General features: G+C 38.3%; 18 protein-coding genes, 2 long non-coding RNA genes, 1 other non-coding gene and 1 pseudogene across 31 annotated transcripts; 7 read left to right on the top strand and 15 right to left on the bottom strand.

The window, feature by feature from the left end:
• The first annotated feature begins 12,239 nt into the window (after positions 1–12,239).
• LOC144654524 (serine--tRNA ligase, cytoplasmic-like) lies at positions 12,240–23,633 on the top strand. The gene is made up of 10 exons (XM_078514676.1): positions 12,240–13,655; positions 13,753–13,823; positions 14,654–14,737; positions 15,557–15,715; positions 16,663–16,803; positions 18,397–18,552; positions 20,730–20,942; positions 21,167–21,296; positions 21,929–22,086; positions 22,837–23,633. The coding sequence occupies exons 1-10, from the start codon at positions 13,349–13,351 to the stop codon at positions 23,116–23,118; spliced, it is 1,701 nt and encodes a 566-aa protein (XP_078370802.1). The 5' UTR covers positions 12,240–13,348; the 3' UTR covers positions 23,119–23,633.
• On the bottom strand, positions 16,081–16,152 carry Trnas-gga (transfer RNA serine (anticodon GGA)). Its single transcript has one exon. It is a non-coding gene; the product is annotated as a tRNA-Ser (tRNA).
• A 1,190-nt stretch (positions 23,634–24,823) lies between the features above and the next one.
• LOC144654149 (melatonin receptor type 1A-like) lies at positions 24,824–25,741 on the bottom strand. Its single transcript, XM_078514242.1, has one exon. The coding sequence runs from the start codon at positions 25,739–25,741 to the stop codon at positions 24,824–24,826; it is 918 nt and encodes a 305-aa protein (XP_078370368.1).
• Positions 25,742–34,945: 9,204 nt separating this feature from the next.
• Positions 34,946–77,021, top strand: LOC144654529 (uncharacterized). Its single transcript, XM_078514681.1, has 38 exons — positions 34,946–36,074; positions 36,712–36,982; positions 37,713–37,853; positions 38,258–38,425; positions 39,708–39,848; positions 40,402–40,553; positions 40,737–40,930; positions 41,333–42,033; positions 42,504–42,644; positions 43,063–43,230; positions 43,359–43,499; positions 43,973–44,124; positions 44,427–44,611; positions 45,886–45,902; positions 50,490–51,170; positions 52,546–52,686; positions 59,239–59,406; positions 60,958–61,098; positions 65,514–65,665; positions 66,479–66,678; positions 66,858–67,555; positions 67,839–67,979; positions 68,229–68,396; positions 68,505–68,645; positions 68,719–68,870; positions 68,959–69,158; positions 69,337–70,034; positions 70,318–70,458; positions 70,708–70,875; positions 70,984–71,124; positions 71,198–71,349; positions 71,963–72,156; positions 72,384–73,063; positions 73,442–73,582; positions 73,722–73,889; positions 74,463–74,603; positions 74,894–75,045; positions 75,449–77,021. The coding sequence occupies exons 1-38, from the start codon at positions 35,659–35,661 to the stop codon at positions 75,642–75,644; spliced, it is 8,943 nt and encodes a 2,980-aa protein (XP_078370807.1). The 5' UTR covers positions 34,946–35,658; the 3' UTR covers positions 75,645–77,021.
• On the bottom strand, positions 77,020–95,885 carry LOC144654528 (endothelin-converting enzyme homolog). 2 transcript variants are annotated; one of them, XM_078514678.1, is made up of 18 exons: positions 95,776–95,885; positions 87,485–88,302; positions 86,535–86,600; positions 85,204–85,320; positions 85,017–85,097; positions 83,432–83,565; positions 82,754–82,982; positions 82,088–82,186; positions 81,868–81,945; positions 80,947–81,050; positions 80,733–80,791; positions 80,338–80,392; positions 80,110–80,177; positions 79,687–79,826; positions 78,981–79,046; positions 78,428–78,523; positions 77,952–78,028; positions 77,020–77,654 (listed from the first exon to the last, which is right to left on the bottom strand). In XM_078514678.1, exons 2-18 carry the CDS (start codon positions 88,256–88,258, stop codon positions 77,555–77,557), a joined length of 2,343 nt encoding a protein of 780 aa, XP_078370804.1. In that variant the 5' UTR covers positions 88,259–88,302; positions 95,776–95,885; the 3' UTR covers positions 77,020–77,554. The 2 variants fall into 2 exon arrangements, with proteins under 2 accessions (XP_078370804.1, XP_078370805.1); XM_078514679.1 differs by lacking the exon at positions 95,776–95,885 and adding an exon at positions 90,242–90,410.
• An 884-nt stretch (positions 95,886–96,769) lies between these two features.
• On the bottom strand, positions 96,770–113,653 carry LOC144654535 (tRNA pseudouridine(38/39) synthase-like). The gene is made up of 2 exons (XM_078514694.1): positions 112,943–113,653; positions 96,770–98,353 (listed from the first exon to the last, which is right to left on the bottom strand). Exons 1-2 carry the CDS (start codon positions 113,493–113,495, stop codon positions 97,422–97,424), a joined length of 1,485 nt encoding a protein of 494 aa, XP_078370820.1. The 5' UTR covers positions 113,496–113,653; the 3' UTR covers positions 96,770–97,421.
• On the top strand, positions 101,320–102,708 carry LOC144655627 (uncharacterized). The gene is made up of 2 exons (XM_078515907.1): positions 101,320–101,586; positions 102,001–102,708. Exons 1-2 carry the CDS (start codon positions 101,320–101,322, stop codon positions 102,706–102,708), a joined length of 975 nt encoding a protein of 324 aa, XP_078372033.1.
• Positions 103,181–112,559, bottom strand: LOC144654531 (uncharacterized). 3 transcript variants are annotated; one of them, XM_078514683.1, is made up of 11 exons: positions 111,834–112,559; positions 111,167–111,355; positions 110,766–111,021; positions 109,651–110,240; positions 109,012–109,143; positions 108,513–108,599; positions 107,398–108,109; positions 106,531–106,677; positions 105,506–106,229; positions 104,744–104,971; positions 103,181–104,229 (listed from the first exon to the last, which is right to left on the bottom strand). In XM_078514683.1, exons 2-11 carry the CDS (start codon positions 111,332–111,334, stop codon positions 103,926–103,928), a joined length of 3,348 nt encoding a protein of 1,115 aa, XP_078370809.1. In that variant the 5' UTR covers positions 111,335–111,355; positions 111,834–112,559; the 3' UTR covers positions 103,181–103,925. The 3 variants fall into 3 exon arrangements, with proteins under 3 accessions (XP_078370809.1, XP_078370808.1, XP_078370810.1); XM_078514682.1 differs by having other exon boundaries at positions 111,167–112,559; XM_078514684.1 differs by lacking the exon at positions 108,513–108,599 and having other exon boundaries at positions 111,167–112,559.
• LOC144654543 (uncharacterized) lies at positions 106,760–107,092 on the bottom strand. Its single transcript, XR_013570928.1, has 2 exons — positions 106,960–107,092; positions 106,760–106,929 (listed from the first exon to the last, which is right to left on the bottom strand). It is a non-coding gene; the product is annotated as an uncharacterized LOC144654543 (long non-coding RNA).
• A 63-nt stretch (positions 113,654–113,716) lies between the features above and the next one.
• On the top strand, positions 113,717–122,531 carry LOC144654537 (isocitrate dehydrogenase [NAD] subunit gamma, mitochondrial-like). Of its 2 annotated transcripts, none has more exons than XM_078514696.1 (13): positions 113,717–113,853; positions 115,748–115,872; positions 116,173–116,214; positions 116,677–116,765; positions 117,471–117,528; positions 117,806–117,868; positions 118,421–118,490; positions 119,587–119,720; positions 119,908–120,157; positions 120,779–120,873; positions 121,668–121,728; positions 121,815–121,975; positions 122,020–122,531. In XM_078514696.1, exons 1-12 carry the CDS (start codon positions 113,755–113,757, stop codon positions 121,914–121,916), a joined length of 1,188 nt encoding a protein of 395 aa, XP_078370822.1. In that variant the 5' UTR covers positions 113,717–113,754; the 3' UTR covers positions 121,917–121,975; positions 122,020–122,531. The 2 variants fall into 2 exon arrangements, with proteins under 2 accessions (XP_078370822.1, XP_078370823.1); XM_078514697.1 differs by having other exon boundaries at positions 121,815–121,973; positions 122,023–122,531.
• Positions 122,532–125,954: 3,423 nt separating this feature from the next.
• LOC144654533 (uncharacterized) lies at positions 125,955–147,458 on the top strand. 6 transcript variants are annotated; one of them, XM_078514686.1, is made up of 12 exons: positions 125,955–125,984; positions 126,266–126,530; positions 132,503–133,252; positions 139,830–139,958; positions 140,300–140,473; positions 141,149–141,265; positions 141,414–141,530; positions 143,143–143,265; positions 143,679–143,801; positions 144,616–144,741; positions 144,827–144,949; positions 145,497–147,458. In XM_078514686.1, the coding sequence occupies exons 3-12, from the start codon at positions 132,667–132,669 to the stop codon at positions 145,625–145,627; spliced, it is 1,749 nt and encodes a 582-aa protein (XP_078370812.1). In that variant the 5' UTR covers positions 125,955–125,984; positions 126,266–126,530; positions 132,503–132,666; the 3' UTR covers positions 145,628–147,458. The 6 variants fall into 6 exon arrangements, with proteins under 6 accessions (XP_078370812.1, XP_078370815.1, XP_078370816.1 ...); XM_078514689.1 differs by lacking the exons at positions 125,955–125,984; positions 126,266–126,530 and adding an exon at positions 127,081–127,127; XM_078514690.1 differs by lacking the exons at positions 125,955–125,984; positions 126,266–126,530 and adding an exon at positions 128,043–128,131.
• On the bottom strand, positions 147,447–161,711 carry LOC144654532 (exosome complex exonuclease RRP44-like). The gene is made up of 27 exons (XM_078514685.1): positions 161,385–161,711; positions 160,488–160,550; positions 157,042–157,136; positions 156,561–156,635; positions 156,224–156,354; positions 155,793–155,875; positions 155,563–155,655; positions 155,307–155,326; positions 154,642–154,690; positions 154,253–154,423; positions 153,899–153,943; positions 153,544–153,612; positions 153,267–153,404; positions 152,496–152,642; positions 152,050–152,166; positions 151,725–151,826; positions 151,134–151,198; positions 150,801–150,885; positions 150,374–150,501; positions 150,162–150,248; positions 149,749–149,905; positions 149,392–149,612; positions 149,214–149,304; positions 148,920–148,997; positions 148,609–148,761; positions 148,132–148,254; positions 147,447–147,863 (listed from the first exon to the last, which is right to left on the bottom strand). The coding sequence occupies exons 1-27, from the start codon at positions 161,604–161,606 to the stop codon at positions 147,807–147,809; spliced, it is 2,865 nt and encodes a 954-aa protein (XP_078370811.1). The 5' UTR covers positions 161,607–161,711; the 3' UTR covers positions 147,447–147,806.
• Positions 161,712–162,567: 856 nt separating this feature from the next.
• On the bottom strand, positions 162,568–169,725 carry LOC144654534 (uncharacterized). The gene is made up of 13 exons (XM_078514693.1): positions 169,650–169,725; positions 169,436–169,571; positions 169,219–169,261; positions 167,388–167,575; positions 167,029–167,061; positions 166,663–166,767; positions 165,821–166,051; positions 165,343–165,375; positions 164,573–164,783; positions 164,113–164,286; positions 163,733–163,799; positions 163,453–163,594; positions 162,568–163,300 (listed from the first exon to the last, which is right to left on the bottom strand). The coding sequence occupies exons 1-13, from the start codon at positions 169,708–169,710 to the stop codon at positions 163,069–163,071; spliced, it is 1,656 nt and encodes a 551-aa protein (XP_078370819.1). The 5' UTR covers positions 169,711–169,725; the 3' UTR covers positions 162,568–163,068.
• A 54-nt stretch (positions 169,726–169,779) lies between these two features.
• LOC144654541 (uncharacterized) lies at positions 169,780–171,422 on the top strand. The gene is made up of 2 exons (XM_078514701.1): positions 169,780–170,163; positions 170,833–171,422. Exons 1-2 carry the CDS (start codon positions 169,814–169,816, stop codon positions 171,407–171,409), a joined length of 927 nt encoding a protein of 308 aa, XP_078370827.1. The 5' UTR covers positions 169,780–169,813; the 3' UTR covers positions 171,410–171,422.
• Positions 171,423–177,311: 5,889 nt separating this feature from the next.
• Positions 177,312–181,119, bottom strand: LOC144654536 (uncharacterized). The gene is made up of 5 exons (XM_078514695.1): positions 180,785–181,119; positions 180,555–180,704; positions 179,229–179,345; positions 178,039–178,289; positions 177,312–177,925 (listed from the first exon to the last, which is right to left on the bottom strand). The coding sequence occupies exons 1-5, from the start codon at positions 181,095–181,097 to the stop codon at positions 177,551–177,553; spliced, it is 1,206 nt and encodes a 401-aa protein (XP_078370821.1). The 5' UTR covers positions 181,098–181,119; the 3' UTR covers positions 177,312–177,550.
• Positions 181,120–184,252: 3,133 nt separating this feature from the next.
• LOC144654539 (uncharacterized) lies at positions 184,253–189,626 on the bottom strand. Its single transcript, XM_078514698.1, has 4 exons — positions 189,168–189,626; positions 187,538–187,652; positions 186,984–187,234; positions 184,253–184,909 (listed from the first exon to the last, which is right to left on the bottom strand). The coding sequence occupies exons 1-4, from the start codon at positions 189,561–189,563 to the stop codon at positions 184,538–184,540; spliced, it is 1,134 nt and encodes a 377-aa protein (XP_078370824.1). The 5' UTR covers positions 189,564–189,626; the 3' UTR covers positions 184,253–184,537.
• A 7,342-nt stretch (positions 189,627–196,968) lies between these two features.
• Positions 196,969–204,588, bottom strand: LOC144654540 (uncharacterized). The gene is made up of 4 exons (XM_078514699.1): positions 204,092–204,588; positions 202,456–202,570; positions 200,485–200,598; positions 196,969–199,622 (listed from the first exon to the last, which is right to left on the bottom strand). Exons 1-4 carry the CDS (start codon positions 204,464–204,466, stop codon positions 199,105–199,107), a joined length of 1,122 nt encoding a protein of 373 aa, XP_078370825.1. The 5' UTR covers positions 204,467–204,588; the 3' UTR covers positions 196,969–199,104.
• Positions 204,589–206,433: 1,845 nt separating this feature from the next.
• Positions 206,434–211,814, bottom strand: LOC144654542 (uncharacterized; annotated as a pseudogene). The gene is made up of 5 exons (XR_013570927.1): positions 211,433–211,814; positions 210,100–210,217; positions 209,149–209,190; positions 208,248–208,447; positions 206,434–207,807 (listed from the first exon to the last, which is right to left on the bottom strand). The product of XR_013570927.1 is annotated as an uncharacterized LOC144654542 (transcript).
• Positions 211,815–215,282: 3,468 nt separating this feature from the next.
• On the bottom strand, positions 215,283–217,136 carry LOC144654546 (uncharacterized). The gene has a single exon (XM_078514704.1). The coding sequence runs from the start codon at positions 217,123–217,125 to the stop codon at positions 215,512–215,514; it is 1,614 nt and encodes a 537-aa protein (XP_078370830.1). The 5' UTR covers positions 217,126–217,136; the 3' UTR covers positions 215,283–215,511.
• A 107-nt stretch (positions 217,137–217,243) lies between these two features.
• Positions 217,244–231,828, top strand: LOC144654545 (sorting nexin-25-like). The gene is made up of 21 exons (XM_078514703.1): positions 217,244–218,228; positions 219,002–219,388; positions 219,911–220,277; positions 220,556–220,592; positions 221,814–221,896; positions 222,122–222,169; positions 222,328–222,406; positions 223,913–223,965; positions 224,084–224,269; positions 224,595–224,705; positions 224,984–225,069; positions 225,605–225,649; positions 225,814–225,853; positions 226,250–226,275; positions 226,496–226,566; positions 226,683–226,749; positions 227,105–227,231; positions 227,638–227,692; positions 228,130–228,182; positions 228,707–228,754; positions 230,855–231,828. The coding sequence occupies exons 1-21, from the start codon at positions 217,348–217,350 to the stop codon at positions 230,957–230,959; spliced, it is 2,955 nt and encodes a 984-aa protein (XP_078370829.1). The 5' UTR covers positions 217,244–217,347; the 3' UTR covers positions 230,960–231,828.
• LOC144654547 (uncharacterized) lies at positions 228,688–230,931 on the bottom strand. Its single transcript, XR_013570929.1, has 2 exons — positions 230,816–230,931; positions 228,688–228,834 (listed from the first exon to the last, which is right to left on the bottom strand). It is a non-coding gene; the product is annotated as an uncharacterized LOC144654547 (long non-coding RNA).
• Positions 231,829–233,513: 1,685 nt separating the features above from the next.
• LOC144654548 (uncharacterized) lies at positions 233,514–240,403 on the bottom strand. Its single transcript, XM_078514705.1, has 10 exons — positions 240,150–240,403; positions 239,394–239,528; positions 238,841–238,942; positions 238,043–238,102; positions 237,702–237,761; positions 235,476–235,610; positions 235,277–235,378; positions 234,758–234,817; positions 234,154–234,206; positions 233,514–233,694 (listed from the first exon to the last, which is right to left on the bottom strand). The coding sequence occupies exons 1-10, from the start codon at positions 240,387–240,389 to the stop codon at positions 233,577–233,579; spliced, it is 1,065 nt and encodes a 354-aa protein (XP_078370831.1). The 5' UTR covers positions 240,390–240,403; the 3' UTR covers positions 233,514–233,576.
• Between the last annotated feature and the right edge of the window lie 5,824 nt (positions 240,404–246,227).

The following is a 246,227-nucleotide window of genomic DNA, read 5'->3' on the forward strand; positions in this document are numbered from 1 at the left end:
CTGAAGGAGCCGATTAAGAAATCATTAATTTGGTATATATTTAAAAGATTCAGCTGAGTAAAGAGCGGAAGTGATGGCGCTGTGTATGATGAAAAAGTCATAATTCTCAAAACTTTCTTTTGTAATTTAAACAGCTTGTTAAGCCTAGTGGGGTAGTTATTAGCCCAGACAATATTTCCATAATGAAGATATGGGTAAATCAAACTATTGTATAACATTTTCAAATGGGTTTGGTGTACGTAAAAACGAATTCTACAAAGCAAACCTGTAGTTCTTATAATCTTTTTGGAGATATAATCAATGTGGTTCTTCCACGTTAGATGTTGATCAATTATAAGTCCTAGAAATTTGCTTTCTTCAACTCTCTGCAATTCATTTCCGCTTAATCTAAGATTCATTTGTCTATTCAACTGTTTTTTGTGTGATCTAAAAATAATATAATTTGATTTTTTAATATTTAGAGTCAGTTGATTCAGTGTTAACCATTCCTGGACTCGAGCTAACTCTGCATTTACTGTAGATTCAAGTTCTTGTATATTTTTTCCTGAGCAAAAGAGATTAGTGTCATCTGCAAACAAAATTGTCGACAAATGATCTGTTGAATTATTTAGGTCATTTATATAGATTAAAAATAGTAACGGACCAAGAATAGATCCCTGTGGAACTCCACAAGTAACTGCTTGTTCAGATGATCTTGTCTGATTATATTTGACAATTTGTTTTCTGTTAGAAAGGTAATCCTTTATCCATGCATAACAATTTCCACGTATACTTACAGTGTCAAATGCCTTTGATAAGTCAAGAAATATCCCAACTGTGAATTCGTTGTTTTCAATGGCTTTCGTTATTTTATCCACAAGTTCTATTACGGCATATGTAGTTGAGCTGTTATCTCGAAATCCATATTGACAATCAGTTAATATTTTATTTTTACGAATATAATCAGTTAATCTTTTATACATTAGCTTTTCAAGGATTTTAGAAAAACACGGAAGGACAGAAATTGGTCTATAATTTGAATAAACATTTTTTTCAGATGATTTGTATACAGGTGTTACTAATGCTACCTTCAAATCATCTGGGATTTTTCCAGTTTCAAATGTTAAATTAAAAATATGCGACAATGGCATTGATATATAATGGGCCACATATTTAATAACTTTGCTATTAATTTCGTCAACGCCGCAACTAGACTTGCATACCAGTTTGCCTATTACTTTGTTTATCTCCTCACTGGTCGTATTATATAAAAACATAGAGTCATTATAACTTCCTTTTCGATACTTTCACGCCATCTCTTGCTGCTGGCAGTGATATTTTCTGTGCTTTTGACGTTGCTTTTACTTTTCTTCTTCCCACTCACTTCTCGTTTTCAGCTTCACTATAGTCCAAATATGAAACTAAATTTCGGTTTTCTTCTTCACTGAGCGATAGAATTTCCTTTACGGCAGCCATAAATCTTGGATTGAGCCCATCTTTGGCTAAACTATCATGATCATGCTATATCATTCCCACGATCAAACGGTAAAAACTATCATCAACTATCATGTTGAATTTGAACACGTCCAAACTGCGTGATAGTTGGTGATAGTTGATGATAGTGCATGATAGTTGGTGTTCAAACGCCCGCTAAAGTTGGAACTATCATCAACTATCATGACCGTTTGATCAGGGCTTTACATCAAATATTTAACAATTATTCCATGAGTCCCCGTTGGATACGAGGCGGTAAATAGCCTACGAGGCGCGAAGCGCCGAGTTGGCTATAACGACTCGTATCCAACAAGGGCGAATGGAATAATTGTTTTATTAAATTCTTCTCAAGTTTAAATCGACTGGACATTTCATTTTGATGTAAACAAAGTGATAGTACGAGGAGGCGCGAAAATTTCTGGCGCGGTGTTCACTTCTTGAGTTGAATGAAACATACGAGGAAACCGAGCGAGAGAGTTTTCTTCCCAAGATTTTCCTCGAACAATCTCCTCTAAAGTCATCTAATTATCCTGGAAATTGTGACAATAGTTAAGATTAACGAGAAGGTCCGAAGCAAAAGCTTTTCTGGACACTACAAGTCTTGTGCAAGTCGAACGAAGCAAGTGTTTACATTGTACTTCTTTACGGCTCCACGGCTGTCATCAAGACTGCTTAGTCTTATATTATTTGAAGCGAAATTGAGCTCAAAGTGGAACAGGTTTATTGAAGTATAAAAGGACAAAACCAAGATTGAAAGGTAACAAACTTTACTGAAGTGCTGGGCCTAATTTTATGACGTACAATGAATGAAACTGTGTCAGTTTGCCGTCCCTTCGTAAATTATTTGCTGCTTTTCTACTTTATTTACTCGCTCTTGTTGTGCGTTTACAAGTATTATTAATGAAACTTTTCATATGTATCCTTTTGTTTTGCGTAGTTAAATTTACTATGGCATTTCTGTGGTTTCATAGGCACCGCTGATTATTTATTGTTCATAAAGTTCGCCAAATTTGCTGTTTTCAACCATTTTTCTGATGGAACTGTCGCTTCCTGCAGAAAAATTTTACGCTGAGCGGTACTTGCCGCACTCATTTCCCATATAAGGTCAAACATAGGTATACGAGCTGATAACCTGGACTCAGTAAACCAATCAGAAAGTTAGAAATGCAATATCTGAGGTTGAGAATTTAATAATAAATGCTATGCTGTTGACAAGTTTTCAGTGAAATAAATATCCCAAATTAGGAAATAATCCCAATTTTGCTAAATGTTTTTATTTTTATTTTTCAGTAAGGCAGATTTTTTGTATTTTTATAAGAATATAAACAACAGAGTTGCTTTTAGGTTATATAGTAATTATAAAGGTTTTAATATTGTCTCATGGTGAAGAGCTATCCCAGTAAACATGGATTGTGTTACAATCTAAAAGGAGTCCCCTAGTTAAAAGAAGGCACAGACAATAATCTACTCAAGAAATAGAAATACCACAAGCGGAGGGCAATTCTTTAAGAGTTAAAAAAAGTTTTCACAGTTAGAGCTGCATAAGCTTTTAAGTTTTGAAATAAATCATTGTTAAGCTAATGGATGAAGATATTTCTAAGAAGCCCTTTTACAGTTCCTGTTGCTATAATTAAATAATGTACCCACCCAAATGGATAGAAAGGCTTAAAAAAAGCTTGCAAGTCTAAAATTTTATTTTAAAACATTACCTCAGATGAAATGATAAAACTTAAGATCAATCATTGCTATCATTTACATGTCCAGGGACAACTGTATTCATCCTTTATCCTTGGCTTATCTTGGCCTAAAAGGAAATTTGTTGTCTATTTTGGAGAGAAATTATCAAATGGATCAGTTTTTTGAAACACCAAATTCTGGACAAGAGACATTTCACCCCTGAGACCAGGAGGTTGCAACAAGAGAAACTCCTCTACCTCAATGATGGTTGAGTTACATATGGACACTGCTCTTGTTCATAATCTAGCAGAGTTCCACCCAGCTTCATGATTCAGTGAGAAAGGTGAAAATAAATACTTTTTAAAACTTGTCAAAGCTCTGACAATGTTTGGAATTGTTTACATACAGAAGTCGCAGGGACCAAACACACATGTAACATAAATACACACTTATCCTCCAAGAAGCATTACTTTATTGTCATATTGAAAGATTATTCATCTTAAACATAACATCGATATCTCCAATGCTACATGTAGGACCTAGATTTTTATAGCTCCCCGTTTCAGATTTTAAAAAAAACATTTAGAAATATTGGTTAAGTATTGACATTTTTTGGTTTCAATGTAAAAGACCCATAAGTGGTTAGCCCTTTACTGTCCAAGAATGATCAGCCTCAAAATTTCACTTAGTCAATACATACACATGAATGTCAACCAAATTCTCTCAACCAGACAAATGCATAGAGACCAATAAGTTGAGAATATATGTGTTGCTAATTTATGGGGTTAGGAGAGTTGAATTCAAGGAGCTTTGTTAAATGCTAAATTCTTATGGTAAATGATTTATGCTGGGTTGTCACTGAGGGACCATTAAACTACCCTGGCTGTTATGAGATTAAACCATAACTTTGCTTGCCATTCAAGTGATAAAAGGTGCAATAATACAATTACTGCTGATAAATGGTAAAAAAGGTTTTCCCTTTGCTTTTTATTATATTTTCTTGAGTAAATGTTTCTAAGTGCCTTTTTTTAATTGCGGGCTTCCTTGTAGATTGTATCACGATCCATGTTTACTGGGATAGCTTTTCACCTATGAGATAATATTAAAACCTTAGTCTACTAAGCTTATAACTATAACTTTCCCTAAAAGCAACTCTTTGTTAATAATCAATTTCTTACTTTGTCATTCTTTTAAAATACAAAAAAACCTACCTGACTCAGAAATAAAAAATTAAAAACAGTTTGCAAAATTGAGAATAATTCCTGATTTGGGATATTTCTTTCACTAAAAACTTGTCAACAGTATAGCATTATTAGATGTAAAATATTATCAACAACTTCAAACAGTGATTAGAAACAGGTAAACAATTTAGTTTTGTAAACATTGCATATTAAAAACCTTTCTTAAATCCAACCGGCTTTCTCAGGAGTTTTGTGAATATCTCCTTTGCTGTAATGATCTGAGCAAAGAACAGTTTCTTTAAAGACGAAGAAATTGTCCTCGCCATGCTGAAGTTTTATATATCAGGAGTTTTGTGAATATCTCCTTTGCTGTAATGATCTGAGCAAAGAACAGTTGCTTTAAAGACGAAGAAATTGTCCTCGCCATGCTGAAGTTTTATCAGGAGTTTTGTGAATTTCTCCTTTGCTGTTATGATCTGAGCAAAGAACAGTTGCTTTAAAGATGAAGAAATTGTCCTCACCATGCTGAAGTTTTATTAGCCTGCAGAACAGGCGGTTTATTTTGCGGGTCGAAGCGCGAAGTGCGAGTTTTTATTTTGCGGGTCGCGTGGTTGCGAGCGCGAAGCGCGAAGGCAAAATAAACCGCTTGTAGACTTTATTTTTCCCTCGCGCTCGTGGGGTCGCGCTTCGGGCGATCTCGCAATAACCCCGCAAAAAATAAATCGCCTGTTCTGCAGGCTAAAGTTTTATCAGATTGCACGTTGGATTTATTCACTGGATCTCCTTGGGAAACCGAAACAAGTGATGATCCGTGAGAAGCTCCCTCGCCTTTTTTTACAACCTAAAGCGGTCCAATATTTTCCTTACATCTTAGAAGATAACCAAGGAGCATTATTTGAATTGAAACTTTCGCTCGTTTCCCAAAAAACGCGAAAAAAGACGAGCAAATTGCCGAATCTCACTGTAATGTATCAGTCAATTCCAAGACCGCCCATCCCCCCCGGGCATACCCCGCGCATTTGACTTGAGGTTAACTCTGGGCATAGGTTTTTGTCAATCTTTCCATGCCCCGAAGGAAAGTTCAAATTTGCTACAGCGAAAACTGCCCCAAAATGCCTCGAGTTGGTTTGACTAGGAAAGACTAGCTAGTCGTACTTGTGGCCGGGTTTCACGGCCTTTAGGGACTGGTCAATAAGTACAGGGGGGGGGGGGTGGGCCGGAGCAGAAAGGGGGTGGGTCATCAGTTTTTGAGCCCTCGAAAAGGGGTGGGTTATGTAATTTTGATCTACACGTAGGGGGTGGGTCATCTTATTTATTCACTTACTTTTAACTGTTATAGTTCCAAGAAAAGTTGTATTCATCAGTATATAAAATTGATAAATTTCTCCATGTAAGCAGTTTTAAATGAATTTCTAGCGATTTCAAAGGCCCAAATATAAAATTTTCCCGGGGGAGCATACCCCCTGACCCCCCTAGATGGCTTGTAATCATATCATTAGTTTTACCTGACTCTCTTCAACCTGCATAGATTCACGCTGGGCTTTAGGCCTTTAAATACCAGTAAACTCTTTTATTACACAACTATGGTGGTCCGAGGGCTAATAACTAAATCAGTCAATGAGATTACTTAATTTCCGGTCCCGCGAGGGCCGATATTTTCCAAGTATCGGACCGGGTTTTGTCCCGGATGATCCCGCGCTAATTCCCTCGCGATTTAGCGCAAGATTTTTGCTAGATTTTTTTGCAAGATTTTTTCGGAGTTTTTATTGCTTTGAAAATGAAATGACCTTAAACACAGAAATAAATAGCGAGCGTAAAAGTTCTGCCGCACATTGTTTTCCACGACATCTACCGGGTAGCAATTCCCACTACACAAAGTTTCTAGTCGTGTAATAAATCTTTTATTAACCAAGCTTGCTCGGGACCGTACTGTCAAGACCTCGGGCTAATATTCGCCCAGTACGGCCCTCGCGCGTGGTTAATAAGATATATTTCTCAAACAATTTGCAAATATGAATGATGGACAGTGGTTGTATTTTATTTATGTTATTAATTTCTGTATAAAAATATGAACTCTTCAATATATAATTGATTATGAATTAATATCATATACTGATTCAGTTTTTTTGCATATGTTTGTGTCTAAATTTCCCCATGGACTTTACACACAAATATGTGGAAAACTTACAAAAGGCTAGTATGAGAAGTGATAAATTCATCCTTCTTTGGTGTGTCAAGAAATGGAAAAAAGACGTACATGGAACAGCAGTGTTCATTAGGGAAAATGTCTATGTAGGGAATTTCACTTAAAAAGCTGAAGTCAAATAAAAAATCTCCAACCCCTAACAGATGATAAAGAAATGATAGGTCCCTTGATTTTTTTTTAGCAAAGGGGGTGGGTCATGTAATTTTCAACCCCCTGTCAGGGGTGGGTTAGTCGATTTTGAGCCAGACGGAAGGGGTGGGTCACAAATTTTTGAGCCACCACTTTTCCAACTGCTCCGGCCCACCCCCCCTGATACTTATTGACCAGTCCCTTACCTCAATAAAAAGTGATGAAACTTTGCATGCGGCTTGTCATGTCCATTACTTAACTTCCGAAAGCGTAGGTTTGTGTTGATCTTTCCGTCCGCTTGGAAAAATTGCAAATGTGCCACAGCAGAAACTACCCCAAAATGCCTCGATTTGGTTTGACTAGGCGTTTCTAGCTAGTCGTACTTCTGGACGGGTTTTTCGTAAAGATAAGGTTATGAACTTTGGCATGCGGTTTCTCATGTCCTTTACTAAGTTTCAAAACCATAGGTTTTTGTTGCTCTCTCCTTGCGCTTGGGAAAAATTCAAATGTGCCACAGCGAAAAATGCGCCAAAATGCCTCGAGTTGGTTTGAAAAGGTGTGACTAGCTAGACGTACTTCTGGTCTGGTTTGAAGGTCCTAGTCAAACCAACTGGAGGCGTTTTGGCGCATTTTTTGCTGTGGCACATTTGAATTTTTCCCCAGCGCACGGAAAGATCAACAAAAGTCTATACCTACAGAACTTAGGGAATGGACATGAGAAGCTGCATGCCAAGTCTTGACGTAAAGGCCGTCAAACCCGTCCAGAAGTACGACTAGCTAGTAACACCTACTCCAACCAACTCGAGGCATTTTGGCGCAGTTTTCGCTGTGGCACATTTCATTTTTTCCCCAGCGCACGGAAAGATTTACACAAGCCTAAGCGTTCAGAACTATTGTCAATCCAACCAACTCGAGGCATTTTGGCGCAGTTTTCGCTGTGGCACATTTGATTTTTTCCCCAGCGCACGAAAAGATTTACACAAACCTAAACGTTCAGAACTAAGAAAAAGAAAATGAGAAGCCACATGCCAAGTTTCATCACGCAAAGACCGTAAAACCCGAGCAGAAGAACGACTAGCCAGTCACACCTAGTAATAATAATAATAATAATAATAATAATAATAATAATAATAATAATAATAATAATAATAATAATAATAATAATAATAATAATAATAATAATAGTTTATTTGCATTGCAACAATATTAGCTCTTCTATGCAAACTGAATTAAAAACTAAGATATAAGACTAAGATATAAATAAAACAATGATAAAAAGTTATGATATACAGTAATGTATAATAATTTACTAACAATGTTAAAAAATCTAAAAGTTAAGCTATAGTAAAAATACAATATGTTAAGATAATATGAAAAGAAAATGATGAGATAAAAGAAATTATAATAAGTTGTCTGCGGCTTTCTTCTTAAAATAAGCTTTAGAGAGGCGGTAAAACTCGTTCTGCTGCTGGACTCTCTTATCATTTTTGGGAGAACGCTCGGAAGCCAACCAAGTTTCAATAAATCATGTTCGTTTGCATACCGGCCAACAACAAAACCGGCTGCAGCCAACTGAACACGCTGCAAACGCTTGATGAGATAGTCATTTGTGGGATACGTTACTACATCATTACAATCTCGAGGCATTTTGGCGCAATTTTCGCTGTGGCTTATTTGAATTCTTTCAGGCGCACGGAAAGTTCAACACAAACCTAAGCTTTCAGAAGTAACGGAATGAACATGATAAGCCGCATGCCAAGTTTCATCACTTTATCCTGAAGTAAAGGCCTTTAAGCCCGGGCAGAAGTACGACTAACTAGTCACACCTAGACAAACCAAATCAAGGCATTTTTGTGCCGTTTCCGCTTTGGCACACTTGAGTGTTTCCAAACATGAAAAACTCCTCAAAAAAAGGTTGCGATTTTGTTTGACTAGATGCTCGCGTTTGAAGACCTTTTTTGGTATTTTATTTGTTTTTTTCTTTAATTTACATACGCAGGTGTTACACTACATTACACTACGTTACACTACATTACAATATGCTGAAAAAAACAAACTGACAAAATATTTTAAGGTTTTAGAAAACTACTGTTCTACTAGGTTAAGAAAAGGATTCCATTTATTATAATGAAGCCGTAATTTGTTATTTTTTTAGCTATATGACGTTCGATTTGAAATGTTTTTCTTATTTTTTCGAGTAATAATGTAAGTGAGAGAGAGGTCTTATTAAGTTTAGTGCGATAGATAAAGTGTTTGCTTTCTAGGGCAATATAATTAAGTAGAATTTCATTACTGACTGTGTCAAGCACCCCAAAAAGAATATCTCTAATATTAAACGACCTGAACATCATGCCCTGAGAGTTTAACAAGAGGTTTACCTCTTCCCAGAAAGCACGCACTTTTGAGAAGTAAAAAAAGAAATGTTCTAAAGTTTCAGGCTCATAAAGGAGAGTCAACTTTCCTAAATTTGAATAGCATGTCATTAGTATATATTATTCTATTAAGTACTTTGTATTGGAATTCTCGTAGTTTTGTGAATATAATTGTTTTAAAAGGCAGTAGGTAAATCTTCTCCCAATCAAGGCGAAAGGTGTCGGTATTAAAACGTTTATCATATTTCTTCATTGCAGTTGACTTGCTGGCAATCTTTGCCACAAAACTTTGATACAACGATTTTGAATGCAGATTGTCAAGAGTATGTTTCCTTCCTTCTAAACGTAAATAAAACTCGTTTGGAGATTGTCTTTGTGTGTTTGCGAAGATAAAGGTCTTATTTCTTTTCAGTTGCCCGCGCCAATCTTGAGGTAGAGCGTTGAAGAGACGGAAGATGAAAAGTAATCGACCGGTCAGAGAGATTAACGCAATGGCTCCTTATCCAATTTAAACTCGCCCCTTTCGTCGTAGAGGTCGCCAATCTTAACTATTCCAGCGTCAAGTAGCTTTTTATTATAAACTGATCTAGACTCGATACATATAAACTTGTTATTCCATAAGACTTGATTTGTTATCTCTGAAAGCGAGGAAGGGTTATACTTATTTTGAGAGGTCCAGACCAGGAGGCATTCTTTGTAAAAATCTGGAAGAACCTACTGTTAATTTTGCATAATCGAAATTGCAGTGGAACAAAAATTTGCCTCCGACCCTTTTGAGGTAGAACTCCAGAAAAAAAACTTCCAACCAACAGGGTTGGAATTCAGATATTTCTTAATACAAAGTACTCTTTGAGCGCTGATCACGGACTCCACATCAGGCATTTTCAAACCTCCTTTATCAAAGGAGTTTATAAGTGCCGTACGCTTGATTTTGTCCTTTCCTTTCCAAATAAACGAATATAATAAATGATTAATTCTTTTAATGAAATCTTTTTTGGTTGAGATTAGAGAAGCCCGGTATAAAATCTTTGGTATAGCGAATGACTTTATTACTTGAATTTTTCCAAACAATGTAAGACCTCTCCAACTCCAGCCTTTTAAAGATTCTCTTAAAGATTTCTCAATGGTTTCAAAATTCATTTTCCAGAAGAGTGAATAATTATGAGTAAGGTGAACGCCAAGGATTTTAATAACTTTGCTTATTTGCTACACCTAGGTCCGAACTTTTCATTTCCATGTTTTCAAGCAAGAGAATTTCTGTTTTATCATGATTAATGCACAGGCCGGAGTATGTGCTAAATAAGTTAATTGTATTAAATATGGCAAGGTGTGATTGTTTATCACGAACAAATGATGTCATGTCATCCGCAAATACAACTAATTTCAGTTCGTTTCTATCTACCATAATGCCTCTAATTTGATCGTTGTTGCGGACAGAGATTGCGAGTAATTCAAGTACTATGATAAAAAGGGATTGTGATAGTGGATCGCCCTGGCGGACTCCCCGTTTGAGGTTAAAAAAAGGAGAATTAAGGAGAAAATTCCAATTAACCGAATCAAAGGCTTTTTCAAAGTCAATAGCCGTCATAATACCGTGGTAGCCTCTTTGTTTTGTAAAGTCCATAACATCGCTTATTCTGTTCGCGTCGAAAATGGTCCTTACGTTAACGAAAGCATTTATGGATCGGATCTCCTATCCTTGTCCTTTTTCTCTATCAGAGTTATTACACATACGTGGCTGTCATCTACGTATCTAAACCACCATTAGGGAGGGTTAGGAGTCGAAGAGAGAGCCTTTACAGTTCGTCCTCGACAACAATTTCTTTGTATTCCAAGGCAACCATTTCCAACAAATTTTCGGTTGTCTGATGGGATCCCCAGTGAGCGCCATCTTGGCTAATCTCGTCATGGAAGATGTCGAAGAAAAGGCTCTCTCTTCGACCCCTAACCCTCCCAAATGGTGGTTTAGATACGTAGATGACAGCCACGTATGAGTAAAAAGGGAACGCGTAGATTAATTCCACTCACATCTAAATTCCATCAACCCTCACATCAAATTTACAATCGAGGTAGAATCAGAAGTAGACTTGCACCAAGTCGCCCTCTATTGGCGAGCGAAGCGAGCCGAAAAGCGTCGCGCAGCGAGTCGCGAAGCGACGACCGCGAGTGACGAAGTCGCGACGAAGGACTTTGAGAAAGTCTAAATCAGAAGGTTCCATTGCCTTTCTTGACACCAAAACAACCAGACAAGAAGATGGCTCGATCACCGTGTCCGTCTACAGGAAAGCTACTAACACCGATCGTTACCTGGATTTCAAATCACACCACCATCCCCAGTATAAACACTCGGTCGCTCGCACTCTCATGGATCGCGCGAGGAACATTCCTTCCACCGAGGAGGAAGTATCACGGGAAACTAAGCGAGTAGCGAAAGCCCTCGTCACTAACAACTACCCTACAAATTTTATTCACAATCTGCGCCAACCGAGTAGACAACAAGAAACAATTGATATCGACCATCGTGGTTTTGTTATCCTCCCTTACGCAAAAGTTTTTTCCGAAAGAGTTGCAAACGTTCTTCGTGGCTTCAACATCAAGGTCGCCCATAAGCCTATACGTACCATCTCGAACATACTGAAAAAAACAAAAGACAGGATCGAGAAAGAGGATACCAGAGTCCTGAATTGTATATAAGATCAAGTGTAACGATTGTGACCGAGTTTATGTTGGTCAGACATCACGCGCGCTTAAAGCACGTATGAAAGAACACGCAAAGGCCATCGCAATATTGGACAAAAACTCTTTGTTGGCAAAACACCATATGCTTAACGACCATCAAATAGATTTGGAGAGCGTCGAAATTGTTGACAGGTCAACGGCGTGGAAACAACGCCTAATTCTTGAAGCTTGGCATTCTGTGGGAGATAGGAACGCTATAAACGAACACATAGCGCTACCAAGCGTTTACAATAGCATTAAGAATTTATAGACTCATTAAGAATGCTCCAGAGACTTTTGTTGCACTCGGAAAGTTCATTTAGTTTTTATCACACATTCGTTACATATTTTAACAGGACGCCGTTTAACATTTGCATTTTCATCTTGCTGAAGAAGGCAACAGTAGTGGCCGAAACGTCCAAAAACAATATTTTTAGCCAGTGTCAACTTTTTAATTCGATTTTTACAAAAAAATTTAACATGCCTGGCTACAAACCGAACATTTTTAGAAACAGTTAAAGTTTAGGCATTTTAACACTTACAGTAAAAAATTTACGGCAACAGTTAATTTTATCCAGGAAGAGACATAAACAGCTCCAAAAAGGCCAATGTTATTTTGTTTAGTATATAAAGAAGTTTTCGGCCATTTTTCCACGATTTCCCATCATTTTGGAAGATTTCCGAAGATTACCGAATATTCCCGAAGACTGCCAAAGATTACTGACGATTACCGAATATGTGCGAAGACTACCGAAGATTTTCGAGGAGAATTCCGAAAAATTTTTATCCGATTTTTGAAGTGCACATAAGAAATAACAATGCTAAATTTTTTCACGAATAACCTTCCAAACACTAAACAGTATTTTCTCCGGAAAAAGTAAACATGGCCAATGTAACAGCAAACACTAAAATCTAACTCCCGTAAAATGACATAGTTAGAGAAGCATAAATTCAAAAACGTGCAAACATGGTGTTTCAGTTTACCGTAAATGATCTAATAAACGCCCGGGACGTCTATTAAATTTTAGGGGTCCTGAGGGGGGCGTTAAATAGATACGGGGCGTTTATTGGAGAGGCGCGTTTATTTCAATTTTACTGTAACAACGTCAACAAAACAAAAAGATGCGTATTTTGCTCGCGGAATAAAAAAAAAAAAACAGAGTGCGAATGGGAGACTAATCTAATCTGCGCTAATGCAAAGCCTACAGATGTCTTCATCGTCGTCGGGGTCAAACTAATGATCGTTGGCCTCTTCAGTGTCCGAGTCAATCAAAAACTAAACAAATTGCAAATTTCCTTGGTTTTGGAATGTGGGTCTAAGGGGGCGTCTATTAGATACGGGGCGTTAATTAGAGAGGGGCGTCTAATACAATTTTTATACGTCAGGGGAGGCGTTTATTAGATCATTTATGGTACACGAAAATCGGCAAGCAATCCACATTACACCTTTACTGAATAAAGATTGACTTTGCCTGGGCGTAAAAAAAATTCGTCTCCGGTAGCCTGCGTTGCAGACGAACTAGGTTTACAGTTCGTCTGCAACGCAAGCTTTCCGTTTCCGACAGACTTCGACAAGGCTGTAGAAAAGGGACATGACACGATATGTTACATGGAGTAGCCTAAAGAGTGTTTACCCTCGACCCAGGCAATTCCCGGCCAACAGTTCCCGAGGCATGCGGATCGCATTCTGTAGATTGCATCAGCTGAAGTTCTTTCCAACAATCTTGAGGTATCCAAGGTGTTTTTCTCTCTCCTGCTCCAAAATGGTTCTGGATCTTGACTTGTACAGGGCCGATAAAGGGGGTGACCCTGAGAAACTCCGTGAAAATCAGAGTAAGCGGTACAAAGACACTACTCTTGTGGACCAAGTCGTCGAGGCTGATACAAAGTGGAGGAAATGTAAGCAAATGTATTCACCGGTCGGTAAACTAAATAATACTTCCATTGCAAAGAGCCCAATCGAAGCCCTTGACTTAAAATGTTTTTTTTTTAACAGTACGATTTTCGGCTGATAACTGGAACAAACTCAAGAACGTATGCAGTAAACAGATCGGCGAAAAGATGAAGGTATATAATTCATTGGTGTTGCTTGTACACGTGGGCAAAGTCTGCACGTACCCATTTATATGACAGTTGAGATTTTGTTGAACTTAAAATTGAAGCAAAGTTGCTTGCTTAGACTCTTTTTTTTTGCTTTAAAATACAAAGGTCTTGGTACGTTTTTTTTAAGCAGGGTGGGTTTCTGAAAATATCTGATAATTTATATAAACTTACCCTTCTGTCAGTGCATTCTCATTGAGGCAGGCAAGGGGAAAGTTTAGTTTTTCTTCCAAATTCTCATATATCATATTAAAAGTAAGATATGTCACTCTTGACAGGAAAAACAATTTTCCAGCTTGGAACTCACAAGATATAATCGATGTTGTTTGTTATACGCTTGTATGGTTCAGTGGTTTATGTGAAATAACATGGATTTACTTAGTGGCATCCCATAATAACAATATCCCTTGTGTTTTTGAATCTGGCTAATGGTAAGTGTGCTGTACTCTGCATCGAGCAGTCTGTGTTCAAGCCCTGGCTGGGGTCATTGTGTACTGTCCTTGGGCGAGATACTCTACTCTGGTCTTGTATTGCCTCTCTCAACCTAGGTGTACAAAATGAAATGGTTAACCAGCAAATTTAATGCTGGTGGTAACCCTGCGATGGAGTAGCATCCCACCCAGGGGGGAGCAGAAATACTCTTAGTCACTTCCTGTTACTGAAACTGGGATAAGCTCCAGTTTGATGGGCCACAAGGCCTGAACACAGACTATATCTATATTTAGGTATAAGGATGTCTTGTTGCTGTTGTACATTAATGTGTGATCTTGATCTTGTTACATTATAATTGTTTGCAGCGAAAAGAACCTGTTGGGGATAATGAAGATCTACCTCAAAGTATAATTGATGGCTTAGAAGAAATTACCCCAGAAATGTTAGAGGTAAAGTGCCAGTCTTTATAAGAACTTGCTGATACACCTAATTGCAAATAAAAGTTGTCATAGAAAAAAGTGAAAAACACAAATAGGAATTAATTAAGCGCATGCATGAAATTAATTCATACAAATGGCCTAAAAATGCCTCAAAGTAAACCTATAGTCAGTTCGGCCCGACTAATAAAAACCAAACTGGTTTGAAAAATGTTAAATTAAAACTAAATTTCAACCACAACATATACATATTTAAATGGTATAGGGTCAGCAAATAAACCCAACCTAAAAGTTTGATCTTTCGACAACATTAAGAAGTTGAAACAAAATCATGCAAGAAATGATTGATTCTTTCACGTTGTGATAGGAAAAAGTAAAGGCCAAAGTTGGTTTCTATAAGTGATCTTATGCATTTTGCTAACAATAAGAGCGCCGCAATCCAAGCCAATGTGATCTGGTCTTGACATCAACTTTTTTCATCACAACATGCATAGTATCGTGGTTTTATATTGTATAAAGTCTGTTAATTGTGGTAAAACTTTACCACACTTACATGTAGTTTTCAAGAAATGCGGATCCGGATATGAAGGAAAATACTGGCAGATCACCAGATTATGCCAAAAAATAACACAAATAGGCAGATTTGCATACTTGTATTCATGCTCTTCTTACCATGACAGAAATCAGTGTTAGTTGATAGCAATGGTTAGTTGGGTTTTGAACTATTAAAAGGTTCAGTAAAAAGCAGACAAAGTTTGCCACTGTTGCTAAGAAAGCATCAAATGCACAAAACTAACATTTAATAAAATGTGTGTTAATATTTTTAAACAGGGTCTTACTGTATCCCAGATCAAGAACTTACGAACACTTATTGATGGAAATATAGCCAAGTGTAACGAGGAGGTTATTAAGGTGGAACAGCTAAGGAATGAGAAATTATTTGAAGTTGGAAATCTTCTGCATGAATCAGTTCCTGTTAGTAATGATGAGGTATGTCTGAACACAAAACATGGTAATGTTGTCATATAAAGCACTGATGCACCATTTAATTGTAAGACACTTTCCTTAAGTACTATTCTAAAACAATAAGTTGGAACCACAAAGTTAAATCATTAACAGTTTGTCTACAAACTCAGTAGGAGAGGCTGGTAGTCTAAAGGTTATTGTGCTTGACTCCAAAGTGGGAGATCTTTTCAGCCTGGGCTCATTGTATTCAGTGTGTTTTAGAGCAAGACACTTTACTTTCACAGTGCCTCCCCTAGCCTGGAATATAAGTTGCAAATTCTTTGTTGAGATAAATATATATGATAGATGCAAGTGCAGCCATACTACTGTAAACCTGAAAAAAATTTTCAGGCTCTGAGCGGGAGTCGAGCCCACGACCTTTGCGTTTCCAGTGCAATGCTCTACCGCTGAGCTATCAAAGCCACATGAGAGTCGTCGTATATGGGTTGGCCCTTTATGTTGCTACTGTTGGACACACAGTACCATTGCTACTGTTGGACACACATTCACTTATTTCTATGTTGAGAGTTAATCCTATGGAGTATACTAAGCACCCTATAGTTGGGAAGAGAAATACTCCTTTTTCGTTTCATGCTAAGCATTAGCCTGGTGAGGTTAATAGTCATTAGATCAAAATAATAAGTTGCTGTGTAGCACTTTGTTCATGTACTTTAAAATGTGTTTTTCTCAAAAAGTGCTGAAATTTTTGTAACGTTTTGCAAAAAACGTTTCAGGAATAACCCCTTCTTCAGTCGCAAAGTTCAAAATCTTTGGGAAAAAAATCAGTGTTGAACTTTGCGACTGAAGAAGGGGTTAATTCCCGAAACGTTTCACAAAACGTTACAAAAATTTCAGCACTTTTTAAGAAAAACACATTTTACAGCCTGGTGAGGTACTTGGTGATAATGAGTGTTTTGTTCCTGTTGTGCCAGGATGACAACAGAGTGGAGAGAACTTGGGGTGATAGCACCATAAAAAAGAAGTACTCACATGTGGACCTGGCCTATATGGTGGACGGAGTTGATACAGAAAGAGGTGCTTCAGTAGCTGGCAGTAGAGGCTACTTTCTTAAGGTTAGCAAACTGCAACAGGGACAAGCATTGGGTTATTCCAGAAAAAATACACACCTCCCCGACGGATGGCAAACTGGAAATTCTCGCGGGAGGGGGGGTTAATGGCTTGGGAAATCTGGGCGGGAGGGGGGTCTGAACCTAAAAATTCTTCCTCGGGGGTCACTTTTAACTTAAACTCAATCAATATGTTTTAATACCACTTAAAAGAAGAAGTTTGCTTTGGAAAATCTTGAAGTCTTCCAGTTTATGATGTTCTTACCTCATATGCTTCAAGTTTACCTTCATAGGTCCTTTTATTCATGAAGAACCAGCACGTTAAATGGATAACAACAACTTTACGATCGGAAAAAACACTTTCGACCGAGCATGCAACGCCTGGAACATTTTTATGGTACCCAGGCCACCCGAGCCCGTGCTTTGCAACATCCTCGAAAAATGCGAAGAAAAGACGATCGGTCCGGCTGTAGGTTGTACTTTTCTGTTTATTTAAGCCAACCCGAGAACTCGTTTTGCTGGCTAACATGCGTATACACAATTTGTGTATTATTTGGCTTCTTCCACTTTATTAATCCATGCCTTGCGATCGATATGTAAACAACTAAATGGAAGCCAGAACGTGGACATCACGCTGGCATAAAAACTTGAATTCTTTAATGAAAGGCAAGAGTTCCAGTTGACCTATGGACCATATAGGTAACGAAATTTAAAATTATTGTAGTTCGAAAAGCTTTATTGATAAGCTCAAGTAAATTTCACACTAATAGTCCTAACAGCGGGAACTTAATCTTGTAAACACGCGCCAATTTAGGCCGCCTTGTCACCGACAACTGAAATTATAGTTTTTCTTTTTTAGCGCATTAAGGACTTTTTTCACTGTGTTGTTTCTTACATTTACATACGTTTTAAGACTTACATATTTCTTATCTTGTATATTTGTTGTATGACGGAAAAAAGCAAGTGGCATTTTAGAGGAGAGAGTGCCGGAGATCACTCAAACACACGCGCGAGCTGATTTGAAATGTTGATATTTGACCCGCAAAATTCGCAATTTTAGCCCAGTTTTGAAAATTATAATAAACAGGGATCTTTTGGAAGAAATGTTACATCTTTTCTATTGCCTGTTGTGTCCAGTTAGGGCCTTTAAAAAAAATGGAAATCCGGGCGGGAGGGGGGGTCTAGCGATCTAGGAAATCCGGGCGGGAGGGGGGGTCAAAATTTTTTGCCATCCGTCGGGGGTGTGTGTATTTTTTCTGGAATAACCCATTTCACATACAGAGGAAGTTCATAATTCCACAAATTGCACTTTACACAAATTGCACAAATCCAGTTTAGTGTAGTCATGGAGTTGTAAAAAATCAGGGTCCAAATTCCTTTCTAGTCCACTACATTAGCAAAATTTGCTGGTAGGATGTTTTCCCACTAGAAAAACAAGTCAAGACACTAGCGATTTCAGTGTGGTGTTCCATTCTTGCAGTGTAAATAAAAAGGAATACCTTGTAAATGAACTACAGTAACCGGTACATACTTTGCTGACTTATTGATTCACTTGTGAGAGTGATATGCTAAAGAAGGAAGACATTTTTTCCTTCCTAGGGACCGCTTGTTTTCCTAGAGCAGGCCCTCATCCAGTTGGCGACACGCATGTTACACAAAAAGGCGTTTGTTCCACTGTACACACCATTCTTCATGAGAAAAGAAGCCATGCAAGAAGTAGCTCAACTGAGTCAGTTTGATGAAGAGTTGTATAAGGTATAAATTATCATAATACAAAATACAACTGTTTGCACTAAAACTTGAAAGCTCTATATTTTTGTTGGTTTTCACATTGTTTGTTCAATGTATATGTACAGTTTTATACTTTGTTCATTAAAGTACAAGCAAGTCAATAGTAGCACCTATGTGGACCTACTTAAACCTAACTTAATACCTTACTATTACCTATTATCTACTTTATCATATCTTGAACAAAATCCTCCATATTGATTGGTTCTGTCTGGGCCTATTTGTATATGTAATTGGGCTACATGCTGTCCAATTTGGAAATAATTTGATGAAAAAATTCCGAGGGCAGCCAAAATTGGGCGAGGCCGTAGGCCGAGTCCAATTTGGCTGTCAGAGGAATTTTTTGAATCTAATTATTTCCAAATTGGACAAGCATGTAGTCCGGTTACATATTAATTATATAGCTTGTAGTCAGTCAATCCAGCGTAAACAATAAACTTATGTCCAGAACGGGAAAAGCATTCAACAATAGTAGGCATAACACAGCACATGCACTCACTCAAAGCATTATCTTCACAGATAAAACTTAAACAAAACAGTGCAATTTTATTCACCTGAGTTTGCGAAGCTTGCTACAAAGTAAGTGAAAACACTGCATCGATGAAAGTCGTAAACAAAGTGTCCGAAGAGCTTTACAACTTCTTAAATCTGACATACTCCTTTCCACTATCTCGTTCGTACTTCATCGCTGTCTTTTCTTTTCGAATTCCAGCAAAACCGACAAAGAATTACATCTAGCTCACAGCGATGAATTATATCTGACAGATTACTTGCTTCGCTTCGCTGTACTTACGTTCACCCAAGTTTTGTAGTATTGGAGGCGTTTTGCTCTTGGTTTTTGCTTCTTAGTGTAGCTAGCTCCTCTTGTGACAACGAAGAAAATTTCTCTTTGTTGTTACTATTGCTGAAAAGCTCAAAAGGAATGGAAAAACGTAGCAAACTTGCCTTATAAAATTCCTCTATTGTCCACTCACAATGCGACTAGTTTACTGTGCTGATGCTATGCTTTGTGCTAATTGGCTAATATCCGTCACATGTTGTGTTTTCTTCGATTTGATTGGCTGAGACAAAACTGTCCAATTTTTCTTAAATTGGACAGTTTGTGCATTTAACCTGAAAGTCCTAGTTAAAACTATCCAAATTTAATCCCAAATTGGACAGTTCTCAGAAATTAAGGAAAAATAGCTGTGCTGACAATATAGGATTTACTGACAGCTATATAATTAGTTGTGTACCGTAATGAATCGATTTAGCGCCCGGGGCGCTTATTTACTTTTGGCACCTCAAGGAAGGGCGCTTATTCGAGACAGGGCGCTTATTCGGGACAGGGCGCTTATTTAATTTTTTAAAAAACAACCAAATGTTCAAAACAAAACTTTAATCAATATTAAAATAAAAAACAATAACAGAAACTGTAACAGTAAAAAATTATTGAAAGTTCAGTTACTTCTAAAAGAATTGTTCATTTTAGCAGTAAATATATACATGTACGGTACAGTGAATGTTCATGAGTATATCTATTCAACGCCACAATAGGGGCGTTTATTAGAATAGCATCACTTATAAGAAAGGGGGCGCTTATTAGAATGGGGGGTGCTTATTGGAATAGGGGCGCTTATTGGCAAAAACACATTCGAAGGGGGCGCTTATTCGGTAGGGGGCGCTTATTGGAAGGAGGGCGGTAAATCGAATCATTACGGTAATTGGCACACTATTACGTTGTAATTGTATACCTATAATTAGTCACCTTGGTCATTTAACGGTCAATCACATGCACTCAGATGTTTTCTTTTCTGCTGTTCTTCTACTGTTTGTAAAACTGATTTACATATTTTTGACTTTTTTGCACAAAAGTGGTTCTCAAAGACTTCCTAACATCGAATTGTGTGATTGTGATTATAACTTTAGTTAGTGCATGCAAAATCAGGATAAAGACAAAAATAAAGGAACTTTATACTTTCATTTAGACTGAGTGGTTTGTAGTGGTGAAAAAAAACTGTTCTTTTAACTGTGGACTGAGCAAGCCAGAAGTAATTTCTGGTGACCCTTCAGGCAATAATGTTCAAATTTCTCAGTGCATACATTTTTAAAAAAATTTCCCTCTTCATTTATAAAACAGACAATAATATCTATCTTAATTTCAGGTTGTTGGTAAAGGTGCTGATGAGGCAGGTTATGAAGAGAGATATCTGATTGCAACTAGTGAGCAACCAATTGCCGCGTTTCATCGTGGAGAATGGATGGCTGCTAATGAACTTCCTAAGAAGTATGCTGGGTTCTCAACATGTTTCAGGCAGGAAGCAGGAGCTCATGGCAGGGACACACGTGGTATCTTCAGGGTACATCAGTTTGAAAAGGTGTGCATAAAATTCATTAAGTTCCACTCAGTTATTTAGAGTTACAATAATAAGAGAAAAGTCACTTAAACAGGATTGATACTCAACCATGTTACCAAACAATAGTAACTAGCAGTCTTTGTGTTATTAATTGTTTCTGTCATTCTTTCATAAATTACCGTGTGATAGGAAAATGTCACAATTTACCAGTGATAGTAAAATTATTTGATGGTTGTTTTTGTTAGGTAGAGCAGTTTGTCATCTGTTCTCCTCATGATGGCATTTCCTGGCAGCTCTTCCATGAGATGATTGGCAATGCTGAAGAATTTAATCAAGCCTTGGGAATTCCTTACAGAATAGTTAATATTGTTTCTGGTAAGAAATATTAAGTACAGATTATTTTATTTGGAAAATAAGCAGACAGTTTTTAGAGACTGCTTGAGGGCGGTGGGGAAGGGAGCTTTGGCAAGGAAGTTAGTGAATGGACAAATGTCTGACTGACAAACGGACACTAACAGAAATGAGTAACCGATTCATAGGAGCAAGATGCTTTTTGTCTACACTCTTGTAGACCATAGAAATGACGTCATAAAATGTTCAAATCTCCAGTGGAACTACGAAATGTAGACATGGGAAAATGCGGTCAATTTGATTTATACAATAACATTGAAAAGTATTGGCAAATTAAATGGAAAAACAGCTATTGTGCATGTCTGACACTTTTTAAGTTCGCAGTTTTCCCACTTGAAGCCGTCAAATGTGTAAGAAATAAGCCCTAAATGTTCCAGTTGACATTTCACAACTTGCCGGAATTCAGTTTGGAAAAAGTGGTGACAATTTCTCAAGTTTTCATACATTTGCCTCACTTTTTTTATTCAATTGCTTAAACACAAAACAAAACAAAAACTATTTAACACTCACAGTGGTTGCCTTACATTGCATTACCGGCCAATGAGCGTTCTCAGTTATTGAAAAAAGTAACTGACAGATCTGCGTTTAACTGCCAGGCGAACTCAACAATGCAGCTGCCATGAAGTATGATTTGGAGGCTTGGTTTCCAGGCAGTGGAGCTTTCCGTGAACTGGTGTCCTGTTCAAATTGCACAGATTACCAGGCAAGAAGATTGCAAGTTCGTTTTGGACAGACTAAGAAAATGGGGGCACAGGTATACCAACATCTTTTGTGTTTTTATTGAGAATGCACAGCTGAGGCACCATATCCTACCGTTAAACAAAAGAACTAATAAAGTGTAGTTTTAAATAAAGTTTAAAGTAGTAATTTTATAGAAGTACTTTCTATCTCTGATGGTTAAGGTAAACAACATGATATAGTCAAAAGAATGGGGACACTTCTCACAGCTGTGGTCCAGCTTATACATGAACACTACTTTTGTAACCTTGACTAACAAGACACCTCCCTTGAGGGGTACTGAGTCATGTGGTCCAGCTTATACATGAACACTACTTTTGTAACCTTGACTAACAAGACACCTCCCTTGAGGGGTACTGAGTCATGTGGTCCAGCTTATACATGAACACTACTTTTGTAACCTTGACTAACAAGACACCTCCCTTGAGGGGTACTGAGTCATGTGGTCCAGCTTATACATGAACACTACTTTTGTAACCTTGACTAACAAGACACCTCCCTTGAGGGGTACTGAGTCGTACTGCAGGCTCACGTTTGACTCACAGGCTAGCCAGGTGTGAACGCTACAACTTTTTCTGTCTTGAAGAGGACAATTAAACGTCGTTCCTGATGTGTCCTTTGGACGATATTTGTCTGTATCTGAAAGGATCACTATATTCGTGAAGAACCAATTCTTGGTTCTAAACTGTGTTTCTGAAAGTGTGTGTAAATTCAATGAAAAGAACTCAAGAATATATATTGTTAAAACTTTATTACTTTTTTTCAGACTGAATTTGTTCACATGTTAAACGCAACAATGTGCGCTGTGTCGAGAACCATCTGTGCGCTGTTGGAGAATTACCAAACAGAAGAAGGTATTGCTCTTCCTCCTGTCTTGAAGCCACTTCTTCCCGAGGGTTTGGATTTCATTAAATTTGTTAAACCTGCGCCGATTGACGAGAAACCAGAGGCGAAAAAACAGAAGAAGAAATCGAAGACCAAAGCTGGCGGGCAGAGTGAAGGTTGTTTAGAGGCCAAAATGGAAAATATGAACGTTACCAAAGAATGAACGCTATATATCGTCAATAATTTCTATCTCTTTTGGTGGATTCTGTTTACCTCCGACGTAGCTGAAAGCCTTGTTTCACGATGGCAGAAAACGATGGGTGAAGACTAACCCTGACCCCTCGCCCCCCACCCTCTCCACCCTACCCTCCGTTCTTCTGCCATTGTGTAACTAGGATCGCGGGTTACGCAGCTTTTAGTAAGACTCTGCAAGATAGGCTCCAGTGCCCTAATCGGGGACGTACTTCGTCTGTCCTACGAAAAAAAACCGGAATTCTTGTCTTGCAGGATAATATTGTATTAAGAATAAATTTGTTTTTGCTGTAAGCCTGGAGAAGGTCGAAGCAAAAGTACTTGGAGTCCAGGCAAATTTGTAACTTTCTTTAGCAGTCGTTGTTTTGTTCGTCACGCAACGGAATTTACTGGTCACGTTAGCATCGAACGTAACCGGGATGTCCTAAAGGAAGGCTACAAAAGAAACATGGTACCAAGTGAAGAAATAAAATGTATAAGCTTTGAGATGTTTTGATTTTATTTGCCTTAAATACAACTGGTACCAAGCGTGGGAAACACGATTAGAGCATGCCCAATAGAGCTCAGAACACGCAAAACCGTGATGCTGCAAGCACGTGACGCTCCACGTGATTACTTTTAAAAGCGTTCCATCTGCAATTTTAAAATGTCATTATTTGTTTTTAATGATCCTCTTCCTCTTTCAGATTACGACGCAGAGCGCCTGCAGGTATTCTCTAGCCAGAGGCCTTTATAACAATGTTCAATATGCCGGGGAGGGGAGAAGGGGTGGGTGGGCTTTAAACCAGGATATCAAAAACAAGTTGAGTGAGGCGTACTTTGCCAGAGGTCACGACCAGAACGATTATTATCCGTTCATCAGACAGCAGCAGTATGACCCGACCAGTTTTCAAGCCATTCAAAATGTGTAAAGCCTATCTTACCCAACATAAGTTGCCGTCCCAGGACCTTGATATAGCACCTGATTTCGTTCAATAACTTCATTTAGTTTTCTCTATGCGGACTGTCAGTAGATACGTAGAATGTTTTTCTTGTGCAACAATTAAGAACTTGTTCGTTATTTGAAGACAGTAAAAGAGTGCGCGGTTACAATAGTCAACTTCAAAAACTTCAACACTCGTTAATTAAAATACATTCTTATTTTCATTTGGAACTTGTTTTTCTACTCATACTCATGGCATGAACCGTGCAGGCGAGGTAAAATGAATAACGTAAAAACGGTCTTTCTTTCTCCTTTTCCTTGGCATTTCCCTTTTTGCATAATTTTAACCATCGCCCTGCGATTAAATCAATCAATATAAATACATTCCAACCTCTGTTTATGACCGTACTTATATGGTCTTAGATTTCGCTTGGTAAAATGGCTCTACTCTCTTTAGAGACGAAGCATTTCTTGAGTGCTACCGTGACGACTCTTTACCCCTTGACCATGAACCTTCTAGTGGCTATACCTCTGTCGTCCATTGTGGTTATTATAAACTCACGGCAGTCTTTGAACAGACTCTCACTTCCCGGCTCACTGCACATGACTTGAACATGATAAGCTATGATAACTTTTAAAACGCGTCTAATAAGTTCTCCCAGCGCGCCGCCTAATATTTACGCTTAACAGTCAAACAGAAAGCGAATGTCAAAATGGCTGATCGATTTTGCAGAATTGAGTCTAAAGTTAGTTTTTACGAACGTTTCTTACATGTAAATGTCTTTCTTAATACTTTTCGAAACTTTTTATTTCTTATGGCGTAGACAATTGGGTCTGCCACTGTCTCTAGAACAAGCGCATTCACTCGTATCAATCCTGCCAGATGAGAGGTAGGCTCTTCAGTTATGGCGTTGATAACAACTGAGACAACAGTCGGACTCCAGCAAATCCCAAAAATGACCACCAGAAGAAATAAAGTTATAGCAATCTGAATTTCCTCGCCTCTCGACTCCCGAGGGGCGGTGCTGAAACTACTTCGGTGACCGTCTGACGTTGTTCGGTTTAGTGGGCGAACTCTTTGTTTATGAGATCTTATGGTGCAGAACACTCGAACGTAGCACGTTATTATAATGATAGCAGCAATGATTATACTCACTCCACCGATAGTTATCTGAATAACGCTCTCGGATACCTGCAAGGCACACATGTAATCCCCGGGGTTATTGAACCCGTACTTTCCATACCCGATCAACGGAAATATGTTTCCTAGTGCGGAGACAAGCCAGGTGCTTGTTATAAGGAACGCAGTGCTTCTTTGAGTAAATATAAACGGGTATTTAACAGGATGTACGACCCTGATATAGCGGTTAATGCTTATAAGCACCATTGTTGCTATAATCTCCATGGTCAGTGTATACGCCATGTAAGCCTGGCACTTGCAAACCGAAGCACTGAATTTCCACTCTCCTTTGCTTAAAGCAAGCACAAATACCATGTATGGAACAAGCAGCACGACCAGATGACATACGCACAAGTTCAAGACCAACATATAAGGCACTTTGCGGAGAGATTTCTCTCTGTAGGCGCCCAGGAGTACAAGCAGATTGCCGCACACACCAAGTAGAATCACACACGTGCTCAACGAAAGAAGCACAACCTGGGAAACGTCCATATTGATTTTGTGGTAGCAAAGCTTTCAAGTTTTCCTTACAACTCAGACCTTTAACTCAAGGATGGTGACGACCATGACCAAAGTCCAACGTTCTCCTCGACAGTGAAAACATTTTCGGTGATGTTAACAAAAATAAAGATTGCCGCAGCTAACACAAAATACATTATCTCCATCGGCTTCGCTACGTCACAGTTAATTTCTTTTTTTCTCCAACGGCGCGAAACAAAAACAACTTTAACAAGATATGATAATTTTTCATAGATCTCTTTCATCAAGTGAAATTAGTTAGCCCGGCGACATTTTGTGCCACTTACAATCTTGAGGAGAAATCAGGTTAATTGATTATCAAAATCTCAATTTCCTATAATTCGGACAGGTGTTTGGATCATGAGGGTTTAGTCACGAAAATGTTAATTATGCAGCTCAACAATAGAGTGTAATAAATAAATAAATCATGCTGAGCTGATCAACCGACAGGAAAACAATTAAATCGAGAGCATGCACTGAGCTGGACCGTGATTAAAATCTGATGAGTAAACTGACACGACTCGTTTGCAAGCATTATGTAATCAAATTCTGTCAAACTTTCCCGGTGAAAGTTTCAAAGGTGCCAATGGTGTTGTCTAGCCTGTAGAAGAGCCTTTCCTTTATTTACTGCGGTTTGGTATACATCCGCCAGGCAGTTTCGGATCAGGTTGGTTTCTCCCACTCAGTCCACGGTCAGGCAACAAACAGGGTGGTAGGGGGCAATCACGAGTCTATTTTTCTTCAAACACGAATCACGTATCTTTTTTAGACCATTCCACGTCTCGTGCATTAAACCAGTGGCTCCCGTGCCGGCCAAAACCGGCCGCGACGATCGTTGTTCTAATTGTGACGTCATCATCTTTGATCGAAAAATGCATCACTTGTACTCAATCTCTACAGGAGGAAACGGTCTTTCCAACGATGCCCAAAATAGAGCGATTGGGTCAATTGTTCTTGACATACCCACAAAATTGCTTAGACATTTACGTGAAAAACTCATAGGAGACTTTGTCTCAACCACCCTTGGCTCTTTAGTGGCGAGGATTTTCTGTTTAGATGGTGCTTTCTCGGAAATTCTTGATTTGCAAGCAAGCCCAGTAGAAGACCAACAACTGCAGAAAAAAGATAAGAAAAAAAGAAAAAGGAAGAGCGAGAAAAAAAGGAGAAAAACGAAAACCTCAAGTGGTAGGGAACTCGGTCTAACCCAGAAACTTTTTGTCTTTTAGTCTATTAGCGCATGTCCGAGCAAAATGTAGGCTTTTATAGATTGTGCTCCTAAAAGTGGCATATTATGCTACTAGCAGTGCTCAAAATTTTGCCAAATTATGCAAAAATTATGCCAGAATTCCCAAATTATGCTTCTGATTTCCGAAATTATGCTCACAAAATGACGTAGATTCTATACATAGAGGTGCGCAATAACGACACCAAATTATGATGTTTTTTAAATAAACTGTTGTTGTAAATTTATTTGTGTTTATGGCAGTTTACGTAGGTACTTCATCTATCCCTTATTATAGTGTATTTAGATTAAGCCCTTTATTAATTTCGTATCTATATATTCCCTATTGTTCTAATAAGTTCCCCTGTATTCTTGTGTATCCCTTGGATTGTTCTATTATCCCCTGGTTTCCCTTGCATTCCCCTGTATTCCCCTGTTTTCTCCTGTATTCTCCTGTATTCTCATGTATTCTCCTGTATTCCCCTGTATCCCCTGCATTCTCATGTATTTTACTGTATTCCCCTGTTTTCGCCTGTATTCTACTGTATACCCCTGTATTCTCCTGTATTCCCATGTTTTCTCCTGTATTCCCGTGTTTTCTCCTGTATTCCCCTGTATTCTCGTGTTTTCTCATGTATTCTCCTGTATTCCCCTGTATTCTCGTGTTTTCTCCTGTATTCTCATGTATTCTCATGTATTCTCCTGTATTCTACTGTATTCCCCTGTATTCCCCTGCATTCTCATGTATTCTACTGTATTCCCCTGTTTTCGCCTGTATTCTACTGTATTCTCCTGTATTCCCATGTTTTCTCCTGTATTCCCGTGTTTTCTCCTGTATTCTCCTGTATTCTCATGTATTCCCCTGTATTCTCATGTATTCCCCTGTTTTCTCCTGTATTCTCCTGTATTCTCTTGTATTCCCCTGTATTCTCCTGTATTCCCGTGTTTTCTCCTGTATTCTCGTGTTTTCTCGTGTTGTCTCGTGTTTCCTCCTGTATTCCAATGTATTCCCATGTTTTCTCCTGTATTCTCTTGTATTCTCCTGTTTTCTCCTGTATTCCCATGTTTTCTCCTGTTTATTCCCCTGTATTCTCCTGTTTTCTCGTGTTTTCTCCTGTATTCTCCTGTTTTCTCCTGTATTCCCGGGTTATCTCCTGTTTTCCCCTGTATCCTCCTGTTTTCCCCTGTATCCTCCTGTATTCTCCTGTATTCTCCTGTATTCCCCTGTATTCCCATGTATTCTCCTGTTTTCTCCTGTATTCTCTTGTATTCCCCTGTATTCTCCTGTATTCCCGTGTTTTCTCCTGTTTTCCCCTGTATTCTCGTGTTTTCTTGTATTTTCTCCTGTATTCCAATGTATTCTCCTGTGTTCTCCTGTTTTCTCTTGTATTCTCATGTATTCTCATGTATTCTCCTGTATTCTATTGTATTCCCCTGTATTTCCCTGCAGTCTCATGTATTCTCCTATATTCCCCTGTTTTCGCCTGTATTCTCAGGTATTCCCCTGTTTTCTCCTGTTTTCTCCTGTTTTCTCCTGTATTCTCCTGTATTCCTGTATTGCTGTCTCTTAGGTCTTAGTTTGGATCTCAAACAGTTACAGTCAGCCATCAGTATTGCATAAATTGAGTATCCCTACTGCGCGAACATTAACACATTAGCGGCTTAAAGCTTTTTCTATACGAGCTGCATGGCCCTTTGCCCAAAGAACGTCTGCGTAGGAGGCTAGCCCGTTAGGGAAATAAATCGTCGATTTATCGTTAACGAACATAGTTACCTTTATTTCTAGTTGAGTCATTTAGGTATACAAGTTGTCCTCTGTTAAGCAGTTTTCCGAGGGTGTTTTAGCTTAAAAATTTGAATGATCTGACATCCCACTGAAAATAATTAACAAATTATTATTATTATTATTATTATTATTATTATTATTATTAAGTTATTTTCTATTCCTTTTTTACAGCCTGACTGCAAGATTTTGCTAATTGTTCTTAATTTGATTTTTATTGTCTTTATTGCGAAAACTGAGGGAATCACCCTTGAAAAGGAAGAAGAAGATTTACTCGCCGATGTAATTAAGGAATTTCAGTCAAATCCCACTCACTGGATTTATAATTCACCATTTCATCCAGGCAATGCCAATGTTCTCATGTCAAATTTTTTTTTGTGGTGTCCCATGCAACACTATAAGATACAAGTGCTTTGTCCCATTCACAAGACTCCTTCGCAATTTCATTCCTGGACAACGCAACTGACCCACCAAAGTCGACGTAATCCACGACTAGTGTACGACCTGCAAGGAAACATAATTCTGGTCCAGTCCATTTACAGGTGCAACTACAATATTGCAGACCGCAGATCGCTTGGCCACGAGTACTTCTCTTCTTCAACATATATTTTAGACAGCATCCCAACTGCAATAAAGGAGAAGTTTCCTATCAAGCTATTTTATCGGTCTGCGTTTTCTCGAGATTTAATCGACTATGTTGTAACCCATATAGGACGAGGACAAAACTTTTTTAGAACTTGCAGCTGAGGACATTGCATCGATTAACTTTAAGACATTTGTGCACAACAGCGAAGAATTCGAAGGTACAGATTCAAAAACATTTTATGAAAAGGAATTGTATTCGTTCCTTAGCAATGACCAGCTTATGCACATGCTTCTATCTTTCTATCTTTCGGCCATTCATTATCACTAGTGTTTCCAATGATTTTGCGTTTTGCTTTTAGTGATGATGCGCTTGCGGGTTTGGTTTTTATTTTCATTTCTATTCTGCCACCAGTTAGCACATAAATTTTCATTTTAAATTTGAATTTTGGTTTACATTATGACTTTTTCGTGACGGGATCGAATGGTTAGCTCGTGTCCACGTTTTTTTTTTAACTCATTCTCGCGTCTGGTGCTGTTAAAAGTTGAACAGACCAAAACGATAGTACAACCGCGCTTTGACAATTTGGTGCAGTTTCAGGTACTTGTAATGGAGATCAAAGTTAGGATCCGGTCTGTGTTGGTCGCACATTCTGACAAAAGTTTATAGGTTATCAGCCCGGGGTTAACAGCTCGAGCGCGAATGTTGCACCTGGCGAGACATTGTTGTATAATAGATCTTTATCGACGAGAGATCTGACACGTGAATCGATAGATGTAACCCCGTGGTGTAACAACAAAAGAGATGGAGTTTACACCTTCATGAGGTCTCATAAATCAGAGCTATAAAAAAGCTTGCGATTGAGATACCATAAGACGTTTATTACACATTTGTAATAAATTTGTATTTGTAATTTGTAATTTCAAACATATCTTCTTGATCTAGCAAAAAAGCTGACATGGGTAAAAAATCTGTCGTCAGACATCACTCGCTGGGGAATCAACATCACTGTCACCGCCCTGTCATGAACGCCTTTGGCCCCTAGGTAATCGACTTCCATATAACGAAATTTTGCTTTCCATTTTGATTTTGACATAACCCCAAATTATATTTTGCTCTCCATTTTGATTTAGACGCCACAAAAAAGAAAAATTGCCAGAGCGCACACTGTTGGCGGGAAAATATCGGAAATTAACTATTAAACCGTAAGATCTGTAAGAGAACCCTGGAAAAGAAAATGCAAGCAATTTTTATTTTATGGGGTTCAATATCAACCGTTTGAATAGGTGACAACATCGCTTAGAGAAATCACGTACATAGTTTATTGTACGTTCTGCGCCTTTCTTAGGGTCAAAATTGAGTAATTTTTTTCCCTTGGGTGGGGCTGGGAGGAATGGGGAATCAAAAAAAGGTGTTGGCCCTCCCTTGAGTTTTTATAAAAATAAAAGTACTGACCCCCTCAGTCTCCCCCAACTTTTAGGTTACCTGAACAAAAGTGACCCTCCCTTCACTAATACACGGTACCGTAGAAGCAACAGGAGAAAACATGGGAATACAGGAGAATATATGGCAATACAGGGGAATACAGGAGAATACAAGAGAATACAAGAAAATACAGGGAAATACAGGAGAAAACATGGGAATACATGGAAATACAGGGGAATACAGGGAAATACAGGAGAATACAGGAGAATACAGGCGAAAACAGGGGAATACAGGGGAATACAGAAGAAAACATGGGAATACAGGTGAATACAGTACAGGAGAATACAGGGGGATACAGTAGAATACAGGTGAAAACATGGGAATACAGGTGAATACAGTAGAACACAGGCGAAAACAGGGGAATACAGGGGAATACAGGAGAAAACATGGGAATAGAGGGGAATACAGGAGAATACAGGGTAAAACAGGAAAATACAGGAGAAAACATGGGAATACAGGAGAATACAGGAAAAACATGGGAATACAGGAGAATACATGGGAAAACAGGGGAATACAGGGAAGAACATGAGAATACAAGAGAATACAGGGGAATACATTGGAATACAGAAGAAAACACCAGAAAACACGAGAATGCAGGGGAATACAGGAGAAAACACAGGAATACAGGAGAATACAGGGGAATACAGGAGAATACAGGGGAATACAGGGGAATACAGGGGAACACAGGAGAATACAGGTGAATACAGGGGAATACAGGGGAACACAGGAGAATACAGGAGAAAACAGGGGAATACAGGGGAATACAGGGGAATACAGAAAACACAGGAATACAGGGGAATACAGGGGAATACAGGAGAATACAGGTGAATACAGGGGAATACAGGGGAACACAGGAGAATACAGGAGAAAACAGGGGAATACAGGGGAATACAGGAGAATACAGGAGATAACCCGGGAATACAAGAGAAAACAGGAGAATACAGGAGAAAACATGGGAATACAGGAGAATACAGGAGAAAACAGGAGAATACAGGAGAAAACATGGGAATACAGGAGAATACAGGAGAAAACATGGGAATACATTGGAATACAGGAGAAAACACGAAAAAACACGAGAATACAGGGGAATACAGGAGAAAACACGGGAATACAGGAGAATACAGGGGAATACATGAGAATACATGAGAATACAGGGGAATAGAGGAGAATACAGGGGAATACAGGAGAATACAGGAGAAAACGGGAATACAGGAGAATACAGGGTAAAACAGGGGTTTACAGGAGAAAACATGGGAACACAGGGGAATACAGGAGAATACAGGAGAAAACATTGGAATACAGGAGAATACATGGGAATACAGGGGAATACAGGGGAATACAGGAGAATACAAGAGAATACAGGAGAAAACACGGGAATACGGGAGAAATAATGGGAATACATTGGAATACAGGAGAAAACAGGAGAATACACGAGAATGCAGGGGAATACAAGAGAAAACACGGGAATACAGGAGAATACAGGGGAATACAAGAGAATACAGGAGAATACAGGAGAAAACAGGAGAATACAGGAGAATTCATGAGAATACAGGGGAATACAGGAGAATACAGGGGAATACAGGAGAAAACAGGAGAATACAGGAGAATACATGAGAATACAGGGGAATACAGGGGAATACAGGAGAATACAGGAGAATACAGGGGAACATAGGAGAAAACAGGAGAATACAGGAGAATACATGGGAATACAGGGGAATACAGGAGAATACAGGGGAATAAAGGGGAATACAGGAGAAAACAGGAGAATACAGGAGAATACATGGGAATACAGGGGAATACAGGAGAATACAGGAGAATACAGGGGAATACAGGGGAATACAGGAGAATACAGGAGAAAACAGGGGAATACAGGGGAATACAGGAGAATACAGGAGAAAACCTGGGAATACAGGAGAATACAGGGTAAAACAGGGGAATACAGGAGAATACAGGAGAATACAGGGGAATACAGGAGAATACAGGAGAAAACAGGGGAATACAGGGGAATACAGGAGAATACAGGCCTGAGAAAACCTGGGAATACAGGAGAATACAGGAGAAAACATGAGAATACAGGAGAAAACATGGGAATACATGAGAATACAGGAGAATACAGGAGAAAACATGGGAATACATTGGAATACAGGAGAAAACGCGAGAAAACACGAGAATACAGGGGAATACAGGAGAAAACACGGGAATACAGGAGAATACAGGGGAATACATGAGAATACATGAGAATACAGGGGAATACAGGAGAATACAGGGGAATACAGGAGAATACAGGAGAATACATGGGAATACAGGGGAATACATGAGAATACAGGGGAATACATGAGAATACATGAGAAAACAGGGGAATACATGAAAATAAAGGGGAATTCATGAGAATACAGGGGAATACATGAGAATACAGGGGAATATATGAGAATACAGGGGAATACATGAGAATACAGGGGAATACATGAGAATACAGGGGAATAACCATCTGAATACACTATAATCTGAATACACTATAATAAGGGATACATGAAGTACATACCGCAGTTTATCACGGCCGTCAGCTGTCCAAATTAGCTGCTCGCATCTCTAAACCGTTTGTAAAATGCCTCCAACGACTTAACAATCACAATTGTATAGCTAAAACACGCTTTGCAAGAACAAACTACCTAAATTTCATTTATTTCTGTAGAAAGTACACCATATTTACTACATTTTATGAATTTATGCTCCAAAAAGTGCTAAAAATTGCTAATTATGCCGTGGCAGTGCTCGTTTCACAAATTATGCTTTTTAGCTCCAATTATGCCAAAAATTATGCTAGCACAATCTATAAAAGCCTAGGAAAATGTCATAAAATGTGATACTAGTGGAAAGAAAGGCATGCCTTCATGTTGTAAGTGGTGTTTTGAGTAGGTTGGAGCTTAATTAATTAGCTCAAAACTAACCCCAAAATAACAACAATATCCAAAAAATAAGCTTTTTTAAAAAAATTTCCGCGAGTCAATGGGTTAAATATACATTATTGAAGAAAGCGATCCATAACCAGTTTGTTAATTTGCGGCTAGTTACCTTTTAAAAGCCTAATAGCAAGACTTGATCTCACAGGCGAGCGCACAATGCGAGACAAGTCCTTAAACGCATAAAGCGCGCTTGCGTCGCAGACGGACTCAACGTTAACCTTCCAAACGTTAACCCCGGTTTAAAACCCATTTTCGTTCCCAGAGCTCGGGGAACGAGAATGGTGAAAACCCTCCCCGTCTGCGTCGCATGCGCTGGCTATCATTTTAATGCTTCACCTATACTCCTCTCTGAATAGTCCGTTGAACCATCATGGCTCTCACCAGTTTCTAAGTTGGTAAGTTTGTTAGGGTCACGTAACTTATTTGATAGGGAGGTAAGGAAACCGGGATAAGCTCCGGCAGTGTGGGCCGCTTGGCTCGTGGCTTCTCCTCTTAAATATTCTGGAATTTACATATTGTACATAGCGGGGGTTTCCGAAGCCCCCCCCCCCCCCCCCTCCCGGTCAGAGAAGGTCCAAAAAAGCCCGGTCTGAATAGGGTTAAGACAACTGTCAGGGTTATGAATGAAAGCAGTAAGTTTATGACATTATAGAACGAAAACAAGTTTAGCACCAAACGAGGCTCGAAAATGCGTCCCACATGGAAGGGAAAGGGTTGAACCGGCCCTGTGCAACCTGCAATGTTTTTCGTTTCAGTTGTCGGCGTTGCTTTGCAACTTGCACGGAAAACTGCGTCGTGTAACATGGCCTTAACTACGGTGGACCACCGTACCTAACACAAACGGCAAGGAACTATTTCTTGGAAAAGAAAATTAACGCGAATCAGTGCGGTGATTCAAAGAAAACACCTTCTGTGTAATAACGGTAACGACACGAACAAAACAATTGAATCGCTTGATATGTAAGGACCTCTGTAAAGTACAAAGATACGCCCTCCGAGAACGAGTACTAACGTTACTTCTTTTCCAAGCCTAAGAAGATCTAAGAAAGTCTATATTAGTTTTCTGAATTTCTTTTACATCAGGGACGTAGTAAATTATGTTATTTATTGAAATTCGTCGTGCGTAGTGTTTTTCGGGCAAAAACGTGATCTCAGTGCAACACGTGCCAGGTCACGTGACAGCGTGTTTTGTGGCTTGAACTTGTCAAACCAGTTTTAGAAAGGCTAAGACATTATTTATGACCATTTATTGTTTACCAGTTTAAACACAGATGTAGTAGGGGAACTGATTTCATAGAAAGCAGTCGAAAGGTTTACGCTGTAACTGAACGCTAAAAATCACTAAGAAATTATATAAGTCAGAGTTTACTAAAGTTTGCATATTAAAGAATGCTTGAAGTTAAGCTACCAGTTTTCCGATCGAACAATGTATTAATTGAAATATTTATGCATTAACTTGTTATTTGTGTATTTGCCCATCTATTATTATTTTTATTACAACAAAAAGCGGTTTAATACATGAAAACTCAGACGGAAAATAATAGCGGGTATAAAGACTGCTGTCCAATCACAAATGACGATTTATTCAACCAAAGTCAGTAACCAATCAACGTGTTTGAAAGAACCATGTAGGATTTCACGTGTCCAGTCGTCTGTCCAGTCAAGTTTATATGTAACAACAAAAACGTGTATGGACTGCAGTGGAAGCGTGTTATGCAATGGTTGTTATTTTATCGTGGATTTTGAAGCGTAAAGGAAAACTATAGCCTAGATGTTATACTGCGGGTATCGATGTGGATACGGCTAACTGTTTGAGTTAAAATGTTACAGTTTAATTTCAGTTTGGGATAAAAAATGAATGCGGCCGTGAACTCACTTCACTGGTTCAGGAAGGGCCTCAGGTTGCACGACAATCCGTCGCTTCGTCAGGCAATAGAAGGAAGTTCTACGTTCAGAGCAGTGTTTTTCCTCGATGTGGACTCCTTGAACGAGATAAATATATCGAGGAATAAATGGCGATTTCTTTTGGATTGCTTACTTGATCTGGATTGTAGTCTTCGCAAGTTGAACTCGCGGCTGTTTATCGTCCGGGGGCAGCCGATTGATGTCTTTCCGAAACTCATTAAGCAGTGGAATATAACAAGAGTAACGTTTGAATGCGATGGCGAGCCATTCCCTCAAAGGCGAGACGATTCGGTGAAACGTTTACTTGAATCGCAAGGAGTCGAAGTTCTAGTGTCAACATCGCACACACTCTACAATATTGACGAGTAAGAGCTTCAATGTTTTTCATGACCTCTCACTCAAGTTATTTTTTCATCATAATAGCTCAGTTTTATGTGTCTTTAGCAAGATAAGAGCGGCAGTGGGTATTTTTAGGTTGCTTGTTTCCCGGGGCTTGTGAGTACATGTTGCATAACGGACATAACGTAGCATAGACATAGACATAGACATAGTTTATTTAACCACGAAGAGCTCAGGAGCCGTAGCTCGTTAAAACGCTCTCGTGAAATAAAAAAGATCTAAAAATTACAAATAAAAGACGGTTAAAAGGTAGCTGCATCTTGCTCGGCTCGTTCGTTTCGGAGCGAACCGTGTACGTATAAAGCTTGTTGGCAGTGGGATAATAAATAGTAACGTTGTACAGGTTTGAAGTGCACTTGGAAAACGGAAGTAGCACACCTGATAAACGGTTTCTACTGACGAATATCTTTCCTTTCAAAATCGCAGAAGGCAACTTATTGTAGCAGGGCCCAGGATGGCTTAATAATAATAACCTTTATTTAATCACAATCTGTTTTAAAGCAAATACATGCTTGAGGGGTCGTGTGTGACTATCTACCTACCTAAGAGGCTTCCTGGAATGCTCTTTAAATAAACGACTCCTTTCTTTATTTCCAATTACAGGGTTGTTGAGTTAAATCATGGAAATGTTCCAGTTACGTTCAAACAATTTGAGTGCCTTGTAAGTAAGCTGAGGAGTCCAGACAGCTGTGTGCCTGACATTGACCAGGATTTGTTTGAAAATTGCAAGACTCCTGTTGCAGATGATCATGACAATATTTATGGAGTACCACAATATGGTGCACTTGATTTGGAGGAGGAGGAGCATGAACAAGGGGAGTGGGTTGGTGGAGAGAAAGAGGCTCTTAGAAGACTTGCACTTTTGGAGAAAGAGGTGTGCTAGTACTTAGAAGAAGGACTAAATGTAACCATGCACAGGAAAACGTGCTTTAACACTTTTCCGTTAAATGGGAAAAGGGGTTAAGCAGACCGTTAAAACGGAAAGTGCAATTGTTGACAAAATTATGTATGTATTATCGGAGAAGTATTAAAATATGTTTTCCTGTGCACAGTCACAAAGTGTTCTAGATAAACACAAGATTCTAAGTAGAAGGTAAATTCATGTTTTAATCAACATTCATGGCATTGCTATAGTGGTTGCTTGCACTCCCTAATGCCAAGATCCTAGTACCAGGTGAGAAAGTTAGTGAAGAGAAGAAAAGTAGGATTGGTCTGGGGGACAGAGCAAAAAGGAGAACATCTAACCTGTGATTGGTCAGTTTTTAAGTCAGTGGCAAAGGCTAAGGAGGACACATTGTTGCAAGTACAAAAAATTTCCCTGTTTGCCCCCATGTGCAACATTTTGTTGGGTACACTAAGTTTGTGGGAAGACACAAACTTTTTCTGATTTTTTTTTCAGAAACATTTTGTGTCTGCAACAAATGTTTCCAGTTTTGTGCAGCATGGAAGTAAAACAGTTGTTTCCTGCTTGTTTGCTCACCCAAGAAACATCATGAGCAACAATATGTCTGCAGTGTGCCCCCATTTGACACACCCTTTACATTACATCAACACCAGACTGAAGTCTTTTGTCGAAATTGTTGTTTATTTGTTTTTTATTACAGGTTGCAGAACCTATTACAGACAGTGCACAACAAGAGAAAAATTCGCCATTTCCCAAGTCTTCAAAGTTAAGTCCTTATCTGAGATTTGGCTGTCTTTCAGTGAAATACCTCTTTCACAGAATGAACCAGGTTTACAAGGAGGTTAGTATCGTTGTAAATTGTTTATGCAATCTTCCATATGGTTTAATATGTTAATGATAAGATTTGAACTTGGCAAGTTGTTTTTGCTATAATTAGGGCTTTCAATAATAGTTTAAGTTGGTGGCTGCCTTTATCCCGCACTCAATTGCTATTACGGACAAAATCCAGATCCCCAGCGAAAGAGGTTTGACTGAAAATGACTCCCGCTATTACAGACTCTCGCTATATAACAGACACTAAACAATTCCCCGAGCGTGTCCGCTGTAATGAGAGTTGACTGTAAGCTTTTAGTTTTTACCATGAGTAAATAAAAGTTGTTGATTGTTTGGAGCTTGATAAGTGCCTGGGCTTTTTGCAAGCCTTGTGTAATAGCACATACATTTCAAACTTTGATTTTATTGTAGGTTCATGGCAAACCCGCTCCTCTGTCAGTTCACCTGCCGCTCCTGTGGCGAGAGTTCTTCTTTGTTGTGGCGAGCAGACATCGCAACTTTGACAAAATGAGAAACAACTCCCTTTGTTTACAATTCCCATGGGAAGAGCATGCTGATTACTTGGAGCACTTTAAACAGGTGACACATTTGGTTAACAACTTATTCTAGTAGATGAGCAGCTCAGTTAGCAGGGTGCAAAGAAAATTGATTTTCCAGCTTACCAAGTTAGAACCAGTGTGTGCTAGCAAGCTAGCCTAAAGGCATTACCAAGTGTCCTTCATGTGCCAACTGAAAAGTCCAAAAAATGTTACTTACTCATCGGGCGAGTGATGGATAACTAGCCTGGCAGGAAAATCCACTAGACTTTCTTTGCACACTTAGTTAGTCAAGCATGGTCAGGCTAAACATAAAATGGCACAAACTACATTGTACACCAGGCTTTCAATGGGAAAAGCACAAGGGAAAATATTGAATTGAACTTCCAGGTTATCCCATTGACGCCTAGCTATACAGGCCATAACTAGCCCTGACGAGTATTGGCCAAGGTCTACGGGAGGAAAGGATCTTTCCAGGAAAATTTCTGCCAACCACCCACAGAATTCTTGAATGGAGAGCAAGCCTGTTATTTGATTGATGTCACAAACATACTTCACTCACTCACACTCACACATAGCCCATCATGCCCACTAAGAAGCAGGGTTAAAAATAAAATTTTGTTTTTAGCCTGAATTGGTCGGCTTTTTTTGTCAAGGCTCATTTTTTCCCCGGCTGTTAAAAGAGCCATGCATTTTCAAGGGACACAATCCATTTGCCTACATGACGTGCCCATAGGATGTACCCAGAGGTTTGCAATGTATTCTGGGGCGATTTCAAACACAGTCAGCCCTTTGGGCCCTTTGCAAGCTTTCCGAAGTGATGGAATGTTTTACCGCATTTCAAAAGAATGGATTGGAGCAATGTGACTTCTTTTCTTATTTTGAGTGTTTGAGAAGTAAATAAGATCTTCCAATATACTTTTCGGGAGGGACAAAATACCTGAGAAGGTGGGGCAGCCCGTTATTCATCTTAACACAGAAATGAAGTCGTACATGTAAAACCGTAAAACCAAAAGTTTGAGTCGCCAAAGATGAAATTTTGGTTGCATTAACGCAGTGAGTCGCACTCTCTAGCCCTGTAGCTGCTTTATTGTCTGATATGAAATGTTTACTTCAACATTCCAGCAACTTTGATTTCAGTTGGCCGATCAAGGCATAATTTGGTAGTAGCCTGCAAGTGTCGTCAAAGTGCCGGCTACCGCCGACAGCTGGCTGCTATTTTGAACCCTGAAGAAGTATTTTTAAGCTGTCAGTAATATTTGTTGCCATGTTCAGTCTGGACATTGGTGATACTGTCGATTTTAGTAATGCATTGTTTTATTTAGGGCAAGACTGGTTTTCCATGGATAGATGCTATTATGCGTCAGCTGGTTTCAGAAGGATGGATCCCCCATCTTGCACGGCAAGCTGTGGGGTGTTTCTTGACCAGAGGAGCTCTCTGGATTTGCTGGGAAGAAGGATTTAAAGTATGTTTGTGACAATTGTTTAATAAGTTATAATAAGCAATAATGGCCTCAATTCAAAGTGTGGGTCTGAAATTTTGGAAGCAACAGAAGGCCAGCAGTTTATCACAATATGCATGTGTGGTCTGATGGGTGGAAAGGGAGGGGAACCAGGGGGGAGGGGGGGGGGGCAAGTAAGAATCAGACACCAGCTCAGACCTAAGCCTACCCATTTCCCTACATGTACACTGCAAAGATGTATTGAGCCACCAAAGAAGCAACATTTTGCCATGCCAGGAATAAAAGCTGGTTAATCATGAGAGTTGCTAAGGAAAATGTTAAACTGGGGAAGAGTCTATGCAGAAAATATGGTGTGCTAATGATATGGCATCTGAATTAGAAGAAGGGAACATCGTAACCTGCTTTCAGTCACAGTTCTTGTAGTAATGTACATTGTAATATATCATAGTCACAACTCAGCGTTTCCAAAAATTATTCAAAAAAGGTCAAAATTTTAAAGGTTAAAATTCATGGTTCATAAATAAGACAGTGAAATTTATGTGTATGTGTATTTCAGATTTTTGAGAAGTTCATGTTGGATGCTGAGTGGAGCATAAATGCTGGCTGCTGGATGTGGTTGTCTTGCAGTGCATTTTTTGCTAAGCATCCTCAGTGGATGTGCCCAGTTGGCTTAGGAGAACATCTGGACCCACAAGGCAACTATGTGAGGTATGAACAAAGGGAAACTGGTGTGCAAGCTAGGGGTAAGGTGTTATTATTTAGCACCCTGTAAATTGATATGTATTCAGTAGCTAAACCTGTTTGCTTAAGTCTGAGTTGCTTCAATTCAGTCTTCCTTGTTGTGAGTAGCCCTAATTTAAGCAAAGGTTTTTTTCATTTCCCATCTTTAAGGAAATATGTTCCTGAGTTAAAGGATTTTCCATCAGAATATATATATGAACCTTGGAAGGCACCACTGGAAACACAGAGGACAGCTAACTGTATTGTGGGTGATGATTATCCACAACCTATCATCAATCACCAAGAGGCACGGCGTGATTGCATTCAAAAGCTGAGAGGAGTTTATCAGAATCTAGTGAGCAAGGGTATGTTTTGTATCTGTTTTATGTAAACATTTCCTAGTGCTACATGTATGTACAGTCAAACCTTTAGGGGAGTAGTAAGTGGCTGCTAAATAGGTGTTTGTCAGAAATTAGCAAAAGGCATGGTAGAAACATCACTTAACAGTGTTCCAAACTCAAGTTTTTCAAGTGGTCACCACTAGAAAAATTTTGGTCACCAAATGCGTTACGTTTTAAAAGAAGGACACTTTGTCACTTTACATGAAGTAACACTGCTGACCGTGATGAGCCAAATTAACATTCCAACACAGTAATTTTTATTTGCATTCAAGAGTTTTTTGGTTGATCTGTTCAAATTATCATGCAGAATTTAGTAAATAAAATTATGAAGATGCTATCCTATTGTATCTCATGTTCTGTTTGCAGTTTCTTCTAATGTAGGATTGGGGCACAATGCAATGCACTGGTTCAGAAAGGATTTGAGGCTTCATGACAATCCTTCCCTTTGTGAAGCACTTACAAACTGTAGAACATTTCATGCTGTATATATTATTGACCCAGTGAGTGCAAGAGCAGCCAGTGTTTCTGCTAACCGCTGGAAATTTCTCTTGGACTGCTTAAATGATCTTGACAAGAGTTTGCGTGAGTGTGGCTCAAGGCTTCATGTCATTCGTGGACAGCCAACATATGTGCTGCCTAAACTTTTCCAAGAATGGAATATTTCTAAGCTTACATTTGAATGTGAAATTGAGCCGTTTGGGCAACGGCGTGATGTGGCTGTGGCTGTTCTTGGAGAAGAACATGGGGTGGAAGTGATTTCCAAACCATCACATACTCTGTATGACCCTGAAAAAATAATAGACAGTAACGAGGGGGAGGCACCGCTGTTGATTAAAACTTTTGAAAATGTTGTGAGGCAAATGGGTCCACCAGAGAAGCCTGTTGATGCAGTCAACAAGGAAATGTTCACGGGATGCATTTGTCCTGTGTCCACTGATTACAACACAAAATTTAGTGTTCCGCACCTTGATGAACTTGGTTTCAAAGATGAGGATGTCACTACTGGTGAACTGTGGGTTGGTGGAGAACAAGAAGCCATCAAAAGATTGACTGAACTTGAGGAAAAGGTGAGGCACTAAAATTAAGAGTAATACATTAATATTTCAATGTTTTGTTTTTCAATGTTTTTGTTAAGTTTCTTTTATCATAATATCACTTCACACCTGGGCTTACTATGATAATTTATAATCCCAATGTTGGGGGGAGGGGGGAGACTGATAATCTTATCAGTTTGTGCAAAATGTGTTTGTGAAACAGCAGAGAATAGAAGCAAATAACTTCATGAAAACTCAGTCATGATCGAGGGTACATGTACATAGTGCAAATAAATCTCAACATACAAAGAAAGTTCTCTCCAGTAGCCTGGGGCTAGTGGATTTTCCTCTCGTGCTAGTAGATTTGATTTATCACTTGCCAAAAGTAACATTTTGGACTTTCCTGGTTTTTGCTAAACAAGATTGAAGAATAAAGTGGTCATTATTGAATAGCTCATTAGATGTTTTTGTGATTACATGTCTCCTTTGCTATTAATTTCTAGGTCCTCATAGGCAATTTAAAGAAATCAGTTGAAGGACTAGATGCATTGCAGCCATCAAGGACACAGCTGAGTCCTTACCTTCGATTTGGTTGTCTGTCCCCAAGGCTTTTCCACATGCGATTAACCAAAGCATACATGAAAGTAAGTCTGGTTTATTGTTTCATCCCCAAGAGTGCAAAAAACATTAAATTTCATTTTGCTTAAATGAAAAACAAACAGGACCATGCAGCGTTAAGTTCATGTACTGTTTGATGACTTTTATTTAAATGGTGTTACAGTGGTGTTTTACAACCACATTGATCGACTGTCCTGAAGACAGAAGGGAATGTTGTTGGTACAAGTTATTTGCACCAGGACGATTCAGAATGCTAATTTTTCAGTTTGTATTTTCTGCTTTTGCAATCATTGATAGCGACAGTTCGAGATCACAATATTGTGTAGCATGTGAAGAAGCAACGTTTTGCTACAAATGGAATGGATGGAAGTGAATTAAATTGAAGTGAGTGATACATGTCTGCATCAGGAACGTTGGATTTGACTTTGTAATTTTTTTTTTCAGGTGAAATGCCAACCCCCACCATTGTCACTCTACAGACAGTTAGTTTGGAGAGAGTTCTTTTTTACACTTGCCAGTCAGAATCCCAACATGGACAAAGCAGTTGACAATCCTCTTTCTCTTAATATTCCTTGGGAGGATAACAAGAAGGCACTTGATGCATGGAAAAAGGTATGCAATAATTTTAAAAAACCTTGTGAGATAGATAGCCACTAGGATCCTGGCAGGAACTTGGATCCTGAGGACAACAATCAATTTTATTGTAAAAATTCTTAATGAAAAACTTGTCTTTAATGAAGGGTCAGACAGGCTTTCCTTGGATTGATGCAATAATGCGACAACTACATGCTGAAGGGTGGATTCACCATGTGGCTCGCCAAGCTGTTGGATGTTTCTTGACCAGGGGATGCCTTTGGATCAGCTGGGAAGAAGGATTCAAGGTGAGTTTGTTGGTCAAAGTGTTCCTCACTACACCCTCTATAAGGTTGTAGTCAGCACATTGTACTGTTTGCTCCTCATTACCAAGTGCATTTCCTTGATTGTATAAACATGTAGCCTGTTTGTTTACTATCACATCATCAGAATCAAATTTAATTCAGTATGACAAGTGAAATTATAATACAAAAATACAAAAATTGCTGTTGACTGGTCCCATTGGTGGATCATTGGTATTGTTGTGGAATGGGGAGGGAAGGGTTGAATGCCATTAAACCCTTGGATTTTTACTTGCATTTTGGCAATTTTTTAACATTCTTTTTAATCATAATTATTTCTACATGTAAAAAATCCTTTGTACTTTTTAGTGAGTTGAGTAAGAAAAAGATAGCTATGTTTTCTTTCTGCACTGAATATATCTACAGTAAATATGCCTGTACATTATCAGCCAACTTTTGTTTTCTTTTATCCGCTTCAGTTGTTTGAGGAGCTACAGTTGGATTCAGAATGGAGCTTGAATGCCGGCAACTGGCTTTGGGTGTCTTGCAGTGCATTCTTTCATGGTCAGATTCCATGGTACTGTCCAGTCAATGTTGGCAAGAAACTTGATCCAACTGGAAATTTTATTAGGTAAATGTTATTGCACATTTTGCTGAATGGAAGCTACTACTTTTGTGAAGGCTTAGCTTTCTTAATGACTCTTGTTCTTGTTTTGATGCTTGGCATGCCAAAAGGCATAATATACACTACTTTTCCCAAGTAAGACTTAGTCGTCCTTTCTTCTACAATAATTCCATACGGTAGCTCAGAAGGTTTTATACTGATTGGTTATTTCTGCAAAGTATTTAGCATGGTATATAGACATCAACATTGGACCAGTGGCTGTTTCTTTCTCATGTTAGTTAACATTTTTTTTAACCCTGATCTTTCAGACGATATGTGCCAGAGCTCAAGACTATGCCCACAAAGTACATCCATGAGCCATGGCTAGCACCTATGGCTTTGCAGAAGGCAAGTAATTGCATTGTTGGTCAAGATTACCCTGAGCGTCTGTGTGACCACATCGAGAGACGGAAAGTTTGTCTTCAACGGCTTAAAGAAGTCTGTCAGCAGATTAAGGGAACAAAGTCGCCCTCCAAGGACAAGGAGAGTACTGAATAAATAAGTGTCCTGTGGATTTAGTGCACAAGACTTTCTTGTTCATGGGACAAACAAATATTTATTACATGAATAATAAGAGTACTAGGAGCCATAGTCAGCAAGATGTAGCTGGCAACCACGCCTTGATAATTAAATGGAAATTTGACAATGAACTATTATTTTAGTGTGTTAAAAAAAGTTCCAATTACCTTCACCATGGAAAATATCAACTTGAAGAAGAGCGATTTGGAGTAACCTTGGCAGCCCGCCAGAAAATTATGGAAGTTTCTCAATATAAAGGAAAAATCAAGCACATACAATAGTTAAAACGACTGGCGGCCAACAAGTAGCCAGTTTCAGGCATTCAGTTAGTTGAGAAACAGCGTGAAAAACGGCCGGCGCCATTTTTCCACTCGCCGTTCTTTGCTCTCAACTAACCTAACACCTGGAACAGGCTAGCCAACAAGGGCTATCTATGCCGCCTTGAATTTTGGAATATTTACTACTGTTTCAAAGGTTAATATCTCCAATGTTAATATTTTAAATAAGAACTAGTCATTTACCCTGAACTCAGGTGAGATGAATTAATTCCATCAATAAAAGATAGGGAAATGTGAAAGTGTTAAAAAAGGGTTACCGGTATTTAGCGGTTACCGTTTTTGAATTTCTTTATATGTATATAACTGTAACGAATCCATCTCGTCAAGAGAAGTATTCTCTTGCTCTCGTACATGTTGGAACCTAACCCAAGATTGCATGAAGTTTCTGGAAAATTGGCGAGGAGCTGGTGACGGGAATTTTTATTATAGCTTAAGAATAACAGAGTGCCACAGATTACATTAGGATGAGACGGAATTGTGCTATCTCGTTTGACAATTCTTCGCCTGCATAGACAGTAGGACAAAAATATATGTAAAATTTTGTAAATTAACTACCAGACGTAAACTGTTAATGATGTACAGGATAGAGTGGTTCTCAGGTCCCCCAGCCATACTCGATTATTTCAAGAGTCTGGTCAGGGTTTTGTAAATATGGAACTTCAGAGAATAAAGTCACCTCGTGTACGTACTGAAAATAATTTGACTTAATTTTTTATGAAATCCTCAGGCAATGAAATATACTTTGTTTATCATGATAGATTATACACACACATCCAGGTATAGCATTTTAGATTTGTCAAAGATGAGAACTGTCCAAGGATGGGTAAATCCAGTAGAACCTCTTCGAACCGATTGTAGTACACAGTCTGAGCAGTACAGATTACAGTGGTTTTAGGTCGCCTCCAGTTTTTGGAATTCACGATTGTGCGTAAAACAAACTTGAGTCTATTCGTAGCGTTCAGTGTTTTCGCCGTTCGAGGCTTGACGACTCATGATCTCACAAGTGTTTGGTAAGAGACTAGTGACTGCTGAAGTACAATGTCCTAGGAAGTGCTAACATTTAAACTCCGCCGCAATCAACTTTTATTCTATCAAAAATTTCGTTATAACTTGTCCATTGACCACTTTTTGAAGCGCACGACTGCATAAGACAATACCTTAAAAAAAAATCGCTCACTGATGAGTCATTAAATACGAATGATTGATTAGTAGCCTGGCAGTTATGACAGAAGTGCGCTGAAAATGGAGCTGTGTGACCTCTTTTCAGAGAATGAATGAAGCGAGCCTAATTATATTTTGAAAGAAACTCGAGCGAATGCCAACAGAGAATTGAGCGCTGATTTTTATCATTGTTCACAAACCACTGGCGAGCGAGAGTGTTCCGAGAATTTATACGTTTACTTCGAAGAAGCAATGAGAACACATGCAGCGTTCCGTAAGCAACCAAATTTTGTGAACCCAGTGATTTGTTTTCCAGTGTAGAATTGATTTCGGCTGAAAAATAGGGTGGGGATTTTCTTGCTGGCCTATTTTCTGCTTTGCGACCTTCTTCTATAACCTGCAAGTTTAATATTTCGAGACGATGCGTGACCCTGACTGACGCCATCTTGTTTGAACTTTTATTTTACCAAGGACTAGGTACAACTTCTGAAAATTAACAGCTGATTGAGAATTGGATTGAGCTTTCTGTAGCCTCCCACGCAGTCGTTCTTAGGGGCGCATAATCATAATCATAGCATACCTTATTGAAGATGATGTATTCAACATGACACGAGCATGGGACAAAGAAACAACCTTATTGTTACTTATTTTCGCGGGATTTAATTTTCGCGATTTTCGCAATTTTTGAAAAATCGCGAAATTTAAGACCCGTGAAAATTTATTTTAAACGTTTTCTGTTGTATTTTTTTTTGTTCATTGCGTATTTTTGGCAAAATCGCGAACAGTAAGTCCCGCGAAGTATGCCTGTTCCATTTTCGCGAAATTAAGTTCCCGCGAAAATAGACCTAAGTAACAATAAGGTAATCGGAAAGGGGCCTAGTCAAGTGTCTTGCAGAGCTTGTAGTTACATAACAAATTCGGAACGTGACTCACCGTCGTTTGGCAAATTGGAAACGTGAGCAATTTGTTTCAGGGTTAACCGGACACCAAAATGTCAAATTATACGTGCTGTCGCTGAAGTAAATTGACCTTACTTCAAAGAGGCTCCTGTGGTTTGAAGCACATGCAGACGACTTGCACAGCATTGGTTATGTAATAGTCGGAACAGTCGGATCACACACACTGGTTATATAACGACACGCCGCCACACGCGTGCACCTACGTACCCTTGACTGGAATCAGGCTAAACTTAACACATCTCTAGACTGAGGCTTAAAAAGAACTGCGAGCAACCGCCTAGTGGATGACCCAAAAGCAGAAACCGTGGATAAACACTTGATGTACAGCCATATGATGGAGTATAAGGTATTTGGCTTCATATATCATATTAAAGAAATGCATTTAAAAAGAGAGCGAGGGAACAGTACCCGACTACCATCCTTTCTCCGTCCAGATGAAATAGAATGAGTCGGCAAAAAACAAAGAAATAAACGAATATAAATGAAATAAAATTAAACAGAATAAAAAAGTTGCTGACTCGGAATAGAGCACAAGTGATTATGAATATTAGGCTCCTAAAATTAAAATGGAAGAATTTTAATAGCTGGTCGGCAGACTTAGCTTTCTCAGGTCCTCTCAGTGACCACTGAAACTGAGAATGTTTAACTGAAAAGTAGAGAAATCTTGCATTCATTACGAAACAACTGAATCGCGTGAGACGCTTTCGCAGGCTACCGCGTGACCAATCTCCTCCCCAGAGGTCCCCCAGAGGCCACAATCCTTCCTGTCCGACCGCTGGTCAAGGGGAACGCAGGCTCTGGAACGGAGATTGCCGCGTGACTTCAACTGTCGCACGTTTTTGGGAGTGGAAATAACATGGTTGATTGACATGACGACGGAGGTGTTAATGCCTGAATCCGCTGAGCGGACACAGGATCAGACGTTCTGCAGTGTAGCTTTTTTGACAAAGCCTGCCACCCCAGTGAATTTGAAACGCGATTCGTCCAAAGACACAGCCCTTGTATTGTTGAAAATAAAATCCCCTCCAAAAGATGAATGTCAATAAATCCAATAACGTTAACACACAACGAAAACGTGAAGGTGTGGGTAGCCTGTGATGAACGGGAGAACTGCAGGCTCAACGTTCCCAGATCCTGCAGCTGCACCAATAGGGTTAACCCTAACCCTAACCCTAAGATAATGCTGGGCTAGCTAGTTGTTCCTATTTTGGAAATACGAAGGAGAATTTTGTACGTTTATTGTGTCATTTACAGACAGCCTTTACATCTTCGGGGCAAAAGCGTTGAATCGCGGCAAAAGATTCAAGTGAATTATGGTAAGGTGCATTTTATCGTATAAACAGTCGATTCTAGCTGAAAAAAAAATCTAGTCTAATATTATAATCTCTCAAGCTCAACCAAGCTCGTCGATCTTGTCAACTTCTAGTCTGAGGGCGGCTGACATTTCAGACTAGTCGACTTCAAAGATCGTGAGTTTAGCTTCCTGATATTCAGTTTGGTTGTAACCCTAAAAGCTATCAGCTCTGCGATGTAAACCATGTAATTAACTAAACATTTAGCGATCAAGCATTCGGGATCCCGAAGGAATTGTGACAATTGTCTGTTGATCAAGTTGATCTAGTATGAAAAGCTGCCATGGATGGATAGATACTTTATTTACGTGAAATATGCTTAACTTTACGGCTGGTTTACAGATATTCCACGAATTAAAACTTAAAATCTAAATTTATTAAAATGGATCTCGTTTTTTAAACAAAAATAAAAGGGTGACATATATGTTGTGGTTTAATTTTATCTATGGTTTAAAATTTTTGAAACCAGTTTGATTTTCATTTCCCTTTGTTTCAGATTATGATAATGAACATAAGACAATGGAAAATAAAAATCAAACTGGTTTGAAAAATTTTAAACCAAATATAGAATTGAACCACAACATATATAACTTGCTTAGCTGCTCTGGGAACAAAATTTCATGAATAGAAGGTTATAAGGTCACCAGACATATCCGTTTTTTGTTTGCTTTATAAATTCTGTCATAAGTTTTGTATTGAAAATCAGTTTCTTTTTTATGTAAAATAAGATACTGAGCTGAAAATTTATCATGTGTTCTGTTAGGTCGCACATGTGGTCTACCTTATTTTGCATGTTTGTCATTGGTTGCTAATAAACAAATAGAATATGAGCCGGAGTTTTCTATGAGCAAATATTCGTATGAATACCAATGAGTTCTGCCTCGTTGACCATCACTCATAGAAAACAAAGGCGAGTAGTCTAATTGTTTTAGTAGAAACTCTTACTCTGTACACTCAATATATACAGCCTATACATACATGTAGCACAAAAAAGTGGGATGTTTTTGGCATTTGCCTCAGAATTGTTTTTGTCACTCAATTCAGAGAACTTTACATATTTGTATTTATAATTGCCTCTGGCTGCACAGGTCAGTGCATCAATGTGTGTGTAAATATGGGCAGCACTAGTAAGCATTGCACATAGAGATAAACTAATGAGGCCCCATTAGGGGTTTTAGGGATACAGGATATTTGGAAAAAAATTCTAGAGATACAGGATATTGTGGGATATCGAACTTCAAAGTTTTTCAGAAATTAATGGGATACAGGATATTGAGGCCAAAAATTTATGGGATACGGGATACTCGGACCCCCCCCCCTCCCTAATGGGGCCTCACTAATTATAAAGCCATGATCTGAGCCAGGATCCAAGCCAGGATCCAAGCCGGGATCCAAACCAGGATCTAAGCCAGGATCCAAGCTAGAATCCGAGCTAGGATCCTAACCATAACCATAACCCCTAACCCTGTTATAAAAGCTAACAGCAAGCAATCCAACTTTAGCTTGGATTGCTTGCTGTTAGCTTTTATAACAGGTTTAGGGGCTATGGCTAAATTTTAGGCTAACCGGAGTGCTTGGTAGGTTAAAATAACGCTATTTAGGCTAACTGGAGTGCTATTCAGGCTCTCCAGAGTGCTAGTTAGGCCAACCTGACTTGGATTCTAGCTTGAATCCTGGCTTGGATCCTGGCTCGAATCCTGGCTTGAAGTTTAGGTATCCTCTTGCACATACAGTTAAGGTACATATAGCTGAAGTACCAAAAAACATTTTTGCCTGAACTTGGCGTATTTTTTAGTTCATGCACAGTTATGTTATTATTTATGGAGCTGGGGCTTGTTGAGATGGTAACAGATTCACACCAGTAATCGCACAAACAGAATACGTAGTTGATATAAGACTTTGAAGTGGACTCCGGAGATACTGGAAGTAAAATGAGAGGACATTAATTTTAAAACTTATAAAGGATTAATTTTTCTTTTGTTTTTATCTGTACAAAGGCTGAGAAACAAAGTCAAAGAATGGGGCTTTTCTGGTTCCGAAAAAATCTCCGGCTTCATGACAATCCTGCATTTTGTGAAGCAATAAAAGGAAGCACTGACCTCCTGGCAGTGTATATCCTTCCGCCTTATGTCCCCGATGGAAATGTCTCTGCAAATCGATGGAATTTCTTGATTGAATGCTTAGAAGACCTGGACAATGGTTTACGTAGCCTTGGCTCTCGGCTGCTTGTTCTGCAAGGGTATCCAGCCCAAGTAATTCCTAAACTGCTGCAGAAGTTTCATGTTACCAAATTAACATTTGAAAGTGAAAGTGAGCCATTTGGCAAACAGCGAGATGCAGTCATCACTCACCTAGCTGAAAGTGCTGGTGTGGAGGTTGTCTCATGCACCTCACACTCATTGTATGACACTGAACAAGTTCTTGAGGCAAATGATAATGAGGCCCCAGTATCTTTTGATCAGTTTCTTGAGGTTATTTCTACCATTGGTCCACCTGTACAGCCTGTGGAAACAGTCACTGAAGACATGCTTTCATCTCTGCAACATATTGGAAACAGTTTTAAGGACTGCCACATACCATCAGTTGAAGATCTTGGAATTGAAAAGTCCAAGGTGACGTGCAAAGGAACATGGTGTGGAGGAGAGACAGAGGCATTGATAAAACTAGATGCTGTTCTTCAAGAGGTAGTGTTTGAATGCTTATTTTTAGTTTTCTTTTATCAATTTTATCAATTTTTGTTTCGAGATTAGCTGTATTAGTTATCAAAAATAATGAAAATCATCAACTAGGGCATTAAGTACAGTACGGTACGGTACGGTACTGTAGCGTGCCGTATCGTAGCGTACCGTACGGTACTTACAGTGTGAACCAGAAAACCGTGAACACTTTCCTCTACCTTGCATATGTTAATTTCTGCAGAAAACCATCGACTGATAGCTTAAACTGCAAGAAATATAAACAAATGGACAGAGAGGGAGCCAGCAGGTTGTTTTTCATGAAAAATTTGTCAACTACTTCCTCTACTACCTTTTCAAAATATTTTGGAAGTGTTCACGGTTTTCGTGTTTTCACTGTAATTTATCCTCAGATTTGTAGAGTAGCTTTAACATAGAGTGATTTTTGCTGCCACCATTCTTTACATTTTGCCAAGAAGACTAGAACATCTTAACCATTTGCAGATGTCATTGCAAGGACAGCACCTTCTCAGGGTGCAAAGAAATTAAATTTTTGGATGTACTAACCCAAAAGTCATTTTCACTAACCCCAATAAATTCTTATAAGCATGATCAAATCCCTCGAAAGTTTTCCTTGAAAACCTTCACTTGCCCATCAGGAAAGTCAATGATAAAATCCACTAGGCTAGTCGGTGTCATTGATGTGCATGTAAACTGTATGTGTATATTGTAACAGGTCAAAATTAGCTTTAGGTCATTTTTTCCAACCTATGTTATATTTTTTTCAACTTAGATTATTTTTTTTAACCAATGCCATTTGTTTTTAACCTTGTTTATTTTTTTTATACTAGGTTAATAACTAGAAAATTAAAATTAAAACACCTCCCCTCCCTTGCTGTCTCTGAACCCCCCTCCACCATCCTTACTTTTCCCGACCGTCTGCTTAAATCCCCACAGTAGTATCATCTAATTCTTTTTTAATTTTTACTAACCTGCACTTCTAAGGTTAATTTGAACTCTCAACCTCCAGGAATCATTGGATAAACCACAATTTTTTTTTAAAAAAATATATGACTCCAATCCAAACCCTAACCCTAATAATAACCCTAAATTTTACCTAGGTTGAAAAAATAACCTAGGTTAAAAAATTAGCCTGAATTTAAATTAATTTTGACCTGCAATATATACATGCTATGGATTTCAAGGGGAAGAGCATAGGTATTAAGAATTCCTGAGATCCAGTTTTTGAAGGCAAAAATCCTTCAGTATTTAAAATCCTTCAGTATTAATTAGGTATATGTTGTACATACCTACAACATAAGTTACAGTACTGTACTTTAATGGCAGTCCTTTAATCACTGTAAATGTGTGTTTTAATCTGTAGATGATTGACTGCGACTTCCAGATCAAGTCTGCCAGTAATGCATTTTTCCACAGTTTCAAGGACAAGTTGAGCCCTTTCCTTAGATTTGGATGCCTCTCCCCAAGGACATTTTACTATGCTCTTTCAGACACATATAAAAAGGTAGGTCTTAAACAGTTATGTTATCAATATTTGCTTATACAGCTGTAGTTTAGTTAGCATTAACACAAACACACCTGTGTTGAAAGAATTTTTCACATCAATTACCAGCATTTGCATTTATGAGAATTGCTTTGAGTGATGATGTTTGTTACCCTTAAGTGTTAAAATGTTTTAATTAGTTTGTAATTTATTACAGTATACATGTAGTTAGGTGTCATGTCAGCTAAAACAGACCTGTTTTACCCCAATGTAATGTGCCTGGTCAAATTGTGGTTTGTAACAATTCATAATTGTGACCTCACACGGGAAAACGTACACTAGCGCTTATTCGTTAAACGGGTGAAAACGGACGGATAGAAAACGCACAGTAAACGGTTTTTTTAAGCGTTAAACGGTGACATGAAGCATTACAAACGGTAAACGAAACGCTGCGAACGGAAAGCTTAAAGTGCTACTATGACCAAAATTTTTGTTTTTCTTTTCGTCTTTTTCTAAAGTCAATTTGTTCAATAAGTCTATATTTAACTAGCGCGCTAGAATTTAGAACGTTGCGAGCAATATAAGCCTTGAAATAGCTTGCCGAAAATCGTGGAAAACCCGTCCGCCATTACTCGGACGTCAAAAGTGAGCCAGCAACTGTACTGAAAAGCGGATTTACGCATGAGTTGGTCCGTGACGTCATATGCGCATCGTCGCTTCGAGCTTCGAGTGTTCCAAGAGAGAATATACTGAGAATTAACAGGGTTATAAAAGATATTTCTTCGACAAATTCTTCGTCTAGTTTGCCCGGTGGCGAAACCCAAGAGAGCCGCAACGAAGAGACATTGCAATTTAGCGGTATCGTTTCTTATAATGAGAATTTAAAGCCGTTTGACGTCGGTCTAAAGGGCAATGTTTGTATGCAAATACTTCATTCGATCGATGAGGTTTTGGCGCTGTATGCCTACAACGAAGCTGCCGTCTTCTTGTCCAATCGAAGAAGCCTCGAAGAACGAAGAGGAACGGCGATTCATGGACTACATTCGTTTGAATACATGGTATGATGAGAACGACATTGAATAGTTAGGATAAAATGTCTGCAATGTTTGAATTAATAGAGAGCTCTGCATATATATATACATGTAGGTTGCTATTGCCGTTTGCGAAGGATTGAAATGATCTTTACTGTTGTTTTCATTCTTGTAATCTATCATACACGCCATGGGCATAAAATCTATCTCAGCTGTTTATTCCGAAAAAAGCTTTATAAACATGAAATAATGTAAAATTTATACAGAAAAATTAAAGTCAACAAGATGGTGCAGGTGATCAATGGATTTAGCTCCTTGAGTTTTATACAGTTTTACCTTCCTTGACTACAATACAGGTAATAAACCTTTTTAAAACTAAGTGTTTTAATGGGTAATAACACTTCAGACATCCAGCTTCAGCCAGCATTCAGTATTCCTGTTTCTTAAAATAAGAAAACTATTTGAATGCTGTATAGAGTCCTTCACTCTATTTTACTGATTATGTTATGAAACTGTCCCACAAGTAGCAGCAAAACTGGGTAGGAGTAGTTTTTCTTATTCATTTCACCCATTTGTTTTCCTCTTGGCCCCGTGATTTTTTGATGATAAAAATAACTCAAACAATATATGCACAACATGGGAACAAGTAAAATAATATTAAGGGTATAAAGTTTTAAGTTCATAAACAGCCCGGGGGGGGCACTTCCTATAAATGGGCTAATGGGGATGTGCCGCTGGATGGGGTCGCATTTTCACGACTGGACTGACTATAATGGGGTCGCCATTTCAAGCATTTTTTATAGGGTGACTAGAATGGGGTCACACTTTTCCGGGATTTTGAGAGTACGAAAATCTGGCAAGTTGTGATTTATGAACGGAAATATTCGCCGAAAAAAATGTTACCGTATTTATTGCTGTTGTTCAATATTTGACAAACGGCTCCCAGAAAGTGACTAAGTTGGGGTCGTAAAAATTAAATTTACCCAAAAGTGACTAAGATGGGGTCTATAATTGGCCATAGAATATGACTATAATGGGGTAGGGGTTCTGAGAGGCCAGCGGCACATACCCAACAAAAATGTACCCAAGTACCCCCCCCCCCGGGATAAACAGGAACACCTGGACCTCAAACAAACACTGGGACCTTGATCAAACGTTTCCAGTTTTGAACCGGCATTTAAATGAAGCCTGCGTTGAGTCGGGGTCTGGCATCTACTCAAGAAAATATTTTTTTTATGGTATCATATGCAATATGACAGTGGCTCTTTCTAGAGAATATCACTGGCAGTACATTGTGCATCTGCAGTATGTGTATGTAATTGAGAGTTCAATTTTGGGACTAATCTTGTGTCAACTTAACGTGACTGTAAACAAGCCAGCTCTGTATTCCACCCTAAATAAATTGCTCCCTTGATGCAAAAAGGCAAAGTCTGCATGCAAGCCTGCTTGCCCATCAGGCCAAAGCATATCTTGGTTTAAGTAGGATTAAGCAACCTGGATGAGATGGAAGTACAATTGCATCACAGGTTTAACCTCCCCACTCCCCCCCCCTCCATACATGTAATGACACTGGTCTGGGCTCACACCTGAACAGCTTGATTAAGAGTCTTGTGCACTGACCATTAGGTCACCGCACCTAAATCAAAACAACTACCCCATTGCTATGCAACATTTTTATTTATGGTACAGGTTTGACTGTATTTGTTGTCGGCTTCGCAGTTCGTTTATACTCTTTAAATAAATACATATATAATGGTTGCAAGCGCCCTGTGTGACCTCAAAATTGCCCCCTTGTTACAAAAAGGCAAGGTCGGCATGCAAGTCTAGTTGCCCACCAAGCAACTAGACTTGCATGCCCTCGTCACACCATCAATTTGCCAGTTCCCATTCTACACTTGGAGAGGAGGCACCATGAGAGTAGTCTTGCCCAAGAACACAGCACAATGACACCAGTAAGAGTCCACACCTGAACCGCTTGATCCGGAGTCCGACAACTTACACTTACGCCACCTCACCTCAATCAATACAACATTTTTATTTATGGTACAGATTTGACTGTACTTGTGTTAGAAATTATGATGGATCAGCAGCTCAGGGGTTCTCTGGCACATTCACATGATTTATTGTTGGTTACTACATTCTCAACTTATGAACAAAAAGAGCATGCCAAAAATAAATATATTGCAAACTTAAAATAAAGAGTGGCTAGGATTTCAACGGTGCTCTGTTGCACACAGCATGCGTGATTGGCACAGGTCATAAATTATTATAGCTCATGGCCCCTGTTGTACTTAAATATAATAAAGATATACTGAGTAAAATCCGGATAGCATGTATGTCTCTGATACAGGCTAACACTGTTCTATCCTGAGATTACTTCTCAAAAAATGTTCATGAACACTATAAGTGCACAATGAAGTACAGTCCTACTGTAGTGTTTAATATTGCATGGCAGAAATAAACAAGTGACCAACACTGAAGACGTGCTGGTGAGTTTATTAAGACTATAGTGTATACAGAGGACTACAATGGAAACATTTTCAGTACATATAATCAGTAAAAAGATATTGCTAAGCTTTGCATCCTCTGTATGTACTTTCACATCGATCATGTACCGCCTCGTGCGAATTTATTTAAGTTTATTTGTACAATAGAGGATATAATTCAGGAACATAAGGCCGATTTGCCCAAAAATTACCTTTTTGACATGAAGTATTTACAATAAATTTAAAAATGACTATTCTAGAACACGAGAGCTTGAGCAACAGAAGTAAATTACGCCACTCACCCAATGTTTTGCTTCTAAAAAGGAGCGAATACAGTAAACTCACTGTAGATAATTCGAAGCGTTCTATTCTATTCACTTCCCTTGGATAGTTGAAGAAGTTAACCTCACAATGGTTGCAGGGAGAAATATCTATAAAGCATTTCCAAGAGTACAAGTTTCCCTCAAAGTTATCAGACGATATATTATTCATCTTGCGTGGTTCGGGCGAGTTAAGATGTCACGAAATTTCGCCTCTTGAAATGTTTTCTGCCACTATGTTGTGCAAAAGTGACCTGGAGATGCCTTGAAGTATGTTTAAAAAACATTTGCGCAGTAGATACGGCTTCTACATCACTACAGATTAAAAAGAAAACCAATGTTTTTCCAGATCGGTCACTCCAGCCTTCGAAGAAGCCATTTTGTTGATGCGCATATGACGTCAGCATGCTCTCGCCCCAACTAGTTCCAGATCTCTATTTGGTCCTCGGACATTTTTGAATCTAGTAATGGCGGCAAGCCAAAGCCGAAGTTTACGCGTGAAATAAGTGGTCTTCCAATTCGAATTTGAACTTAAAATTTGGCAAGGATTCTATTTAATGTAAGTACTTTCAAAAACCGAAGAGAAAAGGGAAGGTAAAATTTTGATCATAGTACCACTTAAAAGCGTTTAACGATGAGGTTAAACTTGCGAACGCATAACTCGAAGCGTTTAACGGTGAAGCAAAATTTGCGAACGAGTAGCTCGTAGCGTTTAACGGTGAAGCAAAATTTGCGAACGGCAGACAAAAACGTTTAAATAAACAGAAAAACTTAAACTATGAAGCTAATAGAACCACAACAACAACAAACTTCAAAATGAAATGGTGATGTTTAATAGGCCATAAAACTTATGGTATGTTTTATCAACTCCGAGCCCTTTAATACAAGCATTCGGGAAAATCACTCATTGTCGTAAAACTAAACTAAGAAATGCTTACCCAACGGTAAGCTTCATCTGGACTTAGTCTGGGAAACTAAACAACTGAATGCAGACATGCATCTTCGTCTAAAAAAGTTTGCTAGCGGCAACAAGTCCAACTTTCTTATCCTTTCCAGAACAAATGCAGCTACATTTACATTTCCGTCTCTCAAATTATTAAATTTAAATGAGGAAACATGAACATCCTTCTAAAAAGAAGATTTATAACTGTAGAAGAAAGAAGTTAGAGAGAAATATATGGCCGCTTCCCTGACAAAACATGTCTCAAGCGAACGACTCTCACGTGGAATTTGTCGGCGTATATATAGTCGTCCTTTGTACCGTCGAGAACATTCGAAGTCCCGCATGTCTTGAACGATTTTCTCACAATCTCTTCCATAATTTCTGCCCAAGACTATTTCTGCTGCCTCACCTTAATCTTTTGCAGAATCAACGCTTTCGTGACTCAATCAACGCTTTCAGTGAGCTGACTAGACTTTAGTTTCACTTGTTTTGGCGACGTCAGAAACTGACCAATCAGAAGCGATTGTTCCCACGACTCAGAGTAAACATTGCAACACGCTCTGCTGATAGAAATCGGCTGCGTGTAATTTTAGTTCAAAACCAGTTCAAAAACCGAAAATTTATAATACAGTTGTCTTCTAAAAAACACACAGGAGCGTTTGATCGGATTCAGGATACGTTTTTCGTTTTGATGACATTTTAAGCTCACCACAGTTCAAGTGGGTCGCTTGATTTGTTCGCTGGCGGCTTCATCCGGAATTCACCGATTCCGTATTGTGTTGTTCTGAATTTGAAGGTCTTGAAGATTTTTAGTTGTTTGAAAAAACGACTAGATTTTGATGATGATCGATCACCGCTTAATTCTACGGAAGAACGTGTGATTGTTTGAGATAGGATTCTGAACTCAGGTAAATATTTATTTGTAAGTATCGTTTTGACTACAGTAATATTATGCTTCCAGCATGTAAACGCCGATCACATTAAATTCATATTCTATTTGTGATTTGTTGTTGTTTTCAATGAGAGAAATGCGATGTAATAAAGATTTGCTGCGCTTGGTTAAAGTTTGAACAGAATATTGGGTCTCGACTTGTACTTGTAGCCGAGTATGTAGGGTATTTTTCGTTAGACTCTAAAGGGTTTGATAGCCAAAAGTTTAGCGTAGTTTAGCGTCTGGGCCTATAGCCTAATAAATACGACAGTGCTTGCTGTTTTAATAGGTTTAAAGAGCGTTGCTAAAAATGTTTGAACGGAAATGAATTGCCGTTTAACGAAAAGGTCTTGCCGAGAAAACGGATGCTAAAATTTTCGAACGGTTGAAGTTTTCCGTTTAGCGGATAGAAAACTTTTCTGAACGGTTTCGTTAAATGCTCGAACGGTCTTACTTTACCGTTAAACTCTTTGGCATACGCTTAAAACGGTTTTCATGAAGCATTTAAACGGATAAAAAACGGAGAACGAACGGTTTGTTCCGTTTAACGTTTGAGGCTTAGTGTATGTTTTCCCGTGTGAGGTCACAATTATACTTATACAGTCCAACCCACTCAATGGCCACTCAATGAACAGGCGAGGGAGGGCGAGTGATTAAACTGCACAACCTCACACAGCTGGAAGGCACAATACACAAGCTCTGTGAAACCCTGTGTTTCTCTTGGCAGCACATGGTCCCACAATTGCCACTGACCAGCATTGGCTTGATTTTAACTTAAATTACATTTAGCCACATTTAAAAGAGTATTTAGATCTTTGATGTTATGGAATAGCCTTTGACTATGTTTTTGTCCACCTTTTAGGCTAAGCAATGTGCCCCCCCATTATCACTTTTCGACTCGTTGCTTTGGAGAGACTTCTATTTCGTGATTGGTAGCAATAATCCCACTTTGCACCACATTGAGAACAATCCACTGTGCTTGCAAATGGAGTGGGAAGACAATGCCTTTGCTGTAGAACAATGGAGAAAGGTATTTATTGTCTGAATTGTACAGTATATAAAAGTTAAATTTTTGATATCCCATAGATAACCGCAAGGTGGTGGCCTGGGTTGGGGGAGGAGAGATGGGCTGTCCTGTCAGACTCCACTATAAAATAGATGCTGGAGCCCCTGAAAGGTTCCAGAATGTAACTAAATTGATTTAATTGTACCCCTTCTGTAAGAGGTGCATAAAATTTCCAATACAAAACAGGTGCTAAGAGCTTTGGCAAGAGATTGTTGAATTGAATTTTTTTATTTAACAAATCTTGTTCCTGTCACATGGATAACACTGACAATAATAACTACATGTTGAAAACATTTGTGACCCTCCATGGGAAAACACGGCTTATCGATAAAAGCGTTTTTCGGGGGGTTTGAGGTCACTTAGAAACCCTTTGGAAACCCGGTTTCGGAGGTTTGAAACCCTTTGGAAACCCTTTAGAAACCCGTTGGAAACCCTTTGAAAACCCGTTGAAACCCTTTTGAAACCCTTTGGAAACCCTTTGGAGACACTTTGAAACCCTTTGGAAACCCTTTGGAAACACTTTGAAACCCTTTGGAAACCCTTTGAAAACCCTTTGAAACCCTATGGAAACACTTTGACCTGTTGAAAACGCTTTGCGGACTCTTTAGAAACCCTTTTGAAACGCCGCTCTTTTAAAATCGTTTTTAAGTTTTCTTGGTAACAACTGTGAATATTTCGCTTTGCAAACACTTTTAGTCCGAGAGAGAGCAAGCGCTGCATTTTTTTTAGTTTATGTTAACATAAATGGGGTACGATGCTTTTTTATAGTAGTTAGTTAGAGCAACGTGCTGAAGGTAATTTTCATTACGCTATCTAAGTAAAACCGACGTTGTGGTATTTGCGAGGAATGTTTCGTACAGCAAACACTTTCGAAAGCGGCCTTTGGACACTTTTGGAAACTCTTTAGAAACCCTTTGAAAACCCTCTGGAAACCCTTGCTTACGGTCATTGATAATGTAAACCCTTAGGAAACACTTTGAAACCCTTCAGAAACCTGTTCGAAACCCTTTGGAAACTCTTTGGAAACCCGTTCGAAACCCTTTGGAAACTCTTTGGAAACCCTTTGAAACCCTTTGGAAACCCGTTCGAAACCCTTTGAAACCCTTTGGAAACCCTTTTGAAACCCGTTTGAAACCCTTTGAAACCCTTTGGAAACCCTTTTGAAACCCGTTTGAAACCCTTTGAAGCCCTTTGGAAACCGGGTTTCGGGGGGGTTTGAAACCCTTTGAAACCCTTTTGAAACCCGGTTTCACTAATTTACAATGTTCGATAAGCCGTGTTTTCCCATGGAGGGTCACATTTTTGAAGACATCGTGAACATCCCCATCTGTCTCAGGCTGCATTAGCTAGTATACTCACTGAATATTCCTGATTAACAAGACATCAAAAATACATTATTTGTATATTAAAAATTATTTTGTCTGAATTTTTTCGCCTTTTAGGTAAGGCACAGCAGCATGTTAAAACCAGGAATATCAATGACTATTGTTCATGATTCCATTCTTGTCTCCATAGGGTACAACTGGTTTCCCCTTTATTGATGCTGTAATGCGCCAGTTGCGTCAAGAGGGATGGATTCCGGATGTTGCACGACAAATTGTTGGTTCTTTTCTTACAAGAGGATGTATGTGGATCAGTTGGGAGGAAGGGTTTAAGGTAGTGTTTCCTGTCTGTATTTCTCAACGCTTATTATTATTATATTATGGGAGGCACAGTGGCCTCATGGTTAGTGTACTGGACTCCAGATCAAGCAGTTTAGATTCAAACCCTGGCTGGGGCACTGTGTTGTGTTCTTGGGCAAGACACTTCACTATCATAGTGCCTCTCTCCACCCAGGTGTATAAATAGCTACGGGCAAATTTACTGCTGGACAGACATCCCATCCAGGGAGGAGGAGAAATACTCTTGGTTGCCTCATGCTACAGAAACTGGGATTAAAGCTCTGGCCTGATGAAACCACTAGGCTAGAATTCAATGCAGATATTTTATTACAGCTGTTCTATTAGTGGTCACCATACATTTTATTTTCACTTTTTTCATGTACTGTACTTACCATTGAGTAATGAGTTATTGGTATTATGGAAAGCATGTTGGACTTGAGAGTGGTGGGGGGAGGGGGCAATCTTAACTATAGATAAAAAAAAACCATTACACTAACTAAGGGAGTGCTGTAGACATATCTTATGGCAAGGGATTGTGAAGTATTTTGTAGTGCTAAAAAGGGGAAAGAACTGGTTTGAACAAAATTATCATTATTACGCCATCACTGTCCCCATTTGCATAATACAAAAACGTAAATATCTCTAATATCTCTTGGCAAATGCCATTCTTCTTTATTTTGAAAAGCTTTCAAAATAGGCAGCAATTTTTTGAGTTATTTTTTCAAAAATAGCTCTTAGTCGGCGTGATTCCGTGTAGTCAGTGGGTGGCTGGGTGGCTCAGTCAGCGAAGTATGTTTGTTTGTCACACCAATCAGATTTCAGGTACTGTCGGAACCAATCAAATTGTAGTTTATAAAGGGGAAGCAATCTGACACAGTTGTAGTCAGCAATTTTGTTCGAAGTTTTTAGATTAGAAGGAGGTGGAATCGGTGAGTTGTGATTTAACCCTGGATTAAAAACGTTTTTCGTAATGCTCGCCTGCTTACAACGCACACGCCGTGAGCAAAAGGCCCAACACTAACTTGTTATTCGAGCGTACGTTTGGAGAGGCTAGCTTTCCTGACCGTAGTAAAAATAACATATAACATTTGCACAAAGCAGATTTGAAGAATAATGTTGTCATTACTTTTGCCGTCCGCTTTGCGAAGTTTGTTGGGAAATTGGAAAGTTTGTTATGACTGTTATGAAGTGGCCATCCTCGGAGACCCAGGGGCAGTTAGTGGGGCGAGGGAAACGCGAAAATGCGGGTAGAAAAAAGCGCGAAACTGCGAGGAAAAAAATCAGCATATAAAAGTTGTATTGACTGAAAGTGCCCCTGGGGAAAGAGTCTTACCAGACCAGTTCAAAAAGCTCTCTGAATACTGCCTCCTGATTGGGCAGAAAAATCTTTTGTATTCCCTTTGTATTATTCTGCCCAATCGGCGACCAGCCTGACTACAGTCCTTTTGGTGTGTTCTCATACGAAATATGTACACAAAGCCAGTTTGCTCGCCATATCTGTCTTGCTTGTTCGCCAAGAATTTGCTTGGGAAGGAAAAGTTTCGGCTAGTGCCTCCCCTGGTTGAAAACGTTGAAAGTTTGACGGTCATGCACACTGAGAAACGGCGGATTCTTCAGATTGTGGTCGATCGCAGGTATCGTAACACTTGCATGCTGTTTGCGAGTTTTAAAAGTTTGTGTGCGATATGCTAGTTGAACTGCTGTAATGGATGTTTTCAGATTTTTTTCTGGGAAGATCAAATATGACAGCTTAATGCGAAACTTTTCCAAACAAGAGTACTTAATTATTTACGGACAAGTCCGACAGATTTGTCAAGCGGCTGTCTAGCTATTTGTGCAAAGCGTGCAGCAGCGATTCCTAAGTTTTTTTGTAGGTAAGATAATAGAAGATCGATCGCAGCTGGAAGCAAAACTACATCAACAACAAAAAGTTTATTTAAACAATCATCAGTTTATTTAAACAATCATGTTATTTACAATATTTTTCACCTCCCGCAATTAGCCTAGTTATTCGAGGCGGGAGGTGAAGAAGAAAATAAAGAAGAAAAAATAAATAAATAAAGTTCCAAAAAGGTAATACCTTATGTACATTAAAGAAAAGATAGTAATAAGAAAGATAACTTTGAATATCATAGTAATAAATTAAAATAACAATGTGTTTTAAAGTTACATTAAGCTAAAGATTTTAGGAAGTCAAAAACTATTTCCAAACAAACTTTCAAGACCTTACATTTCGTAAATTTTTCCGTCGATCGACCGATTAGCTACGCGCGCGTGTAATGCGTGCAGCACCAATTGTAGCACTCAAATGATGGTCATATTACCCGAAGACAAAATTTTCCCGACACTTCACATCCAAGTTGAGGAGGCACTAGCCGAAACTTTTCCTTCCCGAGCAAATTCTTGGCAAACAAGCAAGACAGATATGGCGAGCGAACTGGCTTTGTGAACATATTTCGTGTGAGAACACACCAAAAGGACTGTAGTCAGGTTGGTCGCCGATTGGGCAGAATAATACAAAGGGAATACAAAAGATTTTTCTGCCCAATCAGGAGGCAGTATTCAGAGAGCTTTTTGAACTGGTCTGGTAAGACTCTTTCCCCAGGGGCACTTTCAGTCAATACAACTTTTGTATGCTGATTTTTTCCCTCGCAGTTTCGCGCTATTTTCTACCCGCATTTTCGTGTTTCCCTCGCCCCACTAACTGCCCCTGGGTCTCCGAGGATGTGAAGTGACCAAATAGGTTGCAAGTTTGTGAATCAAATTGTGAGCTTCGATACAAAGTTCCCAACTTCGGCCCGAAATTAATAAAACCTTCTATAATTATGTTATCAAAAAGGGCTTTGCTACGCTAAACTGTTGAAAACAAATGTCATAAAAATAAAAAACTTTAATGTTCAGCGAGCCGTTAACATGTTGTCTCGAACAAATTAGTCTTCCCTGTCGCGTCGCGTCGCGTCGCGTCGCATCAGCTTCGATTAAAATCTATTTTACATATTGGTAAACCATCCAGTTTCATCCGGTTTACAAACGCAGAAGACTTGAAATTGAAGACAGTGAAGATTATGCCTCATGACTTTCGAGCAACATACATACATACTTACATACTTTATTTAACGTGGAAAAAAGTACACACTTAGCTGTTAGCTAGTTTACAGGTGCTCCACGATTAAAAGTTTAGTATTTACAAAAGTATTTACATCAAAACAAAGGGTATAAAAGTATTACATCAGACTATTTTAAAATGGTTAAAAAAAAAAAAAAAAAAAAAAAAAAAAAAAAAAAAACAAACAAACAAACAAACAACAACACCATCTAGCTAAATTAAGATTCCTAAAAAATATATATATATAAATATAAAAATCCTATCTAAAAGCGATAAAATATAATTATTAAACATGTCTTGTTTCTCCTTAACTACCAAAACTTCGAAAGTTCAGTCGGGCCGAAGTTGGGAACTTATCAAAGTTCGCAATTTGATTTGCAAACTCGCAACGTAATTGGCAACTTCATAACAAAGTTTCCAATTTCCCAACAAACTTCGCAAAGCGGGCGGCCAAAGTAAACTGAAATCTACTGTAAAACATCTCGTTCAAACATTTAATGAACCGGTACAAGTATTAACTTTGCTGTTAAAAGCAACTACGATCGATAGCAAAAACAGAATAAGAGCGTGCCATTCCGTGACAATTCGATAACTCAATTAGTTCTTGTTTGTTGAATAGAATTTAGGTTGTGAATAGAATGAACGAAAATCTTTGTTGAATGGTTCTGACAGGAAACAAATACTCCAGGTCTACTGCGCTTTAAAGAACTTTCCCAAAGAAAGTGGTTTTTGATTTGATGCGTTTGTTACTTCGTTTATTATTAATAGTACTTTTCGTTCAATGTCTATATGAAAATGTGGCTTTTTCGAGAAAAACAAGGGTATCATGTTACGTTCGTTTTTAAAAAACAAAGGTCTCATGTTACAAAAGCGAGAAAAACAACAATATCATGTTTCAGTATTTGGCAAAAAGCCAAAAGTATTCCGTAACAAACAAAAGTAACACGTTACGGTTGCTACAAAGCTAGCAGAATAAGAACGTGCCATTTTGTGACATTTTGATAATTGAATTAGTTTTTGTTTTTCAATTAAATGATGAAAATTTACGTTTTAATAAAACAGTTCTGATGTATCAAAATGCACGTAAAAGTTATTTTGTTTGCAAGAAAATTTTGTGCAAAAAGTGACTCCGTGGGCCGCAATACACAAATAGCTCAACCCATGGCATAAACCATCCCAACAGGACAATCACCCAGTTTCACCCCAAGCCACCCCATAAATTGAAAGAAAAAACTCTTGCATGTTTAGCGTGCCAAGGTTTTTTCGTCATTTGCACTTTAAGTTTTGTTTCAATATTTTAATAGGTCTTTGGAGAGCTCCAGTTAGATGCAGAGTGGAGCATTAATGCAGGAAGCTGGTTGTCAATGTCTGGGAGCACTTTTGGTCAAGACAGTCTTCCTCTCCTCTGCCCAGTAGGCATTGGAAAAAAGATTGATCCCACAGGAGAGTACATCAGGTACACAGAGGGAACCTCACCTTTCACTTATGCTATTAAATTAACAACTGTATCACTGTGTGTGCAACCCAGCCATGAGCCCCCATACAAGCCTTCCAGGCACCCGTCACACTGAACGAACAGTAGAGATGGGAGAAAAGGGAGGAGGGGGTGGGTGGGAAGATGACAAACCCGACCACAAACTGGAGCACCAAGCTCATTAAACACGAATGAAAATGCCACACAGCAGCTCTGAACCAAAGTTATGTGGATGCGACGTCTCCACGGAGCACAAACAACTCAGAACACCACTGACCACTAAGCAGCGAGGACACTACTCTTTGTTGTTAACTTTAGCCAATTGTACATGGTTCAACGTTTGTTGAGCAACAAATGTTGCAAATGGTGTTCAACAAAATTAATGTTGAACAGTGTATCATGCGACGTTGAATGTCAAAAATTTCAACATGTTGAACGTTGTTGAACAAAATAGAACCTGGCTCTATTCTGTTCAACAAGTTAAAACATTTGTTGTCACAACATTTCTTGCTCAACAAATGTTAAACCGTGTATCAGCTTCAGTTAAATTGTCATATCACAAGCTTAAGCTTACCCTACTATCTCTAAACTGGTTACGAAAATGATTCTCATTCTCACTGGGCATAGTTATATTGTATTAGGAACCTTATGCATGGAGTTTGCGTCATTTTTTACAATGAGATTACTTGAAACAAAAAGTGATTCAAATTGGGGTGAATCATGATCACATGGCAGTTATTGGAATGACAACATTCAATTGACTAATTATGGTATTAAATTATTGTTGTATTTTAGAAAATTTCTACCTGAAGTTCAAAATTTGCCTGTGGAGTACTTGTTTGAACCATGGAAAGCTCCTGAATCTGTACAAGAAGCTGCTGGATGTTTGGTGGGTAAGGACTATCCCTTACCGCTGGTGGACCACAAAGAGCAGAGGAAAGTTTGTGTGCAGAGAATGAAAGAGCTGGCTCATAGTGTTGGCGCCGAGATTCCAGGTAAATAGTACAGTCAACTGTTTGGAGTATGGCTGTTAGCGTTGTTTGCAGTTTCCCAGCTGATGGTTGTTAAGTTGTTAACCAGTAGAGGGTATAGTTGTACGCGGAAATATTGTTTTGATCGACATTAACGTGTGCGTATCTCTGTTTTTTTTATTGTTGTTGTTGTTTCTTTATAGTGGAAGAAAGAGGACACACCAGTGTGCATTTGTTTAGAAAAGACCTGAGGCTCCATGACAACCCCACATTGCGTGCCTGTCTGGAAGGAAGTGGCACATTCTACCCTGTTTACGTTTTGGACACTGAAGGAGCACGGCACAGCAAGATCTCAGCCAACCGCTGGAATTTCTTACTGGAGAGCTTGAGGGATCTGGATGGTCAGCTGGCTAGGCTGGGATCACACCTGTTTGTCGTACGTGGCAGGGATATGGAGGTGTTGCCAAAGCTATTCCAGGAGTGGGGAGTAACTAGGCTCAGTTTTGAAAGTGACTGTGAGCCGTTTGGGGCTCAGAGAGATGCTGTTATCCGACACATGGCCGAGAAAGTAGGAGTTGAAGTTTTAAGCAAAACATCACACACTCTGTACGAGCCAGGCCAGGTTTTACGTGCCAATGGTGGTAATGCACCTATGCTTTTCAAGGACTTCATCAGAGTTGTAGAAGAGAAGATGCTTAGTGTACCAAGTGCAGTCAAAGAGGTGGACAGACGATTGATAGGCCATTGTGTGACACCAGTAGCTATTGACCACCAGGCAAACTATGGAGTTCCTGAATTGAGTGAACTAGGAGTGAAAGACATGCGATGTGTGACAAGTGCAGCATTGTGGAGGGGTGGAGAACAAGAGGCACTGAGGAGACTTGTCCTTCTTGAGCAAGAGGTAAAGTATGTGAAGTTAGCATAGGGGATTGCTGAAAGTCTTTAAAAGTTGGATTTGACTGTGCCAGACGTGTAGCACTCATTGGAATTTAGAGAAACTGATGTAGTTGTTTTGACTTGTGGTCAGGATACAGTACCGACAGATGCACATCTAGAATATAAACATTGCTTTGGGAGCAGGTTTGCTTGTGGTAGCATTATTTACTTAATAGTTGAAGGGTTTAATGCTGACTGTTGAAAAAAGTTTTGGATTGTTATACTGTATTTGTGTTTGTTTTGTTCAGCTGGTGAAAAATGACTTTGAAGAAGTGGCATTAAGTGCAGCAACCATGCCATCGTCTCCTACCCACTTAAGCCCTTACCTACGATTTGGATGTCTGTCACCCAGAGTCATGTGGCATCGGCTCGCAGATTGTTACGGAAAGGTAAGTTTTTGAATGAACAGAAACAAGTAAAGTTGTTATAAGTAAAAACACAGTTCATTTGCGAAGGAAAGTTTTTATTTTTGTGGTGCTGCAGAATATGAAAACTTGACGTTGCACAAAGGAAGTCAAAGCGAGAGCAACTCACTTGAAGAAAATGGTTGCAAATTACTATTGGAGATGTGTTCAGTATTTTGACCAGTGAGTGAGGCCTTTGCTAACGTTATTCTTTCATGTCTTAATGGTCAACAGGCAAAGGGAAAAATGCCACCTGTGTCGCGTCATGAACCTCTGCTGCTGCGAGAGTTTCTGTTCACCATGGCTAGTGCCAACCCAGGCTTGCATAAGATGGACAACAACCCTATGTGTGTTCAGTATCCTTGGGAAGAAAATGCTGAGGGTCTCCAGAGGTGGAAGAATGTAAGTGTCACATAGTGACAGATGTGCATGTGTTGTTGTGGCTTGCTGTGAAGACACTTGGTAGGGCGAGTGTATTGAATGTTTGTTAATGTGTTGCGTCACTTTCAGGGTACCACTGGATTTCCATGGATTGATGCAGTTATGCGTCAGTTGCGCATAGAGGGTTGGATTCCTCACTTGGCACGTCAGGCTGTTGGATGTTTCTTGACCAGGGGATGCCTTTGGATCAACTGGGAAGAGGGATTCAAGGTAGGCCAGCAACGCTGAAAGTGGTTTTGTGCGTAAAGTAGCAGCACTTAAGAGTAAAATGTGTTTATTGCAGGTTTTTGACGAGCTTCAACTGGATGCAGAGTGGAGTCTAAATGTAGGCAATTGGCTGTGGCTTTCAGGAAGTACGTTTGTGAAAGAACATGTGCCTTGGTTCTGTCCAGTAGAGATTGGAAAGAAGGTTGATCCCACTGGTGAATATGTGAGGTAAATTTTCATTATAGCTGCAACATGCTTTACTGAAAATGCTAATGTATGAAGTGGTGTTAATTGTGTGCTGAAAACTGTCCTGCAGGAAATTTGTGCCTGAAGTGAAAGGATTGCCCACAGAGTACTTGTTTGAACCGTGGAAAGCTCCTGAATCTGTACAACAAGCTGCTGGATGTTTGGTGGGTAAGGACTATCCCTTACCGCTGGTGGACCACAAAGAACAGAGGAAAGTTTGTGTGCAGAGGCTGAAAGAGCTGGCTCGTAGTGTTGGCGCCGAGATTCCAGGTAAATAGTACAGTCAACTGTTTGGAGTATGGCGGTTAGCGTTGTTTGCAGTTTCCCATGCAGCTAATGGTTGTTAAGTTGTTAACCAGTAGAGGGTATAGTTGTACGCGGAAATATTGTTTTTATCGACATTAACGTGTGGGTATCTTTGTTTTTTGTTGTTGTTTTTTCTCTATAGTGGAAGAAAGAGGACACACCAGTGTGCATTTGTTTAGAAAAGACCTGAGGCTCCATGACAACCCCACATTGCGTGCCTGTCTGGAAGGAAGTGGCACATTCTACCCTGTTTACGTTTTGGACACTGAAGGAGCAAGGCACAGCAAGATCTCAGCCAACCGCTGGAATTTCTTACTGGAGAGCTTGAGGGATCTGGATGGTCAGCTGGCTAGGCTGGGATCACACCTGTTTGTCGTACGTGGCAGGGATATGGAGGTGTTGCCAAAGCTATTCTCAGAGTGGGGAGTTACTCGGCTCAGTTTTGAAAGTGACTGTGAGCCATTTGGGGCTCAGAGAGATTCTGTTATCCGACACATGGCCGAGAAAGCAGGAGTTGAAGTTTTAAGCAAAACATCACACACTCTGTATGAGCCAGGCCAGATTTTACGTGCCAATGGTGGTAATGCACCTATGCTTTTCAAGGACTTCATCAGAGTTGTAGAAGAGAAGATGCTTAGTGTACCAAATGCAGTCAAAGAGGTGGACAGACGATTGATAGGCCATTGTGTGACACCAGTAGCTATTGACCACCAGGCAAACTATGGAGTTCCTGAATTGAGTGAACTAGGAGTGAAAGACATGCGATGTGTGACAAGTGCAGCATTGTGGAGAGGTGGAGAACAAGAGGCACTGAGGAGACTTGTCCTTCTTGAACAAGAGGTAAAGTATGTGAAGTTAGCATAGGGGATTGCTGAAAGTCTTTAAAAGTTGGATTTGACTGTGCCAGACGTGTAGCACTCATTGGAGTTTAGTGAAACTGATTTAGTTGTATTGACTTGTGGTCAGGATACAGTACCGACAGGAACACATCTAGAATATAAACATTTCTTTGGGAGCAGGTTTGCTTGTGGTAGCATTATTTACTTAATAGTTGAAGGGTTTAATGCTGACTGTTGAAAAAAGTTTTGGATTGTTATACTGTATTTGTGTTTGTTTTGTTCAGCTGGTGAAAAATGACTTTGAAGAAGTGGCATTAAGTGCAGCAACCATGCCATCGTCTCCTACCCACTTAAGCCCTTACCTACGATTTGGATGTCTGTCACCCAGAGTCATGTGGCATCAGCTCGCAGATTGTTACGGAAAGGTAAGTATTTGAATGAACAGAAACAAGTAAAGTTGTTATAAGTAAAAACACAGTTCATTTGCGAAGGAAAGTTTTTATTTTTGTGGTGCTGCAGAATATGAAAACTTGACGTTGCACAAAGGAAGTCAAAGCGAGAGCAACTCACTTGAAGAAAATGGTTGCAAATTACTATTGGAGATGTGTTCAGTATTTTGACCAGTGAGTGAGGCCATTGCTAACGTTATTCTTTCATGTCTTAATGGTCGACAGGCAAAGGGAAAAATGCCACCTGTGTCGTTTCATGAACCTCTGCTGCTGCGAGAGTTTCTGTTCACCATGTCTAGTGCCAACCCAGGCTTGCATAAGATGGACAACAACCCTATGTGTGTTCAGTATCCTTGGGAGGAAAATGCTGAGGGTCTCCAGAGGTGGAAGAATGTAAGTGTCACATAGTGACAGATGTACATGTGTTGTTGTGGCTTGCTGTGAAGACACTTGGTAGGGCGAGTGTATTGAATGTTTGTTAATGTGTTGCGTCACTTTCAGGGTACCACTGGATTTCCATGGATTGATGCAGTAATGCGTCAGTTGCGCATAGAGGGTTGGATTCCTCACTTGGCACGTCAGGCTGTTGGATGTTTCTTGACCAGGGGATGCCTTTGGATCAACTGGGAAGAGGGATTCAAGGTAGGCCAGCAACGCTGAAAGTGGTTTTGTGTGTAAAGAAGCAGCACTTAGGAGTAAAATGTGTTTATTGCAGGTTTTTGACGAGCTTCAACTGGATGCAGAGTGGAGTCTTAATGTAGGCAATTGGCTGTGGCTTTCAGGAAGTACGTTTGTGAAAGAACATGTGCCTTGGTTCTGTCCAGTAGAGGTTGGAAAGAAGGTTGATCCCACTGGTGAATATGTGAGGTGTGCTTTATTGTAGTTGTTTTTAAGTAACGTAGGATAAATTATATTTTTAAGTTGTGTGTCATGTTACCTTTTTTGAAGTAAAACGGAAACGGAAGTTTTACTCAACTGGTGGCAAGCAGCAGTGTTTCTGAAACGTGACGTAGGAATGTTTTGTTTATAACGTCTGTTTTCTGCTTGTAATGTGAATTTTTATGCGGTGGTGTTGAAAGAGTAAGGAGCATCTGTGCTTTGTTATTATGATATTTACGATGTCGATATATTGTGATTTTTGGTGTTTCCTTATTGGCCGTAGTTTTATTGGACAGATTGGTGTGTGTTCCATTTTTATGCGATCTACTGTAATGGTTTATCGCTGCAAGAATTAATTTTTAAAAACTTTAAGCAAGTACTGTAGCATCATTAGTGAACGCTGTGTGTTCAGGTAATTGTTTTTGACCCGAAATAAAATTCATGCTGTTTGGAAACATACAAACACAAATAACAAACACACAAACTCAAACAACTTGAGTTTGTGTGTGGCCGTGTGTCACATGCTTTCTTCTTATGGGTCGTGTAGTTGTTTACTCGCGGCGGTTTCACCTAATATTCTCCTTGTAAACATTTGTTGCAGGAAATATGTACCAGAGCTCAAGAGATTACCTCTAAAGTACTTGTTTGAACCATGGAGAGCACCTTTAAAAGTGCAAAAAGCTGCTCGGTGCATTGTGGGTGACGATTATCCTGAACCTGTGGCTAATCACACTGAACAGCGGAAAATCTGTGTACAGCGCTTGAAAGATTTGTGCATCTTCTTGGATATCGCCGGTACGTCTTCTTAGGGTACATTTATGGTGTATGCATGCTTATTTTAACACCTTTTTGATTTAAATTTCAACATTCACAGTAATAATAGTAGTGTTTCTACCCTCTCTCTCAAACTGTTTCCAAAGCAAAACAGTTATTTGTCTTTCACCCCAACTTCTCATGTTTATATCAAGTAATGAAACATGACGTTTGCTTTTCCTTTGGTTAATTACGTTTTTCTTGTTCAGGTCATAAAAGCCTTCATTGGTTCAGAAAGGACCTCAGACTTCACGACAATCCCAGTTTGCGTGAATGCCTTGAAGACAGTAAGGTGTTTTATGGAGTGTACTTCTTAGAGTGTTGTGATGAAGGTAACATGGCTGTCAGTCCAAACCGCTGGCATTTCCTGCTACAGTCACTTCAAGACCTCGACAGAAGTCTCACTCAGTGTGGCTCGCGTCTCTTTGTGCTGAAGGGAAGACCTATTGATATCTTGCCTTCACTTTTTAAGGAGTGGGACATCACTCGGCTGTCATTCGAGGTTGACTGTGAACCACGTTGTAAGTCCAGGGATGCGGTCATCACTAACCTCGCTAAACAAAGTGGAATCGAAGTTGTCAGTCATGTTTCACACACACTCTATGATACTGATGCCTTGTTGATGTCAACTGAGGGAAGAGCACCACAGTTGTTTGATGAGTTTATGGAGCTCGCATCGCAGCAAGGAAGGCCACAAATGCCGGTACCAAAGGTCACTAAAAAGCTGTTTGGCTCGTGTGTGACTCCTGTAGGGAGAGTCCATAACCAACAGTACGGAGTACCTACACTAGAGGAGATGGGCTTCCAAAAACCACCAGGTACCGGCTCTTGGTCATATCAAGGTGGAGAGCAGGAGGCTTTAGCGAGAATGGAAGTAGCTTTGCATGAGGTATGAAGTTTTTGCTATGCTTATCGCTATGGTTTGCAAGAGTGCAATGTAATCCGTGCTCTGGACTTTATTTGCCTTGGGACCAAATAGCAATCGCTATTTGTGAAGGGATGAATTAAACATACGAAACAACAAACGACTTCTTGTGCTTAAAAAACTCGTATAGAACGCTTTTCTGATGAATATAAAGTGCATTCACGTGACCTGTTACTGGTGACTGTTAGTACATGGGTAATGATTTATTTATACATTTCAAAGGGGGCTCACTATAAGATTGATGAACATTTTCCAAACTTGACGCAGTAGAAAAAGGCTAATTCCATGACAGTGAGTGACTTAGTGTATGTCTTGTAGTTAATTGTTTTATTGATCCTACAGATGATAAAGAACGACTTTAGCAATCCACCATTAACTGCAAGGTCTATGATGCCATCAGCAAGTCACTTGAGTCCCTACTTGAGGTTGGGCTGCCTGTCTTCAAGGCTTCTATACCAGAGAATGACTGAGGAATATATAAAGGTACATATTATACCTTTCGCGCAGCAACAATCAGGATTTCCATTAGCAGACATCTTAGATGATTGAATGTGTGCCAAAGGAATTAGGTAGACACCCCATCTGTTAAGCTGCCCTTGAACACTTGTTGATTTCTTTACAGAGCAAGACGTTGAACCCGCCCCTGATGGTGTACAGCAAACTGTTGTGGCGTGAGTTCTTTTTCCTTGCTGGAAGCCAGGTGCCAGATGCGCATGTGATGGTCAACAATCCAGTCAGTCTTCAAATTCCTTGGGAAGATTCCGCAGAGTATCTTGACAAATGGAAACAGGTCAGTCTGATAGATTCTACCAGTGGGGCTTTCGTCTAAAGTGAAGCCTTTCTCTCCCCCCACCCCTACACCCTCCCCCCTTGTTAAGCCTACCTAATGACATCTGTTAGGGAATGATTGACCTTAAGTTGTAACCAATGAAAGAGCCAACAGAATACTTCAAGGAAATCATCAGTTTGTAAACCATAGTTTATTTTTAACACATGGGTTGATACAAATGCGATGTAATTTGTGATTCCAGTTTTAAAACCCCTCTTAATAAGAAAGTCCAGAAAAGTGCATTAACAAACATTATGTTCGTTAGAAGTAAAGAAATGATAATTAGAGGAGGGCAAATGCCTTGATATTTAATGCCAATTTCCTAACGTGAACTGTAAAATGTGTTTAGACCAGAAAAAAGAATTTTTTGTTGACTGGCAGTTTAAAGGGTTGTGCTGGTTTTGAATAAAAACTTGATGTAAGATTACGCCTTAACTGTATCTGTTCATCACTGTCGCAACTTTTAGAAGCTGGTGTTTTGAGTGACAGGGCTCAGTGTTATGGTAACCCATGTACGTCATATGTTTTTCGCAGGGTATGACTGGTTTTCCATGGATTGACGCCATTATGAGGCAACTCCGCTCAGAAGGATGGATTCACGACATTGCACGAAGAGCTGTGGGCTCATTCTTGACACGAGGCTGTCTGTGGATTAACTGGGAAGAAGGTTTTAAGGTTAGCTTTATTCAGTTCTTTAACACAGAGCAAAAGGAGACTTACGAATGAGGGTGTATGAATAATTGGGATTAAATCAGTCTCAGAATTTTACAATGGGAACAGGAAGCTACATTCTGGAACAGTTCAATCTAACCAAGTACTTGAATACTTGTGATTAACCTTCCTTAGAAGCACGTTTATTTGTCATGTCTATCAAGAACAACATTAATAAGTCAACAGTATTTTTTTTTAACTTGCGTGACTTGTCCATAGGATATCTTTACCCTCGGTTATTTTGTTTATTGCAGGTTTTTGACGAGCTTCAACTGGATGCAGAGTGGAGTCTAAATGTAGGCAATTGGCTGTGGCTTTCAGGAAGTACGTTTGTGAAAGAACATGTGCCTTGGTTCTGTCCAGTAGAGGTTGGAAAGAAGGTTGATCCCACTGGTGAATATGTCAGGTTTGTCACTTTGATCAGCTGTACTTTTTCTCAATTTAAATTTAATTGTTCTCCTCCAGTCCCAGTGAACTACAATCCTGATCAAAAGTTATGTGACACTTCGCCTTTTGGTCAGCAAATGGTCTTTCAAGTTCAACATTGTTTTAGTAAGGGGGGGAGCTCGGAAAATTGAATACTAAATTACTTTCAGTTAAAAAACTGTCACTGAATGTCATCTAGTAATGTCCATTCCGGGACAATGCACTGATATTTGTAGAGCTAAGTCGTAAGTGTGGAAGTTCTTGACTCGATTCTCAGACACAACTTGAACGAGATAAGAGGTCTGTTACCGAGGCTATAGTTAATTTGTTTAAATTTGTATGCTGTTGTTACCTCAACCCTTATTTCTTCGACTTATTTCCAGAAAATATGTTCCAGAGGTAAAAAACCTTCCCACAGACTACATCTTTGAGCCGTGGCTGGCACCACGTGAACTCCAAGAATCTTGCGGCTGTGTGATTGGTCAAGATTATCCTGCTCCACTTGTTGATCACATGCAACAACGCGTTGTGTGTGTCCAGCGGCTTCGTGACCTCGCTTTCAAGTTAACTGCCGAGTGATTGTTTCACGTGACTGATATTAAAGTCGTCCTAGCTAAATCATAGACAGTTCTGTGTTTTCTAAATATGATAACAGAGGAATACTTTTCTTTTAATTTATATATCTGCGTGGGCGAATAAGTAAAAAAACCCTCTTAATTTGAATTAACTGCCGCTTCAACATTTGCCGAAGTATACATGCATGCTGTAAGGTTGACTATTTAATTCATAGAATTTCGTCCTTTACGAGTTACAAGTACAGGTTAAGTGTTTTTTCTTCAACGCTTTTTCTGTAAGTGGTTTATGATTTGGAAAGCAAAGGTAGAATAGGATTTTCGTGTTTCAAACCGCCAAACAGTTGGTACGGCTGCTAATTTGGTAAAGGTTCTTAAAAAGAAAGTAATTTATTCCTGATGACACTTTCTTGTGAGGTAATTGGAAGTTTTAGATCAGCAACTATCGCCTGGTTATTGTTTAGGGTAGGGAGGGTGAGGGGGTTTGGCAAAAGTGTAGCTTACTGATAAGCTAAAGAACACAACTTGGATTATATTTAGTCGTTTGTTATTCAGATAACAGTAAAATCGCCAACAATAACACCAAGAAACTAAACAAATCAAAGTTACTTTGTAAACAGTAAAAGGAGCGGTAAACTTTGTACTGACAGTTTAAACGTAAGAAAGTGTGTAATTGAAGCTTAAATAAAATTAATAATTTAACCTTAAACTATAATGGTCCTTAATTACTCAGTGAAGGCGCTGTTACGATCTTTCTCCCTCTCCCTCGACTCCTTTTAGTTGTTACGCTATTATATCATCTTTAGAGTCTAAAGAGGGTTGACAGTGGATGGCTGACGCCAGGAATGTTAGTAAGTCGTCTAGTGTGAGTGTTGGGGTGAGATAAGTTCACTTGGCACAAATGTATCGAAAACTGAAAACGGGCTGAGCGCTTCCTATCTAAATCTTTTTTTCGAAAATATCCCAAGACAATGTGTTCTACAAAGGGTAACTTGTAATGCAATTTGTCCAGCCTTATAAAATTAAGACTGCAGTGCTCATTTGAGAAATTTCGAATGGTCCTCGACTGCCCTTCTTTACCTGACCTTCTGGTGAAAAGGAAAGGGTAACCTTGGTAACAGAGCCGGAATGGGGTCGGGTCAAGGCTGACTGGACTCATGCTGCTCAATCTCTTTTATGCCAACTGTTTCAGGTAGCTCCTTGTCAACTGCGCTATTGCATGTACAAGTGTTTGGACTTGTATTCAAGAAATGTGCAGACAGAAGTAGATACATGTTGCTGCGTTGCTGGTAATTGCGTATCGAATCGGCGACTAAGAAAAAACATACTGCGTGCGTTGTGTTCAGTAATTCTAACATAAGCCATGGTACAAGGTGATGTAATGTTTTTTTTACTAATATGGCAGTTGGCAAGAAATGGCAATATAACATTCACTTGTGTATATATAGTGTATATTACAACACGCAAAAGGATTATAGGGCTTTTTGATTATCACAGTCTACATGTATTTACACTGAATTCAGCAATCTGCTACTGGATTATGTTCAATTCTTTTCACAGTTAAAAATCTTGTGATCAAGTTTTATCTCTCATAGCTTACTATATATGATGCCTAAGATTGTTCCTATTCTTGATGGCGGTGTAGCAAGATGCTCGTGCTAAAAGATGTAGTTACAAGGGTGTATTGTACTTTTGGTTAATCATGTTCTTTACATTGTGATAAATTGTTAGATTGCAATCTGTTTTGTCCTCATGCCAATGGACAGACGCCACTCAAACCAATACAGCACGAAGGGCCTCGCATGACATGTCGGTGAAATCGATATTATTTACATGTTGTCATTACTGAATGTAACTAAATATGAAGCTGAGAATCAACTCAGGTTCAGGCTTCTTGGCAAACAAATTGATCCAGTTTCACCACACTCTGCAGCGTTTCTCAGGATTCAAGGTGCTTGCCTTAGGACAGTGGAATGCGTCGGCAAATTCCTCCATGTTGGACAAAACACCGTTTACCCTGAAAATAAAGTACTAAATTTATCAAGGTGTGGAAAAACTAGCGTATAATTTTCTTAATCGGAAGAATGAAATAGTAATTATTAATTTCTAATTATTAGTTACTTATAAATTATTAATTACTTTTTATTACAGAATTATTAATTCTCCTTAATGAGTACCATATGCTTCATAAATTATACTTCTGAGAACTTGTCCAAAATTAATTGAAATCGAAAGTGACAATTGTCCGGCGCGCAATACTGTAAGAGAAGTGCGGGCGATTATGTCATCTCGCGCGGGCCTGGGACTGACTTACCTATAAATAGGTAAAGCATGCGGATCAGCTTTAGCTCTCCTGAAGATCTGCGTAGGACTAAATGAACTGCACCACATCTGATATGAAAAGAACGAAACTAAAATGAAATTGTGTCAGATAATTAAATTTTAAGGATTTAGCTTCCTTGGGAATGTTCCACATACTTGTTCGTAAGACCAGTCAGAATTTTTAATATTTATATTAACAAAGGTTATTTGGACCGCATTTCATTAGCAAACGAACACTTCTACCACACGCTTGCACCCTTTTTCAAATGGCGAAAAACATCGCTAATGGATATGTTAGAAACGCGTTTAAAGTCATTTTCGGGTCATTCTGTATTGGAGCTTTAAATTGGATTTGTGGTTTTTTATTTCCGTACTTTAACCAAGCTATCTATTGTAATTTCAACTGATATAATTTGGGATTCTATTCCGATTACAGAAGCCAAAAATCGTTAAAAATGTCTTATTTACCTGTGCGTAACTCAAGAAAAACATCTGTTCAGCAGATCTCTTTAGACCGGGCACCAGTTTCTCAACGCCATGTTTTCTCATCCAGTTTTTATAAGCCTGTGAGAAAAATCAACATGACAACCACAGACTGATATGACCTCAAATTACCTTTAAACGGTTGCGAAAAAGAAAAATAACAACAACAATAGTAAAACTTGCTTCCATATTAATTCGATCACTACAATCTGCAATTGTTTATCCTTCTTATTTGGTGGTTGGGTGTGCTGTCCTTGGAAAATATGTGGAATCCATGAAAATGAAGATGAACATGTAAAATTGCCATGCGCGTTCGGCTAGGTAGAAAAATGTTAATATTACTTTCATGGTCAGTTTGGCCGATTTCTTGGAGAATTGTTATGTGGCTTAGTCGAATGACGTTTTTGATTCTCCGCTCTTCAATCTCACCGGATCTCTTCAATCTCACCGAATAAATTTGTAATGGATCATTTAGGGATTCTTGGATAACAGACTCTTTGAGATTTCTGAACAGGTCTGAGTAAGTAAGAAAGCTCACCCTGAAAGCAATCTTGAGAGCTCCATTGTCAGCAATGTTCTCAGGTAATGTTAGTCGGCCATCAACCTGTAAAGTTAAATGTAAGTTTTAGCCATTCTTTAAATCGCCCTAACCTTAAACAATTCGCAATCTTACGAGCTTCTTTGTGTTCACTACTTATACTTCATTTGCAGATAATGAGCAACCCTGTGGAAATGCCGCATTATCAAGCCGTTATTATCGTCATCACCGTTATTGGTATTAAACTAAGCACTATGGGAAGGTTGGGTTGAATACCGTCGAATATACAACGGCTTTCCTGTATTCTGATTGGCTGTATTTTCTATGGCATGGTATAAATCATTTTATTAAATGAACGATCTTGTAACTGACATGAACATTTATTCTGTGCCAGGCAAAGGTACTGTCTTAGCTGTTTGCTGTGGTTGATCTGTTCTGTCAACACTTTGGGCCAGTATTCCTTTAGTATTTTTGACTGGAGAGGTGCACTGTAAGAGTAAAGTGGCTTGACCAAGAACACAAAAGAAAACTGACACTGGTCAGAACTTTCAAGGCACTAGCATTAGACACCACTCTGGAATAAAATTCCTAGTGGTTCCCAACCTCCAACCGACAAATCATTTCCTTACGTTGAGCCTAACGTTACTCAGCCTGTCTACATCGATCAAAGTGGTGTTTGTAGTAGCAGTTAAGTTGTTATACGTACAAATATCTGCCTGCCGTAGACATCCAATGAGTATTTATTGTACTGGTCAACAAGACATTTGGATCTGTTTTGGAATCCAGTTAATGTGAAGTTACTCCACCATGGTCTGCTGATCTCTCCATACTTATTGAATAGACGACCTACCAAGATGAGTAACAAGAGCTTGTCAACAACAACAAATTGGACAAAAGAACACCTCTTGGATTTAAAGCAAGGTTTGCCTCTTTAGAAACATGCCCTGCCATTTGATTAGGTTTTGTACCGAAGCGAACTTCAAAATAATAGTAGCGGAGTATTATTGTGACATGTTTAGGCAACGTTTGAATCCAGTAAGTAAGATGGGAACTGATTATGAATACGGAATCATTAAACAGCAGTGAAGAGATGGGAAGGAGGGTTGAAACTACAAGTGGAATTTCTTACCGACGTTATCGAAGCCATGGGTGAGTTCGTGAGCCAAGACTATTCCAATTCCGCCAAAGTTCACGCCCCTGTGTGTATGAAAATAATTTTGGTAAGTCTGTTAAACAATTGTGCAAACAAATAAATTCTGCAAACAATTCAAATCCCTTGCACATTCTATGGCCTTTGTCTTCAGTAATATAAACTTCCAGCACTTAGGGTGATTGCTAAATAGTATTTACTGCATACCGTGGTGCTAAGCGGCCGTGGTAAAATGGCGGCTGAAGTATCCCTGCCAGGACATCTGCAATGAACAAATAGTACTGCGATTTATCTTGCTAGTAGTTTTGGAACAAAGTTAACAGTAAGTGTTTAATTTACATGTTGCGCATGAGGTAAAAGTACAAGAAAGACCACACAAATCGTGCAGGTTGTTAACGCTACTTAATCATGCGCAGAAGGTCATACGTTTGACTTCTGTTCGGAAAAAGCTCGGCAGAGCATTATTTAGGATAGCTTGTGTCACCGCCTGATGAACATCTTTCTCGTGTGTTTACTTATCACAACTTACGTTGTAATTCTTCTAACAACATTTTTACGACACTGGGTTAAGGCGCTTATATTGCAAATTTCTGACGACTTACTTATTTCGTTTTTCTCCCGTTGGTAATACGCGTTGACAGATTGTGGTCCATCGAACCATCTGTAATAGAATCAAGGAAGACAAAATTAAATTAAGCATACCTTGTACTTATTGGTAAAATTAAGTGTGTTTGCTATAAGGATTTAACAAAATAAGTCAATACCAGTTGTCTGGTAATACGTTTCATTGTTGCAAAACAACCAAATCTTACTCACTGTCCTCGTGTTGAGGGTTTTCTGAGTTTGGCAAGGGACTGGGCTGAGTACCACTTGCTGACATTTACTTCGTTCAACAGAAATCGTTTATCATCCACTTCCAGCTACGAAACAAGCAAACAAAACGTAAGCCACAAAATATACCAAAGTGGTCCAAGTGCTATAAGCCATGCTTTATTATTAACGGGCAGGAGAGCTAAAGAAAAATGTTTGACGCCACATCGGCAGTGAAATCCAATCAATTGATGCGTCACGTTGGGACACTGATGAACCTTTTTAATCACCGCTGAACACATGAGGGTAATAGGCCAAATATTCTAACTTGGTTGCAAGGCTTGGGGAATAAAACAAAAGAAATGACTTATTCATCCCTGAACCTCGACGTGATATCTTTTGTTTTATTCCCCCAAGCCTCGGATCCGGATCCGAGGCTTGGGGGAATAAAACAAAAGATATTCCAAGTTAGAAGTTTAATATATCGGAAATGGCCTATTGCTTGTGAATGGCGAACGCTTTAGAAAATCTTATCTTCGCTTCTCCTCGAGGAGCTGAATCTCTTTTCCGCGACTTCTCTGCGGAAGGTGCGTAGGTACGATCGATTTCTAGCCATTTTAAAACAACGTTCCTTTCCCCAGACCGAGTTCAAAGCATGCAAAAAGGTGTTAGTTTGTGAATATCTTTTAGCGTACAACTCAACAAACCAGAAAAACACTTCATCCAGCTGTTATCCCACCTATGTTCATCCCACGCAAGATTTGCGTAAAATGGAAAAGCTACCGAGATTATGCTGTTCCCTTGACAACATGCATAACGAAAGAGAGAACAGAAATAGAAAGGGAACGGGAAAGGGCACACATAGAGAACACTGCTCATAATGGATACTTGAAGTTGTATCTATTCCATTGACTTTCAAGTGCTCACCCCTTGATAGTACTCCTCGAGTAAAGTTTTATTTACACACATTTCAGGGAAACCGATCTTCTCCACCATCTCATCCTCCTGCATGAAAATAGAAGTTTATCGATAGTTTATTAAATTCTAAATATTTGCATTGTAGTAAGTCAGTTTCATCATGTGTGAATTAATTCTGGTAGTTGCAATCAGACTATGTCATCATGCAAAACAGTTAAGAAAACTTTACCTTTTCGTAAACTTTAGGTTTCGTTTCGTTGTCTATCCATGTCAAATCAGCCACTTCCTCTCGGAAAGCTTTTCTAATATTGTCCATCATTTCTCTGACCTAGGAAATACAGGTAACTCATTCAATGTCTGATTTCTTTTTACTGATAGCAATTTGTTATACGTTCTCCAGTACATCACTTTTCTTACTATTTGAAGCAGCTGAACAATAATGTTCTGCAATCCTTTTAACAAATCAGTCGAAAAAGTCCAGGCTTCTCCCAACGGAAGAACAAGAAAAATCCTAACAAACGAAACGGCTCTAGAGGAGAAAATTTGAACAGCTTTCCCGTTTTCCATTTTCGCTAAGTGGTTCTCCCCTGAATTTTTGGTAAAAAATCGTCAACCGGTATTAGAATATATCCTCATCGAAGAACGCGCAGAGTTATCTTCTTTTAAAAATGGTCGGGAGTTTTTAATTCAAAGAATTAAAAAAACACGTGAATTCTGACCGATTTCCGTATGAAAGCCCTGGGGTCGAGACCAATTGGTACACTTTTGGACACTTCAACCAAATCTAACAAAATAACTTTTGAAATTCAATTGGTCTCAATATCGAGTCTCAATAGAACATGGTCATAAAATCTTAACCAAAATATTGTTCAAAAGAATCGTATTTTCCACAAACCAATGGGGTCATCTTCCTGTCAAATGCCTTCTCTATGTATAAGCTTCCGGTAGCAAATGTGAGCCCGCGATAGTAGTTTGTCGTTGTGATACACGTCAGCCATCTTGCTGGCTCGCCCTTAATGTGAGAAGTTCGCCTTTTGTATTTGGCCTCAGCTTCTCGGAAAGGCCTGGACAGGAATGGAACTAATCTTCTTAACACTGTCCAGATGAAGTAATCAGACAAAGTACTGCAGGAGAAAGCAACATGTTCCGTTACAAAAATAGAATCAAGACGTGCTATGAAACATGTGGCGGCTTCCTTTCTTGCCTACCCCCCCCCCCCCCCCCCCCTCACACAAACTCAGGAAAAAGATCCCTGTGTCATTTAACTATAACACACAAACTTGTAACCTGCGATCAGGCGTTCTTTTTTCAGCGGCGGGAGGAAACAGAAAAAAAAAAGGAACCTCCGCGAAAAAAAGAACACATGACTGCAGGTTAATTTTTGCATTTCCACCATTGGGCGTGCATAAGAAAAAAACTAGATATTTGTTACGATAGATAAATTCAAGCCAACAACTGATTAATTTATAAAAACAGCGGGTCATGCCTACTGAGGCATGCTTAAACACAGCTTTCCCCCCCCCCCCCCCCTTCCCCAATTATTGTAAAACCTGCCTGCTTCTCTAATACATACGCGTTATCAGCGGCAAGGACAGCTTCGGACATATTTCGGAGATACTCGGGCGCGGGCACGATGATATTCTCGGAAGAGTTCAGTGTTATGTTATACATGGCGAACAAGCTGTTGAAATGCGTCAGCCACTGAAACTGTAAAATAAAAGAACGTTAATGAAAGGTAGCAATACTGTGTCGTACTGACTAGACGGTTAAGGGCTGGAAATTTCAGACAAAAATAATTTGGACAGTTGAGACAGTTTTAGTACAATTTTACAAGGTTCTAGCTTATAAAACAGATTGAATACTGAGGAGGACAGACATGTAAAGAGTCCCGATACAAACGTTTTAGACTGTAACTACTAGCGCCGGTAAATGATATGGATTTTCGTTGTTAATTAACGTACAATGTACGTCACGTCACTTTTCCCTGATTTACTTTGACGTAAACGAGCAATATTCTTGTCGCAAGGTCTGAAAAGTTTATAAACGAAGCTTTCGACTGTATCGCACAGTCTTCATCAGCGATTAAAATTAGCTCACGTTGTCTCGTGAATGCAAATTGTTTAATCACGTGACCACAGATGGTCAAAAATGGCGGGAAGATCGTAGCCCCCGTCTCTGTTCAGCGTTGGGCGTTGACGTCGACGGCGAACAAGCTGTTGAAATGACGTTGACGGCGTAGACCGGCGTGGTATACGACATCACATGCAATGACTGCGGTGAACATTACATTGGCGAGACAGCGAGAACTCTGGAGAAGCGACTGGGTGAACATCAGAGACAAACAACATCTGCGATCCAGGAACACCAGTCTCAGGCCAACCACCAGATCGACTGGGAAGGAGTCAAGATTCTTGATAAAGAGTCGGTAGACGTCAAAAGGAAAATCAAGGAAGCCATCCATATCAGACGTCAACGCCCAACGCTGAACAGAGACGGGGGCTACGATCTTCCCGCCATTTTTGACCATCTGTGGTCACGTGATTAAACAATTTGCATTCACGAGACAACGTGAGCTAATTTTAATCGCTGATGAAGACTGTGCGATACAGTCGAAAGCTTCGTTTATAAACTTTTCAGACCTTGCGACAAGAATATTGTTCGTTTATTTTAACACCAAGGTCAAGAATGAGCGTACATAGTCATACTTTGACGTAACTTTGAAAAGACATGTCACGTGACCAGCCTAAAAGCAACCGCGAAGGAGACTGGGTACTAGAAATGAGATAATAATAATAATAATAATAATAATAATAATAATAATAATAATAATAATAATAATAATATAAAATTTAAAAAACTTTATTAACCAATTTCTATAATAATATACTTAATTGACCACTCCCCCAATGGGGTTTTTCAGGGCCAATGCGAAACAAATATTGTAAATGAACATAACATGGTTAAAAATCCCAACTGGCAGGAGGCAGACCAGTTGGTTATTTACAAACGCAGCCAAGGAGTTGAACTCGGGACTACCGAGAACAACACCAGCTAGTGGTCAGAACGGGACTTGAACCCGCGACCTCCGGATTACAAGTCCGACGCTCTAACCACTCGGCCACGCTACCTCCTGAATTAGATACAAAGTGGTTGTTTACCCCGGGGGCGAGCATCTGAAGTTCCTCTATTGTGATCGTGTTGTGTGTATTCTCGTAAAGGAACGCCTGAGATGGCATACTCTGCAGAAAAAAGAAAAAAAGATAAAACATTTGAAGTTCCTATTGTCTGTCTTGCAATTGCAGAACAGTGAACAGAGCTATAAATATGACGTGACTGTCGCGTTACCCGAGCGAGTTGTTCTTCAAACTTGAGTATTCGGTGCATGTGCTGTAGTGTGGTAGCGTTCTTTCCTCCAAGAAGCATTCCCACTGTCGTCATATATTCAAGATACGAATTTTTCCTCTGAATAAAAGAAAAACATTAAATAAAAGATGAAGAGAAGTACATAACTGTTACATGTGAACGAAAATAATACGGTATCATAATTGTATCATAATTGTATCACAATTGTATCATAATTGTTTTCGACTGTAACCAGAATAAGACATATTAAAAGCGTAAAAAAGCGTTCTCTGGTTTAAAAAGTTAAGAAAAATATGAGCTTTCGGCTATTTTACTATAGCCTTTAACGAATACATTCGTTACATTCGTTAAAGGCTATAGTAAAATAGCCGAAAGCTCATATTTTTCTTAACTTTTTAAACCAGAGAACGCTTTTTTACACTTTTAATAATTGTTTTCATTGAAAAGTTCTACTTACAACCTTAGAGGCGCAGATTTCCACATTCCCAGATTTAATACTGTCACCTATGGGAAACACTCGCTAAGATATGTCGGGCCTATGCCGTGGAATCGACTCCCAACTAACTTAAAAAACTTACCGTCTCTGCAATCTTTTAAAAGACAGATCACTTTAACTAACCTTTCACTGAAAATTGGACATGGATGTGACAACTGCGTTTTATGTAGAACATGATTTATTTTAAATACGAATTAACTTATTATAAAATTGTTATTGAAATTATTTGTAAATAGCGTAGTTAAATTTTAGTCTGTTTTATTGTAAATATCAATTTTATGTCTTTTTATTATTATTATTTTTATTTATTTTATGTGTCCCCTATTAGTAGAGAGTGTTTCACTCTCGGCTAGAATTGTACTGGCACATTAATAAAGTTGTTGATTGATTGATTGATTTATCAGCTTGGTCCCAGATACGTGCTCACAGTTATGTCAAACTTAAATTCGAGTGCAGCACTTTAATTTAAGAGGTGTTTTAGATGTCCAGGTACGTGCAAAAATATTAACAATCATACGGGATAAAAGGTAATCGCCATTATTTTAACGATCGAGCACATAAGAGTTATGTCTAGACGAAAAGCGATCATGTTTGACAAACTTCCAAATTTAAGGTATCATTTTCCTTTTTCGACTTGCAGAAGAGAACAGACAATTGTTAACCGTGGTTAAACCTCCTCGCTGTGCCATTCACTCACGAGTCTTTGTTTCAAGTTGTTTTGTTGGAAGGGTAAATAACGTCGCAGATGACATTCTGTGCAGATACATGATGCTCTTTGTTAGAGCAACAAGATACGATACACATTTTGTTTTTTTACCTGAATAACTTTGCTGTCGTTTGCCAGATACTCTTCTCTGATCAAGCTTAATTCTGGGAGATTAAGCTGAAAAAATAATAATATTGACAGTTTTATTCAAAAATATGATAAATAAAAAACATTATTATTATTCATACTGATGGTATGTCAATAGTGATTCTTCATCTCCAGGTAAGGGAAGCAGTTCTTTTAGTCGCTGCTTTTTTCAAAGAAAATTTCCCCTTTAACTAGAAAAAATATGGCAAGGTCGGAACACGCGCGCGTCGTCTTATAAAAGGCTGTCTCCAGTCTGCTTTTTCTAAACGGGATGATTGCGGCTTCATTTCAATGCGAAAGTTTTGCTTGAACCGAAAGCGTCTTTCCCATTTATTGAATGTGATTTATTTATCGCTTCCCTTTTTCTGCTTTTATGATCAATTCAAGCGGTATCCGGTCGCGATAGCAGAATTAATATAAGAGCTGACCATGCGAAGGATTAAAGAATGCTTTCGTTGAACTTAAAACTAAAACAAACCAATTGCGAGTTGTTCTTGAACGAAAAAAAGTGCCACTTTTCTTATTACTTCATCAAAGACAAAATGTATAAATCGCGATCAAGACGAAAAAGACATGCCGCGACTGACCATAATTTGAAAACTGACATGTTTTTTATTCACAATACCAGTGAGGTCAACACATAACAAAACTTTCCATAACAAAAACAAGTTTGTTTTCCTTTTCTTTGTTCTTATGCGCGATTACCACATTTAGGCCAAAGCAAATGTAAACATTTAAACTTCCAACATGAATTTAATTAAGTTTAAATTGTGGCCGTTTTATTGCGAGGTTAATTTTAAAACTATTGAATCTTTTACTTCTTTTTCAAAATCGCTGGGTTTTTCGCTGATTTTGAAATTCATAAAATCAACGCAACAAGCACGATACATAATATGGTGCTCTGGAACGCTTACCTTCAGAATATGTTTTGTGGAATGTCTAGGATTTGTCAGCACATCAATAGTAAACAATGGAGAAGAATGCAAAAATGTCTTCTGAATCGGCACAAGAGCACTGTTCCAGTTCCATGCTGTTCCATTCCACGTTTTATTGTCCAAAGCCCATGATCCAAGGCTCCTGATAAGCTCTAACATTTGCTGTTTAGTGGTCCTCTCAACTTCTTCCTCATTCATACATGAGCGATAATACCTCTTCGCTTTCATAACTGGGTGTTCGTGTTTTCCAGTGGCATCTTCGAGCATGTTTCTGAGCTTCTCGTTGTTGGCTTGGATCTTCTTGATAAAGGTAATATACTCGTTTTGGGATGGAGGTATCGGGTTGTCGCGTATCCACCCATCGCAGGCAAAGTGGAAAAAGTCCTCGCATGGGTCCACGGACTCGTTCATGTTCCGTTTAAAGCGCGCTGCAATCTCAAGACATTCTGCAGTGTTACAAACGCTCGGCCTGAAGCTTCCAGTGGTAGGGATTGGAGATGGCGTTTGAGTTGTTTGACCATTGATAGTTTCCGTCGGTTTGGCGTCATCTTCATTGTGTTTTGAAAGCTCCACTGCAAATAACACAGCTAAAACGACGCAAATCAAGAGAAGTATTCCACACAGGCTCAACAGACACACTTCCACTCGCTTTCGCCCTTTGCGAAAGGTAGTCGAGTTGACTCCAAGACTCTGTGTACTTGGCGCAGAGCACAGTTCTATACCGCCAATACTTTTGTTCTTGTGTGTTCCCATCTGTTCGTCTCTCGGTGACTGCTTCTGATGATTGCTGCGCTCAGCTAAACAAACAATGTTCTTATTAGATTCCAGCTTGAACAGCAAACAAACAACTGTCGACCAACAAGTTAAAAGTCCCAAAAGTGCGTCGGTCTCTTTATACTAATCCTTTGTTACTACTTCTCTGCGCTTACTATATTGATACTCAGGTATGTTAAATAATATAATATACAGTTCTCGTCAACACAGCCCCGGGGTATAGCTGAGATGATGGTACACATGAATTCTTAATTTCTTAATCCTCAGCTTCGGTCACACAGGTGTTAAACAGTTTGACACTGACGCAGTATTGTTAAATGAACATTCAATTGACTCTGACCGTTTTAACATGCCTTATAATTATTTCCATTCATTTGTCATCTTATTAAAAAAAAACTGAATACCATGTGTCCTGGTGCCACGGAGACTGGCTAACTTTTATTATCTGAAATGCTTGATCAATGCTTGATGATTTGTGTTGACCACACGGACTTTATAGCTCTTCGCATATTAATTAAACTTCAAACATGCGAGAAGTGGTGTACTGAGTAGATTTTCAGCTAAATAAGTTGTAAGTTGTATCAATCAATAAATAATGAGGCTTAAGCAGAGGAACCAGACTGTACTGGAAATAAGAAACTATTTAACACTGCCTGACGTGCTTATGTGGGCCTTCCCCCGTCCCACCCCCAAGGGAAGGTTAATTCGGGACTTTCAGGGTGACAAAGGGGACCCCTTGTATTTCCCTCTAGCAGATATGACGCGCTAATTGTTGCCGTGATCACACAACTCCTTTGCCAGTCCTTTAGACTTGCACCAAGTCGCCCTCTGTTAGCGAGCGAAGCGAGCCGAAAAGCGTCGCGAAGCGACGCGCCGTGAGTCGCGAAGTGACGACCGCGAGTGACGAAGTCGCGAGAGGGCGACATACCTAAACCGCGCGTCGAAGGACTTTGAGAAAGTCTACCAGTCCTTTTATTGCTTCCATTGGTCCCCGACATTTTCTTGTGGTATTTAATTCACACGAGAGACCACGAGAGTGTACGCAAGGATCAAATGATAATTCAAGGTTGATTTTCAGGAAATGCGATTGCTTTTAAAACCTGTAAAACGGTAATGAGGGGTTATAATAATAATAATAATAAAAAGTATTTTTATAGCGCCAAAATCCACTAATTGCTCATGGCGCTTTACAATAAAAAAATATTTATAAAATGATGTTAAAAAGTTAAAAACTCTAAAAAATTTAAAAACGGATATTTACAAATATAAGTTCAAATGTACCTAAAAAATAATAATTATTAAAATTGTCTCTTAAAAATGCCAATAGAAGGACTTAATCTAAGTTCAAGTGGGATTGTGTTCCACAGCCTTGGGGCTGCCACGGCAAACGCTCTCTCTCCATATGTTTTTAATTTTGCTTTGGGGGTCGCCAGAAGGTGCTGTGTAGATGATCTTAAAAATCTCCGAGAGGTGTGATAGTAAAGTAACTCTTGCATGTAGCAAGGCGCTGCCCCATGGAGAGCTTTGTAGACTAGTAAGAGAATTTTGTAAATTATACGATAGCGGACAGGTAGCCAGTGTAGCGTTTTAAGCACAGGGGTAATATGATCGAATTTCCTAGTATGTGTAATAATTCGAGCTGCCGTATTTTGAACGGATTGTAATCTTGAAAGTAGATGCTGTGGTTCAAACGCACATGGTTTTCTGAAGCATCCTCTCGACATGAATTATCTTTCACGTTTTTCGCAGTACTACTTTTTTGCCAGGAGGCATCAAAATAACTTTTCATTGTTTCGAATGAAAAACCATTTAGCGATTAAATGCGGAACGAAGCAGGTAAAAGAAAATCCAGCTGCGAAAACGTGTTGAAGCCGCCGGTTATGCCGCGATCGATATATCTTTGCGGCGACAACGCAATATCTAATGTTAAAGTTCACAGATCACCCAGCAGTAAACTAGTACCTTATTTTCCGTTTGCTTGATGTCTTGTCCGTCTCTGTAACTTTAAATCACTGGCGCCTCTGACGTAAATCCGAGCGTTCTAGCTGTCAATTTATTTACTAAGAGCTTCCGAGGTCAGTCTGTTTTGCTTTATTCTTATCACTCAACACAAATGGGGTGTGATCGATGATAAAAATGGTGAGGTGTGGGGAGCCTGCTCCCCTCTCACTCGTAAGTATGCCCCTCCCCTACTCCCTTCACTTTTCTAATAGCAGTAATTCCTTGAGCCTGAACACTTTCACCGAAAACAAACAAACAAATTTATAAGCAAACTTGTTGCTACCAAAACTTGATCCAAAAAGTGAGGTGCCTTTCTATCGAATGAGATACTTAAAGCAACGTGAGCTCGTGAGCTAGTCACGGAATGGTATACATGTTTACGATCTCTCAAAATCGCTTGTCTTAAAAAGAAAACAAAGAAACATAACGTATGGTTTGATAAAGACTGTGCACTTCTGCGAAAGAATCTCAGTATGCTTTCCAACCAAAAACATAGAAATCCTTACGATGCAAAACTTAGACATGATTACCATACGACTCGCAAAACATTCAAGAAATTGATTAAGTACAAAAAATCGAAACATCTAAATTCCCAAATTGAAGACCTTGTTAATCACAAAGACAGTCATAAATTTTGGGATAACCTCAAATTAATGAAGGAAGGCCACAACCCCCCTTCCAACAATCATGATATTCCTGTTGACAAGTTGTATCACCATTTTCAAGATTTACACTCGTCCATAAATACCTCATCATTATTACCTCGCAATAATATTTTAGGGGAGAAACTCTTCAGCTTAGAAGAAACAAAAACCACCCACAATTATTTAGATACAATTATTACACCTGCTGAAATAGAATCTATGACAAAATTACTTCGAACAAAGAAAGTCCCTGGTCCTGACAAGATTCGCAATGAAATGCTAAAAGCTGGAATGCAATATTTTATCACTGCCCTTTGCAAATTATTTAATCTTATTCTGAAAAGCGGTTTCTTTCCTAGCACTTGGTGCGAAGGATTAATTACACCAATTTATAAATCGGGAAATAAAAACGACCCTTCTAACTACAGGGGAATATGCATTAGTAGCTGTCTCGGAAAACTTTTTACCTCGGTCCTCAATGCCAGGTTGAAAAATCATGTACTTCAACAAAACATATTACATCAAGCTCAAATCGGTTTTTTACCTAATCATCGCACATCAGATCATATTTTTACCCTAAGAACATTAGTGGATAAATATGTCAGTCATACAGCAAGAGGCAAACTGTACACTTGTTTTATTGACTTCAAGAAAGCTTTTGATTCGGTTTGGCATGATGGACTATTCTACAAACTTTTACATTATAAGATTGGTGGAAATCTCTATGATTTGATTAAAAATCTTTACTCAAAAACTAAATGTTCTGTTAAGTATGGTGACCAAAGGACTGAATTTTTCGATTATCAGAAAGGTGTACGTCAAGGCTGCATTCTGTCGCCCATGTTATTTAATTTATACTTAAATGAAATCCCTTTTTTACTAGACCGAGAAGACACAGATCCTATCGCTCTACCTAACGGCTCCAATTTAAACTGTTTACTTTACGCAGACGACTTAGTATTAATCTCTCACTCAGCTAAAGGTCTGCAGAAGGCACTTTCCATTCTTGAAAAATACTGTAACGATTGGCTGATGTCCGTTAATCCAAAGAAAACGGAAAGTTGTCATCTTCCAAAAGAAATGCAGGAAATCTTTACTCGACAAGCATTATTTTCATATAAACAATGACAAAATTGAAATTGTCAACAATTACACTTATCTTGGTATAAATTTTTCTGCAAACGGAAGCTTTAGAGACTGTAAATCAAACTTAAAAGATAAAACAAGAAGATCCATCTTTGCTACTCGCCGTTACTTGGATTTTTCAAAATTGTCCCTTAGTGTCACTAATAAACTCTTTGATTCTCTCTTTCTCCCTATTTTACTGTACGGCTCAGAAGTTTGGGGTATCTACGATAAAGATGATTTCAACAATTGGGAGAAAGATGACATCGAAAAAACACACATATATTTTTGCAAACAATTCTTAGGAGTGAATAAACAATGCCCAAATGTTGCAACCAGAAATGAACTTGGAAGGCTTCCTCTAAAATTAGCCATCGAAACCTCCATAGTAAAATTTTGGATTCATCTTCAGAGCTTACCAGAAAACAACATCGCTAAGCAATGTCTACAGCTTTCTAAGGAGATGGCTGATAAAACCCAGACAGGTCTAATGCTTAAAATTAATCAGTTATGCAATAAATACAACTCGAGCTCTTTAATATTAAATGAAAACAACGGAAAACTCTTTACTTCTTACATTAAGCAAAACATTAGCAAAGCGTTAATAGCTCATCAACTAAAACTAATTAGCACAAACAGAAAATTACAATTTTATCATTCATTTAAAAAAGATACCAAAAAATCTAGTTTTCTGGACGCAATCAACAATCCTCACCACAGAACTGCCATTAGCAAATTTCGACTTGGGAATCACAAATTACGTATCGAAACTGGTAGACACACAATACCCAAGACTCCTATTAATTTGAGAATCTGTTCTTTCTGCCATTCGGATGAAATTGAAAACGAAATGCATTTCTTATTTTCATGCAAGCTATACGAAAACATACGTTTAAAGTTCTTTAATGAAATAACCGCCAAATATATTATTTTTAACGAGTTTGATATTAATGCAAAATCTTTATTTCTTTGTAACAGCATTGATCCTGCTGTTTGTCGATCAACTGCTGCTTTTGTTTTTCAAGCTATGTCTCTTAAACATGAAACTTTATTTTCCAAATGATAAAATCGCATTTTTGTTTTATTTCTGATACTACTTGTAATTTCTCAAGTGTAAGTAGGTAATGCCATGTATTTTTATGGAAATACCTCAATAAATTGTTGTTGTTGTTGTTGAATGATTGACTACTATAATGAGGACTTTTTAAAGGGGTAGTTAACTCGGATTTACAAGGATAGCTAATTTCTCCGAGAATCTCAAAGCCCAATTCGATTCGGATGTCGCGATAACTAGTATAAATTCGATTTTAAACAATAAGTTCGACATTTTCTTTGGAATTCGTTGACATTTTCCGTACAAATTTGTGTACCATTCTTTGTGGCTGTACACATGATAGCTAGACATACGTACAAACCTTTCTAAACTTTATTTGAGCCGGTGTTTTCTGTGATTACTGCAATACATGCGGTTTATGAACAAAGGTACTTTATGCATCGGACTCAGAACAAACAAGGAAATTTAAATAGAAATAGCACCTCTATTTCCATGTTTTCGCGAATGACCGCGAAATTTTCAAAGGCAAATTTCCCGCCAGAGTCATCTGCACGCTTGCCATTTTTTTCACAACGGAATCGAATGAGCTAACGTTATAGCTTGCACATGCGCTGAGCCGTAAAACCATGCCTTTAAACAAATTGAATTTGCACAAAAACAAAATTTATTCTTCCCCTGGTGCAGAGAATTGAAACTGAGAACGACGTGTCATGAAGGGCCGCCTAACAGCTCAAGAACTCGCTGTTGTAGCTTTTCTTTCAAACTGAGGCCATCACATTCTAGCTTTAATCGTTGCAAAGTAAACAAAAATAACCACACCAAAAATATTAACAGAAAAAAAAATCACATTGTTTGCTGTTTCTACCTTGAGAACCGTCAGCAGTTTTTAATTCTGTTTTAAGGTCATGGAACACGTTCGTGGCATAGGGCATGCGTTCTCTAATAGAGCTACAGTCGAAGCTCTCTTAACGGACACTCTCGTAAGCGGACAGCTCTACTTACGGCCACCTTGTTAGAAACCCCGTTTTTACTCCCATACAAACTCTGTATTTTTACATTCTCGTAAGCGGACATTCCCGTAAGCGGCCGCGGACACTTTCCGAGATTACGACTTAGACTTTTTCTTTGTTTTTAAGCTCCCGTAAGCGGACACCGCAAAGAAAATCATATAAAAAACCTCTGTATCTTATATTAATCAATCAACTTCACATCGCCGTTCGTCACAATAATTTTACTGTAATTACAGTACCATATTTCAGTGTTTGTTTTGTCGTCATCCACGCCCGGTTACATTTCGAAACACCACTAACATGCATATTACCATTATGTTAGCTGGGCAAGCTCCCGTAAGCGGCCATCTATCCCCTACACCTCTAGTGGCCGCTTACAAGAACAATTCTCGTAAGCGGCCAGCTCCAGTTGCGGACACTTTTTTCGCGTCCCGAGGGTGTCCGCTTATGAGAGCTTCGACTGTAGTTTCATCCAAATTGGTTTCACTGGGGTGTGTTTGAGACTCCAAAATAAGAAAAAAAAAAAAACAATGGCCTTCCACTACCCATGAAAAGGGCTGTTAACCTGAAGAAAACTGATGGAACACTAATACATCGTATGTATAGCTGCTAAATTAAACGAAAAGTGAAATACAAAATCGTATTTTTAAAAGGAATAATAAGGTCAAGTAAAAAAATACAAATATTTTCGTCCCCGCCCGCTTTATCTCTTGGGCCGCCTAGATCCGTACTGGATAGGTCAATTACGTAATACCCGCTTGCAGCATTTTTTTTGGAAGTTCACTTCTGGAGAATTTGACGATGGAGGAAAAAACATCAATATTCGAACAACATAGGTAAGGAATGGAACAAAAAAATAACAAAAAAGCGCCCGTCAGCTCTCTTTTTTTATAGAAATCCGGTGGGAAACATTTTTTTTTTTTAACTTGGCCTAATGGTCGGCTAACACTTTTGTCCGGCAGTGTAATTTAGTTCGATGGTTCAAGTATGTTTAAACAGTTCAAAGCTCGTTCTCATTAAACCTATTTCCGCTGAAGATTTCGCATTTCTCACTGGATCCACAAGACGAAATACCAAAAATCTCGTGCGATCTTCAAAAAAGTTAAATGAGATTGAGTTAACTTGCTAAAAAATGGTGAACGATGTAACTTAACATAGATCTCCCTTTGGATACATTTGCAACATATGAGCAATTATGAAATCTTCATTAAAATATCTGAAAACAACAGGCGCTGTCCGGATTTGCTTGTCCCAATTAAGCATAAAAAGCAAGTCACTCTTTTTTTTTAGAAGCACTTCGATATCTGTCCTTCACTAAATCGCAAACATCATAACAGAAGACTTAATAACAGAAATGCTTAACATTCAACGATGAAGCGGAAAAAACCTTAACAAGCAAGACAAATAAATTTAAACCAAAAGATTTGTAAAAATTCAGTAAACGAGCCAACAATTTTGTGTAAGTTCGCGAACTAAAATGTTTTAAAGGAAATGGAGAAACATGCATGGCGCTTTATATTCTACGCTCACGAAATAAAAATACAAGGGACTTCACTAAAACACGTACCAAAAATACGTAAAAAATATCTCCCACGCATTTAATTTAAGAAAGATAAAACTATAACAAGGAACTTTTAACCATCACCCCGCACACATTCCTACCTGTGTTTTTTAATCCGCCGTAAAAACCGTCATAGCAGATACGCCTGCACGCCTACGTACCAAGGTTGTATATGGAAGCTGGCAATTTAATTTGACGCTGTTAAAGCGCATTCGTATGACACCATTTGAATACAACAATAAACATTTTTGTTACTCGTTGCCAGCACTTTGAGGAAATGAACTCATTGTTTTTCTTTTGATGATAAACAAATTTCTTGTATTAACAAAAACCGGAAAAAGAGTTGGCGCCCACATGCAGTGATGTTTTGAATTCCTCTTCCGCAAAACTGGTCAAGATGCACCCAATTAAACAGGTCCCCTTGACCGTTTGCGGTGAAAAGAAGATGAGAAAACTTTCTCGAAAACACGGTCATTTCTTTTTTTAATTCATTTCTCCTATTGCCAAAGCCAAGGTGAAGTTCATGTTTCGTGTTTAAAGCGGAAAGCAAATCTTGGCCAAGTGAAAATTGTTTAAACAGGACAGCAATTTGGAAATAATTAACCTATATGCCTGCACTAATTTTTAATGATGCTTACACTGGGCAATATACTTTTCGTGCAAATGCGAAAAAAATTCGTTCATTTCGTGTTTAGTCTTTCGGGAACATTCATCGTCGGTTTGATATACCGGCCTTTTGTGCATATCCCGACAGAATATCTTTTTCTTGCGGAAATCTCTTTTTCGTTTTTCTACAAAGGCGAGAGACAGCTGCGAGAAAATAAAAGAAATTTTTACCAATGAAGGCCAAGAGCTTGTGGCCGGAATTCTGTTCTTTGGATAATGAGGAATAACAAAACAAAAACAATACGTGCACGGAAAGTTCGAAAATGTAGGAGAAACGCAAAAAGCTGAAAGTCCAAAACCTGCAAAATTCAAAGTGAAATCAACGTGATCAATAACTGTATCTATAAATTCTTAGTGTTTCTTGCTGCAGACTACCAGAAAAATCAGCAGCTTGGCGCGAGCTGCTCGTCCCAAGCCACCTCGCCGCAACCTTTTTTCTTTTATTTCTCCTTTTCCGGAAACACTACAGGCTATTGCGAAATAACCACAAGCAAACATCAGGTGTCCATTAAAATCGCTTTGCGGGATCTTTGGTTTACAACATTACAAAGTGAGAGACATCTATGCAAAAAGAAAATGCATGCAAAGGTGTCGCAATGGAAGTTTCATTTGCGGCTGTTAGAAAAGTTTTGAACTTGATAAAAAACTCGAAACCTCTGGAACGTTCGCAAAAACAACAACAACAACAACAAAGAAATCTGAGGCTAATTATTACACAATATCAACTTATTTCATTTTCAAGCTGAAAATATAACATACATTCTCAAAAAGATCGGTAAAATGAATAAATAATTTCTATGAACTGACACCACAATCTGTAAGAGAATTTATATTTTGACCTAGAAACTAAACAAAGCACAAATCTACATGAAACTGATGGTATTTCTAAAGATGTTCTCTTGCTTTTAACTGCTGGATTTATTTGTTTCCACAAATCTCAACCTTTTTTGTAATGGGAGAGTAAATTCTGTTGGTGATGTGTCTGTGAAAAGCTTAAAAGTTGAGTACGGCTCTGTTTCATGTTCATCCTGTGAACTTGAAGTTCCTAAATGTTTCAGTGTTACATACAGGAAAAATCAATTCATTCCCGGGCTCCGGTGTCCTTCGATTTTTCTGAAAATTCTTCTTTTCCCACTTTTCTTCTCTTAGCATTAACAACTTCCAGTTTGGATTCAAAACTTTCATGCATAGCTCTCTTCATAAGCGGTTTGTGTGCTTTTGTCATGACTTGAAAGGGAACCAATGAAATCAACTGATAAAACTGATGCTGCCTAATGTCACGCCATGGGACAATCTTGTCTTCCTTGTCACTGTCACACAACAATACCTTATCACTTTTATCGACATCTGTCATCACAGCTGCGTCATCTAACCTGCCAATCAAGCTTGTAAGCACTGCAGCTTTAATGGCATGAGTCGTCCAATGTGTTTGAAAATCTTTCAACAAAGCTTCCAAAATGCCAGGTTCATGTTTCCATAGCAACTTTTCATAATGACAATCATACAGCACAAGGGGTATTTCTGACGCCATATTATACTGTGGCCGTCTTGGACACTGTGTTATATCAAGCATCCAGTCAATAACTTCTGATTTTTCTAGATTCTGGCCAATCATAAGAAGCACAGCAACCATGCAACGCACTTGATGCCACAGAAATGCTGATCCACAAATTGTCAGTTCACACATTTCATATCCATTGCAGCCTTGCGAGTCATTCTTGTGGACCGTGAATGAGAGGAGCTCTCTCTCAAAAGCTACAACCCCATTTGCAACATCCATTTTACAGAAATTTCTGAAGTCGTGTTTTCCCACAAATTTCTGTGCTGCATGACTCATGACATCTACATCAACATTTGCTGCAGGAAAGAAGTACTTGTAAGTCCTGTGCAGACAGCTGAATCTTGCATCAAACTCTTGATCCACTGGTGTCCAGGCAATAATTCTGATTTCTGGTGGAAGCAGCTTGTTTAGGACTTGAGCATAAGGAATTTCTGACATTTCTTTGGCTTTTTCTGTCAATTAAAAATTCATTATAAAAAAAATATAATTGATCTTTAATCTTTTAGTAGGTAGAAGATGTTTACTTACTATGAAGTCCCAAAGAAGAAGTTCCAATAATCAGAACACATGTAATTGCAACACAGCCAAACAATGAAACTATATAAGTAATAACTGACTTTTAGTTAACTATTTTGGTTAAGTTGCCTACGTACAACTGTACAGGCAGAATGTCTCTAATGTATAAAATACATCAGAGACCATTGCAGTTACTGGTAAGCAGTTGCAAAACGAAAGCCTTTTTGCAACTGCTTAAGTTGCACTGACATGTATGAAATTTTTAACCCAAAGTTCAACTATATAGATTGTTTATATATTCACTTCTATATTAAAAGGTTGTCCAACATATTGTAGCCATAAATGGGTATTTCAAGGTGATCTCTCTTGACAAATGCCTTTCCTTTATGCTATTATTTCACGGAGATTATTTCATGCTAATAAAGTATCTATCTATCTATCTTCTGGAGGGCAATCTTTCTTAAAACAGCTACATTCCAACCATTGCCCGCTCAAGATGTCAGACTGGCCTCTTGTGTTAGTCACTTTGAATGCTGTTCTTTTGGAACCAATCTTCTTAAAAATGTGAAACTCTTCTCCCACATCAACACTAAAATGACATTCTTGATATCCTTTTACTGACAGTACATGTACATGTAATTTCGATTCATGCAGTCTCCTCCTGGATCTCCTGAATATCGCTTTGGGTTCTTAACGCTTTCAACATTTCTTTTTCAGAATCACTGAAAGCTAGCAGGACTTTGACCTTCCCCTGAACACATGGTTATTATGCAGATTTGACAATCGTCCTATCGAATCCCTAGCAAAGGATTGGGGGGACCGTGCACCATACAAAATATCCCAAAAATATACACTAGTTTGATAATATTACAGTGCGACTACTCGAACCGGGGCACCCTGAACATTTTTAACCAATCACAGTGTTAATTGAAAACAAAGGATAGGGACATTTTTTTGTAACGGACCAATAACGATTTAGAACGTAAACAAAACTGTCCACAACGTTACAAACAGATGCGGACCTCTCAGGAAACTTGCCTTCTATTTGATTGGTTACTTTCGAACCTTAGTTTTCCAAAGGTCATGGAGTTCTCGCGATTACATGTAAAAAGTTTACGAATCAAACCATGAATCGTGAAATTTTGTTCACGGCCAGGACTCCCAGGAGGTGTGAATTGAAGATTCCACGCTGTGTTTACCCTTGCTTACAAAAAAATTCACTCCTGGGGTGAAAATGAAGACCGTAATGCCGTAACTATTTTTTATTTCACTCTGTCTGTTGCCGTAAAATTGATGCAAGTCGCCATGTGAAATGTAAACATTTTACGTCAAATTATGTTGCATGTTCACTTACTTATTTTCTGTTAGCTACTGTTATAACTTTGAAGTAAATTGCTTTTCGTAAAAGAGAAATTTGTTCCGTATCTTCAATGAGTCTTCAATCTTTCTGTGGTTTTATAAAATTTCAACAGACTGAAAACTCATTTCAAGCAGCGATAGCAAAATTGTCCCTATATATAAGGTCAATTGTCGCTCCGGCGGCATCCCAAATCTTTCTTGTCTTGTCTTTCGTCAAAAACAAAAGATAATCACAACAAACACGAGCATATAATAAGAGTGAACTGACTTTTCAAACATGAAGATCTCAAACGTTTCTATTCATGTCTGCTCACAACATGCAATGCCATCCCGTTTACGCGCGTGAATAAAAAGTCAAAAGCGTTCCTCATTATTCTTTACTGTACTATCACCAAAGAAGAGCGATTTAATTTTATCAAAATTCCTCTGAAGAATTTTTTAGCCCGTGAATGTAGACTTTCGATCACGGTTTTGATCAAATAATAAAACGAGCGCTGAAATTCGGAACACTCGGTGAAAATTTAGGATTGAAAGTAACCAATCAAATAGAAGGCAAGTTTCCTGAGAGGTCCGCATCTGTTTGTAACGTTGTGGACAGTTCAAATTTTGTAGGTAATCTTTTGTTTACGTTCTAAATCGTTATTGGTCCGTTGCAAAAAAATGTCCCTATCCTTTGTTTTCAATTAGCACTGTGATTGGTTAAAAATGTTCAGGGTTCCCCGGTTCGAGTAGTCGCACTGTAAGCCCGACGTGTCCAATCGATGAAATTCGATAATCGATAAAATTGATTATAATCTAAAATCTCTGTTAACAGACAGGAGTTTACAACTCAAATGCCTTTCCTCTGTCGCCGATATTTTTTCTCAAGGGAAAAAGATTCCCGTCTTTACTGTAAATGGGCACTCATGGTAGCCCTTTAAATTAGCCTCTATTATTAATGCTCATTACGTGGGTCGTATGACTCCGGGTCTTCGGCAAGACTGATAAAGCGGACGGATGCGTAACGTAAAACGTATCTGCTTACACATGGGGCTCATATAATTACAAATTGTTGTAAGAATTCATAAATTGTTCATTTATAAAAACTGATAACAATCAATACACTTAAAAGGACTTGAATTGTGAGTATCGATTTTCATCGATTAATGGAACCAATTGATATTAATCGATTGATTTTTATTACATGTATATTGATTACCGTAGTTATTCGGTTATAAGGCGCACGTTTTTTTCGAGAAAAATCAGTTTTTCTGTGGAAAGTTCATGCCAAAATTGGGGTGCGTCTTATAGCCGAGTATTTTCGCCCAACAAAATCTTATGACCGCCATTTTACCGGAACTTACAGTTAAAACAAGAGAAATGAAAACACTTAATGTTGTTTATTGACTTTTACAGTATTAAAGATATAAGAAACATTAAGTTTTAACGAAAGGAGGACGTTTCACCGGCATGCTTTGCGCGCCTAGTCAAAGCATATTATCAAAGCGTCTAACACGTGACCTTCTCATTTGCCGCATTTGCGAGTGGAGAGTTCTTCTACGCGATGGAAATTGTCGATGGAAATTGCGCTCCTTTTTCGACAGCAGACTTGCTCTATGTCCATTGTATCGATTCAACCGTTAGATTTGAATATTCCTTTAGTGGAGTAGCTTCACTAAACTTAATAACTGTGCTTGGACACGTGAGTTTCCCGTCCGATCTTCGCTCAAGACGGCTTGTGTTGTTTCTTGACACGAAGGAAATCAGGGATTGCCTAGAAAACAAGAAATCCCCGATTGTTTGTAGAGTGAAAGCAAGTTGTTTCTTTGAGGTAAGTCAAGTTCCCGTTGTCTTGTTCAAGGTTTTCTCGTTTGCAGAGTCAAAAATGCGGTAAATGTCGCGATGTGTTCGTGACCCAGCTGAGTTCGAAATTTAGCTTCTTTAACTTTCCTTCGTAGTAGCTCAAGTTTTCAACACGCCAAATGTCTTCTTAATGTTTATTAAACATCCCTGTATCTGAAATATGTAGGCTACAGCCTGTAATGACTTGTCCAAGGTTTTGCAAGGTTTCTAATCGAAGCATTTCTTCGGTGAAAATGTGGAAAAAGTTTGTCTTTTGACCAGTCTGTCATACTGTGTATTTGATTTCTTTTGTTAATTTTACTACACTGCATTTGTAATACAACTCATTTATCCATGCATGTGTACATTTTCATCTAACAATTTTTCCTGTCTTTGTTTACAGATGGATGATGGAAAAGTGGTCGTTCTTATCAGTAGGATAGAAGTTCTTCCAAATCACAGTTTAGTCTCTGCCCCATTAGCTCCAAGGAGTGATTATGAAGAAAATCAGTATCCTGAAATGCCATGGTTGGACCCAGAAACAGTTGAATGCAATTGCAGTAGGTTCCCTGAGCTGAAGAATGTAATTGTAACAAAAGAAAATACCACCAAAGACACTGTTAATGTGGCCAAGGAAGAAGAGTTACCTGTTCATGTGGCTGTGGCAAATGATGATGATGATGATGAAGAAGATGATGATGTCTTGGACTTGGAAGTGACATTATATACTGAATATGTCAAGTTAAAGGGGTGCACTTACCATGAGCATTTCCAAGCAGCGCTCAAGTCGTGCAAGTTAAAGCAGCAAGCCGGAGAAGACATTCCTTTAAGGCTATATTATGAGCCAACGAATGTTGCCGACGAAAATGCAGTTGTTGCACAAGTGCAATTTAATAATCGGGAATGGAAATCCATTGGCTACATACCAGGAAAGAAAGTGCAGAAAATTCTTGATGCCCTTTTAGCTGATCAAGTGAAAATTGTGAAATTCAAGAAAATCGAGTATTCGTTCATTTGGTCAATTAACCAATTTAAATACATAGCAACTCTGGTAGTTACCAAACAGGGGCGCTGGCCCAGGGACAATGACACTTACAGCTACAATGATTAACAACTTTGTTCTTGCATCTGCATGTTAAGCACATGCCATCTTTGAGGGGTTGTGCTAAATCTTGTGATCTCAAAATTGTAATTTAGATATAAAATATTGTTGCCTTAATTTTTAGTGAATGAACTGCTTGTTAAATATTGGTTGCTTTTTGGTGGTCAACCTAGCTTATTTTTCAATAATGTAACTGCACTTCTTCAGACCACTTTTAAGTTATTTTTTTATGATGTCTTTTCCACAAATATCCATACACCTCCCAGGGAAGGTTTTTTTGGTTTAAAATTTCCCACCCCTCCTGAGCTGGGTTGTTCGAAAGCCGATTTACAATAACCCTGGAATAAAAGTTAATTTAGAGTTTGTTTTCTCTTATACAAAATATTTGTGGCTTTTGAGACCCCCACCCCTTCATGAATTTATATTGACCTTCCACTGGGTGAGTATGGATACAAATGTATTTCATAACTGTACAATAACATTTGTCCAATCATTTGTTTGTTTGTGACACACGGGAATCAAAACCTGGTTCAGTTTTGTTCTCAAGTTGATACATGCCAATGAAAATTTACAGTAAATTCCATTATTTTATATCCATGTAAAAAAGTACTTCAAATATAATTGAGGGTACAAAGTAAAAAGGTAGTTAAAAGTTGAGTTGACAAGGGGATGGGGCAATCACATTAATAATCACTACATAAAATGCAGTTTCGAAATTGAATGACATTAAAAAAAAATTCATTGACATGATGAGTCTTTATTTTTGCTTATTTACATCATTTGATATACACTGGGACTGTTCCAAGCCTTATTCTATTCTAATACAAGACAACATGAACTACGAAACTTTTGATTGTTGATAATATCTACCTTTTGTATGATATAAATATAAAATTGCTGAATAAAGTTAGATTCGAATCACTGCACATCTTTCAATTAAATCAACAAATTCTTCAAAGTAAAATCAGTTAAGGCAGTGGGCTCACCAATCTTAATTTCACTGGCAAATTATAAAAAACAGCTATCACAGTCTTGATATTTTTCTTTCAAAAATTTCTCAATGCAGTGCAAGCACATTTTTTCTATCTCTAAATAATTAAGGCTTATTATCGTTGTCATGCTAACCTTGCTTTCAAATTGGAAGTGGTTTTGCAATTATTTTGAAAATTTCACAAACTAGTACCCTTGAAAATACAAGGAAAGTAAGAATAAGGTACAACAAAACTTCACGGGTGGAGCCGCATGTGATGAGGTACAGGGGGCGGTCCCAACACAGGCCTATGAAGCCGCTGCCTAAGTGAGCCTTTGTGTCGAGCAGCAAGAAATGACCTCCCTGTGTTAAGATTGGACCCATCTTCTCTCTGGTTGATTCTTAAACGGTGGAGGCGAAGGGGGTGGTGGGCTGCATCCACATCATCATCAATCTCTGGGCAGTCATCGAATGATGGATAGTCATCTTCACCTCTAAACCTCTCATTTAGAGTGAAGAAGTAGAATGGAAGAGTGTTATCCATTCTTTTGCAGAATTCCCTGAAACAAAATAAAATATTCTTTTGTATAGCTAGGACTTAAAAAAGCTTTTGTTTACTCCACTGGAATCAAACCTGCACTGAGATTTTAGCCAAACTTTGGCTATTGATTGCTTGTTGGGGGGGGGGGGGGGGGCACATGCTTGTTAAGAAGCAGCACGTTTATACCCAATAAATGCTCATAATATCACCATGATAATAGTCACGATCGCTTGGAAAATTCATTTTGATGCATGCATGCTATTCTTGTGTGAAACTACATGTATGTCCAGTAGAGATGCACAATACAATTCTGGGCAATGCATGACCTTATGCTTAGTTTACAAACTTGTTTCCTGTATTAAAGAAAAATTGCTATGTTTAGAAAATTGAAAGCACCAGTACCTTAACCTATTCCCAAACACCTTTGCCCAGTAACCTTAAATCTTAAGCTTATTACATGTTTTGTACTAGATCAGAACACAGACACTGTTGTTGATTAAAGAGATTCATGACAGTTTCTTCATGTATCATACCTGACAAGTTTGGGCCATTTCTCTTTGAACTGTTTTAGAGAGAAAACAAGTCCAAGGTAACGGTGAGCAATGCTGAAAAACGTCTCCAGGTCATCTGTCCCACCAGCCCTGGGATGCTCAGCATAGCCAATCTCATGGTTTTGTCTTCTTCTGTGCTCCTGGCTCTCAATGTTGGTGGTCATTTCTACCAGTGTTTCTCTTGAGAAGCCCCGAATGCAATCAACTGGCCTTGAAAAATAAGGATTTATAAAATTAAACCCTGTTTGTTAAAAGTTTGATTAATAAAATTCATAACTAATTTGAAGTGGATAGGTGCTTAATAATTTTAATAATAAATTTGGTATTTCTCATTTCTGTTAAGCCACCTTTTTTGTACTTGCACTGATGACTACATGATGTACAGCACAATTGTTTTGGTATACGAAGCTGGCAAAAGACAATATATATTCTAGTTAAAACTCGGAGGGTTGTTTTATCATAATTCATAGTTAAACTCATCGACAATAGATGAGCTTGGGCGTTGGAGCCTCAAGGTTGGTGGAGCCCGGCAATGCACAGCAAGGAAGGAGGTATCCATGGTAACCCTAAACGGCCACCACCCAACCTAGGCACCGTCACACTGAAGGACTCAGTGGAATACTTACCGACCTACCACGAGGCTCTAAGACCTACCCGAGGGAGGGTGGTAAAATTTTGTATTGTTTTAAGTATTTATTGTTGTTACCATTTAACTAGTTATTAATAATCTTGCATTGTGTTAACCTGTTGATGTCAATGGTCCGGAAGTCGTATGTGTCAACATGCCAAGGCATCCACTCATCCAACACATAGTTGAGCATCTGGTAATTGTATTTGCAGCGCTGCAACTGTGTTAGACCTCTACCATCAGTAGCCTCGTGCCACTGCGTCAATAACTCAACATGTCGAGCCTCTCGGTGATGACCACTGCGACGGAGTGATGATACGACATGGGAGGATATGAGTCGCTCAGCATCAACAAGGGACTGCTTTCTCTTTCCAATAAGAGCTGCATGGGTTAGGCCGCTGAGAGAATCCATCACCACCTCGTCAAAGGCCTCGAAATTCAGAGAAGGGTCTTTACCCTGTCTAATACTGCCAGCTGCACGTCTGAATAGGTGGTTGTGGTCGCCACGGTCATGTCTCTCCTCGCGAGTCACAGGATCAACTTCAGGGATGTAAAGGTACATCGAGAAGTCCACTCCCCTTTCTTTCCAATAGTCAACAGTTGCCCTGAATTTGCAAGTAGCAACAATTGACCGTAGCTTATCCAAGAGAGACTCTGGGGTGTCACGTCTGAAAGTATATGGACTGTAGCCAGCAGGAACAAGACTGCCACGTACAAAAGTAACTGCATCCTCCAATGACATTCCATTGGCACCATTCCTTAGCTCATGAAGCTGTGCAATCAACTCATCTGGTACATCAGGATCTGGTGATCGTACTATAGGTCTTCCATCTGGATCAACTAATTGAAAATGAGAAATATTAACAACTTTAAGGATGAAAATTCATAGACAAAAATATTTCCTGTTCAAAGGAAAAATTGACCAACCTATATTTTTGCCTTTATTGTTATGGATACATTTGCAAGCGAAGTGACTTTTGTTGGTCTGCTTGCTATGTTATACTTTATGCTCACATCTTAAGCAGACATCCTCCTGGCCCTCTCCCCTCACCTTTTAAAACCAAGGTGTATAATAAGTCATTCAAGTGCAGCAGAATTTGGTTAATATCCACATAATTGAACATGTAGATTAGTCACTCACCACCAACTTGCTCAAGCTTATCAAGGAGGGTTTTTCTGCTGCACCTGCTCACACTCTCCTTCGCATCATGAATTAACTGCCACAGATGTAAGGGCCGTGTCTCGCCTTGAGACCTCAAAGAGCAGAACTCCCCATCAGTAACAGTGCCTGTCAAAATGAAGAATATTCAATTCAATATATATAAGTCATTACATAAAAATGACTAGCTTGTCACTATTAGTCCCAGGGGGGGTACTCCGGGATCCAAGTGACGGGGATGTGCGAAGGATTTTTTTGGGGTCGAAATTTTCGATTCCGGGATTTTTTTGGGTAGGAGAATTTGGCAGGTATTTTTTTGGGTGACTTGATTTAAATAGGGGATTTTTTTGGGTATTAAAATCAAACTAAAGTGCCTTGGCGCTGCCTTAGCAAATTTGGGGGTAATTTGACTAGGGATTTTTTTGGGTGTTGTTTTTTGTCCAGGGATTTTTTTGGGTAATGTCGGGAGACTTTGGGATTTTTTTGGGTCCTGAGTTTTGCCTCCATTCGATCATCCCCGTCACTTTGATCCCGGAGAACCCCCCCTGGGCTATTAGTATGTTATGCAAAACACATCACTACATAGGCAACTGAGAGGTGCTGGAAACCCTGAAAAAGTGCAGGGAAAGGGGGTATTCATTTGATGGACATCCTGGGGCATTTTTATGTTGCTAAATAGATTTAAGTTCTAGGCCTAATGAGCTGGTTGGGTTGAAAAGATGAAACCTCTTTTTTTAAATAACTCAAAAAACTGTCTATTATCATGAAATATTTTTTTTACATTGTATATCCATATTTTTGTACAGCATGTTTTCAACTCATACGATAGGAAAATTACCAATGGCTCACCTGTGACACACAAATTCCTCTTTGTCATCTCCTCTTTAAGATCCTTTGTCAAATCTCTGATGAACTGATCCTTAAGAGTTCTGCATGGCACAAATCTAACTGGTAATGCATATGGCTTCCTCGATCTCTTCTCATCCGACAACATCAGCACCAGGACATGTGTTGCTGCTATTCGTTTCTTTTTGAAGAGGTTCCTTAAGTACATGAAACTCTGGGATGCCAGGTCATGGATTTCAGGCAACACATATTCAGCTCTGTTAGCATCAGCAATACTGGCAAGCGCGTCTTCCAGTTTATGATGGAGGTCTTGACTCTGCTGCAGCAAGATCTGGAACTCAATGACCTCCCAGTTGGCTTCCTTCAAAGTTGCCTCAGGACAATTTGCCTGCCTACTTTTCTTCTCAAAGTGGTCTGATGCCTCTTGAAAGCCTTTATCCAGAAAGGAAATGTCTCCTGTTAAGGCATCAAGTACTCTTGGTAGGACCTCCTTTACAACAGCCACATCTCTTAATTTCAGCTTATGCATATCTTCCATCCTATCCTCGTATTCATCTCTCAGTTCCTGAAGCTTTCCATTTCCAAGGTCTTCATCTCCATTCCATACTTTTCTCTCCCAGGATTCCATCATACACGTTTTGACATCCGTGGCATCAATCTTGATCCAAAACCTCCCGTCGGGGTTGGATGACTTTAGCTGGTCAAGTGCTGCAACCTACATGTAAGGGAATAATGTTTGTGATTTGTACATGTATAATCTAGCAGTATGGCAATAACATGCTTTATTATCCAACTCTGCTTTGAAGACTACCAAGAACTGGCAAAATCAATGCAAATATCCCAGCAGATATGCACTTGTCTCACCCTCCCTCCCCCTCTCCCACCTTCGACTGTGTGAAACATTACATGTAAAAACATGACAAGTCAGCATTTCAGGGAAATAATTCACTGCCCAAAAATCTCTTAACAGACATTGAAGTCCCTATTAAAATTATTTTGTCTTCAGGCTACCTTAGACCTTCAGGCTACCTTAAATACCTGCATGACTTGTATACAAATGCAGCAATGCTACTGTTCCTGTACATTGATAGGCAAATATGCATATTATATTTTTTTACCTGTAGGAGGGGGTCCATTGTAAATGGTGAATCACTGTCTTGTCTCCATTGTGTTGTTCTGCTTACACTGGCAACATTTACCCTGGCCTGAAATCAAATCAAATTATGGCTTGTCATACAGGCTTTCAGTTCAGTGTATACATGTATCTATCAAGTTAAATATTTGGTGTTCTTCCTGAAAAATCAGGGTGTTTATTAGGCATCAGAGATCAAAGAATTCTCCCGCTACTACATAGAATATTATTCTCTGGCTAAATTTCAAAGCCCTGTGCCTATTTTTTATTAAGATGTGGAACCTTCAGAAATCATTCTCCAGTTAAATAACAATATTCTCCTGCCATTATAATTCTTAATGAAAACCCTGAAATGTCAATAGTATTATTTTCAAGTTCTAATAATACACATAAAACTGTTGCAGAATGAAAGTTAATAAGGAAAGAGTTGTTTTTAATATATTGGGTTTATTTTTAAGTTATTACAGGCATGGAACTACTTGTACCTTTTCTGGCTTGCAAACATCCTCCTTTTTAAGACCACTCCACATTGGTCCTGCAAACAGTCTTTTAAACCTGTCAGGAAACTCGGCACTCATGGTTTCAAGCCACAACTTGTAGTCCTCAGGCTGTTTGATCTACAAAATATTGACACAAAAAATTCCAAATCAGTGAAAGATCACTTTGGTACCAATGAGAAGAACACCATGAATAGCAACATCTGTTACTTAAAACAAATTTTTATGACCTTATTGATGTACATGTTGCGGTTTAAATATATCTTTGGTTTAAAATATTTCAAGCCAGCTTGATTTTTATTTCCCTGTGTTTCAGATTATGGTAACAAATATGACACAATGGAAAATAAAATTCAAACCAGTCTGAAAATTTTACACCAAAGATAAAATTTAAACCCCAACATACACAACGAGAGAAACATTATTAAGAGAAATTCAGAGAAATGTATAAAAAGTAGAAAAAAAATCGTAAAAATTATTGTTCTTTAATGTTGTTTGAGGTTTCTGATACCAGTACCTCTTTTAACCACCTGCTTTCACCCTCTCCACATGGTGTAGAGTACAACCCTTTGAATAACCATTTTATTGAAAATGCAGCGAAATCAGAAATAACTCAAATATATTTACCTGGTTAACATTGGTACAACTGAAGAATTCAATTTGATACTCGATGAGTCCAAATGGCATTCTATGAATATCCAGCTTTGGTTTTCCCTCAGGGCCCCAAATGCACCGACTCCATTTTGCTATCAAATTTGGCTTCCCACTGTCTTGAAGTAATTTCATCCCCTTTAGGGAATTACTTACAAACTGTAATGGATTGCTTTTAATTCCATTTTCCACAGCAGCATTGATAAACAGTTCATCAAGTACTTTTTCTTTTGTGTTTGAGGATAGCTTTCCTACTAGCTGGTTGATAAACTTTAATAGCAGGTTGTAGCTGCCCGATTTCAATCTGTCAGACAATATGTCATATATTTGATCTTCTTTGATGCGTGTTAAAGCCTTGACAGCCACAGCAACCAACTGTTTCCCAGAGAGGAAATCCAATTGTTTAAGTGTGTCCGGGTGTACATTCTCCAGTTCTTGATCGCTGTCGGGAAGCTTTGACACACCAAAATAGCCATCCACTGAAAGGCCATATTCCTCTTCTGCATCTTCAAGTGTGCTGAAATTCTTTCTTAAATAGTTCACCACCCGTTGTCTCACTGTGGACCCTTCAAATCAAAAATTATAGGCTAAATTAGTTTGCAACTAGATTGAATCCTTCAGACCAATACAAGTATAAATCATTTTGCACTGCAAAGTGTCAGGTGCCTAATACAAGATTATTAAAAGTGTCTGGTCATTGACAAGAAATCATGAAGGTCCTTTTTAAAACTTTTGAACAAAATGTTGTTACGTACTTATGCCTATAAAACAATAATAAGATTAAAAAACAAAGTTCTTTTTTTTCCCCACCATACAAACATAACGCTCATAATCATAATAATCGCTTAATAATCTAACACTATAAAGGTCTCTTTATAAATTGACATTTCAACATTAAAAGCATACAGGGATAATACAGGGATTACAAGTTATTCAGGCTAGACAGCACAAATATTTTTTACACAAATAATATTTATAAGCACACAACAAACATACAACAATAATCATTAATAACTATTTTTTCAATCTTGTATCTTAATAACAAAATAAAACAAACAATGTTAAGAAACTATATGTAACTAAAAAATTACCAGTTCTGAGATGACTTTGGCCAGTTGTGGTTTTAATATAATGTGCAGCCTCATTCCAGTAGGGATATGAAGGGCTCATACTTGGCCAGACTGCTGTCGAAGACGGTGACTTTCTGTCTTGATGGATGCAAACAAACTGCACCAAGGCTCTTTCCTCTGCTCTAGACCATGGTTTGCGTTGCTGTTTTGAGGCTTGTAAGGGTGACACGTTCGGTGACCTGACACCTTTCTTGCGGGTAACAAATCGACATCCATTCTAATATGAAAATAAAAGGAAAGATCATGTATAGAACTCGCTGGGGATTATTTATATTGTTTAACCTTCACATTTTCCACAAATAGAGCCAAAATTACTACCCCTAAAATTAACAGAAAAAACTTTTTCTCATAGTCAAGCGTACCTTTTGCGTAGGTGACGAAAACAGCCGCTTTCCTCCAATTCCTGATGAGGTCGTGAGCGGTGATCTTTGTGAACTACAGCCACTTTCGCTCGTTTTCTTCTGTAGTTTTTCAGCTTTCTTGGGAGTAGTTCCAGTCGGAATAAGCTTCCTTTTTTCGGAAGAATCCATTACTTCAAGCTCTCACAAAGGCTATTGACATAAATGTGCTTTATGAAATGCTGCACCGCCGATCTGAGAATCATTTCTTCATGCAAAGACTTAGGAAGCGACAACTGTTTCAAGTAATCATTCTGCGAGCAAGTGAAACGACCGATTTTGGCGCCTATTTCGAGCACAATTTCAAACCGCCGTAACTTTCTAAAACCTGGAGACCTTAGGCGACCTAAGCGTTTGAAGAACGTTTAATGATCTAACTTTGCATAAATGCGAGTTTTGTTTAAAAGTCTTAAGGGAAAACGGAACAATGGAGCAAAACGAAAGCCGACCAATCATTCCGAATGCAAAACAAAAGACCTAACGATCCATGTAATATATGTTTGTAAAACAATTACGAGCTCTCTTCCCAAACAAATACTTCTTTGTCGCGGCTAAAATAACGAACAAAGACTAAAGTTTTCAAAAATTGAAAAGGTATTGTACTAGCGGCTTTTTGAAGCGAGATTCTTACCTGTGAAAACGGACCAAAAATGGCGGGAGAGCTTCTTCGCGAACGCCATTTTGAACACAAAGTCGCATAATTGACTGAGCGCGCAAAGCATGCCGGTGAAACGTCCTCCTTTGTTTTAACGCAAAGTTTATTACATCGCGGATATAAAACGAGTTTAAGTAACATCTGTATATGCCAGCATTTTGTTGAAATTAGACAAAGAAAACCAAGCATACTCATTTGAAACAAACCTTTCTTAGCGTGGAAAGTGGAAAATGACTTTAGAAGACAAGGAAAACACCAAAAAAGCTTGAGAATCTTTGAAAAACACTCGATAAACAAAATTCGTTGCGATACGAAGCATGCTTGAGGACTTGGTAACCAAGCTACAAACTCATTGGTCACTGGTAACAACACATTTGCCAGGTTACTCAGCAGCTAAGTTCGAAGCATGAACGATGGAAAGATGTTTTTCTCAAGTGGATTTACGTCTTTTTTAGCAGGAAATGTTAGCTTTTTACTCGAAGATTGTGCCAAGGAGTATGAACAACATTCAAACAATTAAATTTTGTAAGAAAAACTGTCCTTAAATTGATCGCTACATCTTTTCAACTCTCCAACTCATGGTGCGTCTTATAACCGAGTGTTTTTGGAGAATTTTCAGTTGGTAAACTTAGCATAACAATGTTGCCAAGTTTGGGGTGCGTCTTATAACCGAGTGCGCCTTATAACCGAATAACTACGGTCTATTGATTGGTTTCCGATGATCGATTTTCATCGATTGGACACGTCAGGTATTAAGGCATTTTTTCATAACTTCGTTTTTATCAGAGTTAATATTTAAACATTAAATACTCAACATTCTATTAACATGAAAGTCAAACAAACAGGAGTATGGTAATCGAACGTTCGATTGAGTACGATTGTGGACCATTCGGTAATCAAACGTTTGATTTTGTTCGATTGACCAAATTTGATTGTGAGTTCTTTTATGTTCAATTACTGAACCCAATTGAATGATTGGTGTTCAATTGAGTTTGATTACCGAACCTTTGATTTGATATGCCAGAAATACATATAAGTCCAAAAGGCTCTCTATGGCTGTCTACATTTTAACATGCAGTACATACCAACTCTCTTTTGTACTTTCTCTTGGTCCCCACTCATGATTAGACCAAGACCTTCAGTCAGATTCGACCGTACATCAAGAGATACAACCTGTGAGAAGGCACTGACACCTTTGTCCGTCCTACCACACCTGGAATAGTTACAGTCAGCTCTGTTTTCTATCAGGCAAGCTTTAGACAGGGCTGCAAAGAAATGACCTTCAATTGTGTTCTCAGTGCTCTCTTGACTGGCAAAGCCGTGGAAGTCCCATCCGAGGTAAGCCATCTTCAGGGCTATGTGTCGTTTGTTATAGCGAGTAAAGTCAAATGGTCTCTGCTTCCTGGATTTTTCACCACGGTCTTTTGATGAATTGCTATCCACAGGAGCTTTGCCAACCGGATTGCAAGCATTCGTATCTGGTTGTTGTTCAGCGACTGAGCTGGTATCAAACTTCTTCACGAGTTCATTCTTCTCTCTAGTTAGCTCAACAATCCTTTGAACGAGATCCTCTTTGGAAAGAGATTGTAACTCTAGTTCTGATAGTTCATCAACTGCAACGTGGTCATCGGAATTCATCTTGAACTCGAAAACTTCGCTGAAGTGTGTGATTTTAGACGGACAAACTACGGTGCGTAAAACAACTATGCTACCTTGATATAAGACTAGTGTAAAACAACCTTTTCGCCAAGAAAACAGCAGAACTTGAGGCCTAAACGAGAAACGCGTTATACAACGCTTACTCTTACTTAGGGGTGAGCATTTCTTATATGACGGAGGTACCGTATAAATATACTAACCGCTGAGCTAAGTGAGACCGCGTGACACAACAGTCAACATGGCGGCCGCCAGTGCAGTGCTGCAATCTGGAAAACGTCTTTCTGGGCTTGGTTTAACGAGAACTTGTCGCCAACTATCACCTTTGATCTTTAAGAAGGTAAGGCTTTTATCTTTTCATTTATTACTTATATTCAAGTTGAGATTATTTCTAGACGTGAACATCATTTGAAAAGTCAACTCATCTTTGGAAATAACTTTTGGGTTCCTTCTGCAAGTAACTGTCGTAAAACAAGAACGCGATAAATATTAAAAGATAAGAAACAATGCATGTCCCAAATTACAATGAGTCGCGAACAGAGGTAAAACAACTTGCCTTTATTTGCATCCGGTACGTACAGATAGACCCAGAATGTGCTTAAACTGTAAGCTTATGGGCAATTATTGATAAGGGGGCTGTCAGTTGTTGGTGAAGATAATTTCTTGGCCTATAACTGATAATCCCCGTAATAAACTATTTTGGAGGCTTTGAGATTTTGCCAGTAGGAGTGAGTACTCTTTGAGGCCCGGGCGTGTTTAAAACACGAAATGGCAAAATAGCGAAATGGCGAAATGACGAAATGGCGAAATGATATAAAAGATAAGAGCCAAATTAAGTTAAATGATATTACCATTCCAGTGAAATCCACATCTGTTGCCTGTGTACAACGTAAGGACAAGGAAATATATACAAGAAAATAATAAGGAGCATACAAATAATTCACAGTTGTTGTAAAGTGAGAAACGCAAAGTCACCCTTTATATGCGAACAAAAATGATAAATTTCACTGAAGCACGTGAGGCGGCGGCACATAAACGCCGCTGTCTTCGTTCCACCGCTGTAAAACAGAAAACGAAGTTATGCACCTATCAATGTAAATCCCGCGGGGGGGGAGTGCGGGCCAGGGGTGGGGATTTGACAAAAAAGTAAAAATTGCAGTCAAGTTCCCGAGGGTGGGGAAAATATTTTTGTTCAAATGTACCAAATGTTTGTACCAAATTTTTGTTCAAATGTACCTGTTCGCAGTCAAATGCCCGACAGAGGGGATCGTTCTTGTTGTCAAATCCCGTGCCTTTGCCCGCACTCCCCCCCCCCGCGGGATTTACATTGATAGGTGCATTATAACTTCGATGTAAAAGGATAAGGACGTGAAAGTCCAATCTGAAAAAAGTTTAGATATTACATGGAAAAGGAAGAACTGCTCAGACGAATCCTTCTGTCATGCTCCTCCTGACGTGAGACAAACAAATCGTTTTCTTTCGATGCCAAAAAGTAATGGCCGCCTTTAAATTGATTAAAAATATCCTAGGCAAAGAGGACTTGTTAACAAGGAGAGACTGGATTTATAATGTCCGTGACGGGGAATTAGTGATTGGAACGATTAGTTGTAATTCGTTCCAGTATTAAAAACGTTAAAATTTGTGAGTATTACTTATTAAGCTTATGCTTAAGCCCTTGTCGGGATTTATTTCCTTGTCGTTACAGTTTACACAGAATAATTCATGTAACAGATGCAGATTTCAGTGGAACGGTAATATCATTAAACTTAATTTGGCTCTTATCTTTCATGATCATTTCGCCATTTCGCCATTTCGTCATTTCGCCATTTCGTGTTTTAAAAAAAGCCCTTGAGGCCCTTTTAATTTGGGGTGAGAGAAGGATGTAGAGGGGGTGAGGGGGGGGGGGGAGTATTCATGTCTCCCGTCTGAATTTTAAACCTCAGTTGTTGCAACACTAATTCAGAAGATCTGTATGTATACCACTGTCAGAATTGTTTTCATTGATGTTACTACACTGTATGCTCTTCTTGTTCATAAATGTGTAGTTTCACATGTACATCTGTAAGTGTGACTCATGTACATTTGTACACTTGACTAAAGTGACAATTAAAGAAAGCTGTGAAAAATAATAAAATATCTATAGGAGCATTTGCTTTCACTGCATTTCACTGCATCTGGGACAAGTTTTCAGGGCATTGTTTGATTCTTTTTCTTGAACACTTGAAACATTGCAGAATTCTTTGCACCAATCTCATGAAGTTCCACTACATGCCAAGTATGGTGGACGTCACACTGTCACATTGATTCCAGGAGATGGGATCGGCCCAGAGATTGTCAGTGCAGTGCAAGATATATTCAGGTACTTGGTGTTTTGCTATGTTCCTCTGACTTTATTATTTGTTGAAGGTACGTCACATACGCATTACAGTACTACATGTGCATTTTGTAGAAATGGGAATCAAAAAAGAAACAGTTAATCACCCTAACCTGGCTTGTGTGGAAACAATCATGCAAAATACACTACACTTTACATGTGTATGTGAAAACATTTATGTAGAAATGGTACCTAATGTACACTCTATACCCCTGTTCAACAGCAACAGTCACATGTACACTGGTATGTACTTTTTTTCATTATGTTGTTTTTCAATTGTCTTAGGTATATTGGAGCACCAGTGGATTTTGAGGAACTGAATTTAAGGTATTTGTAAATATTATTAAATAAATATTAAACATTTGCTGATACAGTGTATCTATACATAGGTATAAAAATGTTTTAAGGTTTTAAGAGTTGTTCACTTTGTGTAGTGTATTTTGCAGAACCCAGTTACTGTTTGGCTGGCCCAGAACCAAGCCAATTTTATCCTGATTCTTTGAAACACTAGTCAAGTTGACAGTTACTGAAAACTTTTGCTTAAATAACGTCATAGATGTTTTATAATAGATGTGAAAGTAACTTAGAGAATGCCCACCCTAACACTCAGGAGGTTTATCATACTATCTCGACAGAAGCATTTGGGGACACTCTTTTCCCACCAATTTTGGCAAATTGCTTGTTATTTACTTGACACTGAACTCTAACTTCCCTTGATAACTTTAACAGTAATTTTAATTACAAAATTGTAATTACATGTTTTACATTTTGTTTATCTTTACCTGTAAGTGGGCTAAATTTGGGTGATGAGGATACCTTCTGTGACACCTTGGAAGATGTTGTGACTTCAGTGAAGAGGAATGGAGTGGCAATGAAGGGTCAGTATAGAGGATTCCATATCAATAATACTTTAGACATTGTTGTCTGGATACTTCAATGCTATTAGTCTCACCATGATGTCTGTTCAAAAAAAAAAAATGTTGCTATCCTTTGCTTTCTATTGTTAACATTTTGACTGGTCCTTGAAAGTAGTCAAACTGTAATTAAAAAACCCCTGCCTGTATCAATCTATAGATAATAGTGTTATAACATCCTGGGGTTTAATTAATGGCTTGGCACTGGGCTGTTAACTTGATTTTTCTTGATTTACTGTAAAATGCTCTTACAGATTTTTCTAAAATTTTGTCTACAGGTAGTAAATCCACTATACTTTCAATCTCAACTGTCAATCTAGATTTCGAGAAAATCAAGCTTGTTTGAAAACAAAAGAAAACAACAATCGTTGCTACATGGTAACCTCTGTGACTAAGTGACCAGTAAAAAATTAAACTTTGGTCATATATGATCATTATGGTGTATTTTGGTAAAAATTGAACATTGGCTTCCTAGATAATTTTCATTTTCAAAACGACCACCCTAGGGCTTAAAAAACTACATCGAGCCTCCTTAAAAAGGAAGGTCGTTCCAAAAGTAGCATCCAATAACAGTGGGGCAAAATTTCCTTTGTTAGATAATTTCAATTATTCAATTATTGAAGTTATAGTGTTTTCAGTTGTTCATTTTTCTGTTATTTTTGTCTTCAGGAAATATTTTTACTCCATTAGATCAACCAACTTTCAAGTCATTAAATGTTGAATTACGGTGAGTACTGGTATCACCACTGCTGCATGTATGGATTATTATTATTTTTAATAATTAATGTTTTACAGTACATGCTGTAAACAGATTATGTGACCCTCTAGAATCCAGTGAGGAATCTGTTACATTGTTGTTCCAATTTTGTTAGCAATTCAAGTAACACAAATGTTCCATTATTATAAAGGCCTCCAGGGTATTAGCACAGTATGACTCCAACCTGCCCAAAGGGCAACCACCTTGTACATGCTAGTAACTTAAGGATAACTTGGTTTTGTTTCAGTCGCCAGTTGGATCTATTTGCCAATGTTGTAAGATGTAAATCCATTCCAGGAATTCCCGTAAGGTAAGAACCCCTTTACTCACTATCCTCTTCACTTCTCCTTGGAGCACAGGACATCATCCTGTGTGGGGCAACATATTTAATTGTGTTTCAACTTGATCCCAGCGGTCAAAGCTCCCCTTCAATTGACCCACTCAAGTTGTTGCAGTTTTTGTTCCAGTTCTACCCTCCTTTTTTTGTGGGTTGCAATGTATCCTAAAAGGAAGAAAGGAACTTGTACATAAAATTATCCAAACATTCCATAGCATTGTGAACCCAAAATAATTCCTGCATGTGGCACAGTGTTAAACGGACATAACAGGTCTCTGAGTATTCTCTAACAACGAAAAATATTTTTGCCTACTGAATGATTCATTTTTATTAGCCTGTAAAATATGCCTGATGAAATTACATAATAAACACTGTAGAAAAGTATTAAAAGGCCTACAATGTCATAAAGCGGTCAGAATTTCAGAAAAAGTCCTTGAGGAAAGTGTTGGCAATTAGGATCTTAAAATACCTCTGAAAATCCCGGAGAACAGTTCAGATTTTAATTTCTACAATTCTTCTTTCTAGACATGGTGACGTGGATCTGGTGATTATCAGAGAAAACACAGAAGGAGAATACAGCCACATTGAACATGAAGTATACACTCTCCAATTTTCTTTTTCATTTGTTTGTTATGAATAACTGGTTTGCCTCCTGCCAGTTGGGATTTTTAACCTTGTTATGTTCATTTAAAATATTTGTTTCCTCTATTTCAGTGGCATGTCTGTAAATTAGCTATCTCGAAGAGATATGAAGCTAAGTGCATGACCACTATAAACAACATTATTTTACACTATAAACAACATTTACATTTACATGTTACATTACTTGGTTGTGGCCTTGTATTGCTGAAACTAGCTCATGCTAGTGCATGACAACATAATTATGCCCAAGTGCTTCTTATGGGATCTTATAAAAAAGAAAGCACTGTTGAACTCAGATCCAAGGTACAAGACAACTGGCCACACTAGGAGGTTTATTATGGTGTACCCTCAGGGTGGCTAAACTGCACTGGTCCAGACGCAGCATCCAGCTCTGACGTATGGCTCCTCGAAGTTGCATGCACTGCAACAGCTACACCCTGGGCAACAGTGTCGACCCAACGGCTGAACTACGTCAGAGTAGCTTGCTCACAACTAGGCTGGTGAGGTGAAAAGGGCAGGTGGGGCTGAATAGCTGTGGAAAGCGGCCCCTCTAGGAGATGGAAAACTCCTAACTATAACCCAGGTGGTAGCACCTGTCAGCCCAGGAGGCAGCTGCCAAGGGAAGGAAAACCCCTACAATAAACCAACCCCTCCTTTTGGAGTTGGTCGCAGGGTTATCACCCTGCACCATAAAAAAACTACTGATTACAGAAACCAGAAAAAAAGAAAGAAAGAAAGAAATTACTTATGGCCCTATTCTCCCAGAGGAGATTTAAGGATTCAGATGATGACATGTAACTCTACCAAAAGGGTCCTTTGGAAAGGTTTCCAAGATGTTGACGATGACATCACAAAATATCTACCTGATGTGAGGGTTTCTGGGTTAACTGTAAAGCTGAAGAGCTTAAGTGTCAGCTAACAGCTCGTGCACTTGTACAGCTGTGTACATGTATCTCAAACCATCTCCCCCTCCACATACACAAGCATAAGTGCCATATGGTTGTCTTATCCTTGAGTAATTTAACATGTACTGTTTTGTTATCTTTTAGAATGTGGATGGGGTTATTGAGAGTTTCAAAATCATGACAGAAGAGAAATGTACCAAAATTGCAAAATATGCATTTGACTTTGCTGTGAAGCATGGACGTAAGAAAGTGACAGCTGTTCATAAGGCCAACATTATGTAAGTCAATAACTATATAATTAATCAAGAATTCATTTTCTTACAGTGAATGCCCTGCAATAAAGGACATCAGTTTTAATAAGTTCAATCATGCGTTCAACCACATTCTTGCTGATGTCAATCTGATCTAATTGTACCTATTAAAACTGGTGTGTATTTCAAATTGGTATCTATTTCTTTTCTAAAGGAAGCTTGGTGATGGTTTATTCTTGCGATGTTGCGGCGAGGTCTCCAAGGACTACCCTGACATTGAATACAACTCTATGATTATTGATAACTGCTGTATGCAGCTTGTGTCCAATCCTCAGCAGTTTGACGTCATGGTGATGCCAAACCTGTACGGCAACATAGTCAGTAACATTGGAGCGTCTCTTGTGGGTGGACCAGGTATTGTACCTGGTGAAAACATAGGAGGAGACTATGCTGTGTTTGAGTCGGTAAGGAATGGGAATGGGAATTTACAGTGGCATCTTCCACATAGTGGCTTTTCTGATCCCACTGATTCCAGATCGTATTGGAATGTAGTAGTGTTGGTTTTTGTCTGGCCTCAAGAGTCCTCTTGGACTCAATGAGGATAAGTAAGTGTTGGTTTCTGTGGTGGGACAAAAACCAGAGAACCAGTGGAAAAACCCGTGGAGCAAGGACGAGGAACAACAACAATTCAACCCACTTGACACTGGGTCCAGGAATTGAACCCGGGCCACATTGGTGGGAGGCGAGAACTCTCACCACTGAGCCATCCCTGCTCCCCTTAAAGACTAAAGAAAACCTGCTTCCTAGCAATATTGAAGTGGGTTTTGTGTGCAGACTGGGAGTGAAGTTAATAGAGAGGCATCAGTTGCACAGACTTATGCTTACACATGTTTACACATGTTCTGAGATTAAGTTATCCTGAGAAAATTTACCTGATTTTTGTATCAAACTATTATGTTCCGTAATCTAAGTTTAATTCTGTAAGGTAAAAAGCAAACTTTGTGTTGTTGTTTTCATTGTGTTATATGTTTGATTTTGGCATCAACATTTTATTGTTGTTTTTTTTTCCATTCTTTGCCACTCAGGGTGCACGCCACACAGCTCGGGATATCGAGGGAAAAAATATTTCAAATCCTATGAGCATGTTGTTTGCAAGCACACTCATGTTAGAACATTTGGGGTAAGGAGATATTTTATAAGCAGATACAAGTGGAGCTTAAAAACCACGACAGAAACATTTGGGATGAGGTCTTTGATACATTGAATATTCTAGTGATGGCTAAGTGCATTGAATTTGCCCTTTAAGTCAAAGTTGTATGTAAGAGAGACAGTGCTAGGTCTAGACGGAAATACTAACATAAACCAGAATTTGGGCCTTTCACACTGTTGTTTTGCATAGGACTGCTAAGAAATTCACCGACATGAGATGTATAGTACATGTCCAAAGGCATTGTAAGCAAAGCTCATTTAACCCATTGACTCCTGGAGATTTTCCAAAAAAAAGGAATTTTTAGATGTTTTTGACATTTTAAGGTCTATTATAAGCTAAAATAGCCCCAAATCAGTCAAAACGGCGCTTGAAACGCAAAATGCATCCTTGTTTTTCACCAGAATCACGTTTAACAACTTTTTCGCTCGTGCATGCGCACAAACCAAAATTTGGACATCCTACCACTTTAGGCTTTTCGTTTTTTATATTTTTTTTTCGCTTTTCCTTTTTCTCTTCTTCCTTTCTTTTTGCTGCAGTGTTTGGGCTTCTACCAGGCTTCTTTCTAGTAGAAGAATTTCTGCGAAAGCGCAAACAAGGCAAGAACTACTTACCATGGACAAACAAAGGGTGGAAAGCGGAAATCTTCCTCTGAGTTTTTCACTAAAATTTTGAAGCGTTTTGGTGCATATTTCAAGCTCTATCGGATCCTTTACGGCCGGTTCAGGAGTCAATGGGTTAACTGATTGTTTTTTGTATTGTTTTAGATGGAATGCTTATGGTGACCTGATCCACAGTGCTATCTTAAGAGTTGTGGAGAAAGGAGTGGTAAGAAAATAATATTAATTGCGCTAGTGGTTTTAGACAGGGATGTTGCTGAATTTCATGTTTTAACGACTTTGTTTTGTGTTCAGAAAACTCGTGATCTTATTGGAGGAGAACGTTCCACTACAGAGTTTCTTGAATGTTTAAAAGAAGAAATTGGTCAGATTGCTAGAGTTGGTGGAATGGAGTAACTGTCTTGTGAATACTGTTACTCCTCTGTGCTACAGGAAAAATGCAGTTATCAATTTGTGTTATATAGAAGCAAGAGAATATCCCCTCATTTTCTCTTGATAGAAGATGTTTTTTTCAGATTAGCAACAATCGCGCATACTTTGTTGTCAGTTTGCGCAAGGAAGATATTGTAAATTATGCCAAAGAGATTGTAAATTTATTATTATACGCTTTGTACTGCAGTGACTTGAAATTTAATTAATTTTCGCCGTTCACAACAGCCACGACAGATGTGATCCCTGAATTTTACACAGGGTTATACAAAGGTTTTCACTTGTGATTTGTCATTAACTGTAAAGAATAAATTGTTAAGCTAAAATTGAACAGCTTTTTAAACATTAAATTCTGGTGTGAACAGGTTAGAAATAAGACATGATACACGTAGTTTTACCGTCAATGTGTTATTTTTACTATCTTAGAAAATTGGCCTATTATTGAAATTCGATTTTCGTTTCGGAGAGGGAAGGTTTAGGAGATGATTTATTTTGTTTTATTTCCCTTACCCTCGAATTTAGAAATATCGAAATTGGCACATTACAACTTAAAGAAAAATAAACTAATCATTCAATTTGCAATTGAATTTTTGCCTGTTTTGTCATGACCATACACAGAACCCTTTATGATACCTTCTATAATTCAGACGCCGATCGTATCATCGAAAAACCGAACGTGTCGCCCCAAGGTACTTCCAATTGATAACTCATTTGAAATGATTGTGGTAATTACGGATTACGGGAGAAAAGATTTCTGGCGCCGCGAAGTTGATGTTCTTTTCCTTTCTAAAACAACAATGTTTCGTGCAAGTTGCACTGCAATGTTATTTGATAAACTTGCATGCTGGGAAGCAACAACGATTTCAATCCTGGCCAACTGGGCACTTCACCTTTTGAGCGGTCTTTGTTTTCAACTCCCCCTCCCAATTTTTTGCAGTTGACCTATCATTGCTGGGTGGGGGGTGGGGGACTAGCGACAAAAGAATTTGTAACCTGCGATCAGGCGTTATTTTTCTCGCGGCGGAGGGGTCAACGTGCCACTTGTCGATATTTTGTCAAGTGCCCAAGGATGCGATAGACTTATATTCTCTTTCACTGTTTCAAAAGATGTACTGAACAAGCACATCGATTCCTTGTAAGTCCTCAACTTTGCGTCCAAGATGGATAAAACATGACCGTCGGTTTGGATTTAAAGATTTTACCCAGACTCTTTATTATTTGTATCCTTAGATTTGTCTTGATCCATCTTGGTACAATAAGCACTCAAGTTATAACGAAAATGACAAAGTAAGGCTAAAATAAAATTATTTACAGGGTAAGGAAATGTATGCCATGCTCGCATGACGGCAACGTTAGTGACTCAAAACGTTTGGTGATAAAGCGTGTCGTTGTTTACTGCTGCTGCTGCTGTTGTTGTTGTTATGTTGCATAGCAAAGTAAGAGCCATGTGTATCTTGTTTCGTAACAGTGCAAAGGCTTTAAGAGAGAAGGCGACGTCAAACCGCAACGTTTGAGGATGTTTGTTTTTGTTTGAGTAAACGTTTACACGAAGTACGTGCAAGAAGTGGGCGGACTTATTTTGTATTTTGTGTAATCCGGAAGTAGTGACCGAGCTTAAGTAAAATCAGTAAGTTTGATCCCTTTTTGCGTTGTTGTTAATTCTTTCCAAACCAGCCGCAATACCAAAATTTCCGGTCAGGCTTTACTTAGGCTCATAAATTATAGTGGATCCAGCTTACCTAGATTTTTGTCATATTTTAGTACAGGATTAGTAGTTTGAGTTGCGAGGAATACATAATGGTTCAAGAAAAAAGTACAATGTTTGCGTAAGCTGTGATGGAATAGAAACCCATCCTCTAGATCTCCTTAGGGTGTACAGAGACAATTGACCAAACTAACCGTTTTTCTCCAGTACAGTGAATAAAACAATTATTTTTAGTTAAGTCAAGTAACACAAAAAATAACGTTGTCTTGTCCAAGAACACAAATGATTCAAATGACATTCACCAAGCAGCAAACCTTACTTGACCTCTCTCTTAAGATCTCGAGCATATTTAACGCTCTTATCATTTTGGTCAGGTCGCCTCAATTTTTTTTTACTTGTACATGCAAGACTTTATTTTGTATGAACTAGTTCGCCTGCTCACGAACTGCGTGCATCCACTCCTGAAAAGGTGAATTGACTTGGACAAGTTTAAATATGTCGTCTGCAAACTACAAACAAAGCCAGTGACTGAAAAAGCCACATCGCGTGTCAGCTTTCGACGAGAAGTACAATAAACACGAAACTCGTTTACTTAAATTGTAAGAAAATTTTTAAGTCAGTTATCAGTGGTAAACTAGGCACTCAAATGCAATGACATCAGTTTGTGGCAAGAAAAACAAATGTTATGTCCAATTGCAGTTAATTTTTCTGCTTTACAGTTACAGTACTTTTTATGATTTTTTTAATCTGACTTTTCGATATCTACCCAAGAATGAAGAATTCTGTCGTCTCCAATGTTACTTATTAAGCTCCATTTTAGTGCACGTTTCCTCGGTTTGTACGTTAAGTCAATTGCTAAGCCGGGAATGTTAAGTTTGTAGGTAAAAATGAAGGTCATCAGATTAACAGACAACAAACAAAAAGAAAATTGCATAACACACGTACATGTCTGTAAAGTCACTGTATTTAGCCGAAACTAAGTTTTAAGAAGTTATAAGTCACTTTCCGTTTACTTGTAATTGAGTTAAAGTGCCCAACAATATATTCAAATGTTTACACAAGAAATTAAGAAAGATTAGTCCACGACATTGCATTTATCAAGGGTTTATCTTTTGGTCTGGGTAAAATCATGATAAAAGATGCCCTTAAACTCGCCCTCAATCTGAAACCAAAGTCTAACCAACACGCAAACGTATTGAGTTACTCTCTTATAACTGACTTTAAGAATCAATTCTAAAAAAACAATAATGATGAAGATAAATGAACAACGAGACTTTTAAAGTTCGTTTATAATCCCTGAGATAATATATCCTCGTGAAGGCTTTAGCAGGTCTTAAAACAGGCCTAAGATCAGTAAAAACAGAGGATTGTCACTCTTTTGAAAGAAATGATAACCGGAAGGGATAGTCGTGAGACTGAGGGATCTATACGCGGCAATTTTGAGTAGCAGCACAAGTGCTGACCTATGATTTGATTTCACCAAATAAATAGTCAATGCAAGTTACTGTAGTTGTTGAAAGATAACGAGTGGCTGATGTGTTAGCATTAGCACGACTGTTGATTTATACTTGGAAGCCATAGGTCCTTAATTAACTGAAAAACTTATTTTTTAGTTGTCCCAAGTCAAAATGTGTAAGGGAATACCGGACACATTATCATTCAGAGAAAAGAATATCGGGCAAGTAATTCCGTCAATCACCATCTTTACCCTGGTAAAACTATTATTAAACAGGGTCCACGTGTGTCCTCGTCAACCAGAATCTACTTTATTGTATCTATGCCTGTACACGTTATTTGATCAATTCTTACAGTAGGGACAATACGATCGTACAAGGTTTTTGCAGTGGTGGTTCTGTTTTAGAATCTGCTTCTTATCGAATTCTTAGATCTTTCAGACGGACCGGACCGCTTGTTGTCTTAAAAATTCTAGTTTTGAACGGCTTTAATTATGTTTCCAGGATTTCTTTATTTTTTTTTCAAATCATCATCATTCTTCTTGATCAAACTATGTACGGTCCAATACCGCTTACGCAAAATTGCGGCCCGGCATAAGAGAATAATTAACAACCTGATGTTATCAAGAAAGCCCTCACAATAACAAATTGTTTAATCAAAACTGACAAAATTAGGTTCTAAGGGCGCAAAGATGGTTCTTCAATAAATCCGTCTAAACCCAATAGATCAATGACACATCAAAAGTTTATCCTGATCGGAATTTTGGTATGTAGTGCCACATATCACTGAGTTGTTCTGTTTAAACTGAAGAGAGTATTAGCTTTTAGTAAACACGCAAACACGAACGAATGATCGAAGTCACGCGACAAACATGGGTAGGTGTTAGAAAATCAAACAAAACAAGACATATTCAAAACATGCACAAAAGGACACAGACAAGTACTTTCCGTAAGACTGTGATAAACTAAATTTCAATGTTGTGCTTTATTAACTGTCAAAACGAAAGAAAGATTTTCCTTATGATCAAATGAGGCCATTTACGCCTGATCGTTTTAAAGGAACGAACGATCGAAGCCGTATTTTTTTATTTACAATGTCTCAGTGACGCCCTTTTACTGACACGATAGTTGACGGGAATTTTTTTTTCTTATTAAAGGCGCTGATGCGGCTCGTAATTATCACGACCATTGCCGCTATAGTGACCAAGAACAGCGGACTCTCTATTAAACGCACCCACCACGACTTCATTTCAGTCTTGGTCTGGAGGACCCGCTGATTATTTGACTCCTTCAGTTGATCCCAGCCCAGTTTTCATAAACAAATGCATTATTTTGATAGCCATGTATCTTAGTCTATTATACCTCGAATGAATGCTTGATGAGGGACTCGGCATTTAACCAAGAAAAGGAGGAACAGGCCAGGTATAGTACTTATTCTCCCGCAACAGAAAACATGTTGCTATGGTTACAGTTGTTTTAGGTGAAATGCCAAAACGTAAGCTTTCATAAGCGTATTAAACATTTCTCGAATAGTCTCTGCCTAAACTGCTCTCAAATATATTCAAAACATGCATTTCTTGCAAACTATGTTTCATCGGTTGAATATACTTTGAATTCATTTGAATCGAATATCACGTGACATCACCACTCCAGATCATGACTGACAACCAGTGAGCAAACGAGAAAAAAACAGTGACATTGTTATAGTTGAAAATATCATTACTTTACTCTGGCGTGGGAAGAATGCCTTGTTGATATTAAAACATAAACAAAACAAAAAGAAAGAGGCAAAACCTGTCAGAGTTTGCACTGGAAGAAGGGATAAAGCTACTTGCAGGCTATTTTTAGTATGTCTTAGCAATAAGAAACCATCTAAACTGCGTGGAACTATTCCAATCATTTCTTTTTTCTTATGACTTTATCCGATTAATACATTAAACCACATGGATCGTGCTTCCTTGCTTCAGTCGGGCCAAGCTATCCGGGCATCATTGGACATCAGACGGTACAGCTTCACAGGTAAGCGTCGTGCGAACATCTTATTTCCGGTCACGTTGAGATATGTTGGTACGTCCGGCTACAAGAAACTGATAGAATGTAGTTTGTCACTCACGTTAGTTACAAAAAAACGAGTAAATTTTAAGGAGTGTACGAAGAAAATATCATGAACTTTACCTTTCCTTTCAGTCGTAATTTAGAATAGTAATTCCCCTTGCCAATAAATGCTAGCTAGTTCTGAGGAGCTGATGGCATATGACGACAGTTGCCATTACAGTTAATTTTTCTATTCTCGTTCCCGTCTCCTGATAATGTATTTATTATGTTAGGCGAAATTAGATTTTCACTTTCTTGGATTAAAGGGTAATAAGTATGTTTGTAGTGCCCCGATTGCGATTGAGCTGAACTTGGAAAATTCAGATGAGTTAATAATCAGGTGGCGCTAAAAGTAGCGAAGAAACGTCTTTAAAAACTGAATAATAGTTTAAACGTGCACTGAGGAAAAACAAAGCCTTGTTCAATGTCTAATCCAAGAGAAATACTGTGACCACATTTTTACTTAAGCCTATTAAGTCATTTTAGGACCTCTCAGTGTATCTATTTTAGGCGTTTTCCCCGTTATGTTATTTCTATTTCCACGATTAGTGATCTGACGTCTCCAGACACAAACTACTCACTGTTCCCACTTACTGAATGTCTCGTCAGTTTTGGTTTTGTAACTACCATTGGTTACAAAAACAAGTTTTTTTTCTTATAATTGACGTATATTAAACGTTTTTAAGGACTCGAGGTTAATTCAGTCTTTAATCCGGCTAAACTAACACCACAACTTTACAAGGATAACCATGCATTAATTGACATTTTATCAAAGGGTTATCTGGCATTTTAACCCTCAAAATGCCTTTTCATAGGGTTTTAATTTGTGTTGGACACGAAATTTGAAATCCAGCACGCGACTGCTGCTAATAAACACGCGACAACAAATCAAATGTCACTGAGTGACGGCGTAAAGAGGCGAGTAAAACGTAAGTATCTAAATAGAAATGTCACTTTGCGGCAAAAATATGCTGTTTTTGTTACGATGTCGTGCGTATATTCTTGCGTGAGTTCAGACTGACCTTATATTTCATTTTTTATCGATTTGGAAAGCTTTTGCACAATTCTATCCTCTAACCGCTCTCAGGATGTGGAAAGAGTCCAATTGGCCAACATTTGCATGTTAATCGAGTTTTATTTTTTCGGCCATGTAGATGTTTGAAGTTTGATTTTGAACAGATCTTTAAACTTCTCTTTGCGAGTTCTACTGATAAGGAAGCTTCTCATTTAAAAACGCATTGGAAAGTGCAATTGATCATGTTTGCTCGTTGTTCAGAATATTATATTGGCGGGAAGATTGGTAAAGGCGTTGCCATGTTTACTACTTACTGTCACGTGTCCACCAACATGGCCACCAGACAAATAAACAAATAAATAAATAAATATTCGAATTTGAGATTAAATTAAATAGATCAATTAACCAATCAACAATACTGACATCAAGACTGTAAAAGATAGACTGTCTACAAGTATGTCTCGGCTATTTCTCATCACATGACTCAATGCGAAAAAAAAAACACATTGGCTACTGAAGGACTCAACCTCGCTCCCAGGGCTTTCCCGAGGTTTTGAAGGGCTGGGTAGTGAAAGTGTTCGCATTCCCTGGCTGTAGACCGTTCTTACCAGCCATATTTGTTTTAAGTCACTGAATTTCCAAAGCCCACATGAAATGTGTCAAAAAGTGAGCTTGTTATTCACGAATATTTACACTATCGTGTAACATCGTGTTAGTTAACGGAGTTTTATGTTAAGCAGTTTAGATTTTACAAATTTTGATGACGTCACGGGGTGACTATAAATATCTATGTGTATCGAGTAACAACATAGAGCCTATGTTGCTACGGAGACCTGAATTACGGCGATTGGCTGTTGATGGTACATAAGTAGAACCCGGCCAGTTGAAAAAGTTCTACATCAGGTCCGAAGAAGTGTATGACATTCAGGTTAGAACTGATGTACCAACAAGAAAACACAAAGAAAAAGCGAAACACAGGTAAGAAGGTGACAATGCGCCTTGAGGCATGATTTCACTTTCAAGTTTTGTTTTCTCTGAGATTAAGCGTTATTTATAAAATTTGTAGTGAGTCTGATCCGGTAGCAGGCTTCAGCCCTTGTCGTGTAGTATTTGTCGCTTGCTAACAAGACTTCCACTACAACAGTAAATCGGCATGTATTCAAGATTAAAGAAAAAAATAAACTCGACTACATGATAAAACCAGCGAGAGTCATTACGTTTAATTAACAGGAAAATATGCGTAAAATAAGCTGGATAATTTCATATAAGTTCCCAGGCAAAAAGGAAATCCATTTTAAATTGTTATGATAGCGGATTCCTTACATAGTTGAATAAGCTTTGCTCTGTCATCAAACCATGCAAGCGAACATTTGTCGCCATTTAATTCTCTTCCTTTTCTGTTTTACAGTCAGTAATAACAAGAGAGTATTAAAAATGCCATCAAAATCACAAAATTCTCATGCTAGTCATTAACAGAAATGAATGTCAATCAGTAGAGAACATTTTAACTCAGTTAATCCAAATTTTTTCGACTTCTTGATTTGGTCAAGTTGCAACAAGGACTACCCCCTGAAGGTGAGTGTTCATCACACTCGTGAAAAATAAATGCAACAAACTGTTAAAATCTGTCATTTCATCAATCCTAGCATAACTAATGCGAAAACACATGTAATAGGGGTTAATGTATTGTAAACTAAAGTGACATGGGGGCTGACCCGTCGAATTGTGATTCGTTGCAGCGATTGTGTGCTTCCTGAAAACCCTTACAAATATCAAACACTAGAAATGAACTTCACAAGACTGAGCTACCGCCATTCCGGACTACCTCGTGAATTTCTTTAAGAAGAATGTAGCGAATTTTTTTTCTCTTTGAGATCGTTGAATCAAATACTACAAATTCTTGGAGTGCATATGTATAAAGAGGAATTAAAAACAAATCCTAACAAAATCAGCTAATTCCGGTCTATTGAAAATAATAAAAATAACAAAAAAACAAGCCTGATCAAACAAAGGCAAGATTAATTCAACACTTTTTGCCGTCAACAAGTCTCAGTTCAAGAGTCCAATGCTTTATTGCTATGAAAAATCTTTCTAGATCCTTTCTCGGTATTTGTTGTGCAGACACTGTGTGAAGTTCTGAATTCACAGTTGTTTTACATCGCTTATCAGCTTGAAAGCTTGAAATATTAAATAATCCCTGCAAACTTGTATCAAATACATTTCGCTTTGCCCACCCTCAAAATTTTCCAAAGCCAAACCATTTTGAGAAAAAATTCTCTCCTTAGACGATCTTTTTCTTACACTGGGACCGCATGTCGCGCGATGTGCAGGCAAAGCACGACAGAAATCCAGTACGGCTGCAGTTAGGCGCGGCAATTATTTTTTCTTGTCGCTTTGGCTGTGTGCGATCCACAAGGGACGTGTGGCTCAAAGTCTATAATGGCCGATTAGTAACAAATCGTGGGTGGGAAGTTTTCTCAGTTTGAAGGCAGGGATGTAGTTAAGAAAAACAAATAAAAAACTTTCTCACTGTGCAATTTAGATAAATTTAAACTATTACGCTTGTCAGAACATGGCTCCTTCAGTGTACCCGTGAGCTTGTACGTGATCGCAAGAGTTTTGTTTTAATTTTGTGCGTGCGTAATCATCAAGTGTGAGATATCTCTTTCTATTATACTCTTGTTTATTGTTTATTTACGTGGGAAGGGATTCGAAGACCACACCTAGGGGGGAAGTTAATTTTTTAAGGGATTTCTCACAGACAATGTTTCCAGGATGTCCAGCCCAACTTGCGTTAGTTTCTCATAGCTATATCCTGTACGTTACAGAACAGTTTCTCAAGAGTTGATTAAGTCCGGCTTAGCTACTGATTAGACCACATATTCATTCCTTCACGGACTAAAGAAACATTGTCGCGGCTAAAACATGTTTTTCTTGGGGCTGAACTTGTTTTCCTTGTCTGTAACTGTTACTTAACTCCGCCACATCGCGTGGGAAAATTTTACTTTCGCCTGTCCAGTCCTAAAGCGTGCATGTGGGGAAAATCGAACACAGAACACAACCTTGTGGCGTATGGGTGGCAGAAAAAAACCTTGACAGAAACACGATGGATGGCTGGTACCGTAACGTGGCCGCATGCGGTGAAATGGAGATTGAACAATTGTTTTCTTTTTCATCAAGGTCATGAATCAGTAACCTTTTGAATAGCCTACATTTAAAATCTAGTTCGAAACGAGCCTCCACGGCGTCTTAAACTTTTCAGCTCCGTTTGCGTGCGATATAAGAAAATAATTAGCCATATAAAACACCTATAATAAGGTAATTGATTATCAGAGGTCGCGCTTGTTGTCAATCCTGTTTATGATGTGTGTAGCAAAATCAAAGGCTTTCCGACTTCCTGTGAATGATACTTTTAGTAATGACAGACGCTATTTCCTCTAAATTGGTCAATAGTGAGCCTTCCGCTTTTCCGTAAGTGGTATGTCCCAACTCAGATTTATTACGATTTAGAAGGAAATTAATAGAAGTCAATCAGTGGATTCGCGCGCAAGGGCTGAGCACCGCATATCGCACACTGCGCACACGTTTATAGTTTCCGACACCGCGCGTGCTAAACTGCCAAGATAGGAGGTGCGATTTCAAAGATAACCTTCGCTCTTGAATCTTCTATTTCCATTCGATTGCTTTACCTACTGACACACTGCAGACGTCTCAAGGACACTGCTGAGGCAAGTTTCGATACTGATCTTTTTACAAGCAAACTTTAATTGAGACTGCAAATGTTTTATGTTCCATGCTTATGATTGCAATGCACAGGATTCTTGCCCGGTGTGGACAGTATATCGGATCGCGTGTCTTCGTAATCCTTGTTTTACATTCTTGTTGTTTTGGTTTCAATTCATATGACTTGTGTTTTTCCTAACGAAGAGTGTCAGTTTTGGTAAACATGTAATGTAAACCCGCTATCTATAAAAAGTGAGATTGTTGGTCACCTTCGTGGTCAGGTTAGAATACCACAGGGATTTTATTTTTTATCTCAAACCTGTTTGAATGATCATTTACTGTGCTGAGAGCTTTTCAATTGTTTTGCTGATACGAAGTCTGAGCCACTGTCTTGGTAAATTATTCTGTCATGTTATGTGGATAATCTGGAAGAAATTTTCTCTGTTTGTCTTCAATTGATAATTTGAAACACAGCAGGGTAGAGAAATTTGAGAACTGTCAAGTTCGCGCATATTCCATCAGGGAAGTCGATTGCGTCTCACTTTGTGTTTTTTCAACGCAGGTTTAAGCCGCTGAAAACTCTCTTGACTGCGACTTGATCTCAGCGCGAGGATTTGCAGCATCTTAGCAAGTTTGGGAGATTTACAACAAGGAACGTGAGTCCGATCAGGCCATTACAACTCCGGAGTTAGAAAAAAAAAAACATTGCAAGTGTGATAACTAAACATGGTCCTGCAAGTGAAGTTTGCGCTTTTGTGCGTGGTTTGTATGATGTGCGTTGTGAAGCCGTGCGAAGCCCGATCTAAGAGGGCACGGCCCACAATCAGAAAATCCCTGCTCGTTGTCGACGAACAAGGAATTGAGGTAATCAAAGATGCGTCAGAGTTGACCAAAAATGCCTTGACGAAGTCTTCAAAACCGATTTTTATGGACGACCACCATTTCATTCAGCGTGTGGCAATGGTTGAAAATTCGCTAAACAGAACCTCCAAGGAAGGCGGGCTTTGGAACGTCGATGAGTGCGCGTTTAAAGCTACTCAGAACAAACGCAGGGAAAACAAACAGTTAGCTGCGCTACACAAGATGGTACGCCGCACTTTTGGTGTGACTTGGTCCAAGGTGAGATACAGCGATTTGAGGCGACCCCTGTACTCGGTGTTGGCTGCCAGGATTGTCCTGGAAATGACTGAACGCTCCCTTCCCCGTGGTTTGAGAAACCAGGCAAGGCTCTGGCTTGAAACGTACCATGGATGTGCAGAAAAACCCGGCAAACCACAAGTATGGGAGGACATGAAGAACAAATTTATTAGAGGTAAGCGTGTTTTTATTTTGTCCCATTCATTGCGCATACGTTTAAATGTAAAGATACATGTAGCGCTGCATGTAACGATAGTGAGTATGTTGCTAGTCAGCTAAAGTCAGCTTAAAGCAAGGAATTAAGCTTAACAGAGGAATGAAAGCCTTGTGTTTTAACCGGAAACGCAGTAGTAGGTTCCGGTGCGCGACATTCACTCGCAAGAAACTGTACAGACTCGCTAAAACCCACCGCATGTGAAAAGGTCATGCAGGCATCCACAAGCTATTTTTAAATTCCTGTTCCGCGTTGACGTTATCTCAATCGTGCAAATGAACTAGCAATGATTTCAAAGGCTTATCTTTAAGTAATTTGCTGTTACTTCTTGCGCGTGTAGCCCTCGTAAAACTGACTTGCAGATGTCGCACCAGGGCTGGACCGCAAAAAATCACACGGTCTGGAACGATTGGTTGCTCGAGTTTCACTCTCATGCTATTTTTGAAGTTCACAAGTGTTATTGAAAGGTTTACTGATGTGCTTTGATAAAAGTGCTCATTTCTTGAACCAATGAGGTTGAACATTGTGAAAGCGAGTACCCGCGCTACTCCCGCGTCCACTGTAAACAAACAAGTAGCGGCTAATGGTCGAATATAAATCTCAAATTTCTCAGCCAAAATGCTGTCATTAGGGAGGGGAATTGGTAACAGCTGAATACTTGAGTTTGCTCTTTTAAAGTTAGCTGGTATTACTCTTTCGACGTTTCTCTTATACTTTCAAGGCTTCCGCAAGCCGCAGTTTCTGCCATACTTTCCAAAGTACATCACTGTCATTGTTAAGTTTATGGAAGGAAAAAGCTGGGAAATGTGGTTTTCCTAATTACTAACAAACGTGACCGCTACTGATAAAAAAGTAAAAAAGCTGTTTCTCGTTCCTCCAAGAAACATAACTCGATGTTATCGGAATTCGTTATGAGGAGTAAATGTTTCGTGCGAGGAACATAACTAAGTTTCGATTGTTTTAATTTATGGATTGAACAGATTGCGTTTATGTGGCCGCAAAACACATGTGGGGTCAACAAGCAACTTTAAATTAAGGTATTGATTCAATTGCTGGATAAGGTAGCGACAGAGACGTTTACAGGAACGTTGGCGGCATTCTAACAACTACTCAGTTTTTAGCTGCAGAACCAATTGCCATGCAAGGAAAAGCTACGAAAGTTAAATGATTGCTGGTCGAAACCAAAGGTTCCTCACAAAAGAGTTTTTTTGAGAAGAGAAATACGATCTTTTCATATAATTTTTTAAGCTTATGTGCAAAGCTTGTAAAAACGTCATTTATACATTTTACCTAGTGATTACCCTTTGGCATTTTGATTCTCTTTATTTTTGGTGCATTTTTTTAATGTATGTCTGAGTTATTTCATCACTTCTGATTTGTTTAGTTTGCCTCATAGAGAAACATTCTTTTCAGTGTTCCGATTGAATGCAAATAAAACGTTCTGATGATCTGTTGATAAAAAATACTTTCCACTGGAAATCCAGGCTTTCTCTGATGGATGATGAGAAAAACACGTTCCATTCGAGTCACTCGAACTATTATGTCTTTTGGGGAAGTAAGCGGTTTCGTATATGACTGTTTTCGATCCTCTCAGAGTAACAGAAGAGTAGCAACAGGGAAAATCGGTGAAAATTTGTTTTCAAAACCCTTTCATTCTTCCGGCCCCTTTGTTTCTGTTATCAAAACTGTGTTAGTTCATCCAGTTTAAAGCCCATTGGAATCGTTCGTGATTAAAAACATTTAAAAGAGATGAATAAACAGGATTTGTTGAAAATCTCAAATGTAAACATTTCCCAAGAGTCTGATTAACCTCTTGGTGGCACTTTTGCACGTCCGTAAAAAAGTGCGGTCGATTAAATTGACATTTTTTACGTTAACGTAAACAGAAATTTGCTAAAGAATTCGACAAGGAAAGTATTTTACCACAAGGCAGTTATATTATTTCCTGTAAATGCCTCCCCGTCGATTTATTTAGCCCACCCTTAATAAATCGTTTACATTTGTTATTTTTTCACCTATAAGGACTCTGCCCTATATAACACAACTTATCCTCGTTTTGCAGCTCCGCAATAAAGTTTTCATTCCTCTATCCAATAACATTAATTCACTGATAGATATCAGTCGAATTTTTTTCTATTTTTGGAGAAATTAGTATATTTTACTAAAGATTCATTAGCGCACAGTACTTAGAGTTTCAAGTGGTTCTAAATTTGCGTGTCGGGTTGAATAAAAAATAAACGTACGCCCAAACTAAAGATACAAGTCGATTGGTGGAGTCCCAGTTTTCTAGATCGAGGAATTAATAGCCACTTGATCTTAAGCTGTTAGGAGCGTGCAATATGGCGCACAAAATCGTGCAATATGGCGCACATATTCACTTGATGAACCCTATTTTAGGCACAATAAGCGCAAAGTACCGATAAGATAAAAACGCCGTTTAACATTTCAAATGACATTTTTTAAGACTGTACGTGAGTGCCTTGTGGAGAATTTGTTGTCAATTGGTTCAACTTATTGCGGTCACAAAATATAGAAATTGTGTTTATTTAAGGAAACACTTTACTCTCCAGAAAGGGAAAAGTGAATCTCCACAGTTATGTTTCCGCGGTGTTAAACCACACCTGAAATTCCGTGACTGTTCATTGAAACTGGCTGTAAAACAACAAAGGTGGTCCCACGCTAAATCATTTCCCACGTTTTTGCGCTTGTCATCTTTTGTACATGCCTGGGTGTAATTTTTTTCATTTAATTAGAAGAAACAATTTTGATTCTCGTTAGAGAAGTGCTCCGCTTTTGTTGGAATAAAAAAACCGAAAGTGAAAATGTTATCTATTTATCTCCTTTCCTAAGGAAAAAAGATTAATTAAGCTGGGATAAAAGGATCGCTCTTATGAACTGGACATCACTTGAGCACAGTACAAAACAGATCAGCTGTTAAAGACTTTAAAATAATTGTTTAATAGTCAAATTAAAAAGTTTCATTCGTCAACGTGTTTTTAATTATTTGCCACAAAGGGCTGACGCTCGACACGTCTGCTGGTTACAACACGAGGTTCGCCCACCGCCCCTCTATGACGCAACACTGGCAGTGTTCATAGAACAAAACTAAGTTCTCATTTGCTTTACTTGATTACCAATTATCTAACGCAGGGTATAATTGAATGTGGTAGTTTGTCGTGATTACGCAAGAAATTGTTGATGTTGAAGTACTGGTAAGGACGTTTTCTATCAACAGCTTCGCTTTCGCAAAAACCCTTGTCATTAAAGAGAGAGATCGGAGAAAATTACTTTTCATCGGTGTATTCGGCAGCCTCTGATTTTTCCAAATGGAATTTCAACTTTGCTTTATTCTTGTTTCACACAACAAAAACCTTCCAATATGGACATGAAATGTATCTCTTCGAGAAAACACATTTTTGTGGGTTTAAAATTGACACTTTAAACTGAAATATCTACCACGCAATTTGGTTTTCCTGTTTTTAACAACCACGGTGTTTGGAACTTTCTAGTTCCCTCAAGATCGCTGAAAGAAGGGTGACCAAGGGTCTAACACCTACCATTATAAATTTGTCATCTTTTCAATTTTTGTTAAATACAAATCCGTCAAGCGTAATGTTGTGGGGCTAGGCTGTCCTAGTTTACGGTTTTTCCTATGTCTTTGAATTATGAGATCAATTAATTTATATGCATTGAATGGTGAATTCCAGTCACAACGTGTAGGCCCGAAAGAAAAATTCGATTATAATTAATTCAATCCGTTTATTTTGGATCCACTCGATTTGACCACCTGTATTCCTGCGCGATTCCATTTCAGGTTTCTTTTAAAATCATAAGACCATGAGTATCACATTTGAAACACACAATAAAGACATAAATTCTTTGCTGTTTCTGCATAAAGCAATAAAATTTATTTTAAAAAGTTCAGTAACTACATTTTATTTTCAATTAATACATTTTCAGGAAAACTTTGTTTTCCTTTCAAACCAAAGGAAGCCACCACGAAAGTCATGACAGAGTTATTTTGTGAGAAAATCAATTTGGGGTTTTCCGTTATAGATTCAGCTTGTTTCCGAACGTTTTTATTTTTGCACGTTTATACATGACAAGAGTTCTTATTTTCTAAAAAGATAAACAGCATTACAGGAAGAGTGTATTCCATGAACACGAAACCTATATGACATGGCGTGTTGAATAACTAGGCGGTTACCAACGCACGCACGCAATAGCGAGCCCGAAATAGGCGAGAGGAGGTAAACAAACTCAATATCGGTATGTCTGTTGCCAAGTATGACTTAACGATTTATAATAAAAGATGGAAAACACACGCTTGAGAAATCAGACGGATCGACTGTCAGCCAATTTTATTAAAGATTTTTCCGGTGCTCAAGAAGCTGAATTTTTTCAATTGCACTTCAACAACTGGCCTATCCCCGTGGCCCGCCCACCTACATCCACATACCGGCAGCGTGCGATAAACAGCGAATCAGTGCTACAGTGTAGCAGTGTTGGTCGCGATATCTTTTGTTTTCTCATGCAGCCATTTTACTCGCGCGCTTTTTGCTTCTTGCTCGATGTTTTATGACGGAAAAGAACGACTGCTTGCAATTTACATGAGAATTAAATTCACAGTTGTGCCAAGTTTGAAATCTATTAAAGAGCTCCTAAGGCTAATCGGCTCAGAAATAGCTTGTACTGAAGTAGCCTTAACCTCCACTCAGGCGCTGAAACAACAAATATATGATGAAACCACTCCAGGCATAGCTCATTGCAAAGAAAGGCGCTTCCATAGTTTGGATCTAAAATCTTTCCTGCGTTGACAGATAGGCAATATTTCGGCTTTGTGTGAGCATATGTGTGTTTATATGTAATGTCGTCTTGTTGTACATAAGATCTGTCAGCTTTTCACTACTTACAAAAAAGACGATGCTTTATGACTCTTTTATTAAAGTTTTTTCGATCAGTCGAATCGTCGATCCCACTTTCCACGTATCTCCCTAGCCGTGGCGTAACCCTACATAGCCCTACAGTACGTGCTGTGGTATTCTGCCGACAAGAGCTTCTGTGGTATATGCGGATTTGCGTGTGGTGAGCGCATATAGAGCGGAAAGAACAGCAACAAGCAAATTTAACAGTGGCACAATTGTTTTATGGTTGTGTCGCGTGCTTTACGCACGGAAATGATCAAAACCGTACCTAAAGCATGAATGTTATAAACGAGCGAAAAGAGACAATTAATTAGCATCCGAGAAAAAATCTCTAGATAAGACCATGACTTGACTAGCACTTGAAAATGTCAGTTGAAATTTATAAATTTGTTCTATTTATACGTTTGAAAAGCGATCGTAGAACTTGTGCGAAACCGGGTGAGCAGTTCTTATGTAATTAGATTTGTATTACGTTTCATGGTTCTGACAATTGTTATTGCTAACTTACTGGGCATGCAAGATATGAAGTGATATCCAAATAATCGGGCAGACTCTGAACCGTTAACGGGTCGGTTTTTACGTTTAAAACTGATAAAAATTTAAAAGTTAACTGTGCATTAGTCCCATTCTCTTGTTAAATCTTGCATGTTGTCGGCTTCTAGACTATAAGCTCCCGCTTTGAGGTCAGAAAAGCAGATGAGGCGATAGCGTAACCTTAGCTTATTATCCGATGAAAGGATTTTTTCAATAGAGTAGCTCTTTGTAAATTCGCTCTTCTCCTGGCGCGATCTCCATCATTGTATTCATGCATTATACAATTTGTGATAATCTGTTTCTTAATTTAAAGTAGAACCGTTGCGGAAGTAAGTATATATAGCATCAGCTTTGCTTTTGGTAATTTTCCTGAAATACCCTGTACAAAATGGTGAAGTATTTGAGAAATATAATCTTTACTCGGTGTGTTATAAATCGATATGACTGCTGATGAAGTGTTTATTTCTGTGTTCATTTTTCGCAGTAGAGTCGTTAGTCATTATATCTGTCAGCGCGAATTAGCAAAAATCTTCCACTCTGTGTGAAGTAATGTCTTGTTCGATCTCTTTAATGACTCCGGATCCGGCGGTTGTTGATTTCTTTGTCTGTTCATACCTGTGGCGTTGATTTTCAGGGTACAAAGTACGCTGGGAAAAAAATTGGTTATCACGGTCTTAAAAACCTACCAAATTATATGTGCTATTTTGTAATCAATTCAATCTATTCATTTTCTGTAAATTGACCAGGTAAAAAGATACATCAACTCAAAATATCGTTCGAAAAATAAAGCGCAAAACCACACCTTGTTTTATTTTTCGGAGGAATGAATTTTGATCTTCTTTCCACTTGATGTTTAGCTTGCCAAAATCCACAAAGCCATCACTTTACATGCAGCTTTAAGAAGGAAGACATACTGATTTTAGGCGCCCTGTTTCTTTTAATCTCCTTACTGTTTGCATGTATATTAAGCCGCTCTTCTCTTCTTTACCTTCAGATCGCCGCATGTTTTTTTTTTTTCGGGGGAGGGGAGCTTATTTCCATGATTTTCATCTTCAGTTTTGTTTTCTTCTCCTTTGCAGTTGTGAAAAGTTCTTGCCACAGTGAATTTTTACAGTGTGAACACGAGTGCTACCAGCCAAACAAGGGAAGAGCTGAATGCCGGTGTAGGGATGGATATACTTTGCAAAGTGATGGCCAATCGTGTGCAGGTAAAATATCAACAGTACTGTCAACACAAATGTATGCTACAGAGGTTGTGTTATCAATTGCATGGAACGTAAAATTCCACGCCGTGAAGATTTATCAGTGGCAATTTCTTTTCAGTCGTGCCTTGTTTAATTTGGCCAGATCGAAGAGCAGAGGGAGATTTGTTTCGAAATCCTACCTGGATCAAAGATGTTGTCTTAACCTCGTGCAACTTCCTTTCCCTGCTACGACTAACACCCAGAACATTCAAGCTTAACCGTTCACACTGTCTTCTATTGATATACCGTCAACTGATAGGATTTCACGTGCACGACTTAGTGTTTACAATGTATTTGTATTGCAGCCGGAGCTTCTCGATCTCCTAGTGGAACCAAGGCCCCCTCTCCAGAGTTGGAAGTTGACATTGGGTGTAGGAATGGGCTCAAGTGTGATCACAAGTGTATATCATATGATGGTGTACCTCAGTGCATGTGTAATGATGGATATCAACTGCACATGAATGGATACAGTTGTGTTGGTAGGTACAGCTTTATACAGCATCCTTACAGTGTATCAACACGGGAATTAGGCAATTGTCAAGGAAATAGTTCATCCTGCACCTAGACTACGAGTAGTCTCTTTTTTTCCTTATCCTATCGAGCGTGAACAGAAAAAAAAAATAGAGCGCGAGAAGAAAAATGGCGCGCGTCTCGCTCCTTCATTTTCCACGGACATTTTTCCACTCGCACTCTTTCTTCGGTTCACACTTGACGGACTAAGAGAAAAGGGACTGTGTTCTTAGTCTATCCTGCACCACTTACCTAGAACCACCTTGCATTTGTACAGCATGATAAACAGTAGCACCAGTAAAATGGGCATAAAATTATTTCTCTGTGGCTTTCAATGAAATGGCCACAAAGTTTAGCGTTTTACCTTACACGAATGAGTTACTGGACGAGAAAGTACGGCACAATAACTTTTATTTAAATGGTCACACACCAGGGCTTAATCAACGAAAGCATTATAAGCAGTACCACGTGAAAGTACCACACAAGCGTTTAGGATGCCAAAGAAAAAGCACCAACCCGCCGTTTAAGTCATGAGAATACAAAGCTGATTATGATAATGATTACTTGAGAATACAAAGCGGATTATAATAATATATTACTTGAGAATACAAAGCTGATTATGATAATGTATTACTTGTTTTCAGACATAGACGAATGCCGGTATTCACCGTGTTCACAGCTGTGCAAAAACACTCCTGGCTCATTTTCCTGTTCCTGTAGATCAGGATTCAAGCTTCAATCAGACAAGATCACGTGTGAAGGTAAATAAAGGAACATTCCACGCCTTAGATAGTAGACAATGTGATAGTAATGTGAACAAAAAGTAATGACACGATTTCTGAAAATATGGTATTAGATCTTAAAAATCCCAGTAACAGAATAATCTTGCTTGTATATTTCCTTTTGCAGAAGAGAAAGTCAAATGCTCATCGAATGACATAGCTTGTATTGAGAGATGTAACCAGTTTGGTAATTGCTCCTGCCCACCAGGCACCGCCATGGGTCCGGATGGCCTGACTTGTGTTGGTGAGTTAAGCCAGAACTTTAAATTTAACCACCACAGTTAGTAGCTGAAATATCATTAGTCGAAAGGCCTCGTGATCAAAATGGAGGCTGGTCAGACGCCATCATGGATTTAATTTCGAGGAGAGCCTGGATACGAGGTTGGAGCTTTAGCTGGACGACTTACCCTCGAAACGTCAGTTGGACTGGTTGATAATAAATCAAGTGATCGTGTTAATAGCCAGTTGTGAAACAGTTGTACTACCATATGTTTATACCGGGCCATCATTCGTCCTTATCGTTTTGGCAGACGTCTTTAACGCGATTAACCAGTCAGCTTGAGGCGAAAACATGTAACTTGTGAAAAGCTCGGGTTGCTCCTGACACATTAGTTGGTTAGAAAGCATATTCGCACTGATTCATTAGCGAGTTGCACAAAGTTTTTATTTCAGTAACAAAGTTCGGACAATGTGTTTAACCAAAGGAAAGAAATTATCCCTTTTGCAATTGAGAGTCACCGAAAAAGCGTTAATTAAGTACAGGTGCGTCCACTTCTGTCAGTGCGCCAAGCAATATTTTAATTAAAGCCAAGATCGACCTCTCCAACTGAAAACTAGACCACAATGTAATCATGTCGTCACGTTTGTTTAGGCCTTGAAAGAAATTCTCTATTTAGTGAAGAAATTATTCTACATGACACGAGCGTGGGACAAAGAAAAAATCTGAGTCCCCGACGGGAATCGAACCCATGGCCTCCCAGATACCGGTTGGGCGCTCTAACCAACTGAGCTACGTGAGACTCGCTGTGAGCTAGGCCATTTACTAGGTTGATAAGTGACACGCGTCCTGCATACTACTAGGATCAGCAATGTCGAAATCATCAAATTTGTAGTAAATAATAAAGATGGTGGATATTAAGCTCGGTGATAAATAGTGAAGAAATTATTCTACATGACACGAGCGTGGGACAAAGAAAAATCTGAGTCCCCGACGGGAATCGAACCCATGCTATTTGTTCAACACTTCTTAATAACAAGAAAGCCATCGCTGGCATCAGGAACCCAGCTCAGGGCACTGCCTAACAGCTAGTCAAATAGAACTAATTTCCAATGTTTTATTTTCCACTGAAGCTTATAAATGGAGGCTGATTAACTCCTTTTAAATCGGAAAACAATTTGGGCGCTGTCTCTTGTCAGTTCAGCACAAATAGGACATTTTAAATGATCAACTTTTCTGATACGTTATCGCTGTGTTTCATATGCGCTGAGCTTATAATTTCTGATAATAAACGACTGGTACCTTATCTCTTCTGACTCAGCATCGTATGCGATTACGATGCTCAGAACTTCTGAATTAATTTATAGCACGCACCTTGAATCACTTACGCACAGCAATCTGTAAGAGACGTCCTAAAAATCAAGGTTGTTACGGTTCAAAAGCTAGCTCAGTCTTGTTCAAAACTGAGAAGACCACTGCAAATTTTTGCAGGCTTAATCTTCTTGTTTTCAAGTTGTATTATAAGAAAAGGATGCCTTCTCGTAATTTCTCCTAATTACACCAAAATATAGTGATTCCCTTTTCCACATACAATTTGAATCAGTTTAGTTGCTCACTCTTGTTTATCTTGTTGTTTTAGAGGTGAATGAATGCTCCTTGTTCAAAGGCGTTTGCCATCAGAACTGTATCAACACACCCAGAGGCTACCGCTGCACATGCTCCAAGGGATACGAGCTAAACGACAATGGCATTTCATGTACAGGTATGTCACCAAAAAGAACGACAAGGTAAAAACATGATAAAGTCATTTCCCATCTCAAACTAACTCATAGAAGGGCACAGTCCGTAATAGCTCGGATACATTTTGAGCTGCTGGTAACTGGAATACTTGTTTGCATTCTGCTAAGCAAACAGCAGAAGCCATTACAGACTAAGGTAAATTATGTATCTCCATGACTTGGAGAAAAGTTTATAACTAATGCGATACCCTAATATTCCTGGCCTTTTTGCGAGGTGGTACTAAATTGCAAGGGGTGGGATAGAGATAGAAGTTATACGCTAAGGGTAGGCATTACTTTAAAAAAGCTGCAATAATTCATCAGTTGCGAGATTGTAACGTTCTATTGCTTGTAACTAACATGAAATTGTTTATTGTTTGTTTGTTTATCGATGTAGATGTTGACGAGTGTGCGCGCGGTATCCATGGCTGCCATCATAACTGTCGTAATGTTCCCGGATCTTACTTCTGTTCGTGTAACAGAGGATTTCGACTCAGTGATGACCTCAAGACGTGTGTAGGTATGTCTGAATAACCTTGATTAGTAGAGAAGGCCCACTTACAAATAAAAATAAAATCTACTTCAGTGCCTCCACAGTTCAGCTCGCCGCAAACAGCCTTTTAGGTCATGTTTTCATGTCTGCTTACTAAAATCTTAGGGGTTGCAAAAATACATGTTGTTGTCAGCTCCCAATGTTGAATCATATAAGGTTGTAATGTACGCGTATCTTCCTATCGGAGTCGCCTTCGACGGAGTCCTGTGTTACTGTTTTGCCGCATTTTAACCCTTTCACTCCCGTGGGAAATACCACATTTTTGTAAAACGGTTACTGTGGACCCGAAGACCACATACTATATCTCATTTAAATGGTATTGTTTGTGGCATGTCATAAATCATACAAACAGACATAGAGAAAGTCACTGTTTTAATTCAAAAGGTGACAAAACCGAAAAAATAAAACATTAAAAAATATCTCATTCCGCCTATATTTTGGGTATACCCCTAAACTATAGCTTAATTTGCAGCTCTTAATGTGTGGGTTGTTGTCAGATGTTAACTTGATTTTAAAAGTGAAAGAGGAAAAAGTTGCAAAAGTTGTAGGGGTGGTAAATCAGGTCTCATATGCTAGGGGGTGGGGGGGGGTATGATTTTATGCTTTAAAAAGACAGATATGTTCAAGACCATTATTCTGTCCAAATTGCATACAAATTGACCAAATATTGTGCATGTAATGGCATCTTGTGCCATATGGCACTCTTGGGAGTGAGAGGGTTAAATTTAGTTAAGACCAATAATCAACGAAGTTGTTTTATTGACAATTCCTATTGTTTTAGATATAAACGAGTGCGCATTGTACCCTGGGATATGTCCTTATCCCTCCCGATGCCGCAATACTATTGGCGGACACACATGTGACTGTCCCAAAGGATTTATCAGCCACAGACAAAAGATTTGTGTTGGTAAGTAATCGTTTGAGATTTTCACTGATTGGTTAGGATCTGTCATGGTTGTAGATTTCACGAGTTTTCTTTTCTTTACTTTTAGACGAGGACGAATGCGCAAAAAATAACGGTGGCTGCAACCAAGTGTGTCAGAATTACCCGGGGAGTTACCGCTGCTCGTGTAAATACGGCTTCATGTTACAGCCAGACAGGAAAACATGCAAAGGTACTGAATCAGTACAAAATGACTAATACTTCCGATCAAGCTTTTTTTTACATTTCCGATATTTTATGCTACTCAAACATCATTTTTTTATGACGACTTGCAAATGACTTTTTAAATCATATAGGAAATCCGTCATATGATACTCCTTCTTTAGACCTTCACTTACAAGCGGACACTGCGTTCAAGCCCCTCTGTCTTACTTCATTCGTTAACCCTCATCTCCCTCCAAGACGGACACCTTGGATGATTTAATAAGGGAACGTTTAACGCACCCACTTAAAACATGAACAAGTTCATTTCCGAGATTTATTCAGTGGTACAGTTACCACAACCATTCCCATCCCCCCCCCCCCACCACCACCACCACCACCCCTACTCACCGTTTGGGGACAAGGACATCAGTCAAGTCAAGTCACAGTTAACACGAAACGGGACAATTAGATTTTTAATCTTCCATTAAGACAGTCACTGTCCTCCTCCCCTCCCCTTAGTGATTGCTCTTCTGAGGGTATAAACCACTGTAACGAGAAACCATTTTTTCCCCTAGATATCGACGAATGTTCAAGATACTCATATCTTTGTCAGCATCGCTGTGTGAACACGCCGGGAAGTTACAAGTGTGTGTGTCCAACTGGTCAGCGGCAACATCCCAACGGTTTTATGTGCATGCCGATATAACAAGGTGTCCTGTGTTCCGCGACAGTTCTCAAGCGGGCAAGTTATTCAGACAATGGAACCAAGGATATATTTTTCAAATGGCTAAACTAGCAAAGAAATCCACTGATACTCGTACAATAATATCTCTCAAGCGGAATGGTCTTGAAATTCTCCTCAAAACATAGTTAATGCAAACTTAAGAACCTTGTTAATGCAAAATCGTACTGCAATTATGTTGCTGTGCGAGGAATTTCAGAAGAATATTTATCTTGGCCTTGATATGCCATGAGATGATAATCAGGAGAAAATTCTTTTGTGACTTTGCTGATTCATTAATTAATCTATATTTAGATTGACTTGAATTCCGGCGTCACTTGTATGTTGATCTATCATCGATATTAATCTCTAAACAAATTATTTCAAACTTGATTCAAGTTTTTTCAGGAGAATGACAAGAAATTCTGCTTGTAAGATTGAATGAAGTGAGAAGTTGGACAGAAAGCTTGGTGATCGCTAACAGCACTTAACAAAAGAGCTGTATTTTATTCACCAAGGTAAAGGACATTTTGACAACCTTTATTTGTAAAGGTTATTCTAAGACTGTAAATACAGTGAACGTTATGTTGTATTTAATTTACCTTAATAAGGTAACGAATTGTAGCAAATATCTCGGTGACAATCTTGCTTAGAACACTTCCATTTGCATTTAATTGACGGAATGTAATATCTAACTCGATTGATTTGAGCGTAGTTAATATTTAATCACTTTTATCAGCAATTTTTTTTTTATTCTAGTTAATACAAAAATTCTCTTCTTCAAAAATTACATCAGCTCACCAGATACTTCCAGTCACTTAGCGACCCTGCTATACGAGAAATAGGGCGATAGCAGGCTCAATCTCTTCCCCTTATGTCAAGGCAATCGACTCTTGCTCCCTCCAGTTTCTTCTCTACAAGAACTGCTTTTTGTATTCAAAATTTGGGACCAGCTACGACTATATCTGAATTAAAACGACATTAATTTTAAGAGATGTTTTGCGTGGCGTTAGCCATATCTTAAAGTGCATATGAAATGTTTTCTTTTCTGTCTTGGAGGGAAGTTTATCACGATGCTTTTCTCTTATTTCTACACCAGCGAATTTGACTTTAAAGTGTGCATTTGGTCGCGCGGTTTCAGGCAGTATTTAGTGAGTGAAATTTACGGCTCAAAAAAATCAAACAAACAAATAAAATGGCACCGCTGCCCGACAAAATCTTCAAAGAACTCAATTTACTTGCACTTTAAGCAAACATTTGTGTCCGACGTTCTTTATAAGAATGATAAAATAACAAGATAACAAAAGAGCTTCTTTGAGAGTACCAAAGATTGTCTTTTGAGTACAAGGGTAACAATTAAGGACTTTAACTCATACTGGAACATTATCTTCGACAAAGGGAAATTTCGCCACATTATTATTTGCCATTATTGCAAATATCACGTTATAAACTGTTCATTTGGGATTTTATAGAATGCGAATGCAACTGTAGGGTTCTGTCGTGACAGCCGCATCCGCAAGCGGTACTTGGGTCGTCATGCAACCCTTTTTGCACCAGCATGACGAATAGCAGCTGCATTCGTAGACTAGAAGGGTTTTTGAATGTAGATAGATGTAAAATAGCTGATGCTTGCAATCGAAAGATAATGCCAAACACTCGCGGGACGTGGGCAAATACTAAACTTTTGTTGCTAAGTGGATTTGCAGGCATTTTTATTAACTTTTTTTATGTACAGTCACTTGAACGAGAAGACGATTGATGATCGTTGACGATTATCTACAATAATTTGATATCAAATAAAAAGGTTAAAAGATGCTGTATTGTCAGATTGCATTCTTGTCTGTTAGCACTTAAAAGATGCTGTATTGTCGGATTGCATTCTTGTCCGTTCTTCGATGTTTCGTGGTATGGTGAGTACCACTGCCACTTGAATTATGTATTGTGTTACACGTGTCACGCTGCGGCATTCTAAGGAAGCCATTTCCATGGTAACCCGTTACCGCGTTAAGAATGGCTTCTGGTTGGTTTCATTTTCCTTCCACGAACACTTGTTTCTTTGTGATTGTCTTCCCTCTTTTCCTTAGACTGTTATCCAATCCTCATTTGTTTAATCAGGATCTCATTCTGTTTGCTGTAGTGGATGTCTTGACAAACGCGAATTTTTTCAAACAAACTTGGTCTTCTTAGTGACTGGTTCGTTACAATCCCCTGCACTGCTGTCCTGAACACAGAAGACACAAAACAAGTCACGAAAAGATAAAGAAAAATGTTCAGTCACTGATGGCCGGCAACGCTTCACCTTACCGAGCCCGCTCGTTCCCAGGACCTCCCCCTTGGAGCCAGAGAGGTTGAACGTTACTGTTATTCATTTACACGCAGTAAAAATAACAAACCAGAGCCATGAACCTGTCGAAGCATTGTAAGGTAAAGCTTATCAAGTTTAGCAGCAAATGCTACAATAACTGCTGATTAATCGTTCGGGTAAATACCTTTTTGGAGATAAGGCTGAAAGATAAGAATTTATTCTCTGTTGAGGATTTGTCCACGTGAATCTTCACAGCCACTCGGTCAAACAATCGGTATGTGACGTCACCAACCCTGAGGGAAGGCTCCTTTAAAAACAAGAAAAAAGTTGTTAAAAATAAAGATGGTAAATTTTAAGCTCGGTGAAAAATAATGAAGATAAATTGTTCAACATGACACGAGCATGGGCCAAAGAAAAAATCTAAGTCTCCGACGGGAATCGAACCCATGGCCTCCCAGATACCGGTTGGGCGCTCTAACCAACTGAGCTACAAGAGACTCGTGGTGAACTGGGCCATTTACTAGGTTGATATATGACACGCGTCCTGCATACTGCTAGGATCAGCAATGTCGAAAAAAGTTTACTAATGTTTAAAGATATTCTTTGCCCTCCAATGTCTTTCAAGAAGGTAATAAAAATATTACGTTTAAGATCACCTCACCTCTTCATTGAAGTTAACTCCTGATTCAGCTTGTTTGTTCATAAACACTGTTCCCTCCAGGCCATACTTTGGAATCAGAACTTGAAGCGCATTCTTACGAACAAATAAAACAAACGCTTCCTCTTCTGTTATGGCTTTTCCTTGGAAAAACAGCTGAAAAGAGGACATTTGCCAGCGTTAATTAAACGTCGCACCTCTGGGATTGCTAGTGTAAATGCTAAGCCAGGTATCCTAGTACGCTTAGCTGATGCCGCTCAGCTTCAGAAATTACACATTGAGACAAGAATATAATGATGCAATAAATGCCTTACCTGACAGTGCAAATCTATGGAGTCCCGGGCTGCATACTGAGCCATTTTGTGGCGGAAATTCAGATGATTGCACACTTTCTGAAACCAAAAGGAAATATATTCCATGACCATTACGATGAGATAAAATGACTTGTTTAATCTTCTTACCTTTATCCTAACACAATAGCTTATGTATGCCGTACTGCCTGGGCTTGATACCTACCACTTCCTCCTTTCCAGTCTCCACTTTCAAGAGGAAGAGCGCGGGCTCGCTTTCAGTAGCTTTGTTTAATCTTGTACTAACTGGACACCCACCTGTGTTTTTACTTTGCTGAGGAGATCTGGATATGAATCTAAAGCTCCAATTGCAACAGCTAACAAGCGGTGCACCAAAATGTCCGAATATCTGTGGGTAAAGTGACGGGGAGTTTAAACATGATACATTAATAACAGCATATTAAATTAACAGCTTGTCCAAGCAGTAAGAACAAACCTTCTGATTGGTGAAGTAAAGTGAGTGTAAATTGGAGTTGCCAAACCATAATGCTGAAAGTCCTCCTCAGCGAGCATGCCTGAACAGAAGTAAACCGCTTGCATCATGCATCGCGTCGCCATTATCCGAAGCAGCGTGTTGAAATATGGCTCATCCGGGATATTAGCAGCATCCAAAGAGACCGCGAGGGATTTGGCACTGTCCACCTCAAGTTGAACTCCCTACAGAAAGAAAATGTGAGTGCAGCTTGCGTGACAGCGCTTTCGCACGCTAGGTGTTACGTGACAGTTCACAAGAAAGGTATACGTATTTTTCATTCCTGGATTGTCACGGGGCAGGAAGGAAACAGCAGCTCACCTTAGAACGTGCAGCTTTTACCAATATATCATAGTTTGCAGGCGGTGGCGAAGGATGTCTTCTTAAAACTGCAAACTCCGGAAAATGTTGAAAAATTTTCTTTGCCACTGAAATGTTGGCTAACAACATAAACTCCTCCACTAGGGAATTTGTTTCTCTGGAAATAAACAATCAAGAAGTGACGTTTAGCATTGTTTAGTGATCAGCAAATCCAGTCGTTATCCAAGTGGAAAAATTATGTGATAGAATAATACTGCGCATGTTGCTACACAGCTTCTCTGTAAAACTACCAGCTACCCGTCAAAAGGTCGTGAAACACTTTAATTGGAGCCATAGCTCAGTTTATGTAAACAACCAGGAGTTACACCTTCATTCAACAAAAACGGAATGTTAAATAAATTAGCAACACTTACTTGAGCTCCTTTGTTTGAAGATCCACCGGGTCGTGTGTCTCGCTGTCGATATGAAAACGAACTTCTGGTGATGCAAGAGTCAGAGCTCTGAAATGACAAGAGACAAGAATATATGAGGAGAATGCATACTTTTACAAGCAAAGTCAGTCTAATTAGGTGGGCAGAAAATCTTTATCATTTAAAAGAAAGAACCAAAATTGAACTTTTCTTACCCTTGGTCGATTCTCTTTTCTTTCAGAATCTTTGCCAGTTTATTAAGATGTCTCAGACTCTGGGTTATTTCGTCAGTTTGACTTGGATCATCAATGCGCATTTGAGCTTCAGCATACGTGAAGGACATCTGAAAGATAAAGTAATGCTTGAGAAATTTATTGATATCAGTATTTAATTCATGCCGTGCTTCAAAAGTCCAATCAAAAGTGTGGAAAGCCATTCATGTTCGGCGGTATCTCGTCCCATATTGTACCGGTTGGGGGTTCCGTGGGAATCGGATAACGTAAGAATTGTGTTAACATACCACTCTTGACTTGAGTTCTCCTGCGCTTGTCACCGGCTGTATGTGTTTTGCATTCCGATTGATTCAATACATGTATGTTTGTGTGATTACAAGTAGAGTGATTGGTTTGACTATCAACTTACCCTGGAACAGATAATGCTTTTTGTGAACTTCGTTGAGACAATTTCAGCCTGTGGTGTCATTTCCCAAATGGAGGAAAACGCCAGTCTAAAATAAGGAAAAGAAATAAATATCAACAAAAACAACTTGACCAGTTCACTTGCTTCATTAACCTCTCACCAAATCTACACAGCTGTAAAAATAATTATCAGTTCTGTGTAACCTCAGGACTAAATAATAACTTGCAATTCCGCAGGGCAAGTTATTGTAATAGGTGAGTCTAGAATAGAGCAATTTTCACACGAGTGTCGACTGAAAACTGTGTTAAGGAGAAAGTACTATAAATATGCACTGACCTGTCCACATTGGATCTTAAGGAACAGAGGTCGGAGCTCAGAAGTCCTGGTACCATGTCGATACGCTATGACAAAGATCAAGAACAACACAAATTAACAGTGCATGAGTCTGTTTATCAGCTACTAGGCCCGTAAGGCCTGTGACTGACCATGGTGTCTGTAGCATTAAGAGACAAGGAGTATTGCTACTTCTCTTGGCTGGGGAATTAGTAATTCAAATTGCAGGGTTTTCCCCACAAACATTTGTTACAAGTAGCATGCTCCAATACACCGGAATGGAGAGAGGCACTGGATACCTCTCTATGAGTGCTCCATGGAAAAAGCATTAGTCAGTACGCCACTGAAACATTTGGCGACCATGAAGCTGACACACAAGTCGTTCACTAAGATGATTTCAGATTTTATTGAACTGTGAAAGCAAAAGGTCTTAATGCGTTCCGAGGTGTAACCGATAATACCAGCCGATCACTTCTAAATAGTTCTCAACAATAAATAATGTTTTCAAAAATCTCTCAACTCCTAACTCATCCCCCCCCCAAAAAAAGTGTTGTGTTATAGAGAGCAAACAATTTATCAAAAGGTGTAAATCACCTTATCCGTGAGATACACTGTGGTTCCTCTATTAGCTGCCTCGTCATCAAGAGCTGTACCTGGTCTGATGAAATGTGTCACGTCTGCAATGTGCACACCAACCTAATGAGAACAATGCATGGATCAGGCAAGAACAACAGTTACGCCTAATGAATGAGGAGAATACAGGAGCAACAACACTAGAAAGTTCAGGCTAAATTCGTGCAAACAAATCGAAATAACAAACGCAAGATTCAAACGATACTGGTGCTCTCCGCTGAACTGACTTTGTTTTACACAGTTAAATAACAACAGAACTTCTTAATGATTGTCATTTTGTTGTTACCTCATAGTTTCCATTCTCTAGCAATCTCCAGTGCAAGGCATCATCAATATCTGTACATCCCGGTGGATCAATGCTACACACAGCAATATGACGAAGATCCAAACGACATTCCACATCCTACGACCATATACCGTACATCAGATATTTAATGTTTTTATGAGTTCCTTATCCAGATAGTTTTTATGAGTATGCTTTCTAGACACACTGTATACAAGTAATTTTAACAGACAACAAATTTTACAGAAATGGTAATAATTGGTTACAAACACTGCAACATTCCTTCCTTTAATGAAATGTTGTAATTCACAACGAGCTCAGTGACAGCTATGCTCGCCATTTGCAACATAAACAAATAAAAACAAATAAAACTTGCTTTACGAAACAAACAAACCAACTCTCCATCAGTACATACAATAAACAATGCGTATCTAACAGCAGGTTTATACCTCATCTGTGATTGCCCAAGGCATAACAGGAAGATCCTTTTGTACCGCAGCAGAAAACGGCAAGTGTGGCACATCTCGTTCCAACAGCAACACTTCGTTTTCTGTTTCTTTGTCACCAATGGCACCAAGTTTTCGGACAAAATGGCCCTAAATTCCAAAAGAAAAATTATCATCACTGACTCTATTGCAGTTCACTGCACCGTAGTGCTTTTTGTGCTAACGGTTTCCTGGTACCCATTTCCTCTTCAGGACGGAGAAAGGGGCCGTTAAAGAAAAGTGTCTTGCCCAAGAACACACTACTAGGGAGCTTAAGCAATGATGACGGCAACGCCAAGGACAATGCCTAAAAAATGAATTTATTTTTACTCAAAAATCTCGCAAATATCCAGATGTATTCAGTGTACTACACTTATTGGTTTCAGGAGCTATGTGTTAAGAGAGCGTTTAACCCCAAAAAGAAAAACAAAAATTTAGCCGTTGTCGTTCACATTCTCCAAAATACGCAGAACTTGGTCATTTCTTGTTGTTGTTTTGCAGAGAACAGCCAAGAAATGTAGCGAGATTCAAAACATACGTGCAGAGTTATTATTCTGCTCATTAAACTTTTTGTTTGGTGACGTTCTCGTTTTTGGTTAAGCTTCCTTAACCACGGCCAGACTTCTGAGAACTGCATGTACGTGAATAAAGTCAGATAAAAGGGCCTTCGCTCGATTTTACCACTAAAAGCAAGACATCTGTCGTGTATGACTACACAGAATGACCGTTACTTACCACTGGATATTTCGAATGCTGAGGCCATGAATCAATGCTAACCACAATCCTTTGCCCTTCAAGTGAGGCTGCCTGACGTGTTTCAATCACTATCCTGGGTATTCTTCTTTCTGCTGCCACAAACAAGTGTCTTGTACCCTGTCAAACGGCAATAAGATGATCGGTGGATTCTATAAAGTACAATTTGAACTTGGAAAAAATTAAATCAGCTTTGAAATCGCAAGAAAAAACGTTAAAATGAGTAAGGTGAGGTAATGTTGGAAGAATGCACATTTACCTGTGGCTTGGCTGACTTGGACAGGATGCCACAGTATGGACGCCAGTTTCTTTTGATTATACCAACAACCTGTCCAAGAAGAAATTGACAAAAAAAATTCAAATTTTTTAAGAGAAATTTACGACACATAAGTAGCAACTTTTCTGGAAGGTGATCTTTTTAGCTTTGTCAATTTAATTTGCTTACAGATGTTTGTGCAAAAGCGAAATGTCATCACAGCTTTATACATGTACATAAAAATACAGGCTGGTCAACATAATTATTTGTGTTGCCTTTTACTTTTTACAGTTTGTAGGCCACTGCTGTAGGCAGAATTTACACTCAGGCATGTTGAAACAGAAAATATTGTACTTACTTTTCCAGACAACACTTTGTTTGTTCCCTGTTTCTGTGACTCAGTCTGAAAAGAAAAATAAATAAAAAATGAACAGGCAAGTGTTGTGTCAGCGCTAAATATTCAGCATGAAATTATAATCTTACAGAGCATGCTCAGCGATTAATTGGTTTGTCATGCAACAACTTGGTGGAAAAGGTGTTGCATGACAAACCAAGCAAAAGTTGTCTCTCAACACCATAATTTTCCACTAGTGAGGAAAAGCATTGCATGACAATAATGGCATAATGGAGACTTCATGCACATGTAGCTAAACTGAAAAAATATTATGTGAACAGTAATATTTAAACATAAAAGACAATATAACATACATACCGTAAGGTCACTTTCATTGTCACTGCCATCATCGTCATCATCATTGTCAGTTGGTAATGTTGTAGTCACAACTGATGATGGACAGGTCCATTGCTTCTTTGGTAAGATCTCCACCGCAACAATGTCTTCATGGACCGCACGGTTGAGATTTACCAGACCTTGGATAAAAATCTGTGATGGAAACAAAACATCATCTCATAAGAAAAAAGGTTACTTCATGGGTATAAAAAAGAGGCAACATCGTCTTTAAACCATGAACCACATAACTACTGTTAGTAACAATTTACATGTAAATCCTTAGCAAAATATTACAGTTTGTACTCTAACATTTTTTAGCCAATCAGAGTAGGCACAGAAATGTGCAATCTAAACTACAACAAGAAAAATACCTGCTTGTCGTCATCATGGACAAATACATTAGCTTCTGTGTAATTTTCCCTGTTGATTGATAGTTGCAAAAAATGTAAAATTAGGGGGCTATTAAGTATTAGATAAAATAAGAGTGGGAGATCTGTATGGACATTTACAATGGCGAGCCAATAGGCGAGCCATTGTAACCGGCCATACAGATCAAACGCAAATATTTTATTTTACTTGTGAAATGAAAGCAATAAATTGAATGCAAAGTATTGTTATGCAATTCGATAGAGATCTGTATCAAAAGTTAATGAATACTAATTAGCTGAGCAGGAGTTTGTATCAAAAGTAAATTCTATTGTTTGATTTGCATTGGGGTTTACAGTTGTGTACATGTGATCTGAATACTGTGCTGGGATTGGTTTGCACCCTCATGAATAGTTAATGAATTTTACAAGGATATTTAATGATGGCTATGTTGTGGTTTAATTTTTTCTTTGGTTTAAAATTTTTCAAACCAGTTTGATTTTTATTTCCCTTTGTTTCAAATTATGTTAATGAACATACGACAATGAAAAATAAAAATCAAACTGGTTTGAAAAATTTTAAACCACAACAGCTACATGTATAACCCAAACAGTGCAATGTTAAACTTACTGTCATTGTAAAGATTGCAATACATGTCATGTTTACTCACCTACTTCTGTGAAATGCACCCTTAACAAGAAAAGAAAAGTAATAATTAAATTGAGAGGCAAATAACCCTAAAAAGGCAAAATAAAATGAGTCTACATGTTACTACCGGTACATGTACATAAATCCATTTCGCTGGACCTGACAAGAGGAAAATGGCTAACGTCTCCACCCTAACAGTGAAAATAAGTTGAAGACACACACAGTGCTAATTTCTACATTAATTACTGATTATCAAACATCTGTGTTGTGCTATATACCTGTAGGTACTTGCCACTTTTTAGTCCAGCCTGTATCTTTGTCAGGGGAAGATGCTCAGGATAAACCAACTTTCTGGTTTTCTTGTCATCAACCTAAAGAAGGAACAGTTTGTGTATACAATACATATACACTATAGATGCCCAACACACAGCAGGCCACTATTTAACATGTTAAGAACAAAAAGGTAGATAGATGTTATTTAATTAACAAAAGTTCATAGTAAGTGTACCTCATCTTGTCCCTGCTGGGAGCTGTGAGCCAGCCGGTCAGCTAAACCTTCACATCCTTCAAGACTTTCAACATATTCCTGAGCTGCCAGTACATAAAACATGACCCACATTATGAGCTTTTGACCGAACTCTAGGTGATGGCAGAACACTAACTCCCAGTCAAATTACCATGTTGACAGCTACAGATGTATAACACTTGATTGTTTTGGATTTTCTTTATTTCACTCATACTGGGAGGAGTCAAGCATAGCTTGAAAACAATCCAACATCCTGATCTATTATCATGGGATCTTCAGGTAATCTACTTTTTATTTAATATGAAATTATTTTAGTCTCATTACATAATACATGTATTATGATATAGTAGTATCCATTTGATTTTTAAGTGAAGATGATTTTTAATGAATGAATAAAATAAAACAAATCTAACCTGTATAGCTTATAATTCCTTCCTTTTTAGCTTTCTCTCGGTTTTCTCTGTCGTTGGTGAGAAGAACAATCCTTATCCTCAGATCTTCATCATTTCCTCCTTCACATTCCTTCAAGTGCTCATCATACCAGCTGAGGAAGAACAAAATAAAATACAGTAGATTGTACTTCACAACCTACTGAACTTGCTAATTTGGTTTCTACAACCCTCAGTGTTTACATCACATTGCTTGTTTATGACTGCTTAGAACTCACTGTTTGGAAGAGATTCTTATCTGAATAGAGCCTTTAGAGATTAACTTTAAGGTACCATTCTTTAGGTTATGTGTTTGACCCACCTTGCTGCAACTCTTATTGCTCTATCATTTCTGTCATTAGATGATTCTTCTTTTCTTCTTTCTATGTATGTTTCTCTGTAGAATAAACAATTTTAAATTTAGGAGGCACACAAGCACGGGGGTGACTCTGCGATGGACTAGCATCCCATCCAGGGGGGGGGGGGGGAATAGAAATACTCCTAGTCACTTCATGCTATTGAATCCAGGATAAGCTCAGAGCTGATGGGTCACGAGGTTCAAACACAGACTTAACCTTACCTTAACCTACCCTAATTTTCAGAGAGTTGAACTCACTTAGAATGTGCATGTTTGTTTATGGCTGGGTGTTTACATTTTAACATGTGCATGGCTGTTTAATATCACTTTTTGGAATTTTATTACTGAAATATCTAGCCTGCCAAGATCCCTCCGATTTGACAAAAAGGATAACAAAAAAGTTCATTTACAGGTGTACATGTACATATATACTGGCTTGGCTAACCTGTGATGCTCATTTGAGAAAACAAAAAATTTCCTGTGTTTGCTTGATATTATGTCTCTGATTCTTTTGTACACTGAGCTATTGAGATGTTGGACCTGCCAAAAAATAACAACAGAGTTGTACATGTACATTAAATGAGTTGACAGTAGTAAAGCTACTGAATGCTGAATTAAATGATAACTATTGTTGTGTCAAGTTTGACATGTGGTCAGTTATGTGACCCAAAATGCATACTTTCTTTAGTCACTTTTAACAACAACAACAACAACTTTTAATTATTTATAACTAGTATTTCAATGGTGTGAAACTCAACTCGATTTAAAACTTGAAGTCAGTTGAATTATCCTCTGCCTTCACAAAAAAGACATCATGATGTTAAAACAAGACGCCTAAAGCTTAAAGCTTAAAACTGGGCGGTCAATGTTTAACTATTTGATTAGGCAAGTGCAGCAAAAACTTTTAAATACCATTAAATTGAGTAACACATGACTGTGGTTTTTTTTATTCTAAGACAAATTCCTGCTTAGGCTTTAAATCTTTATTTTATTCTAAATACTGAATAACCTTGGTATTTTTAGATTTTCGTTTTTACCTTAGTATAATGGAAGATTATCTGAAAAGCGCTATATTATTATTATTATTATTATTATTATTATTATTATTATTATTATTTTTACTTTTCATTGCCATTCACTTTCGAATCTCTTCCCTTCTACTCCCCCCCCCCCCCCCCCGCATCCGCTGCAGTCTTTGACTCTACTCGTTCCTGTGACACACTAACCGAGGTTTGCTAAGTTATGCAGTTTCCGTGAGTTGTAGGTAGTGTGTCAAAATGTTTTTCACCACATTAGCTGCTTTTATTAACATGCCTGGATAAATGACTGATTAGGATGAAAACATTTGGTGCGTTCCTAATATTGAATAAATGAACTCAAATCAGTCGAATGCCATTTCAAATTATCTCCGCCCAAAGTAAACAAACAATAAGAAGGAATTCGTTAAAAATATAGAAGCGTTTTTTTTTTTTTATTTTAAAAAAATGTATCACACCCAAACAAATCAAAAAGTTAAGGAATTCGAAAAAATTAGAAAGCTTTTAAGCTTTCAAACACGCGAGTTCCTCAAGTCAAGCCGATTTTTCGATCAAAAAACCTGCCTATATGCTGCATTTGCATTTTAGTACGCAGTCACGCAAACGCCAGTTCTTGCTTGCGTGATTCATTGCCGAGGTAATTTCTCCATCGCGGGACCGATGGAAACTCAAAACCCTTAAATGAAAAACAAAAAAAAATTTTTTTCGCTAAAAAGAACTAGCGTAGCAACCACAAAATTACAATTTCGGCTCCTGGTCGAATAAAACGAGTCACATAAATATCAAGAAAAAAATATTCAAAACACAATTGCAAAAGAAAATGCATCAGATCACGCGAATCAGATAACACCACACGCTGTTCAAAACCCTCAAAACGAATAAAACGAGTCACTCAAACATCACGAATGACAAAAGAAAATATTTTGCGTATCAGATAACAGATGCTGTTCGTTTTAAAATCCTAACAACCCCAACTAAATGTGAGTTAAATATCCGCGCCAAAGGGCAAGTTTTCATTTTGCCGTCAATTATTTCACTCGATGGCTAAAACTCCGATCCTTTAAAAAATTATATTCTAGTGTAGAAATAATTATATTATTACTTTACTTTCCATTTTGTTTTCTGGGCTCTTAGAAAGTGTGCGAGTAAAGTTTTTACCTCAAGAACCAAAATAAGGTTATTTGGTGTGCAAACATTCAATTCGTATGTGACAGACGACTTTGTCGGCCCAACTGTGCACAGATGAAAATGGACAAAATGGACACAATTCTTGTCAAATGGAGAACATCTTCAAGACAAAGAGGAGTCTGGCCCAAAAATGCGTTGGCTTATCAGTCGTTTTAAAAAGCAGAAGTTTGCTACAAGAACATTGCGTGACTGGCGTAATGTTTTTCATTTACAAAAAATTACTTGGGGCTGCCAAACTGAATCACCGGTCAGTTGAGTTAAACGCTTGAATAACACAAAAATATATATTTCACGTTTAACAGAAATCAGGGCATAAGATAAAATTTTAAACAGGAGAGTGATCTAAAAGCTCCTGCTGAGTAAACATCAAAAGTGCGTGAGTTGAATCATGGCCAAGAAAACGGCCGAGCGAACTACTACGACAAACAAGGTAAATATGTGTATCAAAAACATCACACGGATAAATAGATGTTGTTCGTTTAAAACCAAACTAAACGTGAACAAGTGAAAGAAACATGAAAAAATTTCAGATGAATTTTTATTCAAGATGGTGTCAAGAAACCTTTTCAAAGCCATAAAGATTTAGAAAATTTCAAAACCGTGAAATTTTGCATGCCATGGCAAAATTTAATTATGTAATTACCTGCACCAAGACTCTCATTTTGCAGACAATTTCTTTTACTTACTTTGGCTTTACGGATTCTTTCAAAAATTCTATCACAGTTTGTAGAAGTACTACACATGACCATTTTGTTTTCTGAAGTCTTGAGAAGTGTGAGAGAAGAAGAAGAATATTTTGCTGTGCAAACATTCAATCGTTTTTGATACGCGACTTTGCCGGCTCAACTGTGCACACATGAAAATGAACACAATTCTTGAAAGCATCTTCAAAGTATTCCGGTTCAAAAATACTCTAGCTTCCAGCTGTTTTTGTAAGAGCAGTTATGCGTGAAGCTTGCTGCAAACACATTTCGTGACTGACCTTACGGTTTTCAATTACTGTTTTCAAAACAATCACCGGCTTCGAACTCCAGTACTCGCTTGAGTCAAACGCTTGAATAACAAAAAATATCTATTTCACGCTTAACAGAAATCAGGGTATTAATTTAATTTTAAATTGAAAAGTGATTTAATGGCTCTTGCCGAGTAAATATCAAAGGTGAGTGAAATGAATCCTCGCCAAGGAGGCGGCCGAGTGGGTCTGGAACGATTTACCGACACGACAAAAAAATGCCGGGCGATTTATGAACTGGGCCGGCCCAGTCTCCGCCCAGTTAATTAGCTTTGTATTTGTCCAATTACCCATTCATCACTTGACTTTTTCAACCCTTTAATAGGTTATACCAAAGTTATACCAGAGGCATGGAATTTATTGTTACACTGAAGATGCTCAAAAAGGCCAGTGGTGTTGTTGACTGAGTTTTTATTTCTCATGAAATATTTTTGAGGGATACTTTCAAAATAGTTTCATATATTGGTCACATAAAATCAGACATTACCATTCAATCATAATTTGAACTGCAACTTGAGCATAAACTATTGAGCGTGTTTATTGACACAAAAAATCAAATTATATTATTCTCACAAGTTTACTGATTTAATTACTTTGTAATAATTTGGTAGGAATGCTTGACCAGTCTTGATTCTAAGTGAAATTTCTTCTCACCTCTTGTAAAACAGTTTGTAGAAGTATCACATTTTTGAATACTGGATCTTCCAGGACATCTACCTGAACAACATGAATATGTATAAAATGTAGTAAAGTTCAAAGTTTTTCAGTGCTCATTCAAATTTCATGGTGTTCAAGCTTTTTTTAAACCTCAGGTGCGATAAAAATACCTGGTATAAAGAAACAGAGATGGCATGAGAAATGGGTGAGTGGTTTCACGTCAACACTTATCTTTGTCATCCTCTTTGTCATCCTTGTCATTCCAAGGGAATCTTCCCTTCAATGTGGTTCCAGAAGATATCCCATCTCATGGAAAGTTTCTTGACATGACCTCCCACCACCCTCCCACGCCTTGTTGGAAATTCCAGTTTGGCATTGGTACTTCATTTTAGAAATTCTGCCTTTTAAAACCCTCCTCCCCCTCAGAATTACCAGCAACCTTTTTTGGGGGTATGTTAGCCTTTTCCAGGCTCTCAGTTTGTGGGGAAGAGAAAAAACAAACAGGCCAGCAAGGTAAAGACGAGGGGGGACACAGGTGAGCAAAGGAAAGAGCGCACTATCTTTTCTTAAAAATAATAAAAAAGATCTAGGGATTGTTTTTCTCCCCTCTCATTTCTAACTTGAGAAAGGAATGACAGTTCTCGAGTCACAGGGCACCACTTTCTTCACAAGCCATGAAACACTGGCAAGTGTTAGACTATATATCCTGCTGATAACATGTTATTGTTTCGACATGCGTACAACTCTATGTTTCAGCACTAGGAAATAAATTGCCAGCATATGACATATATCTATCAATAATATTACTTTTTATAAGCTTCCTTGAGCTTACAAGCTTTACTCTTATATCTTACTAACTTGTTGTGAAATCAACGATATAGTGTACATTCTCACCTGATGTAACACGACGTTTGTATCAAGTAATAAATAGTGTGGAAAACTGCATAGTTTGGAAGAGCTCAGCGGTGTGGAATCAAGTAAATTATCGTCAGTTTGAGCACAGTTTGTACAGTGACTTGCTCCGCACCACACATCATCTCGCAAGTAATGTTCACGTACTACTTTCATTACTCCTCCCTTGCGGGTCTTCTTTACGAATACCTTGGACTTGAGCATGGCTTCCAGCAGTTAGAATAAGTCTTCGATCTTTGGTTTAGCTACCAGTATAAAATGAAATTTGTGTTTGCGAATTTACTACACGTGGGCCGCCATGTTGTTTTCTAAAAAGGGTAACCGCTGACTAAGAATGGTTGGTTCGCGGGCACTTACTATCCCAACCAAGCTTGGATAAAATCGGGTGTCCTCGAAAAGAGTGGAGAGGGACAGGTAAATCTCCCTCCTCCCTACTTTTTCCACCAATTTCTCCTTCCTCCCTACTTTTTGCGCCAATTTCTCCCTCCTCCCTACTTTTTGAGCTAAAATTTCTCCCTCCTCTCTATTTTTTTAGCCAAAATTTCTCCCTCCTCCCTAATTATTTTTTTTTGGCCATTTCTCCCTCCTCCCTATTCCTCCCCCCTCCGAAAACGGTTGTACAACATATCCCTGCAACATAATTAATTGGGAACTTTATAGATTTATATGTAATACCTAAGTACAGACGGAACGAAAAGTTAATGAAACTGAATGTTGAGACAATATTAACGGACTGTACAAGAACGCAAATACAGTTGCACCTCTATGCAGTGCGACCATTTCTCGTAAGCGACCACCTCCCGTGACGTAAGCGACCACTTTTCCAAATAGAAAAAAAATTACTGACACTGGACGCACAAAAATTTCTTCAAATCAGTTTTATGATTTAAACTAGATGTTTCAGGATAAAGTAGTTTTTTTTTTTTTTCTGGATTATTCGGATGCATAGATTAAGCCTCTGAAATGACTAAAGGCTGACCCAAAATATAGACCCCATGTGGCTGACCTCTCGTTTGCAGCCACAAAGATTAAGGCTACCATCTAGGTTAATATAGGACCATACAGGTAAGAACATTGAAATTTGTGAAGGTGTTTAATGTTCGTTTTTTACAAGGTTTACATTAGACGTCCGCTTTCCTCTTTTAATGAAGAAACAAACAGCTCTTTGAGGTATAAAGTCCGCAGTTTTACTTGGTCTTTATCTATTCATCCATTTACAAGCATATTTACACACTATTACAACCTAAAAAATGTATCTCTTTTCCTTTGAAACATAAAATAAAGTACAATACACAAGTGTCTCGATCTATATTTTGTCTCAGTGTCTGCCACTTTCGACAATGAAGCATTGCTCAAATTTTCGCTATTACTCAGTCGGTGTCTTTTTATATTCACTCACTCACTCATCCTCATCGAGCCCATGAGGACTCTTGAGGCCGGCCAGAAAACTGCGCCACCCATCCCGGTCCGCCGCCGATGCAACAGCAGCCCCCCACGAACGCCAACCCAGCCGGCTTCTTTCTGTCTCCACGGTTCTTCTCCACGTTTCTCTTGGCCGGCCTCGCCTCCTTTTACCTTCAGGTGCCCACGTTAGTGCAGTCCTTGGATAGGTTTTTTTTCCTTTTCTTGGGAAAACTGAGATCGTTTCCCAATCGCAGCGATCAAGTCACTGGTTGAAATCCATCTGCAGCTCGTTCCAGGCCTCGTTAAGCTCAGCTCGGACAGCAAAGTTAGGCTTGAACAACACATTTTGTTGAATGCCCTCTGGTAGCTCTCCCAGTGTCCTCACGGTCAGACCATGTTCTTGGACAACTGAGGGGTGCTGAACACTAGCGCGCTCCAAACGAACAGACCTGCGCACTGGCGTCAACACGGGTTTCCCAAATGTTGCCTTAAACCTGCAAAACACAATTTCGATTCTTTTGATCAGAATAATTCTTAGTTCGGCGCGTAAGTCCCTCTATGTTTCGCCTGGAGAAAAAGAAACAGAGAAAGTAAATCGATTGTCAAAGAGATGCAAGACTGCGATTCAAATATTTTAGCTTCTCACTTTTTTCTGTACGGTGTTGCCTCAGTCAGACAGAACTTGATAACAGAAGAAGTCAACTCCTCCAATCCGCTGTCGTTCATGTCAATCTTGGTTTCATTTGCAGGAGATACTGGTAAATGAGAAGCCTCATCGGTGTCTGCGTCTATAAGACAGAGTTAATTTGAGTTATTAATGCTGTAGATACTTACTACTGTTACAGGGGAGTATTTTGATGCCCCGGTTTCCGCCTTCTGGCATGTAGAATTTACATTTAATACAAGCATATTAAATAGTACCATACCTTGCTGGCCATTTTCCTTCATGAAAGTCACAAAAGCGCACACAGCATCCTTTAACACAGATTCTGGCTAAAAACAACATGCAACAAACCTTGTAAGTACTTTAATAAAAAAAGAACAGTCGTTGTACTTGCTGTGAATTCTTTTCTGTATTTAAAACAAGTTCACTTTCAAAATCGGTCTTATGCACGCAGGCTGGTAAAGTCTACTATTAAAGAAAGTCTAGCAAAACATACAACGTTGGTTTATTTAGGGTCGTGTTCACCATTTTTGCCCGCCCCGCCCCTCCCTTCGCTCTCCCCCGCCCCAATTAAGATGGCGGCGAAAATCGTGGATAAGTCTAAGTAAATTGGAGGCAGCGTGAATGGAGTGTTGGGATTACCTGCGCTTTAAAGACAAAGGCTTGCTCCAACAAGCACACCACCCGATCAAAATCTTTTTCTTGTTGTGCAATCCTGGCACGACACAGCCAATAGTTTGCTATTTGAGAGGTGTGCGAACAAGACGAGTTGTACAAGTCAAGTTTGGCAGCGATTTTCTCTGGATCACATTCTCCCTGATAACAAACAAACAAACAATTAAACAAACAAACTTGAATTACGACGAAATAAATCAAACAACTGACATGCCACAGGCCGGGCTGAAGAATATCGTTTCTTATACAGTCTTTGTGTAGAAAGGGGTTCATTAGATCGGTATTCTGTTTCTATTCATTTTGCTGTTAATATTTGTCCGAGCTTGTAGGATGTCGTTCGTTAATACCGGGGACTTCGATATAAATAAATAACATAAAGGGGTCCCTTATATCACGGTTCCACTGTCACGAAAATTATAATTCTTACTTTTTCCAACTGTAGTAAACATTCTTGGAGTTTTTGTTCAATATTTTCTCCTTCCCCGGGTGAAATAGCACGAACACGTTCCGTCATTGCACTGTCAGTCTCTGTCCCACAACAATCAAACGAGAGCCTCTTTTTTTCTTCAGTTAAGTTGCGTCTCTGAGCACTTCGGGAATATTTCAACACGCTTGGAGTCTTGTACTTTGGTGTTTTGCTGTAACAAAGAAAGTATTGGCACGTGTCTTATAGTAATGAACCTGCTGCATAACCTATTTGTAATTTTATGTTGCAAAATAATGCATTTTTTTGGCTCACCGACTTTGCCGGATGAATCAAATAATGCTGTATGTCTCGTGTAATATGTCCCTTTTCGTCCGCCATCGTCTTCAAACATTATTGTTTTTAGAAAACCTTCATTTTAAAGCTAACCGAAGAAATTTTCATTAAAAAATCACCTCTACATCAGAGAGCGTTTTTGCAAAAATTCGATTTTGGTAAAGCCATCATCGTTTATAACTTTTCAATACGCGTGGATGGAAGACCAAAACGTACAAAAAAATCTTGTTTTTTTTTTTTTTTTTTTTTTTAAGAAAACGTACTGCAGCAGTGGACTGATGCAGGTTGACGTTTTTGGGCATATCGCAAAAATCTCACCACTCCAACTTCTTACGGGCTATCTTGGTTTTGATTAGCCAAATAATGAAAAAATAACGTATATGTTATAAATTGATGAAAAACTTTTACTAACAATTGGTGATTCAGTTTTTACTTACCCCTTTTCAGCAAGCCAAAGTTCCAATCGTTCTCTACACACGGTAACAAAAGTATTGTTTAGTTAGTTAGAAGTTTACACAATATGCATGTACCCTGTACTAAAATGTCATAGAAACGGGCAATTGAAAAAACATTTTGAATTCCGCTTGAATTTAAGCAAATTAGGTGATCATTTCTGGCGAAAGAAAATATTTTCTTTAAAATTCTAGGGCAGTTCCCTTGTTAAGCAGTGCTTACAAAACGGACACATTGTAGTAGCAGTTCCTTTGCTCTGTTCAGACAGGACTTGATACAAGAACACTATGACTGGTCTAGTTTCTTGCTGTGGGAGGGACATTTTAAACTTGATTAAAAGATCTTGAATATAACTTTTATGTTGTTGTACCAGCAAAACAAGTTCGCGATGAAGGTTCACATAAAGGGAATTATCCTAAAAAAATGTCTTCTAGCGAGTGTCAATCCCAAACGTACACCCACCTCATATCAAGTGTTTTGTTTTTCTGTGACCTTGCTTCAGGATAATTGAAGTCAGCTTCATTGACTCTGTCAATATTCAATCGCAGCACACTTTTTGGTTGTACTATGGAAGGTTTCTCATGGGAGGGGTGTGTGGGGGTAACATAAGCTGTTTTCTTTATGGTTGATTTTGCTTGTGACTGCAATACTGCCTTTGTACTGGCTGGAGTGCATTGTAATTCAATGTTCTCCCTGGAGATTTAAAAGCACCTGGAGTAAGACTCTCTTACAAAAATTATAATAGAGTAAAATTTGATACAGTCTGCATCTAAGTAATTGTCAGTACTTTAAACTCTAAGTAATTAAAAAAGCAGTGTCTCCAAATATTTGTTCAAAACTTCACATGTCATCTATTTTCATTTTTGAAGTTTATCTATATTATAAATCCATTTCCAGGGGTTTCTCTCATTTGTCAAGTGCAGCGCTACACAATCAAATTAATGTTGGATTTGATGTTTACTGCAGTAGGTAACCTAGAACGTCTGATTGCAGCTTAATCAATGTTGGATTTGATGTTAACTGCAGTAGGTATCCGAGAACACCTGATCGCAGGTTAATCAATGTTGGATTTGATGTTTACTGCAGTAGGTATCCGAGAACACCTGATCGCAGGTTAATCAATGTTGGATTTGATGTTTACTGCAGTAGGTATCCGAGAACACCTGATCGCAGGTTAATCAATGTTGGATTTGATGTTTACTGCAGTAGGTAGGTTGGAGCGTGTCTCAATAAAATAATTATTACACTAGATGTTGCAGTGCCCTGTACAGCACTGTGGTTCAGTAGCCTGTTGAGTAACTTACAGTTTGCGGTAATGATGGACATTTTCTTTCATGCCAGATGGCATTCTGTTCAGTTTTTTCATCACCATTTTAGATTTCACAGCAGGCTTTACTGGGTTACCTTTCCTGAACATTAGAAAAGAAACTAAAATTAACTTATGCCTTTTGTTTCCAACATAATTAACACTATTGAAAAAAAGTTTATGTAACCTAAACTATTAATTAAAAGACATAATTTCACAATTTTTTTTGGCAGATCAGTTTGCGATCATGCTTATTTAGAGAAAATAGCCTGTTTGATGAGCATCAGCAATACATGTACTTAATTTTAAAACATAAAACAAGATTGAAATACACAGTTAAAGTTATTGGAAAATAATACAATACCCCTTTTCAGCCCTCCACAATTCGAGCCTTTCCCTGAAAATAATTAAGAAAAGTAGTTACTGCATTTCACTCTGACTGCTTATATGGAATAATAAATTTTAAAACAACATATCTTATAAATCAACACAAAAATATGTTCTATTTTGTATTTATGCCCTTATGCCTGTCACTACTACCATGAACACTGGAAAGTGCTCATGGTGGTTCATGGCTCATAGAAGCCACTGTGAGTGTAGAAGCCGCTATTGAGAAAAAAAGCCCCTTGGCACCGGGGGTACAGCGAATGCAGCCATCTACTGTAAGTAAATGATTTAACATTGATAAAGTTTCTCATGCTCCTTTTTTAAAAATAAATCTACCTCATACTAAGAGTCTTGTCCTTTTGCGTTTTGGGATTTCCAGCTGTTATATTTGATCTTCTTCGTTTTGGCAGATTATGATCATCCACAGGTGACTTCCTGCTTATGACATTAAATGTCTTTCTTCTTTTCTTTGCATCAGCAAGGTTATCTGAGTGATCAGAGATTCTTTTGTATCCTATTACAGCCTAAAGTAAAATACAAACAACTATCCTAAGTAAGCCAACTGAAGTATAAATAAGAGAACAGGGCGTAAAATTAACTTTTTTTCCCAGTAGCCACTTGGCTTCTAAATATACCAAAATGGTTACTAGCCAATTCCAAAAATTTGGTCACCATTTTTTTGAAAAAAGAAATAAAACACTTCTCATTGTCCCATTTTACTAGATAGACCCTTAAAAATAAATTATTTTCATCACATTTGCATTTATTTCAATTTCGAATGGCTTTTTGTGCACAAGAACTGAGAAGACTTTTTGAAGTACCAGAGGACACCGCTGACCGTATCAAAATAGGCGCATGTGCCACGATCGAAGACTACACGATGTTTCGACAATGTTTGACAGTCATTTGGCGATGTTTTTGACTCCATCTATGGATTTAAACATTTCAAGTTGAACCATTTTGCCTTGTAAACTTCAATACAATACAAAGAGCAAAGATAGAAAGCAAATTTATTGTGTGGCTGTTTGTGTGGCTAAATTGAAACTGAAAAACGAAGTTGCCTGCCCAAAATAACAATGCTCGATTGCAAACCATATCAGAGGTTTTTTTACAGTTTTGGACAGGTAAATAACCTTCAAAACTAATATATATTTAGCTGAGATGAAAGATCTTGAGATGAAGCAAGGAGTTATTGTGTACTTTGCTCACCCTGTGTTATTTTTTTTTTACCAGTTATGCTGTTTTTGATGAATTAAACCTGCGATCAGGCGTTATTTTGCTCGCGGCGGTGTAGTTTTCGCCTTCCCTCCGCCGCGAAAAAAAAAAGAAAGCCTGATTGCAGGTTGTGATGAATTAAGCGATCCGATGCGATTTGAGGTCTATTGTGCGAATTCTAGTCGCCAATTTGGCGACCAACTTTCAGGATTTGGTCGCCAAAGTGAAAAATTTAGTCGCATTGGCGCCTGTATTAGGCGCAATTTGACGCCCTGGAACAGGTTTGAGTACAAACTCTACTTTCAAATCAGTCTTGTTTCCAGACCCTCCCTTGGTCAGCGTTCTTACCTTTGGAAATCTGCTTCAATCTTCTCAGTGTTTCACTAAATGGGAAAATTTAGAAAAAGAAAACACTGAGAAGATTGAAGCAGATTTCTGAAGATTCTCTATGCGTATTTTTGATTCCGGGTTAAGGTGGACTTTTTTCAAAACGTGAAAACTAGTGTCCAGGTCAGCGCGGTCTGAACGCTAACCATGTCACTTTAAACACACATTGAAACAACCGTGATGTGACACTAAATCATGCTTAGCATATGCACTAAGTTCTGTCTGAGTAGTCCCAGCGAGCAGCACTTAGGTTTTAAATTCGTTCTTGTACAGTGTAAATCCTTGACGAAAATAAGCCCTTTTCATTTGTACAACCTGTAACTAAGTCTTTTTTAGAATGAGATTCAGTATGTTATCAGCACCAACAGACACCAACAAATTTAAGACATTTTGTAACTAGTAACATAATCCGAGTTCCAGATGTTTTCTCTCTTCAAAACTAAAGTGAAATCAATATTCGAATCGCTAGAGACAAAGGAATAGCGGTTCGATTTTGCTTTCAAGATTAGAGTTTATAACAAAAAAGACAAAACTCCTGGGATCAGGATATAAAAATGTCACATACGTTTTCCTTTAGTTTTTCGCTCATCCATGGTTCTTTAGCCTTCCTAAGGATAGATAAATACAAACATAAGCTAAGTTAAAAACCACTTTAAGACCATTTTAGCTTATTTTGCTTATAAACAAACTAAGTTTTTATAAGTGTATCAATATTAATTAGCACAGTCTTCTTGACGCAAATAAACCAGACAGAGTTATGTCCAACAACGTTTTAAACTAACCTTTTCTGGAATCGTCGAGTGTTCTGATTCACGTCTAAGGAAACAGCTGATCTCGAGCGATTTATAACAGTCGCTTCACAACCCGACGACCTTCCCTTCATTCGACGCCACTTTTCCAGTTTCTCTTGCATAATATCTGTAGGGAATAAACGAAAGTTTTCATGAAGTGCTTAATTCCTAGGCCAGATGTCAATTTCTTAGGAAATTGAGCTACCAGTTGAATCATGCCCAGCTGCTTTGGTCGAGCGAGGAAAACTCTTCCTGTTGTCCGCCATTTTTTCGAACTTGAGGACGCCGTTATGTAGACGACGCTGATTGGCTGCTTTGTTAGAGCTGTAACGCGTGCGTAAAAGCCAGCGGTAAACAGAACAAATCAAAATGGCGGAAAACTTCAGTGAATCGAATTCTCAAAAAACGCTTCACCTTTTACTCGAAAGAGCTGTTAAATTTCCAAACCGACAGCAGTGTGTCATTGCAGAAATTACCCACCTTCTGAACACAACACAATCTGATGTCAAAGGCTTTAAAACAACGCTGGAATTTTACAGACATTTATACCCATCCTCTGTCACTCCGTTGGAACGGCAGCTTTTTGTTTGTGGAGTTTTGGGTGAAAAGGATATTACTACGCCGGCCGTCTCTTCTTTCCTGGCTAAGATTCTATTTGAAGAAGTGACAAATTCAGCCAAAGGATGTGCTGAATACTGTGCAAACGTCTGGGTGGAGAGGTACGCTAAAAAATGTGTTCACGTCACGGTATGATAATTATTGGGACATTCCTTTTTTATCCGAACGCGAAATTTTGAACCCAATGGATGCAAACCTCAAAGGTTTTGACAGCAAAACACCGGAGTGTCAGGATCAAGCCTTTCTTAGCGGGGTGGGGGCTGATAAAAAACGGATGACCTATTATCATATAGTGATATGAATACCCGAGAGTCATTGTCTGCAGTGTCAAATGACTGACAGTTTTATAATGTATAATGTTTTTATAATGTATTGTTTTAATAATGTATTTATATTGTTTTAATAATGTATTTATAATGTAGATGTTGAATAAGGGTATACCTGTGCTGCCACCTTTTTCTGCTTACAGGTGTGACATTTTATTCTGAGAGTGTCAGCACTTCCAAAGATGTCCAAATAATTTGTGATTGTCTAAGGATTTCAGAAACTCTGAAGTTTAAACACTGCAAATTTCTAGTCGCAGCTCCATAATATGCTTGGAAACCATTTTTTAAACCCAGGGCATTTCCCTTTAAAATTGATGAATTCACAGCAAGTGATGGTGAGTATGATTCATTTTGTTACCAGTGACTGTGTGTGTAGTAAGCACAAAACTCTCCATTAAATCTATGCTGTTCAACTCAGAAAGTATGTTAATTCTTTCTTTTCAGGGTTGCAGCCCAGCACAGAGAGGATGATGATTCATACAAGTTGGAGTTACCAAATCCTCTGCAATATTTAAACCACGGATATTCAACACAACTTGGCCGTAATCTCTCTGCTATTTTGGAGTCATTTAGTATGCTAACTAATGAGCAAAGGAAGATGTTCATGTTGGAATGTTCTTCAGTTTTGAAGAGTGTTCCCTGTCAGTTTTACATCAGGGTTATTGTTGGGTTTTTTGTTTTTCTTGAACTTTACAAATCACAGTTAAACACAGACCATGAGACTTTTATTCCAGAGTTTGAAGTTTGGACAGATACATGGTTAAATTTGTTAACTTCCAGTCTTTTTGGGAAGTTCAACAAGAGCTCACAACAGAAAATGTTGATTCAAACACAAAAATGTGATGTGTCAGTTCACCATGTTCTGTGTGCATTAATGGTCTCTACAAACTCTTTCAAGCTGTTGAGATCTTATTCTTGTACTCGTAAGAAGCTTTTGACAGGATTAGAACAATTGATATTGTGTAGTTCCGGATTTACCTCAGGCTGGCTTAATACAATAAAATTCTATTTTGAGTTCTAAAGACAAAAACAAACTTGTGTATCAGGAACTTCTTGTGAGTGATCAGAAAAAAATAATTTATTGTTTTATCTGATTTGAATCTGAATTATTATTTTGTGTCAGTGAAATGACTTTGTGTAGTTATTTTTCCAGTTCTATTTGGCGGTATATTGTTAAGGGATTCCAACAATAAAAAATTGTGAAAGTCGTACAAAAACAGCTTTTTTTCATTATGGTAGTAATCAGTTTTTGTAGTACTATGTTATGCAATTTAACTTAAGCATTTGTAGTCTTCAGGCTCTGGCTGTGTAAAGAAGGATTTGCCAACTTGTTTTTCTGCTACTGGGTGACAAACTTAAAGGATTACTGTGTTAACTAATAACAAGGCATTTTTTAAAATTTGCAGCGAAAGAGGCTTTTAAACAAAAAAATAAAACTTGGGTTCAATTTTAATTTCACTTAATAGCATTAACAATACTTGGCTTTCAGCAACCAGGCTCAAAGTAGGTAACCTTCCCCATAGGCGTACGAGACGGGGGGGGGGGGGGGGGCGAGTGGTGCTGCAGCCCCCCCAGTGCCAAAATTTTTTCTGGCAAAATGCTTAGAATTTGGGCAACAAGCCTAGGGAAAAAATGGAAAATAAGCCGACAAATCTCAACATTACGTTCAAAATGAATTACATCAAAGGAAAAAGTTTTGGAAATATATCGAACTTTGTGGTTTAAAAGTCCAAATTTCTTATTCATCTGCTTTCGTTTCCTCTCGCAAATTGCTATAATCATGTTCGAGTTTTCTCTCAAATTCTGCGTGGCCCCTCAGTTTGATTCAGTTGCAATCAGCTTTTCCAATGTTTCACACGCTTTTGTATAACTTTCAAGTGGGGAAAAAAATATAAATTGGCTCCCCGAAAATACTTTAGTTTTTGTTGAACTAGAGCGAATGAATAAAATATTTCCAAAGAAAAAGGATTTAGTGCATTAATTGACACCTTCGGGCAACGCCACGAAATTAATTTAAGAACTATTGTTTTCTTTAAGCAAGTAGGCAAGGTTTGTACACGACTATTTCAATGCACGTTTTGCTGTCCATTTTATATTCCTCTTTTTTCGGCTTTCAACCCATGCCATTTTTTCTTCGGGCAATAAGGTCTCCGCCCTCCCAGGTCCGAAGGTGCCCGTACGCCTATGACCTTCCCTGTCCCAAGAAAGTTTTTTTGGTCTCATGGAATGAGTCTGATCACCTCGATGTCAGTGCTTGGCCAACAGGCATGGCCTGGTAGTCAAGCCTAGGGTCGAGCTTTCAATGGCGTTTCGCACTCACTAAGCTCGACATAAGGCTCCTGAATTACGTGATTGTAAGAATTATACATGTAATACATGTATATCAATAATCAATAACCAATAACATCTTATTTGTATTAAAGAGATTCGAGTGGCACTTTGTTTCTCTGTAAATAAATAAATTATCCGTATAGGCATGTGATGTGGAATTGAAAGCTTAATTGTAGTTTGTACTTTCGTTCGCAATCTATAAAGATCCATACACTGAATCCTTCTAATATTATGCCGCCGACGTGACCAAGCGGTCATCTCATGAACCTGGGCTCCCTGTGGTTTGTCACTGAACGTGCATTACTCAAACCTGAATGACGACACTAGAACATTCTATCCGCCGCACAAAGAATTACAATAAATCATCAATTTTCAAAGAGCGTGCGAGATTACATTACACTGAGATGATGAAACAAATCCCTGGGAAGGTTGGCTGGAGAACAGTAGTTTATATCAGCTAGATATGGCTCTGGTTGTTCAGCACTAGTTTACAGTACATTCACAAGCTAAAACTCTCAAGAGACTCTCGGCGTTATTCTTTTGATGGTGCCGTCAGCCGAAAGTGCAGTCGTTTTTAATTTGGCGAACTGATTACTAATTTATCTTTTTGGTTGAGCGACTTTTAAGTTTCTCGCAAATAATCAGGATCTGTTTGTTTGTTTGCTTGTTTTTTTTTCGCCACAAGTGAGTCCATTTGCTTTCGTACGTATCACACGAAAGTCCGATTCTTTTCGTGCTTTCCTTTGTGCAAACGTCTTGCGCAACTATTAAATCCAATAATCACAATAATACTGAGTAGATCATTGGGAGTGGGCTTATATGCGAAACATCTCTATTGTGACTAGCTGAAGGCCGTGATCCACTGGGACAGCAAATCTTATTTTGTCGGGTCAGCAAGATCACTGGATCATAAAAAGATTTCATTCTTTTGCGATGGCACTCGGTGAACCCAAACTTGTAACTACACACGTGAACACTCTCACTCTGTGGGGACAGGGTGTTGTGGTAGCTAGCTTCCAAAGGTGTTCACCTTTCGCCATTCGAATAAGACCAGCGCGGAAAAACGGTGGAAACAATGAATCAGAGAAAGAGCAAGAGACGCGCGGATATATGGAGGTGCAGGTCAATAAAGACAAAGCAGTGTTCAAATTTAGAACGCCAGGAAACAAGGAGTTCAAGATGATACATGGAAACAGCACTGACGAGAGAGGCGGCTTAGAGGAAGGGAAAAAAGTTTCTTACTGGCTAAGCTTCAATCGAAATGAAAGGATCATAAAATACGGCAAGGGTTACATTATGGAAGAGACTACTCTTTTGACCGTACATTTTCCTTTCCCAGAAACGAAAGATCGCGATCCATGGAATTTCATTTTCCGACCAGATATGTGCAAGGAGATCGTCTTCAAAGATTTAAAGTGCGGCACCAGTGGTTTGGAAACGTTCAAGTCAACACTGCGAAATTTCTTCTCATTTGAACAGGGCCTAAAACACGTCACACCGCAAAATGGCGCTAAAGTTTACGACAACTTTCTTTTACAAAGACAGAAGAGCGTGGCTTTGTACTACCAACCTCTTACCCATAATTGGTCTCCTCTTGTACTGGATAGTTCGAAAGTGTCACTTGTCGATCTGAGCAGTAACAAATACATGCTGTCAGCTAGCCTTCCACCAACTTGTCAAGAGCTTTATGAGAACGTTATGTCTTCAAATGTGACCTTGGACTGGCCTCACAGCACTCCCAAACTGTCACAAGCAATAAACTATAGCATCAACACCAAAGGAAAAATTCTCTACGAAAAGCTCAAGGAAAAGGACCACGGAAACGGCATGACATATCTTAGAGTAACAATTGGATGCCATCGCGGTTCTTCGCCTGGTATTCCATACGTGTTAGAGATTTGGCCAGCTAAATCCCAAAGTCCAATCCACAACCATGGCAATTCATACGCCGTTATCAAAGTCCTACATGGAGCAATTAAAGTTAGCAACTACAACAAGACATGGGAGAACGAAGAAAGTCAAAAAGAATTGTCGAGTTTTACAGCAACCAAGGGAGATGTGACCTGGATGTCTCCAAACTGGTTTCAAACGCACAAGCTGACAAACGAGTCCAGTGACGAGTTCTGTGCAACCATCCAGTGTTACAAGTACGGTACAGACGACGAACAACAGTGGCCATACTTCAATTACCTGGATGGGGAGAGCGTTCAAGAATTCCTACCGAACAGTGATTTTGACTTTAATAAACTGCGAGAAGAATTACTAAAGGAGTACAATATCGATCACCGAGCACTTAAGGTCTCAAAAGGTTTCAAAGCTCCAGGACCGCGGACAAAAGTTCGAAAAGCTCTGGCAGCAGCCCAACGCTGAAATTGTTCGTGATCTGGGTACCGCGACCAATGTTTATAGTAGGGATAAAATTCAAGTTGAAGCAGTAGAAAATAGTTTTGCCTTATTTAAGCAGAAGTTGAAATAAATTATTGTCGAATTGTTGTATTACAGCAAGAACTAAGTTCGCTTTGTTTGCTTTCGAGTTTTTCTGTTTTGTTATCCTAACAAATAGGAAGTGCGAGCCGATCCCTAGAGAATCAAAGCTCTCAATTACAGACTGGATTAAGAATACATGTTTTTTGAAAAGGTCTATGATTTAAGGGCGTTGCCAGAAAAACAATGGACAGGCTTAATTGGCGGCACCCTTTTCTGGCTGCACAATCTCTTCGACCGTTCTACGTGATTTCGTGATTCGAGTGCGGCTTTTTTTAAGGGCGGCGTTTATCCACTTTATTTCTTGCAAACAATAGTATGGTAACTGAACATTTGAATTTTAAAAAACAGAAACATGTTTTAGTGTTTGTCTGAAAAGTCATTTCTATATCGTTCACAATTTACTACTGAAATACATAAAGTGAATAAATTTCACTCAATTTCAGTGACACTGTCCTCTGCATGATCCAAGTCTATTATTCGAATAAACGCCGCATCATGATTCGAGGGCGGTGTTTAATCGAATAAATACGGGTAGTTCAGACGACCGAAAGATCCCTGATGCATCGCATCATTATCACTGCGACGGACCTAATCAGATGCAGCCCGAGAAGCGAGAAGAAGCGCGCCAGGCGTGTCCGGACAGTGATCAAAAGCTGCTGCTCGAGGAAAACGACATCACGCACTGCGCGGAGAACAGTCACTGAAGGGAACCTGTGGCAGAAGAGAAACATGAGTGACGAACAAGGGACGACGCAGGCCCGTCCGGACAGCAAACGGCAAGATGAGAGTGGGAGTGAAAGAAGTCCTGTGCGATCCGACGGCACCTCACATCTCACGATCTCAGTCGTCGCTCGCAGTCGGCGGGCCGTTCGGCGTGACAATCTGTGAAAAATGAGCAATCGTCACCAGTAGAACAGAAGAGACAGAACGAATACCGGAGTAGAAGAAAAAGGAATGATGACAAAGCCACGAAGAGCCCAGCGAGGCCGAAACAGACATCACAAACGCAACACGCGGCGCTGGCGATCGAAATTCAATCATCTGATCGCGAAAAGTCAAAGATGCGGGACTCTGGGACCTGCAAGAGAAAAAGGCCTCAAGCAGCGTGAGACCCAAAGAGAAACCTGCAAACGAAGAACGTGAAAATGACCGTCGCGGGAGGAACACTGTGAAGGAAAGCAAAAAAACAAAAAAAGGACGTTTTAACAAACCACGGCAAGGACAAGCAGACAAGAAAGAGACAAACAACAAAAACACTGCTGACTGGAAAAAAAACGAAATGTGCGAGAGAAAGGGCGTAACGGTGGAACCGCCATACCGATATGCGTGAAGGCGCGGAGATGCACCATGGGATACTATTCGAACGTCGTCTGGGGTAAGTTAGTATGGAAATAAGAAGATATAACAAGCTGTACCAAACTATCTGATGTTTGTATTGGATGACCTTTAGGTTTCTCCTTTTTGTGCGCGTTCAAGATCCTTCTGAGAAACAGAAAAGTTGAGGACAGTCTATAACACCCCTCTGTAACAGACCTGGTGAAACCCGACCTGGTGGGTTATTGTGCCCTCCCTGGTGGAAATTTGTCCTCCCTGGTCCCTGGTGATTATCTGAAAAATCCCTGGTCAATTTTATTTCTCCCCGGTGAGGAATTTTGTTTACCTGGTCAGGAAAAAATCAACCAAAATCTTTATAAACAGAAGAAAACGACGTGCGGCAAAAAGATACATGATTTAATAATTGACTATAACTTGATGTAAATATAGCAAAAAGTAATTTTCAGTGCGACAGATCGATTACCGTTTAAAACTCGCAACATAAACCACCTTCGCTCTGATTCAAATCGCCCCCAAAACCGGTTAAAAAAACACAGGAACGCAGGTAAATAAGAACATTTTTATTTTAAGATTATGAATAACCAATACAGCGTTTGGGTTCCCTGTGGCGCGCGGCTCAAAATTGTGCACGATAACCCCGCTAAGTGAATGGCATACAAAAAGTAAGTAATCAACCTGGTGGATTTTTGACTTCCCTGGTCGATTTTGTGTTGAAAACCTGGTGGAAAATCAGGTGTCACAAGGTCTGTTACAGAGGGGTGTTCTATAGGCCAAGAGAAAGCACGAGGAACATTTTTTTAAATTGACATCTTATGGCATCCATGTCCGATTATACAAAGAGCAGATCTCTATGAGTTACGGCACTCTTGCATCAATAATTGATGATATATCGCATTTCCAATCCACAATCAGCACTAAGAACCAAATTACAAACGCATCAGATCTCCAACTTATTACTTCAGTTAAAATCACAGTCCATCATAAACTGAACCAAAAGCTTCTGTTGAACTCAGCGCAGTCCGACACTAATAAGCCTGTTACTCGGGATGTTTGGACGATGACCATTGGTGTTGAAGGCAACGCCTTTGAAATTCACTTCGCTTGCCGCTGTACGGAAGTAGGGCGAAGATTTATCCCCGCACCAATTTTCACATATCTTGTAACAGTTATCAGTGTAACCGGAAACGAAATAGCCGGAATAGAACCAATGATCGCAGATCAACAGCTGGTATGAGTAAGCATCGCTTGCTCCAACACCGTCCCACAATCCATAAGTACCAGCACCATTCCCATAGTTCGCAGCGGCCGTCATGGAGTGGTTGGTTTGTCTTTTGAAATACACCTTAGCTCCAGTTTGGTGATCAATAAAGATGATTTCTGTGAACTAAAAACATGAACAAAATAATAACTCTAGCTGTAAACATATTAATTCTTGTGATAAGTGTAATCTAGTCAGCGGCTAGCTACTTTGATTCAGAAAACTATCACAACACTTACAGGGATGTTGTTACAGTCCGTCCTATACCCGTCAGTTCCATGAGGAAACTGAGCGCTGTATGTGACTTCGGTCCTGGGTTTGACATATTCATCAGTAGTGTAACACATGGTCCAGCCTCCATTGTATGACGTCATGTCGCAGTAGGCCAGGAATGCATTTGAATGGCTTCCTCCATCCGGGTCCAACCAGTATAACCCATCTCCCTGAGAAAGACCTCGTTTCTTTATATCATGGCAGTCAAGTTCTGCAACTGATTGGCATACATAACACTGTAAACGATGTCTTTGTGTTGTCATCTGTGATGTTGGTTGGGTAAAGGTTTTAAGACTGAGAGATAGAGGTATCTATTGGGTGAAGCCCTGAGACTACTACCAAAGCCTGCAGAAGCAGCGAGTAGGCAGATTAGGTCAGATTAATGGTGTAAGAATAATCCTGTGGCTGATCCACTAAACATATTGTGGACAAAATCGATTTATCGATTAACTTTGTCAATGTTTTGAGGGCATTATGCATGAAAAACCGTAAACTCGCCACAAAGAACCTATTTTCTTTTACCTGCTATTGATGCGTGTTTTGTTTTATGGCGGCCAATTTGAATTTCAAATACGCTGTCAGCATCCTGTCCGCTGGTCCGGAGTTGATCTTGGGAATGTATACTTAAATTCCTTTGAGTACTTAGCAGCCTTTTAAAAAATTCTCCGAAATTTCCAATGTTTTCAATGACCCGACTTGGAGTAATTTTTTTTTCAAATTGACAAAATTTCATTCAGCAATTGTCCCCCACGTACATGCCTGGAAAACAAAGGTGGTGTGGCCTAGTATCCAACGCTTGAAATGCTATATTCACCGCCTAGCGCGGTTTATATAGCGTCATAAACCGAGCTTCTCGACCAATCAGAATGTCCAATTGTTATGGTTTGCACCTCTGGAAATTGCCCTTTCAGCCCATAGGCCCAGACAGAAACACTCTTGTTTAAATAGTATGTACCTGTTTGACCAATCAGATTGCTACTGAGTCATTCACTGGGTTATACTTGATAGAATTCTTTTTCATTTTTTGACGCTTTTGAGCATCTTGTTATTTTTTTACCATTGTCCAGGAAAGCTGATTCGATTATAGCACTAATGTTTAATCATATTCAAGACGAAACACAGAAACAAAGAGCAAAATATAGAGAAGACTCTTTACTTGATGATTCACAGTAGGTACCAGTCCAAACTCCGTAACACAGACACGTGTAGTTCGCCCGCTCATTTACACACGTAGCACCGTTTAAGCAGCGATGGCGAATGCAAAAGTCTGCAACTAAGAATGGAGAAACAGCATTTAAGAACTATTGCAAATATATACAAAGGAAATTGAATTAATTTAAAGTACAGTAGTTTAACAACTTAATTTTTAACTCGGAAAATTCCGAGTTGTTGTGAGCGGAGTCAATTTCACTCGATCCTTCCTGTTAAACATAGGCCTGCAATGCGTGCAAGAGTTATAAGGCCTCTAAAGAAAGACCTGTTCTCTAATTACCTACATTTCTAGTTATATTACGTAATAAAAACACACCTAATTACCTAAGATATTTACGTTGCCTTCTTTTAAATTATCGTTACATGAATATGACTCTGTAATAGAGCCGAAATATTGTACTAATAAAAGTTTTCTTGTAATAAGCCAAAACTTTAAAATTTTTGCAATAATATCATTTCTCGGCCTTGCCTTCTTCATTTTGTTTTCGAATGTGCCAGATGGCTCTGTATTTCGGTACAATAAATGATGTTCATTGCGAAATGATTTATACACATGCTTTTACAAAATAATAAAAACAAAACAAAAAGGAAAAAGAAAGAAAAAAATACAACGGACAGGGTAGGAGACTTGAGTCACGGCCTTTCTGCCCGATAAGCAGACACTGAGTAGTCATAGTGCTGACGCACTGAGCTAAATGAGTAAGTTCTGGATTCAAAGTCGTGGCAAACTTTCGTCGAAGTTTTGAAGCGATTATTCTTCTTTCTTTCTTTTTTGGATGTATAAAGCTGGCTGAAGTGAACTGAAATGTGGAAACTTAAAATGATTTGTTCTTGCAAATGTTTATTTGTCAGTTTGCCGTTTTTAAGAATCTTAAAAGATTCTTTTTTGCAAAAGTCAACGCAACCAGAGTAAATCACTCATATAAACTTTTTTTAAAAATCAAATAGAATCTAACTGTTATACTAATAAACATTCTTTTTTAATCAGAGTGATTAGGAATGGAACAGTTTACCGAAGGATACTGTCGAAGCGAGAGATCTCGAACTTTTTAAATCATTTTTAAATTTAAATTGTATTTTTTTAGTAAAATTTCTATATTTTAACGGTCAGAACTTGTGAACATTAAAAAAGAAATTTTAGCTTAATATATAAAAATATTCAATCAATCAATCAACTTTATTAAAAGAGGGTAACGGCAAACAGTAAAAACTACTGACAAACAAGCGGCCCTCGGATTACAAATTACAACTACATAATATACTATCAAACCTTCTGTATTCATGTCGCAGTAAGCCAAGATAACCTCTCCAGAGCGAGTAGGATCCAACCATGAATTACCGCTGACCGCTTGTCCTCCTTCATTTGCTTTGATTTCTTTACATGACTGTGCGGGCAGCGAGGGAATGGAACCGAGTGGTTCTGATGAGAGACAAAGAGCGTAATTAAACAATATTTATAACATCACAAAGAATTTACTTTAAAAATCAAAATGACTTTACTTCTGTGTGCTCCACGCTTCATGTAGAACCGATCTGGATCTGACACAAATTGTTCTGGTTTAGCCTCCTTGGTTCTGTTGTTCATCTCGCAGATACTTGTCTTAATGACATAATTGTAGCTCTGGCATCTGTCTTCATAATGACAGTGTACTAGACAATCAAATGCAGATGACGACACTACAGTCTTGAATGTGTAACCTTTCAAAGCCTTGTCATAGATTGGTAGTTGTGCCGGACACTGGTCAGCGGTTTGACCATGACACTTCCGGTATAATGCAAACAGAGAAAAAACTGTAAACATTAGTAGATGCATGGCTACAAAAAGCTCTGAAGAGAAAAAAGATTCCTGAAAAAAAAAAAAAACATACAAAAATGTTAATAAGGAAACCAAGAAAATTATCTTATTGAACGATTTCTTATTCCCAAACATTGATTAAAATTTCAGTTCTTTTCGGCATCCCATAACAAGTTGGGGGGTTAAAAAAAAAGTAAGAACCCGATGATCACCCTTTGAACTAAAGCACTCATAAACAATCAAATCAATCAACCGTTGATCTGTTAGCTGCAAAATTCTCCCACGACCCGCGGCAGTTTTACGTTTAGGACAATTAAAATACACAGCACAACTGTTATGCTTATCTGCACAGTGGGTTTGTTTTGCGTGTTAATATGATCTAAACAATAACATATAGTGGGAGATTTTTTTCTTTCATATAACTTCAGAAAAGAATTAAATTACATACGTTTTGAAACTGACAGCTGGATGTATATTTTTAACAAAAATATTTCTCAATATTTCTCAATCTGACTGAGAGTTTGTCCCCAAATTTATTTCTATAATGCATGAAAATATCAGAATAAATTATTTGTTCATAAAATATAACTCTAGCTTTATAACTATCAGATACCTAACATTTTCACTGATAAAAAATAACGTTTGTTCGCGCCCTTTTAAACACAAAAGAGTGAAAAAACTGTTTGCGTTTGAACTCTTCGTTTGTGTTGAGACGGGCCGGTAGTTTCGTAGCAGTGGGCAATTTTTTTTCATCTGACGTGTTTCTAGCCAACAGTTCCCATTTATGTACCACAAGGTTTCATTTTTCAAACTCTTTTACAGTCAATAGATGTTTCGAGTGTTTCTTTTATAGTTTCTGATCTTTTTTTCTACTGCCTTTCTTTCATCATAACTAAACAAAACAAGACAATGTTAATGTATCTATAGAACAAACTCACTGGATGGGATGAGATGCAAGAAGGAAGTTTATTATCGTATACCATTTTTAACGGTGAATAGAAGCTGAAGTCCAAAGCCGCAATTTCCTCTTTTGACCAAATATAATAATGAAATGCATGCTTAGCAAATCGAGTCAATGATTAATAAAGGCTTTTACTGGTTGAAAATAAAGACAGAGCTTTGTAAATCTAAATCGAATCAAAATAAATTTTGTTTACTAAAATGAAAATTTTTTATCCACCCGGATAAGAAAACACACACACCGTATCTATCTTTTTCGGGATTGAATAAACTTAAATGTTCGCCAAAAAAGCAGAAAATAGTTTTTTACAAACGACAAAGCGTAATGACATGGTATATAAACAAGAAGTTAAGCCAGTGCTTAACAGCTGTCTTTGTTCGTGGTTATGGATGTTAGGTATGTAACTAAAATTGCTCTCGAATATTTATAAATAAATTAAAATGTATTTTCTTACCAAAATGAAAGACCGTGTGAAACTTTGTCTGGGTTAAATAAACTGAAAGGTTATCTTTGCCACAACTGACTTTCTAATCCTAAACTCATCAATAATTAACAAAAAAAAAAATAACTCCCTTCACTCCAAAGAATGCTATTTTCAAAAAAAATATCCATATTTATAAAAGAAAACAACAGCAAACAGCAACCTAATGCTTGGAATTTAACTGAATGGTAAACATCGTAAATAGTAAAAGTTGGGACAAGCTTGTCCAGCATTAGAAAAGTACCAAGTGAAAATAGTGCTCAACAGCCTTCATGGAAATGAAGATACACAACTATTTTATTTGTTTGCCAGTACATAAGCCGAAGTTCTTGTAACATGATGTGTCAAAAGTGACTCACCTGCGGCTGGCGTAACTCTTACGTTTCTGTAGCAAACGTCCTGCAGCGTACCCTGGGACATGTGCATCCGAAACTGGATAACAAAGGATCATGCTAATAAGCTGATACCAAAGAACATAACTTTTGAAAAGTAGCTGTGATCCGGAATTTGTATTCTCAAAAATACATACTAGCCCTAATTGTGTTGAGTAAGACCCCTAGTATTATTTCGGCACGGCTCCTTTTTTTAAGAAAATTGTTAGTGTTTTTCTTGAGTTTCCTACAGCTTTAGAGTTCCCTTGTCCCGCGGGTAATCCCAGGTCATGGCCAGGTATTTCTATCCTGTATTACAGTATAGGTACTGACCCTAATAAGCGAATACCTATAAGGCACTCAGCTTAATCAGAGGCAGTGGAGCGTTTTGAAACGTGGGACGGGGGGACTCATCGTACTCCAAGCCAAGCGCATACCTTCCCCCTCCGAGTGGGCATCCCCCTACTGAAAATTATCTCCCAAAATGTCTTTTACAGTGTCTTTAGTCGTCGGAGGGTACAAAAATGTACGCTCTGAGGTCACCGATGCCAAAGGCAATGTCAAATACAATCTTCGCAGATTACAGACCTCTCCTGGTAGCGTTTTGGGGAAAGGAAGTTTCGTTGAAAGCAGAAACCCATAAGGTTTCTGTTGAAAGTCATACACCGCCAAGCACGATCCTGATGAAACGATTTATGCAAAGATCACGAGACTGAATATCTATTTTATGCTGTACTAGCGATACTTTCGGCACTAAAATATGGGGGGCTGAGCCCCCCAAAGTTTTCTTTTGGGGAGCTTCCTCCCCTCTGCCCCCCCCCCCCCTGCCCCCTGCCCCCTTCCCCCCTGCTCTGCCGTCCACTTTAATTGTGCATACCCGGGTGAATCTGCGACCACTGCGTTGAACTAAATGTTTAACTTTTGTCAGATTTTTGTTGAAAAGATCGCATGGCTGGTATAAACGGAGATAAGTCATTTTATACATGTATAGCCCGCGCTAAGCATGCTAACGGCTTCAACTTGATTGAAAGTAAAACAAAAGGGACGTCAGGATCCCGGCTAAACCTCGCGAGTAGGTTCTCTGAAACTCGGTCCAGCCATGCCCCCTTACAATATAACACCCAGTCCGGCTATTTACATAGACACTTTGAATTGGTTGAAAATGCAAGAAACGTTTAGGAAAGGAGCGGTAACTGAAAAAAAATATGGCAAGAGGCTAGGAATTAGAAAAAGGTAGAAGAAGAAGGTGTAGGAGGTAAAAAAAACAAGTGAAAATACACAATATATCAGTCATTTCTAAGTGCTATGGTATTTTATTGGTTTAAAGATTTTTTATATCGCCGTTACTATCAGTTGACATAATGTAGACTACGAGCAGTCTCTTTTTGCATTGTCTCTGTCAACGGACTTCAGTTACTGAGAAACAACAAGTTCTCTGGAAACCGATGTTGTTAATTTAAACTACAAAATGAATCTAAATTGCTTCTGTGAAAATACTTAAAATGCAAACACAACTGAGAGAATCATTTCACTTTACAATGAACTTCGTTGTTTACAGGAAATCCTGGATTTCTATCAAAATTACAATGAATCACAAAAATCAAGGAAGCCATCTTGTTTTATAGCAGGTAAACTCAGTGATATTTTAGCGCAGACCGACACTGATCAGCTTGTTGCTGAGCGGTTGATGACCTTTGGTGTTAAATGCTACACCGATGATATCCGAACGGTTTCCTGCTGTACGAAAATAGGGCGAGACCTTATCGCCATTCCAATGGTCACATTTCTTGAAACGGCTGGTGTAACCGGAAATAAAGAAGCCGGTGTAAATCGGAGCATCGCAGATCAGCAGCTGGTAGGAGTAAGCGTAGTGGACTGCTCCCACACCGTACCACAATCCATAAGTACTAGCATTTTTCCCATAGCTCTCTGCGGCCGTTATTGGCTGGTTTACTCCTTGTGGCGTAAAGTAGGCATTGTTTCCAGTTTCGTGATCAACAAAGAGTATTTCTTTAAACTAAAAAAATGCAAAAGAACAATAATAATAATAATAATAATAATAATAATATAATAGTCATCATCATTTATATAGCGCTATTTAGCTAATCTTTCATAGCGCTTTACAATCACTATGTAAGGGTTATTTTTAGGCAACGAGGGGATATGTGATTTATTCACCGAGGGCGCAGCCCGAGGTGAATAAATCACATATCGCCGAGGTGCCTAAAAATAACCGGCTTATTTTTCACATGGGCGAGGTATCAACACTGGCTCAAACAATAAGAAAGATTTTTTTCTTCGTTGTTTTGATGTAGGTGCGCTGAAATGCGCTGAAATGTTTTTCCCGACACACACTTAACAACAGGAAAAAGGTTCCGAAAAGACGCATTGGGGTTTCCACATTGTTAAATTTTATAATAAACAGGTTATTTTTTCGTTTTTGATACGCCGACCAAAACAATCAATATGCTTGCCAAACAAGCTTAACAATAGATTAAAGATTCCGAAAGTACGCATTGGGATTTTGTAATTGCCTGATAGTTCCGACAACTTTGTAACCACATTTTTCACCACTTTACTGCAAAGTTGGCAGAGGTGAGCGAGTCTGCGAAGGAAAGTTTTTATTTTGCGACAAATCCAGGCAATAACTTGGAGAAATTGCTATCCTCGTCGAAGATGACAAATTAAAGAGCTGCTGGCCAGGAACAGTGAAAGGATCCCGAAGAACACTAAAAAAGGTAACCTTTTGGTGTTTGAATGAGTACCGGAACGCATTTCTCGTGTTTTCAATTAAGCAATTGCTCAGTAGTATTTAACATTAATGTAACAACAGTCAAGGTAAAGTAAATCATAACGTTATTAAAGTAAAGTTGTGTTTTGTTTGTAATGCGAGTCTTGTGACTTTGCTACGAGGGGAATATTATCGTAATATTCCCCTAGGGGATTATCAACTTTAATAATCCCCTAGGGGAATATTAGATATCAGCCCCGCTCTCCCCTGTTACAATCAAAGCCGCCCCCAGCTTTTCTGACAGTTGCTAATTAGCGGGGTTTATTCAATATAATCAGCCTCGAAGAACAAAGGAAAACGAGCCATGTGGAAAATAAGCTAAAATATAAAAATAAATAGAGGATATTACATGGTTGCGCGGAGATATGAAATTTATCTTCGAGTGTTCAAATCGATATCTCACGAGTGAGCGCAGCGAACGAGTGGGATATTGATTTGAACACGAGAAGATAAACTTCATATCTCCAAGCAACCATGTAATATTCTGTTTATTATATAAACCTACTAATTACCATGTTTTTGACGATTTTCCGAAGATTTCCGACCGTTTTCCGAGGATTTCCGAAGATTTTCAAAATGTTGTCCGAAGGTCGTACGAATGTTTCCGAACATTTTCCGAACTTTTCCGAAAAATTCCGAAGATATCCGAAGATTGCCGAAGATTGCCGAGGAAGATCCGAGGATGTTTCGACTTAATATCGATTTTCTTTGGCTCATTAAGCATTGAAACAGGGCACACTTGCCAGAAAATGTTCCGAAATCGATATCTTCACATGTGAAAATAACATGTTATTTTCACGTGTGAAGATATGATTTTTTCGTGCGAAAGATTTCCTGGTATTTCACTGATGTTTATATAATAAAATATAAAAACACCTAACTAAATTAATATCTACTGAGCTAAAATATCAATACATGTATTACATACATGAAATAAATGAACAATAAAAGCAGAATCCGTTATAGCTAATTGGATTTAAGTTGAAAAATGGTCAATGGAAAAATTCGTTTTTTTCTTGCAGTTAGTTACAATGCTTAGAAAATGTAAATCTGTTTGTAATTTCTTGTTTGAAAAGTAAAAAAAAAAAACAGTTTGCATTAAACAGGGAACTTAGATTTTCTATTTCGAAATATGCTGGCCGTTAAAAAGTCACCTCCAGCTTTATACAATTAAACAAAATAAAATGGCTTCAGTTATATGTGAAAGTATGGGCAATTTTACTGCATTGCTCAGCACATAGATCACATAACTTTTTGAACGATGAATAAACCAAGAGAGAGTAAAACGCAGTCAACTTACAGGGATGTTGTTACAGTTCGTCCTGTACCCGTCACTTCCATAAGGCAACTGAGCGCTGTATGTGAATTCGGTCCTAGGTTTGACTTTGTCATCAGTAGTGTAACACATGGTCCATCCTCCATGGTATGACGTCATGTCACAGTAGGCCTGGAATGCATTTAAATGGCTTCCTCCATCCGGGTCCAACCAGTACAATCCATCTCCCTGAGAAAGACCTCGTTCCTTTATTTCCTGGCAGTTAGCCGCCAAAACTAATAACAAATCGAAGAAAAGCATCACTTGAACAACAACAACAACCATTTTATTTTTCTAAAGACAAATAGAGGTAATCAAAGACACGTGTTTTATCTGAGATAGAACTTTTTGAATTTTACTGTGGTTCAGTATTCCCTTCACCAACCCAACATTTCCCTTGAGCAATGCAATATTTACCTAAACCAAACTAAAATATGGAAACGCAGTTGTTATTAAAGTTAAGATTGCTAATCATAAAAGAGTAAAAATAACAACGAAAACTTTAAGAATTCACTTAATGTGTACATAATTCAAAATACCTATTTCACAGCGTTTTCCGTGATATCCTGGTGCGCATGCGCACTGATAGTCGTTGTCTTCGTACTTGGCCACACAAGTTGCTTGGTTCAAACAAGGATCACTGGAGCAAGGAGTCTGTTGTTACCGGCAGATAATAGAGTTGATGTCAATAGATTTAATGACTATTATAGCGCAACTATACGTTCATTTCTTGCTAAAATTACGGCAGATTAAGATTGATTCTTGACTTCAAATGCAGTACGCTGGATTAAAAATATTCGCTCGTAAAAGAGAACGTCTTGTTCACTATCTAGGCGTTTTTCTTTAACCGCGATAGCTAGCTGGCATATATACCTTTATGCCACAGTCACATCAGAGCTTTTAAGATTAAAAACACGTTTGCCTGTATTTGACTCTGATCTGAGCTTGAGAACTATATTCTTTAAAACAGGTGTCGGAACCCCAGTAATCATAATTTTCTTTGTTTTAAATGCTTTTCCATTATTAAAAGCTTACTTTTGAGTTCCAAACATCAATGTTCTTTGAATAAGATTAAATTTAAATATTTAAGTAAGTTAATGAAAATCCCTCCATGTGGCACTTTGACGATGAAATAAGAAAACTCTCGATCACGAAACCAAACAAGCTAATGATACTGATTTCTTTTTTCAATAAAGCTCAAATTTTGGATTTCCAAAGCATTTTTAATGATTAAAGTTCTTTTTTTTAAACATATTGAAAAAATACAAATAAAATGTATCGCCTGTAAGAGGGACTCTTTTTTTTATTATTTGCAAGTACTTACAACATTAAACATACAACATTACGATGATTACAAAATATAGATCACTAAGGGCCTGTTAACATGATTCCGGAATGACTTTCATTCCGGAACGAGTTAATTTCATCCCCATACATTTCTCTGTATCTGTTTACATGATACCGAGACGAAAGTCAAGTCATTCCGGAATGAGTTCATTCCGGTTTTCATTCCGGAATGAAAGTTTCGTTCTGGAATGACATTTCATTCTGGTATCATGTAAACACAGAACGAATTTCGTTCCGAGATGAAATCGCAACTCATGAAACCGCATACGGACTCCACAGTTTGAATTCAGAGCGAAAAAATGTAATAGCATTTACTGTTTACCCAAGAAAGCAGCTCTATGGTCCAATTACTCGTTAAAACTGCAGATACGGCCATCACTGGGCACAAAAACATGTTTGCGCGAAACATGCGCCATCTAGTTTTGATCTCGCGCGAAAATTGCGCACGTGAAAATGCCTTTGGCTGAACCATCATGAACCAGTTGACTCTGTCATGTAAATGCAGAACGAACTTCATTCTGGAACGAGTTTCGTTCCGGAATGAAAGTCATTCCGGAATCATGTAAACAGGCCCTAACTTTACAAAAGGAGCTACTTTACAGTACAGCTTAGACAGTGTGAAAGAATAGTTACAAAAATTACTCTTAGACTACTTGAGGGAGGGACTCTTTTAACTTAAAGGTAAAGTTTTCTGTCTAAAAAATCATGCATTTTTTTTTCCTGAAAACGATTTGTTTTCGTAATCACAACACTGCTAGCTAGCTAATCTATGTAGATAGAAATAAAAACTTTTGGAGAATCTTTCAACGGTGGCTTACTCACCTTTATGCTCAAGTGATGAAACGTTGAGTTGACAACAAACTTGTTGGAGTTGTTGTATTTATCGCTTGGTAACAGTTCACACTTAATCCTTCCATCCTGATCACGAAATGCCGCCAGATTAGTTGAGAAACACGATGAGTGATCGACACAAAGTTTACCGCACTCTCGAGGCTCTTTTACTAAAGCGATGTCCAAAGGAGCTAAGTTCAGGGAACGAAACTTGTGTGCTGCAAAGTTGGCGTAGGCCACACCGTCCCCTGCATCTCGCTTCAAGGCTTTGGAGCCATCAATGTAAACCTCACTTGCTACTTGGTAAACCAAGTGTACGGTGAAAACAAGAAGGAAAAACTCCACTCTTACAAACTGAATACCGTGGAACAGTAACGTTTTGCTCATAATAATGTTATTCAAGTAGGAAGAGTAAGGATATTTAAGGCTTGCACTGAGCCACACCAAAGCCCTTCCGTGAATGGAAGGGGTTTGAGTTAGTTATTATTTTAATTAGTGTTTTTTGAACTATTTTAAATTGATGCACTTTATGGTACTTAATGATGATCGCTCTTCGCCAATGAGCTGGAACTAAACAATTCCACCTACACAGAAGATATTCTTTAGTGCACAGTCAGGGTACAACAATACATCTTGTTTTCTTTTTGCCATAAATGTAAACCTGTTTGAAAAACCAAGTTTTTGAAGAAATAAACAAAACGAATTTCCATAATTACAAACCGAATGTTGAGATACGAGCTTTTGACCATAATGTCATTTTATACAAGTAGGGAGAAAGAAAGAAATCAAGGAAAAGTAAAAAAGTGTCGTTTAAAAAACTTTAAAAGAGACGTTTTAACTAAACAACTTCGGCCTTCATCGGTTTTTAAAAATCCAACCGAGCGACGGCTTTTAACAGTTCACAATTCTGCGCGTGCTACGCCAGCAAAAAGATAACGAACGACTGCTAAGGTATTACAGTATTTTCTAACGGAAAGGAATGATATGTGGCTAACATCTCAGGGGAGTAGGGATGGCGCAGTGATGAGAGCGCTCGCCTTCCACCAATGTGACCCAGATTCAATTCCCTGGCCCGGCGTCATATGTGGGTTGAGTTTGTTGTTGGTTCTCGTCCTTGCTCCTGAGGGCTTTTCTCCGGGTTCTTCGGTTTTCCTCCCTCCACAAAACCCAATAATACTAAATTCCAATTCGACCTTTTTGCTTTTACTGGGTTGAGAATGGTAATATCAGAAAACCTGAAGCCCCCCAACTGATAGCGTGTGATTTTTAAATGAAAAGTGCTCCAAGATAAAAAAAGAAATCAAAGTGCCCATTGGGCTGTCTCGTGTTACAGATAAGTGAAGTTCTTGCGTTCGACAAAGCATTTACAACAGCTTGTACTATAAGAGCATCACACTAAGTTCCCTCTCTACACATACTACTCAAATAGTCTAACCAAGACTGTCCTTCGAAAAACTCAAAAAATTCTTCGCTATTATTTCTAAGATATTCAGCACCTGCAAACCGCACTATCAAATGATTTGCTAACGAACCAAATATCTGATGACTAACACTTCGAAAAAAACAGTCTCAATTTCCACCTCAATCAAAAGGAATAAGACCAACTGCACGTAATCTATTTCTAAGTAATGAAAATGAAGTACAATCATAACATTCCCTCTTATTGACCCTCATATTTTCACCGAAATTAAACACAGGACCAGGGTTCTTTTCAATATTACCACACATAAATAACATTTTATAAAATATAGAAAAATTTTTATCATAACTAAATTTCCAAAAATTATTCCAGAATGAAGAAAATATAATTTTTACACTTTCGACGACTACCAAAAATAGAATGTAGCAAACCAAAATAAAACGAACATAAAAGAATCTTTTTAAGCAAACATGCTGAGCACGATTCAACATATCGATACGTACATTTGCACGAAGAAAAGCCTTCAAACGCGAAGAATCAGGCACATTGCGTTTAATATGTTTCTTTACACTACGTTTAACTACATTTTTATGAAATAAACTATGAATTTTCTTCAAGCAAATTCTCGATGGAGCTCTATCTCTTTTTCTGCTCATTCTTTTTACAACTCTTCGCCCATTACAACAACATTTATCACAACAAAACTTATTAATTTTACTCTCATAAGACACTGTATGGACTGGACTCTGGACTCTGGACTCCAAAAAAAAAAAATAAATAAATAAAATAAAATAAAATAAAAAATAAATTAAAAAACAAATAAAAAAGAATGAAATTAAATTATCCACAGACCTGTGGTGGCAAGTAAAAAAGACAGGCCAAACACGACTCCCATTGGTCGAGATTTGTAATTGTGGACCTTCAAAGTTTTGCTGTAACGAGTATATCCTAAAACGATCTCCCTTTTCTGTACTCTTAGCACTGGTTAATACTCTAGTAGGTGCCACTTTTTCATTAGAATATTCTTAAGATTAGGCACAGAAGGGCGATATTCTGTTACGAAAGGTAGAATTCTTTTGCGCGTCTTTTGTTGCTGGCTCGCCTTAGCGAGACAGCACACTATTCTGGTAGTCCTGTGTGTGTTGGGTATCCTGTGTTGTGTATGCGGTTCGAAACCAAATTTTGGATGTCAGATTTCGCGCATGCAGTCTACGATTCTGTATATTTTTTATTATCAATGCGTGATCATATGTTTCATTTAGCGAGCGTTTACGATACAAGTTGCTGTAATTTTGCTACCCTTCGGCCCTCCCGATTAATAAATGTCTGCAATACATACAGAAGCGATGACATTTCACTGGGGGTCTTTCATATTTTTGAGGAAATTTGTCAAAAACTTTACGTAAATAAAAGTAGCTGACACCTTGTGCGTGATAAAGACTGTTATCCTTAACTACAGCTTACAAATTGTTTACTTGAACGCGAAGATGATTGTTCTAGCATACATTGTATCGACATTTGCGTCAATTTTAAACGGCTGAAGAAAGAGAGAGACTACAGGAATTAACAATTACACTACACTATTTTTGAAGTTGGAAGAACAGTTTGTTAATGAATGGCTTGTTTGCAGTTCTGGATTTTATTTTTGGCGTAGAAAAAAGACAGATGAATTTTCCATATCTTCCTAAAAATCAAACAATGGTCTATCTTACGAGAAAATATTTTACACAATTAACTCAGCAAGCTGTGACCTCGAGCAGCTTTCAAAAGCGGACAAATCGTATAAAAATTTCGCTTTAAAATACACCCAACAATGTAACGATGTTCAAGAGCGTATTGAAAGCTGAATAGTATTAAAAGGAACAATTATAAAACGAAGCAGATGTTTTCCCTACCTCCAGTAAAAATCGCAAGCATTTAATACACTGTAACGTAACATAATGTGAACCCTTCGCTGCTACTATATAATGCTAAAGTGTAATTTTGTCGTATTTCTTGAAAGTAGACACAAATTTAATAGTTGCAATAGCATAACAGCATTCAATATCATATTCAATGTTGTATACAATCGTCATAAAATAATAAAAATATAGTTGATGAATATTCCATATCTCCCTAAAAATCAAACAATGATCTCGCGAGCTAATATAGAGCAGAATTTACACACTCATATGCCGCAAGTTGTTACTCAGAGCAGCTTGCAAAAGCGGGAAAATCGCACAAAATATTAAAGTTAAATAGTATTAAAAGGTTTAATTAAAGAACTTAGCAGATGCTGTTCCCTATCTCCAAAAAACATCGGAAGCATTTCTGTAACTAAATGTTAGCCTGTGTACAGCCGTCCCGCTCCCCTAAAAAACAGGCTACTAAATGTAAGCATTTGGAAGCATTTGCTGTGACTAAATGTACTAAATTGTACTTACGTCGGGCTGCTTGAAATTTCGGTTAACAATAACTCAAACAAAAAAGTAGCATTCAATAGCAAATTCGGTTTTCAACGCTATTTAGATGAAGTTTACATATCTCCCAAAAAATCAAACAATTATTTACCGTATACTTTTAATAAACACTACTTCACGCAATCCTAGCTATGACAAACGGTAATTCACGCAATCCTATGACATAGCTATTATTAAAGCTGAAGATTCCTCGCATAACACTGATAACATAATTCCCTGATAACGCCGGAATTTTAATAAACTACGATAAACCGCAAACTTCACAAGAAATTCACAAAAATCCACAAGTCTTTTCCTGTTCCATGTTCCATGTTTCAGTTTTGTTTGCGTGATAAATTAAATATTTCCTTGACGCATTGTTTGGCATATGTGTAATTGAGACCCTAGCACACTAAAACAGTTTTTTTCACCGCAGACAGAAATTTGAGTAAAATTGTTCATCCAGTAAAAAACAGATTTATTCTCTAATGCAAGGTCGACACAGGTCATGCAACCCGTCCCATACTTCAGCAATGCCAACCAAAAAATAAAATATCAAAGCATACAGGTGCCTTAACGATAAATTGGCCATCAATGTCACTTCAAAGGCAAACACTTAATTTTAATTAAGTGCTGTAAAAAGCTGTTTAATTTTAATTAAACAGCTTTTTACAACAGCTCTCATCTTTGTTGTGTAATGCAATCTAAGACAACTCAGGCTTCTCGAAAGTTCTCCTCAAGTAGCTTCAAGTGTTTTGACTTAGATAACATGTAACTTGAGTTGCTTGAACTGATTGATTGATTTAAAAATATGCTTTAAAGTGCTACTGCGATGAAATTCGCCTATTTCCTTTCGTGGCCGTTTTAAAATATTAACAAGAACTCTATATGAGAAGAAAAATGCCGTTTACAGTTTTCAAATATCTCTTTTCTTTCCAGAGATATTCAAGTTTTTAAAATATGCAAATTAGCAAAGTTGTGACGTCATAGACTCAACCAAATTTTGATCAAATATGAAGATAGTGATATCTCAGCCAATTTGTATCGGAACTCTCTGTTTTTTTGCAGTAACACTTTGCTAGTTGTGTTACACAATAAGAACTTAACAATTTGGTTGCCATGGCAACAAACTAGGTTCCAGATCCCTCGATGCTAAAGGCTTTTCTGGCCAATTCTGGCGTTTCTTTTCGATATTTGCCGATGATACTTAACATGCGTGCTCTGGTAAGCATATGAATGGATTAGGCAGGCGTCTTGGCTGAGTTTTATTTTTTCGAACTAAAAAATTCTAAAACATTAAAAGCAAATTGGGGGGACTGGAAAAGAGTTAGTTGCCATGGTAACATAATTTCATTAAGTGTGTAAGTGTTTCACCCGCAGAACTATTAGTTTGCCAAGTTTCATCGGCCTCTGCAGAAAAATGACCGAGAAAACTCAATTTTTGTACTTGCAATAAAATTGGGTTGAGTAGATGACGTCATCAATCCTCTAATTTGCATATTTTACGATTTTTTTAAGCTTAAATATCTCTGGAACTAAAAAAGATATTTCAAAACGGTAAACGTCATTTTGAATCTTTCGTTAAATACTCTATGAAACACTTAAAATTTCAAGGGGTGAAAATTTGATCATAGTAGCACTTTAACCACTGCGTTTAGTTTATGTGTTCACGGAAAGGATCGTTTCGAATCGTTCCGCCAACATAACATTGTGTCGAAAGTCAAAAGTAGCCTAACCTACTTTATGTACCTGGTCCTCGTCACTGCAGTCGTCATTACAGTTCGATACAGTCATCCATCGCCTATTCTCCTCAACGATGCCAACAGAAGGCGCCAGGGCGAGCGCGTGGGGAGCTGCAGAAGTCGCAGCTAAATCAGCCTCTGTTACCAGTTAAGGCACCAAAACCGTTAAATTTCTGTAAACCTGAAGAATGGTCGTGCTGGCTAAAGAGATTAAAGCGTTATCGTAGTCGTAGATCATGTTCTTCTTTGCTACGAAATGACTGTCAAACTTTCCTCTGACCACGTCGTACGCTTTACATCGCCTGCCTCTGAGAATGCAAAACTCGCCATGATATTCTCGACTTCGCTACCGATGGCGTATAGGAAAGTGTTCACTTGAAGCTCTTATTCTTTCCTATCAAGGCCTGAAAAACCGAGCTAAATTTAAACAACTTGTGACACGTCAAAATGAACGTGAGAATTTTATCACTGCTCTGCATTGCCTAGCCGAGTTCTGTGAATATGGCCCACAGAAAGATGACATGATTGCTTGGTTGTTGGACTCAAGAACCAGAAACTCAGTGAACTGAAAACGAACGCAAGTTTAACACAAGATAATGCCGTTCAGCAAGCCAGCCAGAGTTGAGTCCGTCAAAAAGCAACAAGAGGTTATCCGGAGGGAGACGACCAAACTTGCAGAAGACCAAACGAGACCGTGAGACAATCTTGTAGCACATCAGCCGTTCAGACAATCTTGTAGCAAATTGAAATCATCTAACAGTTTACATTTATCCACACCGTCACCATGTTTTTGGAGACAATTAGGTTATTCTCTGACTGCAAAACCTGCTATACAAATTTACCTTCCTACCTTGTGTAATTGTCACTTCATTACCTTACGTGACGTCTTTAAATAAACAGAACTATCAGTCAAGTAAAAACAACATCTGTTTTTTAATTCAGTTCGATAAAATCTGATTATCAGATTTGGCGGCATTACAAAAGACAGTACTTCATGTAATATATCACATTTTACACAAACCATTATTTTTTCAAAAGGGAAGAGAAAAGTTTAACAGCCGAATCCGTTATAATCCAAACATTTTCACTATATGATCCACATGTGTAAATAAACACTTTTAAAACTCGAAAAGAAAACGCACAATACGAAGAACCGCATCCTGATGCATCTTATCAGCAAAATGTATATAAATACGAACAAATAAAAAACAGAAGGGCTGACCGTACAGAAAGCTAATAGTGGCTGACTTCATCAGGAAATGAACAACTAAAGAGAATTCTTTAGTTCTTCACTCCTTAGTTGTTGTTCACTTTTTACTTGTTCATAAACTCTTTAGTTCTTTGTTACCTGATGAAGTCAGGCCGTGGAACGCTAAAGACACTGACCTTATCACTTCGTTACCTTACGTGAGGTCTTACACAAAGCACTATCCTGACCGATCAGATCCACAGGATATTCTCGTGTCACGTGACGGTCACGTCGTTTACGACGTGACCGTCACGTAACACGAGACAAAAAGGAAAATAAAATAGAGATAAGAATATCCCCCTTACATTACGGCAAGAAAGTAGTACGTATATTATTTACCTTTCCGGTATGTATTAATATTTAACAGTTTAATTTTTGGGAAATTGAGAATATGCCGCGGTGTGGTTGCTAGGGAAAGTTATAAGTTAACTAACTCCGCAAACATATTCACATCTTTAATGACATAATAATAATAGTAGAACTATGAAGACAATAGAGAAAAAAAAGAAAAAAGTATAAATTACAAATCTACAAAAAAATTTAAATTATTCGGTAAAGATAATATAATATAAAGATAATAAACTTTGCCTCACGAATTTTTAAAAGCGAGTAACTACTCTTCGATTTATGCACTGTAAGAAAATTTTGTCGCATATGTCGCGGAGTTGCCAGTAAAAAAGCCAGGCTACCTTGAGAAAAGGCCTGGTTACCTTTGAAACTTGTGACTTTTGGAACAACGTGGTTTACGAACAATTTTGGACATTTTCGTGGTTAAACTTTGGACAATTCGTACTTAAACTTGGACTTTTGTAGTTACATTTGGAATTTTTTGTAGTTTAGTTGTCGGACTCGGCAATAGCATATGTTTTCTAACTTGCGTTGTGTGAGTAAACAAAAACCTTTTTTAATAATTCAACTTCAACTTCAACCTTTATTTGTTTTTATTAAATACAATTTACAAAAGTGCTTGCCCTGCTACTAATAATTCATGTAATAACTGTTGCGTATCTATAACAAACTTCTCGTTTCTGATTGGTTCTCGGCGTACCTAAGCGTTTACGTGGGTCTCCTATTACAACTTTGTAACAGTGTACTTCTATACTGTAAATGGGTTTACTGAGTAACTTTATTTGTATGACCATAAATAGTATTGCAAAAGCATAGAACTTAACCAACTATTAATAACATCATCATAAACATGCAATAGAAAGAAAAATAAAATAGTAATTAAGTTGCATCAGTTTGATTTGATAGTATGTTATTGCGTAAATCGAAGCCTGATAAAATGAATTTTGACAACTGAATATTAACACAAAATAATCTGGACAATTCATTAATTTTTTGATAGCTTCTACTGGAGGTGAATGTTTAATATTCGGTAGGAATTGAGAATTCTGTGCAGTGAAAAAGTAAATGGATTCCATTTTTAATTTGATCCACTTGAACTGTACAAGAACGACAGAGTCTATTAACCCATGGAATTTGATTGTATTTGCCAGTTTCTATTACTAGTTTGTGATTGCCTATTTTAAGTTTCACTAAGTCTTTCTTTGTAATGTCTAAATAACAAGACGTATATTCTATTTTCTAACGTTCTTAGAGTATTAAATTGTATGTAGTGAATGTAAGATATATTTGTTTTTGCATTTGGCCTTCACAGTGCTTGATCTTAGCTTTAGATAAGAAAGAAAACTCAGACGTTCTCAAAACAGAGTAGACGCTACTTTTACCGGAGTAATAAACAACTGTCGAAATTAATAAAAAAGATCCTTACTTTGAAGATATAAGGTGTAATTAAGTCTTTACTGAGTGATAGCTATAATACGAGGAAACCTCCTAAGTTAAGCTACATACCACATTTGATGCTTTATTGCTTACTTCTACGGAAATAAATTTTACAGAACTGGAGATTTTTTCAATCTGTGAACTGTCCCAAGACTTAAAATCACGTTTAGTATATACACCTCAGGCTTCGCTGTTATGAGAAATCATTGTTTAATTTTTTATTTACAAGGAATGGGGAAACTTTTCTGATTTTTGTGTGTGTTTTTAAGACTGAAAAGAGCGTGAAGAGCCTTCTCTTCCAACTTGTCAAGTACCAATGAAAAGTTATCCGTGGAAAATATTAGTGTTCCCCAAGAAGTGTAGTTTTGAACAATGAATATAAAAAACATTGGTTGACTACGATGCGAAGAATAAATTATATATTAGGAAAAATGTAATAACATACATACATAATTTTATTTGTGTCAATGTATTTAGCACTGCTGTGCTACTTGAGGACAATGTCATTAGTTAAACAAATAATATAAATCGAACAGAAACTTGTTAAGAACCCCATCTGGCAGGAAGCTGACCAGTTGGTTGTTTACAAGCATGGAATGTAGTTGAATTGGGACAACCGAAGACAAACTCATGTAGTGGCAGGGGGGAGGATTTGAACCCTGGGGCACCGGATTACAAGTCCAGTAGCGCCCTAATAATATAACCCGACTAGGCCACGCTGCCTCCTCGTTACAACAAAATTCTTTGTTGTAACGAGCGTGTTTAAATCGATCCCATGACTTTCTGTCAGATACCCTAATCAGTGAGCTACAAGGAGACTGGTGGCGAGCTAGGCCCTTAATTCTCGGTTCATATGTGATATCCGTCCGGCACTGCATACTGCTAGAAACGGTGCTGTCGAAAGTGTTCAATTCACATCTGTTTACGGTAAATTGACGCCTAAAAGAAGTTTCACTGTCCCATCGTATTAGACGAGTGTGTATGGAGTGTCAAGGAACTTGTCGCGGTTTTGGTCGCCATTTTACAGGCCAGGAAATATTTACCAACAAAATATACTGAATTTAATAGCTACTTACATTTCAAAAAATAAAGATTGCTCTGGCAAAAGATTTAAGCTAATAAACGCTTTTTCCGTTTTTAGATTACTGTCTTACCCTGTCTCTAAAGTTTTACTCGTCAAGGAACTTGCATTTTGGAATTTGGCACTCAATATTCACTCGATTCACATACAAACACTTCCTATGCAACAAAATGGCGGTCAAAACCACGTCGAGGTCTATACACAGTGATGTTCTTAGCGAACAAAGACTTTCCAAAAATCACCAGGAGATACAGCATTGCTGTTGTCATCGCAGCGGGTTTTTGTGGCATCTGGCCAATACACCCAGTAGTAAACCTCATGTCTGTAAATTGTAAAGCGAAATAGTCTGTCTTGATCTATACCGGCCCCCCATTTTCCATTTGCCCAAAGGTGACATTCTTGTGCTAATCTCGAGTTTTCGTTCTCCATTCTAAAAAAAGAGCCACAAGCGTCGGGCTGGACATCCGTCTGACCAGCGAAGTACTGGACTACAGCTGCACCCATGCTGTCAGTGCGCGTGGTCACGTGCAACGTGCGTACCTGTTGTTTACTGCAGTAGAATCTTATTTGAGTGAAAGGCGAGTGTGTTATCAGTTCATTCATGCCACTTGTCGTCAGAAACATTTTATTGTTGTGGTAATTGCTGATTCCACGATAAGTTGTCTCAATTGATAAATGCGGTGCGGAGGACGAGCTGTCAATCACAACGTTGGAGACAAGAAGCCAGCCTCCTGCAATCATGTAAAGTTCGATGGTCATGTGATCAAAACATTAAACAAAATTTCTTGTATTCTTTACCTTTACGGTCATTCCCAGAAATAGAACTGAGCATTAGTTTTCAACCAAACAGTTTTGGTTGATCACCTTAATGGAACTTGAAATTTTAGAAATATAAAAGCAGGGTCACCAGAAGCGTTTTGTATATACCACATAATTCCTTAGTTTATAATTCTCTTGCGAGCACTGGCAAAGTACACGTTTCCAGTGATTATTTATTGTTCAAACATAGACATTGATCTGTATTCATTTTATAGAAAGAATTTGATCGCTACACCCAAAATACGAGAAAAAAAATAATAGGCCTGCGTATTCGTTTACGAGAAAGCGACGATTTATTTCGCTCGAGGACTAAGCTGCAAGGAAAACGCCGCCATTTTGTTTATGTGCGCGCTTATTACACAATGCACAATTACCTAACCCTCGGATGTACAAGGGGGGTGCATGCCACCCCTCCACCTCCCCGCGCGACATGAGTTTTTTTTTTAAAATTTGAAAAGAGGATATCTCATTCCATGAGCATTCTGGCTTGATTTTGGGTCAATTTCTGTTATTTTCTGATTTTTTAAAAAAATGGTGAAATCCAAGATGGAGGCTTTAATGGGTCATGTGACGTCAAAGCCAACAAAAGTTATGTCTTCAAATAGAGGAAGCTGTGGGCTTTCTACACAGTACAAAATAATTTCGCTGTGCCCTTATAGAACGAAAACCTGGCCTCTCTTGTACGACGGTGGAGATATGAATTTGCTTGTACGTCCGAGGTTTAAGAAAAGGTGAACCAAGGTTTTATTTTTCACAGTTGCCATGTTATCTTACCTCCGTCAGTTGTCATGTCACAGAAGACCTTTAAACGGTTTCCATTTTTCTCAGGGTCGATCCAGTACTCCCCGTCTGTAGTGGAGTCTATTTCCTTACAGGATGGAATAGGAGCTACAAAAGGAAACAGAGGTCGTTTTTTTAATAATTTAAAGTTACAGTCGAACCACAAGCCGCCTTTTAGCGGATACCACTCGTAACAGTCTTTGTAGCCTGTTACTTTTAAATTATTTACGCGATAATATACTATCAAATCAAACTGATGCAACTTAATTACTATTTTATTTTTCTTTCCATTATATGTTTATGACGATTTTGTTACAAGTTGGTTAAGTTCTATGCTTTTTAATTTGCAATACGCTACATCAACTGCTACTACTACTGCTGCTACTGCTACTGCTACTGCTACTGCTACTGCTACTGCTACTGCTACTGCTACTGCTACTGCTACTGCTACTGCTACTGCTACTGCTACTGCTGCTACTGCTGCTGCTACTGCTGCTACTACCTACTACTACTACTACTACTACTACTACTACTACTACTACTACTACTACTACTACTACTACTACTACTACTACTACTGCTACTGCTACTGCTACTGCTACTGCTACTGATACTACCGGTGCTACTACTACTGCTACTGCTACTGCTACTGCTTCTGCTACTGCTACTGCTAAGTACTGCTACTGCTACTGCTACTGCTACTGCTACTTATCAGGTGAAAGCGATGTACCTTAATCAAGTTTTAGTATGATATAATAGGATCGTTTTGTTACTTTTAGTTTAGACATGCTTTTGCAACACTGTAAACGGTAACGGTCATGCAAATAAAGCAATTTATTACTATTACTGCTACTGCTACTGCTACTGCTACTGCAACTGCTTCTGCTACTGCTACAGCTACTGCTGCAACTACTGCTGCTACTGCTACTGCTACTGCTACTGCTACTGCTGCTACTGCTACTACTACTACTACTACTACTACTACTACTACTACTTCTACTACTGCTACTACTGCTGCTACTGCTACTGCTACTGCTATTGCTATTGCTACTGCTACTGCTGCTACTGCTACTGCTACTACTACTACTACTACTACTACTACTACTACTTCTACTACTACTGCTGCTACTGCTACTACTGGTGCTACTACTACTACTGCTGCTACTGCTACTGCTATTGCTACTGCTACTTCTACTTCTACTTCTACTGCTACTGCTACTGCTTCTGCTACTGCTACTGCTACTACTGCTGCTACTGCTACTGCTACTGCTACTGCTGCTGCTGCTACTGCTACTGCTAAGTACTGCAAATAAAGCAATTTATTACTACTTACTACTGGTGCTACTACTACTACTGCTGCTACTGCTACTGCTATTGCTACTTCTACTTCTACTGCTACTGCTTCTGCTACTGCTACTGCTACTACTGCTGCTACTGCTACTGCTACTGCTACTGCTACTGCTACTGCTACTACTGCTGCTACTGCTACTGCTACTGCTACTGCTACTGCTACTGCTACTGCTACTGCTACTGCTTCTGCTACTACTACTACTACTACTACTACTACTACTACTACTGCTACTACTGCTGCTTCTGCTACAGCTACTGCTGCTACTGCTACTGCTACTGCTACTACTACTGCTGCTACTGCTACTACTGGTGCTACTACTACTACTGCTGCTACTGCTACTGCTACTGCTACTGCTACTGCTACTGCTACTGCTACTGCTACTGCTACAGCTACTACTGCTACTGCTGCTACTGCTGCTACTGCTGCTACTGCTACTGCTGCTACTGCTGTTAAGCTACTGCTACTGCTTCTGCTACTGCTACTGCTACTGCTACTGCTACTGCTACTGCTACTGCTACTGCTACTGCTTCTGCTACTGCTACTGCTACTGCTACTGCTACTGCTAATATACTACCAACTACTTAAATCCTATTCAATGATAAGGTTAAAAATACCTATTTCACAGTGTTTTCCACTATATCCTGGGGCGCATGCGCACTGATAATCATTGTCTTCGTAGTTGGCCACACAAGTTGCTTGGTTCAAACAAGGATCACTGGAGCAAGGACTCTAATAAACAATAAACATTCATATTAATGTTCAGATATGTAAGGCTACACCACAATCATTTTATCTCTGTCCTGAATAATTTATACTGATAATTTCACCGGCCGCTTATTCTCATTTACGTTACGTTATATTACGTTTTCTGGGACGTTACGTTACGTTATATTACGTTTTCTGGGACGTTACGTTACGTTACGTTAGGTTAAGTTCGGTTTGTTAAGCTTTGGTTTGGTTATGCTACGATCCGTCATGTTACCTTGTAAGCATGATAACTTATAAGCCGTGGGGGGCTTATTATCTAAGGTTTGATCTTTCATTCTCAGATTAACAAGCCAGAAAACTTGAGGATTGACTTTTTACCTCTTAATTTTAGTTTCGAGATGTGGAGGAAATTGTTTTCTGCGGTGTAATTGCGGTCTTAGCACAAGACGTGAAAAAAAATTTCGCGTTGATTGATAAAACGAAGGCTCTTCTTTCTAAAAACAACAAACAAGGATCAAACAAAAGAAATAATTAATGGTTAGAATCGTTTTTCCCGCATAAATATCTCAGTAAGCAAGCTTTTGATATGATTTTTTTTACACATGATCATCTTTATGCGATCTTTCCAGAACTGTCGAAAACTAAAATGATCAATTTTGGTGTTTCATCCATCTAACCCGTGGCCGGTGCTTATTCTTTTGTGCATAATGCTTGAAAAGTTTTCACGCCAGACCGCGCAGTCCTGTTGAGAACCTTCGTAGGCTTGTGACGCAGATGCTTATTCACCTGGTGCGTCTATCAAAAGGATCTTCTTTAACAATACAACTACTTATAAACATTTTTCGCGTTTTGGAGCGCTAAAGGACTTCTTCGGCTGGGAAGATTGTGCAAAGAATAAATAAAGATAGTAAGATAGTAGAATTAGAGGAATTTGCTAATTAACCGGCACTGAAGCAACTAATAAAGATCTAAATAACGCAGATGTTAGTTAATTTATATGCTTCATTCAAAGAATCTCTGCGCTCTCCTCTTTGAAGTTTTCAACAATACAACTACTTGAAAAGAAATGTTGGTGTTTTGGGGGAATTTTTTTCTGCTGACGACTGTCAGAAGAACTTGAAAGTACGGTATCGTAAAAAAGACAGATAATCTCTCTGATAAGCTCCATCACAAAACAAAGCTGATACAAATTGAGCAGTACTGGTTTACAAATACTTCTTTTTCTGACCTTCTGACGATGAAAAAAATCTCTTCGCTCTTCTGCTCTTTGATGTGTTCAACAATTCAACTTTAATTTTGAAAATCTTTTGGGTTTTTTTGGCATTTTAATGTCATTTTAATCTCTTAAAAGAGCTTTCTTCAACTGCGGACGGTGTAAAATGAACGAACATTATAAATGCTCTAAAAAAATTAATGTTGAACCACATTAAAGGTAAAGAATTAGGATTTTTTTCTCCCTCTGATGAGATTCCTAGCTTTAACAAACAAACTTAAGGTGATTTAAATAAGCAGAACTTTTAGAAATACTTGTCTTTTACTGACCTTTATGCTGAAGTGATGAATCACAGCGTTATCAACAAACTTGTTGGAATTGTTGTATTTATCGCTTGGTAACAGTTCGCACATAATCTTTCCATCTTCATCACGAAATGCCGCCAGATTAGTTGAGAAACACGATGAGTGATCGACACAAAGTTTACCGCACTCTCGAGGCTCTTTTACTAAAGCGATGTCCAAAGGAGCTAAGTTCAGGGAACGAAACTTGTGTGCTGCAAAATTGGCGTAGGCCACACCGTCCCCTGCATCTCGCTTCAAGGCTTTGGAGCCATCAATGTAAACCTCACTTACTACTTGGTAAACCAAATGTGTGGTGAAAACAAGAAAGAGAAACTCTGCTCGAGCAAATAAGCTAAACATTCTTAGTTACGGATACAAAAAGGTCGTTATGTATCGGACTGGGCGGAGGTTATTTTGGTGATTTCAAATGATCCTAGCTCAAGTACATCGAGAAGAAGGTTTCTGAGGCTACAGAGTTCGTGGTTGACATAACCGGAGCAGAAGGCCGAAAATTTTGTGATTAATAATTTAACTAGCAATTTTTATTGTCATGTTTTATGTAAATGAACTAACAACCAGTTAACTTTTTTTTTTCACTTGTATTGATCATTAATCTAAACAACAATTTCAATGATTAACCCGTGCTGCTAAACATAAAAATAAGAAATTTACATGCATCGGACCTTCAGAACAAAAAAATGTTTTTGCTCTTGGTTAGCAGATAGAAACTTAACGTAGATAATTGAAGTTTATTTTCATTATTCATGCATGTTTGTCCCTATTTTCACTCAGTGGAACTCGCAATGCAAAACGGCACCTTTCTTAAACAAACTTCTAAAATTTCAACTTCAATCCAGATTTATCCGATTTAAAGTAAACTAGAAAGAAGGTTTTCCAATGATGTTCACTGTCAGAGTCGCCTTCTTCCTAGTTTTCAAATTAAATGTAAAACTTTTTTCAATTATCAGCCGTTAAACTTCGTCTTTGCGATCTTAAATAAATTGGTACCCAAGAAGCTTTCGATATAATCAATCCCTAACACTATTGTCTCCATTTAAAGGATTTTTATTTTGGCTCAAGGATGAATTCCGAATATTTACAATTTTATTTGCATAACATATTTACAAACACGTCTAACATCGGACATTATTAGTTTGCGAAGATAAATCTTACACGTCGGTACTTGTTTCTAACGGATATCCGTCTTCATTCATACGAAAACTCACTAAAAGACCACAAGATCAACAGCCAACAACGAACCCACGCAGGAATTAAAATCTACTGCGGTTTTACCCTACATTAAAGGTGTATCAGAGGTTCTTCGCCGCTGCCTACAACAACAAGGCGTTCGCACCGTTTTTAAATCTGACACAACTCTTCGGTCTCACTTAGTGCGATCGAAAGACGCCCTAGAACCATGTAGGAGCATAGTTTGGGATTATTTTAAAAAGTATATTTCTTAGTAGGCGCTCGAGCGTTAAGATTGTTTATTCATCTGCGGAAAACAAGAATTTCAATTATGAGTTAAGTGTGAACTCGCGTTTCAACTAGGTGAGAACTCACGTCGCAGATTGCTTTGAGATTATCTTTCAGCTTATCTGCTTTTCCGTAGCCACTGAATGGTTGCTCATATTTAGCTTGTTAAAAGGAATCCTTGTTTCGACCTTTTACTTCATCTTTGGCTTTGAAAATAATTTCGGTTAACCGCTACTGTAAACTTTAAGACTTAGGAAACACGAACACTTAAGAAAAGATATTTATCAAACTTAAAATCTGCTTTCTATTGCAGCTTATTGTAAAACTTATTGCTTTCCGCAAGGGGTGTTTTCAGCTGCGATAATGCAAGATAACTAATTTTTCCGAAACGAATTATTTGATTAAGTTGCGGAATCGTTCGCACTTTACAGCTCAACTTCGCATATTGATAAGTTCTGCAGTTCTCATTAAAAACTAAATTCGCTCGCAAGAGTTTACACCTTTGGGTTTTCTTGTTCGCAGGTGATTTTCTTTTTGCTGAATTTCATATAAATTTTCGTTAGTAAACTGAAATATTTTAACAACACTAACTTCGTTGAGTTACTAGCTTTCGATCTAGCCGATTGTTTTCCTGTAAGGAGTTTTAGTTCCTAAAATATTTCTTACTTTGCAAAAATTTTCACAAACAAAGAAAACATTACATCATTTCGGTTTTCTTTGTTCTCGGAAGTTGGAACATCTGAAAACACCTAACTTTCGCATATGAATAGCACGGAAACTTGTGAAAAATTTAGAATAAAAATCAGCGAAAATAAATGACGTTTCGATGAATCGCGGTTCATCATTAAAGCAAAACTATTTAGTTCGTAATTAACACTCTATACAATTCACATTGTATAGTCTTTAATTTTATGCAACGAGATTTTCACACGCACTCTTAATATATATTGAACTCATCAGAATCTGACTTTTTTAGAATTTGATAATGATGAACCGCGATTCATCGAAACGTCATTTATTTTCGCTGATTTTTATTCTAAATTGTATAACGAAAGCCTCCGTTATTAGAAACTTGTGAAAAGTAATTAATTTTAGTATTTTCCTTTAAATAGAGCTGCCTTGTAGCTCTCGAGGATTCATAATCAGTAACAATCAGAGTCATAACCAGAGATGTAATCAGAAACAACACACGACGAATGACTCTGGACACTCTCAAATACGCTAAGGCGAGAACTTGTAGCAGGAGGACAATCCAGAATTAAACGCTGTTAACCGGAGACCTTTGGCTCTTTCATCTTACTTAATCTGTCCTGCTACAGAACCAGGCAAACAAGATGGTGTTGTTTACAAAATTCCATGTGAATGCGGCAAAGTATATATAGGTGAAACAGGGAGAGCGATGCAAGACAGGATAAAAGAACACGACAGAGACATACGGCTTGCTCATACACAAACCTCCGCAGTTTTGGAGCATGCAAACGAAACGGAGCATTTTCCTTTATGGAATCAAGTCAAGTTTATCGATCGTGACCCTCACCGATACACACGCAGGGTCAAAGAAGCACACGTCTCCCTGTTCCCTAGCCCAGTAGAACTGATCTACAAACTTACTTTCAATGTGCGTTTATATTATTAAACAAACGTCTTGGTCATAGGTATGGTCAGTGTAAAATGTAAACTGTAGACTGCTGTAACCCTCACCAATAACCTTAACCTTAACTTATCCTTAACCTATACCAACCCGAAGACTAACCCCATCTTTCACTGTGCAGTTTGCATGTGTTAGTTTTTGTAGGTTTAGCCTGCAATCTGCATTTTACACTAACTATGACATGTAAGGTTAACTCAGTGAAGTCTTATCGCAGACCGACACTAATGAGCCTGTTACTTGGGATGTTAGGATAAAAACCATTGGTGTTAAAAGCCACGCCCCTGAAATTGTTATTAGTCGATGCTGTGCGGAAATAAGGCGAATTCCTGTCCTCGCACCAATAAGGACACCGCTTAAAACAGCTATCCGTGTAACCAGAAAAAAAAAACCAGCGTAAGGTGTCGAACTATCGCAGATCAGCAGCTGGTAGGAGTACGCATTGCTTGCTCCAAAACCGTCCCACAATCCATAAGTATCAGCAGTATTCCCATAGTTCACTGCGGCCGTTATTGGCTGGTTCAAGCGTCGCTTACTTGTTTCCAGTTTGGTGATCAACAAAGATTACGTCTGTGAACTAAAAGACAAGACACAATAGCAAACAAATAAAATAAGAAAAGTATGCCTCAGTTTGAAAATGGATAAAAAGGTTTCAACAAGAAAAAATGTTTTTCTTTTTAGCATCAAAAGGGATGGTGGTGGGTCGAGGGATGGTGGTGGGTTGGATAATTGACTAAATCGTTATGTCTCAGTGCACGTGCTCGAACCTTCCACATTACAAATGAGACAGTATCAAATGTACGATTTACTTACAATGTAATATTTACCAGCTTTGAGTACATATTGAACACAGATTGTGCCTCCTTGGTAGGATTATAATACATGTTTTGGTGTAGTAGCTTGTAAGTTGGGGCTTAACCACGTTTAACATATACCATCAACTAACTTATAGTTTTGTTTCTAATCGCCGATGATAGAATTCAAAGCTGCACGTTTGTAGGTGGTCGATTTACTTACAGGGATGTTGTTGCAGTCCGTCCTGTACCCGTCACTTCCATAAGGAAACTGAGCGCTGTATGTGACTTCGGTCCTGGGTTTGACATATTCATCAGTAGTGTAACACATGGTCCATCCTCCATTGTATGACGTCATGTCACAGTAGGCCTGGAATGCATTTGAATGGCTTCCTCCATCCGGGTCCAACCAGTACAATCCATCTTCCTGCATCACATGATTTCACGTGTCAGTTAACGTACTAATCTTACTCTGATTTGCAGTGCTGCCACAACGGGCAATTTTATGAAACACGTGTTTTTATCTAAGTTGGAACTTAGAACTTAAAATGTAATACGTGGGCAGTGGGCCCCACCCGTCCATGAGTCTCAGGGCCGCGCCTTCGACAAGTGAGATCAACCCAATAGTCACCCTTTGCCGGTTACCTGGGGGTATGCTGCGCCAGATAAAAGCGGGGAGCTCACCCCATAAATCCCTAATCCTACGATTTTATATGGCCGTGGCATGGATGCTATTTTCCATGGTTAAGCACAAGGCTGTGAGTGACATTTCTAATAAAACCCTAACCAGCGTAGCGACAAAGACGCGACGCTTGACCTTGATAACTCAAACAGTATACAGCGCTCTTTTAACTCTGTCAAGAGGGGATAATGATAATGAATTTATATAGCGCATTTTTCATGTGTATATGTTCAAATGCGCTGTACACCTACTTATTCACGTCTCAAAGGCCAGACCACAACACCGGGAGCTTCGGAGCCTACTATTTTCGATTATAGTTCACCACTAAATTTTCTCCGATTCTGATTGGTTTAAATTGAACACGTGACGCGATAGTGCCCGTCCACCGGAGGGCACTATCAGCCCAGTGCCCTCCCGTGAAAAATGCCCGGATCGATAGTGCCCGCCCGTGACTGTTTTTTGTAAACAAGCCGCCTGCAGACAAAAAAACCCAACCAAATTCACTGCATTTAGTGGGTTTCTTGTCTGGTTTTGTTTCGTTTGTTAAATTTCGGCTTTCAATTGAGTTTTTTATCCTCAAAAGTAAAAATATTTCACGATGCTTGTTTATGTATGTGCGCGCGGAAGAAAATTTAGTGATGAACAATAAAGACAATAGAGTGTTTCTGTCTCGGAACTATCGGTCTGATAGTTGCCCCTTGGAAATTTGATTTTCTTAAAACTAGCATATTTGCCCTCGAAGCTTCGCTTCTCGGGCTAATATTTGTTTTAAGAACATCAAATTTCCGCGGGGCAACTATCAGCCGATAGTTCCTCGACAGAAACACTCTATTGTTAAAATAGTGTGTGGGTTCTTTAACGTCCCCTGTTATAAGACTGATCTATGACCAAAGAACACTGCAACAACAACAACAACAATCTTTATTTGTGCCCAGAAAAGTTACAATAAATAAATACAAGCAAGAGGGAAAATTTACAATAAAAAAAGAGCACAGCCACTTAGAAATAGCTAAGGCTAATCGAGCTAAGTGGCTGGGCCAAGCGGAAAAAAATATTGCAATTAAGGTTACACAGTATAAAAAAACGGGACACGATTTCCATTCACACACACACACACACACACACACACACACACACACAGGGAACAAAAAAAAAAGAAAAGTGTATGTACACACAGAAAAAAAAAATAAAGTTCATCAATGTAACCAGTTAGTAGTTGGAGATAATCAATTCTTTTAAGAGATTTTTGAAACAAACACGACTCTTAGATTTAAGTGAGTCATCAATGGAATTCCAAACTTTGGCATGGAATGCTAAGACTTAGCAGAAACGAGTAAAACTAACAACGAAAACTTAAAGAATTTGCCAGATGCCTAAGTTAAATTAAGGAAAATACCTATTTCACAGTGTTTTCCAACATATCCTGTTGCGCATGCGCACTGATAGTCGTTGTCCTCGTACCTGGCCTCACAAGTTGCTTGGTTCAAACAAGGATCACTGGAGCAAGGAGTCTGTTGTTACCGGGAGATAATTGAGTTGATGTCAGTAGATTTGAGTATTATAATGCCACTACGTTTTACTTTACTTAAATTTTACTTTACTAAGGTCGTTTCCAGTGACTTCAAGTGGATCTCCCTGGATTAAAATCATTCTCTCGTAAAAGAGATCTTGTTCGCTATCTTGACATATAACTATTCAATAAAGTTCTAAATGTTTAGATCGTTGTATCACTAATTGAGTACTATAGCACAAGGGTAGTCTCCTTCGCAGCCGTTATTTGAGTTGTCACGCAACGCTTCTCCTCAGTAACGGCCGTTGGTGCGAGAGGAAGCGTTGCATGACGAGCCCAAACAACAGCTGCGAAAGAGACTTGTACCAGGTCCTTTTCCCTTTGAAATTTGAAGTGCATCTAACGAGAAACCTCGTCTGAAGGGCTAATGGAATATTTCTGGATCCCAGAGCGACGAAGTTTTGGCTTTTGATACTTTAATTAAGTCATGACATTTCACCTCTTGGAGCCCAATGGAGCCCTTTTTGCTGATCTTAACGTAACTGAGCTCTGTAATTTTATGCTCAGAGCCCTTGGGCCCTAAACTTTGCCTTTTACTTGGAATCAAATTAAAAACCTCGCTTGACGCGAGTTGGATCGTTGACGCCGTCCACACTTATCAAAACAAAGCTTTTTACGACGAAAAAAATTCTCGAGGCAAAACCAAACCTGTTTATGATTCTGATCTGAGCTTGGAACTATATTCTTTCCAACAGGTGTACATGTGAACTCCAGTTTTCATATTTTTGTTCGTTTCAAATGCTTCCTGCATAAAACTTGCTTTTGAGTTCCAAACCTCATTTGTCTTTTTGAAAAAGGTTAGAATTAAAATGGCACTTTGACAGGCACCATGAAAGCTTAAAAGCTTTTTATGTTTAATGTTTTTTTTTAGTCTACGTAATGAATAGATTTAAAAACATATCGCCTTACATAGAACTAAGTTAGCTTAAAGTTAAAGCGTCTTTTATTCAAAACTATTTATGTATATTTTGTTTCTTCTCTCTCAGAAGTACCCTTTCCTTTCATATGCCAGAACTATCTTTTTAGTATAATTTTAATCCCGTTTTTCGCCCTGCTACCCATCTAGCCTAATGCCTGGAACAGGCTACCTGCAGCCTATACTTACAGTTAATTTTTTAGAGATTTTTTTACTCACTTTTTCAATTATTTTTCCTACCTTTATGCTCAAGTGATGAAATGTTGAGTTCTCAACAAACTTGTCGGAATTGTTGTATTTATCGCTTGGTAACAGTTCGCACATAATCTTTCCATCTTCATCACGAAATGCCGCCAGATTAGTTGAGAAACACGATGAGTGATCGACACAAAGTTTACCGCACTCTCGAGGCTCTTTTACTAAAGCGATGTCCAAAGGAGCTAAGTTCAGGGAACGAAACTTGTGTGCTGCAAAGTTGGCGTAGGCCACACCGTCCCCTGCATCTCGCTTCAAGGCTTTGGAGCCATCAATGTAAACCTCACTTACTACTTGATAAACCAAATGTGTGGTGAAAACAAGAAAGAGAAACTCTGCTCGAGCAATGAAGCTGGACATGGTTAGCTACCAGAGTCGTAACGTGCGTTGAATTTTAATTTTTGCGCATTAAATGAAGGAAAGAAAGAATTGAATTAAGAGGTTTTGTGATTAATAATTAAGAAGCCTCAATGATTAGTGAAATGCTGCAGCTAACAACATTGGCTAAGGTACAGCAAAGGACCCCTGCTATCCTTTAAATATTTCCGTCTGAAATATTTAAAGGAAAAATCTTTTTAGTTTTTTGTTGTTGTCGTAATTCAACCGTATAGTTAACGTTTTAGCTAAAAGCGGCGCTCTTCAAACGAAATTTGATATCTGAGTTCAGGTGTTTTCTGGCTTACCGGTACGCTTCGTATGCACTATTTCTTTTTCATTTTATCAAAAAAATGACATGTAAAATATTTACATGCATGTACCCTTTGCAGTTTAAAATGAAAATTTTTTGGGAATCCGAAGCCGCGTGTATACTCACCGACAACAGTTGCTTCTAGAAGCAAACAACTTTCGAATTTCTTGTCGGTGCTGGAACATAAATGCATTTTGTCCGTCCTACTGAGACACTGACGGCTCAATTAATCAAAGCCACACCTTCCAAACAAAATTTCCAACGTTTTTTAGTTTTGCTTCAAATGGTCAGCATAAGCAAATGATAAGCAAATCAAAAGGAAATCGATATTGAAGGACAATATAATATGGTGTCCTCCTTAGTGTTAAAACATCCATTTGAGGTTGAATTACAAGATAATTTTGATACCTTGAATAACCTATAAACGGGCTTCAGTTGAGTTGTGGACCAGATCGAACTCATACATACATACATACATACATACATACATACATACATACATACATACATACATACATACATACATACATACATACATACATACATACATACATACATACATACATACATACATACATACATACATACATACATACATACATACATACATACATACATACATACATACATACATACATACTTTATTGGCTTTCCCCCTAGAGGCTTTTCAAAGACAATGAAATAAATACAATAATAATTTAAAACTACTTAAAAACTCTAAAATGATATTCATACTTAAAATTAATTAACTAGGATTATGAATCTATAAAATCTTTGACAAGTTTACGTTTAAGATAAAACTTAAAAGCAGATACATTCTCGAGAGTTTTTAGAGAGCTATCCATGGAGTTCCAGATACTGACTATTCTGTAGTAAAACGTCCTCTGACCACTGGCAGACTCTGTTTGTCGGCAGACTCTGGCAGACTCTGTTTGTCGTTTTTTTTTGATACCCTATTCGGGAGGAGCTGGGAGGCTGTTCACTGGTTACACCTTGAACAACTTTTGTCTTCTGTTAATTGGAGGCCTCCCGAATGCGAAAGAGCCGATTACCGCTTATAATACATTGATCAACACATACATCAACTGAGGATACCTAAACTTCGAGCCAGGATTCGAGCCAGGATCCGAGCTAGGATCAGAGCCAGGTTAGCCTAACTAGCGCTCCGGTTAGCCTGAATAGCACTCCGGTTAGCCTAAATAGCGTTCGGTTAGCCTAACTAGCACTCCGGTTAGCCTAACTAGCACACCGGTTAGCCTACTTTAGCTTGGGTTGCTTGCGATTAGCTTTTATAATAGGGTAGAGTTCGGATCCTGGCTTTATTATTAGTTTATCTCACATCAACTCCTCCACGCTTTGTAAATAGCCAACTGGTTAACCTCCTGCCAGTTTTTAACAAGTTTATATTCGATTTGCAATATTTGTTTATTATTTAATGTCCACAATTAGCACAACAGTGCTAAATACATTGGCACTTACATGCAAATAAAGTTATTAATTTTATTATATTTATTTTGATGTCCTCTTTTATGGCAGTCGAGTACGAATCCTTTAGGATTATTTCTTTCCATTTAAAACTACAAAAGTGTTCTTATTTGAAAGAGGAGAAAAATGTCGTTCTGAAAACGCAGGATTTCACTCGAGAAGCTGTTATCAAGGCAAGCAGCTGTTTGAATGACAATTAGCTCTTTGTAGGAACCGGTCCCTTATTGGCTTCTCCCTGAATATCGTCCCCGTACGTGCGCATATTAACGTGCGTACGTAGCACGTAAAGTTTTAATTCTCGATTGCTTGAAGAATCATGTGTGCTGAATGCTCCGGCAGCAACAATTTTGACTGATGAAGCTAAACACTACTGACTCACTAAGGCGTGGGTCGCACTTTCGGATCAGTTTTTGGAAAAAAATGCCGAAAAAAATGTATAAACAGGACTTTTTTAAAAAATAAAAATGTCAGTACTTATCCCTATAAAATTACGTGATGACTGGTCAAGTTTAATCCAGACTCTCATTGATTTCTGTTTGCACCCCAGTGAACACAACTGACACATTTTATTGCAAATCATTACAATTTTCTCTGATTTTTATTTGCCTTTTTTCGACGTTTTTGCTTGTTTACATGTACAAGCTAAAATGGTAGAATAGGGGTTAGTGGACAAAATTTGGAACCACATATTTGTAAACTCTCAAGGGACTTTTTTAATTTCTCAAGGGACTGTTTTAATTTCTCAAGGGATTACTTTCCGCTGTGGGTGATCACTTGCGATTTCGTGGAAAAAACGTGACTTGTCACATTTACAAACGTTATATAACAATTTTAAAAGTGACATGTCAGCTTTCTTATCTCAACGCACGTGTGTCTGAAAGGCGATCTATAAAAAAGCGTCGCACAAACAATGGATTGCGTAACTAAAACACGAATAAATAATCACTAGCACTTACATCGCGTTGAGAGCAATGTTGCATGAATCGGCTTTACAACATGCGATCGTATCTACGCAGTTCGAGTGGAATTTCAGTCAAAGACAGCAAAATTCTTTCGTATTTCATCTTCAAATATAATTCGAAAGCATTCACTGTATATGTGGCTTTTGTTTAATCCTGGGTCTTGATATCCGACCCTCGCAGAGCCTAGACAAAACGCAGCTTGAGTGTAACGATTTGTTTACGCCGCAATTATATGCGCAATGTTTTCTCCGACAGTAGTTGAAAATATCCGAATTTTTTTTTCGTGCATTTTCATGGAGCAATCGTAACGATACGGCCTTGAACACATCGAACGGCGGTCTACCTATATCAATTCAAATATAGCGTCGCAAAAACAAAGCGTCGAACGCATATTTTGCTGTTTCATTTGCTAATTTCGCTGCCGTAATCGACTGCCTCGAAAGGTCCTTGCAGTTTTAAAGTATATTGTCAGATCTCGCTGAAATTTGCACTGTTTATTTGTGTAATGTTAAGGAATATGTGTATAAATACCCGGCGCGAACGAGCCATTTTTGACAAAATTATATGGCTGCATTTCCTCCGCGAAGATAGGAAATTGTTAAATTAAACTACAAAGAAACTGTAGTGATAAGTTCGAAGAACAATGCACAGGATAAACCTTCGACTCATACTTCATGCAAAAACGTCGATATCTCGAAGAGACTTTGATTTGGTCTTTAATCTGACTGGGCATTTCGAGTGGTCGTATACTAAGGTAAATTATAAAGAAAATGAAGTTTGTGGATATTGGTCATATTAACATGGAGGTCGCCAGGCAGTTCTGTTGGGATGTTATTTACCCAACTTTGGTCAAAATCAAAGACCATCCACTATATTGGCAGTCCAAACATTCTAATGTTTAAAAACGACCTTATCTCCAGCAAAGTGCATTAAAAGTCCACAACTCTATCACCAAACTCTGTCCTAACGATCCTTTTTCCAAACTGTTTTGTGTTCTCAAGCTCTTTAGGAACAACTTGATCCATAACTTCCAACATTTCTTTGAGTTCCTCTGCAATCTTGCAGTCCAGAGTTAGAAAAGTTGTTGCAACTCCATAATGTCCCATCCGGCCTGTCCGACCACAGCGGTGAACATAATCTTCAATGCTGTCTGGTAAATCATAGTTAATAACATGTGCTACTTCTGGAAAGTCCAGACCTCTTGAGCCAACGTCTGTGGCTACCAACACATCCACCTTCCCATCACGAAATGCACTCACCAACTTGAAGCGATAATCCTGAGATTTTTCAGAATGAAGACCTGATGCGTGAAACTGTTCTTTTTTGAGTAACTCTGTGACATAATCCACATTTTGAATGGATGACGTGAAAACAATGACAGGAGGATAAGAAGTACTTCGAAGGACTTGAAGAAGTTTTGCTGGTTTTTCGTAGTGATACAAAAATGTGACATTTTGCTGTATAGTTGGGGAAATCAGACCGACTGGTCCTACTTGGATTGTAATGGGATTTAACACTGCAGATCTTGCCAGTCTTTCTAAAGATTCTGGCATGGTGGCAGTCCAGAGCAGTGTCTGCCTGGCCCTGACGGTACCAGTGGCAAGTCCAACAACCTTCCTTAACTGTTCCTCCATCCCCATACCCAGCATCTTGTCTGCCTCATCCATGACCAAATACGACACTTTATCCAGGCTGAGCAAGCCACGTTCACACAGGTCTAGTAGCCTTCCAAGCGTTGCTATGACAACATCAACTCCAGTTTTCAGTTCCTGTACCTGACTTGAAATCGGCACACCACCGCAAATAGGAACTGATTGATATTTTACGCTAACCTCTGGCGTTGAGTACTTTGAAGACACAAACTGATTTGCTGCTGGATGATAGCCAGGCATCTGTGGCATTCCTGTGTTCAAAAAGCTGTAAGGTGAATAAGTAATGTGAGCAGTATTTGCTATGTTTGAGTAATTTACTTGATTTGTGTTAGCACTACCAGGGAAAGCCTCAGATGCCCTTTCTCTTGTATGTGCTGTGATGCGGTGTAACAATTCAGACACATGATCAGACACTTGTCGCATAAGCTCTCTTGTAGGAGTCAAAATAAGTGCCACAGGTCCTTCTCCTGGTAAACATGGCTTCCTTGTTTTAAGGAACATAAACAATGGTAGTGAATATGCCAAAGTTTTCCCAGACCCAGTCTCTGCCAAGCCAATGATGTCTCTGCCACTCATAACACAACTAAGTGCTTGCATTTGAATGGCAGTGGGTCTAATGTAACCATTATCAGCCAAGTACTGTTGAAGTTCTGGAGGTAAATTCAAGTCTTTGAAACTTGTTATAGGTTTGGGGCAGTTCTCTCCTTGTATCTCAATCCCATTTTGCCACCTTATTTCATCAGTTTGTTCTTCTGAAAGCTGTGTGATGTTTTCAAGTTCATGGTAGTAGGATCTCATTAAGTTGTCTTCCTCCCCTGTTGCTTTTCGTTTCGCACTTTTTCTAAGGGGAATGAAATCATCTTTCTTCTTTACAGCCTCTTTGCCCTCCATTTTGAAAACGAAACGAAATTGCTGTCCAGCAGTTAAAGGTAAAAAGCACACTCGCGCACGAATTTGCCCGTGACAACACTGTACAAATAAACCGTAGGCTCAAGGTTGTGGTGTTTTCGTTGAAATCGGAAGGGCTGCAGAAATGGGGAAATCTCTTCAGGAAAAGGGTTAAAATGACTTAAAGTCTTCTAAGACTAAAAGGGCCAACATCTGTTTTACATAATGATGCAAGCTTACTACGTTGGAGGAGTTGTTCTCGTGTTAGCTGTGCTATGGCAGGTTGGTTTTCTTCACGCGCTCTGCTCGACACTGTGGAACTGTTTTGTGATACTAATGGGTATTTTCTCCGGCGTTATGCTCTACCTTCTTTCGGGAAAACAGCGGAATCCACCAACGCCGAAACCATCGAAAAAAGTTGACACCGTGACGCGATTTCTTGCCAAGTTAACTCGAAGCCAAACTCACAAACCGTACAAGCACAAGGCTGTGGTGTCACGGCCTGTCGACAAAACAATCCAAGAAGTGTTTGATTTCTTCATCCGTGATTTTTGCCTGTCTTGGTTTCATGATATGGGGAAGGACGAAGCCGCTTTCGTTGATCTGTTAACTGAAGAACTCTGGGTTGTTACAGCCAATGTTGTGGAAAGACTGAAATGTATCGATACTGTGAAATTTCTGTCAAACGATGTTGTGGAAATTCTCAGTAGACACTTTCAAAAGCTGCGACTTGCAGATACACGAAACTTCTCTGATAATGCCCTCCCTTTCGTTCTTCACCCGTGCCTAACAAGCAGAGCTGAAGAATTGGAATATTTACGGAAAGCCTCTGAAGTCTTGCTCTACTGCCTTCTTCCCCCGAAGAATTCTCGCTGTTCCACCATGCGCTACCTTCTGCGTGAGATTTTAGCTTTCTCTGTGTTTCAACCTCTAGCGGACATGCTGTGTGATCCAGATTACATAAACCAAACTCTTCTCGTGCACTTGGAAGCAAAAGAAGCTCTTACAGCTCAACACAAGCAAGGTTATGCTTATGCAGAAACATATGAAGACTTCATTAAAATGATTAACACATCAAACTCAGTAGAAGCTCTTAAGCAAATCAGGTAATGATTGGACAAATAAATATGTGGCATAATTAGCAGAGGGTTCTGTGACTTTTGCATGATTAGTTTCTAGCATAATTCAATTACTGTGCAAATCTGAAAAGCACGAACACTCATTTGATTTGGAAAATTATGTTCATTGTGACGTTACCAATCAGATGATAGATCAAACCACAGGGATACGCGCTGGTAGTTTTTGTAGATTGTTCATCGCACAACTGATTTGTTTTCCTTGGGAAACAATATCCTTCCACAAATAATTTTATTGCCTTTCTGATTTACACTGTGTGAATGCTACTGGCAGCCAGTTATAGCACTTCACTACCTTTAGCAGTGAAGAGAGCAATGTGTCTTGTCATAGAGGCAATACAGATCTGGCTTAAACTTGGCCTGGACATCTAAACCAATCCAGTCCCACACACCATTACTCTATCATGTCTCTCACTGAAGGGCCCAGGGTGCTGTAAAGCATCAGTTAAAAGTGTTTTGAAGGAAATAGGTTTCATTATCACCATTGTTCATTTAATCAGGGTGGCACAGCAAGGTGTCATATCTTATTGAAATGGCTTAGGAAAGTTGAGAGCTTTTACCATTAAACATGGTTGACGTGTCGGGACATCATTGGTGCCAACCCATCTTTAGTTTCCGTTTAGTTCCTTCCTATCACCTTTTCTCCCCTCCCCTCCCCTCCCAAGTATGTAGACCATATTAATTTTAATTATGGATTGAGATTTACACTGTGTGTGATGCTGTTTTCTCTTTATTGTGTGTAGGTATCACATTATAGCAGAGATCATGCAGGCAACCACAATTAATAACTTAAAAGGAATTGACCAGTTTGGACAAGATGACAAGCAAGGAAAAGCACTGAAGAAGGATGCGCAGCTAAGGGCTCGTAATCTCAAGCGTTACATTAATCAGTGTACTGTGGCCAAATCGCAGTGTGAGCGGCGAATCAAAATGTTAGGGGGGCCAGATTATACTAACCATGGAGGCACAGATATTAAACAGACAGGACAAGAGAAAGTAAAGCTGACTCAGAAACTTTCACAACCTAAAGCCAAAGTGTTGAGTTTTACTGAGGTTATGGACAACAGCTTGGCAAGAAGTTTTTTCATGCTGTTTCTTCAGAATAAAACTGGCAGCAAAAATACCCTCAGGTCAGTGTGGATATTTAGCAATAATTATCCTGCAAAATTTTGTGGAATATTGACTGATACTTAGCCAACAAGGCCATAGGCTGGGTTGGCTAAATTCAGGCAATATTTTGCAAGATTGAGTAGAATTTATAATTGTAGAATAATTGTTTTGTTGCTAAAATCAAATTGATTTTACAGCTAGGAAAACTGTGGTTATGCAGTGCTTTGCAAGACTTTGGACAAATCTTGGCAATCTTTGATTTTGAAACTGTTCATTGTAAATATCATGCAGCCTTTATCAGGGATGTTGCTAAGGGCCAGCTGCCAGCTTATTTAACCAGCTGAAATAGAACTTAAATTCCGCTGAAATTTCATATGAAAACAAAGACTAGGGTAAACTTTTAGAGCTGCCAAGGCCAGAAATGCCAGCTGGGTTTGTTGATGAGCCAGCTTAGTGTTTTCTTAGCTACATCCCAGCTAGATGTACTTTAGATAATGATTGTATTACTGTCAGTATCTAATTATCTGTATCTTTCACTGTAGTTTCTGGATGGCAGTTGAAAACCTTAAATTGGTAAAGCACAATGAACTGCACAAGAGTGCACAGGAAATATACCAAGTGTATGTTGTGCCGTCTTCAGACAAATCTGTGATGCTGGACACCACTCTTATCAGGGGAATGGAACAGTATCTGCAGGGAACCCATGGACTCCAAGCATTCTTTGAGGCACAAAAGAGGGTTTATAAAAATCTGGAGGAGAGGTTTTATCGCAAGTTTGTGCTGAGTGAGGAATACTTCATGTTTGTTTGTCAGTCGGAGGCAGAAATGGATGACTTGCGTGCTCAGAAGAGAGATGAAGATGATCTGGAACTGAACTGGAATGATAATGTGGATACCACTGATGAAGATGTAAGTATAATTTACTATTCTGTAAATGATGTCCTTTATTTTCTGGATACCCAAATTAGGGTGCTGAAATTTTAAATGTCTGATCATTTCTGGAAATAGATTTTCTAGCTGGGCATGGTTTTCAACAATCATTAGTTGAGTGAATGGTAAACATAGTGAAGTTGGTGGCTAATACAATGTGCATAATACAGTATAATTTGTTAAAATAAAGGGTCTTTTGCAATCTCCTTCATACAATAAAAATGTTTAGCTTTTGTTTTAATCTTTGTGATTTTCAGGTTGAAGGTGATGAAAGTGATGGACCTCCAAAGCTTGGTGCGTGAATTTTTCTCTACCTTAAACTTTGGTAAAATTAGTTAAATAAGCATGGCCAGGGTCCGAAATTGTCACCAGCTGGTCGCCAATGCGAATGAAAATTGAGTGTTGGTGACCATAATTTCAAGGCCAGTCGCCAGAAGGCGACTACCGTTTAGTGTCTTGCCTATGTTCTGAACCTCGCTCAAGGAAGTTGGAAAAAAAAAATCACAGGTATCCAGAAAGAAACTTATTCCTTTTTTCTTGTCAAAGTTTTTAACCTCCAGGGAATATAATTTAGGTGAAAATGAGGGTAAACTTCGTGTTTAATGACCTCCAAAACAATTGTAATCCACAAACTGTATTTGACATTTAGTGGCTGCCATCTTTTCAGCGGTTTTATCTGACAGTATACCGTGGGCGCATAGCGTGAAAACATGCTTTACTTTCGCCACTGGAACGTCAAGTTTCCACTGTAAATCTTTAAGAACTTTTTGCAGTCAGAAGAAGTTGAAAGTGCTAAAGAACTCATTCAAGGTTTGGATTTATCGGGGGCTTCCAAGTCAAAAGAAGTCGGTCCTTTCACGCTAACTAAAAACATCCTTTCTCGTTCAAGTTTACTCCAGATGATATTGACGATGTTTGCAGACTTGCATTATTAAAACCTGGGTTGGCAATCCCATCGTGAGCAGTCTTTAAACTAAGAGAGATTTCTATTTAACAAAAACTCCTTTTTAACTAAAATGTAAGCTACACGATAATCTAATGTCTTTGTAGGTAGGAGACTCTGACTCTTGAGATCGTTCACAAGTAGGAATAAAGTTCAAAGCAAAGTCAAGAAGCGTCTTTAACACTTAGTTCTTTCATGTTTCCCTGTCAAGGAAAAAAATTTAGGGACACTTTTTGTCGACCAGATTTCTCCATCTGGCGACCGAAAAAAAACATTTAGTTGCCTCTTGGCGCCTGAGTAAAAAAGTTAATTTCGGACACTGATGGCTATCAATTGCATAAAGTTACTCATAAAATTTCTATTCTATATCGAGGGCTGGTGGTCATTTTGCTTCATCAAATGTGTACTCATGGGAGGTACAAAAAAAACCCTGCAGAAGTCAGAAATATACACAACTCGTAAAATATCTAACTATACATAATTATTTTCTGTCAAACCATCAAGTAGCGTGGACACTAACAAGTCAATAAACAAAGTTAACTCATTCAATAAATACCTTACATAAATTATAGCTCGCAAGCCAAGCACTGTGGAGGAGCGAAGTGATGCAATTGTGAACAAGCTGGAAGTTCTAGATCAAAGACTTGCTTCAAAGGTATAACAATGAAGTTTTCGATTAAATACTTAATACAGTCAACTTTCTCTTAACGGACACCTCTATAAGACAGACATCCTTTTTTAGCTGGTGTAGCTACCGTCTCTGCCGTTTTTCAGACATGCTCCTGTAACTAAAATCCCTTTAAGACAGACACATCCCTAAAACAGACAGTTGGAGCCGGTCCCAACAGTGTCCATTCATTAATTCATTTCCCTTTTCCAGACACAGCAACTGGAACTTATGAAGAGAAGTTATGGAGCTGAGGTTGAGGTAACAGTTAATTGAAACCATAACAAACAAATTTGAAATTCAATGTCAGTTTTTTGTCATGCATAGTGTTTGATCACATTTTGTACCGTAGTTTGTATTTCATGAATTTCTTTTGCCATTTAAAGAATTCTTAACAAAATGAATATTTTTATTTCTAGGAAATGGAACATCTGGAGAATGAAATTGAGAGGTTAAAAATTGAGAGAATACAATTAGAATTCCACGTTGAGAGAACAGGTACGTGTTTAACTGAGCAAAATTGAGTTAATTAGACAGTCTTCCTTTTTTTCTTCTTTCACATCGATGTAAGTACATCAATACCCAGATTTACCTGAGGTAAATGTAGTACACCCCCAAACTACATGATCAGACAGTTATCAGGCTGCAAACATGCACTGACAAGCCTATTACTTCTCATTGCTACTTACCTAGCAGCGACAATTCAGGGCAGTTTATAAATGTACTTAAACTGTATATGACAGATTTTTTTTTATTTGCCTGATCGAATGTACATGGGATGCTGATGCGAACATCGAAAAAAGAATTTATTCGAAATCTCTTTTTTTCACCGCGTTTTTACGCTCTAAAATCGTGAAATTTCACTTCCGGTTGGGTCCAAAACCGCGCACATTGGGGAGCTGGGTCTATTCTGCTTTTGACGTCATGGCCGGTCTAGACCCAGCTCCCCACTGTGCGCCGTGACATCAAACAAGAATGCGCTCAGTGATACTGTACTCAATAACCAAACAAACCGAACATGGAATTTTAAAGCTGCGACGGCATAGATTTTAAATCGCTACAATCACAACAACACATGCGCTTCTTCTAAATTCGTTTTGAGCCTAATACATCAAGATTAAAAAGCCGCCTTTTCATTTTACTTACCTGTATATTTGCTGATATGATATATGATAGCTTTTATTTTCACATGCTGTTTCCATCGGCCTTTTTAAAAAAACTATCATTACACTAGTATCCCTCTAGACTTCAGATCATTTATAAACTGCAAGCCTTTAGCTTTTTTTCGGTTTTCCGGCAACCCAGCCACAATCTTCCTTTGAAATTCCTTGTTCAGTTTGTTTGGTTCTTGAGTGTATCACTTGTTTGACGTCACGGCGCCCAGTGGGGAGCTGGGTCTAGACCGGCCATGACGTCAAAAGTAGAATAGACCCAGCTCTCCACTGTGCGCGGTTTTGGACCCAACTGGAAGTGAAAATATTGCGTTTTTTAGGTCGAAAAGGCGGTGAAAAAAAAAACGAGATTTCGAATTTCTTTTTTCGATGTTCGCATCAGCATGCCACGTAGATTTGATCAGACAAATAAAAAAAAACTGTCATATACACTTTAATGGCAGCTATAGACTTAAGTCTGCTTTTGAGCCCATTGATCCAACAGGCTGAAGCTTGTCCTGCTTTCAGTAGCATGAAGCAACTAAGTATTACTACTCCACTCTGTATGGAATGCTAGTCCATCACAGGCCCCCCTCCCCCCCAGCATAAATTTTGCTGGTCTGGTACCCATTTATACACCTGGGTTGGGAAAGGCACTGTGAGAGTAAAGTGTATTGCCCAAGAACACAAAACAATGTCCCCGGACCGCTAGAATCTGAGTCCAGCGCGCTAGCCTTTAGGTCACTTTGCCTCCCTTATCTACAGACTACTGCTGCATACAACCAGTAGTTGGTAAAGTTAATAAGTTCTACAATGTGTTTTATCATTCTTGTTTTTTTATGACTTACTGAAGATCAATGGTGCAAAAATTTGGGGAAGTGGAAAATAGAGATTCCTAGTGTAGAAGTAAGTATAATTGCATATTATTATTAACTGTAAAAATGCACCATTGGCCCCTTTAGTTATTGACACAAAATCAGAAATTTTTAAATTCTATATGTTTGAAGTGTGTTTTTGTTGACAGTGGAATCCAGATGGTGAAATGACAGTTCCTGTTTATGCTATCGTGGTTCACAGTGCAGCAGAGGAACATCAACCCCTACCCCCAGGAGGGAAGCCAAGAGAAGGAGATGGGAGTTTAAATTCACAAGGTTGGGTTGTAACCAGGAGATTCAGAGATTTTGAGACGCTTCATGTCAAGTTGAAAGAGGTAATTTTAAGACCAGACAAACAAGAAGGAGAGCAAAAGTATATGTCGCTGAGCAATCTAACTCTTGATCTCATTAGGGCACCAACTCTCAAAACTTTGTCCTCATTGGCTCTTACCAAATCTTGGCTACTATTAATGATGTAACCAAAAAGCTCAGGGTTTTCTACTTAATGTAAAAAAAATCTGTGCCTTAAAAACCTTAAGGGAGGTAGAGTTTCCATCCCCTGCCCCTCTTGTGATATCATTCAGGATCCTTCTTATTTACTCTCAATTACTTTGCACTACTTTTTAACATATGATGTTAATTTTGAGTTGTTCTTTATAGTGTTGTACTTGGCTAACTCGTGAACTGCCAGTACCTTCCAAAAAATGGTACAAATCCATAGATGATGAGTTTTTGGAACGATCAAGAAAAGCTCTGGAAGAATATCTGCAGGTCAGTTTCCTTTTTTCACCTTCAGAATCTCAAGGAAAACTTAGCAATAATGTGACACTGTGCTGCAATGCATCTCAGACGCTGTTGTTGATTGGCTCATACATTACCGGTAATTATTTAGGTGTAGCACTTAATCTGAAAAGATGCTTCTTCTTTTAACTAAGTAGTAAGGTGTATTACAATGTAAATCAAAAATCAAAAAACAAAGTATTTTTGATAATATGCCCCCACTCATTTTATACCAAGATAACCTTTTATTAAAAACTTCCTTTTCTTAGACATTGTTAGCAGATGAAAAGCTATGCTTGAGTGAAGAACTGTATTCCTTTCTCAGCCCAAGTCCTGAACATCTTAAGAAGCAAAGGTAAAAAATGGTTTCATACAGTGTATGTGCCTCCTACATTCATGAAATCAATGAGAAATGCATGCCTTACAAATTTCATTATTTAAAAGCAAAGACCTGTTCAATTTGAGTTTCATTTGAGTGGCAATGGTCACACACTAGGGTTGAATCCACAGACTTAAAAGTTATAACCACCTTGTACAGCATAATAAACAGCACATGTACTGTAATAAATTAATAAACAGCACATGTACTGTAATAAATTAATAAACAGCACATGTACTGTTACTTAAAAGTTCAAACCACTATGTTCAATGTGTTATTAAACAGTACTGGCTAATGAAAGTACTCATCATCATCAATGTGCAAAGCAGCACTGTTACCCTCTGACAACATAGATTTTGCAATGTTACCTGCTCAGAGACTTTTGGCAGAAAACAGTGTTATTGTTAGATGTCATGGGACGTCAAAGTAGCTAATGAGAGCATGTGCTGTTGGAGAAAATTCCAGCTATATGACAATATTATTCTAATTTTTTTACCTTCTTTGGTTTCAGTGAACCAACCAAAAAAGGGTTTTCTCTTTTGTCAGTGTTGAAAAGGTATGAGGAATTACCAATAAAAATATTTCATTAATTTTTTGAAACACCTTTTATTATAATAAATTAACCCTCTCTTGTGATGTTATGTTTGGGTGAAGTATCTAGAAGGTTTTAGTACTATTTATTCATTGCTCACAAGTAGTTTTTATTTTCTCCTGTATTAGTTTACCATTTGACATCATTCCCGCTGAAGAAGCTGATGAGGTAAAATAAGAAAACAAATTATATTGTTTTTTTATAATTGATAATCATTTTTTGGGGTGCCTAAAAATGCATATGTTGCTGTAATTTTAGCATCAATTATAATGCTGAAGCAACTTTGTACTGTACTCCATACAGTTTGCTTATCTGGTAGCAGCTCTCCAAGGTGTCACATGAATGGCTTGCTGGGAACATTGTGCTTAGCCCCAAAAACAAATAGCTACTACACTAGAGGACCACTAGAGCTGGTACACTACTGAGTCTCAGGCCTGTATTTACTGAGCTACAGTAAGCCCTGTTTAAAGCACCCACACTAGGATATGTAACTCATGAGAAGGTTCCATTTAATATTTTTACTGATATTTTTTTTTATTAAAAATAAAATGTTTTCAATTTTAGGAAACTGGTCTTGATCAGGATGACAGGTAAAAAGTGCTTTGCTAACTGTTGTGAACCTATTAATTGTAAATTATTTAATTTAATAAAAGTTTTTAGTATTCCCTTCAAGAGATTGTACATGTACATTGACAATAGTACAGTACACAGGACTTGAACACACTGTGCTGTTGAAAAACTTGGCTGCACTCTGTTTTTTTTTTTAAAAAAATCCTGGTTTTTAACCCTCAGTGATTTTTTGTTCTACAGTTCAATGCGCAAAGATTCCATAGCTGAGCCATTTTATGGACTGATTGGTGAAATATTTGAGCTAAAAGGAGGTAACTAATTAACTGAATTTTTTTCACTATCAAAAGGAAATGAATGTAGACTAATACTTTTATTTTCATCAGACATTAGATTTAAAGTACATGTGTACTTTTTTTTTCTAATTCAGTTTTCAAATGGCTGAGGAGAACTTTAATAGCATTTGTACAAGTAACATTTGGTGGCACCATTAACAAGTAAGACTTTTCATTATAAACTTTAATGTTCACAAGAAAATGTTAACTTATTAAAGATTTTAAATTGATAGGTACCAATCATGCCAGCCTATGTAGTTTAAGCTGGCTCAAACTCCTTGAAGGGAAAATATTTTAAGTATTTTTCGTACATGTACATATTTGAAAATGAAACAAATTCTCCTACATGTAAGCCTGGTGGTGAAAATTAGAAATAACTGAACACCAATATGGAGACTTTAGATTTGAAATTCCTCCAAACTCCTCTTGTAAATCAGCAAAGCATTGCGCAAAAATCATGTGACAGAGTTTCTCTTCCAGAGGAATACTAAACTAGACGAACTTTTTTTGTCACTAGAGAAATTCACCGCATGGTAGAGTGGCTTGTATCTGAATCAATGGTGATGTACTATATTCACTTGTTCCGTGATTCAATGTGGCCAGGAGGAGAACTGGCTAAACCTGCTGGAACACGGACTGAGACAGTAAGGGTTTTAAACGACTCAATAAAAGATCATTCTACAATTATTTTTAGTGTCTTGGCCTCTGGATTGAGAGGTCTGAGCTCTGGTCATTCCTTAGAGTTATGTTTGTAGGCGAGGCACCTTCCTCTGGTAGTACCTCGCTCTAATTGTTTAGCTGTGAATAAATTTCAGGGGCATTTGTCAAAATGAAATACCATGGACAATCAACCTGGCCAGCTCAAGGATTTCTTATATTCTCTGTTACATTAAGAGTACGGAAAATGAGGTTACCCAGGGGATTAGTGTGCCTCAAATTTTTGGCCTATAATGAATAACAATGCTTACTAGATCTGAGTGCTGATTGTAAGGGATGGGGACATATCATGATATGCATAAACTGACATCAGATTGGGTTGTTTTCTTTCAGGAAAAAATTGAAACTAGCAGAAGAGCTAGACAGAAACTTCTAAAAAACATCCCAGGTCAGTGAAAACATAACTTACAGTTATACTCACTGTACTAAAATAAACTGTTTGATGTTTGATGTTTGGTAGTTCCTTGTCTTGGCACAACCTAATAAAAATTTAATGAAAAATTATTCATGAAAATCCTGTGAATTTATTTGTGGTCAATTTACAGGCTTAAGGGTTTTAATGGTATTTTCATGGCCAAACATATTCTCATGGTAGCTCACCCTAAAAAAGTTGTGAAAAGACTATTATAATGTTCAGCCGTTAAAATCCCCTTAATATTTTAAGTTTCATGGCCCATGGAAACCCTCTTAATCGTTGGCAAGTCCCTGGAATACCCATGGATTTTTGATGTTAAAAAACTCATAAAATAAACACGGTGTTTTTTATGTTGCAGTAAATAACAATTATTTAGAGCCAGGTAATTTTCTTTTAAATTAAATTCACAGAAGTTCTTCAGAATCTGGTGGGAAAGAAAAACAGTAAACTTGGAACTCTGAAGGTATTATTTTTATAGTATACTAATTTATTTTATTGTTTAATATTAATTTATATTGTTAGCCATTTATAATAAGCCATATGTGATTTTTTTATATCAAAACTATGATAAGTTAGATGGTTTTTGCATGATGACTAAAGTACCTTATACAAAATGAACATGTGCCTAGAAAGAGCAGGTGCCTCTTGTCTGCTCTGTAAAAGGTGACCCTTCTCTAAAATAGTGGGATGTTTACTACTGAAGGAGATCCTCTGCAGTTGCAAAGTTGCCTGACTGTATACAATTAAGAAATCCGAAGACATTTTTTTCTTGAAACAAGTAACTGTTAGAGTAATTGAACATTAGATTTTGCCGATTGTGACAAAAAAATGAAAACATGTATGTACATGTAGTATTACATGTAGTCATGTACATGTATGTTTTCATTTTGTTTATTAGGATTGTTTTTTTGTTGTTGTTTTTTTAAATCCTGAACACAGGCCTAGGTGTGTGATGTGGTATTTTTCTGTTGTTTTTTTTTTTTGCAGGTGTTTGAGGCATTTCAGGATATAAGAGTTACCAAACATCTCTTCTATGTGAGTACTAAAAACTAAAAAAGTTATTTAAAAGTACAGAAGTGTGATGTCACCATAATTGTGATCCCCTTTCTCTTACACTTAAGGTGGCTCCATAGGGTTTTGAGATATCACGGCGCGCGCACAAGTGATACACATCAAGAGATCATTTTCGCGTTATTTTTTTAACTAGTTATATAAAAGCTGCCGAAATATTAAAAACAAGGACTAAAATATGTTGTGTATTATTCTTTTTTTAAAAACTAGTAGTAGTTCTCACTATAAAGCTGCCCCCGCCTTTTTATAATTTGTTTTACAGCAATAATCTAGGATTAGTGGAGTCTTTTGTCTTCATGACATTGTTTGCTGCGGAATTTCTTGTTGTGTGACACCGTTGCATCCTAAAAATATAATTCACAAGTTCAAGTCGAATATATTACCTAGTGCGCGGAAATATTAACCTTGCGGAAATACACAGAACACATTATTCGTGGTGACAACACGCAAGCTTATTTCCTGGCTTATAACATTCAAAATTAACTTAAATACTAACAATAATTTCCAGGCCAAAAAGCCTAAAAATTCCGCGAGTAACAAAAAATGACACAGTTCAAAGATTCGAGAAAACAATTTGACGCTCGAACCAGCTCTTGGAACACACGTAGCCAAGAACACGAAACCAATTGCTCGAAATCTTTCGACGTATTACTAACAACTGCTTCAAATATCACTTAAAGCAGAGAAACCGCTCGCACAAATCTGTGAACACGCGTAAACCAAAACCGGAAAACAAAATGCTGCTAGAAGATGGCGAAGCTCGAAGTTGACGACGGAAACGCGACCTCGTGGTTGCAAGTACCCGACACCACCGTGCGCGCTTGCTAAAATATCACCCGTCACGACCGTGCGCGCCTAGTTTTGTCAAATCGAGAACGCTTCGCCCATTACAAACACATTTCTTACTTTTTCAACAAATATTCTTTGTCCTTGTATGTATACACCCGGGGACTCCTAAGGTGCCTCCTCGGGTTTTGGCCTCTGGGCCAAAACCCTGCGGGGGCAATAACGGCCTTTGTTTTTGAGCTATATCTACTCAAAAAGTCCTGTTTTTTGGTGTTTTTATGGCTTTGATCTTAAATTTCTTTAATTTTCTTCGGTGAAAATTTTTTAAATTCTCCCAACGGATTGAATGTGATGAGAAGTAACTTTTAAAAACAAAAAAAGTAGGGGTTGTCCAGGTCGTTTTTGCGTTTTTGGTTATTGTGTTTTTTTGACTAAGCCAAAAAACTGGCTTACAAATTTTTTTAAAAAAAACGGCAAAAGGGGCAGTTAAAAAGGTATTACATCTATGCCAAATTTTAAGGAATTTCACCGAAGGAAACTCTAGTAAATACCAGGGGAAAATTTCTATTTTCGCCCGCATAATAATTACATCATCAGAATAGAAATTGTCCAAGATCGCTATTTGAGCATGCGCGAACTTTCGAACCATACGAGTTGATGTGTAAAGACGAGCGTTCCCCGTTGTTGTCGGTTTTTGTGCGAATATCTGTTAACCCAAAGGTTAGTTAGAGACATACTTTAATCCTTTATGTAGCAGAATCTCTGAAATTCTGCTCAAAGTATCTCAAAATCGCGGAGACTATTCTTTATTTTCTCTTTTGCTTTCGATCGTACGAACCTTACAAAAGCGACCAGAAGCACCGCGGACGTTGTAAACACCTTTTTAGGGTGTTGTAAACTCTTTTATCTGCTCAACACAGGAAAGCACGGGTGTTGTTTCATTGGCAGGAAGCAAGTCTCGCGTTTTCTGGCCGAAAATTTCACGCTCGCGTGAAGCCGCCATAGGCCGTTTTACGGATATTGACTTTGCCCCCTTCGCATCCTATAATATATATTTTTTCTTTTATTGTGGTAATTGAGAAATTATCACAATAAAAGAATAAATCATTTTAATAAGCATTATAGGATGCGAAGGGGGCAAAATGCCGTATCCGTGAAACGGCCTATGTTTGTTTTGATTTGCCGGCATTTCAAGCTCGTACCCATTCTTCGCGCGGTCAAGAAACCCTATGGAGCCACCTTAAAACTATTTAGAACTTTTTATTTCTTTTGTTACAGGTTCTTTTCGAACTTATTTTATCGACTCTTTGCCCAGAAGTCATAACTGATGAGGTTAAACTGAAAGCAAAGATTATGAAGAATACACAAGAAGCTTTGCCGTGAATTAAGTACTAATACACTGTAATTTGCAATTGAAAAAAAAGGGAAAATGCTCTTCAGTCTCAAGTAATAATGCTTTAAAGATACATGCATGGTGCTTACAAAACGTTTCTTAATTTGCTAAAATACATGTATCAATAATTATTATTGTTAACTTGAGACTATCTTCAGTTTGCCATATCTAACAAAGGCCACATGACTACTCACTAGACAGGAAAGTGTTGAGTATATGTGACAAACACAAGTTTATCCAAGGTTGCACCTTTAATGCATATTCAAAATGCCAGAACAGAGAGTTTTAGCAAATCATGGGCCGGGCAACACAACAAGAAGGTTTTTAATACTGCAGAGCACGTCTGTCGAGTAGAATGTCTCTGCATGTACATACATTATGCATCTTAGTATATTTCTTAGCTGTAGCTGTCCACTGCAGAACTACAACGTAAAATGACGAAGTTCAGGATTTGTTTCCATGTTTCTAAATTTGGACTTTGACATCTATAAAATAATTCTCTTTATATTAAAGATCTTAGACTTGCCTACAAGTCAAGCCTACACTACCAAACCGGAAATCAGAAGCGAACAACTTTGAGAAAGTCTACAAAGGACTTGTCTTTGACTTCCCTGCACATCATGCTTGCTAAAACTTCCTAATAATGTAACAACAACAACAACAACTTATAATAAAAACAACAAAGATGACAGAGAGAATTGAGGCGTAAATATTATTTTGATAAAACTGTGAAGTTGTCTACACAATGATATGTGTTGCACACTAGCTCCAAAAAAATCCATGATCATGTTTCCAAATGTCCAAAAGAACCACCTCTTGAACATCTTTAACTAAAGGTCTATTTTTTTTATTTCTGTATTTCCAAGTCAACAAAAAAAATCAATTAATTTTAATCCAAAAATCAAAAGTAATTTTAAAACTAGAGATTTTTATGGTAAGCGTGTCACCACTACAGTTCATAGCAGTTATTGTTGGGGGAAGGGGGTAAAGAAGAATATCAAAAAAAAAATTATTATTCTATTACAGTAACTATTGATCTGAAATTTTTATTTTTTAACTTATTTTTAAATTTAATATTCCATTTAGGGCCTCTTTACATGAGAGCTGAGATGAGTTTCCTCCTGGGATGAATTTCGTCCTGGGTTGAGTTCATCCCGGGATGAAATCATGTTAGACAGCAACAACAAAATGACCAGACACCGAGATGAATTCATCCCAGGACGAAATTTATCCCAGGACAAACACTCTCATGTAAAGAGGGCCCTAGTGTTATAATTGTGCCAGATAAATAAACCTTAACACTTTCAGATAATGGTACCGAAGGGAATTTTATCATAATTATTTATTGATACATAATATATAATAAAATACATATTATGAGTATATTTTATTAAGTTGTATTTATAAAGGTTCCTTTATTTTTGGCCTCAATGAGGAAATAAAGAGAGTTAACTTATTGCAGATGGTTGTAAGTAAAATTCCTTTCTGTTCAAGACATCAATTCTCCTTGCTGTTTCCTCTTTACTGCTTGGAATGTTAGCTACAAGAATTTGGTGGTCCATCAAGGCAATGGTGTCCACTGGTGGGATGTGCCAATTGTACAATCAATAAATGCCATCCAACCAATGACAATTTTAAAAAAAACTTTTAAGGTTTTAAAATGCAGAGTCAAGATGTGAGAGCATGGGTGTGGAAGGATTTCTTTGAGTCTAAGGCAGCTCGAGAATATACCATCGCTTGCATCTAAGCATGAACACTCGCTGCCGAAACATGATCTAATTGGGTATCAAACGTGGCATGATTCGTCATCAAACTTTGAAGTTAAGCAGGCCGTAACGGCAACTTTCGCGCTTAAATGCTCACAATAAACAGTGAGAACAGACGAAACTTTACACCAGACGAACCTGCAAATGCATATCAACACAGATCAGGATCAGTTTGTCAAAAGAAGTCTTCATATTCAATCTTTCTGCCAATGTGCAAATGTGTTGAACTTTCAGCGCAAAAGTTGATGTTACGGTCCGCCAAACTTCAATGTTTAATGACGAATCGTGTCACGTTTAATAGCCAATTAGATCATGTCTTGGCAGTGAGTGTTCACGCTTAGATGCAAGCGATGGTAATGCCCCAAACCACTGCTTTGCTTTAAGCTCACCAAATCGCCTTTTAATTCCTATAAAAAATTAACCTGTGAACTGGCAAGCTCATGTGGAAAATGACAAAAAGAATGATATGTCTGGCCAACAAAGTGGGAGACTGGGGAGAGAGCAATGATCTCCTCAGCTTGCTCACTTTGCACAAGGAACCATCACTGGCCAACACTCAATCCATTTCTTGTTTTTTTTAATTCTTGGATGCATTATTATAATTATCATGCTTGATGCCTCGAAAGGACTTGAAAAATATTAAGTGGCTCAGATTGTAGGCTTGCATCAGTTCTTCACAGCTCTTATATTTTGGTTTGTCATGCAAATTATGTTTGGTGCAAAGAAAATTAGAAAAGCCAAAAATTAAAACACTGCACAAGCTACAACGACACCAGTCTTGTTGTTGATGAAACTTTATTTAAACCAAATGGCAAAATTTTCACAACCCATAGTCAGGGCATTACTCATAGATCCAGGGGTAAGCTACTGGTTCCCAGTCCACAAGCTCCTCATCTTTAAACCAGAGAGAAATTTCCCTGTTTGCTGTTTTAACGGAATCACTGCCATGACAGATGTTCCTAACAGAATGAAATAAAAACACAACACTGTGAGACATAAAAGCAAAATATTGTTATTTAAACAAGCATCAATAAAGCCAGGTTAGCTAAGCTGTGAAAAGTGTGGGTATAAGGTTTCGATTCCTGATCTGATTTCCTGAAAAGTTTCCCCCGCAAAGTGAACACCAAGAATCAAAAGGTGATACAAACTCACAAACTATGCTGATTTATATTTATATTTAAAGTTGGTCTGGATATTTTTTGTGCTACGTCCAGATAAAATCCTCTTCAGCAGTTGATAATTTTCTTGCAACCATGAAGTATGCTAGTGTGGTGTTGTGTTGTCCAACAACACTACTCAAGAACTCTGGGCTAGATGCAACCTCGGATCTCAATGCACGAAATAAAGATGTTCAGTGCACCAACCAATAGGATATCAGGAACTGGTCAAGAAATTAATAGCACAGGAATACAACCAACCTGCCAATGTGAATGGAGAAATCTCCACGCACTGAACCTGGCTTTGATTTTGCCTGTAAGTGAAAAAAGGTAATCAGAACTCAAACACCAGCTGCTAACAACAAGCTTTGATAAACATTTCCTAATGTTTCTTGAACTCACTTTGAAGATGCCAACTCCCAGTCAGGTTATATAAATGCCAGTCACCAAAAACAGCCATAATTTTCAACACTTCTACCCCTGAGTACACTATACGAACAAGAACTCACTTTTGGAGGCAAATGTCCATTTCTGCACTGAAGGTTTCAATTCATTTCTGTTCTGTTGGTATTATTCTGCCATTTTAGAAATACTAATTATATTGCTTGCATGGCCACTAAATTTGAACCCAGAAAAACTGGTGATGAAGAAAATCTTCACTTGCAACCCTGGTGACATAGCAATGTTGGAATCCAGCACAGGGCAAATTTTCTTTCCGGTCTTTCCAGTAAAAATTTATCTTGGGACAAAAAAGCCACAAAAACATGCAATTTTAAAACAGCAGAATGCAACCTAATGTGCAATTTCAATCCTGATAGTACAGTTATTATCAATGGTAACTTGTTCCATTGTTACAATCACTTACTGGATCTGTTTCTCCCAGGATGTCTCGGCAAGTTTTAACAATACCTAGACCTTCCCAAACCTTAAAAAAAATATAAATAAAAATCTTATAAAAAATTGTACAAAAATATGGAAATTATCTTGAAAAACTTCTCCATAACAGTTCATAACAGATTTGCCTTTCACAGTTTGCAATTAATATACTTTGTACTACACAAGGGACCTCCTTTGTACATTTCACATGATAACGGTTATATCAGCCCAGAACTTTCCTCAAACAACGACAAAATTGTATTCCCATCATATGAACTACATACACAATATGTGCGTGACAGAAACAATAGCCTGGCGAAGTGGAAGTTATTAGTATGCGAATGAACAGAGCTACACCGGTTGAAACTTTCTGCTATGTTGATAAGTGTGCTAAATTGCCATCACGTACAATTTTGGCGTGTATTAATATCTGCAGCTAGATCCAAATCGAAATATTGTTAGCATGCACACAGAAAAGACAAAAAGATTACACAAGGAAATTTCTCACCATTGGTACAACGGGGCCCGAGGACATGTACTTGATAAGACCTGGAAAGAATTTTTTATCCTTCAGCTCGTCATAATGCTTTTTAAGGAGCTCTTCATCTGCCTTAAAGGATACAAAACAACTATTGATATATCATTTGTGAAGGCGGTAAACTGATTCCGCAGTAGCAGAAACATACAAAAAGTAACAGGCATTGTACCTTCATGAATTTCATGGCGACCAGTTTGAACCCCTTCTGTTCGAATCTTTTGACGATGTCCGCGATTAGACCTCTATGGACAGCATCTGGTTTGAGCATGAGGAACGTTCGCTCCTTCTGTTTGTTTTTCTCGTCCTCGGCCATTCTGAGAAGGGTATTTTTTGCCACACAGTTGTTGAATCAGTAACAGACGATTTCTCTTTCTCAAGTCTTTCGGTGAAGAGACCGGCGCGCCACGTGGGTTGGGTCTTTAAAAATTATCCATTGACCAAATAAGGCAATCACCAGAGGGCATTTCATGGGAGAGGACAGGGGAGGGGCCGGGGAGCGCGATGTTTTAAACTCTTTCCTTTTGTCTTGTTTGTTTTTTGGCTAAGAATGGGGGAAAAAATAAAGACCCCAAAAAATCCCTTAGGCTTCCAATCCCTTGATCAAATATTGACCCCTCAAAAATCAACAGCAAACACGTTTACTTGCCTACAAGTCGAGCTCCCCCTGCCCCCACCCCTCCCTCAGCAAAAAAAAGAAGAGACAGAAACGAAAAAGACAAGGATTTTGAGAACTGGACTTGCCCCAGGCCACTCAGTTACAAAATCTAGTCAACCCAATAAATAACTGCTTTAGCACTTCTCTACATTGAACCCATGGTCAACAGTCAGTCGCCTTTAAAGGGACACTGTCACCAGTTTCACTTCAAAAACTCAAGAGCCTAAAGACATGGAAACTATGAATAGTGGTCCAAATTGATATTATTGTGATGCCATCAGGAACTTAAGATCTCAACTTGAAAAAGTCAGGCTGATTTTTTCAAGTTTTGTCCTTGTGTACTGGGAAAACACCTAAAAATTATTATGGCTCCCTTCTTCCTTGAACAACTATTTACTTTATATCTCCATCTCGATGCACTAAAGTAAAGTTGTCACGTCATGCTACTGGTCACACAATGCATTATTGGCACTGATCATAAACTTAACAAATGAAAATATGTTTATTTCATTTATTTTACTTTTGTGTTAAGGAAGTGAATATAAACTTGCGTTTTGAAGATTTCATAATGATGTTCCGGCAACAAAGAAACAGATTGATTGCAAAATCAAAATCAAAATCAAAATTAAAATCTGTAGTCTCCTTCAAAGTGGGTTTAGGTCGTAGCACAATTCAAAATGTTTGTCAAAAATATTGGAGTGGGCTGCTTCAGAAAGAAGAATGGACAAATGAATAAGGGAATGAAGACTGATTTATATAATGAAGTGACATTTTCCTCTTTTATTTGTTATATCACACAAAAATTTGTTTCTAACTACAAATTATTACAAAAATTTCTCAGCTTTCATAAACATATTTATATGCTGCTGGATTCCAGTCCACCACCTCATCCTTATTTTTAAACCAAAGAGCAATTTCCTTTTCTGCACTCTCCACCGAGTCACTTCCATGGATAATATTCCTAGAGAATGAAAAACAGACATTAAATTATAAAGAGAGCAACTCCATTCTGCCTTGTTATACTGAAATGTTTTGAGCATACCTTATTATAGGAATATAACGAAGCATTTTAACAACGCGAACAAAATGTATGCGTAATGAAATTAACGCGAATTGTCGAAAATTTAAGTTAACATGCATTAAATTAACGCGAATTCTCGTGTGGTGTGTGCTTACATGCAGTTCATTCACGCGCATTTGATGCGTAGTAATTTTTATAGCGACCTACGCTATTTAATAAAAGACAAAACAACAACATCTAACAACAGAACTTGAGGTTTAATTCTAATAAACCATACACAACAAAGATACTTAAACAGACCAAATAGTGACTAATATTAAATGAATGGATCAAGGGATGGAATACATCCCGTCCTTGTGCTCTCCATTGCCTCTCTTATTCCTGCAGCTTTGACAGAGAAGTAGATGTCTTTTAAACGTAACTTTTCCGGAAATAAAGGTGTCTTAAAATAACAATGCTGGAAAATAGTGTGATTTTAATTAACAATGACGTAAATTAAGGTACATGAAATTAACGCGAATTTTTGAAATTTGCGTTAATTACATGTATCATTAAATTCCGATAATAAGGTATATGTTAACCATTAATTTTTGTAAAAAAAAGTTCACTGCTTATGGCACTCTAATGTACTTACTATTACAACTGTTAATTAAATACTGGATGATACTACTGATTACAAAAATATAGATCCATTCAATATTACTCCATAACATCTTTACAACTTGCCTTCCGATCTGTATACAAAAGTCCCCTCTGATTGTTCCTGGTTTAGATTTTGCCTGATGAATACACAGACATTAGGACACATGATAAGAACAAAAAACATATTATACACCACGTAATGAACTCGTTAAAATGGTTAAAAGCTGGTATATCTACTACATTATAGCACAAACATTTAAATGAGACTATTGGTTTTTTTTACTTAACTAAAAGCTCAATAAATTATAAAATCACCCTCGTGTTCTTCATGATAAAAACAATTGACCATGTTACAGAAAAAACCCTGTAATAATTGGGATCATTTTTTAGTCTGCAAACTACAGGAAAGCATACTCACAGGGTCTGTTTCTCCGAGCATAACGCGTCCTGTTTTTACAACTCCAAGACCTTCCCACACCTACAGGAGAAAAAAACACCAGACATCAATGATGAATGACTTAAACTAATAAGCCCTCTATTCAAAATTTTATTCATAATTTTACTTGATTTAAAATAATAAGACTTCTACCATTTTGCTAATTTGTCAAATGGAATTAATCAAAACCGTTGGTAAACATATTACTTCTGATAGGGTTACAATGTAGATGTTTAACTCAGTGTTTAACTCTTTGACACTTATAAAAATATTTATAAATTTTTACCTCTTGAAGCAGTAAAGACATTTATAATTTAGAAAAATGTAAAATCTTTAGCTGTCACAAGCGTGAGTCAAAGAGAACATCTCGACGATAATTTAACCCATGACCTTCACTACACTGCAGGCTGGATGCTCTTAGAACCACTATTGGGGGACTGAGGGCAAGCAAGGCCATTCATGGAGTTTTGACCAGAAGAATTTAATAGGCCAAATCCAAGTTACCCTTTGCCTCCGTTTCAAAACGAGTCTATGTGCGAACCATTCATATGAAAATCAGTTTCACCTACAAGTCCATTTTCATGTAAATCAAACTCATTTTCATTTGAACATAGACTCGTTTCAAAACGGAGGCAAAGGGTAACTTGGAAATGGCCTACCGTACGATGTATATTATTGGCCTCCCCATTGATTGATGTTTGATACCACCTCCTTTCTATGGAGTCAGTTCAAGACACCATAATCCTTAAATTCAAATGTGAACAATTTTCTGTGCCTTACCATGGCAACAACAGGCCCACTAGCCATGTGTTTCACCAGTCCAGGGAAGAATGGCAAATGACTCAGGTCGGAATAATGCTTCCGCAGGTGATCTTCACTTGCCTGATGAAAAATTGAAAGGTAGTGCATTAAGTGGCAAACTCAATCAAGTGCTTAATACCAGGTTGACTGTTGGACAGTCAGGGGAATAAGTGCCAGTTTGGCATATTTTGCAAATTAACTCATCCAATCAAAAACTGGCATGAGCGCTCTCGAGTACTCCGAGAGCAATTGCGCAAGCAAATACGCCATGTTGCTTAGCAACTTTTGGGATGAAAACCGTGACTCAGTCACTTCTCGGAGAACTGTTGTCGCCATCAAATGGTACTTGTTCCCCTGACTGTGGAAGTTGATAAAGGTAAGCTAACAAGCTGGAGCAAACTTGGCAAAGCTGACATTATGAGCCTTAGACCTTCTTTGGAGCAAAAGGTAAGTACAACAGTCTTTTGTTGAATTCATCAATAAGCGCAGGAGAAACCATGAAATAACAGGTCATAGAATCACTCTTTCCTACCTGCATAAATTTCATTGCCACTAATTTGAATCCTTTTTGTTCAAATCTCTTGATGATATCTCCAACTAGTCCTCTTTGGACTCCATCAGGCTTTACCATTATAAACGTTCTTTCATGTTTGCCTTTATCTGGCACCTTAAAACCAAAAAACATATTGACAACTCCAATTAACTAAAAGTAAGGTAAAGGCTGCCATTCTGGTCAGACTTTGCCACCCCCCCCCCCCCTGTGATGAGGTAATTCAACATATACCCCCGGTAAAAAAAAAAATTCCAGACATGATGCCCCCCGCAGAAAAAACCTGGTTTTTCTTGAAAGATCAAAGAATGCCGACAGAGCTACCCCTCAAAAACCCCTTCATAAAAACTCGTCATGGAATGGCTGTTGGTGCTCTTAACACTATTTTGTGCACTTAAAAGTGGGACTTATTCGATAGGCACAAATTTGTTATGTTACATCATTTGATTGCATATAAACTAAAACCAGCCTGGTCTTAAACACTTGGAAAAATTGGTGAAAAGAAAAAAATTCAGACGTTTAAATTTCGTGGTTGTTTAATACATTTCGATCGACGGGATTTCACTGTAGGTGACGTGGGGGTCGGCGAGAGCAGCCCAATATCCAAAAGCCGGTTCGGAAAATTATCAATATAATTTTCAAGCTGACCATGTTGCATTCAACAAATAACATCCCCATTTTACATCAAAATCTTAATTATTCTTGGAAGCTAATCAAATATCTCTCCAATATTCTTACCTTGGTTGCAGCATGTACATTTCCAATGAGAGAAAAATTATTGTTGTACAATTGAGTTGCGGCAAAAAGCCCTGCAGTGGCTGCCGAGGCTCCTATCAGAAGAGGTCCGGCGAAACGAAAAGACGATGCTCCTTCCTTAGACTGAGAAGTAAGTGTTCTCCTAGCTACTGCTGTTCTAACAGCGCTCAGAGAAGAACGAAAAATAGGACTGATTCGGCTGCGGAACGCCATCTTGCTCATTGCTCATGTACCATGCGGCAAAAGTTCGAGTGGTGGAGCATGACTGGGGAGAGTTTAGGTGATTTAGGGGGTGGGGGTGGGGGTAAGGTTTAGAGACGAGTCAGGGAGCACGGTGAAGCTTTCATGCATATCATCGCGAGATAAACTGTAACCTTGATCCTTTCCCTTTAAAATGTATATAAATGTTTCAATTCTTGAGATGTTAAGATCAGACATCTGTCCATTTCTTACCTTGCATCGCTCGTTGTTGTCTTCGCAAAACTGGCGCGAAGGATCTCGTGAATCTTGAGATTCGTCGGACAACACAAACTCGTTATTTTCGCCACCAGGTTTTTGATTATCTTGTTCCTTACCAGAAAATGAAGTGTAGACTATTTCTTGTAACGCAGCAAAAACCATTACAGTGATTAAGGACTTCATCTTTTTTAAAATTCTATTTCTTCGATATTTCTATCGATGGCTACTGATCCTCAGGGAGGGGGAAGGCTTTCATTTGTCATAATCTGACCGCGAAGAGGGCCTGGTAACAACTTACAAAACTCTGTTTGCTTCCTTTGAACGTAACTGTCTTGAAAACGAGCTAGGAAGTCAAAGCTTCTGCGGTCGTAATAACCGGCATTCATGCGCCTTATTTTTTTTTTTTGTTTTGTTTTGTTCTTTCGCTCGTTCGTTTGTTTGTTTCGATTTGTTTGTTTGTTTTTGGTGGGGAGGGGGAGGGGAGGGAGGCATGATCGCAGGTCACTGACTCAAGCACGTAAGAACCGAAGTCTGACAAGCTCTTGATCTGGTAGCTGAGGCTAGTTGTTTGCGTGGTATTTTAATCATGTTGACCGCATAAATGTAAATTCTGTGTGGTCATCCTGACTTTCTTTCAGAGTATTTTAATTCTTCCTTTGTCGTGCGTCATCAGGAAGTCTTGGAAGGCACGGTACCATACCAGGGGAAAAAAGAAAAAGGAAAACATGTTTCTTCAGCAACAGAGGAACTGAAATTTCATAACTAGAGAGAAATGTTCCCAGATCACAATTTAATATTTAATAAAAAATAATAATAATAATAACTGTCGATGTATTTAGTACTACTGTGCTAATTGACTGCTGACATTGTAAATTAACTTACAAATTTTGCAAATAGAACAGAATGTAGACTAGTTGGCCATTTACAAAACGCGAAAGAGAAGCTGAACTTTGCACTGGCTTTCAACTTTCGCACACTGATTAATATCAAAGAAATATCCGAGTGTCCTAGAACCGCAACACCCAGTCTGAAAACATTTTCAAAGTCCTTTAGTCCTAGCTAGTCATGGTCTAGGACGTGATCGGCTTTGTTTTGCTTTCAATTTTTGTGCGACGTTACATAACTGAAGGCCACCAGTTGATAGGAAACGAACACGCAAAAAGATGTTAATTTTGGCTGTGGTTCATAGGGTTGCACCCACAACATAATTCGATAATTGCTTTTTATTAGATCATGGAAGTAGATTGACCCTTGATGTAAAGGACAACTTGCATTGCATCGATAGCACTCAATCTTCAATCAATATCGTAAATATTTCGGAAATAAACTAAATTTTACGGAAATTGTTTGGCATCGGTTTCCCTTATAAACACTGAATTTCCTGCCGTGTTTGCACTACTGGGTTATTTTTAATTGTTGTTATCACTTTTTGATCGTAAAACCTTCTTTGTGGAGACTTGATGTCTTGCCTGCATCTGCTCTTCTCATAACTGGAAGTTACTAATCTCCCCAACCGACCCATATTACAGATTTATAGTAATGTATCGCTTTACTAAAACGGGTAACTATTTCCTAGACTTTATTATCAACGACTGTGAAATCCCATTTTACAATAATAAACATTACAACAGCACAAAGCTATTCCGGGAATGAACGAACTTCGGAACATCTTAACTCTCAGTTCCAGACTGTCTATATCGCTATCATTTACGGAAGTGGTTGCTTTCCGGCTGGTTCAATACGTTATGTTGGTCAAACTAAGTGTACACGTTTTGATTCTTAACCACATTGAAAGTGAACAGTCTGATCGCAGAAATGCTTTTAGTTCCTTTCTTCAAAACCTATAAGTTTACTCAAGTTTATTGTTTGCCAGCTAACACATTTATCACGCAATTTCGAAATCACGTGAGCTGGAACTGTTGGAGATGCTAAGAACCTTTGATCATATATATATCGTCATTCGCTGATGCACGCGAGTGTGGAATGCTTTTCCTGTTACCGCATGTAATCTTAATTATGATTTGTCGAGAATACTTTTTATTCTCTTTGTACAAGTACTAATTAGACCCAGACTGACTATATCACAGGGGAAGTAGCAAGTCACAAGTTAATATTGGGCTTTAAACTTCCGTGTTAATTAGTGCTCTGAGATTAAAAAAAGCTACAACTGAATGGCTTTATCAAGATTCTAGGTCCGTAAAAAAATCTTACCAAATGATACATAGTGGCCATGTCCCAGGGGCCATGTGTGCTCTTTTGTATAAGAAGAAAATTACTCTCCTGTCGTTTTTCTGCCTCAGTATATTTTTGTTTGAAAATGATACATAGACTCTAGACACGGGTACTAGACGTGCAAAGCGCAGGCTCTTTATAAGTGAAAGTAGATAAATCTGAAATGTTTCAATTAAATTAATTAACAGTTGAACTCCGATTTCCTGAACCCTCGATTTCTCAAACCTCGCGATAACTCGAACCAAAAGTGTTTTTTGTTGGATTTACTTTTTACTACATTACGTTGAACAAAGTAATTTTGACCAATTTTACTCCCGATAACTCGAACCAAAAGTGTTTTTAGTTGGATTTACTTTTTACTACATTACGTTGAACAAAGTAATTTTGACCAATTTTACTCCCGATAACTCGAACCAAAAGTGTTTTTTGTTGGATTTACTTTTTACTACATTACGTTGAACAAAGTAATTTTGACCAATTTTACTCCCGATAACTCGAATCAAAAGTGTTTTTTGTTGGATTTACTTCTTACTACATTACGTTGAACAAAGTAATTTTGACCAATTTTACTCCCGATAACTCGAACCAAAAGTGTTTTTTGTTGGATTTACTTCTTACTACATTACGTTGAACAAAGTAATTTTGACCAATTTTACTCCCGATAACTCGAACCAAAAGTGTTTTTTGTTGGATTTACTTCTTACTACATTACGTTGAACAAAGTAATTTTGACCAATTTTACTCCCGATAACTCGAACCAAAAGTGTTTTTTGTTGGATTTACTTTTTACTACATTACGTTGAACAAAGTAATTTTGACCAATTTTACTCCCGATAACTCGAACCAAAAGTGTTTTTTGTTGGATTTACTTCTTACTAAATTACGTTGAACAAAGTAATTTTGACCAATTTTACTCCCGATAACTCGAACCAAAAGTGTTTTTTGTTGGATTTACTTCTTACTACATTACGTTGAACAAAGTAATTTTGACCAATTTTACTCCCGATAACTCGAACCAAAAGTGTTTTTTGTTGGATTTACTTCTTACTACATTACGTTGAACAAAGTAATTTTGACCAATTTTACTCCCGATAACTCGAACCAAAAGTGTTTTTTGTTGGATTTACTTCTTACTACATTACGTTGAACAAAGTAATTTTGACCAATTTTACTCCCGATAACTCGAACCAAAAGTGTTTTTTGTTGGATTTACTTCTTACTACATTACGTTGAACAAAGTAATTTTGACCAATTTTACTCCCGATAACTCGAACCAAAAGTGTTTTTTGTTGGATTTACTTCTTACTACATTACGTTGAACAAAGTAATTTTGACCAATTTTACTCCCGATAACTCGAACCAAAAGTGTTTTTTGTTGGATTTACTTCTTACTACATTACGTTGAACAAAGTAATTTTGACCAATTTTACTCCCGATAACTCGAACCAAAAGTGTTTTTTGTTGGATTTACTTCTTACTACATTACGTTGAACAAAGTAATTTTGACCAATTTTACTCCCGATAACTCGAACCAAAAGTGTTTTTTGTTGGATTTACTTCTTACTACATTACGTTGAACAAAGTAATTTTGACCAATTTTACTCCCGATAACTCGAACCAAAAGTTTTTTTGTTGGATTTACTTCTTACTACATTACGTTGAACAAAGTAATTTTGACCAATTTTACTCCCGATTTCTCGAACCAATTAGTTTGTAATGTTTTCTTGAAAGTTAAAATAGAAGTTAAAAATTTCTTGTCTTTGAACACACAAACGGCGTTAGACCTTTTCTGAGCTTACAGTAAAAACTTTTACGCTCAAGATAGGTCCAAATATGTTATGTGTTATGGTTTTGAAACAGTCGTGTTTCCTTGCCGCATCCATGGCTAAGAGCTCAATTTTTCAATACAAATACAGTAACTAAGGCCCGGGCCAAACGTCGAACTTCACATGAGTCGAAGCTAATGCAAATGAGCAAAACCGCTATTGTTTTTGGTCATTTGCATTAGGTTCGACTCATGCGAAGGTCGATGTTTGGCCCGGGCCTAAAAGTCCAAATGCTAAAATGTAAAACTACCTACTATGGTCTGGATATTTAGGTCCTTAATTATGGGATTTTCTCGAGGATAAAATTTGAACGTTTTGTAATTTTAATAAGAGCTTTTAGGAAATTTATTAGTTATGATTGTAACGTTGTTGTTTTTTTGGCTAACTCGGTCTACATGCAGTTTGTGTGTTATATTTAAGCTCTTTTGTTTGTTGTTATTGCTATGGGATTGGCAAATGAATGAAAATATTTTTAAGACTTCTGGTTTTGGCGTATTCAGTAGGGACAATTCTAAAATGCAGTTATGACTATGTCAACATCGATTTAAAAACAAAAAAACAAAAACAAGCTAGACAATTATAAGGGTAATGGAAGGTGTCTGTCTGATTTAAAAGCTTTCAAATCGGCATCTGCAGTAAGACATGATAAGAGCAATGAGGCTGAAAAAATCCACGCAGTTAATATTTCGAAATAGAAGTGTTTATTAAGAGCTTTATACAAATACAAGATTGCGATGTGCATGAACTGAGTCAGACATAAACTGCTTCAGGAACATGTAATATCAATACCAAATGACCCGGCTGTTTATAGCAACGTGTGTTCATTGTCATTTGTTTTATTTTTAAACAGTTTAATCACCATTTGATGCTTAAGCGCGTTGGACCTGAATGTTAAGTAAATAATTTAGGGTGACAACAAATTAATCCTAGAATTTTCTCGTCGAGGCAATTGTTATATTTTTAAACTTATCTTGTATGTTTTCAAAGCCGTTTGTCGGGAGCGAGCAGACGTTACCTCCTATAATCTGTAATCAGAAACTACGTTAAGCCGATAACTCTGCATATAAACATCACCGTTAGAAAATGTGAGGAATTAGTAATCGTTTTACACGATTTAGAAAAATCTTTTGGACATCAATCCCTCCTTTACCACTTTGCGAGAAAATTCCGTAGACTCCGACGACCACGCCCATCTCAAGAAATTCATCTTTGTTAAGAACAGCTAGCCTGAATTTCAGACATCCCTCTGTGCTCGCCCGCTTGCCAGAAGGAACGTCGTTCCTTCTGGCAAGCGGGCGAGCACAGAGGGATGTCTGAAATTCAGGCTAAAGAACAGCAAGTGTTGCGAAAGCGTTCAAATTTGAAATTGCTAAATGAAGACAAGAAAGATTGTTAATTTGGCTGTGCGACAAAAACTGCCCCAATCCAGATTTATCTTTGGCGGTTTAATACCGGCTCATTGTGTTTAACTAAAGCTTTGTATGCAATGACATTACTCAGTTTTGACCTACTTCGCAGGCGATAATGGATCAAATTGTTTTTT

The sequence above is a fragment of the Oculina patagonica genome, chromosome 5 (assembly GCF_052425735.1).
Source record: "Oculina patagonica isolate OP01 chromosome 5, crgOcupat, whole genome shotgun sequence".
In the NCBI taxonomy this organism is placed as follows: domain Eukaryota; kingdom Metazoa; phylum Cnidaria; class Anthozoa; order Scleractinia; family Oculinidae; genus Oculina; species Oculina patagonica.

What these genes read in the sequence shown, in the direction of transcription:
- LOC144654545 (XM_078514703.1), top strand. Translation starts at nt 217,348, where the DNA reads ATGATGCAAGCTTACTACGTTGGAGGAGTTGTTCTCGTGTTAGCTGTG. An exon ending in TTCATGTCAAGTTGAAAGAG is followed by an intron (nt 224,270 to 224,594) that starts GTAATTTTAAGA and finishes TGTTCTTTATAG; the next exon opens with TGTTGTACTTGGCTAACTCG. An exon ending in GTAAACTTGGAACTCTGAAG is followed by an intron (nt 228,183 to 228,706) that starts GTATTATTTTTA and finishes TTTTTTTTGCAG; the next exon opens with GTGTTTGAGGCATTTCAGGA.
- LOC144654548 (XM_078514705.1), bottom strand. Translation starts at nt 240,389, where the DNA reads ATGAGCAAGATGGCGTTCCGCAGCCGAATCAGTCCTATTTTTCGTTCT. An exon ending in TCGCCATGAAATTCATGAAG is followed by an intron (nt 235,379 to 235,475) that starts GTACAATGCCTG and finishes GTATCCTTTAAG; the next exon opens with GCAGATGAAGAGCTCCTTAA. An exon ending in TCCTGGGAGAAACAGATCCA is followed by an intron (nt 234,207 to 234,757) that starts GTAAGTGATTGT and finishes TTTCACTTACAG; the next exon opens with GCAAAATCAAAGCCAGGTTC.
- LOC144654535 (XM_078514694.1), bottom strand. Translation starts at nt 113,495, where the DNA reads ATGAATTCCGATGACCACGTTGCAGTTGATGAACTATCAGAACTAGAG. An exon ending in GAAAGTACAAAAGAGAGTTG is followed by an intron (nt 98,354 to 112,942) that starts GTATGTACTGCA and finishes TTTAATTGACAG; the next exon opens with AAAAAGCCAAAGAAATGTCA.
- LOC144654533 (XM_078514686.1), top strand. Translation starts at nt 132,667, where the DNA reads ATGGTCCTGCAAGTGAAGTTTGCGCTTTTGTGCGTGGTTTGTATGATG. An exon ending in AGACAAGATCACGTGTGAAG is followed by an intron (nt 141,266 to 141,413) that starts GTAAATAAAGGA and finishes TTCCTTTTGCAG; the next exon opens with AAGAGAAAGTCAAATGCTCA. An exon ending in CAATGGCATTTCATGTACAG is followed by an intron (nt 143,266 to 143,678) that starts GTATGTCACCAA and finishes TTATCGATGTAG; the next exon opens with ATGTTGACGAGTGTGCGCGC.
- LOC144654540 (XM_078514699.1), bottom strand. Translation starts at nt 204,466, where the DNA reads ATGTTTAGCTTATTTGCTCGAGCAGAGTTTCTCTTTCTTGTTTTCACC. An exon ending in TGGAAAACACTGTGAAATAG is followed by an intron (nt 200,599 to 202,455) that starts GTATTTTTAACC and finishes TTCCTTTTGTAG; the next exon opens with CTCCTATTCCATCCTGTAAG. An exon ending in TGACATGACAACTGACGGAG is followed by an intron (nt 199,623 to 200,484) that starts GTAAGATAACAT and finishes ACATGATTGCAG; the next exon opens with GAGGCTGGCTTCTTGTCTCC.
- LOC144654149 (XM_078514242.1), bottom strand. Translation starts at nt 25,741, where the DNA reads ATGGACGTTTCCCAGGTTGTGCTTCTTTCGTTGAGCACGTGTGTGATT.
- LOC144654536 (XM_078514695.1), bottom strand. Translation starts at nt 181,097, where the DNA reads ATGCATCTACTAATGTTTACAGTTTTTTCTCTGTTTGCATTATACCGG. An exon ending in GAAGCGTGGAGCACACAGAA is followed by an intron (nt 180,705 to 180,784) that starts GTAAAGTCATTT and finishes GTCTCTCATCAG; the next exon opens with AACCACTCGGTTCCATTCCC. An exon ending in CTGCGACATGAATACAGAAG is followed by an intron (nt 179,346 to 180,554) that starts GTTTGATAGTAT and finishes CTCCATTCTTAG; the next exon opens with TTGCAGACTTTTGCATTCGC.
- LOC144654546 (XM_078514704.1), bottom strand. Translation starts at nt 217,125, where the DNA reads ATGGAGGGCAAAGAGGCTGTAAAGAAGAAAGATGATTTCATTCCCCTT.
- LOC144654539 (XM_078514698.1), bottom strand. Translation starts at nt 189,563, where the DNA reads ATGAGCAAAACGTTACTGTTCCACGGTATTCAGTTTGTAAGAGTGGAG. An exon ending in TTCATCACTTGAGCATAAAG is followed by an intron (nt 187,653 to 189,167) that starts GTGAGTAAGCCA and finishes CGGTAACAACAG; the next exon opens with ACTCCTTGCTCCAGTGATCC. An exon ending in CGAACTGTAACAACATCCCT is followed by an intron (nt 184,910 to 186,983) that starts GTAAGTTGACTG and finishes GCATTTTTTTAG; the next exon opens with TTTAAAGAAATACTCTTTGT.
- LOC144654532 (XM_078514685.1), bottom strand. Translation starts at nt 161,606, where the DNA reads ATGCTCAAGTCCAAGGTATTCGTAAAGAAGACCCGCAAGGGAGGAGTA. An exon ending in TAGAGAATGGAAACTATGAG is followed by an intron (nt 151,827 to 152,049) that starts GTAACAACAAAA and finishes TGTTCTCATTAG; the next exon opens with GTTGGTGTGCACATTGCAGA. An exon ending in TTTACTTCACCAATCAGAAG is followed by an intron (nt 149,305 to 149,391) that starts GTTTGTTCTTAC and finishes CTTTACCCACAG; the next exon opens with ATATTCGGACATTTTGGTGC.
- LOC144654541 (XM_078514701.1), top strand. Translation starts at nt 169,814, where the DNA reads ATGGCGGAAAACTTCAGTGAATCGAATTCTCAAAAAACGCTTCACCTT. An exon ending in GCAAACGTCTGGGTGGAGAG is followed by an intron (nt 170,164 to 170,832) that starts GTACGCTAAAAA and finishes CTTTCTTTTCAG; the next exon opens with GGTTGCAGCCCAGCACAGAG.
- LOC144654537 (XM_078514696.1), top strand. Translation starts at nt 113,755, where the DNA reads ATGGCGGCCGCCAGTGCAGTGCTGCAATCTGGAAAACGTCTTTCTGGG. An exon ending in TTTGAGGAACTGAATTTAAG is followed by an intron (nt 116,215 to 116,676) that starts GTATTTGTAAAT and finishes TTTACCTGTAAG; the next exon opens with TGGGCTAAATTTGGGTGATG. An exon ending in GAATGGAGTGGCAATGAAGG is followed by an intron (nt 116,766 to 117,470) that starts GTCAGTATAGAG and finishes TTTTGTCTTCAG; the next exon opens with GAAATATTTTTACTCCATTA.
- LOC144654534 (XM_078514693.1), bottom strand. Translation starts at nt 169,710, where the DNA reads ATGGCGGACAACAGGAAGAGTTTTCCTCGCTCGACCAAAGCAGCTGGG. An exon ending in AGCTGGGCATGATTCAACTG is followed by an intron (nt 169,572 to 169,649) that starts GTAGCTCAATTT and finishes TATTCCCTACAG; the next exon opens with ATATTATGCAAGAGAAACTG. An exon ending in GAAGGAAAATGGCCAGCAAG is followed by an intron (nt 163,595 to 163,732) that starts GTATGGTACTAT and finishes TCTGTCTTATAG; the next exon opens with ACGCAGACACCGATGAGGCT.
- LOC144655627 (XM_078515907.1), top strand. Translation starts at nt 101,320, where the DNA reads ATGGAAATTGTCGATGGAAATTGCGCTCCTTTTTCGACAGCAGACTTG. An exon ending in AAGCAAGTTGTTTCTTTGAG is followed by an intron (nt 101,587 to 102,000) that starts GTAAGTCAAGTT and finishes CTTTGTTTACAG; the next exon opens with ATGGATGATGGAAAAGTGGT.
- LOC144654531 (XM_078514683.1), bottom strand. Translation starts at nt 111,334, where the DNA reads ATGGATTCTTCCGAAAAAAGGAAGCTTATTCCGACTGGAACTACTCCC. An exon ending in ATGTTTGCAAGCCAGAAAAG is followed by an intron (nt 108,600 to 109,011) that starts GTACAAGTAGTT and finishes ATTTGATTTCAG; the next exon opens with GCCAGGGTAAATGTTGCCAG. An exon ending in TAAGCTTGAGCAAGTTGGTG is followed by an intron (nt 106,230 to 106,530) that starts GTGAGTGACTAA and finishes ATTTTCAATTAG; the next exon opens with TTGATCCAGATGGAAGACCT.
- LOC144654524 (XM_078514676.1), top strand. Translation starts at nt 13,349, where the DNA reads ATGACACGATATGTTACATGGAGTAGCCTAAAGAGTGTTTACCCTCGA. An exon ending in TGATACAAAGTGGAGGAAAT is followed by an intron (nt 13,656 to 13,752) that starts GTAAGCAAATGT and finishes TTTTTTTAACAG; the next exon opens with TACGATTTTCGGCTGATAAC. An exon ending in TTACCCCAGAAATGTTAGAG is followed by an intron (nt 14,738 to 15,556) that starts GTAAAGTGCCAG and finishes ATTTTTAAACAG; the next exon opens with GGTCTTACTGTATCCCAGAT.
- LOC144654528 (XM_078514678.1), bottom strand. Translation starts at nt 88,258, where the DNA reads ATGGGAACACACAAGAACAAAAGTATTGGCGGTATAGAACTGTGCTCT. An exon ending in TTCAGATGCTCGCCCCCGGG is followed by an intron (nt 83,566 to 85,016) that starts GTAAACAACCAC and finishes TTTATTTTACAG; the next exon opens with TTTCAGTGGCTGACGCATTT. An exon ending in TTTTCTTGAGTTACGCACAG is followed by an intron (nt 78,029 to 78,427) that starts GTAAATAAGACA and finishes TTTTCATATCAG; the next exon opens with ATGTGGTGCAGTTCATTTAG.
- LOC144654529 (XM_078514681.1), top strand. Translation starts at nt 35,659, where the DNA reads ATGAATGCGGCCGTGAACTCACTTCACTGGTTCAGGAAGGGCCTCAGG. An exon ending in CCAACTGGAAATTTTATTAG is followed by an intron (nt 44,125 to 44,426) that starts GTAAATGTTATT and finishes CTGATCTTTCAG; the next exon opens with ACGATATGTGCCAGAGCTCA. An exon ending in TGTTGGCGCCGAGATTCCAG is followed by an intron (nt 66,679 to 66,857) that starts GTAAATAGTACA and finishes GTTTCTTTATAG; the next exon opens with TGGAAGAAAGAGGACACACC.